The 285814-nt window shown below is 46.4% G+C and overlaps 13 protein-coding genes, 1 long non-coding RNA gene and 1 other non-coding gene across 20 annotated transcripts; 6 read left to right on the top strand and 9 right to left on the bottom strand.

The window, feature by feature from the left end:
• Window positions 1–22754: 22754 nt before the first annotated feature.
• On the bottom strand, window positions 22755–27267 carry LOC6598675. The gene is made up of 7 exons (XM_002023726.2): window positions 27262–27267; window positions 26533–27164; window positions 25579–25739; window positions 25213–25414; window positions 23862–25051; window positions 23248–23490; window positions 22755–22914 (listed from the first exon to the last, which is right to left on the bottom strand). Exons 1-7 carry the CDS (start codon window positions 27265–27267, stop codon window positions 22820–22822), a joined length of 2529 nt encoding a protein of 842 aa, XP_002023762.2. The 3' UTR covers window positions 22755–22819.
• A 31233-nt stretch (window positions 27268–58500) lies between these two features.
• LOC6598671 lies at window positions 58501–59563 on the bottom strand. Its single transcript, XM_002023722.2, has 2 exons — window positions 59510–59563; window positions 58501–59455 (listed from the first exon to the last, which is right to left on the bottom strand). The coding sequence occupies exons 1-2, from the start codon at window positions 59510–59512 to the stop codon at window positions 58514–58516; spliced, it is 945 nt and encodes a 314-aa protein (XP_002023758.1). The 5' UTR covers window positions 59513–59563; the 3' UTR covers window positions 58501–58513.
• A 17678-nt stretch (window positions 59564–77241) lies between these two features.
• Window positions 77242–78091, bottom strand: LOC6598670 (isochorismatase domain-containing protein 1). The gene is made up of 3 exons (XM_002023721.2): window positions 77925–78091; window positions 77649–77858; window positions 77242–77577 (listed from the first exon to the last, which is right to left on the bottom strand). The coding sequence occupies exons 1-3, from the start codon at window positions 78057–78059 to the stop codon at window positions 77299–77301; spliced, it is 624 nt and encodes a 207-aa protein (XP_002023757.1). The 5' UTR covers window positions 78060–78091; the 3' UTR covers window positions 77242–77298.
• Window positions 78092–79957: 1866 nt separating this feature from the next.
• On the top strand, window positions 79958–82271 carry LOC6598669 (methylthioribose-1-phosphate isomerase). Of its 2 annotated transcripts, XM_026994991.1 has the most exons (6): window positions 79958–80110; window positions 80190–80362; window positions 80903–81138; window positions 81205–81431; window positions 81499–81662; window positions 81730–82271. In XM_026994991.1, the coding sequence occupies exons 2-6, from the start codon at window positions 80231–80233 to the stop codon at window positions 82057–82059; spliced, it is 1089 nt and encodes a 362-aa protein (XP_026850792.1). In that variant the 5' UTR covers window positions 79958–80110; window positions 80190–80230; the 3' UTR covers window positions 82060–82271. The 2 variants fall into 2 exon arrangements, with proteins under 2 accessions (XP_026850792.1, XP_002023756.1); XM_002023720.2 differs by having other exon boundaries at window positions 79958–80362.
• Window positions 82272–82280: 9 nt separating this feature from the next.
• LOC6598668 (lysyl oxidase homolog 2A) lies at window positions 82281–83538 on the top strand. Its single transcript, XM_002023719.2, has 2 exons — window positions 82281–83222; window positions 83285–83538. Exons 1-2 carry the CDS (start codon window positions 82364–82366, stop codon window positions 83521–83523), a joined length of 1098 nt encoding a protein of 365 aa, XP_002023755.1. The 5' UTR covers window positions 82281–82363; the 3' UTR covers window positions 83524–83538.
• Window positions 83539–83942: 404 nt separating this feature from the next.
• Trnae-cuc lies at window positions 83943–84014 on the bottom strand. Its single transcript has one exon. It is a non-coding gene; the product is annotated as a tRNA-Glu (tRNA).
• An 846-nt stretch (window positions 84015–84860) lies between these two features.
• Window positions 84861–158629, bottom strand: LOC6598666 (G protein-coupled receptor kinase 2). Its single transcript, XM_002023718.2, has 13 exons — window positions 158143–158629; window positions 152954–153009; window positions 121152–121659; window positions 88947–89042; window positions 88748–88868; window positions 88053–88688; window positions 87877–87982; window positions 87621–87810; window positions 86891–87139; window positions 86661–86818; window positions 86395–86604; window positions 86061–86324; window positions 84861–86003 (listed from the first exon to the last, which is right to left on the bottom strand). The coding sequence occupies exons 3-13, from the start codon at window positions 121201–121203 to the stop codon at window positions 85911–85913; spliced, it is 2175 nt and encodes a 724-aa protein (XP_002023754.1). The 5' UTR covers window positions 121204–121659; window positions 152954–153009; window positions 158143–158629; the 3' UTR covers window positions 84861–85910.
• Window positions 92714–93177, top strand: LOC113566073. Its single transcript, XR_003408926.1, has 3 exons — window positions 92714–92765; window positions 92828–93036; window positions 93128–93177. It is a non-coding gene; the product is annotated as an uncharacterized LOC113566073 (long non-coding RNA).
• Window positions 158630–160429: 1800 nt separating the features above from the next.
• LOC6598686 (polyribonucleotide nucleotidyltransferase 1, mitochondrial) lies at window positions 160430–163095 on the top strand. The gene is made up of 4 exons (XM_002023716.2): window positions 160430–160627; window positions 160691–161110; window positions 161162–162382; window positions 162444–163095. Exons 1-4 carry the CDS (start codon window positions 160488–160490, stop codon window positions 162970–162972), a joined length of 2310 nt encoding a protein of 769 aa, XP_002023752.1. The 5' UTR covers window positions 160430–160487; the 3' UTR covers window positions 162973–163095.
• Window positions 163096–163156: 61 nt separating this feature from the next.
• LOC6598685 (eIF-2-alpha kinase GCN2) lies at window positions 163157–168793 on the bottom strand. Its single transcript, XM_002023715.2, has 10 exons — window positions 168675–168793; window positions 168411–168583; window positions 167834–168339; window positions 167150–167777; window positions 166515–167090; window positions 166261–166449; window positions 165702–166203; window positions 164597–165649; window positions 163568–164538; window positions 163157–163496 (listed from the first exon to the last, which is right to left on the bottom strand). Exons 1-10 carry the CDS (start codon window positions 168729–168731, stop codon window positions 163370–163372), a joined length of 4782 nt encoding a protein of 1593 aa, XP_002023751.1. The 5' UTR covers window positions 168732–168793; the 3' UTR covers window positions 163157–163369.
• Window positions 168794–170048: 1255 nt separating this feature from the next.
• LOC6598683 lies at window positions 170049–171641 on the top strand. Its single transcript, XM_002023713.2, has one exon. The coding sequence runs from the start codon at window positions 170139–170141 to the stop codon at window positions 171624–171626; it is 1488 nt and encodes a 495-aa protein (XP_002023749.1). The 5' UTR covers window positions 170049–170138; the 3' UTR covers window positions 171627–171641.
• Window positions 171642–171689: 48 nt separating this feature from the next.
• LOC6598855 (Y+L amino acid transporter 2) lies at window positions 171690–180943 on the bottom strand. Of its 3 annotated transcripts, XM_002023712.2 has the most exons (10): window positions 178980–179041; window positions 175844–176163; window positions 175144–175390; window positions 174323–174396; window positions 174124–174269; window positions 173851–174065; window positions 173554–173783; window positions 173239–173491; window positions 173081–173142; window positions 172811–172876 (listed from the first exon to the last, which is right to left on the bottom strand). In XM_002023712.2, the coding sequence occupies exons 2-10, from the start codon at window positions 176129–176131 to the stop codon at window positions 172874–172876; spliced, it is 1518 nt and encodes a 505-aa protein (XP_002023748.2). In that variant the 5' UTR covers window positions 176132–176163; window positions 178980–179041; the 3' UTR covers window positions 172811–172873. The 3 variants fall into 3 exon arrangements, with proteins under 3 accessions (XP_026842973.1, XP_026842969.1, XP_002023748.2); XM_026987172.1 differs by lacking the exons at window positions 173081–173142; window positions 178980–179041 and adding an exon at window positions 180925–180943 and having other exon boundaries at window positions 171690–172876; XM_026987168.1 differs by lacking the exon at window positions 173081–173142 and having other exon boundaries at window positions 171690–172876; window positions 178980–179043.
• A 9408-nt stretch (window positions 180944–190351) lies between these two features.
• LOC6598854 (putative glycogen synthase kinase-3 homolog) lies at window positions 190352–192038 on the bottom strand. Its single transcript, XM_002023711.2, has one exon. The coding sequence runs from the start codon at window positions 191972–191974 to the stop codon at window positions 190454–190456; it is 1521 nt and encodes a 506-aa protein (XP_002023747.1). The 5' UTR covers window positions 191975–192038; the 3' UTR covers window positions 190352–190453.
• A 3589-nt stretch (window positions 192039–195627) lies between these two features.
• On the bottom strand, window positions 195628–254031 carry LOC6598857 (filaggrin). The gene is made up of 18 exons (XM_002023708.2): window positions 253012–254031; window positions 227889–228046; window positions 217037–217141; window positions 216571–216695; window positions 215036–215133; window positions 214759–214967; window positions 213810–213962; window positions 212590–212762; window positions 210611–210895; window positions 208413–208868; window positions 207953–208351; window positions 207606–207890; window positions 207403–207543; window positions 207193–207339; window positions 205598–206984; window positions 199030–199736; window positions 195796–195804; window positions 195628–195741 (listed from the first exon to the last, which is right to left on the bottom strand). Exons 2-18 carry the CDS (start codon window positions 227970–227972, stop codon window positions 195696–195698), a joined length of 4809 nt encoding a protein of 1602 aa, XP_002023744.2. The 5' UTR covers window positions 227973–228046; window positions 253012–254031; the 3' UTR covers window positions 195628–195695.
• Window positions 254032–260461: 6430 nt separating this feature from the next.
• Window positions 260462–262966, top strand: LOC6598856 (glycine receptor subunit alpha-4). Of its 3 annotated transcripts, XM_026994115.1 has the most exons (3): window positions 260638–260973; window positions 261357–262327; window positions 262390–262667. In XM_026994115.1, the coding sequence occupies exons 1-3, from the start codon at window positions 260868–260870 to the stop codon at window positions 262594–262596; spliced, it is 1284 nt and encodes a 427-aa protein (XP_026849916.1). In that variant the 5' UTR covers window positions 260638–260867; the 3' UTR covers window positions 262597–262667. The 3 variants fall into 3 exon arrangements, with proteins under 3 accessions (XP_026849911.1, XP_002023743.1, XP_026849916.1); XM_026994110.1 differs by lacking the exon at window positions 260638–260973 and adding an exon at window positions 260462–260479 and having other exon boundaries at window positions 261357–262965; XM_002023707.2 differs by having other exon boundaries at window positions 260579–260973; window positions 261357–262966.
• The last annotated feature ends 22848 nt before the right edge of the window (window positions 262967–285814 follow it).

The following is a 285814-nucleotide window of genomic DNA, read 5'->3' as shown; positions in this document are numbered from 1 at the left end:
TTCTTGTCTTCTGATCCAACTGCATCTTAATTAATCCGAGGATCGTCTTGTGCAGCGGGGGATTGGAGGATGGGAAGATCGGCAATAGAGCAGAGGGAGGCTGTTTTAATTGAATACAATTAATTATTGACACATTTCGTTAGGAATTCAAGGCTCTGGCCCCGAGATAAGCGGAATCGTGAGTTGGCTTTGGAGCGGAGCGAATCGAAATCGTATTTGGAGGGAGGCCTGCGATGCATATGGAAATGCACTTTCCATGGATTGAGTTTCCCCTGATTTTCCTTTTTGCATGCTAAACGCTGTTCATTTTATGCAAACTGCAGTCTTAACCCAATTTGTTGGGGGAGAAGCAGAAACCGAGAGGAATCTGCATTCTAGAGGTTTAATTGCTGGAGGAGATTCTTGGGGCACTGATCTCCCGCTGGAATCTGGAATCTGGAATCCACTCCATCCCACCTAACCGAATCGAACGGTATCAGAAGTGTTTGGCTTCTCTATAGGAAGAGCCAGAGGCAGAGGCCTCCTCCGACATCTGCTGACAGGTGCTGGCTGGTGACATTTCGCAATGCATTCAATTGGAGGAGACACCAAACAGAAGAACAGAAGAACAGGAGACGCTGCTGGAGAAGGTTGACAAAGTCGCGCAAACATTTCAAACATCTGCTGCCTGTTTGCGTTGAATGGAGAGGATCAGAAGAGCAGCAAGAGAATGGGGAAGCGAAAGACGGAGAGGCAGAGGGAGAAGAGTTTGCCAACGGCTTACTTTTCTCACCCATCCGAGAGAGGCATCCGCGCAACATGGCCAACAATCGATTGGAATGCCTGGTGCGGGTGTCGTTTGGCTGGGGACACAGCTCCAGCTCCAGCTCCAGCCTCGCTCTCCTCCACCTCCACTCGGGTGACAAAAGCCGTACATCCAAGTCCCCATCCAGCTCCAGCTCCAGCCCCTGCCCCTGTTCCAGCTCCATCTCTATCACCAACAAGTGCCCGCTCCTAACGCTCCTAACGCCCCCAACGGTGCCATTTGAATATCAACATTTGTCATCGTGTGTCGTGTCGCATTCTCTTCCTCGGCCATCACCATCACCCGCTGCCAATCCCCAATCCCCAAGCACCAAGCTCCAGGCTGCAGCTAGGAAATGTGCCCAAAAGTAACAGAATCCAATTAAAGTCAAGTGGAACATGGCCAGGGATCAGGAGCAGCAGCAGCAGCAACATTGGAGCTTGTTTCTGGCCTTTTAATTGAGGATCTCTCATGTTGCAATGCAAATGTGGGCCAGCCGGAGGCCCATGCCCCTGCAGAGGCACAGTCCCAGTCCCAGGAACAGGCCCAGACAATAAGCTACTTAAAAGGATTGCTGTGGAAATGCGAAGGCAAAGGCAGCTGCAATTACTTTGCGGATCAATTTCCAACACTTTCCCTGAGGGAGAGGGAGAGTGGAGCAAGAGGGAGGGGAATGGGTATGGGAATGGGAATGGGAATGGGACAAAGGAAAAACATTTCCTCGTAATCTCGTAAAGATCAGAGCAGACCAATGAAATTTGGAACGCGTTCGCGGATCGGGATCTGGATCGCGGATTGTAATTGAAACGCATTACCGCCAAATGGCAGCCGCAGAATTTTGTCTCTGCCTCGGTCTCGGTCTCGGTCTCGATCTGTGTTTCGGTGGCTCTAATGGGCGTTGCCGCAGAGAGCACCATAGAGCTCCGGGAGCAGAAAGCCAGAAAGCACCGCGACGTCAGCCGCACCACAAAGACATCGAAAATGTAGGCGATGACAGCATCGGGAAACTGGAGACCACAGCTACGCACTGGAGCTGCTCTGGGAGCGGGATGGATGAGGTATGGAGCGGGGATAGTGGAGCGCGACATGGCAGCAGCCGAAAGTAGGTGAAACAGCCGCTAACGAAGACCAAGTGGCGGATCGGGAGGGTGCGGATCGGTGTGGAGGGGAGACGTGGAGGCAGTATCAATGGAAGGAAATCGGACATGCGCGACGCATTGGCAGCCAACACAGAAACAGAAACAGAGACAAACAGAGCCATGTCCAGGTCCAACTTCAGAGTGGGAGGCACACGACTCACGCACTGACCTGGAGGGGACCGGGGAGGATCTATAGGGTTGGGGTTGGGAAGGGGGAAGTTGGGGAAAGACAGCTCTGGGCTTATAAGGAACAACAATGCGGGGTTCGATTTGTTTGCGATTTGGTTAAAGCAAATTTACGGCAGCAGCGGACAGAGGACGAATCAGGAATGTCCATGGACCACATCTCTTTCTCGATCTCCCTAGGTGGGCCAACACCCATACACCATGCACCAGACACAAGATCGGAGTAAATGGCTCCGACACGAGCTGCTGCACTTCCTGCTCCTCAATGCGGTGCTTAAGCCAATCAACTGGTTGCCCACTCAACCACCAACCACTCCACCAACAGCCACCTCCTGATCATCCCATGCAGCGCATGCATCCCAGGCAGATGTGCGTGCAATTAAGTGGTGCTCATGAGTGGTGCTCCTCATCTGAAGCCTCCCCAATCATCGTTCCTCTGCTGCTCATTTGTCATATGCATCTCCCAGACCCTGCCTAACGGTTCCACAAATATGCACTATGGGAATTTGTGTCATTAGAGGATGGGCACAGAGGATCTCCCTCCACTGCGCACTCCAGAGGCCACACTCCACACCATATTCATGGGCTTGGTCACGTGCAGGAGAAGTGAACGATTTAACCTTGACAGGAGACAAAAACGTGGACTCATCAGCGATCAATGATCAATGCTCAGCGATCAAGTTGGACCCATGGGAGGGAGAGAAAGAGAGTCCATGTCCAGGGAGAAACCCAGAACTAAAAACCGTTCTCCAAACATGAAATCAGCAGGTAGCCATAGTCGATAAGAGATCGAGCAATTAGTTGACAAGGATTGGAAGGAGGAAGGTATGATGGTATGATGGTGCGTCTTCGTGATCCACTGACGGTGACTCTGACTCTGACTCTGGCGGTGACGGAGATGGGCACGACGGCTCCATATTGGTAATATCGGAGGCAGAGGAGCTGCAGGCACCACCAGCATCAGCGTCAGCAGCGGATTCCTGCGATCGTGATGAGCGGCACGTTCGTCACTTGTTCCGCGGTTCAGTTCGGTGGATCAGTGGATCAGCGGATCAGCGGATGGATGGGTATGGGTTCAGCTCGGGAGCAGTGTTGCCTCGTTTGTTTGCTTAAGAGCCGTTAAAATGAAATGACTTCACAGCCATTTCCCAGCAGCCGAGATACGAGAGCCGAGAGCAAACGACACAGAAACCGAATTCGGAATCGGATTCAGAATCAGAATTGAATGCGCAATTATTATGACTTTTCTCCTCTGCTGAGAAAACTCATCAACGATACCAGGCGAGCCCGAGACGATTTTCCCCCGCGATGCCCGGGAGATGACCCAAATTCTGCATAATTGTTTCTCCAGTTTGTGGCTCGTTCTCCGTTCTGCCTTCTGCGCTCTCCTGGGGTCTTCTTCCCCTGTCTAGTCCACTCTCTCGGTGGATTCATTCCTCGTTCCCAAACATATCGCACTAAGCACTGTAAATTCGCCCCAAAAGCGAGAAAGTCCATTATGTCCGGCGATCATTTTCAGGCGGGGATCATTTTCATTTGCGTGGCGTCGGCGTCTGCGGCCTGCAAATTATCCTGACACCCGGCTCCATCTCCATCTCTATCTTCAGTGCAGACCATTCCAGTCCGGTTCTCTCTCTCTCCTTCTCTGCTCTGTTTGGATGCACCACAAGACCACAAGAGCCACTTGACCATCGTCCAGGTCGACACTTGCGTGTTTTTCATCATATTTCGGTTTCGTGTTGTGTTGGGGCTGCCAGCCGCAGCGGCCTCCACTTCGCTGAGAAGAGAGCAAGTGGCGAATGGCGGAGGAGGTGGGTGGTGGGCGATGGTGGGTCGAGGCGTTATGTCGACTTTGATATTATAGCCGCAATTAGTCGACATGGTCTCGAGTGCTATCGCAGGCATCTGGAGTCCGCCAGACTCCTCCGCCATCTCCCATCTCCCATTCCGCAGTGAGAGTTGGACCTGATTCCATTTTGCTGCATTTTCCTGCATTTTTTGCACTCTCGAATGTCTCGAGTCGGATTCTCGGCTCTCGAGTGTCGGATGATTGGGCACAACAAACACTGGCGTGGACGGAGGAAAGCCTCCACTCTCTGATGGTCTGGGAGTGACTCAGCCGTCCAAGCAGATGGGATTGGATTAAGATGGAGATCAACGTGAGACAAGGAAACTTTCGATTGCTCCAAGGCACTGCTCCATAAGTTTTCCGGAGGGTCAAGAGCACCTGAACGGAAAACCGACCGCAGGATGCCATTGAACCCTTCTCCTCCCCTGAGATTTAGACGCAATTCGCGATTCGCAGATATCTTAATCGATGGGAACCAGAAAGCTTAAAATACAGCAGAAATGAGAAACAGTTTGAACGCGATGATTGGATGCCGCCATTATAATTTCCTGTCAATCAGTGCGGTGCGGCGACTGCGACGAGTGCCCCGCCCTCGTCTGTGCCTTCTACTGGGGCGTGGGTCCAAGCACGCAATTAATTAGTGGATATAGTGGGGGGAGGGAGGTCGAATGGTACAAGGGTCAGATCTAAGACAGTGCTACTGGAGCGAGGAGAGGATAGTCGCCAACCTCCAGAGGCTGCCCAGCGGAGCTCATCAAGCCACCTACGCTTACGGTACTTGGTCGGCTGCAAATTAATCTCCCTCTCTCTCTCCCTGTCTCTGTTTCTCCTAGAGCCACTCACTCTCTCTGGAGATCGGTGAACGGAAAGGTGGGACTGCAGAGCGGACAAACCTCTTTCCCGAGGCATGCCACACTTCTGCAGTCATTTCCCAAATGTTTGACAATTTATCACTTGGCGTTATTCGAGCGAATTTTCTGCTCGTCAAGTGGGAGAGGAGGAGGATGGAGAGGGGACAGAGCTGCGGGCACGGGCAGAAGTCAATGGCTTGGCCCAGAAGTGGGTCAAAATGATTGGGAAGCCAGCGGCCGTTGACTGCCAAAAATTTTAATTAATTTGAATTAAAATGTCTGGAACGCGGTCCGCTGACAGAAGAATCCAGCAAAGGAAATGGACTTGGACTTGGGCTCGTAGTCGGAGTCGGAGTTGGAGTCGGAGTGGAGCAGATATGCCGAAGAAGGCGTTGGCGTTGGCAGTTTACCGTTGGGGCTGGACGCCCGACTCACCTGAGCGGCCCTCGCCACCGTTGATAACTCCGTTCGGTTGTCCGTTTCCACTTCTGCGGTTTCTGCAGCGGACCAAAGGCCAGGCGAGAATTTTGATATTGAAATTGCTACCTTGGCTCGGACCGAACCCTGCACCGATCCCCGTTCCCCGATCACCGATCCCCGACACACGGGACAGGGAAGAGAGGAACGGGGGAGACTGTTGCCCGGGGCCGTGGTTTGATAACATCAGTTGGGCTTGGGGTTTGGGGTTTGGGGTTCGGGGGCGGAGCATCTCCCACTATAGGAAACAAAAGACAACAATTCCATTTGGTAAACGCTTTTCCAGAGAGTGGGAAAGCGGGAAAGCGGGAAAATGCAGCGCCAAGGAGAAGGAAAACAAGAATGAAAAATAATCCAATGTTTGGATGTGGAGCTGGCGGTTGGTTTGGTTTGGTTTGCATTTGGTTTTCGTTTGCGTTTGGCCAAATGTAACTACAATTTAAATGCTAATCTGGCATCTGTTGGCGGTTGGCGGCTGGCGGCTGGCGGACAATGGCCCTGGCCATGGCCATGGCGGAGCATGGGCAAATAGCCCCGCGCCCTAACAACCGCCTATTTCTCGGAGGGGAGGGGAGGGAGTGGGAGTGGGATTCGGAGGAGGTGTAGTCACACTTAGCGGTTAGAGCCGTGATTTGCATTTGCTCATTAGCCACCAGAACCACACAGAACCCCGCCAAATAGTGAATAAAGAAAGGAACATTTGTGGCACTGTCTGCATCCCTGGATCCCACTCCGCCACTCCACACAGATCAGGGGCTTTATTTATGGTGTAATCTCTCTGAGAAGTTGACTCCTGACTGACTCTGGCTGTCTAATTAGTTTTCACGCCTATAAACAGCCGACTTTATTTGCGGATGGCGGATGGCGGATGCCTGCTCTGGATTCCCTTTGAGACTCGCCACAAAAATGTCGGATCTCTTTCCGAAGGTTCAACGGAACAGAGTACCGCTAGACGCATGCCACTCTGCCACTCCCTCCACCCAAAACTCTCCCCCTCTCTGTCCCTCTCCGGGAAAACCGCGACAGTTTCGGGGGGAAACCCGAATGGAAATAGAAACAGTAATACAAATACAAATAGAACTTCAGGGAGAAGTTGAGGCAGAAGTAGAAATGGAAGCGAAATCAAAACCGAAAGAACATTTGTAAACTGCCAATTATTATGAAATGAGAAGACAGCAACAACAGCCAGCCACATGAGGCATGGAATGGGGCACGGAGCACTGGGCACGGGGCAGAGGAACACAGACCACAGCGACATCCGAGCTGGAGAACTAGATTCTACTTAGTTAGCCAATCTCCCGGGAGGAAGGGAAGGAGGGGTGGCTCCCCTCTGGAAACAGAAAGCGCGTCACGCCGAAATCCCGAAATTCGACGGCTCGTTACCATTCGGCATTGGAGGGTTTGGGCCTTGGCTCTGGCTCTGGCTTTGGCTTGAAGTCGGGTTCAATGGAGCGCCAGCAGTCGGAAGAGTGCCAGACAGACCCTCTTGGGTCTGTTCCCTGTTCCCAGTTCCCAGTTCGCAGTTCCACTCCCTGTGCCAGTCCCAGTCCCAGTCCCAGTGGTCGTCTTCCTCCTATTGCTCTTCTATTTCTATTTTTTCGGCTCGCGTGCTGCCAAACCGCCAATTACCGAACATCAAAAAGCAGTTTCCCCCAGCTGCTCCGCCTGGTCCCCATCTCCATCTCCATCTCTGTCCCCATCCCCATCTCCGTCCATGACTTTGTATCTCTCTGTGGTCTCTGTCCCGGTCTGCCCAATAATTTGCTCTCTGGTTTGTGTGTGGCTTTGTTTATAGACTCTTTCTCCTCTCCAGACTCTCCTCCCCCTCCTCTGGCCCTTCGCTATCTATCAATTTCCACTCCCCCACTTACAGTGGACACCCAAAAAGGTGTAAGCAATGCCAGGAATCCGTTGCCGGATCACGCAATGTCTGCGGAGTCGAATCCGAACAAATGGAAATGCCAATGGAGATTGGCGAATGGCAAATGAGAAATGAGAAATGGGAAACCCGCTCTCGAAGATGTATCGTGGCTCACGCTTTGATACAGTTTTGGCCAAGTGACACGCCTCCACTGGTTCCCATTCACGCCCTCGGCCGTCGGCCCTCGGTTCGCTCTGAGCCGAAATTAATTTAATTATATCGGGCATAATAAATAAAGTGAGTTATCCAACACGGTCTGCCCCCGAGGGCCAATTTGACATTTTAATCACGTCGCGTCGCTCGGAACGAGTCGGAAGGAGTCCCATTCGGTGGCCCATTTACGAGGTGTCGGAGTAGAGTAGGAGTTCTTCCCGAAGCGTGATCGCAGAGACGAGGTGGGACCGAGAGAATGGTTCCATTCTCAAGTCGGATCTTGAGAGCTCTCCCACCTGAATGCGGGGAGTGCTTGGCTCTCGACTAATTGCGGATGTTCTATTCGCATCGATCGCATGCGCGTGATGGGATCGCTGCTGGTAATCACTATCATCGCTGATCATTATCGATCACTCTGTTATACAGATGTAAACATCGGCATAACCACCAACAATATCCACAATCTCTTCTGGTTGATTGATAACCCACTGATCCATAAAACTGCAGTGTTCTCGCTCGTTGCATAACTCCGGATGAAAGACCCAATCAAGATCTTTTTCATTTGCATCTCGCAATCGCCATCGCAATCGCCATCGTCTGCTCTCAGGCTTAAGGCTCGTCCTTTCATAGTCGCCTCTGTTTGATCTCTGCGTAGGCAGGTCCCGCACCAGCTTCTGCTCCATCTCCCTTTCCATCTCCCTCTCCATCTGCAGCTTCAATTGTAATGACAATCACGTTCCTCCGGCTGAAGCATCTCTCATCCCTCATCCCATCCCAGCGGCAATCATCATCTGCCGCTGAGATCTCAAATCCGGCGAGAGGTTTGTTTGCTAATGTGCGAAGACCGACTCGAGGACCGCGTGGGTCGACTCCGTCCACAGGGAGGAGATGAGGGATCTTCGTCTTGCAACAAGCAACAAAGTTGCAACAGCATCAGCAGCAAGTTGCTGATTATCTCATCTTTCGTGATTAGAGCAGCCTCTGCTCTGAAATCAACTTTATGGGGCAGAAGCAGAAGAATAAGATCCAGTAGTATCCAGCCGCTCCGCTTTTCCAACTCCAATTGTCCCGCATGACGACGCCGAATTCGAGTCCGCATTGGAGGCGGAAAATGGAAAAGCAATTGAAAAGCCAGAATAGCGGCCAGTGATAAAGCCACAGTCCATTTTCCCGGTGCAAATTATCGCGCTGAATGCGAATGAAATATTCGAGGCATCCTGTTTCGATCAACGACCGATCGACGAAGGAATTCAGGGGATCCATCCCGCGGAGGGGCTTCCAGCGGAGATCCGATCCGTTTTACTGCCGCCTTGATTTATGCAACATTTTCCGCAATAAAAATGCCAACAACTTGAAGAATTATTACATCATCACGTAATAGGCCTTGGACCTGGACGAGGTTGAGGCCTTTGGTCCGATCCGTCCCTGCCGCCCGCCTCCTGCCTCCGTCTTGGACTGGGCGCCACGCCCGCCGCCAAATTGCCCTCCGATGCAGGAGCCCCCTCGCCGCCCTGTACCCTGGACTCTTGTCCTACCCCAGTACTCCCCGACTCCATTCACTTCGCTCTTTCGCACTGTCATAAATCAGTCGCCTGCCTCGAGATGCCGCAAGAGGCAGAGGCATTAAATACTCGTACTCTCCTCTTAAATTGCTGGCCACGAACAGATGCCACAACAGCAACAACGCAGCAACGGCCATACGTACAGCAACAACAATGCCTCTGTTAAGTGTCGTGTCATCCTCAAAGATCCATCATAGCCACAGCCACAGCCACAGTCATAGCCATGGCACAGCAGATCTTCAGCAATGAGAAATCTGCCTGGCACGTGTCCATCATGGCAAGTGGCCACGAATTCCGAGAGTGGGAGTGCGGTGGGAGTGGAAGGTGTTAGAGTGTGCGGAGAATATCTCCAGATAGATGTTGTAATAACCCGGCCAAATTAGGGCTGTCCAGGAAACAAGGGGGAGTGCAGGGCGAACAGCGATTACATCATGCCTGTCCAGGCACTTGTATTCCCATCCACCATCCTCCTCCGATCACCTCCTATGGAATGGCCATGCGGAATGGCCCATTGTGCAAAAACACCAAACACGGAAGTCGGAGCGTGTGCACTCCCCAAATGCCCATTTAATATAATTTCTATTATTTTTGCCAACTCCGGCCACTGCCGACTGCCGACTGCCACAAGGTGACAGTTACAATGCAGAAACAATATACAACAACTCCTAATGTCCTCTCCCGGTCCTCTCCAGATCCCACTCCGGCCAGAGCCAGAGCCAGAGCTGGACAACGAAAGAGTTCTGCGCTCTGGTCCGGTCCCGAGTGGGGACATTGCCACCGCGACAGCCCTCCGCGACAGTCATCCCATCCCATCCCAACTTGACTCCGTCTCCACATCCCACCACAGTCCCATCGTCCCACAGTCGTAATCGCCGCAATGATCATCATAATCGTGATCGTTTTCGGGTTCGGGTTGGGGCTCGCTTTGGATCGTCCAAGGCTGTCCCGTCCTCGGGGATCCATTTTTGGCATGCGTTCGGCAGCGAACACTTCCTGTGGCTGTGGGAAACACTCGGGAACTTGTTCCTCCATGCGACATGTTCTCCACGATCCCAGTTTCTCCTCCTCCTCCTCCTCCTCCTCCTCCGACTTCTTCCCTGTCCATCCACCCACCCACACAGAGTCCGATTCCTGCACAGAGTCCATAGAAGTTTCGTTCCGTTTCGACCGCGTTTGTAAATATTTTGGAACCCATTCACATAAATCAATTAGCCAAGTGTAACAGTTTCGGTTCGGGATGCCTGGGATGGGTGTATGGGTGGAATATATGGGTTGGGTGGCAGCGATGGTGTGGAGTGGCCACCGTCTTTCGCTCCACTTTGGGCTGCAGTTGCATGCAACAGGCGAAGCGGTCATAAATTTCGAAGCCGATGCCCCTTTTGTGTAGCTCCAAATGGCAGCGAAACTTCAAGATCTACTCCTCCTTCCCCTTTGAGGATGTGGAAATTTGTGCAAATTGATGAGAATATAAGTGGAGATATTGGGAGTGGAGCAGGAGCCACGAGGCAGGAGGTAGACCCAAGATCATTTTCAGAGCCCAGACCCGAACTTGCAGGAGGAAAAGCGGTCAGGCCAACGATCTATTTGCTTTGTCAAGTGCCGCGTTGGGGGAAATTGATGAAAATTGCGCCTATTTACCGGTTCGCACACCCGCAAGATGAGAATCTCGTCCAGGCAGTTTATCAAGTCCGCAGCTCCAGCCCATCTCCAGGAAGAACCCAGAACCCAGAGCGGAGTCCGACTCAAGGTCGCACCCGCCGAAGCCGAGGCAGGTGGAAGATGGAGTAGAGCAGATGGAACCAGAAGGAGCGAGAGAAACAGCGGCAGAACAGGTGTTGCCTCCATTGACAGTTGCCTTGATTGGTTTGTGTTGCATGTCGCACGCCTCGTGCTGCTGGTTCCCCAAGTACAGCTCCTCCTCCACATCCACATCCACATCCACATCCTATCTACGTGTAGATGCAGACCTGCCTGGCACACCCCTTCATTTGTAGAGACATAACCGAAGAAGACAACTGCATTTTGGGCTCTGGCGAAGACGAAGGCAGCCTCGAGTTGGCGACTTGGCAATCTGGTGTGCCAACGCCCAGAGCAAATATTGAGAGAATAGAAAATAGAGGATCTGCCATTTACCATCTCCATAACTTGCTGTGACGCCGTCGCTAATCGCAGACTCTGAGATTGTAAATTAAAAGTGGAAGCATCGGTGGCATGTGGATTGCATCACCGTTGCCCGCTTCGATGTGTCCGGCATTCAGCATTCAGCATTCAGCAGTCGGGAATTTGAGGAATTGACGATGGGAATATGAAACCATCAATTTGCGTAGCGATCTGTCCAGTGGTCCATGGAAGGTGGACACTTGGAAAACTCTCCCATGCACACGCTCCCGAAGAAGGAGAGGAGCTTTCCAATCCCTCTGAATATGGGTGCAACAATCGAATGGATGGCACCTATACCCATACGTGCCCATAATTCACATGGTGGATGCTCCTGATCCTCCTGCCGCTTCCAATCCTCCTCTAAGACCAAATCCAACTCCGACAGAGGCAGAGCAGGAGCAAAAACGCCAGCAATTAGAAGCTGAAGCTGCCGATGGCTGTTGGATGGTGGCTGCCGGTCGGTGATTGAGTTGCAGCTCAGGTGGTTGCTCCACAGCTCCAGAGCTCCACCGCTCCCCATCGCCCCATCAGTCCATCGCTCCTTTCGCGGCTGTAATTGATGGCGAGACGCGGGCCTTCAGGTGAAGAGTGAAACAGGGAGCGGCGGGTGGGGAGCTGCGACCAACGGCAACGGCTTCAAACAGGAAAATTCATATTACGAAAAAACTGCATCGCTTAAGTGTCATTATTGGGACCAGAATTTCAACAAGTCGCTGCCGTTGTCGTGTCTTCGGATGCAGATGGAGATGAGGATGGGGCTGGGGCTGCAGAGGAGAGGCTGAAGATGGAGCTGGCAACTTTCACCGCGCTCAGAATTCCTGTGTGCACTCCGAGCCACCGATCAGCTCCACTCCAAGTCGGAGACGGAGTCAGAGTCAGAGTCGGTGGAAGAACAAGACCCTGAGTCGGAGTCGGAATCAAAGCCAGAGCCAGACATCGGTCAATCTTCCATCCCCTTTTCCATCCCAGTTCCCCTCCCGACCGCATCCCCATCCTCCGAGGTGCGCCAATATCCGCTGGCCACAATCAACACCTCCGCACCGCCCACCGCCCCTCGCAGCACAGCGAGGTGGAGCCATCACTCAACATCAACCTTCGCCGCTCTACTGCCACATCGTTCTGTGGCTTTTCTTATCTGTGGCAACCTCCCCCGCCACTGCCAATGCCCCCACCAACTCCCTGCCCTCCCCCTCCCTTCCTCCCCTACCCATTCCACTTGTTGTTTTTACACCTTGCTCGTTTTTGTGTGCCGGGTCTCGTGTCGAATGGATCCAAACTTGGAGTCGAGTGTAGACCAAGTAAAACTCCGAGGCCGATGCCGATTCCGACAGCTACTCTGCGTCACCGTCCAAGTACGAGGCTACAACGTTGTCGCCGGCTAAGGGCGTTAACTGGGTTAAACGCTCGTTGACAGTTTTATGCCACAGACCAGACCAAGCCACGCCACACCATGCCACGCCGGGGCAAGACCACATCTAAGACCAAGACGAACACCAAGACGAAGGCGTTGACAGTCAGTCAGTGGCACAGACCAAACGAGACACTTATTAAGAGTGAAAATTCTGATAGAATGGGTTTTTCTTTCTGCATAGAAAGCTGCAATTAGAAAGACCCAAAGGGCCTGTGGAGAAGAAGAGAAGGGCGAAAGGGGGAGAGCACAGAGGACAGAGGACAGAGGAGAGAACCATTGAAAAGTGAAACAAAACAGATCAAATGCGGTGAAATTAGAGGAATGGAAAGGAAAGGTCGTTACCATAACACACTCGAAGCAAGAATCGGATTCTGAATCAGAGTCATCAAGTTCGTCGCTTGAGTCTTTCGTTCCTCTTCTTCCGATTCGGATTCGGGTCATCGAGTGACGGACTGCAGCGCCATCTGGCGCCTTTGATGGCCACTTTCATTATGCGTGCGATGCGTATCGCCAATTAGGGGTCGATGGGTGTCGGAGATTCCTCTCGAATCTCCACTCTCCACTCTTAACTCCTTTGGAGATCGTCTGCAAATGGAGAAACTTCTCCCTGGCAGAGGATCAGAGTGCAGATTGATGACGCACATTTGTATCTTTGCGAGCCATCGCAATCCTTTCCCCGAAATTCTCGCACTGCATTCCGAGTGAAAGTAAACGAATCTCTGGCATGTCGGAGTCCACCAGAAAGAGCGACGGGGAGTGTCGCTCCACTTCTAATGAGCAAACTTGAAATGTAATCGTCGAGTCGGAGGAGTGGGAGTTGCAGCTCCAGAGAGGAAACCGATCAATTTGCAAACAATTGAAAAAAGAGACGAATAAACGGGCTGTAAAAGTGAATTTCTGTCGATTGATTACCGGAAACATAAACAGCGATCGTTGTTCACCCTCGCGCCCAGCAGCAGCTCCTGCTCCTCCTGATCGACCTAGACCATGTCTTCGTCTTCCACTTGGGAATGGGAATGGCACTGGGAATGGAACTGGGACTGGCACTGGCACTGGCCCACGCGGCAATCAGCAGAGCAGCAGCTGCTTCGTGCGAAAATCGAAAGGAAATCTGCATGTCACTCAATTGGGCGGAGCGTGGAGTGGAGCGACACCACCGGAGAGTGGTTTCCCTCTGTTTGCTCTGCAAACGAACCACCGACCCGCGACCCCCGAGGTTGCGGTCTTCGTCGCCATCACTTTCGTCACTGCTTGGCCCAGTTTTCTCGGCCTCGGATCTAGAATGCAAACAAATATTTGAATATCGAAGTGACAGAAACTAGAGCACAGAACACGGAACACGGTCCCAATCGAACGATTGAAGTGCTGGGCTTGGGGACTTCCTCCTAACGGTCTAGTGTTTGATGTATCTCTAAGCCATCCGGCGTGTGGCACTGGCCTTGATAAGAGGCCAACAAACTCCACACACACACAAACGCCTAACCCGAGAGAGAACTGTAAATTTAAACTCTGTCCGACAGAGATTATGCCGAATTAATTCCTGGGAATTCGGGAGCGGGTCGGACTTCATAATTTTGGCAGCGATCGCGAAAGCCGATAGCAATTAGAGCAAAACTCTGCCAACTCCAATTACTCAATCAGAAGCGGAGGAGAAGAGTTCTTGGTTCTCTCTTCTGTCTTCTGACTGAAATGGAATGGGATGGGATGGGATGGCATTTCATGGCCCAATCGATGCCTGGCCATCAGCAGAACTGTGGAGGTTGGGGACTTTTCATTCACACGCCAATTCAAGTCCAGAGCAATGCCATGGCAAAGCCCGAATCCGAATTGGAATCCGAGCGGATGGCGATTGCAGACTTCCTATTCCTATTTCTATTCCCAAAGCTTTTCCGAAAGACATAATTTATATAATTTCCTTATCAGATTGATTGCCGCTGCTCATTGTTGGAATAAATTGTACGAGTATACTCGTAATTCCCTCAGAGGCGTTAATCGAACGCGGAGGGGAGTCAATTATGGCCACAAAGCGACAAAAGTCCCTCTGCATCCCATGCATCCATCCCATCGTAAATCGCCAGAGAATCGGAGTCGAATTCGAACCATCATCCACATCATCGCAACTGTCGTAATCGTAATCGAATGCAGTGGAAGTGCAGCTCCAACGGAACTGAACTGCGTGAAAATGGGGGAAAATGGGGGAAAATGAGGGGAAAATGGGGAAAAGTGCGACTAGTGCAGTTCGCTGTGCTTTCGATGATGGCGCGGCAGTATTTAATTGCATTATGTGACGGACAAATTCGAGTCAGACGAGGCTTTCTTTATGTTTGTGGCGCAACTGCTGAAAGATGAAGCGGTTGCATAAATGCTCGTATCAAAGTGGGATGCGGCGCTTTGGTGCATGTGTGAGTAAGGGCTATGCGAAGAGCACTCGTGGTACCCATCCCCACAATCAGTGACCCCATTCCCCATAGCTTGGAGCCCGTCGAAGCTCCCTCTCTGATTCGATTGTTATCGCGCACTTAATTAGGCGTGCGCTGAGGTAATGCTCATCGTGTACAAGTGGAGATACCAGTACCCAGTACACGCAGTTCTTCTGGTGCGAGTAGTTACAACTTTGGTCATTAGAAAGCTGCAGGGTTCTAGCCAGCTCTCATCTCTCTCCTCTCCAGCACCGCTTGTGGTTCGTGGCTCCCCTCTTTTGATGGACTCTCTTCTTGAATGATCAATGCACCTGCGGCACCTGGAAATTCCTGTACCCGCTGAGAGACTTCAATTTGGCATTATGGCATTATGCAGTGCGATTTCGTGCCTGGCAGTGGCAGTGGCAATGGCATCAGAAAATCATTTGCCTCGACTGTTATAATTGCATTTTATTACTTCCGACAAGCGGACCGAAGAACCAGAACTAAGGCTCAGTCGTCGTGTCGTGGAGCGGAGCTTCAGGTGCCGGAAAAGCTTTGGCTGTGGAAAGTTCTTTAAGAGCACTGAAGAGTGTGATTTAAGAGCAGGTTTTCAAAGAGAAATAGCAAAACGCTGCTGCGGCTGGCGTTGACTGCGCTGCCTCATTTTTCTCTCCCATTGTCTGTTCTTCTCTATTTCTCTGAGAGAATGCTGACTTCGGTGCTAGTACATTTTTTGCACGGCCTTCGATGCCAAAGATAGATTCGGGGAGCGACTGCGGCGACGAGAAGAGTCGGGCTAAGAACGGTTATAAATTTTCATATCCGCGGAATGCGCGGCTAAACGGAATATTTGCATTAATAAATGCAACTATGTCACGCCCAAGTCGGCAGCGGCACATGTGTCAGCGACTTCCGCCCCGAGTCCGAGTCTGAGTCCGACCTGAAAATGGTTCAAAATGTTTGTATTCTGAAGTCAAACCCGGCAACATGGGCCCCGTCGACATCAATCCGCGCAGAATCAAACAAACAAAACAGCAGGAGGCCAACAGATCAGAACGGACTAAAGCAGAGCAGAGCAGTGCAGATCGGATCGGATCGCATCGGATCTGTCGAGGCCAGGAAGAGGGGAGCAGAGGAGAGGGTTGCGGCATGAGTTTGGAGGCACTCGCTCATCCTGCTCTGTCAACCCACCAAATTGGTCAGCCCCATCTCGTCGGCAGTCATAGTCATACATATGAGGCAATGCCATTCACTTGCCGACATCGGTCTCGTCTTTGGCTTTGGCTTTGCCTGTGGCTCTTGACCAGGGCCAGCAGCACCAGCGGCAGCAGCAGCCAACTGCAAAATCATAATCATGTCAGCAAATTAGACTGACATGCGGCGTACGTGCCCCAACTAAAAGATGAAGAGGATCTGAGGCATAGCTGCGTCCCCATCCCCCATACACATCCCCAGCTCCTGCTTCAGAGAAAGCAAAAATAGATTCGCAATTGCTTTTGCCTCTGCCATGGGATGGGATGGTATGACATGGTATGGCATGGCATGGCATGGCATGGGATGAGCCAACATGGGATGTATTGGTCTGAGGTTGGGATGGGATGGGTGAATGTCTCCAGTACGCCGTGTCATCTTCCAGTTCGACAACGGCCTATGGAACCGTTGAACCGTTGCTATTTCGTGCGACAAAACTCTGAAAATTTCTCACTGCCCGGAAAAGGTTCTGCTTTTTTTTTGTTTTTTGTATTCTTATTCGTTTTTCCAGATTTGTTTGTTTTCTGTTGCTCATCTTCTGGCAGACACATTTCCCAAATGCGCAGAATTCTAAGAGAATTAAGTTTTGCATAGACGGGAAGGGACTTGGGGCCGCACACGCGGAATGACAAAATCTCAGTCAGCGAAAGAAAAGAAAATTTAATTCTCATTCCACGGAGAAAAGTCGGGGAGTTGGGGATGGAGCCTCTTTCCATCCATCCATCTGTCCGTCCGGCTGTCCGGCTGTCCGTCTGTCCGACTGAAGCTCGCTGTTGACCATTTGGATGCGGCTGGATGGCCAGAAGATTTGGGTCACTTGGCTGGGGTCAGGCAACGGTTATGAAACAATTGCAGACAATTAGCCAACGACCAGAGCCAGAGCTGTGCAGATTATCAACGAGAGTCGTTGACTACGACTCGTCATCATCATCATCATCATCGTCGTCATCGTCATCGTCATCGTCTCTCGAGCATTTTCACAACAATTTGTCTAACTGATTTTGTAATTTATGCCACCCAGCAGCAGCAGCAGCCGCAGCAATCGCAGGAGGACAGGAAAAACTTTCGCTTGGTTGCCGTCGTCGTCGCCGTCGTCGTTGCTGGCTCATAAAACTGCCTTTGAATTGAAAAGCGGCCAATAAAGATTGAACAATTGATGTGCGGCTTGCGACTCTGCGTGGCATTCACCTTGGCAAACAAAGGCCATCTATTACCATTTTCTCGCCCTGCGGTTGCCATTGATATTTCCACCGATCGAATCCAGCAAAACTCTTAACATTCCCCCAGTCTTGGCATTTCAACAACAAACGACGTTATTTGCATCGTTTTTAGATATTTCACTTTCCTTTCTTTCGCCTAGGTCTAGGCCTAAACGAGCTGACAAATTTGTGCTATACGTGCCCGGACCAGCAAAAGGGTTCTCTGAACTCTTCTCCATCTGCGATGCGCGATTACAGCATCTGTAGAGCAGCATCCAGAAGAATTCTCCCCCCAGCTGCAACCTCATCAATATGCTGTGCTGTACTGCCCGCCATCGGCACCAACCAGATCTTTTGCCTGTGAATGATCTATTGGGGCCGTGTTCATTTACGGCCCGGCCAGACACAGTTGAGTCATGGCTGGAGCAGCATTTTAATGAAGCCTAAAGATCCACAATAAATTATGGGGAAATTCATTTAATTTGTTGTGGCTTCGATGGGAATCGGGTGTGGGGCGAAAGACCTCCCAAAGTTCTTAAATGACCAATTTGTTGCTCTCGATTGTGTTTTGAGGTTTACTGTGGTCTCTTTTTAATGCAATGAAAACTTCATTTTTCATCGAGTTATTTTGATAACTGTTTGGGAATCTCAATGGATACTTTTTGGGGAGGGGAGGGAGAAGAAACTAATACTAATTAAAGTGGGAAGGTTCAGTCTTTTGTTTCCTTTTTCACGGGTTTCCTTTGAAGTCTTGTATTGTCTTGTTAAATACTTATTTATTTCAGCACCTTTATAAATCTATCTGATATCTAATACCAGAGAAAAGAGCCCTGAGAATTGAATAGTAACACTTATGTTTCTTACGAATTTAATTTTAAAGCTTTTATAAAAATTTTGTATATGTAAAACCGAAATTTAATTGAAATGTGGGTAGTTTTCTTTTTACTATGCCATTTATCAATATAAAAGAATAAGTGGAAGAGTTTTCATAGTAGAGTACATTTTTCCTAACTCTGGGAGTTTCTAAAGCACAGTTTGATGCTTGGTTATATTAAAACTATTCCGATTCCTAGGTACGAATAGGAACATCAGGAGTCACGATTGTTAGCCTGAGAAAGTTTGTCGCCTAAGTCTATTGTTTCCATTAGCCAAGCTGGCGGTTCAGGCTATCCATTATCTTAATGAAAACATATAGAACTGTCCATGTATCTTTGTACAGTGCAATGAATGCCTTAAGCCTCTATCCCACTCCCAGCGCCACTCCGGGCAAGTTTGTCGCCCAAGTCTTTCGTTTCTGTGCGCACATTCCTTGTGGCTTTTGGGAGAAATCAAGTTTGCTTTGCGAAATCTTTTCTGCACATCGAAGCTCCACGATCCGCGCGTCCTTTTCATTATTTGTAGGTGTCTATTGGGTCAGACAAAATGCATTGGCAATATCACAAAGTAATGAGATATGCTCCCCTGATATATGGCAGGCACTTTGGGCTGACAAAATGAGCAGCCGGGCCATAAATATGCCATCCGACAGCCACATCTGGGCATCTGGGCATCTGGGCACATCTGAGACGCTGAATGCGCCGTTGCCAAGTGATTTTCTCGCACTTATTTCCAAAGCTGTGCGCCGTCGACTTGATAAATTAACACTCTGCACATGCCATTTGTTTATTTGCCTAAATAAATCGCCATCGAACCTGAATTCGAATCTGAATCTAAGCTCCGTCTGAATTTGAATTTGGATCCAAATGCGCACCCAAAGCTCACCGCGCGCGCGGCAGCAATTGAAAATACAAAAAGAAAACTATTTCTTTTTGTTGTTGTTGTTGTTGCTAGAGAAAACTGTATGGAACCTCCCTCTGGCCTCGCGCGCAAACACACAATCAAATGAACATTTGGGTGCTGCTGAAGTTGGAGCCAATTTATGTGGCTAAAACCAGGATCCCGATCCGCCGGGAGTGGGTACTTGTTGTGGTACTGGTACTGGTACTGGGACCTCTGCTGCATCGACTGGAACTTTGTTTATTGCCCCACTAAGGCGACTGACCCACAACATTAAATTGTAATTTGAGTGGGGCAAACGAACATTTTACGGGCAAACTGCGAATTTCGCTTAACCGAAGAGCTCTGAGCTCGGAGCTCTGTTCGTAGCTTGTTTCTTGCTCATGTAAGTCAGTGGAGTCAACAAGAAATCGAGTAATTAGAATTTCCATCTGTGTCTGCGACTGTGACTGTGACTGAGACTCTTCACGCCCCACAAAGGTATGTCCGAGTGTGTTTTCCTCTCTCAAATGTGTGAGGAAAACGGTATTGCAAGAGGCACGCGACTCATTCTGGTGGTTTCGCTAATGACTCGACCATGTCATTGACCAGGGAGCTAGCAAAGACCCCGGGACCCCGGCAGCAACCCGGCCTCAGGCATGGAAATCGATTTGCCAGCAGCCAGCAGCCAACAGACAATTGCATAATCGTTGATTATAAGCAAGCTGCATAGACACGAGACACGAACTCCAAGTCGAGCTCAAAATCAATTCGATTAGTGCGGAAATCAATCCGAGAAATCCAAGAAATCCAAGAAATGCATTTTCCATGCCAAAGAACCGCAAGGCCACTAACGATCCAGCTACCAGCTCGAACCAGCCTCCATATCGATCTTATTGCGAATTGCGATGAACTGCTTCTCGTTTCGGGTATTGCCTCCGCGTGCGTGATCCCAACAAGTGGCGTTATTTTCTAATTCTTATCAATTATGCCTTCCCCATGCAAAACGGGGCATGGGAAGGCAAGGGGATTCTTGGCTATGGGATTGCAAATGTTTTTGCAGTTGCATTTCCGTCAGGCCATTGTCTGGCCATCTAGCAATTCATAAAAATTATGAAAAGAGCCAACAAACGGTGGCAGTGGCAGTGGCAGTGGCAGCATTGGCAGGAAAAAACTGCTACCCACCCAGATTGGTCCCCAAGGGCCGACTGGTGGAGTGGCCTGTTGGCTGTTGGCTTAGACGCCGCCATCTAGCGATGGTCCACCTCATGGTCGTCGTTGTCGCTGTTGACATTGCCGCGGACATTGTCAAGCCGAGCACTTTATTTGCTGCGCGTTTGACATAAACATTTGCCCAGCGGACAACTGAATGGCCAGGGCCTCTGTACGGCTCCTTATAAGAGTGTACGACACGCCGCCACTGGCGGAGCAACCAGAGCCGCAGGCGACGCAGCCGCCGGAGGAGCCACCGCCACCGCCACCGTCTTTGTCATCGAATGTTGGCAATTTTTGAAATACGCATTGCAGAATTTATGTTATGCGTACCACGGTCCCCCGTCCTCCAACCCGGCATCCAGCAGTGACAAAAATATAGGAAAGACAGACAAAAAAAACGGCTGCCTCCTTCTGATCGAGGCTGAAGTCCAAGCACGGAAAGTGTCCAAAGACTTTCGCTATGCCAAAGACCAGGAGGAGGTGCGGTACGAGTATTAGAAAAACCAACAAAACAAAAAAAAAACAAAATAGCAAAGAAGAGCCTCCTCTGGAGGCCATCTCTGAGGCTTTGTCTAAATTTGGATGGCCATGTCAGTGACAGCATTTGACTTGGCAACTTTTCATGTTCATGTTTGCCCACTCGGCGCAAGGAGTTCAAAGCATCAGATTCCAGATAATGTTAAACATTTCCTTTCAAATTGTTTTTCTGGCTACCATCTGCTGCCATCCGTTGTGGTGGCTATTCTTTGCGACTGCCATCTTTGGGGTGGTTTGATAGAAAATCAGTAATAATTATGACAAAAAAAATTATGGCATGGGAGATGAAGATTGCTTCAAATCTCTCTGGAGAGAGCTGCTGCTGCGTTCCATTACAATGGAATTTCTTAAAAAATTATTCGAATCACTTGCCAGACAGATAGCTTTGATAAAGAGGTCCCATTTTCAGTGGCTGGAGTAGGAAATTCCACAAGGCAATTGCAGGAATTCTTGAAATCTTTCAAGAAATATTTATCACTTGCTAAAAGTACTATTCGACCATCTTAAATACACAATTCTTTAAAAGATTAAGAATCCCCTCATACATTCCTAGAAAATTTTCTAAATACAACTTTCCAAGCAATTCCCTCGCCCAGAATCCGTGCCACAAACCTTCCATGCCACCTCCAAAATGTAGGTGAAATCAAGTTAATGAAGTTGTTTACCTGCAATTCGTAGCCTTCTTTTCCTCGCCCAATTAGTTTGTCACTTTTACTGCAGCTACACTTTGGTTTAAGCGGAGTTCAGTTAAGTTCAGTTTAGTTTGCTTTACTTTTGGCTTGGATCAGTTCGGTTTCACTTGGGCAATTTTCCACCTGGTAAGTGTGGCATGGCATTCCCATTCGATTGCGGGCGAGCAGAGGAAGGCTAAACGCTGCTCTTGATTGATTTGTATCAACGTTGATTAGGCCAAAACCAACAATCATGGCCACGGCTTGAGGTTGGCCTTGTTAGGCCAGCAAAACCAAGGCAAAGATGGCAGCCTAGTAGGCTGCAAGTCGGACCTACCGACAGACAGACAGACGGTCAATCAATTGGCATTGGCATTGACATTGACATTGACGGGCAAATTTTGTTTTCCGTAGGAAAAAACCCAAAGGAAAACAAAAGAAAAGCGAAATGCAAACGAGGAGTACGAGTATCTTTCTAATACGTTTATTTACCTTTTATAGCATCTGAAGTTTTGTCTCTTGTTACATTTTTTTTCTCTTTCTTATTTTTGTGTGTGTTTTGTGTTTTATGTATTATGTTGGGTTGTGTATCTGTCTGTGTGTGTGTGTTCGTTTAGACCTAGCATATATATGAGCATTAAGTTAAGTTAAGTATTTAAGTATTAGCAGACAGTCAAACCTCTTAAACGAGCAATTGGCCAGTAGGGGGAGTCGTCAGTACGGTGCTCGCTTGAGAGGTTTGAATGGTTCGTTCGCACTACGGACTAAGGAGCTTTTACGAGTCTTAAGCTGATAGTATGTCGACATATTCAGAGTAGTCTTAGCGGTAAGTCTTATAGAGGGGGCTACGGGGACGGGGACGCCTAAATGGTATATGGGCATATAAGTAAGGTATAAATATTAAGCTACAGCTGGAGCTCGGTCCCAGGCCCTTCCCTCGATCCCGTTGCCATTTGTCTAGGTTTCATCTTTCATCTTCACAGAGGAGTCCAGCAGCTCTGTGTTGCTGCCACATTTCGGATGCTGGGGGAAGGGCCTCGCCTGGCTCTTCGTTCGTTCTCGTTCTCGTTCTCTTCGTACATCTACTAACTAGATTATGAGCGGTGCTAAGTTTTGAGCTAAGTAGAATTTCATGCTAGTTCTTCCTTCATTTCATCTTCATCTTCACGTTTGTTGCTGTGGAAAGGCAAATGCTGCAGTCTTGCCTCTTGTCTCTTGTCTCTGCCTTCTATTTGCTGATGTCGGACGTTCTTTCTGGGATTCGATTCGATTGCACACTCACTCCTGGCTCTCCATTTACCGCTTGTGTAACGCGCGCTTCTGCATATTGTCCCAGACAGCGATGACCGTCAGCTGGAGGAGCAGGAACAGTGCCCCGGCAATTATGAAACCTGTACGAGTATACAGACGGGTGTTTGTGTTGGTAATAGAGTTGTAAAAAGAGTTGAAGAAAATTTACGAGCTTATTTAATTAGCTGGGCACTCAGTCGGCACATTGGAGCCGCTGTCTGAAGCTATGGGCTCTCGGGCTCTCGGGCTCTCGGGCTAGATGGCGCGACGGCACGCGATTAGCGCAAATCAATTCGCCACGCTCGGCGATACCCAGATATTGCCCCAGACCACAGACCCCAGACCCGAGACCCCAGAAACCAGCCCCAGATCGCCACCGTGCTACGCTCTGCCCTGCCCAGAGATCACAGCCCAGAGAGTGAACTGGAACTTACCATAACCATTTATGCAAGTGTCCGATTTGGTGCCCAGTTCCAGTTGCAATTTGGCCAGGCCATCGATGGGCCCTGCGCCGATGCCGTTGCTGTTGCCGCTGCCGCCTGAATCGGCGCCATTGAAGGCGAACTTATCGGTGATTTGTATCGATTGCACCAGCAAAATGTTCTCATCGGTTGCGGCCGGCTGATGACTCACATCACGTTTTTGGCGTTCCGACTTAATGGCCAACTCCAGCTCGACTGTAAAAAGGTAGCAGAGAGGAGAAACGGGGGAAATGGAATGGAAAAGAGCCACAAGAGAGGCAGAAACAAGAAATGAAATATGTTTTCTGGGAGCTGAGCTGTGTGCAACCTGACCAGGGATGGAGTACAACTGCAACTGCAACTGCCACAGCAACAGCGAGTGCCATGCCCGCTCTTAGAGTGGTGCTGCATATCTCTGGTGTGCGATTATCCACTTCCCTTTTGAAGAGCCCCATCCCCATCGCCAACCCCATCTCCCATGGAAGCTGATGAAAGGTCACTCGGTGGCTGGCGTTGCATGTTGCTGTTGCCGTTGCCGTTGCTGTTGCTGTAGCAGCCATCCCTGGCACAGAGAACCGTTTACTTACCGCCATCGGTGCCATTCAGCACTGAACGCTTGCGCCGACCGTAGGATAGCAGACTCTTGAGTTCTCCGTTCTCATCGTTGTCGCAGATAACCGGTTCGCAGCGCGGTATGCAGGGCGTGACCAGGGCGCGGAACTGCACCAGCTCCGAGGAGGGGAACTTGAAGGCGTCGAACTGTGAGAGCAGCACCTTGCGATTGCTGGCCATCTTCTGCATGGCACTCATTATGTACTGGTCCGTGGGACAGCCGTTGGCATCGATCAGCGTGATTTCGGCACTGTCCGTCCCGTCCATGGCCACCAGTTCCCGCACAAATATCTCGTACGGACTGTTCGCGTCGACGATCTCGAATCGGAGGGCCAGCGGGTCTCCCACCTCGGCGATGCGTTTCATGTCGCTGCCATCACGTGCCGTGATCTTCATGATGACATTCGGGGAATCGACAATGATTTCTTCGCTCAGCGTCGACTCGATCTCGCCGGTTACGCCCAGATCCACATTGTTCACCACCGTCTTATTGGTCAGATCATACTGGCAGGAGACGGCCAGTCCCAGATCGGAGGAGGTGACAATCATGTCATGATGCTGGATGACAATGTCGTTCATATACCGGCCGTAGGCACTCTGGCGGACATTGCACTCGAGGTCGTTGTAACGCATCTTCAGATCGAACTCCAGAGAGTTGTTCACGTTGACGGCACAGGATTTGGGGGCTCCCTTGGCATAGACCTTGCCGTCGAACAGCTTCGAGGTGCGAATCTTGGTGATCATTTCGCCAGAGCGGCAATCGATGGATACATTATAGCAGGCAGACTGCTCGTAAGTGGCCGCCTCTTCAATGCTCAGATAGGGCTCCGAGAGATCCGTCAGGGTGGCGCGACTGTGGTGCGAGAGGCGGCAGACATGCTCCCCGGTCTCGTTGTAGTCGTAGGAGTGGCAGCGGAACGGGGCGGTGAGACAGAGGTCGCGACAGTCGTCGATGCTCTGCACATTCTGATGCACCGAGTCGACGGTCTTCAGAATGCGACCCGAGATCCGCTTGAACTCACACAGCTTGCTGGGCTCCTCCGCGCAGTTGTTCTCCAGATAGTCGGCGCCATCGTAGGCCGCGATGTTCGCCTCGTCCGACAGCGTAATGCGATCCATGTCCGAGAGCTCGCACAGGCCAGAGTGCGCATAATAGTTGGCCGATCTTCACAAGAGTCACAACCAAGAGGTAAGAGGCAAGCGGCAAGAGGCAGATGCCGAGTTGGATATAGTTGGAGAGGGATACAAGAGAGTGGCACAAGAGGGTGGCAGATGAATGAGTTGGGTGGGTACACTGCTCGTTGTAACGGGATTCCCAGCACTTACCGACAGGTGAACTCCGTCTCGCCCAGGCACAGCTCGATGCAGTCGCGCCTCGTGGCCACGCTCTGGCTGGCCTTGGCTCGCTCCGGCAGCCGGTAGCCCTGGACGCGATCAATGCACCAGGCCTTCGAGCAGGGTCGCACTCCGAAGCAGGATTTCTGTGCGTATACGGTGAAAACGGGATACTGGGAGCGCGAAAGTGAACCTGCGGATGGAATGGGATGCCAGATGGGATGTGGGTGTGGAAGATGGTGGAGTTCACATTTATTATAGAACATTTAACATACAAGCTTTGGGCAATAGATCGTGGTGCAGATTATAACCCACTGCTCGGTGTGCTCGCTCGGTTTGGCTTGCTTTGGTACTCACCTGGCAACTGATCGGCGGTGCTGCGGAACATGACACACAGGCCCGTCTCATAATTAACCGAGCTGCAAGATTCATTGGCCTGGCAGGCCTCCAGGCAGTCGGTCAGCATGAGGGTGCCGGGCAGCGTTTCCAATTGCCTCGATGGCGCCGATAGCACGTACCTATAGCCCATTCGAGATCGAATGGATCGGAGTAGAATGGAATGGAATGGAATGGGATGGTATCGGGGATTAGGAGGAAAGTAACGCACATAAATTCATGGATACCCGTTCGGGAGCAACAGGTTTTCTCTTTGGGTCTCTATCTCTCTCTCAAGTGGGTGGGTTGAAGTGTTTTTTAAATAATATTATAAATTGAATCTTCCTCTTGGGTTTGGAGGGGGGATCTCTTTCGAAGAATCCAATTGCCCGATGGTTGAATTATGTATTTAGATCACGAGGTGAACCAAATGGAACCCAATTTTCGAATTGTGCCACATTCTTTGAGCAGTGTTGCCACAAAATATTTCTCTTACTTTAAGATTTGAAACAGTATAAATAAATTAAACAAACTACTGCTTTGTCGGATAATTGTTTTTTTCTGTGGGGTTCATTGACCCAAAATGGGGTGCCACATCGGTAAACAATTGAATCGCTGAACTAATTTATTGTTAGCTTGTTAGTTGAAGAACGTTCTGAAGGAAATAGAACTGAATCTTTTTATGTTTGCTGCCAAGTGGTAACCATGAACTTTTCGATTACTCTGACAACCCTCGTCCGTTTTTTTACGATGTGTTTACAGGGAACGACACTGCCATCCCATCCTATAAGTCGCGCCTAATTTATGCCCCCTCGATGGCTGGATCCTACTTTTTTTTACCTTGGTCTCCGTCTCCGTCTCTGTCTCTGTCTGTTCCCCCTTGGGCAACTAATTGCCCGGAATTAAGATTTATGGCCCTGGCCTGGTGACACTTACCCTGTTATAAGCTCGAAGCCAATCATATCCGGCTCGCAGTCCTCATCGATCAGGCCAGAGCCTGAAGGTGTTGCGGTTGGGGTCTGGTTGGCCAGATCATCGGCTTTGGTCTCCACATTGGCAGGTGATGCCGCTACTGATGCCAATGCCGATTCTGATGCTGATGCTGCTGCCGATGCCGATGCGGCTCCAGGTGGCGATGCGACAATCGCTTCCGCTGGTTCGTCGGATTGCAGCGTCAACGGTTTTGGTAGCTCGCTTCCGTTCAATGTTCCAGCTCCCGCTGTGGCGGTGGCTGTGGCTGTGGCTGTGGCTGCGGCTCCCACTGCTGCCGCGGCTGCCAGTGCCCCTGCTGCTGGTATTGGTGTGGCATTGTTGCGCGGAAATGTCTTCAACGGTTTCACCGGCCGCTTGGGCAGCAGCTTGCGTGCTGCCACCGAGCTGTCCACCAGCAGCATTAAGGCAACCAACACCAGGCAACATGTCGTCTTGGTCGTTGTCTTCATCATCATGCTGACTCGTTTCTTTGTCATTGACCGTAGCTGTAGTTGCATTGCTGTTCTTGCCACTGCAGCAAGTTCTCTGCTTCTCTGCTTCTCCTCTTCGCGTTGCTGTTGCTGCTGTTGAAGTTTCTGCAAGTCGGAGGGAACAAAAAAGGTGTTTTGGTAGCTTGGTTTTTAATTAGCATTTCAGTCTGTGCCCCGGCTGCCTCCTAGCCTGGCTTCCCACTCTCATGCTTATCTCATGATTAATTGCGCCAGCAGTTACAGTTAAGCTTTAATAATGGGTTTAATGTTGGCCCAGCAGCAGCCCCACCAGCCACCACTCGTATCTTGCGGCAATTGCAACTGCAACTTGAGCTTATGGTGCTATTGCTACTGTAAGTGCTCGCCTGCAACGCCCACCATCACGAAATGCCGTTGATTAATTGCAATGAAATAGATGCAAAATCAATTTAGTTGATGATCCCCCGATGCCCAGACATCGGCTTCTGCGGGTCTCTCGCTTTGGACCCTGCCACCGCCACTGCCACTGGCAACTGGCTGCTGCCTGTCGGCTGTGGCACGCACAGGCCCAGGAATTAAAATAATGCCACTTAGCCGAACGCACGCACAGGAAGCCGAAAGATACTGCGAGTATAACCAGCAGCTGAAGATGAGGTGGCTTCATGCCAAGATGAGGCAAAAGTTAAACCCAAAGCTGTAAGCCGAAATGGTCAAGAAGAATTCTGATTGGGGGCCCCCTGATCACAATGCGATCGATACGAACAGAACAGAATACAGCACTGTTGAAATGCTGGTAGTTGGATCGTTAGTGGCTTTTGCGGTTCTTTCTCTTCGGCGGCATAGAAAATGCATTACGAGTAATATGCGTTAAATCACAGAGCTCCACTCGCTCTGGCTCTGCTCAGAGTTCTGTTCTGAGTTCTGTTCTGATCTGAGTAGAGCATGGAGCTCTCCCCATGCTCGGATTGATTTCCGCACTAATCGAATTCCACTACAGATCGCGGACTCCCGATTCCCGACTTTCAGCCAGCTGCTGCTCTCGTGAGTGCTCCAGCCTGCTGCAATACCTCATAATCAGCGATTATGCAATTGTCTGGCTGCAAATCAATTTTCATGGGGTCTGGTCAATGACATGGCCAAGGCAATGGAGTGAGTCGCGTGCCTCAGAGTCTACAGAAATTCCTTGAATGGAAAAAACATTCTAATTACTCGGCTCTTCGAGCTCCCAGCTCCGAGCTTCGATCTTCGACTAGCAGCCACAAGTTGAGTCTGCAACTGTCTTGGCCTTGTTGTTGCGATGTTTTAGTTGTTTTTGTTGCTTGCCCCACTCAAATCACAATTTAATGTTGTGGGTCAGTTGCCTTAGTGGGGCAATAAACTAATCCTAATCCTTGCTGCAGTAGCTGCCCCAGCCAGTGGCCACTCTCAGCCATGGACATGGACATGGACATAAATTTCCATTTGGCAGTCGATGCTGCTCCTGCTGCGGCTCCTACTCTCGGACTCCAACATCGACCACAACTTCGACTTGCCTTGGCTGGCATTTCAATTCGAATTGAATGGAGATTTATATATGCATGCTAGTATCGGGATGTTGGTTCATTTATCAGCCAGAGTCTTGGCGAAGGGGAGGCGGGGGGGCAAGTGTTTAGTAACCCGTTTCCCTCTTCTTTAGCATATTTACAGCCAAATTTGACAGTTTGTTTGGCTTCTCTTTATGGAGTGTTTAGATGTGATGTGGGGGGGGGGAATGGGAATCGCCGCTTAATGAATGATTCGACTGCCAGAGAGAAATGACTGGACTGTCTCTAAAGTCTTCACACAGGAGACTTTCAAACACCGGATCTGGTTCAATATTCGGGCTAATCCCACTCAGCGGAGTAGTCCGTCTGTCAGGGTGCCAATAAAACACTTTTATGACACCAATTCGGCACAGAAACGTGTTATTCCTTAATTAAAATGGTGATCAACGGCTCGGTTCGGTTCGGTTCGGTTCGTTGTGTTTCAGAATGAACAGGCAGAACTCTTCCACTTTCCGCTGTTGGTTGCCGTATGTTGGATGTGGGCTCGCGGAAAAGTGTGCCAGGGAAATGCCAGTCGAATGACATAACTGCCAACCGCAAGCTTATCTCAATTGAAGCGCACCTCAATGTAACTGTAAGCCATGTGTGGAAGCCACAGATGGAGGCAGCAACACCACTCGGGCCACTACCAGCCAAGCAACCAGCCAGCCAAGATATACGTACAACCAGCCTGGCGACTACGACTACCCGACCAGGCTATCTTCATTTCATGGCTGGCAATTTGAAAACTGCACCCGCTGGCCATTGGCAGAAGGCAGTAGGCAGAAGGAGTCGACTGGATGGCTGCGCTGCCTCGTTGATGCCTCGCTGGTTGCATGGAATAGCACACGGCCGCAATGTGGGTCACCTCGGAGTTATTTCTATAGAAATACTTTTTTGTTGGCGGCGAAAAATTTCTCAAAGTTAGCGACAAATCTTCAATTAATGGCCAGTGAAATTTCTCAAATATCAAAAGATCTGGCGTGCTCTGACCGTGGCCTGGCCCACAAACTTGTTTCCATTTGATGCGGTGAATCAAAAGACATCTCAACTGGAAGAATGAGGGAAAATCTCAACCGAAAACTTTTCATTTCATGGCCCCAGACGCAGACCCAGACCCAAAGCCAGACCTAACGGCAAGTTAACCGCACCAATTTGAAAGCCGTTCGAAAACCTAATCTATTCACCCAATCCATAAACAAACTCATGTATAAATACATGAAAAAAGAGAGTAAACACTGGGGGAGAACATGATCTTGTGGCTCACGCTTTGCCCGAACATGCCACCGAAATCAACGAAGAAGAGCAGCTCTAACTGTGAAAGCATTTCATCCAGATCATGAAAAGTCCACATGGATCAGTGCCGCCATACACATCGCCGGCATATTAATGAGCCGCTCTGTGTCAGCTTAGGGTATCGTTTACCCTGGGCCCATGGCGTAACAGGCAAATCAGGAACGTTGAGGCACGTAGACCCGAGATTTGTCAGTCAGAAATGTGACTTCATGGCTCAAACCGCAATGGTTCGGTTCTTCGGTTCTTCGATTCTTCGATTCTAATGTCAATGGGGAAGTCTTTAAAGAAAAGGCAGCGAAAGTTTTACATGGTTTGACATTCAAGTCTTGAGGTCTGAGCCCCAGCTAATTGCCATTAAATTGTCGCATCGAACCGTTGCCGTTGCCTGACCCAAATCACACTGGCCACCACCAGGATCCCGATCCCAAGTGGGTAAATGAACAGAACAGCAGAAAAAAAAAACGCAGACTTGGAAAAGGAGAAGTTGAAGCTGAAGCTGAAGTTGAGAAGAACCACTCAAAAGACTTGACCAGGCAAAAGTTAATTGCCTGCAGAATTCTGCACATTTGGGAGTTGACGAGTTCTCTCCGTCTTGCACGCTTCCGGCATGGCAAAAATGCCTTCTTCTTCTCGGGGTTTATCTTGGAAACTGGAAACTAATGTGACATCTTTTCAGGCTGTTTGCTGTTTTGCTGTTGAATGTTGGATGTTCGCTGTTGTCGATCCGACGATCCGGCGACCATCTCAGTCGAACAGAACTGACATTCACCCAGAGCTTTCTCTAATGATCCATTGACCATTTTCGTTTAATTGATGGACATCCTGTTTGGCTGACAATTGACACCTTGTCAGGCTCGGCCTCGGCCTCGGTCTCGGCCATTGAATGTCAATTCAATAGAATTTTTCGGCAAAACGCGTCTTTTCAAATATTTTCAACAGTTTTTCAAACACTTTTTGGTTTACCTTTGATTCAAAATATCGAATGCACTTTAATGTTAACCAAAACGTTTCAGTATTTCACTCGAGCTGGCAGGACACGCACGATTTGGTTGATTAATTGTTATTTAATTCCTTTCCTCTGGTACTTTGTTTGATTTAAACTCTTTTTGTTTGTTTGTTCGTTGAACCGAAACTGAAATTGCTCGAAACTTTTGAACCGTCGAACCGCTCGAGCGCTCGCCGTCTGCACTGTCGAAAGTGGAGCGCCTAACTGCCTAGCATATGTTTTGGGTAAACGTTCTTATGTGACTTCGACTTCGAATGCGACTCCGTCTCCAAGTCCGACTCGACTGCGACAGCGAAGCCAGAATTCCAGATGCTGCGGGGAAATGGAGAATCGATTCGAATGGCTCTCACAGTTCGTTAGCTTCTATGACTTCAGCGTTTGCGTTTGCGTTTGCGTTTGCCACTGCCACTGCGACTGCCAGTTCGAGCACCTTGACACTGAATGCTGGCTGCGAAGGCCGCGGAAAACGTTTTCAAGCTGGGAAGCCACCGTCAGAGCCAAAGCCAGGTCCAAAGCGAGAGCCAATGTCGATGTCGAAGCCGGCGTTGGCGTTGGCGTCGACGGAAGCAGAAGCGGCGGTGGCAGTGGCAGTGGCAGTGGCAGCATCGACTAACTAATGTTGCCTCTGCCACGGCCACGGCCGTGCCTCTGTCTGTGCCTCCGCTGTGCTCTCTTTGGCCAAGTAAACCGGTAAAAGACAGACGGCTAATGCCGAGCCTCTCTTAGCCAGCTCTCTTGTGTCGGCCATTCTCTTTGCTGACAACTTTCTTCAGCAGAAGCTTTTCTCGCAGCCAGCTCTTGAAGAGGCCCCAGCCTCAACAGAGGGCCTGGGACTGGGACTGGCTCTGGGTCTGGGTCTGGGCCCTCTGCGATTCTTGTTCTTGTCGGAAGTAATAAAATGCAATTATAACAGTGGAGGCAAATGATTTTCTAATGCGATTGCCTGACACGCAGCTTCAGCATTGAATTGCACTGAATAATGCCAAATTGAAGTCTCCCAGCAGGTTATGCTCGTGGAAGAGTTAGATGTAAAGGTAGAGCCAAAGGTAGAGTTCATTTGCAGCTGCAGGTGCATTGATCATTCAAGAAGAGAGTCCATCAAAAGAGGGGAGCCACGAACCACAAGCGGTGCTCTTCTGAAAGCAGAAGAGGAGAGAGATGAGAGCTGGCTAGAACCCTGCAGCTTTCTAATGACCAAAGTTGTAACTACTCGCACCAGAAGAACTACGTGTACTGGGTACTGGTATCTCCACTTGTACACGATGAGCATTACCTCAGCGCACGCCTAATTAAGTGCGCGATAACAATCGAATCAGAGAGGGAGCTTCGACGGGCTCCAAGCTATGGGGAATGGGGTCACTGATTGCGGGGATGGGTACCACGAGTGCTCTTCGCATAGCCCTTACTCACACATGCACCAAAGCCTCGCATCCCACTTTGATACAAGCATTTATGCAACCGCTTCATCTTTCAGCAGTTGCGCCACAAACATAAAGAAAGCCTCGTCTGACTCGAATTTGTCCGTCACATAATGCAATTAAATACTGCCGCGCCATCATCGAAAGCACAGCGAACTGCACTAGTCGCACTTTTCCCCATTTTCCCCTCATTTTCCCCCATTTTCACGCAGTTCAGTTCCGTTGGAGCTGCACTTCCACTGCATTCGATTACGATTACGACAGTTGCGATGATGTGGATGATGGTTCGAATTCGACTCCGATTCTCTGGCGATTTACGATGGGATGGATGCATGGGATGCATGGGATGGAGAGGGACTTTTGTCGCTTTGTGGCCATAATTGACTCCCCTCCGCGTTCGATTAACGCCTCTGAGGGAATTACGAGTATACTCGTACAATTTATTCCAACAATGAGCAGCGGCAATCAATCTGATAAGGAAATTATATAAATTATGTCTTTCGGAAAAGCTTTGGGAATAGAAATAGGAATAGGAAGTCTGCAATCGCCATCCGCTCGGATTCCAATTCGGATTCGGGCTTTGCCATGGCATTGCTCTGGACTTGAATTGGCGTGTGAATGAAAAGTCCCCAACCTCCACAGTTCTGCTGATGGCCAGGCATCGATTGGGCCATGAAATGCCATCCCATCCCATTCCATTTCAGTCAGAAGACAGAAGAGAGAACCAAGAACTCTTCTCCTCCGCTTCTGATTGAGTAATTGGAGTTGGCAGAGTTTTGCTCTAATTGCTATCGGCTTTCGCGATCGCTGCCAAAATTATGAAGTCCGACCCGCTCCCGAATTCCCAGGAATTAATTCGGCATAATCTCTGCCCAAAAGTTGTCGGACAGAGTTTAAATTTACAGTTCTCTCTCGGGTTAGGCGTTTGTGTGTGTGTGGAGTTTGTTGGCCTCTTATCAAGGCCAGTGCCACACGCCGGATGGCTTAGAGATACATCAAACACTAGACCGTTGGGAGGAAGTCCCCAAGCCCAGCACTTCAATCGTTCGATTGGGGCCGTGTTCCGTGTTCTGTGCTCTAGTTTCTGTCACTTCGATATTCAAATATTTGTTTGCATTCTAGATCCGAGGCCGAGAAAACTGGGCCAAGCAGTGACGAAAGTGATGGCGACGAAGACCACAACATCGGGGGTCGCGGGTCGGTGGTTCGTTTGCAGAGCAAACAGAGGGAAACCACTCTCCGGTGGTGTCGCTCCACTCCACGCTCCGCCCAATTGAGTGACATGCAGATTTCCTTTCGATTTTCGCACATTCTCCCAGCAGCAGCTGCTGCTCTGTTGCTCTGCTGATTGCCGCGTGGGCCAGTGTCAGTCCCAGTTCCATTCCCAGTGCCATTCCCAAGTGGAAGACGGAGACATGGTCTAGGTCGATCAGGAGGAGCAGGAGCTGTTGCTGGGCGCGAGGGTGAACAACGATCGCTGTTTATGTTTCCGGCAATCAATCGACAGAAATTCACTTTTGCAGCCCGTTTATTCGTCTCTTTCTTCAATTGTTTGCAAATTGATCGGTTTCCACTCTAAAGCTGCAACTCCGACTCGACGATTCCATTTCAAGTTTGCTCATTAGAAGTGGAGCGACACTCCCCGTCGCTCCTTCTGGTGGAGTCCGACATGCCAGAGATTCGTTTACTTTCACTCGGAATGCAGTGCGAGAATTTCGGGGAAAGGATTGCGATGGCTCGCAAAGATACAATTGTGCGTCATCAATCTGCACTCTCATCCTCTGCCAGGGAGAAGTTTCTCCATTTGCAGACGATCTCCAAAGGAGTTAAGAGTGGAGAGTGGAGATTCGAGAGGAATCTCCGACACCCATCGACCCCTAATTGGCGATACGCATCGCACGCATAATGAAAGTGGCCATCAAAGGCGCCAGATGGCGCTGCAGTCCGTCACTCGATGACCCGAATCCGAATCGGAAGAAGAGGAACGAAAGACTCAAGCGACGAACTTGATGACTCTGATTCAGAATCCGATTCTTGCTTCGAGTGTGTTATGGTAACGACCTTTCCTTTCCATTCCTCTAATTTCACCGCATTTGATCTGTTTTGTTTCACTTTTCAAAGGTTCTCTCCTCTGTCCTCTGTTCTCTCCCCCTTTCGCCCTTCTCTTCTTCTCCTCGGGCCCTTTGGGTCTTTCTAATTGCAGCTTTCTATGCAGAAAGAAAAACCCATTCTATCAGAATTTTCACTCTTAATAAGTGTCTCGTTTGGTCTGTGCCACTGACTGACTGTCAACGCCTTCGTCTTGGTGTTCGTCTTGGTCTTAGATGTGGTCTTGCCCCGGCGTGGCATGGTGTGGCGTGGCTTGGTCTGGTCTGTGGCATAAAACTGTCAACGAGCGTTTAACCCAGTTAACGCCCTTAGCCGGCGACAACGTTGTAGCCTCGTACTTGGACGGTGACGCAGAGTAGCTGTCGGAATCGGCATCGGCCTCGGAGTTTTACTTGGTCTACACTCGACTCCAAGTTTGGATCCATTCGACACGAGACCCGGCACACAAAAACGAGCAAGGTGTAAAAACAACAAGTGGAATGGGTAGGGGAAGGGGAAGGGTGGGGGAGGGGGAGGGCAGTGAGTTGGAGGGGGCATTGGCAGTGGCGGGGGAGGTTGCCACAGATAAGAAAAGCCACAGAACGATGTGGCAGTAGAGCGGCGAAGGTTGATGTTGAGTGATGGCTCCACCTCGCTGTGCTGCGAGGGGCGGTGCGGAGGTGTTGATTGTGGCCAGCGGATATTGGCGCACCTCGGAGGATGGGGAAGCGGTCGGGAGGGGAAATGGGATGGAAAAGGGGATGGAAGATTGACCGATGTCTGGCTCTGGCTTTGATTCCGACTCCGACTCAGGGTCTTGTTCTTCCACCGACTCTGACTCTGACTCCGTCTCCGACTTGGAGTGGAGCTGATCGGTGGCTCGGAGTGCACACAGGAATTCTGAGCGCGGTGAAAGTTGCCAGCTCCATCTTCAGCCTCTCCTCTGGAGCCCCATCTCCATCCTCATCTCCATCTGCATCCGAAGACACGACAACGGCAGCGACTTGTTGAAATTCTGGTCCCAATAATGACACTTAAGCGATGCAGTTTTTTCGTAATATGAATTTTCCTGTTTGAAGCCGTTGCCGTTGCCATTGGTCGCAGCTCCCCACCCGCCGCTCCCTGTTTCACTCTTCACCTGAAGGCCCGCGTCTCGCCATCAATTACAGCCGCGAAAGGAGCGATGGACTGATGGGGCGATGGGGAGCGGTGGAGCTCTGGAGCTGTGGAGCAACCACCTGAGCTGCAACTCAATCACCGACCGGCAGCCACCATCCAACAGCCATCGGCAGCTTCAGCTTCTAATTGCTGGCGTTTTTGCTCCTGCTCTGCCTCTGTCGGAGTTGGATTTGGTCTTAGAGGAGGATTGGCAGCGGCAGGAGGATCAGGAGCATCCACCATGTGAATTATGGCCACGTATGGGTATAGGTGCCATCCATTCGATTGTTGCACCCATATTCAGAGGGATTGGAAAGCTCCTCTCCTTCTTCGGGAGCGTGTGCATGGGAGAGTTTTCCGAGTGTCCACCTTCCATGGACCACTGGACAGATCGCTACGCAAATTGATGGTTTCATATTCCCATCGTCAATTCCTCAAATTCCCGACTGCTGAATGCTGAATGCCGGACACATCGAAGCGGGCAACGGTGATGCAATCCACATGCCACCGATGCTTCCACTTTTAATTTACAATCCCAGAGTCTGCGATTAGTGACGACGTCGCAGCAAGTTATGGAGATGGTAAATGGCAGATCCTCTATTTTCTATTCTCTCAATATTTGCTCTGGGCGTTGGCACACCAGATTGCCAAGTCGCCAACTCGAGGCTGCCTTCGTCTTCGCCGGAGCCCAAAATGCAGTTGTCTTCTTCGGTTATGTCTCTACAAATGAAGGGGTGTGCCAGGCAGGTCTGCATCTACACGTAGATAGGATGTGGATGTGGATGTGGAGGAGGAGCTGTACTTGGGGAACCAGCAGCACGAGGCGTGCGACATGCAACACAAACCAATCAAGGCAACTGTCAATGGAGGCAACACCTGTTCTGCCGCTGCTTCTCTTGCTCCTTCTGGTTCCATCTGCTCTACTCCATCTTCCACCTGCCTCGGCTTCGGCGGGTGCGACCTTGAGTCGGACTCCGCTCTGGGTTCTGGGTTCTGGGTTCTTCCTGGAGATGGGCTGGAGCTGCGGACTTGATAAACTGCCTGGACGAGATTCTCATCTTGCGGGTGTGCGAACCGGTAAATAGGCGCAATTTTCATCAATTTCCCCCAACGCGGCACTTGACAAAGCAAATAGATCGTTGGCCTGACCGCTTTTCCTCCTGCAAGTTCGGGTCTGGGCTCTGAAAATGATCTTGGGTCTACCTCCTGCCTCGTGGCTCCTGCTCCACTCCCAATATCTCCACTTATATTCTCATCAATTTGCACAAATTTCCACATCCTCAAAGGGGAAGGAGGAGTAGATCTTGAAGTTTCGCTGCCATTTGCAGCTACACAAAAGGGGCATCGGCTTCGAAATTTATGACCGCTTCGCCTGTTGCATGCAACTGCAGCCCAAAGTGGAGCGAAAGACGGTGGCCACTCCACACCATCGCTGCCACCCAACCCATATATTCCACCCATACACCCATCCCAGGCATCCCGAACCGAAACTGTTACACTTGGCTAATTGATTTATGTGAATGGGTTCCAAAATATTTACAAACGCGGTCGAAACGGAACGAAACTTCTATGGACTCTGTGGAGGAATCGGACTCTGTGTGGGTGGGTGGATGGACAGGGAACAAGTCGGAGGAGGAGGAGGAGGAGGAGGAGGAGGAGGAGGAGGAGAAACTGGGATCGTGGAGAACATGTCGCATGGAGGAACAAGTTCCCGAGTGTTTCCCACAGCCACAGGAAGTGTTCGCTGCCGAACGCATGCCAAAAATGGATCCCCGAGGACGGGACAGCCTTGGACGAGCCAAAGCGAGCCCCAACCCGAACCCGAACCCGAAAACGATCACGATTATGATGATCATTGCGACGATTACGACTGTGGGACGATGGGACTGTGGTGGGATGTGGAGACGGAGTTAGGTTGGGATGGGCTGGGATAGGATGACTGTCGCGGTGGCAATGTCCCCACTCGAGACCGGACCAGAGCGCAGAACTCTTTCGTTGTCCAGCTCTGGCTCTGGCTCTGGCCGGAGTGGGATCTGGAGAGGACCGGGAGAGGACATTAGGAGTTGTTGTATATTGTTTCTGCATTGTAACTGTCACCTTGTGGCAGTCGGCAGTCGGCAGTGGCCGGAGTTGGCAAAAATAATAGAAATTATATTAAATGGGCATTTGGGGAGTGCACACGCTCCGACTTCCGTGTTTGGTGTTTTTGCACAATGGGCCATTCCGCATGGCCATTCCATAGAGGGTGATCGGAGGAGGATGGTGGATGGGAATACAAGTGCCTGGACAGGCACGATGTAATCGCTGTTCGCCCTGCACTCCCCCTTGTTTCCTGGACAGCCCTAATTTGGCCGGGTTATTACAACATCTATCTGGAGATATTCTCCGCACACTCTAACACCTTCCACTCCCACCGCACTCCCACTCTCGGAATTCGTGGCCACTTGCCATGATGGACACGTGCCAGGCAGATTTCTCATTGCTGAAGATCTGCTGTGCCATGGCTATGACTGTGGCTGTGGCTATGATGGATCTTTGAGGATGACACGACACTTAACAGAGGCATTGTTGTTGCTGTACGTATGGCCGTTGCTGCGTTGTTGCTGTTGTGGCATCTGTTCGTGGCCAGCAATTTAAGAGGAGAGTACGAGTATTTAATGCCTCTGCCTCTTGCGGCATCTCGAGGCAGGCGACTGATTTATGACAGCGCGAAAGAGCGAAGTGAATGGAGTCGGGGAGTACTGGGGTAGGACAAGAGTCCAGGGTACAGGGCGGCGAGGGGGCTCCTGCATCGGAGGGCAATTTGGCGGCGGGCGTGGCGCCCAGTCCAAGACGGAGGCAGGAGGCGGGAGGCAGGGACGGATCGGACCAAAGGCCTCAACCTCGTCCAGGTCCAAGGCCTATTACGTGATGATGTAATAATTCTTCAAGTTGTTGGCATTTTTATTGCGGAAAATGTTGCATAAATCAAGGCGGCAGTAAAACGGATCGGATCTCCGCTGGAAGCCCCTCCGCGGGATGGATCCCCTGAATTCCTTCGTCGATCGGTCGTTGATCGAAACAGGATGCCTCGAATATTTCATTCGCATTCAGCGCGATAATTTGCACCGGGAAAATGGACTGTGGCTTTATCACTGGCCGCTATTCTGGCTTTTCAATTGCTTTTCCATTTTCCGCCTCCAATGCGGACTCGAATTCGGCGTCGTCATGCGGGACAATTGGAGTTGGAAAAGCGGAGCGGCTGGATACTACTGGATCTTATTCTTCTGCTTCTGCCCCATAAAGTGGATTTCAGAGCAGAGGCTGCTCTAATCACGAAAGATGAGATAATCAGCAACTTGCTGCTGCTGCTGTTGCAACTTTGTTGCTTGTTGCAAGACGAAGATCCCTCATCTCCTCCCTGTGGACGGAGTCGACCCACGCGGACCTCGAGTCGGTCTTCGCACATTAGCAAACAAACCTCTCGCCGGATTTGAGATCTCAGCGGCAGATGATGATTGCCGCTGGGATGGGATGAGGGATGAGAGATGCTCCAGCCGGAGGAACGTGATTGTCATTACAATTGAAGCTGCAGATGGAGAGGGAGATGGAAAGGGAGATGGAGCAGAAGCTGGTGCGGGACCTGCCTACGCAGAGATCAAACAGAGGCGACTATGAAAGGACGAGCCTTAAGCCTGAGAGCAGACGATGGCGATTGCGAGATGCAAATGAAAATGATCTTGATTGGGTCTTTCATCCGGAGTTATGCAACGAGCGAGAACACTGCAGTTTTATGGATCAGTGGGTTATCAATCAACCAGAAGAGATTGTGGATACTGTTGGTGGTTATGCCGATGTTTACATCTGTATAACAGAGTGATCGATAATGATCAGCGATGATAGTGATTACCAGCAGCGATCCCATCACGCGCATGCGATCGATGCGAATAGAACATCCGCAATTAGCCGAGAGCCAAGCACTCCCCGCATTCAGGTGGGAGAACTCTCAAGAACCGACTTGAGAATGGAACCATTCTCTCGGTCCCACCTCGTCTCTGCGATCACGCTTCGGGAAGAACTCCTACTCTACTCCGACACCTCGTAAATGGGCCGCCGAATGGGACTCCTTCCGACTCGTTCCGAGCGACGCGACGTGATTAAAATGTCAAATTGGCCCTCGGGGGCAGACCGTGTTGGATAACTCACTTTATTTATTATGCCCGATATAATTAAATTAATTTCGGCTCACAGCGAACCGAGGACCGAGGGCCGACGGCCGAGGGCGTGAATGGGAACCAGTGGAGGCGTGTCACTTGGCCAAAACTGTATCAAAGCGTGAGCCACGATACATCTTCGAGAGCGGGTTTCCCATTTCTCATTTCTCATTTGCCATTCGCCAATCTCCATTTGCATTTCCATTTGTTTGGATTCGACTCCGCAGACATTGCGTGATCCGGCAACGGATTCCTGGCATTGCTTACACCTTTTTGGGTGTCCACTGTAAGTGGGGGAGTGGAAATTGATAGATAGCGCAGGGCCAGAGGAGGGGGAGGAGAGTCTGGAGAGTCTGGAGAGGAGAAAGAGTCTATAAACAAAGCCACACACAAACCAGAGAGCAAATTATTGGGCAGACCGGGGCAGAGACCACAGAGAGATACAAAGTCATGGACGGAGATGGGGATGGGGGCAGAGATGGAGATGGAGATGGGGACCAAGCGGAGCAGCTGGGGGAAACTGCTTTTTGATGTTCGGTAATTGGCGGTTTGGCAGCACGCGAGCCGAAAAAATAGAAATAGAAGAGCAATAGGAGGAAGACGACCACTGGGACTGGGACTGGGACTGGGAGTGGAACTGCGAACTGGGAACAGGGAACAGACCCAAGAGGGTCTGTCTGGCACTCTTCCGACTGCTGGCGCTCCATTGAACCCGACTTCAAGCCAAAGCCAAAGCCAGAGCCAAGGCCCAAACCCTCCAATGCCGAATGGTAACGAGCCGTCGAATTTCGGGATTTCGGCGTGACGCGCTTTCTGTTTCCAGAGGGGAGCCACCCCGCCTTCCCTTCCTCCCGGGAGATTGGCTAACTAAGTAGAATCTAGTCTCCAGCTCGGATGTCGCTGTGGTCTTTGTTCCTCTGCCCCGTACCCAGTGCCCCGTGCCCTGTGCCCCATTCCATGCCTCATGTGGCTGGCTGTTGTTGCTGTCTTCTCATTTCATAATAATTGGCAGTTTACAAATGTTCTTTCGGTTTTGATTTCGCTTCCATTTCTACTTCTGCCTCAACTTCTGCCTGAAGTTCTATTTGTATTTGTATTACTGTTTCTATTTCCATTCGGGTTTCCCCCCGAAACTGTCGCGGTTTTCCCGGAGAGGGACAGAGAGGGGGAGAGTTTTGGGTGGAGGGAGTGGCAGAGTGGCATGCGTCTAGCGGTACTCTGTTCCGTTGAACCTTCGGAAAGAGATCCGACATTTTTGTGGCGAGTCTCAAAGGGAATCCAGAGCAGGCATCCGCCATCCGCCATCCGCAAATAAAGTCGGCTGTTTATAGGCGTGAAAACTAATTAGACAGCCAGAGTCAGTCAGGAGTCAACTTCTCAGAGAGATTACACCATAAATAAAGCCCCTGATCTGTGTGGAGTGGCGGAGTGGGATCCAGGGATGCAGACAGTTCCACAAATGTTCCTTTCTTTATTCACTATTTGGCGGGGTTCTGTGCGGTTCTGGTGGCTAATGAGCAAATGCAAATCACGGCTCTAACCGCTAAGTGTGACTACACCTCCTCCGAATCCCACTCCCACTCCCTCCCCTCCCCTCCGAGAAATAGGCGGCTGTTAGGGGGCGGGGCTATTTGCCTATGCGCCGCCATGGCCATGGCCAGGGCCATTGTCCGCCAGCCGCCAACCGCCAACAGATGCCAGATTAGCATTTAAATTGTAGTTACATTTGGCCAAACGCAAACTGAAACGCAAACGAAAACCAAATGCAAACCAAACCAAACCAACCGCCAGCTCCACATCCAAACATTGGATTATTTTTCATTCTTGTTTTCCTTCTCCTTGGCGCTGCATTTTCCCGCTTTCCCGCTTTCCCACTCTCTGGAAAAGCGTTTACCAAATGGAATTGTTGTCTTTTGTTTCCTATAGTGGGAGCTGCTCCGCCCCCGAACCCCAAACCCCAAACCCCAAGCCCAACTGATGTTATCAAACCACGGCCCCGGGCAACAGTCTCCCCCGTTCCTCTGTTCCCTATCCCGTGTGTCGGGGATCGGGGAACGGGGATCGGTGCAGGGGTTCGGTCCGAGCCAAGGTAGCAATTTCAATATCAAAATTCTGGCCTGGCCTTTGGTCCGCTGCAGAAACCGCAGAAGTGGAAACGGACAACCGAACGGAGTTATCAACGGTGGCGAGGGCCGCTCAGGTGAGTCGGGCGTCCAGCCCCAACGGTAAACTGCCAACGCCAACGCCTTCTTCGGCATATCTGCTCCACTCCGACTCCAACTCCGACTCCGACTACGAGCCCAAGTCCAAGTCCATTTCCTTTGCTGGATTCTTCTGTCAGCGGACCGCGTTTCAGACATTTTAATTCAAATTAATTAAAATTTTTGGCAGTCAACGGCCGCTGGCTTCCCAATCATTTTGACCCACTTCTGGGCCAAGCCATTGACTTCTGCCCGTGCCCGCAGCTCTGTCCCCTCTCCATCCTCCTCCTCTCCCATTTGACGAGCAGAAAATTCGCTCGAATAACGCCAAGTGATAAATTGTCAAACATTTGGGAAATGACTGCAGAAGTGTGGCATGCCTCGGGAAAGAGGTTTGTCCGCTCTGCAGTCCCACTTCTCCGTTCACCGATCTCCGATCTGTGCTCCAGAGAGAATGAGTGGCTCTAGGAGAAACCGAGACAGGGAGAGAGAGAGGGAGATTAATTTGCAGCCGACCAAGTACCGTAAGCGTAGGTGGCTTGATGAGCTCCGCTGGGCAGCCTCTGGAGGTTGGCGACTATCCTCTCCTCGCTCCAGTAGCACTGTCTTAGATCTGACCCTTGTACCATTCGACCTCCCTCCCCCCACTATATCCACTAATTAATTGCGAGCTTGGACCCACGCCCCAGTAGAAGGCACAGACGAGGGCGGGGCACTCGTCGCAGTCGCCGCACCGCACTGATTGACAGGAAATTATAATGGCGGCATCCAATCATCGCGTTCAAACTGTTTCTCATTTCTGCTGTATTTTAAGCTTTCTGGTTCCCATCGATTAAGATATCTGCGAATCGCGAATTGCGTAGAAATCTCAGGGGAGGAGAAGGGTTCAATGGCATCCTGGGGTCGGTTTTCCGTTCAGGTGCTCTTGACCCTCCGGAAAACTTATGGAGCAAAGCCTTGGAGCAATCGAAAGTTTCCTTGTCTCACGTTGATCTCCATCTTAATCCAATCCCATCTGCTTGGACGGCTGAGTCACTCCCAGACCATCAGAGAGCGGAGGCTTGTGCCCAATCATCCGACACTCGAGAGCCGAGAATCCGACTCGAGACATTCGAGAGTGCAAAAAATGCAGGAAAATGCAGGAAAATGGAATCAGGTCCAACTCTCACTGCGGAATGGGAGATGGGAGATGGCGGAGGAGTCTGGCGGACTCCAGATGCCTGCGATAGCACTCGAGACCATGTCGACTAATTGCGGCTATAATATCAAAGTCGACATAACGCCTCGACCCACCATCGCCCACCACCCACCTCCTCCGCCATTCGCCACTTGCTCTCTTCTCAGCGAAGTGGAGGCCGCTGCGGCTGGCAGCCCCAACACAACACGAAACCGAAATATGATGAAAAACACGCAAACGTCGACCTGGACGATGGTCAAGTGGCTCTTGTGGTGCATCCAAACAGAGCAGAGCCGAAAGAGGGAGAGAGATAGAAAGAACCGGACTGGAATGGTCTGCACTGAAGATAGAGATGGAGATGGAGCCGGGTGTCAGGATAATTTGCAGGCCGCAGACGCCGACGCCACGCAAATGAAAATGATCCCCGCCTGAAAATGATCGCCGGACATAATGGACTTTCTCGCTTTTGGGGCGAATTTACAGTGCTTAGTGCGATATGTTTGGGAACGAGGAATGAATCCACCGAGAGAGTGGACTAGACAGGGGAAGAAGACCCCAGGAGAGCGCAGAAGGCAGAACGGAGAACGAGCCACAAACTGGAGAAACAATTATGCAGAATTTGGGTCATCTCCCGGGCATCGCGGGGGAAAATCGTCTCGGGCTCGCCTGGTATCGCTGATGAGTTTTCTCAGCAGAGGAGAAAAGTCATAATAATTGCGCATTCAATTCTGATTCTGAATCCGATTCCGAATTCGGTTTCTGTGTCGTTTGCTCTCGGCTCTCGTATCTCGGCTGCTGGGAAATGGCTGTGAAGTCATTTCATTTTAACGGCTCTTAAGCAAACAAACGAGGCAACACTGCTCCCGAGCTGAACCCATACCCATCCATCCGCTGATCCGCTGATCCACTGATCCACCGAACTGAACCGCGGAACAAGTGACGAACGTGCCGCTCATCACGATCGCAGGAATCCGCTGCTGACGCTGAGGCTGGTGGTGCCTGCAACTCCTCTGCCTCCGATATTACCAATATGGAGCCGTCGTGCCCATCTCCGTCACCGCCAGAGTCAGAGTCAGAGTCACCGTCAGTGGATCACGAAGACGCACCATCATACCATCATACCATCATACCTTCCTCCTTCCAATCCTTGTCAACTAATTGCTCGATCTCTTATCGACTATGGCTACCTGCTGATTTCATGTTTGGAGAACGGTTTTTAGTTCTGGGTTTCTCCCTGGACATGGGCTCTCTTTCTCTCCCTCCCATGGGTCCAACTTGATCGCTGAGCATTGATCATTGATCGCTGATGAGTCCACGTTTTTGTCTCCTGTCAAGGTTAAATCGTTCACTTCTCCTGCACGTGACCAAGCCCATGAATATGGTGTGGAGTGTGGCCTCTGGAGTGCGCAGTGGAGGGAGATCCTCTGTGCCCATCCTCTAATGACACAAATTCCCATAGTGCATATTTGTGGAACCGTTAGGCAGGGCCTGCGAGATGCATATGACAAATGAGCAGCAGAGGAACGATGATTGGGGAGGCTTCAGATGAGGAGCACCACTCATGAGCACCACTTAATTGCACGCACATCTGCCTGGGATGCATGGGCTGCATGGGATGATCAGGCGGTGGCTGTTGGTGGAGTGGTTGGTGGTTGGTGGTTGAGTGGGCAACCAGTTGATTGGCTTAAGCACCGCATTGAGGAGCAGGAAGTGCAGCAGCTCGTGTCGGAGCCATTTACTCCGATCTTGTGTCTGGTGTATGGTGCATGGTGCATGGGTGTTGGCCCACCTAGGGAGATCGAGAAAGAGATGTGGTCCATGGGACCATGGACATTCCTGATTCGTCCTCTGTACGCGGCTGCCGTAAATTTGCTTTAACCAAATCGCAAACAAATCGAACCCCGCATTGTTGTTCCTTATAAGCCCAGAGCTGTCTGTCCCCAACTTCCCCCTTCCCAACCCCAACCCTATAGATCCTCCCCGGTCCCCTCCAGGTCAGTGCGTGAGTCGTGTGCCTCCCACTCTGAAGTTGGACCTGGACATGGCTCTGTTTGTCTCTGTTTCTGTTTCTGTGTTGGCTGCCAATGCGTCGCGCATGTCCGATTTCCTTCCATTGATACTGCCTCCACGTCTCCCCTCCACACCGATCCGCACCCTCCCGATCCGCCACTTGGTCTTCGTTAGCGGCTGTTTCACCTACTTTCGGCTGCTGCCATGTCGCGCTCCACTATCCCCGCTCCATCCCTCATCCATCCCGCTCCCAGAGCAGCTCCAGTGCGTAGCTGTGGTCTCCAGTTTCCCGATGCTGTCATCGCCTACATTTTCGATGTCTTTGTGGTGCAGCTGACGTCGCGGTGCTTTCTGGCTTTCTGCTCCCGGAGCTCTGTGGTGCTCTCCGCGGCAACGCCCATTAGAGCCACCGAAACACAGATCGAGACCGAGACCGAGGCAGAGACAAAATTCTGCGGCTGCCATTTGGCGGTAATGCGTTTCAATTACAATCCGCGATCCAGATCCCGATCCGCGAACGCGTTCCAAATTTCATTGGTCTGCTCTGATCTTTACGAGATTACGAGGAAATGCCTTTCCTTTGTCCCATTCCCATTCCCCTACCCATTCCCCTCCCTCTTGCTCCACTCTCCCTCTCCCTCAGGGAAAGTGTTGGAAATTGATCCGCAAAGTAATTGCAGCTGCCTTTGCCTTCGCAGTTCCACAGCAATCCTTTTAAGTAGCTTATTGTCTGGGCCTGTTCCTGGGACTGGGACTGTGCCTCTGCAGGGGCATGGGCCTCCGGCTGGCCCACATTTGCATTGCAACATGAGAGATCCTCAATTAAAAGGCCAGAAACAAGCTCCAATGTTGCTGCTGCTGCTGCTCCTGATCCCTGGCCATGTTCCACTTGACTTTAATTGGATTCTGTTACTTTTGGGCACATTTCCTAGCTGCAGCCTGGAGCTTGGTGCTTGGGGATTGGGGATTGGCAGCGGGTGATGGTGATGGCCGAGGAAGGGAATGCGACACGACACACGATGACAAATGTTGATATTCAAATGGCACCGTTGGGGGCGTTAGGAGCGTCAAGAGCGGGCACTTGTTGGTGATAGAGATGGAGCTGGAACAGGGGCAGGGGCTGGAGCTGGAGCGCTGGAGCTGGATGGGGACTTGGATGTACGGCTTTTGTCACCCGAGTGGAGGTGGAGGAGAGCGAGGCTGGAGCTGGAGCTGTGTCCCCAGCCAAACGACACCCGCACCAGGCATTCCAATCGATTGTTGGCCATGTTGCGCGGATGCCTCTCTCGGATGGGTGAGAAAAGTAAGCCGTTGGCCAACTCTTCTCCCTCTGCCTCTCCGTCTTTCGCTTCCCCATTTTCTTACTGCTCCTCTGATCCTCTCCATTCAACGCAAACAGGCAGCAGATGTTTGAAATGTTTGCGCGACTTTGTCAACGTTCTCCAGCAGCGTCTCCTGTTCTTCTGTTCTTCTGTTTGGTGTCTCCTCCAATTGAATGCATTGCGAAATGTCAGCAGCCAGCACCTGTCAGCAGATGTCGGAGGAGGCTTCTGCCTCTGGCTCTTCCTATAGAGAAGCCAAACACTTCTGATACCGTTCGATTCGGTTAGGTGGGATGGAGTGGATTCCAGATTCCAGATTCCAGCGGGAGATCAGTGCCCCAAGAATCTCCTCCAGCAATTAAACCTCTAGAATGCAGATTCCTCTCGGTTTCTGCTTCTCCCCCAACAAATTGGGTTAAGACTGCAGTTTGCATAAAATGAACAGCGTTTAGCATGCAAAAAGAAAATCAGGGGAAACCCAATCCATGGAAAGTGCATTTCCATATGCATCGCAGGCCTCCTTCCAAATACGATTTCGATTCGCTCCGCTCCAAAGCCAACTCACGATTCCGCTTATCTCGGGGCCAGAGCCTTGAATTCCTAACGAAATGTGTCAATAATTAATTGTATTCAATTAAAACAGCCTCCCTCTGCTCTGTTGCCGATCTTCCCATCCTCCAATCCTTCGCTGCACAAGACGATCCTCGGATTAATTAAGATGCAGTTGGATCAGAAGACAAGAACTGGGATCGCGATCGGTCCTGGTACTGGTATTGGTCTTGGCCTACTCCAGAGTCATGTAATATGCATTTGACGATGTTGACTCTGGTTCGGGCATCGGATATGCATCGATATCCATGGAGTATAGAGTATATCCAAGGAGGAGACGGAGGAGGAGTCTCCCCGCCTGCCGTTGTCCACGTTTTCGGGTAAAAGTGCAGCTAAACATCAATTAGCCCAATTCCCAGGCCGTTGCCACTTTGACTGTTGCCTCTTCTCCTTCTGTGACTTCTGTGTCTGTGTCTGCTCTGCCTCTGTTTCTCTTTCTTCTGGGATTCGGATTCCACTTTGCTTTCATGTGCATGTTGCATGTGGCTCACGTTGCATTTCGGCAACCAGCGGCAGTTGCAGTTGCTGTTGCAGTAGGGAGTTGATGTTGCAGTGGGGAGTTGCTGCCAGGGCTGCCCTTGCCTGTGATTAGATGCGGCTCCTCTTCACACAAGAGTGAAATTTATTGCAATTTTCATTTCATTTCATTTATTTGCGATGTCTTGGCTTCGTTCTCCATGATGTCCGACCCTCTGGCAGAGGAGAGCCTTTCCCATATCTTTTCATTGTTCCACATCAGCAGTGATTCTCTCTCTCTGGGCTTCAATGGTCAGTCCTCAGTCCCCACTCCCCACTCCTCACTTTCCAGTTCCCAGTTCCCAATGCACTCTGCTTGTCTCACGTGCCATCGAAAGTGCGTCGTGCGGTGGTTTCACTTCTCAGCGGACTGGAAAGTGATTCTAATCATACGGATTTAATGAAATAATGCCAGCCGAGGAGAATGTAGAATATCCAGAAGAAACCCAGACCCCGACTCCAAGCGCACATTTCACTCATGTCGGGTGTCAAGCGGACGAGGCTTTCAACTAAATCAAAAGTCTTCCATCTGCGATCGACTCGACACACATTTGACTCTGTTGTCCCGTCTTCAAGGTCTCTCCTCCGGCATCGGCATCGGCACTAGCATTGGCATCCTTCGATATTCGCATTCCCGTCACGATTTCGGCCACAAAGAAATGCAAGGCAGCGCGACAGGCAGATGAGCGATGGCCAGGCATCACTCGGAATCGGATTGGAATTGGAATCGGACTCGGATTCAGATGATGTCGAATGTTGTGACACCCGATTTCGTATTCGTATTCGAATTCCTATTCCTGTTCCTGATGTATAATGCAAAATGTTAAGTTTCAGGCGAATTGCAAATGTTTGACACAGGAAATGAAAGTTCGTCAAATCGGAGGGGAGAGGCGCGGTGTGCAGAATTCACCGTTTGGAAGATGCCGCAGATCTGCTAAAAGTGAAACCTCTAATAGCCCGTAATTGCCTGGCATTCGGAGAAATAGATGTTCGGCCTAATAGGAAACCAAAGAGTCAGCAGCAGGCATCATTAACCCCTCGAGATTCTCATTTGTTATCCTCCAACTTTCAACCCGTGGCATTCAACAGGTTTCCTCTGCTCCAAGCACTACCCCAGCCCCTGGTCCTCCTGAAACTCCAACTCCAAGTCAAACTCCGATTCAATCCAACGCGACTCACGCACAAAGATGACATTCACCTTCCTCGTGATTCGAGATTCGAGAACCGCGATCTATGCAAATAACCATAAATCTGAGCAGCAGAAACGACAACTTGGGGAATTGCTTTGACCCACAATCGGATGAGCAGACGGAGCAGAACTTTTGCTTTTCTTTTCGTGCGAATCAATTAGCACGGATCCAAGATGATTTATGGTATCCAGGGCACTCTGAATCGAAGGGAGTTCATTTGCACCCAAGGTGTATGGGGCACACGCCCCATCACCTAAATTAAGCGAACACCTTTCTATAATTAAATAAACGAAAGGCTTATCGAAAGATTAATGGATGTGTGGTGTGATGTAGAGTGTGGTGTTTGGTGTGTAGTGGATAGTGTGTGGAGGAGGAATTCAGAATCTGCTGAGCAATCAGCAAACACAAATTTGCTAATCTTGCATCTCCCCAATGAGAACATCGCATCATACAAGCAGAATTAACAACAACATCGCTGGGATGTGGATGTGGGATGGGGACACAGAGGGAGAATGTCATGAACTTTGAGCCGCAGTTCCTCCTTCGACTCCGTCTCTGGCATGACCCGATCCCAGCCAGCGTCTCGTATCAGCGCTGACATCGCCTAAACAGCCAAGAGAACAACATGGAAACAAACGATGCTGGGATTGGGATTAGTGGGTTTGGTGGGATGAGCAGGGATGAACAGGGATGGGGATGCGGACTTGGATGGGGAACAAGAGTTGATCCTGCTGCTCCTGTTAGATGTGGCCATGTCTACACTACTGGCACAATTTCCAGGCCAGACAGAAGACGTCTTCCCGTTCCCGTGCCCGTTCCCGTTGCTTTTTATTGCTGTTTTCCTGGCAAGTTCTGTGGCTCTGGCTGTGGCTGTGCCTCTTGCTGTTCCTCTGACTGTTGTCTTCATTGCTGGCTGAGCATTTTGTCAGCGGCATGTTAAGATTTAAATAGACATGCAAAGCCGTGCCACGAGGAATCGGAATCAGCCAGCACTCAGCCAGTACACAGCCGGGTAGAGCCACGGAGCGTGGGTGGATGGAGACTCCTCCTAACCATTTGCAGCGGGAGTAAGATGCACACTTTCGATAAAAATTTCGCCTGAAATTTATGCAACTCGAAGAACAGAACTGAGAACGGACCTAGGAACTGCCTTGGTGCCCAGAAATGGAACAACATCATTTACAGCACGAGCTGAAGCTGGAGCTGGAGCTGAAGCTGGAGCTGGGGATGGCGTTCCTCCCATTCCTGACTTATTTGTGGCTGCCAGACACGAAGCCACATGAAAGTTGTCATAAATGCGATTCTGTAACCCATTTAATGGTTATCTGGGTTAAGGGCAAGTGGGACATCCATTGGTCTTGGAGCGAATCAATTGATTTGTGCTCATATGTAAATCGACATAATCAATTTCTTTTTCAATTTTCCAGCACACAAATCCATAGCTTTTGTTCGCAGACAACATTTTCATTTCGGTTGAATGCGGTTTTGGCATTGGCATTGGCTCTGCCTCTGGCCGGATCATAACTCTGGCTGGCTAGCTCTTGGCCAACCTGCCCAGTGATTTATGCTTTCGGGCAGTATCTTGGCCATATCACATTAACCATTACCAACTCCCACTAAAGCGAGGGGGGGACACGGAGCTGGAGCTGGAGCTGGAGCTGGAGCAGGAGCCGGGCAGATGGGCAACAGGAGGCAATGTATCTTCGCTTATGACTGACATCCTTTTCGCTTTTGCCAGCATTGTATTCTCTTATTTTTTGTGCATTTTTTGTATTCAGTTTTGCGGTCAATTGGTCAGGCTCTGGCTCTAGCTCTGGCTCTAGCCTTAGCTCTGGCCATGGCTTTGGCTTTGGCTATGGAACTAAGACACATGTGTGTGGAATCTATAGATTCCCGCTAGTTCTTGGGCATTGTTCGATGGGCTCCTCGGCGGCTCCATGCGAACGGCAGATTTCGGTTTTTATTTGTTCATTACTGGATCCGCAGTCCACGTCGCTTTTAAATGAGTTATTGAGCAAATGGCTCCGAGCTGGTTTACCTACATACGATCCCACATTTCGGGGCTCGTTTGTTTGCCGTCCTCTGTGCGGTGCTGTGCCAGTTACTCGTACTCGTACTCGTACTCGTACTTGTAGCTATCCAAGGAAACCCAGTAGGCCAGCTTCCCAGCCCACTGCCCACAGCCCAGGAGTCATCTTGCCGAACGGAGATGATTAAACCGAACTTTTGCATTCGGCTTGTTCCATTCTTGGTAATGGGAAGACTCTCCGTTCCCGTTCTCCGTTCTGCGTTCCCCGTGTACATATGTGGGTCAATGGCCAAACAATTTGCATTGTGCGCCGACCAAAAACCATTTGTAATTACAAAAGACCAATGATGACAAAAGGTCACACAGTAAATTCTCTCTCTTTATAAGAATCTATTTCTGGCTGCCATCCGATACGCCTTCCAAAGAAAGTTGACCCGAGGAGTGCGAAAGGGGATTAATTTGCTCCGCTTTTCTAATAGACTTTTGAAAACAAAAGCCCCTTTAATCGTATTAAAAAGAATTCGCAAAGCCTGTGCCACAAATCGTTGTGTGAATTTCTAATTTTCCCATTCACACTCATCAGAAAACCATTTGCCATTAAATCCATCATTCGATTCGAATCTAGGGTTCAACCGCTTTGCCAAAGATTCAGTGGACTGCTCGAGCGGTCTGCGCTTTTGCTTATTCGCTTCAACAAAACTGAAATGATATTGACAGGACAAGAGAGCAATGATATTGACAGGATTAAAAGTCGTACAGGAAAGCGGAGAAAGTTGCCTTACTTTTCATTTGAGTGGGTGGGAAAAGGCCAGGAATGTGTGTGCTCGTAGGAGAAAACCCCATTGAGACACCAGACAGCCACCAGACACATTCCATTAAAATCCATTTAGTTAACCGCATTTCAAGTATTTCGTAAGCCTTCTAATTGAAGTTCGATTGGGCAGAGGAGTCATTACCTGCCTGATGGTTTCTTTGGTAGTGATTTCGTTTGGTTCTGTTTAAGTTTCACTGTACCTGCCAACCGAAATGTTATATATTTGCATTTCGTACACCTAATGAGACTTAATGAGACCCTTAATTGTTGTGATAATTAAACAAAAACCGAGAAAACAAACAATGTCCGAAAACGATGAACAGCTAATTTGATAATTTGCCTAATCAGTTCAGAAAATTTCGAGAAATTCAGCCACCACTCTTAGAGCAATCTTGGACCCCTTTGGGACTCTCCATTCATGAACTTAGATAAGAATATATGAATAAATTTAACACGCAGCCCATTCATGTCTACAACCGTTAGGTTTAATGGAAAAGCCACAACTTCTAGAGTGGATTTCTTTATCTCCATTCATCCATCTATCTATCTCGCTGTTTTGGTAGTATGCAAAGTGTGCTACTGTGTAGCTAACTGTTGGACCTGCTAAGGGGAACCCTTCGTCGGGTTGTTCCCGATAGATCTTTGTGGATCCAACACACTTTTCTAATTGGAATGACCCTTTCTGGGCGGCCCTTGGCATCAACTTTCTTTCCCAAAACTTTCAATTAAAACTTTCGGTTTTTATTTGTCACTCGCCAGCAAACCAGACCTGGTCCCGTTCTAAGTGACATTAGCCGCTTCTCGAGTGTCACACGAGAAAAATTTCTGGGAAGGGACTGGGTAGGGGACGGTACGCAGCGGCGCTCGTTCTGACCTTCAGGCGTACGTCTAATAAAAAAACATGACAATAATAGCCCATAAGCCGATTTTGGTGCTCTTGGCACGCACATATGGCTGTATATTATTTTTGGAGCTCTGTCCCATGGGAACTTGTTACATTTGAGCCTATGAAAGTGAAACGAAATCATTTCTGGTTCCCAAAGAACTTTAGGATTGGTAAGCTTGAGTGCGGATAGTTTATTTATAAAAGAAGCATGATCAAATGATCTCTCTATGTTATAAAAAAGTTGTTCATAAGTTCATAATCTTTTATGAATTGCAAAGAATAACGTATAGCCCGCGGTTCGATCTTAAATACACGTATTTATATGATTCTTAATGTTGAACAGACTGATGATAAGATGATGAGCTTATGTGGATATAACATATCTATACATTCATATTTTCAACTGACAATCTTCTTACAATCATCATCTCCTGCTTTCTGTCATATGGAAGCTTGTCAACATTTAATCCAATGAAAGAGACAGAAATTTGTAGTTCTAAGAAATCGTTGAAATTCTTAAGATTTACCAAGAATAAGCTGATGAATAAGTGTAGAAAATTCTGTTTATAGCACAAGAATCATCTGTGTATTCTCTAAATGGAAGAGTGTCAACTCCTATTAAAGCCAATAAAGGGGATTTGCTTTGAAGTTGATTCACTGCCTCAAAGGTATAAATCAACAGATCAATCAGTCAAATTATCTGCCAGAATAATCTCATAAATAGAGTCACAAATGCTGTTTGCTCACTCAGACTACCTTCAACGCCCACACATCAGCATCGACACCCGGAGTCGCGGGCTTGTCTGCCACTTGTTGCCGCACTCGAACACAGAGAACACAGAAAAATGAAGAAAAAAAGACAAGGAAAACGTTTTTTACATAATTTTATTGCCACTGATATGGTCTGTTCCCATAATCCGCAGACAGGGAGCACCGACACCGACACCCACACCCATTAGGCGCAATTCAGAGTCGAGTACACGAATTTTGGTTTGGTTTTGCTTGGAAAATATGCAACCTACCAACTGCCGTTAAACGCCCACGGGATTTGTCGGGAGTTGGATAAGACTAGACCTGTGGATGGAGTTGGAGTTGGAGTTGGAGCTGCAGTTTGGTCTATGCTTGAGGAGGGAGTTTTGTCGGAGCTGGGCCGACACAATAAATAATATGTAACAAAGTCAGGACCGCCGTGCCGCCACCGCGATGCAGTTGCCTCTGCCGTCTCAACGATGCAACGTTGCAACGTTGCAACGTTGAGTTATGAAGTGGACTTGTGGCGCGTGCGGGAGTGCGGCTCCTAATCCGCGCAGTTCTCGAGATTTACACAGATCTGTGCTCTGTTAATTTCCGCTTTGGCTCTGACTCCGACTCCGACTCCGGCTCCGGCTCGGGGCACAACGTTTTGCGGATTAATGTGGGTCAGAGCGGTTGGGTCCTGAGATTTATGCCGAGCCGCGGTAATTGCACAGCGGTCTGACATTTATCATCGCCAGGCAACAGTTGATTGCGGCTCAAATCGAACACTTTCTCACACGAAAGTGAAGCGCTGGTGGTGCGGGGCTGGGTTGAGTGGCCCAAGCAGGTCCCACAATTTTCACATGATTCTTTCCAATGCACACAGTGCACATAAATCACTGGCTTTTGTTTGTCTATTTTCATGCATTGATTCGAATCGATTCATTGGGCCCCCGGGCGACTCTCACTTTCAACACAACCCGAACCGAGACGACTCCGAGTCGATTGGATTCGACATAGCTCTCATCGACCCGCAGCATTCCTTTCAACGACTTGGCGTGGTATGGATTATTAATGGTCAAAGGCAATCGATATCGACTACATCGCTTTTGGCTGGATGGATGACCAGTGGTACCGTTACCATCTCCTGGTTGGTGCACCACTCTCCATGGCCACTTCCGCCAACAAACGAAAATCAGCAATCCCGATGCTCCATCCTCTCCTCCGTCGTCGACGTCGCCGTCGTCGTGGTCGTGGTCGTCGTTGTGAGGCAATTAATTTTGCTAATCGCATGAAGAATTCTATGGCATATAAATGCCAACATTAAGAACACAACGGGGCCACCACCGCCAAAAAGCGCTGCTGGCCTTTAATTATGGAAACGGACAGCAGTTCCACATGACAGCCAGACCCAATGCTCGATACCTTCTTCCACGATCGGAGCCTGGAGAGCAGCATCCGCTGCGATCGGCCCTGTTCGGACCGTTCGAGCGATGACTCTCCGATGTTGTCATAAAAACAAAATGCTCTCTGGAACATGAAAATGTTCTATGGCCACGACCCGAGGCCAAGTGGAACAGGTGCAACCAGTTGGGGTCCTCACTGCCAGTGAAGTACCTCCTGTAGTACAGTACATGAATTACTGTTTGTTGTTCTCTCCTGGAACCAGAGTTGGTTATGGATTCAAAATTAATCAGTGGGAGGATTTGTAAGCTGGCTTTATGGAAGAAAAGTCGTAAATCATGTCAGTCCCTGAGATAGTACTCACAGATACGGTAGAAGCAAAGTCCCTGCTAAACCTAAACATATCGAAATAGATGAACTCTCGCCAAGCTTACAGATGTGAATAATCAAGAAGTTAATTGGAGAAAACGGCATGGTAGTAAACAGATAATAAAATATCCATCAAAAGTCTAATAAAAAGCATAGAAAGGTTTGGTTTAATGTATCAATTGGATCTTGGATTTCTATCCAGCTCTGAGCAACGATCATCATCATCATCATGACGATGATGATGATTTCCTGGATGATTTCTACCCAGGTGTCTAAAAGCACGTTCGCTTCCCAGGAGATGTCTTTGACAAGTCAAGTCTTTCATCTTTCAATTGATTCGAATCAATCGATCCAGTCAGATACGAGTAGATGCACTTCGAGATGGGAGCCTCAATTTTGAGGCTTGGGGAATCGACAATCGGCAAAGAAATCAAACAATTTCGCTTTCATTGTACGCAGCTCAATTTGTACAATATAATTTGGGATTTGGGGTCTTTATTAATGCAATTACCGCACGTTAAATAAAAGCCGCGCTGCGGTTACGTGCAACGTGACCAGATCGAGCAAACATTACATCAGCGGGCGCAATTTGGGGAAGCGGTCCCGTCGCAGGCCCGACTGCGACGGCGACTGCGGCCCCATCATCAAAGAAAGCGACCGCCGGAGGATTAGACATGGCTCAACTACGAGCAGTCTCCCGACCGGGCACACCATGGCACACATTTCGCTTTATTCCACCGCACTTAAGTGTAATAAAATTTGTAATAGAATAAGTGCAGCATTCGTCGGCGGTATCCGAGGTTCGTTCTCCATTTGCCATTTGCCTCCCGATGACTGGGGACTGGGGGACAGGGGACAGGGGTCTGCCGCCCATTCTGATGCCTTACATGGAAATGATTTTCGATTCAGCCAACGGGCACATAGCGAATAGATGATGCCCTCCCTGCCTCCCTCCTTAATCTATTGTAAATCTGGAGCGCCAAGCCGCAGTGAAGATCATTCAGGGGCGCACACAGCAGCCGGATCGTATTAGATCGGGTTTCTCCCCTGGGAAAGCTAATCCTCCATAAGGCCCCCTCCCCTCCCCTCCCCTGCCACAAGGTTTATGGCCACGCACCTGTATCCATTTCTATGAGGTTCAGAGCTCGAATGCAGCTGATAATCGACTTCCGTTAGCCAGATGCTGTTGACCCAGTTGTGGTCAGATATGTGGGTACTCCTCTCTGCCGTCGACTCTGAATTGGACTATGACCGGGATGGACATGGAATCTGTGGGCGGGCGTCGGGCTGTGCATCTTAGTATTCAGCATTTACCCCGTTCCGATATGACAAAAGTCCGTGAAAATGGCAGAGATCTGGAGCCATATAAGAGCAATGGCAATACAAGTAATATGGAAATTTTCCCCGTTTTCTCCAAGGCAGCAGATTTCCCTAAGCAGCCGAGACACGAAATTCAAATTCAAATGCCAGAAGCCAGAAGCCAGAAATAGGAATACCCTCGTCCTCGTCCTCATCCCCAGTCCCAGTCCCAGTCCCATTCTCAGCCACAGCCTCAACCTCGATCTTTTAGAATCTATGGACATTTAGACACTGGGCGATCTCACCTCACCCAAATACGCGACAGCTCAATCAGTTGGCCATGACTGCGTGCTGTGGCCATGGATGGGGATGGGGATATTTGGATATGGATGTGGATGTGGATATGGATGTTGCCATGGATGTGCCTGCTGCTGATTCTGTTGCTGTTGCTGTTCCTGCTGCTGCTGGAGAGGATTTCGGCCAATTTGATTTATGTGCAGGCCGGGGAACTTGTCTCTTCCTCGTTGCATTGCAGTTTCATGTTGGAATTCATGAATAAACATTAAAGCTGCCGAAAATTTGTGCAAGCCATGGCCATAGAACAATAGAACTTGGACTGGCGATGCTCCATTGTGTTTTATGGAACCCTTTTCCACATCGAACGTGAGGTTCAGCTCGAGTACAAATTCTCACAGATACACAGATCCATCCATGGGTGTGCACTGTGCACCCTTCGAACTAAGGTTTAGATCTTGTCACTCTCAGATCGAATTCATTTGCCGCAGTTCGAACTCGATGCCCTGTGATTCCCTCAGGCCAAAAGATTTCGCAGTGCGTGCAACATTTGTGAATTATTTTGTGAAAGCTGTCATCTCCGAGAGAATTCATTGACAAGTGTGAGACTGCCAGAAGACTGCCAGAGAACTGCCACGCGTGCCCCACTCGCTGGGGCTCTGATTAGTTCAGGTGCTCGCATTGACCCAGAGAACTACATTTCCGTCAGACTGTGGGACTCATATAACACTTTCGGTGTGGGGCATCGAAGGGGCAATTAAGTGGGGGAGTGAAGACCAGGAGTGGGATACCAGCCACTCTGTCTCCCGTTAGTCTCTCACTCAGTCACCCAGTCAGGCAGTCACCCAGCCAGTCAGTCAGTCGGGGAACGGTTAATTTGCCCAAAGAGACGAGACACGAGCAGTTCTCTCGCTGTGATAAATGGCCCTTCGTCATCGTCCAGCTCCAGGTCCAGGTCCAGGTCCAAGTCCCAGGCCCACTTCCTCGTCTTAGTCTGGGACTAATCGTTGCTGTTTGGCCTTAGTTAGACGGCTAAATAGTCTCACACCTCGACACAGGCACAGACATCGGCTCAGACATGGACATGGACGTGGACATGGAGTTCGACAAGGCGTCTGCTAATATTCTGGCCGGCTGCAACTCAATTAGGATGCTGGAAATGATTCATTCTAATCTCGAGTCGAGTATCTGCAGTCATGAAGTCTCCCTGAAGTCTCCTCTAGAGATACATTTACCGTTGCCTGGTGCGGCGGCATTCCCCGAGGCGGCTCTTAAGCGCTAAGCTGTTGTGTCTAGAATTTTGCATGGCCATTTCATTATTGATTCGGATCTGACCGTGTCGTAAATGTCTTAATTTAGTGCCAGTTCCCTGTTCCCTGTTCCCTTCTACTGACAGTCGCATTCTTCGTCAGACAGCTCTTGGGATACCCTGCTCTGTGTGTCTCTGTAGGGTATTCGAGACGATTCCCATTAATTAAGGAAAGTGAGAGTTGCAACCAGCACATATCTCAGATATCCCATCTCTTTAGGAGTATTTCTGTTTGCTTTGTTTGTTTTGATGGGCCTCTGCGAGTGAATGACTTTAATCGATGGCCAAACCCCAGAGCAACCTGCATGAGCCATCATTAGGCCTGGCCCAGACGCAGTTGGTTAACGCGTTTACAATGAAAGTGAAAAGTAGAGTTATGTGTGTACAAATCGACGATGCACTTTCATTGCATCTACATACGAGATCAACAAGTCTACCCAAGTTTACCCTCTTTTTTCCTCGATACAAATAAGGCCCTCCGGCTCCCTGAAATGAATCTGCAGTCACTAATTAGTGACTCAAAAAGTCTCTTTGTGGAACATTTTATTTGTTTATATAGAAAATATTTGTACTCCTTTCTGGTATTATTGCTAATCCGAGGAGTCGCCTGAGAGCTCATTGCTAGAGGAACAGAAAGAGAAGTCGCTAGAGTCAGAGTATGAGCTGGAGCTGCCGTAGATGAAGCTAGAGCTTGAGATATTGGATTTAGCACTCTTGGCTGGCGATCCTTTGTAGGAGTCCCAGCTGGAGCTTGAGTCTGGGCTGCAGCTGCCAACCGAAGAATTGACGTAATTGTCCTCTGGATCTTCAGAGCGTGGCGTCTCGGTAGAGTCCGTGCACGCTAACCCCTGGGTCAGTATGTGTTGAATGGCTGAGTTGCAGAAACCGTTGAAGCTGCGCTGTAATTCTTCGGTGAACTGCTTTTGGTTCGCAAAGTGACCCTGAGACAGTTGCGTTTCCAGAGAGTCACACTTCTGGAGGACCAAAAAGAAAGCAAATGGCATGTCCAGTTTCTTGGTGAGGTCCCGAAGCTTGCTCAACCGCGCCCAGCACTGGCTCTGCCATACTTCCGGTTCCGCGACCCTCTTGCGGCACTCCATTTCCAGAGTGACGCTACTGGGATTCGTGGTGGATCGAATCTCCGGTCCCTTGGGTCGATTGTCCATGATCTCCAAGAAATGATTAGCCATTTGCATGCCGTTTATGTACACCGGGTCATCGGGTCCGAAGAATTGGAAACAATTTTCCAACATAATTCGAAAGTCTTTGACAGCCTCTGCATAACTGCGGTAGTACCGATTTTCGATTCTCTTTATAATACTGCCTATATCCATCGGATTCTTGATCATCTCATAGTATTTCGAGTTCTGGATGGGCTGCAAAAAGACCGATGCGTACGTTTTGTCCACAATTTTCGCAATCACAAAATTCTTGAACCAATGAAGTTTATTGGTGTGTCGCCCCATTCTTTCTAGTTTCGGCATCACCGCCAGCTCCATCTTTTGGTGCTCTTTTGCAGACTTGTCGCAGTTCTGCGGTAAAATACAGTGTCATGTGGAGTAAATGGGGTTCGAGATTCGGCTTACCATAGTTGGGTTCTGGTATCACCTTAGGGCCTATGGGGCGGTAATCTTGTTAAAGTTGTTAACGTCCTGCAGAGAAAGAGTGCACTTTCACCAATTAATTGTTAATCTTTCTTGATAAAAAACTATGCAACTTTACAAGTTGACTTGATTTTAGACAATGACAAACCTAATCGACAGCAGGCTATATTTCGGATATTTGACAGGTAACGTAAGCGCCTACTTTGTGATTCTTTTGCCCCGATTTTCACAATCGATTAGACAACTTTTGAACTCATATATATATCATTTGCATTTAGCTTTGTAGATCGATCGTCCACTTCTCTAGACAGATGTTTAATTGAGACTTTATTGCGAATTAGTGTGGACCAAGTGGAGAATGTCCGACCAGATCATGGCCAGCAATTAATTTACTCATCAGACCATTTCTGTCGCATTATTGATCCACAAGCGGCTCAGAGCCACTTTGTCTTTTTCATCTCCAAGGCTGGTACGAGTAGTTCTGGGAAACTGCAGCTCGAGCTTGCCCCAGAATCCACGGCGGGATTCTCTTGAGATAAAAACTGCCTCAGTGCCGCATAGCTGGGGTAGTCTTAGCATTTTAGGTAATTTGGCAAACAAGAAAGACTTATAACTCTATTACGAACTAATACCATCAACTGTCTTCTCTTTAGATGCATATATGTCATATGTGGATTTTCCCATCACCATCATCATCATCATCTGATTCGTTGCTGCCTCTTTTTGCAATGAATTTCCCATTTGGTGGGCCTTTCAGCTGTTGGCCGCTTTGATCTGTCATGCTTCGGTTGGGCTCCGGCTCCTTGACTCGCTTGCACCTTAAACTTTCCCTCTCTATGCCCCACTGCAAGTCCTTCTCTCCTACACGCTGCAAAGATCGTTTAGGCATCCATTTTGGCCAACTCACGACTCCAGCTAAAAGGCAATTAATGAAATTTGGGTCCATGGCAGGTGTCGGTGTCTGCCTGCTTCGCCTTTGTGTGAATTGCGTCGCTTTGTGACCCAATAAAAAGCCCATTAGGAGTCCATCCCGTCCGAGTCACAGCCCAAAACCACATCCCATATGTGAGCGGGCGTGCACTTGCAACTGGGACAAAAGGTCTCTTCTCTTTGATCTGCCCCCAAAGCCAAAGCGTCTCGTTTACGTGTTGATTAATTTGTACAACGTTGAGAGCCGAATTCCACGCCCACTTTGGACCTCCTCCAGTCGAATGATCTTCTATGCCGCGCCACTCCATTCCACTCCACTCCACCTGGCGTCGACTCGCCGCTCAGGGAGCTCAGGGAGCTCAGGTCTCGCTTAGTTAAGTGGCGGATCAGCTAAATCATTCTTGTGGGGCGGGGTGAAATTACCATGATAAACGAAATCGAATACACAAAGGCCAGAGAATACGTATACCTTTTATTTCTTCTCTACCGCTTTATTGTCTCTTGATTAATGTTTATGTATAGGGTCTAAAGGTATTCAGGTTTTCACAGTTAGGCGATGAAAAGTGAAAGGACTATCCAGTAGCCAATGATTATATTGGTGGGTGTTCCCAACAAAAGCCAAGTCAAGAATAGGGAGCTGCTCGCAGCTGTATAGCTTTCCCTATTAACACCCGTATAACCAAAATAAATGGAAAGTGTCACAGACACCAAAATGACGCACCAACAACCTTGAGACAGGTTGTTGGATTTTTATTTTAGTTTTATTTTAATTACATTTTAACACGCACATAAAAAGAAATACTCGTACCATACCCATGGCGAGTGCGTAGAACATGTACGACTAGAATGCTATAAAAAGAGAAATTCTGAGGCATAAAGCAGAGTTCAATGGACCTTTCTCGACAGCAATTTGCATAAACAACTGACAAGCAGAAGGTCCCAACCCAAAACCCCATAACAAGAGGGGGCCTTCCAAATTATGATATTTCATCTATCCAAAAGTCTTCTTTGGCCGGCTTTCGTTTTCGAATCAGCGAAATCTTCGGGGTCAGCGACAATCATTGCCAAAAATTGTCACACATCGACCCGTGGCCGTGGCGTACCACGCGTCTCATCATTTAAACCTTACGCAAATCTCCATCCACATCCATATCCACCACGAACTGACCTTAATGATGGCCGATGATTTTCGGCATGCCCGTGAAATTGCAGCCATAAAACGGCAAATGCTCAACCCCACAGCTCTCAGAGTACTTTGAAAGTAAAAACGAGAAATTAGCTGCTTCTGGCAGTACAACGAAGAGGAGATGCCCTTTCATTTTAGTTTAGAAGGAGATTTATACCATGAAGCTCTAGGGAATGAAAACCCCTACCAAAACCTTAAAAGCCAGAGGAGAATTTAAGTTAAATGATGGTAATTGTAGATTTCATTTCTACGGTTATCTTGTGGGGTTTTGAACCTATCAAGTCATCTGTTGAATAATGCTTTGTAGAGTAGGAATGCCCAACTTTACCTATGTTTTCAGATTATCCTCTTTTTGAAAGCGTATTGCCGAAACAATTCAAATTCGTGTACAAGGGGCAACTGTTGCTTTTCTATTGCTGTTGTTACTGCTGCTGCCGCTGCTGGCATATCAAACAACTGCGGCCCGTTGACCGATGACAGGACTTCTCCTCTTAACGTGCATTTATTTTCATTTTCGTTTCCAAAGAGCCCCAAGAAGAGTGCCTGCCCGCGAGAGTGCACCGGGAGTGCACAGCATGTGTGCGAATTGTAAATTACTCGACTGCCAGAGCAAGGCAAACAAACTCGCGAACACACCAACAAATAAACGAGCTGGGAAATTTATTTTATTTATTTCCACTCGTATTTCTATTTCTATTTGCGTTTTCCTTCCTTCATAACCAGATGCCCGCTGAATGCTATGGTATGGTATGGTATGGCCGATGTCCGATGTATGCATGATATTTATTTATGCATTGCCATGGCCATGGCCATTGCCATTGCCGACTCTGGTCAGGCGCCAGTTTTACAAGAAAATCGAACAGGCCAGAAACAGCCAGAAACAGAAACGGAGAGCGGGCTGTTTGTGACCCACTTGCACTTGGGCCATGGCCATGGCCAAAAACGAAAGACTTTTGCCACAAACTTGCATGTCGCTTTGGTATTTTCTTTTTTGTTTGACCAGCTTCCAGCTCAAGGATGCCACAGCCAAAAACAAAAAACAAAAAACCATCTGACACGGATGCTTAATTAAGAGCTTATTTCGCTAGGTCCGCCGCATGCCGACTGCCAGAGACTGTGGGCCAGAAGTGAACGTCCATTTGTGTATTCATGTGTCCATGTGTCATGTTCCGATGGACATGGCAAACGGTCCCAAAGAGGGCACGAGCCCTGAAAAAAGTGACAAGTGCCTGACAAACGAGGACCGCGACACGTGAGACCCGAAAAAAGGTTGAAAAATGTGCATGCATGAGGGGAAATTCTCAACTTAACTCTTGGGCTCAATCTTTGCCAGATTGCGAAGGGAAATACATCACGGTAAGCCCTGGAAATTCCGGTGGCATATATTTTAATTCATAGACTGCCTTTAAAGGGAAGAGAAATCCATCATTCATGCACAATTGTCTCTTAGCAATTTAGAGGAACCAACTCTCTAGATCTGGTGTCATGTCTTCCTACTCATGGGCTTTCGTTAGAGTGTTATCTTCAGCTTTAGCTGAAACTTTCGGCCGAAGATTGAGAAGGGAAATACTTCAGCCATGTATGGTTCTTTCTCCCAACTCCTCGACTGTGGGGTAACCACTCACCAGATCTCGATGGTGTCATCTCTTGCCATTCATGGGCTTTCTTTCAAGTGCAATCTGCGGCTCGGACTCTCGGACTTTCTTGTTTCTTTGTACCCCAGGCTTATCAGCATTCCCTCTCACTTTTACTTTGTCCAGTTTTTTCCCCAGTAGCCCGTTTTCTCTGCCCATCATTCGATGACAACAGGTTGTCAAATTCTTTCACAGACAGACCACAGACCCGTTTGATTTGTGTGACAAAAGCTAAACATTCAAATAATTATGCACTTTTACAAGATCTTACCTTTACAGATGGACACTCCAGTCGCTTTCTAGGGTCTCAGTCTCAGGGCCGCCCACGTGCACACGAGTTGGAAATAGTTTCCCAGTTTTTCCGGGTCTATGGGTGTGTGTGTGGCACTTGAGGTTGTCATGTGCCTCTTCCACGGACTGTCGCTTGAGGACAGCTCAATCTAAGCAATTTTCAGAATCAGTTCAACTCTTTTCTTCAGAGGTCTGCGGATCTGTGGATCTGTGGATCTGTGGCTGCTTCTTCGGTTTGACCTCGTCCCACCCACACGTCTTGCATTATGTTGCTTTAATTTACGTAAATTGCACTTGCATTGTGCCTCATACCATTCCCATTCCCATATCCACTCTCGGATCGGATCGGATCCGATCGGATGCCATGCCATCCATTCGCTGCTGCTCGAGTTAAATAATCTGAAAACAAATTTCAGTTCTGTTGCCTAACTGGCAACTACAAAATTGTTTGTAATGTGCATTTAACCCCGAGCCGAAAAGAAGGTTGTCCCGCCCCCTGGTTCCTGGTACCTTCTTGCTTACATAAGATTAGTACGAGTACATTGTTTAATATTTCTATAATCTGGGCTGAGCAGCCTACTCCTGCTGCTGTTGGTGAAAGGTGGTAGGGCATAGGTCGGGCAAATATGAGAGAGCACGAGCAATGTTATTCCAATTACATTGCAAAATTAGTGCATCCCCAGTACCCTCCCCCGCCGTCCCCTTTTCTGCTAGGAGGCCATCCATTTTATGTTTTTTGTTGCACTCCCCCAACCAGCAGCAGCAGGGGGCAGCAGCGGGCAGCAGCAGCAGTCATAAACTTGATTCTCATCCAAGTCGTGTGTTACGTCCAAGTTATGTCATTAATTTATTTTTTGCCTTTTTGTCGTGCTCTTGTGGCTGGCCTGCCAGTCTTGTGGCAGTTGCGGTTTGCCCTGACTCTTGTGGCATGCTCTCTCTCTTTCAGTGCGACATATTTGCGGCAGTCCCTGGTGTATGGTGTGGTCCAGTGCATATGGCTAAAATTAATGCCTAATGGCTTGTTAGAGAGGCAACACAGCAAAAGCAACAGCAACTACAGCCAGATGAGACCTAGACAAGGTAAAACGATGATTACTGCATGTTCGGTGCGCCAAGTTATTTAGACCATCGTTCTCCTGCTCCTCGGCCAAGATCGGAGGCCTCGGCCGCCACATAATAAGCGGCCGGGTACTTATTGATTTTTACTGTTAGAAGAACGACTTGCTAACATGAAAGTCGTGTGAAACAACAGGCCAGGCCAATAAACAGACATCATAACCACGACAGGCACTCGCTAAGAGCCAATAACTTAGGGTACATGCGAACACAACACATCCCCCCCCACCGCCCCCATTCCTGGGCAGAGGTCGACCCTGCACAGGGCCCTCTATGATGATGATGATGATCTAGTAAAAATATGATCAACAAATTTGCATTGCTCGAACACGGGGTCAGTCGACCCTATGCTCTGCTTTGCTCACGGAATGGCCATCTCAATGGGCAATTGAAAGATTGGGATACGAAATGGTTTGTTGTCTTCATTACATCCGGCCCAAGTACCACCAGTTGGTAGGCCTTGCGCCGATCCAAGGTTACTAACCAGAGAAGATCGGTGCTGCCGCAGCGGGCGGTGGCCGGTGGCTCCACTTGGCTCCGGTCTGCTCCTGCTGGGCCGAGGCCGGCCGCCTCCTGCAAGGAGTACTTATGGCTGGGCCATAAAATTGACGGAAGCTGTCTTCGGGGGAACATCGATGTAAGGCGGCCGGTCGGCCCACGGCGATTGGGGCCCATTTCAATTCGCTTTTATACGATGGTAATAAAATTTTACTCTGATAGACGTTCTTCGGCAATTGCAATTACCGAGGAGAAAGAATTGTAAATGAAATGGATGCAATTGCCATAAATTAATATGCTAATTCCATTGGCCAGTGCCTCATCTCCTCTGCTGCCGCTGCTGCTGCTACTGAAGCTCCTCTTTGAAGTAGCATTCCATCATCGGCATTGGCATCGGCATCGAACATTCGGAGGCAGCAGCAACTGCAACTGTAGCAAGCGATCCAATTAATCGGTATCAAAATCAGGCTTTCCACGAACTGCCAATTATTACACAATGCCAGAGAACCAATGCCAGGCGTCAAGGCTGGTGGCGAAAGCCTCACAGATCGGCTCTATCCGATCTGGTTCTGCGGCGCATCATGGGGCATGCATCATCGTCATCGCAGTGCAATGCACTGCTCTGCTCTGCTCTGCTATGCTCTGCTATGCTGCTGTCTCTGTGGCCATGTGGTCATGCAAATTGGCGCGGCTGTCAAGTTGATTTGTCATCTTTCAACTTTGACAGGACGTGAGCTGCATGTAATTGCCAATGGCCGACAAGGACAGGCCACAGATACTACAGGAGCCACTGATCCAAAGCAGCGGCCAGGAAGGGCCCCCAAGACGTTGACAGACGTTGGCAGGCCAAGCAAATTGGCGCAACACGCTCCACAGCTCCAGCACCAGCTCCGGCTCCACATCTATCCAGCAATTTGCATTTGCTGTTCTTGCTGCAAAGGCATCTCCTGGTCTGCTAGATGTTGCCACGGTGTCCATGTCCGTGTCGGTGTCGGTGTCGGGGCATCCATATCCATATCGATATCCCCGGTCATGGCCATCACATCACATTGTCCTGTACTCGCAATTAACGTTTATTGGCAACTGGAATTCCGATTGTTTTATAATTTTTTGTTGATTTATGAATCGAGCGAGCGAGCGAGCAAGCGCTGCTTTCGCCACTGCGTGTGCTCTCGATCTCATTCTGCCCCAATCGGCTAATTGGTTGTACATGCGACTGGTGTTCGAGAGGAGTGTGTGCCACAAATGTTGTCCGTACAACGCAGCTGTTGAAGATAATGTATCTTCCTGGCTGGACAAAATAAAGAGTAATCTCCTAACCCAAAAGAAGTCGACTATGGATTGACCTAAAAGTATGTGCCATCGCACATATGTATATTTCTTTGGAAGTACCTTTGATGCTACCTTTTCAAACCTTCATTCAGTTATACTCGTACCCTGTGGACCTCCCACCAGTCCTCCATGTCCACTCTCTCTACAGGGTATAGCCATTTGAAACGTGATTAAAGCTGTGCTCTCAACACTCTGTTTTTGGTCTGTTTTTCCGCCACTTAATTGGTACGATATTCGTAACAAAGCAGGCCAACACACAGAAATAGAACTGGGAGAACGTGGTGGGCATTTAAAGCGTCCAACGATAGCACACTAATGACCAGGCCGATATAGGGATTGGGATTGGTATTCGAATAGAAATAGGGATAGGGATGGCGATCCCTGACGCTGCTGCCCACACCCACGCCCAGGCCCAGGCCCAGGCCCAGCCCCAAACCCAGTTCCAGACCAAGCCTCTCTCCTCGGGCCTACGCAAGGGGCTCCTCCTTGTAGCGGCGGAGGCTGGAACCGAAACTGAAGCATCTAACGAATGTCGCAGACAAGAACAACCGGCAAACATCATCTTGATAATTGCCGAAAACCTCTGTTCTGCTCTGGGCTCTGCTTCTCGATGGTCGGTGGTCGGTGGTCTGGTTACCTCTGGCTGCTGCTTGGGTCTGGGCCTTTCGGTGCGGCGGCTGCTGCTGCTGCTGCTTGGCTACCATGCCACGCCCACTGTTTTCGGTGGAGCCCAAGCCCAACCCGAAGAAGTACATGCATTTTAAGGGCCTTACATGTCGATTTTGGACGATTGTCGAGATTAGTGGATGTTGCCTTTGGGGCAAGGCAAATGGCAAATGGAAAATAGAAATTGGCAACAGAAACAGAAACAGAAACAGCAACAGCCAAACGGCAGCTGTAAATCTTCGGCTGAGGTCCAGGGTCTGAGTGAGTGTCAGCACATCTCCAGCCACGAATCTTGTTACCATTCACTGCTCCTTCTGCCACGGCAGGGTCTCGGCCATGAAGCTGTTCCAGCGTCCATAATCAGCATCCATGTAGCTGGCACCCAAGTCAATGATCTTCTCAGAAGGTTTTTCCGCCTTTTGAAGGTACGATTTTGTCTTACTTTATAGATTTATACACTAGCTCGAATATTGTTTCACCCATCGAAGCCCCGATGCATGTTTTCAGTACCACTAGACTGTCAATTTTTTCGAGACAGTTTTTCAGCTTATTTAGTGTAGAATTTGTTCCAAGACGCTCTTAACTGGTTCCCTTTTAGTTTTATTGTTCAGTAACCCTTTATGACCGCAGATAGAAGCAGGACTCGCCCATTAAGTACTCGTATATCTCCAAGAGAACGTTTACAACCGTCCTACATCACTTAGGCAGCTGTCAAGGTTGACTGGGCTTCACTGTAAATCAGATGTAACAGGAGCTTCGCATCGAAATGGGGACTGGACTTACATTTAGACCTAGAGCGAATAACCTAGGTTTAAATATAACATAATACCCACAATAAACCTTGATCAGTAGAATTTCCGCTGACAATCGTTTGGGTACTATCTCTATTCCAATCTAGGCATTGTCTTCCTGGAATAAACCTTAACAAATAGTACTATGGATTCTTAAAATACTAGGTACATTTTTCGAGATTGCAATCCCTTGTTTCATTACTAATATCAATGTTTGAAGATTAATGAACTCTGGAACCATTTTTCTGCATATTGGCTCTGCATATTTTACCCATCAAATATTTCTTTCTTTCTTGGCTTTTCAACAGACTCTATCCCAAATCGATCAAGGGAGTTTCGCTCTCATCACTGGCTACTTCCACTTCCATCTGGTGGCTTGGCCGATCGAATCGATTTCCATGCAACCGAATGATGAGCCTCTGCCCGTCAAATCCGGCCTAACCCGTTGCCAAATGTGTCAAAGGTGACAGAAGCATCGAGAGGAGCAGCAGCGCACCATCGGCAGCGGCAGCAGAAATCAGAAATCAATCTCAGATGAGCTAACAGTAAACGGTAAGATGGTAAACAGCCCCGGCCAAGCCGACCAGCTTTCATTCAAATCAATTTGTGCAGAGAATCGGCCAGCGTGCAATTTTCAGCCACCAGAGCCAGAGCCAGCGATGTGGCGGGCTGGCGGGCTGGCGGGGCGACGGGGTGGCTGGGTGGCTGGGAGCCTGGTAGGCGGTCAATGCACTTGGCCAAACAGCTGGCCTGGCCAAGACCGAGCCAAGACCAGCAACACCGATCGTCGTACGGTTCGCGCAAATTGTTTTCAGTCTTCGGTTTTCCCACTTGTTGCTGTTTGCCGAGAACAATCAGCAGCCTTGTGGTCAATGCCGCTCTGGGGTGGTGTTAATTTTTCCACAACTAATTCTTGGCATTATCCGCTGTTGCCGCAGAAGTCATAACCCAGGAAGCAATCGCCAATCGCCAATCGGCAGTAGGCAATAGGCAGTAGGCATTCGGCTGGAGAACTCATAATGCATATGCATATCAATATATTCTCATGGATGTGGACAGGGTCTCTCCATTGAGTGTGTGTTTGATTAGATTTGATTAGACGGAAGAGGCGGTTAGGCTCTGCCCCCTGAGCGCCCCCTGATCACCGATCGCTGATCACAGAGCTAACTGTACTCATGGGAAATATTACGCGAGTACAAACATGTCATTTAGAGACAGTTTATTGAATGAGAGAGGACCATGATTTGTGCAGTGACAACTGCTATTCAATGGCTGCGAATTGTGGCTGCGGCTGTGGCTGTGGCTGATCCGTGATCACTGAAATCATTGACACAAATTGAAGCTTCGACTGCCAGAAAGGAAGCATTTTCCTCAACCAATTTGACAGATTAATGAGCCTCTCCACAAGACAGCACATTTTCCGCACATCAGTGGATCACATCAACTTTAAGCGATCTCAACATGGGGATCAATAGATTAATCAAACAACTAAAATACACCTGCTGCATACTGTATAATTGGCCAGATGCCGAGAGATCGGCACCTCTCGCAACCGAAAGAAAAGAAAATTTATATAAAATATGAATCAGAGCAATTAAAAAACCAATTTGCCACACGGTCAAGTGCATGAATCCTCTCTGCCTCTGGCATGACTCTAATAAATGGTGCACATGCCAAATTGTAGTTAGATGTTGTTGGTTTTTGCCAGAGCGCTCAGCTGCCGCCATAACAACATTTATAAGCCTCATTATGAAGACCAGAATTTCTTGTCATTGAGAGCCGAGAGCCGAGAGCCCCAACGTTTCTAGACTTTCACCGCGTGCGCTTAGAATGTTCGACAGCCTAGAACTGTCCAAGGCGGGGGGCGGAGCAGACGTGGTACGTACGTACATCTGTATGGATGTACTCGTCCATTTGTCCATTTAAACAGACCCGACAACTGTTGACGGTGATTTTGTTGTAGCCATAATTCGATGTTGATTTTTCGTTGTTATAACTGGGCTAAGACGCGCACGCTCGGCGCAGGCCTGGCTCATTGTGCGGCGGCGGCGGCTTTGAAGTGCTTTGCAGTCAAAGAAAATGGGCAAAAAGCTGAAATCGCAACAAGTGCGTTTTGGCCAAGTTTGTGTCTCGAGTCTTTTGTCTCTGTTCGGACGGGGGGGACAACCCTGCTTGGAGTCTAGCTCTGTTCGAGTATTTTTGCATGGGTTTGTTTTGATATTCGACATCAGTTCCTTCACTCGACTGGCTTTGGGTTCGGCTGTGGCTTTGGCTTTGGCTTGACCCAGTGACACGGGGAGCCCTAAAGACCGCGACTCGAATGCCGTGGCCTCTCTTCCTCTTCGGGCCAACTGTGAGTGACAGCCATCACACTTGAATACCGAATGGCCCACACACTTGCCGGCCGCATTTTCTCTTTTGTTTTTGGAAACGTTTGGAACGTTTTCATTTTCACGGCCCTCGCCGGTTTCGTTTTCATTTCGCTTTTGGGTTGAAAAGTCAACACAAGTGGCATTGAAAAGTGTTTAGGCCGGCACACTTAATGGAGGCCTGCCTCTTCAGCCGACTTACAGTCTTACAGTCCAACAGTCTTCCAGTCTTCGGTTCTCACAGTCCCGCAGCCGATAGAGACGGAGAGAATCTGCTCCCGGGGAGCGAGTATGCTTTATTTGTGAGTGACAAATTGCTACTGCAAAGTGAAACTTAATACGGGAGATCGAGAGTTGCATCCCGTCGACTGGAGGCCGCAGTGTGGATGACTCCCACTGGCAGTCGGACGCGGACCTGGACATCGACTGCGGGCTGAAACTGAAACGTCCCTCATTGTGGCTCCAATCTGAAGGTGCAATCTGACGCACGTTGCATGCATTAAGCTATAAATTGCAAATGTTTTATTCTATGCATCCCCCTGGCACCGATGTGGCTTTTTTGGGCGGCTTTCCTGCCCGGCGGCCAGGAAAATTGAATTGTTTGTTGTTGGCTCACGAAGGCCGGCGGGGACACGCCCACATTGCGTTACCCAGTCTCATTAGTGAATATCGTGTTCGGTTATTTGCCCAGCGATGAATGCGGCAAGATCTAGCCAGAGATTGCCTTCCAGCAGCAGCAGCGGCAGAGGCAGCATCGCATCCCATTCGAAGACGGAGACAGAGACAGAGACGGAGATGGAGGCGCACTCGCATCCTCCCCATCCTTGGCTTGGAAAATTAATGTTCGCACATTAAGTTAAATGATTGCGAATATTAGGAAATATTGGCAAAGGAAAATATGTAGAGGGCAGGTGGCAGGGGCAAGGGCAGGAGCATGGTGCACGGTGCACGGTGCATGCTGCAGCTGCACCTTCCTACGATGAAGTGGCATAATAAATTAGTCCCTGGCCTTGGTGGCTGTTATGTCATTATGTCTCATTAGCACTTCGATGGGATATTTTTGCCCAGGAAATTAAAATAAAGAGCAACACCCGAGTGGCGTTGGAGAGAAAAGCCCAGCCTCCCAGCCTCCACTCCTGCTCTCCAGGAGTGCACTCCACTCGATTGCCGAAGGAAAACCCGTTTGCAAACACAAAAGAAAATGCAGTTTGAGTGGAAAGCCACGAGTATGACTTCGAGTGCTTTGTGTTTGAGCTGCTCCATAAGTTATTCAGTTCCGCGGCCGATTGTTGGCAATTCGCTTAGAAATTTAATGAAAGCTTTTGGGCCCCACGAAGAAGAAGATCTCCTGGACCGTGGACCGCCTTCACTTTTGTTTTTTCTGTGTTTTTTTCTGCCACTAAATTGCCGGGGCAGCTGTTGGGCAGCCCGTTTCGGCTCCGCTCACTGTCAACACATTTCATTTGGCGGCTCGCTGGCAGCCCCGGCAGGCCATTCATTTCTTCGTTCATTCGGTCACTCACTCAGTAAGTCATTCGTGCATTCGTTCATTCGTTCATTCGCTCATTCAGTCAAACCCTAAGCGTGGGCCGCCGTCGTCATTCAAATGAGGTCTGCTGCTGGGAAATTTCACTTTTCATATGCCAACCAATTTCTGTCCACGACCCGCTGAACTTTTTCCTAGCCCCTGGAAATATAAGCCACCCCCCTTGCCATCCGCACGAGGAGCGAAGGGGCAAAGGCAGCACAAAGGAAAACTGATATGGGTCATGGCACAGGTACAACATCATTCCATTATTTGAATGTCCGACATGGGCTACCGTTGCCTGAACCCCGTGGAAATGGCGCTGCTGCTGGACGTGGACCTGGCCTCCGGTCCGTAACCTCTTGTTATCCATGCTGATGTCGTCGTCGTCGTCGTCGCCGTCGTCGCTGGTTGTCAATGTTGGCTGTCAGTTTTGTGTTGCCGCCTGACAGGCCTACAAGCCGGGAAAAAACCCGGCTAACTGGACATCACTGAACGGCAGCCAACAGCAGAGCAGAGCAGAGCACAGCACAGCACAGCCCCTGGCCCTGGCGAGCATGTGCCTGGCATTCAAAGATGATCTCGGGAACATCACCTACATCGCTCAACGCTCGCTTGCCCACTGGTTTCTGGGATTGTGCCAAATTCAAGCGGCTCCACACTCCATTAATCACGGCCAACCGAATTGGACAATGAATGGGCCGAGAGCTTTTCACAAATCATAACCGCAGAAGTTTTGCCAACCCAAACGCCACTGACACATTTTCGTGGCAACCACGACCGGGCCCGGCTGCCTGCCCCATCGGTACTCGGGTAATTACGAATGGGAAGTGGCTATAAATTAACCTTAATTGAATGCATTTGACAGAAGTTGTGGGAGCATAGACCAGAGGGCCATTGAACTGGAGCAGCAGTAACAGCAGCAGCAGTAGAAGCCTCTAATAAGCCTTATTAGTAGATCCAAACCCTAATCATTGCCATTAGCCCATTTCTGTCGCTTAGCACTTCTGCTGGGGCCGAGCCCTTGCTTTGTTCCGCTTCCCAGAAAGTGAATCTCTTGGACAACGCTTCACTTTCTATTACAAATGCAGCCGGAACACTGCAGCAGAAGAAGCCCCGACCCGGCGGCGTCTTTTGTGGGGCAATGGCAAATTACTTCGATTTAATAACCACAATCGTCCACTCCACAGAGCGGTGGGCAGACCATTTGATCATTTCTCAGCTTTTACTAGGTGTTTATGGGTAGTCGTGACACAACACAATGCTTTGACCGCTCTGACAAATGGTTGCGATGAGGAGGTTGGCCGGCGAAGAGCCTGATTGAACCCCTGACATTTGTGGCAAGTGGAATAATATTGGAATACTGGGCACTGGCTCTGGGGTTGGGTCAGGGAAAGCCAATCGACTGCAGAAAAGTCAGACAATCAATCAGGTGCATCCATTCCTCCTATTTTATTCACTTTCTTTCTCAATCGCAGGATCAAATTCTCTCTCTCTCTCTCTCTCCCTCTCTCTCTCTGTATCTGTCTCTGTTTTGTATGTGGAATTCCCAAATGAAATTCATATAAAATGTATGCTAATTTGGTTAGAAAGTAAATGCACATTGTGCATATCTAATTGCCAGACACCCCACCAATCTCCAGCCCGACTCTGCCTTTGCCTCGGCCTTTTCTGCCGTTTGTGCAGAATGAAAGAAGCTACGATCCGAACAAGTGAAATTGGCCAAATATGGGCAGAGCAACTGCAAAGACTGCATAGACTGCAAGTCAAATGGGAGTCAAGTCACTTTGATATGTCCAACCAGGAGACCCAAAGAAAGAGTAGCGGATTTGGGGGGAGAGCTGCAGCCAGATAAAGCACGCAAATGTGTTGGACTTGGCCGCCTTTGTTGGCCAATTGCCCATATACAAACACTTAACAGTCGAGCATTCGAGTATTCGAGCCGAATATCCAGCATAAATTTGTACGAAAAATCTTTTTTCGGGGGGGACCAAACCGCTTGGAGCATTTACGGCAACTTGTCGCTGCCAAAAAAAACCCCGAAAAACCAACAAAGCGAAATTGTTTTTATTGTGAGCGCATTTAAGCAAATTAGTTACATATAAGACACTATAAGAGTGGAGTGTTCTGGCGAGGCCCCCTCGGAGAGCGAAGCTCCAACTGGAGCAGGGAACCTTTCACTGCTTTTGAAACCATTGGGGGTATTGTTCGGGGCTGCGGTATTGTTTGATAAAAGTGAAGATAGCATTCGTATTGAGAGAAAACATTCGAAGACATGGTGTAAACCGCATTCATATCTCCATTTGATCTAGTTTGAGCGATCGGACAAGCTGAAAATAAACAGCAGAGATCTCTATCGGAGACAGGAGACCAGACTTTGGACTCCAGACTCCCAAATCCCAGATCCCCCCAAGCCCAATCCCATTGTCCCTGGCTGACCATTCAATTCGAGAAGCAGCAGGTGGAACCACTGAGAGAAAATTATAGGCAAATGAGATGAACATTTAACAAGGCAAAGCTCGGAATCGAATCGATTTATGGCATCAAGGATGGCCTTAATGGATTCAAGGGAATCCAGCGAATCCGGCAGCAGTCCATGTTCGGAGTTTAATAGTTTTTTGGTTTGTCTAATGTTTGCCCATTAGATTGATTTCTGGCATTCTCCCTAATACCATTGGGGCATCGATTCTCTCCATTCACTGCAGCCACTCCAGTCTCTTGTTAGCGAGCGATTATCGCCGGCTGCTAGGCCCACAATCATAAGTCGGGGTCTAATTATTACTTATCCCCCAAGAATCTCACACCCAGAAACACCCCAAAGCCAAAGGCCGCTCCGGAGAAATGCGAGACCCACCCCGCCCATTCGTACGCGCAGATACAAATGTATCTCATATGCTAATTAGATGTACTCGTAGCCACTTAACAGACGCAGATATATACAGATCCCAGGCGGCTAATTGTTGGTCAATGGCCACATGCATTTTGTGGGTTAACAGGTGACGTGGAAACGTCTCACTTGGCCAGAATACAGACTGCCTCTCTACTACCGAATACTGAATACAGAAAGCGGAAAACGGGAAACGGCAAAACAGAATTTCCCTATGACCGCTAGCCCCGACAGCAGCTGGCTGCCACGCCCACCCACTGGAAGGAGAGCAGAGCGGTGGTTGGAAGAACAAACGAATAATTAGCATGAAATGATTGCACTAATTGTTGCATGAGAAAAGGCAGCTCGCAGAGGAAGCGTTTCGGAGTCTGCTCGGTGCTCGGCCCCGTTTGCCTCGTGTGGCAGAGCAGCAGACTAGCAGAGTAGCAGAGTGGCAGAGTGTGGGAACTGCAAGCGATCTTTCATTAGTTGTCTCATTAGATGGGAGCTTGGCCCTCGGGCAAGATTTTGGCTAATTTGGGCAGGCGGCTCCATAAATTATGCAATCTGAGTGAGCCGAATGCAGAGCCAAGAAGCCAGAGCCAAGAGCCATGAGGCAACCTCTTTGAAGCACCGCCCGGCATTCTCACATTTGTCAACACAGTTGCAACAAAGTTGCAGGCATTTTCATCTATGGAAATGCTGGACAAACCATGTTCTATTAGTCGATCCAGCAAGGGTAGAGTAATGGTAGGAAGGCGGCTTAAACGAGTGCTTTAAAGGGTATAATTCTTTGGGGATTAGCTTCACATGGAATCTGCTTACAAAAGGTGGAACTACTTCCATAATAGAGTGACAGATCCCTAGTTCTGGGGGATATTTCTTTGACTTCGAATGGGATCTTCCAGCAGTTCTTTTTGCAGGTGGTTTTCTGCTCGTATTTCCAATCCCAGAGCATTGATTGTCCCCAGGGAACAAACACTTCGACTCGGTTTGTTCCGATTTCTTGGACGAGTATTTGTGTTGGCTGCTCCCTTGTTTGATCTATGAGCGTGTCCACAGTTGCCACTTGCCATGCCGCAAGCACATAAATTCCCTCAGCTGCGGCGGCAGCGCCAATCGTTCATCGATTCACCACAGCCGCAGAAGCAGAGGCAGTGGCTCCAACGGTAGGCACCACCAGATTGAAGATGGAAATGGAAATGGAGCCATAGAGCATCGATCCTCTCTCGTGTTCATTTGCACATCGAGCGGCAATTTCACAGATTTATCATTTTTTTATCGTGCGGTAAAAAAAAAACGAAGAAAAACTAAATTTATTAATATGCCAAGTGCGAGGTTGGCTATAAAATAAAACCTGTTCCAAGGCCAGAAATTTATGGGTCTCCCAGAGCAGGATTGTGAGCTTTGGGGTTGAGGCTCACGCCACCTCCGTGGAGTCGATTGGAGTCGAATCGGATTGAGCAGAGCAGAGTGGAGTGCAGTGCAGTGGAGTGGAGTGGAGTTGCCACGGGATAATATACTTTACGCATGTTGCCGTTAGCCCAATTCACTTTTAACGCAGTTGCGTGGCACGCCCCCAGTCCTTGCCCCTGCCCCTGCCACTGCCCCTGTGGCCTGTCCCTGTCTGCTTTTAAGGCTAACGTGGGACTTATGTGGGATTAGACTAAGCGAAGAGGCATGCCTAATTGGCTAGATCTGAGATCTAGCGGAGCCGGAGACCTGGATAAGTTGTTGACTTATCGCGTGCCAAGATGCCATCGCCATCAGTTTCACTAGCGAGTGGTTTAAGACCCAAGAGGAACACCGAACCGAGTCGAGGCGACTCGAACTGCGACGGTGGCTGGAGTGGAGCTCCAGCAACCTAGGAGAGTCTTCTTGGGCAAATAAATTGCCAACAGCCGGAGGCAGAGATCTCTTTGGCATGCAAATGGCGATCAAGATCGCGATGTTTGCCCGGCCTGTTATGAGTCAATCAGACGCCTGCCTACATTGTCACCATCACTTGGTCTTTGAGTGCTGCTGCTGGTGCTGGTGCTGCTCCTGCTCCTGCTCCGGCTACTCCTGCTCCTGCTGGCTGCCTGCAGCGCAGATATCGAGGATGCTGCTGAGATTGGAAGATGGGAAGATGGGCGCTGGCGATTGTCGCGATTGCATCATAAAATTTAACGGCCCCGGCAGCCAATTCCAGGTCCCAGTCCAAGACCAAGACCAAGTCCAAGCCAAGTCAAAGTCATTGCATAAATTGGCAGCAAGGAGTTGCTATCGATGTGGCAGTGTGGCAGTGGCTGCTGATGGGGCTTATAAGGCGCCGCTTAGGCGAAAAAGGGGCAGGCACCAATCCCCAGCTCCAGCTCCAGCTCCAGCTACAGCTACAGCGCCTCCTCCATTCAGCTGTCCATTTGGCCGAGATGTTTATGAGTTGACGAGGACAGGGAGCCGGCCCTACCGGTGGGTCCTTCTCTCATAATTTCCCCCCTCCTCCCTCCACAGACCCTCTCCATCAGAGGTACACGCAATATGCATCATTTAATAGGCAAAGCAAACATCAAAAGGAGCCGCTGGGGTCACTTCTTTGGCGACTTTGTGCGTTGCCAGAGCTGGACATCCGCGGAAACTTTCCTGACCAGCGACGAGACCTGCTTGAACGCCTGGTGATCCTTGCTGTTTAGCAGATTGAACATCACGCTCTCCGCGCTGGTTATCACGCATCCAATGTCCCGCAGGCGCTCCAGAGCAAGGTCCCGGTCCTGATTGAGACGCGAGGCACAGCAGTCGGCGACCAACCACACATCCACCTTGTTGTTGATCAGGTCAAAGGCCGTTTGCTCCACACAGATGTGTGTCTAGAGGGTGGGGAGGAGGGGATACGTTCGTACGTGAATCTGCAAGAAAGAACCTGCAGGAAAGAACCCACCTCCAGGCCAAAGAGAACCACCGTCTGCGGCTTGCCGCTGAAAATGTCAACCATATTCTTCTTGATCGGCTCCACAATCATGCTGAACTTGGTCTTTGGTATGTTGGCGCAGGCATGCTGAATGTCCAGCTCGGAGATGGTCTTGCCCAGCCTCTCGGGATATTGTTCGGTCACCAGGAGGGGCACCTTGAGGATCTTGCCAGCTGCCAACTGCAATGTAAATTCATTAGATTCCGCCCATTATCTTGTCACTTTTGCTGTCTCCTGCTGGCTTACCAATTTCTTGGTGTTTTCTATGAGCGCATTCATCAGCGGTATGGCCGGTTTGAACTTCTCCTGGATATCGCATTGCATAAACAGGGTTTTCTCTGGCTGAAGGCGGTAAAGAGACGAACCGATCGCTTTCCTCATGATTGCACGGACTAATTTTTATTTTTGTGTAAATTTCAATCTCTTACATCATGTTTTAACTAAAATAACATTTTCTCCAAAGCATCATATTTCAAATTTAGCGCGCAATCGACACCACCTAGCGGCAGACCGAGTAGGCTACAACTTTCGCACTAGCGCGCTATGATATTAAATAATCTAGCAGAAATGGTATATTTATGGGTATTTTCTTTTGATCGAAATGGACAACAAAAGTTCGGTCACACTGAGCCGCGAACAAGCACACCGCATACCCTAGGGCAAAGGATATTATAGAATTGAGAAAATGTTTGTCATCCCAGGCTCCGTAGGTATCAGGATCGAGATAAATATATACAAGATACTAATAAAACACATGAATATGTCTAAAATATATCAATTTGAGAAAAGGTCTTTATAAATTACGTTTTATCTTCATATAAAATTAACAAAATAGGGTATACAAAAACCTATGCGCGCATCATGTCTCATAATACCAGCAACATTGCGACTGTTTTTTTATGAACTATTTTGTTTAAACCTTGTTTTAGTCAAAATACAATAAAAGCAAGGACTAAAAACTAACGCATCTAGTAGAAAATGTATTCATTACTGGCCTAAAATTATGTGGTCAAAACTAAGGGCTTTAGTTGGCCAGAATTATTCATCGGAATCTCTTAATTGAGCAATATGATCGACTATACTCTTTCGTTTGCCTTGACTTTTTTTAGACTAAATCCAACAAAAGCAGGTGTTTAAAATAAGCCAGTCAATCAGAAAATAGGTTCATTAATTGGATAAAATTATGTGGGCATGGCTAAATGTTCTATCTAGGTAGTAATATTTGAGAGAACATCAAAATTGAGCAAGGTTTCATTGACGGAGAACGATTAACCCATTGTAAACTCAGTGAGTATTTTAATATTCCACCGAAAATAAAGAACATTTTATAAATTTTAGCGTAGTTCACGGGAAAGATTCGTGGGATTTTTTGCAAGTTAAAAGGAGGGAGGGAATGAATCTACAAGAAGAATTTACAATCGTTAATATTTTCCGCCATATACCTCAAGTAGTTGAACTTTTGCCGACAAAAAAATACTAATACTACATACATATGTAATTCATGACGATAACAAACACGTGCAACGTTGTTCTGGCCATCGCCACCACCGGCAGAGAGAGAGAGAGAGAGACGAGACCACCGAAAATCCATAGAATTTATTAATTATTTAAGCCAAAACACCGATGTACTGATACTCAATTGGTGGCCAACAGGTGAGTTTTGCTCCGCAAAAGAGCCAAACGTGAAGAGAATTGCTCTAATTGGATTGTTTTATAACCAAAATTTACCTGAGCAGCCACCTTTGCTTCTCTCTCTCACTGCCTGCTGGCCTGTGGTGTGTGTGAGGTTACGATTAGCGGCAACCATCTGTTGCATGCGGCAGACAGCTATTGGCCAAATTAACAAGTTTTACACAAGTTCTTGGCACTGGACCAAGGCAAACATCCTGTCATGTCACAAACGCAGAGCAGAGCAGCCCAACAAATTGCAGAAACATTAATTACCGGCCCGAATCATTCGGTGTTGCTTAATAACATTTGCTCTGATGATCTACGCGATTAATTTGCTGCCTGCCGCGCATTTCATTATGAATTGTCATCAAGAAATTCAGCGTCAACAGAGCCAGAGGCAGCTGCAGCGGAGCTAATTCGATCTAAGCAAACCCTTTATCAATTGGCAACGCAGTGGCAGCAGCGACGGAAGCAGAGCGACAGCCAGCGCCAGTAGCAGCCAATGTGCCAAGATGAATGGCGCTGCCGCTGCTGTTGCCTCTTCCTCAGTCGTACACGCTCTCTCTTTTGACGCCCCCTGAATGGGGGGCCGTACGTAGCGCCCGTCGCCTCGCATTCAGTTGCTCACTGATCCGTTTGCCTGGCAGACGTCGCAATTCACTGACGTAGGCGGTCCCGTTCGATTAATAACTGCTCGATTCCCATTAATTCTCGGGCCACTGCTCTATTAGAATATTGTGACGCGCGACGCATCGATAATTGTGGGTTGTCCACAGCCCATAGAACACCCCATCCCAGTCTGCTCGTAATCATCGGCTAATGATCCACTCCCCATTCCAGATACACAAATATATAATATATATAGTACAAAACGAAGCGAGATGAGTCTACAATCGATCAAATACACTCGGGGCAGCCTGGAGATACTGGACCAGCTGCTGCTGCCGGTGCAGTCCAAGTACCTGCCCGTCCGCGGCGTGGAGGACGGCTGGAAGGTCATCAACAAGATGCAGGTGAGTGTCGCATGCACCATAGAGTGGCATACACCTACATTAGGGGCCAACGGTGGCACATGCCATTAAAATTCTTATTGGTACATTTCTTAATCTGTGCCGTGATCGCGTCGTTTGTCGTTTGTCGCTTGTCGGTTGTCTATTGCGCTTGGCTATAAATAACGTAATTGAAATTACAAATTTTTAAAAACGCTTGCTTGCTTGCCAAAAATAAACCTACTCCCTGCTCCCCACCCGGCCGTGTGGCCACCCGTGGGGCACGGCGGATGAGAGGCTGTGGCGGAAGACCTCTTAGTACTGGGCTAATGGCCCGAGTGGCCCCCAAAACCCCAAAGTGCTGCTCCTCCAATAACCAAGAGATAGATCACTTATGCAAAGAGCACGCGGAACTCTTATCACGTGAAGCACCCCACATAATACGATGTAAACTGTTTTCTTAATTTTTCGCAACGTCACCACCAGATAAGCAGAGATACGGCTATAACTAATCCCCCACGCGTGATCTCTCTCTCATCTGTCTACCTTTTATTGCTCTTCTAGGTGCGAGGAGCCCCCGCCATTGCCATTGTGGGTTGCCTGTCGCTGGCCGTCGAGATCCACCCGGAGGAGTTCGACAGCAAGAAATCGCTGCGGCAGGAGCTCGAGGGGAAGCTGAACTATTTGGTTTCGGCCCGGCCGACGGCAGTCAACATGAAAATGGCCGCCGACGAACTACTTTCGCTGGCCAATGACCTGACCAAGGATGACAACGTCGACGTGGCGGCCATGAAGCAAAGGTAACAACGTCGCTAAGCAAAGCAACCCAAAGCCAGGTGCAGCCAAATATTCCCATGTAATTAAAGATTCCTGAATGCCACCGAGGCGATGCTCAAGAAAGACATTGCCGATAATCGCGCGATCGGGGCCCACGGGGCCAAGGCCATTCTCCAGCTTGTGGCTGCGGCGGCCGGAGCGCCGATGGCCGGTCCAGTGCGTGTTCTTACCCACTGCAACACGGGATCACTGGCCACAGCGGGCTACGGCACGGCTCTGGGCGTTGTACGTCAGCTGAGTGAGCTGGGAAAGTTGGGTGAGTATCTTAGAGCATTCAAATCGCTAACGTGACAACAATTAATCACCGAATCATCCATCCGCAGAGCACATATACTGCACAGAGACACGGCCGTACAACCAAGGAGCTCGGCTTACCGCCTATGAGCTGGTGCACGAGAAATTCCCCGCCACCCTGGTGCTGGACAGCATGGTGGCGGCCTTGCTGCGAGCCAAGAATGTGGCAGCCGTCGTTGTGGGAGCGGATCGCGTTAGTGCATCACGTACATCGATCAAAATAGATATTTCATCTAACCGTTTGCACCCATTCTTTGCAGGTGGCGGCTAATGGCGACACGGCCAACAAGATCGGAACCTACCAGATTGCGGTGGTGGCCAAGCATCACGGTGTCCCCTTTTTTGTGGCCGCTCCCCTGACCTCCATCGATTTGCATATACCCAGCGGCGACCACATCATCATCGAGGAACGGCCCGATCGGGAAATGACCCATGTGGGCGAGCATCGGATTGCCGCACCGGGCATCAACTGCTGGAACCCCGCCTTCGATGTGACGCCAGCGTCCCTGATCACGGGCATCATCACGGAACGTGGCGTCTTCCAGCCGGCGCAACTGAAAGAGACGATAACCAAGCTGCTTGAAACATAACAGTCGCACGGAGCACAGAATTTGTTGTTAACGATTGCACTCCATACCCGAAACAGAAAAAACCCATGCGCTCAGAATAGGCATTTTGCCAGCTGAGTTTTGTTTACAAACGTGTTCCCGCAAAAACGTAGCCCGTGCAATTAGCCGACCAGATGTGGGTCGGCCGCAGGGGCAATACTACGCACAATATACCTCCTACATATGTAGCCCCATTCCCCAGTTGTTGCCAGAGGGGCATTGTTTCGGTTAGCTTTAAAGCCGCTTGAGTGTCTAGCGCCCCTTGCCAGAAGCCACCTGATTTGCCATGGAATCGCAACGCCTGCTCCTATTGCTGCCGCTGCTGCTGATGCTGGGATTGAGCTGCTGTCGAGCCAACAGTCGCCTGAACGTCCAGAACAACCACAGGAACATGATGGTGCGGCTCGCCACCAATAAGGAGACTCGCGGCGGGGTCAGAGTTCTCAGGGAGGGACGCGTCGAGGTGAGCTTCGACTTTGGCGCCACTTGGGGCACAATTTGCAGCACCAGTTGGAGCATGCGGGAGGCGAATGTCGTGTGCCGGCAGCTGGGACTAGGCTTTGCCTCAAAGGCCACTCAGAACACGGAGCATGGGGACAACAGAAGGTATCCTTGGGGCATGGTGGGCACCCTCTGCCGTGGCACAGAGCGTCGCCTGGCCGAATGCACGCGGGAGTCGCGTTATCCGAACATTTGTGATGCCCGGAATAGGAATATAACCGTCGTGGCATGCGTACGCCACTCGGCTGATCTGGAAATTGGCCTTGCCGACATTGAAAGAACCGCCCGCCTGGAGTCGGTGCCCATGTCGCGACTCACCTGCGCCATGGAGGAGCACTGCTTGTCGGCGGACGCGTACGTCATACGGCAAACAAAGCCGCACGCGGAGAGAATCCTGCTGCGTTTCTCCGTCAAGGCCACCAATGTGGGTAATGCGGACGTCAGTCCGTATGCCAACTACAAGGATTGGGTCTGGCATCAGTGCCACAGGCACTACCACAGCATGAATGTCTTTGCCACATTCGATGTGTACGATCTGAACTATAAGAAGGTGGCCCAGGGGCACAAGGCCTCCTTCTGCCTGATGGACACGGAGTGCAAGCCAGGCTTCCCCAGGAAGTACACTTGTGGCAACACCACTCAGGGTAAGTTCGAATCGTTTGTCGTCATGGAGCAACGTCTTAACCGAAACCTCGTCTATTGGTAGGCATCTCTGTGGGCTGTTCAGACACCTACACCGATGTCCTCGACTGTCAGTGGGTGGACGTGACCCGGGTGCCGGTCAATCGGCGGTATATCCTGCGGGTTGCCCTCAATCCTGAGTACAAGCTGGGCGAAATATCCTTCGAGAACAACGGGGCCGAATGCGTTCTTGATTATACGGGCGTCCACGAAACGACGAGGATTTTCAACTGCCGACGTTCGCCATTGTGGTTTAAAATATAGTTTAAGTTGCGTTTAAGATAGTTTTAACAGGTGATGTGGTATGAAATAAAATACAAAATAACATTAACATCGTTTAGGTTGGGGAATCAATTAAAAACTTTCCGTATAACGAATTCCTCATGAGATTCGCTATATTCCATATTCGACTGTCAAATTACATCCCAAAAGATACTTCATTAATTTCCAATAAATAATCTCCGCACAGCCTAAAAATATGCAATTGTCTGTAACTAAAGGACTAGGGAGGATTCAGCGCAAAAGTATGCTACACTTTTAAATATATTCATAAATTTGGCATGAAATATTCTCCGATCAGTGTCTCAATTTTTTAACTAGGCTTTATATAAATCCAACACTAAAAGATATTACATAAAATGGTTATTGGCAAAAAGAGAGAAAAAAATGAAACCTTTTACAGTTTCCCATACCGGGAATTGAACCCGGGCCTCCCGGGTGAGAGCCGGGTATCCTAACCACTAGACAATATGGGAGATGACAAACCAGACGTCCAGTTTGATTATAAGCTCAGTGGTCGATACAAGAAATGAATTGCTGAGAATATGTCGGCCATGGTATTTTCTGATTTACTGTCAACTCAAGAGCACAAATAGAGTTATTCTTCGCTGAGCAAAGTGAATGAAAGAGAAGACAAAAAGTTAGTTAAATACGTTTATTGTTTTTGAATGTTCATCTCTTGACTTGTGTGTTTGTTTGTATTTCCTTTCGCTTAGAGGGTAGATTTATTTATGTGTGTATGTATGTATGCATGTAGTATGTATATCTGGTATTTACGATTTACGATGCTCTATAAATATGCCTTTAATTACTATAGATAAATATTTCGGCGCTTGCTCGGTTTGGTTTTCCTTTATTGCTATAGTGCTAAATTGAGTGAGTGAGTCTGAGGGCGGGGCGGGGCGTGGCGGGGCTGGCCTGGCCTGGCTGCTTGCTGCCTTCTGCCTGCTGATGGCATTTGTCTGTTCTGTTCTGTTCGGTTCTGTCTGCTTTGAATGCGTTTCATTTCGTTCTGTTGTGCTGGTTATACTCGTACTCGTAGTTCTTCAATTCTATGTATGCCTTAAATTTGCTAGTTGTGCCTAAAATCAATTGAATTGGAACTAAACGTTGCACTTGGCCGCCATCCCATACGATGAGGCCAACAATTGCAATAATTATAATTAATTCTCAATATTAACATAATAAATTCTCCAATTGGTTATCCTCTTTTCTTTCGTTTCACCTCCTTTGTTTTTGCTAATTACAAAATGCCTACGCTACACGTTTACACAAAACTTAGACACTAGCCGACATCGATACATATCTCGCAGGAATTAGCATTAGTTAGCGTAATTTGTTGTTAATTTATTGCATGACGACGAAACAAATATCAGTAATAACTTCCTCCCAGGGCGGGGAGGCCTTCGGGCCAACTTAAACTTAGGCAACAGAAAAATAGAGTCCAAGAACAATACATACATATGTTATATGTTATATGAAAAGCGTAGCAAAAGTGTGCGGCAATTAAAATTAGGAAAGTCGTATAAATAATTTTAAAATGTACACCTCTCACATACGAGTATGTACACGTGTATGCTTATGCTACGTACTGTATGTGTGTCTATGCATGTATTTGTGTGTGTGTTTGTTAAGTATTTGTTTAAAAATGCATTCAAGTATTTTCGAGTATTCATGTCATTTGCTTAACTGCCCTACAAAATGCTAACTAGAAGAACCTTCTTCTACTCCTTCTTCTTCTTCCAGTGCGTGTGTCCCCCGTTGAGCACAAACTACTTTACAAATATTACAATCCAAAGTGCTGCCTGCTGCTGCGTATAATAGGGTGATCAATTTTATATATATATATATCTAGGTATAGCATTTGCTTTTAAGTAACATTATCTTTTTGGGGGTGCTATGGCAAACCAATCTGCGGCTTGCGGCTTGCGGCTGTCCTGTCCAGCGTGGCGTGTCGTCTGTCCAAGTTTAGTAAAGTGGTACAGTATTCTATGCATACCACATTTTCAATTAAGTAACGCTCTAGTGTGTGAAAGAGTCTTTTTGGAAACATTTATAAAGATACTATACTTATGCGTGTTTGTGTGTGAAATCAGCTTGCAATTTCATTAGAAAATTTGATGTAAAAATACAATTTCAAAAGTGCTTCTTGCGCGTCAACTGAGGAGAGAAACCCATTTTGGTTTTTTTGTTTTATTTTGTTTTGTTTTTTCTTTGTTTGTTTGTGTTTAGGTTGTGCTACGATGTTGTGCTGCTGCTGCTGCTGTTGAATACCTCTATTTCGGGGTAATTTTGCGCATTTTGTGCTATGTGTCGACATCTACTACGATTGGCGTACGCGTAGAGGCTTCCTCAGAGGCCAGTCTATGCTATCAGCTCTCCACCGTCGTGGAGGACACGCTGTGACTAGTGGTTAGCAGATGCTCAGGAATGGGTATGGGCTGGGTGCGTGCCGGCTGCTTCTTCTGCAAACAGAAAAACAGCTTAGATTTAGAGGATTTAGTTCTTGGCATTACTCTTACCTTCCGCCGGAAGGGAAAGCACCCGGCCTTGTCCGGTTCGGGCGTGGCATTGATCTGCAAATCTGGCGTCGGGCACTCCTCGGGCCCGAACACGTTCAGCTCGCGAAAACACTCCGTTTCCATCATTTCAGTCTGCCATGAAATGGACACCGAGCCGGTGTTGAATTTCGTATAGAAATTCGTGTCGGACTCGTCGATATTGACGCCCTTCACCGTCGAGAACTGTTCAATATCGAGCACATCTTTGGCGTAAACGGCGTGCGGCTGCAATTGATGGGCAAAATGATTTAGTTTAAACAATGTCATATGCAAATGACTCGCCCGGCCCACTCACGTCTGGCACGAATGGCGGCTCGAGCATGCCAGCCTCCAGGCGGCGCCAATTCAGCTGCGTGGAGTGGAAGAACGGATGGGCCATCACATCCTGGGAGCCCATCCTCCCGTTGCGGCACCCGAGGCGCTGCTTTATCGATTTAGCTAACAGCTGTTGGCACATGGATTTGGCTTCATCACTAAACTTGCTCGAATACTTTTCGGGATCCTCCTGCAAAGGAAAGGGGTTCGATTAGAGTCCTATGGTACGAGTAGGCCTACTCCTACCTTAACGCGCCTGTCCACCTCCTCACGCTTGACCTTCTCCTTGCGCATTCGGAATGGTGCCTGGCCCTCGATCATCTCGTACAGCAGGCAGCCAAAGCTGAACCAATCCGGCGAGAAGGCGTACTTCTCATTGTCAATTACCTCGGGCGCCATGTAGCCTTTAAATCGAAAGAGAGATTTCACAATAAGGCTTTGTTCTGCCCATCCCCATTGCCATCCAAATGACTCACCCACTGTGCCCACGCGTCCCCGCACCATCTCGCCCTCGGGTATCTCGACGGCCAGGCCCAGGTCGGAGATGCGCACATGGCCGTGATCGTCGAGCAGTATGTTCTCCGGCTTGCAGTCCCTGTAGACGATGCCCTGCTTGTGCAGATGCTGCAGCCCGCAGGCCACCTCCGCGGCATAGAACCGGGCGCGCTCCAGCTCAAAGCCCGGCTCCCCGCCCATGTTGTAAATGTGGAATTTCAAATCGCCGCCTGCAAAAGGAGAGTAATCATTTGATTGGCATTCCGATGGAAAACAATGAAAGGCCCCTTTCAGGGCTGACGGGCCAAAGCCAAAGTATTATCTTTCGTTCGTTGTGGCAACAGGACACTGGCTTTTGTGTACAAATTCAATTAGGTCCGTGGCTTGATGGACGGAATTGAATGACTTCTCTGAGCGGGCATGGCATTGAGCGAGCAGCCTGAATGCAGGAATTTAATTAAAATCGCAAACTCAATCATCGCATGGATGGGATGGGATTACACATGCATTTGTTATCATATTAATGAACGAATGAGCAGAGAAAACGGCAGGAGCCAAGTGGACACTCATTTAATTGGCACTAAAGGACACGGCATACATGGGGCTACACATGGGGACTGGAATGGTTAACAAGATTAACCGATTGAGTGTCCAGTCCAACACTTAATTAGACCCTAACTGCAGTCGACTGCCATTGCCATTTCTACCCACCATTCATGATGGTCAGGACCAGGCAGAGGGCGTCCTTTGTCTCGTACGCATAGGCCAGATTCACCACAAAGGGGGAGTTGATTTTCTGCAGTATCTGCTTCTCGATGAGCACCATCGACTCGCCCTTGCGTTTCTTGATGCGTTTTTTCTCCAGCTTTTTGCACGCGTACATTTTCCCTGTGGCCCGCACCTGAAAAAAGGCCGAAGGAACAACGTTAGAGGGTTAGACAGCGGTCAGCCGTTGCTTGTGGCCTACCTGACAGGCGCAGACCTCGCCAAAGCCCCCCTTGCCGAGGACACGATACATGCGAAATGTTTTGTAGGTTATGGGCTGTGCCTCCAGCCACTTCCACTGCAGATATCTGGAAGGGAGAGCGAACGGGAAGGATTAACGTGGCTTACTCGTTGGATGGATGGCTAATCCGCTCTTACCGATGAAAGTACATGGAGTTCTCGAACTCCCGGAAGGGTTCGCCGGCCAGGAACGCCTTCACCGCCTTGACGCACTGGACAAAGATGTCCTTGCCGCCGGAGTTCAGTTTGTTACGCACTTGCGCAATGAGATCATCGTTGAGCACGTCCAGAACGAGTTCGTCCGCAGATCCTCCAATGCCAGAGGCACCACCGCCACCGCCACCACCTCCGACTCCGCCTCCACCAGCGCTGATCGCCTTCTCGGCGGCGGCGTCGTCATTACTGTCGCCGCACTCGACACCCTCGTCGCCGTCGTCGGTGTTGCCACCGGCAGTGGCATGGTCATCCCCATTATGGTTGCGTGTGTCCAGCTTCTTGTGATTGATGTTGCTGTTGCTGGTGATGTTGTTGCAGTTGTTGGCGGTGGTATTGTTGCAGTGTTCAGTCTCAGCTGTTGTTGTTGTTGTTGTTGTTTCGGTTGGATTGGCATTGCTGCTGTTGAGCAGCAGCTCCTCCCGTGTCTCCGCATCGAGTGCATCGCCACCGCCCAGACCGCCGCCATTGCGCAGCTCCAGCTGCGGCTCAACATCCAGGAAGCGCCGTCCAATGTCATGGCCCATAAATATGCGATTCACAATGTACTCGATTTCGTATCTACAAAATGTATTCAATGGTTAATCCAATCCAAGTCTCTCCATCAATCAATCACTTACTTGACCACCTGCTCGAGAAAAACGATATAGCGAAAGTAGATGGGCCGCTTGTTCTCGCAGAACTGTCGAAAGAGCTCACGACCAATGGGTTGCTGATCTATCACGTAGCCATAGCTTATATCTGTTGAATATATACACGGTATTATATAGTATTCGGAACCAGGGGATTCCCCCCGGGGGCGATGGGCAAAACACTCACCTAATTTGTCTTTCAGGTTGATGCATTGCGATATGTGTGGAAATTGTAATATTTTGCGCCATTTTTTACTCTTTCCCTTGTTGCTGTCGGAACCGCCTAAAAAGATACATGGAGAAAAGATATACGTATCGATTAATACTTTTGTCGACAATTGGTTTATACGCCCCCCCAGCCGCCCATCCACCCACCCACCAGCAATCAATGGGTACATGAACAATGATTTGAATGCCATTTTCTCTCGTTTCGGTTCGTCTCGTCTGACATGTGAGAGGGAGTGCCAAAGGTGAAACAAGAGCAGACAGACAGGGAATCTATGTATGTACGTACGTGTGCTTTGATTGCTACATGGGATGCCCCACATCTGCTGGTAGTTTCAGCTTCGTTTGCTCTCTGGCAATTCTGTTTTATTTGCACTTGCAACGACCCATAAAAACAATATTTCCAATGTGAAATGCATAAAATGCAACAACCAGAGGAAGGGGCTGGGAGTGTGGGAGGCTGGCTGTGCGATATCCTTCACAGATTTCTTTAAAAAGACTTTTCTCCTACACTCATTACACTAAATAAATCACTATATCCACAGTGGAGGGGAGAGGGGGGCTGCCTCGATAATAGTAAGGCCATAAAATCAAACAAGAAAATTAAGTGGATAGCCGGACAGCAGGCAGAGGGGCCATAAATGTCAGAAGCAGTCGAAAATCCCAAGTATAAAATGTTGCCAACAAAGTGGAAAGAAACAATGCCACAACAAAATAGTTGAGAGTCCTGCAGCAATTGTGCCCACATTCATGTGTGTGTTTTCTGCTCGGGAAAGTATGCTACAATCCATTGCTCAAGGAGGAAACACACTCACACACACAGCAGACAGTCTGCGCCGGATCATGGGGCGTGGCAACACACATGGATATTCGCCTCAGTAATTCCAACAGACAAATATCCACATTCGCAAGGAGTTGAGTAATCCCCACAGAGGTATGTACTCCCCAAGGACCTGGACATGCAACACCCACCCACACACACACACACACACTTGAACTAACTTTTGTGGCATTTGCAGCATAGCAGCAGCATTAGACACACTTATTTATGCTTTGGCAACAGTCTGTTCTCTTGGCCAAAAACTTTTGTTCGCTCTCTGGCAAGGGGGTAGGGGGGTGGGGGGTGGGTCGGGAGAGCATTTAATTTAGTCTCAGTGCAATTATGCAAAAATAAACTCAAAAACTTTTGAAGGGCCAGCAGCAGCGGCGGCAGCCACCGCCACAATTCAAGCTGTTGGATAAGCCGCCACCTGGAGGTTGAGGATGAGCCATAGAGGACGCTCCTCGACTGCCTCTTCCTTTTCGTTAAATGAAATTACTGGCGAAAAAGTTATAGGGGGGAGAGGGAGCGAGGGAGGCTAAAAGTTAACTCAAAGCGTAGACTTTTCAGTGGAGCAGGAGAACGGAACGCAACTCAGAACGGGGGCTTAACAAAGTTTGCCCAAGTAACAATTAGCTGACAGACGAAGCACTAAAGTAAATATCATATGTGTGTGCGTGTGTGTGTGTGTGTGGCGCCCACATGCCCCAGAATCGGATTATGCGATTATAGTGCAAAGTCTATGATGCATGTGCAGTTTATCAAATACACCAAAATGTCAAAAGGTTTAATTGCATGAAGCAGCAGCAGAATGTTCAGTGGGGGGACCCGAAGAGGCTTTATTGGAATTATTTTATGTGCCAAATGGCTTCTAAATAAACCCTTTTTCGTCGGCTCGGCTCCTATTTCGCCGATGTGCTGCTTCGTGCTTTTAAATTCGCCCTCCCTCCCCTCGTTGTTGCTTGCTGCTCGCCATTGCGCGTCCAGAGAAGAGCTGGAGAGAGAGGAATTCGTTCTCGATCGCAAAAGTCCACACAAGGTGGCGCCGGCAACGCGCTCTCTATTCATTTCTGGTACAACAGCAAACTTCGGTCTTCTCTCTGTCATCAAACCGCTCTCAGCTCTGCTAAGACCCGAGAGCGGACCACCTTGCATAATTTCACGATGTTTCTTGCATTCTGCTCTCAATTGCGCGCTTTCCTATGACGATTGGCAATTCGCCTGGTTACGAATTCGCTCTCGATTGTTTTTGCAGAAAATAACTGTCTGTCGTATAAATTAATCATTGAAAGAGATCTTAAAACTAAAAATAACTTGCCGAAAAAGAACTTCTGGCAAACTTTGAACTTTTTGAGACGAACACATTACAATTTCTTGAACTCCACAACCAACTCTAATGGCATTTTTGCTTCATAGTCAGGAAACTTTAGTTTTTTCCAATAATGCTATTATCTGATTGGCCTCGTGCTTCCCCCTTTCGCTCCTAAACGGCCATGAGAAACGGCAAACATTTGGACATCTGGCCTAAATGCCGCTCCCCCCCCTGCTCGGACAAAAGGCACACACGCGTCCGAAAAAGTTTTTTGTAAAGTTTTTGCAATTATTAGACGAGGCGTAAAAACAGAAACAACGCCACATTTCCAATGAGGAAAACTTGTCCATCGATGGGGAACGAAAAACGCAGATGGAAAGAGCCAGCAGACGAGACGGCCAGCGGGCAAAAAGTCAAGAAAACATTTTCCAAAACAAATAAATCGTATTATGTGAGTGGTTTTATTTTTATTTTTATTATTATTATTATTGGCATGTGTACGTGTGTGTGTGTGTGTGTGTGTGGAGCGGAACGCGTCCAAACAAAAGTAATGGAAAAAGAAAGGCGGAAATGGCGCAAAGAAAAGTGCTATAAAAACTTATTAATGAAGCCATCGCAAGGCTAATTTGCGGTTGATGGTTTTTCTAATTAAAACCAATCAATAAGAAAAATTGCTTCCACTTCCGCAGTGTCCGACCAGGGGCAAGCCCTACCCCTTTTTGGCCAAGAAATGCAATTTGTCAGACACTGACAACTGCAATGGCGCCCAACGTTCCAACGTTCCAACGTTCCCTGTCTGGCTAATTGAGTGGCTGGGATACACCAGTGGATCCACACCAGGAGACAGATTGCCAGATGCATCCTCCACCCCAACGGCGGAGCAGTTTTATTTACGACTCAACAAGTTGTCACCAGATAATGGGCAACAAAGCAACTCAGCAACACAGCAACTCAGCAACACAGCAACAGAGCAACAGAAAAAGAAATTACAATTTACATTAAACATTAAACAGTGCCCTGATTTATCGATTCGCATTAAAAGTTTGTTGGGGGCCAAAACTTTTACGGCACACCACAGCTCTCCGCCGCTCCTTTCCATCGTTATGATCAATTTTCCCGCTTGGACGCCATGAAGTATGTGACATAATTTATAAGCGTCAACTTGCTTCCTCCAATCTGCTGTGCTCCACTACTTTCTACTCTCTACTCTCTCTCTCTCTTGCTATCTTTTATCATCTCATTCCCGCTTCCAGTGTAATTTGAGGTCATTTTTCAGCATGATGAACACTGGCCGAGGCCCGAGGAGTCGTCGAAGAGCAGCCAGGAGGCGGCCACCAACTGTTAGCCGCAATTATTTATTGTCTTCTCTCTCTCTTTATTCGAGAAACAGACGAGAGTCCTGGCCGTGGTTGTGCTCCTGCTCCAAGGTTAAGTGCGTGCTAATAAGCTCACGACCAGGAATCCCCCATCCCCCTTTGCTATCCATCCGAAAGACTTTCAATTTATTGAGGAAATATAATATGCTGCGATTAGGCCTGGCCTGGCCTGGAATTGTACAGCATCACGGGAGGCTCCTCTCGCGGGAGAGGATGTTGAAATAGCACAAGACTCAAAGGTCAACATAATAGCATGAATTAAACTTGAATTTAGTAATTTTAATACATTATATTAAATTTCTCATTGTTCTAACGTATCTGCCTCTATGTCCAAGGTAAGAGGGGGACACCAACAAGAGGACCACGCTTTTTCTGGGGCAAATTCAAGGCGGCAACGACTAGGGAGCCTTCTTCAAAGTAATCGGCTGCAATGTTGCAAAGCTGCAGGTCCTAGCAACACTGGCACGCACTTGAGGGTCACATACTTATGTGCAAAAGGCACAACTTTTGGAGCGTTTACACCCATTTCTAGTTCAATCGAGTGGTAAGGGTCTCCCCTGTAATCGGATGTTGGTTGCGTGCACCCATTAATATTTAATTTATTTTCATGAATTGATTTATTGGCCTTTAAATAGGACGGCACATCATGGATCGTAATCCATTAGAATGTTGCTCAACATATGTGCAAGCGAAACGCTAGAGTTCCTAAGCGACGTTGCTCAACATCGGATCTTGCATTGCCAACGTGCTGCGAAGAGTGCCTGCTTCAACGTGACATGCCATTGTCCAAGGTCGATGTTCCTGTCGGATATTGTTGCTCAACCTCAGATCTCGCCTCATCAACAATGTGGCTCAGCAACGGAGAGTGGGAGAGAGCGAGCGAGAGAGACTGTGAGCCGTCCACCCACAATGTTGCCATGGCAGCCCAGCCTCTCTCGCAATGAAAAATCATTCAAAGATTTTAATTTATTTAAAAGTCAGGTTTAATTCTGTCTTGAATCGTACATACATATGTATATACTATATATACTGACCAGATTTGGTAGCATCAACTCTCATCTGGCTCTTGAACCCCGCACTTAGCATTAACCCCTCATTTGTCAGTGTTTTTTTCGCTGTCGGGCGGGCGTCGGTCGTCAATGCGAGTGCAACAATAATAAAACATTTATTAAAAATACAGCGGCAAAAACATTGTTCTCTCCCTCTCCCCCTCTCTCTGTCTGTCTCTCTCCCACGCTAATGCAAAACAAACAACAGACACACAGAAATTCATCAGCGACAACAGCGTCAGCGAGGGAGGGGAGGGGGGCAAGTGCTTCGGGGGGCTTCCGAGGAACCCATTTACCTACAGCGAAGCGCACATTAAATTAATTATTACTGTTAAAAAACCGTAAAAATACAAAATAACAATAAAAAGCCGTAAAAGTTACGCCGTTCGGCAATCGAACAAAAAAAAAACCCAACAAAAATATATAACGTTGATTGGCAGTCGACTCATAATACGACAGACGGGAGGGAGACCTCCTCGGGGAATGGTTGAGTGGGTGGTTGGGTGGTCTGCCCAAAAAAAAGGAAAAGAATAAAGAAACGGGGGATACCCTTGAAGGGATTTTATATAAAAAAATCAATGGATTTCGATGAAACCAGTAACCATTCGCTTTAAAAATTACCCTTAATCGAATTGACACACAACTTTTGAATGGCAATGGCAGAGGCCATTCACCACGAGCCGTACATGAATTTTAACGATGAAAATCCCAAAAGGATATTGGAAAAACCCATTTAATGGATAATTCTGTTTAAAATGATGGAAAGATGAAAACAGATCGGAAATAGTTCAATATTATAAAACAACACATTTTGGTGGAATAAAAACAGAAATGATTGATTTTTTCACACTTTGTGTGCCTTTGAAAAAATCAACTTAAACGCATAATCCCCGCATCAGTAAAGAAGGGTATTAAAGCGCAACCAAAAACGAGACGAAGAAGAGGAGGAGGACGAGGGGGGAGGAGGGGAAAATAAAATCAGACCCTGCCACGTGAAGTGCATGTAAATGAATGTTTGATTGCGTGTGGCACCCGCCACACGCCCACGCCTTCTACGTCTGTAAAGCCTCTTAAATGCGCATATCGTTTACCACCCACTCCTCCTCCTCCACCTCCTCCTTCCAGCAAGGTCACAAGCAAAGGGCAAGGGCAACGCACTGCCCGCGGAGAATGCATTTATCGGCAGTCAACGAGTCGGGCGATTAACCAGCTAATTAAATGGGATATACTCACATAATGGGTATTCCAGAGGTAGGACGAAAGCGAAATCCAATCCCAGCATCCCAGAATTAGCAAGAACATTTTCCACTACTACTCGTACTCGTATATGGAAGGGCAATTAATAAACGGCGGCGGAAAGCCCATTAAATGCAATTTATGATGGCAATATTCGCAGAGCGAGTTGGTATAGGAATGGAAATGCTCTCAAGACTGGCTGGAAGATGGAAAACCCCGAAAGTATGGCCGCCAGGCAGGCAGGCATAGTGCTTAATTAATTAACTTTTAGCCCCAATATTAGCATTGAGGAAGGCATGCAATAAAACACACACTCAACGAGAGACGATAGAGAGAGGGAGTGAGGGAGAGAGAGGGAGTGAGGGAGAACAAATGAATAGTGGATAGAGATGCCAGCCATAGAGATGCCTCTTGGAAACTGAAACGATGGGTTTGGATCATTATTATCGCCAGAACGTGCCACACGTTCGCCCTCTATATCTATCTATCTCTCTCTCTCTCTCTCTCTCTCTCCCAGTGTGGCTTAGCTGTTAAAGAGACCTCCAGCTAGCTCCCAACCAGTGGAGATTGGTATTCGATAGACCCTGAAATGATTGATTTTCTTTGAGATAAAAAAAAGAGTTTCACGGCATGCCTAGCCTTCTCTATCGCTCTCTCCCAGTGTGGCTTAGCTGTTAAAGAGACCTCCAGCTAGTTCTCTTCAAGTGGAGATTGGTACTCGATAGAACCTTTGCAAATAATTAATTTTCTTTGTAAAAACTTCCAAAAAATATTCATCAATTCTATAAAAATATCTTCATTCTGAAAATGAAACACCAAGAATTCTCTGAATAAAAAAATTCCCGCTCTTCATTGAAATCAAACTCTGAAATACGAGAATATTCATTGAAATTCAAAACACAAGCAGAACAGAACAGAAAAAAATCTATAAAAATCGCATCATCGCAAAAAACATCCACATCCATGCGCCACACCAAGCGCCTCAGCGGAAAGATACAACGAATGTGTGGCCCTCTCCCTCCCTCTCTTTCTCCCTGGTTTTTTTTGGACATCAAACCAATAGTTAAATTAGTCTGTTTTGGGCCATAAAACAGCCGACGGGCGCACTTGCAACCTGCCCCCGTTATAAAGTATTTTATTGCCGGAGAGCATTATTAATTTGTTTTATTTCCCCCAAATGGTGGACCCTTCTTTCGGCACAATTTTCCGCCTGGTTTCCTTTGTCTTTCAGGCTTCATTTGCGCCAAGGACACACAGAGGAAAATGGCCAACTATAAAGCAAAGGTCGGGGCCCTGTTAATACCGAAATTTAAATGGGAAAAGTCTTGAGAGATTTATTTTTGGGTGGAAAATTAAGCACTGGACCACTCAAAGGACACTAAAAGGACATCTTTTGTGACTCGTTTATAAGCTGCATTCAAAAATTTCCGATTGTCCGGAAAGTTCAATGTTCTGTCTCCCGTTTTTTGCATGTTCCGTATTCCGTATTTGTTTTGCTACTTGGCCAATAAATGGGCATTAACCTGGCTAACAAAAACTAACAAAGAAAGAAGCGCGTACCTCCCCCGTTTATATGGGGCACATGTTGTCGTAAAACGCACAATAAACGAAGCGTAAACATCCACGGCAGAGCACGACCTTTCTCAAGTACCACACGGCGTATGCGTTATGGCCCCCCCGGCGACGTCACGACGCTACCTGTGTGCCCCAGAGACTGGACCGAAGTCTGCCCCGGTGTCAACTCTCTCTACTGCCCACAACATGCCAACCCAATCAACGCCAGATCTGGGCTCCATCTCCTGCTCCTTCTGCTGCTCCATCTCCTGCTCCCACTGCTCCTCCATCTTTAACGACCGCTCACGTTTCGACAGACGTTTGGTCCACGAGCTCTGAGGAATTTCCAGGCGCTTTCTGTGCCTAATGGCCCATATAAAAACTGATAAGCATTTGGCTCTGTTTTCGCTTCCAGCATTCTACGACACATTTCTTTTTCTTAATTAAAGAGGCGTGGCACTGGGCATGCAAAACTGTGCGGGGAGGCCCCTGGGGGGGGGGACCGCCACCGGAGAAAGCATTGTGCAAATATCAACAACACTGTTTGCCACGCCCACAATAACCACTGCGCTGCCTCTGCGGACCAGCAGCAGCCACCGAACGAAAAACATTGCGGTTTGGCTTTGTTTTTCAGTGGAGGAGAGAGGCCCATAGGCTGGGGCAGGGTCTGGGGCAGGGGCAGGGGCAGGGGCTGGGGCGGAAGCAGCCAAGCGGCAGCGTTTCCAGAATATTTTCAGTGTTCCCCTACTTTTGGCGCAATGCGCCTGTTTTTACATCAAAATATTTCTATTCCCTCACAGAGAGAGGGTATCATGATTATCACGAGGTGTTTGCAAAGCAAAAATAACCTAAAAGAGAGAGTATTTTTGAAGAGTATCGAGAGACTTGTCCTTCTGAAAGCCAAAGACAACGATATGCGCGGATTCCAAGTAGAAACTCTTCAACGACCGAGGAGTGCTGCCGCATGACGCGCAACAAGTGTAACAGTGCTTGCAGTAACGAACAAAATTATTTTAAACTAATTGTTAAATCAAAAATTCTAAGAACGCAGCAGTTTTCCAAGAAATTATCTAATCTTTTTGCTTTCCAGGAAAATACCCAAGAAAAAACTCCACAAAAATAATTTAATATTAATTTTCATAGCTCTTGGGCATTAAATTGATATAGGGATACCATAATATAAAGCTTTCTTGGTAAATTTTATACATAAGACAAATTGTATGACTTCAAAGGTAATGCTATAATAAAACCTATGGTTTTCAGTGTTTCTTTACAATAAAAAGCAGATCAAAAATATAATGATATTTATACAAATATCAACGAATATATAATATAGTATATATAGAGGTGATATACAGTCGAACTTCTCTTTTAAGAACTTCCGTTTAAAGAAGTTTTCTCTATAAATAATTTATTTCCGGAGCACTGCAATGCTTTAAATCGGCAAAAATTAGGTCTCTAATACGAATTCCCCTTGAGATTTCGCTATATAGAAGTTCCACTGTATCTCCACAGTGTATCCCAGGCATAGATCACTGCAAAATATCTATATTCTCCAGCGTTTTTCCTATATGAGCTTGTAGAATGGATATTTTTTTGCATGAAGCGGGTGTGTTGCGCCCCTACGTGACGTTTGGTGTAAATAAATGATGACACAACGGGGTGGCAGGCAGGCAGGCACCACTCCCTCTGGAGGGGAGGCAGCATTGTGGAGGTGGGAGGTGGGTTGTGGGTTGCGGTGTTGGGGATTTGAAAATCAAATGAAATTGAAATGTTTTTAAATTCAGACGTAAATATTGCAAAAGCGAAAACACAATGCTGATTCCTTTGGCACTGCACAGGGAAATGGGGAAATGTAAATAGAGACGAAAAACGAAACAGAAATGTTGACTTTGACATGGGTCTCGCGAATATCAACTAAATGACAGCCTCAAAAATGTTCACCATTCCATTGTATATATAGGAAAAATACCTTTAAACAGGGCTACCCCTCACCCTACACTTTTAAAGACTCTAGGAATCCCTCCAGGCAGAATCCTGAAGAACATTCACATCTACTTGATGGCAGAATAACCTCCCCAATCGGGTGTATATTCAAGCCGGAAGGAAGCAAATCCATGTATCGTTGGGCTCTTTGAACACCTGGCTTTCGGGGTAGCCTAGTTCTAGAGCAGCGAGCTTTTGAGCGAGTGCACAAAGCTCAGATCTTGGCGGAACTCTTTAAAGTCTAAGCACACCTTTTCTTGGGGTTTTCTCTTTCATTCTCTTGGGTTTTCTCCCGCTCTGAGTCCTCCTAAATGCGTTTAAAAAATATATCTTTTAGTTCATTCAATTGTCTCCCTGGCCTTTGTACGCTTTTTCCCCTTTGTCTGCGTGTCCTTGTGTTTTCCACTCTGCTACTTATCCTTTTTCAAGTGACTTTTCGCCCCACTCCACTGCAAATTTTCCACTTTCAAGAGTATTTTACCTCCTTGAATTTTCCACTTTTCTCCTTCTTTTTTTTTTTGTGTGTCATTTCAGTTTAATCAGCTGAACTTGCAATTTTCCGCCACTTTCCTCTCCCCGTTTCCCTGTCTCCCTGTCTCTCTCTATCGCTTTTCTTTTTTAAATAACCAGAAAGTTTTATAATTTATTAAATTAGTATTATGAACGTGCGATGGTTCTTTTCACGCCAAAGCGTTTTTCCTCTTCATTTTCATTTTCGTTCCGTTAACCGCTTTTCCTGCCACAGTTTTCACAGTTTTCACAGTTTGCCTCTTGCCCTTATCCTCCCTTTATATATATATATATAATGCAACATTCAAGTGCATTTCTCGTTATAATAATTCGCCTTCATGAGACGAGGACAAGGAGAACTATAAAATAAAATAAAATAATATAAAAAGAAGGAAAACTCATATCCTACTCGAGAAAATTGTCGCCGCTGCATGTTTGAGTGGGTGCATGTATAGGGTTTCCTTCCTTCCTACGGAATATAGTATATACGAAATGCTCCAAGGGGCTGCTGTTGCCAAGTCGGAGGCGGTGCCTTGCCACAGCCACTTCTGGGTACCTCCTGGCCGCTCCTGTGACATTGTATTTTGAGAAATATTTCACGCCAGCTCCCAAGGATTTCCACTTAACTCCAGTCGTTCCACGAATTCCCATTTGTGGTTGGGGCACTTGTAATTATTGTTTCTAATTATTTAACTGAAACTCCCTTTCGCTCAAAACTTGCCGCCAATTAAACTTATGAATCGAGTGCCGAGAGTGCAACTTTTTCAATTTCCTCCGCAAATAGTTTTCTTTTTTTTTTCTTCCTGGAAGGTAAAACCCTGCAGGGCTTCCAACGAGTAGTGCCACGTTTCAATTGACATTTCCCCACCCAAAAAAAGCAAGCAGAAACCTGCTGAAGAAAAACTCTGCCAAAAGTTTGGGCTTCAATTAAATGGCTAAGGCGACAGGCAGCAAGTTTCTTTTTTTTTGGGGCACGATAGGATTGATTGAAAGTTAAGCAAAAGTTAAAGCAGCTGGCAGCAGCGTAACGGACAAATTGGATAAGCAAACTAAAAATTAAGTACTTTGATAGAAGTCCCAAGGAAGGAAGAGGGAAGGAAGCGAGGAAGGACTAAAAGGGGCTGGGGGAAACTGCTAATGGAATTAGGAAGTAGAAAAGTTGTTTTACATTTAAATTAGGGTTAAATATCCTCTACAAATTGGACTGTGAGAAGCATCTACGAAAAGTAGGGATAAACTTCTCTAAAAAAATCTACAAAATTCAGGAATAAAGTTCTGGAAATCAGAGGTTTTAAGAGGCCTCTGGTATTTCTCTACAAGTCCCACGCTGGTCATAATTTTTAATGATTTCCAGCTTTGTAGGCGACGCGCGTTATGCAGCAGCACCCCTCAGTCGGTTTTGGTGGAAGATTTCCTGGGTTCCGCGCGTTACAAGCTTGGGCTTTGTGTGGCTTGGGTCACGTCTTGAAGTTATAATCCCTCCACGCCAATAATAAAATATTTTAATAAAATATAGTTGGAATTTTAGACCCAAAATCTGGTTGGAAGCACAAAAAGTGTAAGAAACTTAATCGTTTTGTCTGGAACGATGGATACATCATTGAATTGTGGCTTTAGAAAAGGTGTTTTAAGAGGGTTTTCTTGGGAGAAAACCTGGAAAATTTAGGGAGATTAAATTTTCACTTTGGAAGAGCGTTCTCCTGGGGTTTTCTTATAGAACAAATCCTAAGATAGCTTCTTAAACACCTCGTTTCTGTAAGTTTAAGTTTGAAAGCAGGTAATAGTTACCATTAAAGAACTTCTACAGCTCAAAAGACCTCTATAGATGGTATTGTACAGCCTGGACAGCCCCAATAAGTACTCCCAATCTCTGGCAAATCTCTTGCCATCAATCGAAGTCCCGCACCAAAGTGTTTCCCGAATCAAAGCAATCCCCCAGACCCCCATCTCTTGTTGTTTTGCGTTTTGTGGGTCATCGAAAGAGCAACAGCTGCGGCATTTTCTTTGGGCTTTCCTTCCTGTGTTTTTGCTTACACGCTGCTCCTCCTTTTTTTTTTCGATTGCGGAAACGGAAATTATGGCCAACACTCTCGGCTGTCTCTCTGTTTCCTTTTTTAAAGCACTTTCCACAAGAGTAAAGGACGGGGGGGAGCTGGACGGGGGGAGGCAAGGGTTAATATTGATTTTTGATTAAATTGGGGGCTTATCTAAGGGAAATTGGCCACGCGGCCAAAACTAATTGCGGCCAAGTGCTGGGCCAAGTTAATAAATCGTAGTTAACCCTTGTTTACGCCATCGGGCCAATTGGCCGGCAAATTTGATTAACCTTTCGATGGAGGTACACACGCGCGTACAAGCACACACGGACATGCCACACACGAGCGGCATAAAATAATAAAATCATGCAGCCATGGGCACCCCATTCTCCCCCTCTCCATCTCTTCCTCTCTCGTTCCCAGCTCTAATTAAATGTACCCCCAAATCGAGGCAGAAATTAGTCGAGCAGCAGAACAACCAGCTTTTCCACCGAGGAATTTTTCAAGCATTCTGAAATTTTTTGCCATTCACACGAAAATTGTTTGAATTTTGTCTGAATTTTTTGGGTATTTCAACTCATATAACATTTTTTAATTGAAATTCTATAAACGTCCATTCCTTTTTTCGTGTACATGCGAATGGCATTTTGTGCTGTTTGCCATTCACACTATTTTCATTGCTATTCAAATGAAATTCCTGCAAGTTTTTATTTCTTCAAATACCATTCCATCTTTTGTTTAGTATCTTGAAATGTTCCCCAAAAAATACCAAAAATTGTTTATAAATATTAATACATTTTTTTTTTCTCACGAAAAAACTCAATTGAATGCATTTCAAGGGCTTTATTTCCTTGACTTAAAAATGAAAGAAAATATTTGTTAACAAATATCATATACCCTCCGTGATTAATGTACCTCATATATTTATGCCCCCTTGCCATCTTTTGTGGCAAGTTACAAGCTCCAGGATGCTGTAATAATAATCATAAGACAAACAAAAGGAGAAACAAAACAAAAAACTCTGACAAAGGACAGAGCCGTAAGGATGGCAAAAAAAAATTGAGCAAAACAATAAAAATCAATAAAATGTAGTTAATTTAACCTTTGACCTCCTCTTCGACTCTCATGCGCCGCGTGTGCCGCACAGATGAAACCCATTAGCGCGAGGAGATGATAATTTTATAGAATCCTGCTCTTTTGTGGAGACAACTGTTGTCAAGGACTTTGGCCTATTTATAAGCGACACTCAACGAAAGAAGGACTTCGTCAAGGACGAGTAAACACACATCAAAGGCCAAGAGCAGATGGCATTTCAAAACAACAAAAAAGGACCCCCAAAACCAGAGATCAGCTCTGGTAAAATTTCAAGCTTTTGTTCCGTGTTGTTCCTTAATTAAATCAAATAAAAAAGCCTGTAGCCCGTAGCCTGTAGCCTGTAGCCTTTGGAGAGCCTGTGAACCGAATGAAGGAATTTGTAATGCAAATGCCTCGACACTCTCGAGGGTGCGGCGCCACAAACATTTGAGGCATGCCACAGAGCCAGAGAACTTGGAATTGCAAATTAGATCAAAGACATTGCACGTTCCTCGCCAATGGCCAGGCATTTCTCTCAGTATTAAAATGCAATTTCCTTAGAGCCAAAACACCAGAACAACAAAACAATGCTGCAAAAATAATCAGGCACCAGGAGGCACCAGGAGGCAGGCAGCAGAAGGGAAGGCCAAAAGTTCTTTGCAAAAAAAAAACACAAAAAAAACAAGCAAAACTTTTCAAAGGCGCGTGTCTCGCATTTCAACTTTTGGTTTTGGCCCAAAGTGTAGTTTGTACATAATTTAAATAATTCTGGCAGGCCCGGGCCGGATAGGCCAGGCCCGGTCCGCTGACAGCAGCACTGCTGGACGTGTTGCTCGTGTCGTGATTCGCAAGAATTGTGCGATTCATTTCGATACACTCGCCACCCCAGGCCCCCCAGGCCCCTCCTCCCCTCCTCTGACGTATGTTGAATTGGTAAATGGTAATTGGTAAAACGGCAGCCAGAACTGTCGCTGACTGGCAGCTGGGAAGCGTTTGCACATTGCACAGCTGTCAAAGTATTTGTCAAAATGTTGCATATTTGAGCGTCGGCAATGAATTTCACAAATGTTTAGCGCCAAGGGGGGTGGCAGGGGGCATTGAAGGGGGGCTCCAAAGGGGGTTACAGAAGGTCACAGAATACTCATTCAGAGGGGTTGCTCTTGTTTTCCCCACAATCTGTAACATCTGTAGATTATTATTTTATGAACTTATCCAGCTTATCCGTATTCCAGCTTCTCTAAAAAGAAAATTATTGAACGCGTTATGCGGTAGCGCCCCTCGGTTGTTTCGGGTGCTTAAAAGCTTCGGTTTGAAAGATATTCCCCTGAAAATGTGTAGCCCTTTGAAAGGTATTTCCCTCCGGTCATTATTAAGTCGACTCTTACCCTGTCTTTCGCCATATGTTCTGCTCTCTACAGTTTTCAGCAATGATTATAGCCATCTGTGCTGGCAGTAAAATCCCAAACAAGAGCAACTCGATTCGGTTTCTCCTTTCAGATACAGATACAGATATGCTTGTATCCATAAAAACTCTTCTTCACCCTTCACCCTTTGATACCTCTTTTAATTTAGTATTCCAGAACATCAATGCCCTGGCTCCTTCGTTTCGTATCCCGATTACACTTGATTTTATTGTTCCGCTCTAAACTTTGGCACATTCCCAGATATAACACTCACACACATACCCACACATACAGCCATCTGTTCGTGCTGGCTCCCAAAACTAAAACTAGTTTCCCCATCTAATTGCTATTGGCTTTTATTTTAGTATTTTCTCTCATACTACTACTTTTTTTTTTTTTTTGGTTGCACGTGTGTGTGCTGTTGGAAAAGTATTTAGTTGCACAGAAAAATGTTGAACAACGAAATGTTGTGTGAGGCAAATGCACAAAAAGCAAGCCCGAAAGCTAGAGACGAGGATTTCGACCAGACGATACCCAGTAGATTCGAAGATTTCTCTTCTTTAAAAACCTATTTCTATGTATAAAGGCGACAATTGATAACATTTTGGGAGAAAGCCACAAATATTTGGTCGAAATTACATGTAAATACTAGATTTTGTTTTAGTATTTTTCTGGTATTTTGTTTCAATTTTTGACTATTTTTAGTTTTGGTATATTCTTATATTTTTGATAGTTTTATCAGTATTTTCCGGTATTTTTCCAGTATTTTTATGGTATGTTTTTGAAAATATTTTGTTAATTTTTTTTTTGCGTTTCTACAAGTTTTTTCGTTCTTTATTTGTAATTTTTCGGGTATTATCCTGGTATTTTTCTAGTAAGTTTTGATATTATTCTAGTATATTCTGGTATTTTTATTTATATTTTTTAAATTTTCTATTTTTAATATGTTCTGGTATTTTTAATGTATTTTCAATTTTATGGTTTTTTTATTTGGTATTTTGTATATGTTTTGGTATTTTTGTACAATGGCAATCGCAGATCAATGTACACCATGAAAATCGAGGCAGTGTATATCCCCTAAATCCTACCACTTGCTGGGTAACGCAAAGAAAAAAAACTACTTTTGTGGAAAATGATATTGTTGTGGCTGCTACTCCTTTGCTGCTGCAGTGTTGCACACACACACACACACTAATATATGGTTGCTGCATTCAGCGTTGTACAACATTTTGTGTGTGTAATATATCGTTTGAGCAAGTGAGTGATTGAGGCGAACGACAGCTGTTGCCAGGGGACCAGGAATACTCTCCAAGAGATTCATTTCTCAAGAGCAATGTGCCACAAAGGAAGAGATGCTCTTATCAAATTGCTTGCGAGGAGAGCCTGAGCCTGTCCCCAAAAAGATTCATTCATTGCAATTATCAAAGTTATTTTATCAGCGGCCAGAGATTTGCAAATTTATTTATATATACTCTTAGTATACAGTATATGCTTTTTTTCTGTAGTATTTATTCTATTTTTGTGACGTTCATTAGTCGGGCGCATGTCTGAAATAGAAGATTGTGTGATAAGGCAACCACTTGGCCGGCAAATTGCTGATAACATGAGAGCCCCGCATTCCTGGGGCTTTTTTTTGGGGCCAAACAATGAACCCGAACAGCCACAATTATTCTCAATCTAAGGCAATTTGGCAAAGAGGCTTTTCATTCATTCAAGAACAACAATTACAGATCCACAGATACATTTTTGTGTATAGAGAAAAGATATACTATGTGTGTGTGTGTGTGTGTGTGTGTATGGGTGTATTATTGGGTGCAAAACAAATCAATTAAGGCTGCACAATTTTCGTTGCGAAATTGTTATAAATTGACACACAGCCAGCCAGCTTGGTCGTATCTCTATCTTTTAGTGGCGTTTGAATTATTTATGAATGAATTTTATTAGTTGCCCTCATTGGCGGCTCATCAGTGTCCGCCGGCTTGACATTAATTGCAGTCGAGTGGAGTGGAGCCAGTCCGTGTCTCTGCCATGAGCAAACAGTCAATTAAATGCTCTATATTTTGCCAAACATTTGATTTCATTTGGGGCCCCAGATACGAGCACTGACACTCGTAGATAAATGTTTGCCTTTGATGGAAAAAACAAACACAGATGCCGCATTCCCACATTAGAGAGCCACAGAGCCACAGCCACAGACAGAGACAGAGACCTGGTTTGGCAGCTCATTTGACAGCCTTACAACATGATCGATGTTTCGTTTTTTGGTTTTTTTGCGTTGCTTTTTGTCTGCTTTAAATTTGCATTTAGTTTCGAGAGTTACAAGTGCTTCTGTTTGCCTGATTGATGGTTAAAAGTCTTCTAAGCGGGTTTTCGAATGAAAGTTGCAAGTGCAACCCCACTCTATCCGTCTCCCTCTCCCTCTCTCTCTATCTGTATCTGTATATCGCCACACACACACACACACACACACTTTCTCCCAGACAGATACACAAATTAGCATAAGATACATATTTTTCGTCTAGATAAATATCCCATCATATGAGGGAATAAACTTTTGAGTTGTTTTTTTTTCTCTGACAGAATGCAAATTTGTTTTTCTTGAAACTTCTTCAACGGCAAATATTTATGCTAGAGACCAGAAAAAGACCAGCAGTTCGAATAAACAATCAAATTCAACAGCAAGTCAAGTGGCAGTTAATTAAAAATATAACCAAAATTGAAGATAAATATTTAAGGCTTAAGCGGAGTCTTTCAAAAGTCATTCGTTGTTTATTTGGGAATTTTTTCATCTTTCTAAATTTATTTAATCCTTTGTTTAGCTGAAAATATAAAAGGAAAAGCAGCAAAACCCACAGACAAGCCAACAGTCGAGTGGAAAAATGCATTGAATGAGATTTTCTGGTATTTTCTAGTATTTCTTAGATATTTTCTGTTGGTTTTTTTAAAATATTTTCGATTGGCTTTTAGTATTTTCTTCTTGTGTTTTTTTAAATATTTTCTGCCACTAGTACAATACCATAGTACTAGTGGAAGAACATATTTAAATATTTAGTATTTCTAGTTATAGTATTTTTAAAATTTTCTTCTAGTTTTCTAGTATTTTTTGATATTTTCTTCTTGTAATATATGTATGTAGCATCAATCTAATATTTTACTCTATTATTTTCTGGTGTTTTCTAGTATTTTTTAGATATTTTCTTCTAGTATTAAAGCTTCACTCTAATATTTTACTCTATTATTTTCTAGTGTTTTCTAGTATTTTTTAGATATTTTCTTCTAGTATTAAAGCTTCACTCTAATATTTTACTCTATTATTTTCTGGTATTTTCTAGTATTTTTTAAATATTATTTTCTAGTATTTATCTGGCATTTAGAAAAGGTATATTTATGTGCTTCATTTCACTATTTTTTCGTTTTTTTCTAGTTATTTTTTTTCGGGTATTTATCACAAAAACACCCCTAAATAAATGTGCAACCAAAATCTCATAATAAAATCCAAGGCTTAAGTAGGAGTTAAAGCGATTCTGAGCCCTTTTTTTCTTTATTTATGGATTTTGTACCTTCTATATAGAATCTCTTATCTTATTGACAAGCAAACAGCAGAAGGAAAATGCATTGACAGCCGTAGGAAAATGCAATGACATCAGTGGGGAAAATGTGGGAAAAGCAAGCGGAATGCAAAAGCACAAGCCGACAGACGACAACGCATTCTAAAGCGGCTTATGCTCTTGTCTATAATATGACATAAGAGCCCTCCCTCTTTGAGTGGGCCGTCACTCCAGAGGATATTCCGCATACAATCGCATTGGCATAGCATTAGGCGGGTTGTAAGTAGTAATTATAATTAAATACGCATACTCAATGCAAAAGCTGGCAGACTGGCAGGCTGGCTGTCGATCCCGGGCGTATACGCAATGCCTGCATTGCTCATACGCCGTGCGGCGCACGTGCAGATACAAAATGCATGAAGGGCTGGGCGCAGAGGGCCCGCAATTACCATGTGCCATGCACCACAATTAATCCTTCATTTGTAATTAGTGGCACATTCCGGCGACATTCCGACATTCGACTGCTAATTGGCGCCTTCCATTCATCGGCCATCCGGAAAAAGCATTCTGTGGGGCGTCAAGCGTTGGAAAAATCAAATAACAAGCAGATTTCCATCAAAGACAAGGGGAAAATGGCAAAGACAAGGAGATCTCTGGAGGGACTGCAGCCATATGGCGCCAGGCAGCAAGGATTTACATGAGCATCGCAACAGTTTGATTGAAGGAAGGGTGGAAAGTCTCAAGTTTGATTGAAGCAATGGCGGAAAGCAAGCAGCGAATGAAGGACTGCGAATCCTGTTTACAGTAATCACAGCTTACAAGGGATATGCATCGCTCTCCCCCCCCTGTCTCGCCTCAAAATGCGCTAAATATCAGCAATCAAAGTGGTCCTGGCGCCTCTAAGCCGTCACACACACACACACACGACTTTATGTATATCTCGTACTCGTATTCTCACTCGTAATTGCTGTATTTATATCCAGATATCCAAAGCCATAAATCCTCTAACTGCACTTTGTTGATGGATGCCATAAAATCTATTATTTGCGACATTCTGCTGTTTGTCTGCTGTTTGCCAGTCATGTGTAATGCCTCGATAAACATGGATGCTGATTAAGGGTTGCTGCATGCCCCAAGATTAGTACATGATTTAATATTTATTGTCGTGTGGGATTTGCCGCAATCGTGAGAGGCTTCATTCTGTGGTTTGCCGCTGCTCTGACTTCAATGAATAGATTTCACAGCCGTAAGATCCGTATGCAGGGATTGACTGCTGGAAAAATCATAGATTGATGGCTGGATGACGTCTTTACGCTTTCGAAACCCAAAGATTCGATACTTTTATGCTTCCAGCAATGGAACCATCCTCTCAAAGAGCGTATTTATAGCCATTTTCTTTCCCAGTGTGGCTTAGCAGTGGTTTTTTCTTATAATAATGGACTAAGTCCGATATATATGCATTTTTCTCTATAAATTCATGTTTTTCGCCCTTGGTTCCTTTCACTTATGGGAAATTTAAACACCAATTCAAGGCCTTTCACGTTCATTCGTTAAAAGTGATTCTTCTGTTTGATTCTATGGATTATTTAGCAGACTTTTCTGTTCTTTCTTCCATCTTTCAGTGAAAAGTCTTCTCTATTCGTTATTCACTGTACTCTTTGCACTGTACTGTACCCAACAAAGCGCATCCCACATCGTTTTGTATTTGAGTTTGCTATTTTCATGGGGAGCAGCAGCCGGCCGCATGCCACATGGGACGCCAAGTCAAACAAGCAACAAAATCGAACCAAATAAACAATGAAGCGACGCGTCGGTGCGTCGTTTCTGTTGCAACAGGAATTTAATTGAAATTGCATTTGCAATGCGCTCCGGAGTCTCTTGTCTCCTGTCGCCTGTCTCTTGTCCAATAAATACAATCAATTTTTAGCAGCATTTTTTCAGATTATTTCGATGTCATTGCGGATGTCATTGCGGATGACGAATGCGGTGAAAGGACTTGCATTTCTATTGTGCGGCGACAAATGCAATTTAAATGTAGAAAATTGTGAAAATTGTGAAAAATGGTAAATGGTAAATGGAAATTGTGGAAAAAGCCCCATCGATAGACAATAAATTTAGCTGTCGTTGCATTTTATAATTGCTTTCAAGCCTCGAGCGGCGGCGTTTACCTTTGGTTTCGTTGACATTTATTTATTTGCTTTGGGGAATTGTTGCCGTTTGCTGCTGTTGCATGTTGCTGTGGCTGTGGCTGCCACTGACAGCATTTCAAGTTTCTAGCACATTTGGCAACCAATGAAGTGTAAAGAGACCTCTGCTGCTGCTGCATTTTAGAAATTAAAGCTGCTGTTGCTGCTGCAACATCAATACAATCCCAATCGGGTTGTTGTATGCTGCTCTCTGTTGCCCGATGTCTGATGTCTGCTTAATGGATAATGGATGTGTGCGCCGCGGCATGCGATACGATACGATGCGTTGCCGTTGTGTATGCTGTCAAAAATTGGAATTGAAATTGATATGCGAAACGCGCGCGTGAGAATCGCAGACCTGCCATAAACCTGAAATGCTGTCATTTATATTGCAAAATTGCGCATACGACACGTTTGTCAGCGAGAGAGCCACGCCAACGCCAACGCCACCAGCAACAGCAGCAGAACCGTCAGCACCAGGAGTAGAATTCATTTGAATCTAGTTCTATGCGAAACACCACTGCCCCCGGCCACGACCACGGCCCCATGCCACCTGCCACAGCGCTACAGTGGTTTGAAAGGACTGTGAAACGGATTTTAGATACATCTTTGGCTTGGAAACTTTTTCCACTGATGCACATTCGAATGACGAACAGACACATCATTCGCTTTGAATGACACAAACAGGAACCATTCGCTACGAGTTTTTTAGGATATTTTAAGATGGAATCTTAAAGAGATGTCTGTCTGAAATTGGTTTATAGATATATTTAAATTTAAAATAAATATTGATAGGAAAGAATTAGAAAATAACACAAAAATACCGAAAAAATACTATAAAAATAGCAGAAAACACTATACTAATACCAGAAAATACTACAAAAATACCACAAAAATAATAAAAATACTAGTATAAAAATACCAGAAAATACTACTCAAACTAGTGTAAAAATACCAGAAAATACTACACAATATAAAAAATCAAAAAATACTTCAAAATACCAGAAAATATTACAAAAATACGAGAGATTCATATAATGCAACGTAAAAAATTCCAATAATATATGGAACAAAGACCGTTTTGCTATCCATCTTTCTCGCCCTCTTTCCCCCAGTGTGGCAAAACATTCGGGGGAAAACTCATGAACATTGCGTGTAGAAAGAAACATCGCAGTGGAACCACTACAATAAATCTTCTGCCCAGAGAAAGAACCGTGGAAACCCACACCAAAAGTGGGGGCAAAAAGTTAATCAAATTCCAATATTTTACAAGGCAACCCCGCACTCATACAAGCATACATAAATCAGTGTACGTGTGTGTGTGTGTGTGTGTGGAAAATCCCTGTAAATTATGTCTGCATTTCAACACTTTAAAACCAGCAGAAAAAAAGGTAAAAGCCGAAAGAAATAATCGTTAAATAATCGTAAAATTTCTGCAAATAAATATTTATCGATTTCTGCATCACTTTCTCCATCGATGGCCCAGTGTACAGCAGCAGAACCTTCCTCGCCCCCCACTCTATTTCTCTCTCTCTCTCTCTGTATAACTCACTTTCCTTTCATCAGCAGAAAATTTTCAGAGCGACACTTACATTTTCATGGCAGTGAGAAGCAGAAGCATAAAATATGCCAAAGTTCCGTTTCTGTCACTCGCCTGTGCTGCTTTTTTTATGGCAGGGACATAAAACAGGAGCAAAGGAGGGGATCTTGTACATATATAGGGTATCCTGCCTTGAGCTACTCCCATGGGAATGTGCTTGCAAACTATGGGCATTCTTTAATGATGTTTCCCCAGATTTGTGGATCATTCACCGATCTGTTTGCCCCTCAAACGTAAGGATAACCAAGCCACTCTGGGAGAGAGCAACACAGATGTTTACGCACACATCTCTCTGACTCCTGTGGGCACTGGAACTTCTATTAAATGGCCAAGAGACAGTGCCTAAAAGCAGAGCCAAACACGCACGCATTGTGCTGCGGGGTCATCAATCATACGACAGAAGGGAGCCCCCCGCGGATTCCCTGCTTAACAAAGACAAATAGGCAAAAGGCTCTCTGGGATGTTTTGACCAGAAGAGCAGCTTATACAGCCAGGGGTCCTGTCTGTCCTGTCTCTCCCGTCTGCCACGTTGTATTTGCGTATGCATTGCGCATACGTCGCGTTGCCTTGCCGACAAATTAATCACAATCTCTGCCCCTGCCCCTGCCATGGAAATCCTTGGGCTGCTGGAAAATCTCCCATCACTTTGCGACTTTTGATGCTTTTGAATTTATGAGTCTGGCCGGAACGCAGCACTTTCCTTTCTCTCACGAAATTAAACATAATAAAAATTAATTAATGCTGCCAAAAAAACAGAAATATAAAACAATTTTGCATTGAATTTGTTGCTCCTTCCACACGATAAACAATGCAGAGAATATATAAAAAATTAATTGTCAAAACAATCAATAAATTTGGTTTATGGCCGCCCGGGAGGCAGTCGGCAGGGCAGTCGGCTAATGGCGCCTAAGTCGTTTTCCCTCTCTTTCTTCCTTTTTTCCACTCCATATACCCCTCTCTTTCTTTTTGAACGTCTAACGATCGACGGCCGCGGCTTTTTGTTTTGCTTCTTTATTCATACAAATATTTTTGGGCATCGCACAGAACAAATAACAAAAGAAAAGAATAGATTGAAATTTTGTTTATTTTTCTATATATTTTTTTATGTATTGTAATCCCCTCCCGCACTGTCTGGAGGGGGAGGTGGGAAGAGGCGTGTGCCGAAATCGCAAAAATTTCTATATGTACAAAATAATTGCCTGAGCCACGTACAACAGCAAAAAGAAACGTATGAAACGAGTTTTTCGGAACATTGTTTGATTAATGAAAATAACATTTTGTTTTCCAATCAAATATTCAATCGGATGAAGGGGAAAGTAATCCCCAAAAAACGGAAAACAGATTGAAAAATGACGCACGCGAACGGAAAGATGGAGAAATTGAGAACAGAACAGGTCTAATTGAACTTTAAACCCTACAAAATGTTGAAGGAGGGCGAGAAAGGGCGAGGATGGGACCTTCTTTGAATAAATTCGAGAGACAAGCCACACTGGGAGAGAGAGAGCATAATCATTCACAACTTATAGCATTGTTTTTTTTGCATTCTGGCTATAAAAACTTTTCGTGGCTATATGATACCTATGAAAGCGAAACTTAACCCATTCTATAGGCTTTATTGAAACTAATAAAACTCACAAAGTTGAAGGAAACTATCGCCTAGTCCCTTGAGTGTATCGACAGCTTATAATAAGGCCACCTTCAATGCCTACGAATCCCATGAATTCAACAGAAATCGCATAGTCCTCAATCACTTTTTTTTAATTGATTTCAATCTCAGCGAAGAATCAGAGACTAAAAAGAGAAAGACATGGAGAAAGAGCTAGGCGACAGAGTAAGTGAATCACTTAAACTTATTAAAACCAGAGTTCCATACAAATCTTCAAGCTGTGCGGCTCTTAAGATCAAGGATCCCAACTGCTTCCACTGCTCCAAAGAGTGAAAAAAGTGTGACTCATTGTTATAAACAATGCAATAAAGTCACGCTTATAAAAATTTGCCAATTTTATTGAAAATTGATTAATTTATTGCATACAATTATTTTTCTTTTAAAATCGCGTTTAAAAAGCTATTAAAACAGCAGTTAACGGAAAAGTTATTGCTCTACCAAACACTTAAGTCCGCCACTGCACAGGTCGATTCGTAATATTGTTTTCAGTGTATTTTGGTCTGTTTGCTGGGCGGCGATTCACTACAAGATTGTTATCTTTCGTTGCTTCCTTTACGATTTACCGTTGGTTATTGTTCAGTGCCTGCCCTGCAGCCTGTGCATGCTTATTCTTGTCCACAGTCAGTGCCATTGCTAGGGCGAGAGTGCTTTGTGAGAGAGAGACGACCGGCTCAGAGAGGATCAAAAGGGAACAAGAAGAAGAGAGCGCGCGTCTCTTTGCCTTTGCGGCTATGCGTTCGGATTAGAAAGAGAAAGAGCGACATGTCGCAGCAGGCAGTGATTGTCTTTGAGGGATGGTTGGGCTTCGCTCTGAGCATTGGAGAGTAATTGGACTTTGGCCCGTGGCTTGCTGTTTGGCGAACTGAAGTGCAAAGTCGATAAAACTCTGCTCTCTCTCTCTTCACTACCTCCTTTCCTCACACTTACCGAACTGCCACTCAAAAGACCATCGATTTTTGGCTCTCTTCTCGTTTTCATTTACAGATATTTGTCGGTATGTATTTGTATTGTGTTTGCATGAAATTTTAAAATATTAATCATACAACTCAGCGGTGGCTAGTGGTCGCCCCCCGTTGCGACAGTGTCCCCGGTCCCCAATCCCCCCCTGTCATCGTGGTCGTCCCTGCGGTCATTAGGGTATGCATTTTTAAGCATGTTGGCGACGACCGCAGAGCGGGGCGTATATCAGGTGGGGCCCCCCTCTAGTGCTCCACTTTCTGTGTGTGGTTGGTTCCATCATAAATATTACATTACGCTCCTTGGGGGGGTGGAGCCCTAATGCTAGGGGTAGATGGCAGCAGATCGTTAATGAAAGACCCCCCTGATGGGGTTACCTGATGGGACATTGAGATATGGAAAGAGTGGATTCCCCACTCAATTGGATAACAATCAAAATATCAGCACAAAATATCCATTTCAATCAATTAATGAGCAACAGAGCGATGCAGAACGAACTCCGAGACAAAGACGAAGATAAATGATACATCAAAAGCACACACACACACACAGAGCGAGAAATACCCAAGGAATATATTTGTATCTATGTGATTCTTGGATAAAATGTTAATTTGAATATTCCACATATTTCAAACAGGTGGGGGGGGGGGGGGGGGGGGGGGGTGGGGGGAAACGTTTAGATATTCATTTGCTGACGCAGCAGCAGCGTCACTTAATACAGCATTTCCTTTCATTTTATTCGATTCTATTCCACTTCTCATTCTTCTAGCGAGACCCCAACGTATCGATGTTTATTTCGCTTATGATTATTGCCGCTTTGTCTACGTCAGAGACGGGTCTGTGGGCTGTGCGGCTGCTACCGGTTCTTCTCTCAATTCCGAAAAGCAATCTCTCTAAAGTTCTGTGGATTCCCCATCATATTTAAGGCAGAAATGGGGTTTGGAGCGTCAAAAGCTTACACTTTGTGTCCTTTGTAATTAACGACATAATTATAATGAGGGGAAACTCCTTTGTTCATTGCCTAGGGGTTGAAAGGTGAACTTCTATTAGCTTTCAATGGTTTCAATAAGCATCTATGGCCCTGCAAATTGGCCGGGATTATTGAAAGCTTTGACAGGTGTCTGATGGGTTCTTTGGAGGAGGGCAAGGGATTAGAACCACTTAGAAGTCGTCGTATGCTGCGAATGTTGTAGTTCCCCTAAGCGAATGGCTGCAGGGTTGTATTTCTATAGAAGGTAGATCGGAATGAGGTCCATTTTATGGGGAAAAGATATAGCCAGTAAATCTAGAGGAGGTGTACTGCAAAACGAATGCCAGTCACACGTGAACGTAGGCTGTAACATCCTTAAATACAACTCCCTCTCTATAGAAAGGCATTTGAAGCCCTACAAAACATAGAAACTATCTTTATAGAAAGCGTTTACCCTCTAATAACCCTAGTATCTGGCCCTCTCCCTAAGATATTCCCTCTCTAGAGATACATGTGGCATCTACTGGGTAAAACCCTGCGTAACTTCTGTAGAGACCCCCGTCCATCTGCATCTCTGGCGCAATATTTGTATATTGCTTAGGCGCGACAAAGTGTTAATGAATATTGTTCATGCCCATCAGCGGAAAGCCGCCAGAGTATCAGAACAGAACAGATCTGAACGGAACTGAATGTCAACACTCGATGGAGAGGAGTAGGAGGAGGAGGTGGAGGAGGAGGAGAAGGAGGAGGTGGAGTAGAGGAGTAGCTGGAGCCTTGGAGTAGGAGTGGAAGCTAATGTATGGCCATGTGTCTGTGCCCCCAGCTGCTGGCTGCATCGACAATTAAGTGGCAGCAATGGCTTCTGCTCCGTGTGGCACTGCAATCTCTCTCTCTATCTCTCTCTGTCTCTCTGCGGGTCTCTTTGCATTTCATGCCAATCAATGCGTCTTCAATTTGCAGAACAACAATCGTTTTGATTGCAATTACCACGCTGTGCCACAACAGAGAGATACTGCTGTACGTGCTCTGTTGCAGCACTGCTGCAGGAAGCATGGAGCACAAAGGACACACATCACAACCGCTTGGATAACCACAAATGTAATCCTCCTCCTCCTCCTCCTGCTTCCCGAGGAACATTAGCATCCAGGACATCCCATCATCGTTGTGTGTCCAAAGGGGGGGATGGGGGGGTGGGGGCTCCTAGTTTCACTCCCAATTAGAGCAAACACTCCTTTCGGTCTCTGGTCTCTGGTGTTTGGCCTCTGGCCTCCCCCCTCCCCACCGTTCCGTTTGCGTGCGATAATTAACAACTAGATTTTTAACTGTTTAGCATACAACCGACAAAACATGGCCCGGGGCCCGATAAACAGAAACCAGAACACAGGAGCCGCAGCTGTGCCACTCGTTGCGTGTTGCACCGACTTGACCGCTGCCGGTGGGTGTCAATGAACCTCCGGGAATGCCACGACAGGCCAGGCCAGGCCAGGCCCCAACATGGAACGTCTTTCTACTTGGATTATTCATGGAAATAATGCATCTATTAAAAGAGAGTATCCCTCCCCGTCCCCTCCCCGCCCTCCCCCTGACTTCAAAAGTCACCGCCCAAAAACAAGTTTTATGGCTGCTGCTGGACTGTTGCTGGACGATAAGCTGCCCCCCGACTGCCCACCGACTGCCGTCTTTAATTGTTCTGTTTTTTATCGGCAGAGTATTCCAGAGCTAAATGCTAAATGCTCTCTATAAATTCCGTCTCTTTATGGCTGATAACCAAAGTGCAAAAGCAACTTTCGACTTCTAGTGGCAGCAAAATTAAATTCTTCGCTTCAAATGGCGTCTGCCACTGCCACAGACAGTGCCACAGTCAGTGCCACAGACAGTGCCTGCCTTCTGCTGCTGTTTTCTGTGTGATTTCCAGTCCGGATTCCACTTTTATTCTGCCTTCGACTCTGGAGTCTCAGTTCTCATGGCCATTTGCGAGTCGCAGTCACATGGAGTCCCCGCTTCTTGGCGCTGGAGTCAAATGGAGCCCCACTTCTGGTGTAATCAGCATTTGGGGCGGACATTAGCGTGGCATTAAAGCGGATGGAGCTCCTCCTTGGCCACTTTTTAATGCCACCACCGCAATGATGATTAAAGTATATAAAAACGAAGGCAGCAGGAAAAAAAGGAAATTAAAAAAAAATAACAGAAGAAAATAAGAAAGACAGCGGAAAAAAAGAGTATAGAATAATAAGAAGACAGCCGAACAAAATTAAAAAAAAAATATATAAATAAATAGAACAAACATAAATCAAAAAAAAAAAATATTTCGAAAAAAAAAGAAGAAAAAAACACGGGAAAAAATGGAAGGAAAAAAATATGTTAGCGGAAAAAGTTAAAAAAAAAAAATTAATAAAAATTAGCAGAACAAAAATAAATCCAATAAAAAATATTTGGAAAAAAGAAAGACAGCGGAAAGAAAGTTTTAAAAAATATTGAAATATAACATAATATAATCAATCAATAAAAATATAAATATATGTATATGAAACAAAATATAAATATAAAATAAATTATATACAAAAAATATAAAATAAATGATATACAAAAAATAGAAAATAAATGAAATAAAAAAAATATAAACTATGAAAAAAAAGTAAAAAATATATAAAAAAGGTGAAAAATGTGAGCTAAAAAACGTATTTGTCTGCCCTTGGGCAAAAAGTCTATAAAGAACAGAAAGCAGCAGCAAAACGCATGCCATTAAGGAAACTCCTTTAAGGAAAATCTCTTCGGAGAAAATGCATTCAATTAGCCAAAAACAAAAAACCAACAACAACATCGTTAAGGAGCTGTTGTTAAATGCCAAACATGCACTAGATTCCGGGGAGTGGCTTTGAGAGGAAAGGCCAGGGGCGTGGCTCCAGCCGAGGGCCAGCAGGGAGCAGGCAGAGGCCATGGCAGAAGCAATCTCAAAAGGGCCAGGAGGGGTAGCGGCATGATGGCAATCTTCGAGTGCAGCTGCACATCGACATCATCGCATCGACAGACCACAAGTTGGGCCGATAAGCCGGCCCTGTGTGACGCACTGCCGCCTCCATCCTTCCTTCCAAGTGAGTGAGTGAGTGACGTCCGACGACGCTGCCCGACCCCATTTGATCCCCCCACACACATGGGAATGGGAATGGGAATGGGAATCTATCTACATACACTCGTACTGGGCAGATAGGCCCCGCTGCCACATCGACAACAGGCCATACAATATGTGACAGGCGGAGCAGCCCTGACAATCAGCCTACTGATAGGAGAACACAAGAGAGAATTGCTTTCTGCAGTGCCATAGAAATCTGACAGACACAGTGACTTCTATATGCATTCGACCGCATATGAGCATTCCCTTTTTTTGTGGGGGGCGGGGGCGGGGGTGGGGGCATAAACATATTATTATTAAATGAATGACACATGGATACACACACACACACACACACACGCACTCACACATAGGCAGGTAAAACAATGGACAATCTATGAAAGTTGGATATTAAAATGTCTGCTTGTCAGACTCGTATCAGAGGAGCCATCAAATGTCAGGATTTTGAGTGGAAATTAATGTGATATGTCAGTGGGATTTGGGGATTTGAATATTGTGTGCCATATTTCCCTAATATGATGGATGGAGTGGATGATTAACCAGCAAATGGTTCTAGAGAAGATATCGTTCATCGTTGAAACTATTAGACATTTCTTTGCCGATAGAAATTCCTGGAAAGTATATTCTTTGCTTCAGAAAACGACAGAACGAAATAATATCCTCCCAAACTCTTCTACCTGGAAGACACGCTTTTTTTATTTTTATTTATTTTTTAAGTATTTTTCTATAAGTTCCTCTAACAGTAGCAGCAAACAACATAATTTATATCAGTGACATTATTTTATAATCAAAAATACAAAATACTATCATAATATAAAACAATATATAAAAAATAATTACAAAATTAAAAAAACCATTACAAAATTAAAAAAAAAAAACAATTACAAAAAATAAAAATTACAAAAAACATTTAATTAACTACAAATCACCAAACTCGGAAAAAAATCGTTAAAAAACTGAAAATAATTATTTAAACCATTCCCGACCTAAATAATTTTTTTTATTTTTTTTTAACTGTTTTCTTATTTTTTTTATTACTTTAATATTATTTTTTAATTTTTTGAGTTATTTTTCATAATTTTTTTATTTTGTTTTATCAAAAACAAAACCTTTACTACTTAGAAGAAAAAAACCATTCCCGACCTTCGATTTCTTCTACTTTTCTCTGCTTTGAGCACACATTTTTCTGTTGATTGATTTCTGGTTCTAAAGTTCTAAAGTTCCTCTTCCGTGGATTGATGTTTCGTCAGCGGCAAATAAGACCCAAATAAATGAGTAACCAAAGAGAATGTAAATATTACCCCAAAACGATAACAATCATCTCTCTTCTGCTCTCCTCTCTCCCCTCCCCTACTCTCCTCTCTTCCGCTCTGTTTGAAATTTGCATTTGCATCCGTCTCATCATCTGGCACTGGGGCGCACAATGGCCATGGAAGAAAATTCTGCAATAACTTTTGCCAGTCAAGAAATAAAGGAGAACTTTTGGAGAAGAAAAGCTGGCAAAAAGGGGGCAAGAAAACAAGAGAAAACCCCCCTCGAAAGAGGAAGCAAAAAAGAAGCAGAGAATAGAGAATAGAGGAGGGGTGGGGGGGAAAACTTTATGGCAATGGATTTTCCTTCTTGTTGCCGGCGGCATTTGGTGGCGCGACTTTATTTTATGCGATCTGCCAGCCTCTTCGGCTTCGGCTTCTGCAAAGACAAATTCACTTTTTGACTCGTAAAATGTATGGCAAAATGTTGTATGCCACCCCCCATCCTTAAGACCCCCCCTTCCCCCCCCGGACCGGGTGGAGTCGCCTCTAAAATATTACATTACTACAAATTGAAATTTTGAGCACGTTTCTGTCATTTAAATCTGTTGAGGCGGCCAGAGAGACAGAGCTAGAGTATCTGGCAGATACATTTTGGAGGCAGACAGACAGACGGGGCAATAAAATAAATAACATTTAAAATGAAACATTTGATTGGGCGGCAAATGAAGAAAGGGCTACACACAGAGACAAAAACAGTTTCGGGGGGGCATGCAACATTGCAGCGGCAGTCCTGTTGAAGGTGACCTTTTAAGCTTGCAGCAAAAAACTACGTTTTTTTTTTCGCGCTTTAATGCATAATTTTGCATAAATTTTCCACCACCCCCTAGCCACCCCTACCCCCCTCCTGCCCCCTCTCTGAACAAAAACCTAATGGCAAAAGTTGACTTTGCTGTAAATAAACAGAACAATGGCGCCAACAACAACAACAAAAACAGCAGCAGAATGTGGCAGCGACACTGAACTTGAGGGAGGAATGTAGAGGGGCAGGGACAGGGGGCAGGGGCAGGGGGGGTGGGGCGGTGTGACTTGCAATTGAAGTGTGACCTCGATAACGAAGTGGAAAGGAGAGGAGCCTCCAATAGAGAGCACTCAGGGCCCACCAGCACGAGGCATGAAAATGAATAACTTGCTGGAGCGCAAACATTTAACGCTTCATTAACTTTAGATAAAGCCCAGGACCGGGCACTAGAGAGAGAGGGGGAGAGAGGGAAGGAGAGGCAAGAGGCAAGCCCATAACGTCCCGAAAACCAAACAAAAATCCAACTTCAAATCCTTGCAATTAAACAGGACAACCATCGAACCAAAAATCGATGACAAGGTGAGAACAATGCAGGCCACTTGGGCACGTGTCCTCCCCCCTCTCCCACCCTCTTCCAGGGTTACAAGGACCCACTGGTTGGCCTTCAAGCCTACTCCAAGCGCTACAATGTATGTTTTTTGTGTATCGAAACTTGGGAGGCATCCACAGCGTAGGACATTGTGCCCCAAAAAGATGCAAAGACGACAATAATGCTTACATTTTATGTAGATTTTTAAAGACTTTACACCCAAAGATACTCCAATTTGGATCCATGAATATGCAAATACAACATTTCGAAAGGAATTTGCTTGGTACCTCAGGGCAAGATTTGGCATAGAACCAGGAAATACTCCAAAAGAATGGTACTAGCATTCCACTAGGGAACGACCATTTCGGTGTGCAAACTTCCCCTAAGCGAAAGGACACACTTATTACAACTTCCACGGAACAAAAAGATGTATTATACGGCACGAAACGGGGGCTTAAGGATGTTTTTCCAATTAAATCTCACAGATATATCCATGTTCTATGATAATATTTAACAATTATCCGAAATTCATTCCAAATCTATTTCAAATTTGTTAAAAATTACACAATATTTCGTTGTTAGATGATAAAAGATGGAAAATGGGTTTGTATCTTCTGTGGAATATCAATCCAACAAAGTCCCAAGACAAGTCCCAAGTCTTCTCCATTTTAAAGCTTGTAATTCCTTGAGCTTGGTAGAACTTCCGATGGAATTGTGCTCTTGCTGCCAAAGAACTAATCATTTCTTGGGAATTTTCAATGAAAATATTCCTTAAATTTGATAAGCCTTCAACGAAACCAAATATTGGGCTTCCTACCTTAGATCCGCATCATTTACTCATAATAATCGTATATTAAAGTCATTTAAGAGCTCTTAAAGAGACCTCCCGTGAGTGTTTCCGTTTCCAACAGCCCTTCCTGAGCTCTAGAACCTCCACATCTTTCAGATGTAGTAAATCTACCTCCCTTCCTCCAGTAAACCATCATTTACACAGCTCTCTAGCGTGATGGCCTCTCCAGAGCGGACTTGCCATCAATATTTAATTTTCTCCCAAAAGTAAACAAATTTAAATACAAAGAGCGTTGCTGTGGGCTGTGTGGGAGTGGCACTTACCTTCTCTTGCTTTCAAGTAGACCGTATTGGCCACAATATTCTCTAATTCCATTAGTTCCAGGTTGGCGGTTTTTTAATGAATCCTTTGGCGCTCTCGAAATAAAACACTCAACGGCTGGGCTGTGGAGGGCTGCGGCTGCTGGTCTCTCCTTTTGATGTATCTACGGCTTTCGAGGGCTCCTTATGTCGGGTGTCTCTCTCTCTCTCTCTCTCTCTCTGTCGCTGTGCGTCTGCTGGGAGTATCTTTGTATCTCTAGACTTGCAAATCTATCGCTTGATGGCTAATTTGGGGCCGTCGTCTATGGTCCGAGGTATGTGGCATCAGTGCTGCAGACACAGGCGTCATTTAGTTTTCAAGGAATCGGAATATCGAACACCGAGCGAATAATGTTCCCCCCTTTCAAGTGTTTTTGCTTGATTGAATGTCGTGTGTGTTCTGTGTTCTCCCCGGACTGCGGACTGCGGGCTGCGGGCTGGCTTGTAGCTGTGTAGCTGTGTATCTTTGTATCTGTAAAGAAAATTGCAAACGATAAAGGCGTATAAATATCTTAGTTAATTGGATTTGACAAGGGATACCACACACACGCACACAGGGCCAGGGATAAGGATGTAGTGATGTAGTGGGATGTCCATACAAATTACATGCGGGTTTGTGATTTCATTTAAGGTTTTCCGAGACGTGAAGGGTGGAAGGGGGGCGGTAGGTTGGCCTCAAGGCAAAAACTACGGCTTTCTGATGGTGCAACAAAGATACAACCTTTCGAGTGGAAGATGGTTTTAGTTGAAATTCAAATTTAAAGATTTTTTGGTGTTTTATTGAGAAAATGTATCTTTGTATCTGATATATGCATCATTCTGCATGTATCTATCCTCAGTCTTTATCTTTTCGTGTCTGAATCTATCTGCAATATGTATCTACCTGTTAAATGTATATCTGTCAGATTGAACTTACTTACAGGATGTATCTTTTTGAATGTATCTTTTTGAATGTATCTTTTTGTTATGTAAAAATGTATGTCCTCAAATGTATCTTTCTACAATATGTATAATCTGAAAGTATCTATCATATGTATCTTTTCGAATGTATCTTTAGCACTTATCTCTCTAAGTGTATCTACAACATGTATATATCTGAATGTCTCTATCTGAATGTATCCATCTGAATGTATCTATCTTGAAGTATCTATTATAATGTATCAATCTAAATGTATCTATCTGAATGTATCTACCTGAATGTATCTCCCTAAATGATTCTACCTAAATGTATCTCCCTAAATGTATCTATCTGAATGTTCCTATCTGATTGTATCCATCTGAATGTATCTCTAGTATGTATCTTTCCGAATATATCTATAGCATGTATCTCTCTAAATGTATCTACAACATGTATCTATCTGAATGTATCTATTATAATGTATCTTTTTGACTGTATCTATCTAAATGTTTCTCTAATATGTATCTATCTAAACGTATCTTTGCACAATATGTATTTTCCTAAATGTGTATATGTATCTTCCCGAATGTATCTATTTAATCACGAGTATCCCTAACTATTTCAAAAGAATCCAGTTGTATGCTTACCCAAAATTCTCTAGACTTGCTTCAAGTGAAAAGTATCTTAAGTATAAGCCAAAAATAGTTCAAATTCAATTCAATCAACTCGAACTTTTTCGATACTCGATGTTGTCTCGTGTACTTAAGGTATCAAATTCTCAATTCACAGGCAATAAAAGAGCTTCAAGCCTGAAGCCAACAGATGTGCTACTGTTTGTCTGCCTGGAGCCAAAATGCTACTCAAATTCCATTTGATTCCTGGAAATCCTGTAAAAACAACAACAGTACAGGTTTTCCATCTTTCGCTTCAATGAAAATGTGAATATTTTACGCAAAAGACAGAGCACACACATATGATGCTGATATTGCCTCAAAATATACATTTTATGTTTTATTTACATAAATGTAAACCATAGTTTGTGGGCTTAAAATGTTTTTCTTGCCATAATTTGGCATTTAACTGAAATCCGAGACTGTATTCATGGAAATAAAAGCAAAATTCTAGTATCTTTTGTTGTAATTAAATGTTGCTTTATTCGAGAAAAGTGAGAATCAACTTTTTTTCGAAGATACATTGAGGTAAAATCTAAACAATTTCCCATGAAATGTGATACTCTATGAGAAAAGCATCTCTCCACCCATCTGGCGGCTGGTCCTGGGGCTATCCTTTGCCGACATGCAAAGTTAATTATATTTTCCATAACTTTCGAGCCACAGAGCCCTGTGGCGGCTTTTAAGTTTCAAATGTACGCAAAAGTAAGAGATATTCTACTTTTGCGTACATTTGTACCACTCCACACTCCATTCCATGTATCTGCTCTCTGGCTCCTCTCTCTGGAGGAAAACCTGTACTGTTCTTGACGCGTACGTGTACGTGAGTACTGGTTTTTGTCACCTGTTTCAGCTCTCGTCTTGTGGCACAAAGCCACAGCATAAAGGACTGGCAGGGGGCCGCTCTCCGCCTCCCTCTCTCTGCCTTCTGGGGGTGTCAGTAATGTGTTGTGGTCCAGCGACAGACAGACAGTGTGTCGCATTTATTAATCATGGCCGAGAGAGAAGTGGGCGCCCCAAAAGGGCGTAGGTGCAGACAGAGACATGGGGCAGAGGCCTGGGAGGCTGTGGCATGGTCTGCGGGGGGGGAGGGAGAGTGCTGCTACGTGTGGGCATGTCGTCTCTTGTGAAGTGGAGTGTCACGCGAGCAACTAATAGCAAAATAATTGAATGACACCACATCTCTCTCTGCCTCTGCCTCTCCCTCTCTCCCACTCTCCCCCTCTCCCTCTTCCACAGAAACCCAAGGGCGTGATGGCATTTCTTGTATGTTTCCCCCCGCAACACTTTTATTGGAAATATATTGTATTTTTTTTTTGTTTTTTTTATGAGTTTTTCACTTAACAACTTTTATGTGCGTCACTCGATTTTTTTTTGGTGCTTCTTTTTTTTAGGCAAATTTTTAATTAAAAATGAACTCATGATGGGCTCCGCCATACGCATACGGGGATACACATGTGCTATAGAGATCTATTTTGTTATGGCCATGTGCTACAGGGTGGGGGGGGGGGGGGGGAGTCGTCATGGATCATTGGCCGCTGCCGTGCGGCGCACATCAATCAGAAACCAAAAGCACAGCGAAAAAAAGTGTGGCCAGGCCGGAGAGCGAGTGTTTATTTTCAAAACAAAAAAATTCAAGCATAAAGCAAGACTGGGATGGAGAGGGGTGGAGCGGGGAAGGGGGGTGAGTGCCTGGAGGACAACATACGATTTTTTCCAAGTCAAAATTAATTGTTTCTCAAATGCGTAACAAAATAAATAAACAAATCCCAGGCCCCAAAAAATAAAGCATGGAGAGGTGAGGCCCTGGGGAGGAGGAATGGGAGGGGGGAGGGGGTCTTTGGAGTACGTTCCAGAGAGAGAGGGGGGGTCCTTAAAGGGAGGGGGAATCCATAAAGAGAGAGGGAATCCATAAGGAGAGAGAGGGACAAAGATTTGAGGACTATTTTGACCCCCAATCGACTCCATCAGCAGTTGAAAGATGTATCTATGTAACTCTGTATGTATCTATGTATCTCTGCATGTATCTACGTATGTATCTATGTATCTCTGCATCCAAATCCACCATCAAGTATCATATTCTTTCCTTTAAAGTCCCCCTGAAGACCACCAAAGACCTCAAAGTGAGAGAAAAGCCATGCCTGCCAGAGAGATTTATAAGATTCCCCTAAAAATTCGCTAAATATTCTACATTTTTTATCGGAAAATATCTACTCTTTTATGCAGGCCGCGGCACTCTCATTCGCTCGATCCCGCCGCCAATAAACACAACTTTTAGTGCCGTCCCATCTATAATTCAGACTTCAAATGGGAATGAATATATGCCCATTTCATTTATACAAACATGCATCCATCTATGCTTTTAGGCACGAGGCAGGAGGCACGAGGCATGAGGCACGAGGCAGGTAAGTGCCTCTAAAACTGGGAGCAACATCATCATCGTCATCAGGAATGGGCGAGCAGATTGTAAACCAAAGAGAAGGAGAGGGAGACTCGCGTTAAAAGCCTCTTTATTGAACATTTACGCCATTAGGCAGGCGACTGGCAATATACGATAGAATGTGGGAGGGGGGAGGGGGACAAGGACATGGCATGCTCCGCCCTTCAAGGGTGGGAGGAGGCCGCCAAACGATGTTGTCAGTCATTCTCTCCCCGACTCCACTCGGGGGCCGTGTGTGTGGCTCCTGCATCACATCACGGCGAAGAGGAAGTGATGCCATTATGAAAATGTTACCAACTGGCGTCAATGAAATTAAGCAGCTTCTCTCTCGCCCACCACCTCAACGGCATTCTGCAGCACTGCTGCCTGTGGAATCTGCCACCTTCTGTGAGGCCAGCCCTGCGCTATCGGCTTTGGCTCCCTGTCGACTTTGAAGTGGAATAAATTTCCCCTAACCTAGCGCATCTTAGAGCATTTAGCCCTAGAGCATCTAGCCCTAGAGCATCCAGCCCTAAAGCATCTAGCCCTAGAGCATCCAGCCGTAAAGCATCTAGCCCTAGAGCATAGCCCTAGAGCATCTAGCCCTAAAGCATCCAGCCCTAGAGCATCTAGCCCTAAAGCATCCAGCCCTAGAGCACCCTAGAGCATCTAGCCCTAGAGCATCTAGCCCTAAAGCATCTAGCCCTAGAGCATCTAGCCCTAAAGCATCTAGCCCTAGAGCATCTAGTCCTAGAGCATCTAGCCCTAGAGCATCTAGCCCTAGAGCATCCAGCCCTAAAGCATCTAGCCCTAGAGCATCTAGCCCTAGAGCATCCAGCCCTAGAGCATCTAGCCCTAGAGCATCTAACCCTAGAGCATCTAGCCCTAAAGCATCTAGCCCTAGAGCATCCAGCCCTAGAGCATCTAGCCCTAAAGCATCCAGCCCTAGAGCATCTAGCCCTAGAGCATCCAGCCCTAGAGCATCTAGCCCTAAAGCATCTAGCCCTAGAGCATCTAGCCCTAGAGCATCCAGCCCTAGAGCATCTAGCCCTAAAGCATCTAGCCCTAGAGCATCTAGCCCTAAAGCATCTAGCCCTAGAGCATCTAGTCCTAGAGCATCTAGCCCTAGAGCATCTAGCCCTAGAGCATCCAGCCCTAAAGCATCTAGCCCTAGAGCATCTAGCCCTAGAGCATCCAGCCCTAGAGCATCTAGCCCTAGAGCATCCAGCCCTAGAGCATCTAGCCCTAGAGCATCTAGCCCTAGAGCATTCAGCCCTAAAGCATCTAGCCCTAGAGCATCTAGGGTATTCCAATAACTTTCCTTTTCAGGGCATCTGCCATTCCGCCTTTGGGTTTCTTATGGCCTCCATTATGTGCCTCCTTGCGGGCTTGCACCTTTGTCACCTTGTCGCTGTGGCAAATTGCTTCTATCTGAGGCACTTTGTTAGGGGCTCAGCCACTGGAGTGGGAGCGGCAGCATTAACTAGATTGTGGCTGGAAGCAGCTGCCGCTGAAGCCCTGGCCGGAGTCGAGGTTGAGGCTAAAGCTATTGACTTATTAATTAAGACAAAGGCACTGTCCCTCCCCACCGATGGAGGATGAGATCCGGGCCACAGCAGCATCCCTTATCCCTTATCATATTTATGACAGTCATCGCTGCCACAGAGACAGGCACAGGGACAGGGGGCACGAGAGAGAGTGGTGCCTTGAAGCACGTCAATTTGAATGCCAAAAACGATATCTTCTGGGTACATGGCGGTGGGTGGTGGGTGGCCATTACCACGCCCCATGCATAGACAAGTAGGCAGATATCCACATGGAATGCCACAGACACGAGGCAGGAGGCAGGAGGCACGAGAGCCGGGGGGGCCCCACTGTCGGTCTCTGTGGAGTCGCCCCTGCATCCTGTGGCACTCAGTCCATTGTCCACAGTCCGCAGTCCCTTCTGCATTTCCATTTTTTGCTGATGAACAGGAAAAACGTTTCAGCAAAACCAGCGACCACTTGGCTTTCATTTTTGCTTTTTCTTCCTTGCTTTTTTCCATTTTGCTCTTCATTTTTCCACCATTATTTGGTCTCCAACTCGTTCTTCGTTTTCCTCATTTTCAGTCCATTCTTTTTGTCTCCATCTTCTTTCTTTTTTTTCTGGGCTTCTTCACATTTTCTTTAAATTTTCTTTCCATTTTCTGCTTCTGGTTTCTTCTCATTTTACTGCCGTTCTCTGGTTTTCTACTCATTTTCTTCTCCATTTCTCCATTTTCTTCGCACTTTTCTTGCATTTTATGTCCGCTCTCCATTTTCTATCCATTTTTCGAGGATTTTCTCTCTCGTTTTTTAAATTTTTTCTGGTTTTCTACTAATTTTTTGCTCCATTTCTTCGTTTTCTCCGCACTTTTCTTCCATTTTTAGCACTGCTACCCAATTTCCTTTCATTTTAAGAGGGTTCTCTCATGTTTTTCTCTTTTTTTCTGGTTTTCTTCTCATTTTTCTGCCGTTACTCTGGTTCTATGCTCTTTTTCTGTCCCATTTTTAGGCCTTTTTTCTACTCGTTTCCTTCTCAATTTTTAAGTTTTCTCCTCACTTTTCTTCTATTTAGAAGTCTTTTCCTCAAATTCCTTTCATTTTTTGAGTGTTTTCCTTAAGGGTTTTACATTTTATCCGATTTGTTCCTGCTTTTCTTCTCCTATTTCTTACCTTTTTTTCTTTCATCTTTATCTTCTATTTTTTCACTTTTTTATATTTTTTTTGCCTTTGTTTTCTCCTTTTTCTTTTTTTTGTGTTTTTTTTTCTTTTTTTTTTCTCGAGATTTATCACATATTTTGGTTCTATTTCATTTTCCTTTAATTTGTGTTCTTTCTTTCCATTTTCCTTCTATTTCCTGTGCCATTTTCCAGCCATTTCTTAGTTTTCTTCTCATTTTCCTGTCATTTTTTTGGCCTTCCCTTTAAGCCCTGCCATCGTATAGCCCCCAATTCCTCCATCCCCCATCCCCCATCCTGCATCCGAGTCGTGTGTTAATTTTACTCTGAATGCGCAATTTATTTGCGTTAAACTTGGACGTGCATGTGGGCGGATGTGCCTCTGTGTGTGTGTGTGTGCGTGGGTCTCCTGTGGCACCACCAACTATGGGTCTGCCACCGACGACTGCGACTGGGGGGTTGTGCGGGGTCGGGTGTCGGGCTGCGGGCTGCGGCTGGGGGTGCGGCGGCTTTTCCGGGCAAAGGATCAACTTTTAGCCAAAAACGCCCTGTGGCATTGCATATTTTTTGCATTGCATTTGGCTTTCGCCCTTCCCCTTCCCCTTCTCCTTTTCTCCCTTTTTCTCTGTTTTTTCTGTTTTTCACTTTAATTTGCGGTCGTTGCAAAAAATTTTAATCAGCTTTCCCCGCACACCACCCTCCCCCCTATCGCCCTCTCACTCACTCTCTCTTTCATGTAGTTTTTTATGCTTTGTCTGGTTTTCCTTTATGAAGAGAGTGAGAGAGAGAGGGAGAGAGAGAGAGGGAGAGGGAAAGACCAGAAATAGAAATGTGCAACGCATTTCTGTGGGGGAATAAAAAAGTTGCGCTCGATTCGGTGCTCCATGGACTCGAGATTCCGGATTCTGGACAATGGACTTTGGACTCTGGACTTTGGACTTTGGACTCTTGATATTTACTCGGTTAAACATTTTTCACCAGCGAGAAACGGAAACGCTTTAGGAAACGCTTGAGAAAGGCGCCTCTGTAGTTTATTCTCTGATAATTAACTGGAAATATTATTTTCTAGGGGTTTTAACCACAAAGAAATCCCCCTCCACCTGCACCACTTGGCAAATCCGCAATCCGCAATCCGTTTTGTATTTGTTTTAGACAACCGCAAAGACGTTGTCCGTAGGTGTTGGCACAAACATTCGAATAGAATTAGCAAACAGGCGAGTGAGGGCCCTGCCAGAGACAGAGACAGTGGCGTCTACAGTGACAGCCACAAGTATGCGGCCGACAGTCGTCGTTTGCGGTTAGCCAGAAGCAACAACAACAACACCAACACCAACACCAACACCGTCGATAATCGTTGGGAATGTACGGGAAAGAACAAGGTTAAGGCTGGTTCAGACCAGCATCGCCTCGTATCGCCAGGCAGCCATTCATATCACATTTTCTGGAGTCGTCAGCGGAAATTCGAGAAGGCTACGGATGATGCGGAGAGCGGATGATGATCCCCTAACCACACAAGTCTGCGTGGGTCTGTGCTGGCTTGAGGCTTGAGGGAGGGGGTGTAGGGGTACCTACAGGGGGCGTAAAGATGTACGGAATGGATAGGTATCGATTTGTATCAATATTTGAACATTTATTTATTAGAAGATTTATGAATGATACTCAAACTTTATTTGTACCTAAATTTATCAATCGATTCATTACTTATCGATGATATCATTATAAATATCGATTCCATCAAGATTAACATCTATATTTATCGATTACGTCAATATTTATTGATTCCGGAAATATTTATCGATTCCAATATGTATCGATTATATCAATATTAATCAATTACATCAATATTTATCGATTACAAGACATATTGATCGATTGTATGAATATTTATCGATTATATAAATATTTATCGATTAGATCAATATTTACCAATACTGATGTATTTATCCATTAAATTAATATTTATCGATTACATCAATATTGAACGACTACAGCATTATTTAGATTACAGAAATATTTATAGATTCCAGCAAGATGGATTGATTGTATCAATATTTATCGATTAAATCTATATTTATCGATTACGTAAATATTTATCGATTGCATCAGTATTTATCAATTAAATCAATATTTATCGGTTGTATCTATATTTACCGATTGCATTGATATTTATCGATTGCATCTATATTTACCGATTGATATTCGATATTAACGATACCAATTCCATATATGTATATTCCCCTGTTTCATCCAGAGCCATAGGAGAACCCTTCTCTTTGAGGTTTTTCAAATAAAAAGTCACTTCTTTATCGATTTATACCCGACATAAGCGATAATTAACCGATAACGATACTGAAGCCCACAATTAACATCGACTTTGCTACCTTTTACCTATTTAGAGCTCTATATTCATAGGATTGCTTCCCTTTACATATGTTTTCGATGTAACAACAAACTCTCGATAAACTGTAGTCAAATTATCGATTATTTCTCAACGATAACCTCGGAGCAGCATCCGCCGTTCGTTACGAGCTTAAAGACTTTGAAAAGTGGCAGAGAAAAATCACACGTCAGACAGGAATCCGAGAACAAGACACTGCCAATATGGCATGCCACCGGACGGACCTGCTGTCCTTGCCACTTTGCTTCAGCTTCGCTCCCTCCCTGGGAGGCAATCAATAAAGCGGCGACTGACCAACAGCTATGCCAAAAATGACCCACTTTTTGGCTTGGTGGACTATCGATGCAGCTGCCACAAGGGGAGAATTTTTTTCTATTCCCACTGCCTCCACCACCGCCTGCCCTGCGGCATGAGAAGAGCGAGAGTTTTGCTTGTTTCAGGGCAGAGATTGGTCGCTGGAATGGAATGATGGTGCAACTACTGGGCACTGATTGCATCGCTCCTTCATCATCGTTGAACATTGATCAGTTTTTTTGGACTATCCATCGAAGGCAGGCACACACACACTTCCCAGACGGACGGGACGGATGCCTCGAATTCCTGTGTCTCCGCCGGAGACAGAGAGCCAGATATACTTGAAGCTCGTTGCATACTTTGTGGCGCATCGGAGCGTTAGATTGCCAGTGTCCTGTGTGTGTCCTGGCGGCTCACAATCCCATGCCTGCATGCATAATTTTTTGCCCGCCCACTTTCTGCCCCTCCCCGTCCAAGGCTTTCTTTCTGCATATGCAAAAGGGGTCCTGGGTGTGGGTGGGTGGAAAGCTCTTTTCCTCTCGTTGCTTATTCATGTATTTTCCTTTTCTTTTGTTGATTTCCCCAAACGCTTTCAGCACTTGACTCCAGCCTTTGGCTTCTGGGCGGCCGCTGCTTCTGCTTTTGACGCGTTCTCTCAGCTAATTTATGCTTTAATAAATTGCATTTGAATTAGTTTTCCCCCATCCCCATGCCAAAGTGGGGCGTGGCAAAGCGTTTCCGCTTAATTTGGTCGTGGGACGGGGCAGCCCCCCCCCCCCCCTGGGAGCATCAAAGAGGCAAATATTTTGGTAGCCATTTTAGAACAAAATCCTTGAGGCTTATTCCAAACGAAGCGTTTTTCACCGTTGATTCTTGGAGACGCAAAAATACCAGGAAAAACAACTTTTTTGAACACCAAATCTTAGTCCAGTCGGAATTTTCCATCCGAAAAGTACAGCCATTCTCATGTAAACGAAATAAAATATTTATTTCTTATTTATTATTATTTTTTGTATTATTATTATTTGTATTATTATTACTTTTATTATTATTTTTTTTATTACTATTATTACTATTATTTCGAGTATTTGTTCTTGAATGGTTTCAAATCCCTTAAAATATTCCACTGTCTATCGATAGACCCGATGAAAAATTACAATTTTAATCGTTTCCAGCTATCGGTAAAACATGGACATTCTCACGTAAACGAAACAAGGGTTTCGGTATTTTATTGGGAATTTTTTTACAGTTATTCCAAGATTCCACCAGTTGAAGATGCGACTGTATGCTATGACTGACAGAATTTTCGTAGCATGTCCCCGAATAGTGTGAATGTCATTATGTGACATAAGGAAATTTGAACCATCCCTCCAAATAGTGTGAATGGCACAATCTACCGATAAGAAACGCTCACCGATGGTGAATGTACCGATTAATGTCTCCGAATAGTGTGAATGTCTTTATTTGACATAAGGAAATGTGAACCGGTGGGTAATGTAACGTTTAATACGTGTCAACATCCCTCCGAAAAGGGGGAATGGCATAATCTAGCGACAAGAAACGCTCACTAATGGTAAGTGTACCATTTAATGTCTCCGATTGCTGTGAATGGCACAATTTACTTAGAAGAAAGGCTCCTTGTTGGTTTTAATTACTTTGGCTTAATGTCTTCGAATAGTGTGAATGGCAAAATTTACCTCTAAGAAAAGCTCACCGATGGTAAATGTACCATTTAATGTCTTCAAATACTGTGAATGGCACAATCTACCGACAAGAAACGCTCACCGATGGTCTCCGAATACTGTGAATGTAGGGTAAATGGCATAATCTACCTAAAAGAAAGGCTCCTTGATGCTGACTGTACCTCTTAATGTCTCCGAATAGTGTGAATGGCAAAACGTATTACTGATGGCAAACGTACTTTCATCCAAAGGCAAACATTTCCATTAGAAGAAATGTATGTTTGAATATTTTCTTGCCAGCGAGTGTGCGTGTGTATCTGTGTGTGGGTTTGAGGCTGTATCTTTGTGTGTGTGTGTGTGTTTGTAAAGCGAACAAGTTATGATTTATGCATGTGGGTCATTGCTGTCAACACAAAAGTGAAATAAAGCAAACATATTGCCCCCGAAACACGCTGCAACAATAACCAACGGCACACACACAGACAGACACACAAAGGCCACAGGGAGAGAAAGAGAGAGAGAGAAAGAGGGTGCTGCAGCGCTTGCAGAGGAGGCACAAAAGGTGGGGCAGAGCGGCTGTGCCACAAAAGGTATGACACGGAGGCTGCGGCATAGCCTTTGGGTTTCATGCCTCAATGGCCACCACCAGACAGATGTGTGTGTGTGTGTGTGCCCTAAAATGTATTTAAACTTCTGCCACAAGAAACCATCGAATATTTATGCCACAAAAATGATTTATGAATATACCGTAAGACATAAGGAAACGGCCTCCCCAGCGTTGTGGAAATTAAGAGTAAAATTCCATAGGAAAATGCATTCCGAAGCCTACATTCGAGCGTCCGACGAGCCAAGGCAGTGGTTCAATCGGACCTCGTTTGAGGCAAGGCCAATCGATACGCCCAAAGCCCAAAACGATTTTTGGCCACAAACAAAAGTCATCTAGGGCCTTGATACTCATGAAAATCATTCGAAAAGGCGACAATCCAAGTTTGCAGTTTAATAAATAATGATATTGTCTTCCCAGAGAATCCTGAGAGATCCTAGGAGATAAACCGCAAAGTTTTCAAGATATTCAATGCGATATTCCATTCTGTAATGATATTCCCCACATAAATGCCAAAAATCATCAGGATTGCATTGAAATTTCACAAATATTAACCATCTCTCAAATCTTGTGCACTGCACAATTTTATAGATACAAAATCCAATTTTAATAATCCATTCTGTAATGATATTCTCCCTTTAAATTTCAAAATTCATTAAGATTAACCAATGTTTACAAGAAAACTTGAAATATTAAATTCCGCAAAAAGTTTTTGGCCGGAAAACCTTTTTATCTTTGGCTTTGAGTTTCATGAAGCTCTAATTGCCGAAACTTTTCAAGAATCTTGCCTCCCCCCGGCCCCGCCCTTGACATCAAAGTTCGGAGCGAGGGCTGGGGACAGTCGTTGTGTATCTTTTTCGCCCCTTTTTCCGCATCTCGTGACAGTCATTTCAGGGCACGTTTGCACACTTTTCTGCCACTTTGATGACTGCCCGCCTATCCGCCTATCGATTAGCATATTTTTTCGTAAAAATCGATTTATGCGCTGCCACAAAAAGCCATGAACGAGGGCCTGCAATTAAAGTCTCGTACGTTGGTGGAAAGCTAATGAAAATTCCTCACGGAACACGCATCATCAACATTTTATTCCCTCCCTTTTTTGGTTGTATTTTATTTTAAATTTTAATAAACTTTTCGGGGTGTCTGCTGCCGCCTCCTGCCACCTCCTGCCGCTGCTCCTTTGATCAGACGGCGGTACAAAGAAATAGATTAAAAGTCCATTAAATTACATTTGTGCCTTCGATATTGATGGCAATGGCAGCCTTCAAGTGGCTGCGGAAGGAGGCGGGAGCGTGGCAGGGGAAGGACGAAGTAGCCAAGGAGCCGTCGATTCAATGGCATCGTGAAATTTATGGTGGCCCAAGGAGGAACAGCAGAAAATGCAAGAGAAAAATTATAAAAGAACATACAAATAATGGCAAACATTAAATTGGGTAGGAAATCGGGCACGCCTGGCTATCGGATACCCTGTAAACTAGGGAGGAATGGTTTTTCCTTGTAAGAAGGAAGAAAGTGTCGATACATTTTTATAGATAAACACATTATTCTTGGAGAAATATGAAGATATGTGTGTTTCGAGGCCTTAAAATGGAATGTATTCCTTTTTGCACATTTTCATAGCTTCAAAGTTATCGATATTTATCGGAGAAGTCGATTCTGGCTCGCTGCTCATTTTTAAAACAGTTTTTTAGCTTATTACCTTTCGATACTTATCGATATTCGATATATCGATATATTAACCATCAATTTCATTCAATAAAAATCGTTTAATCGATAACCTCTTTTAATTTCAGTGATTATCGGTACATATACATATTCGATAAATCGATAAATGAATAATTAATCAAAACTATTCAAAATGTTCAAGTCCATAACTTCTTTCCTATCGATAAATCGATAAATGAATAATTAATCAAATTCAATCAAAATCTTTAAATCGATAACCAATTTTCATTTAAATGTTTATCAATACTTATCGATTTTCGAGAAATCGATAGTTTAATAATTAATTTCATTCAAAATACATATCTTTAAATCGATAACCTCTTTTCATGTTAATGATTATCGATACTTATTGATAATTCGATACATACATAACATTTCAATCAAGTTTCTTTGAAGTTTCGAACTTATCGATAGGTACATTCGATATTTTCGATAATTATCGATCATCTTTTAGCAGTTTATGCCAAAAAATACCCCCAAAACGCTACCCTAACTCTCATTTCGTGAGGTAATGGAATGCTTTTTACGGGGACTTAATTTTTAAATGTCCATGGGCTCAAACACCTTGTGCGTCCTGCCAAATGAGCAGCATAAACAATCTCATAGATAAAACACGAAGAAAGTAAAAGGAAAGAGACGGGGATAGAAAGATGGGAAGAAAAGTGCTGGGGAAGAGCCACACGAAATCCCCCTCGAAAAAGGAAAGATATATGCGAGAGTGCGGGAGTCTCTGCCAATAGACGATGTTAAATATTTACAAGAAATATTTGCTGCAGTAGAAGAGGGAGAGAGAGAGAGAGGGAGAGATAAATACCATGTGCGTGTCGCTTCGTGTTATCGGGAGGTTCGGCTCCAAGTTATAAATTTGGGCCTTAACGCCCCCTTACCACCCCCACAGCACCACAGCACCACCTCACTTGCTCTCGTTGTGGTGGAATTTCGTGGGTTTTCCCCCACTTTATGGCTGAACATAAAATATGATGGCTGCCCGATAGAGCAGGTGCCCTCAGCGCACTCCATCCATCCATCCAGCCTTCCAGCAGCTCTGGCTGCTGCTCCTTTCTGTATCGCAGTTGGCGCTCATTCACTCACCTACGTAATTGAATAGAGAGCACTCCCATAATGAAGTCGACTGTCGAATGGGATGCTAGTTGCTCCGCCACGAGCGACCACAAGGCCACCACTTGGGCCGGCAATCGCCTGCAGGGACTCCTAATGGGAGGGAGGAAGGACCAACAGCAGTACGGCAAAAATGCGTCTGCGGCCAGCAGCCAGCGACCAAAAATGTGGCCTGCCTGCCATTTTCGATGTTTGCATCAAATAAATGGCCAAAATAAGAGGGGCAGGACGCCCGAGGGCCTAGAAGTGGCTGTGTGCCCCATCATCCGTTTGATTTGCGCTCAAAATGTTTGCTTTAATTGCAAGCGAGGAAGGATTCGAGCGAGGAAGGATTCCATTCGAATCTGTGCTCCAGCTTTGATTAGCTTTTAGATAAATTGCCTGACGGCACTTCATCATCAGGGGCTGACGAGAGTGAGAGATACAGATACAGATACAGATACATCTTCAGTGGGCTCGGGCTATTCAATTAACATGCCACACTTTGTGGCGTTGCCTTATTAATGGCTCCGGGATTATGAATGCGAGAGGCAATCAAGTGACAGACAGAGAAGGAAGTGTCCCACCATCAATAAAACGGAAATGGGAACCCGTTTTGGCCAGCATCTCTCGGCCGCACTTGAACTTGGCTTTGGGGAGGGCTTTAGGCGGAATGTTTACGCTTCATTGGGCCATGAGATTTCATTAATAAAAAATGGCTAAAATGGAAAATAGCAGCAGAAGCAGCAGAAGCCATCAGGGGGCCTCGAGGATGGGGCAGCATCAGGGGACGGCAGAGGGGTAGGGGGGGGGCATGTGTCGGAGTGTGTCATGGAATCGGGTAGGGATTTAACTATTCATGAGAGAAAGTCGGAAAAGTGCCACTGGAGGAGGCAGAAGGAGACAGACGTCGGTCTAAATGCCAAGAAAAATAAGTGGAGGAAACTGTAAGCGGCAAGACGGAGAGGGAGAGGGGGGAGGGGAGAGAGAGGAGGGTATACACTTTACAGATGCTAGAAGAAACAAATAAAAGATGTGTGTACACTGTACACATAGCCGATGAATAGTGATTGGGATTGGGATAATGCCCCAGAGAGAGAGAGGGAGAAAGAAAGAGAGACAGAGAGAGAGAGAGAGAGAGAGAGAGACAGAGAGAGAGAGAGAGAGAGACAGAGAGAGAGAGGGAGAGGGGTACAATGTGCAAGAAAATTACGAATCGAATAATCGAAAAAGTCGATCAATATAAACAGAATATAGATGTTCGATAATTTATCGATATGGATAATGATAGAAATCGATACAACGAATATCGATGATCGTACTGCCTGGTCATATATCGATAAATTGTGAATATACTGATACCTTAACAAATATCGATAAACTATGCCTATCGATAGATAAGGGTCACTATCGAAATACATCGATTATTATAGATATCTCTATTATTATGCATTATTCGATTATTTTCGATTAATCTATTATTTTCTATGAATCTATTATGTTCGATAAATCTATTAATATCGATATGTCTATTATTAGCCATTATTCGAATTTTTTTGATGAATTTATTATTATCGATATATGTATTATTTTCGATAAATCTATTATTTTTGATAAATCTATTATTTTCGATAAATCGTGTCTTTCCGACTAATCTATCTTTTCCGATAAATCTATTTTATTCGATAAATCTATTATATTCGATAAATCTATTATTTTCGATTAATCTATTAATACCGATACCCTTTAATCTTTCCAATAATATCTTAGAATGAAATAAATATTGAAATATTTCCCCAAACTTTAAAATTCATTCCACTCCACTTTACATTCATTTCATATTCCCCACTGTTTTCCCCCTCAAAAACAGTTCCCCCCTCTGTCTTTCTCTCTCTATCTCTGGTTTTTTCTTTCAGTTTGTTTTGGGGGAACTTTATGAAGAGAAGTAACTTTCGAAAAACCTTCATCCCACATCAAAATGAGATTCGGCAAAAGCGATCGGACAGACGGCCGTACGCGGCACACGTAATATCCGACTGTCAAGTCCCTGGTAGCACTAACGGACAGAGTGAAAGCATTTAAGAGCCCACTGTACCCCCCGCCCCCCCTGCCCGTCGACCATTAGAAAAAGGAGAAGTGGGAAACAGCATCAGAAATTGGAAAAGCTTGTTCCTATGGAAAATGCCAGATACAGGAGACGGGAGACAGGAGACGAGACTCGAGAGCGGCGGAACAGATAGAAGATTGGACGATGGACAGGCAGGCAGGCAGGAAGCATGCCTCAATGTCGAAAACTCTGGGGGCTCTCGAGCTCTGGGGCCGTTCAATTGTAAACAGCGGCCAGCAAAAAAAAGAAAAGAAAAAAGAAGAGAAGAGACCTTCATTTTGGCTGTGAAAATCAGGAAGTTTGTTTGAAATCTGGCTATGATTTTTTTTTTGTTGCGGGGATCTAATATCTGGCGCCTGGAGGCGACATTTTAATTGAAATGTACGCCGGGAGACCGAGACCCCTAATCAACGGCACTACAAAAGAAACAAAGCCTCTACGACATGTTAACAACAATCAGGGGCAGGGCCCACAGTCAGGGCCGGAGTGGCAGGGCCCATCTCTGGGGCAGCTTATTACAAAACGCTTTTGGCCAAGACAAGAACAGCCAGCAATCACAATAACAATACTTGTTGGCAATTTTTATGCAGATTGCCAGCCAAAGGTTTCGTTTGGTTTCGTTTTCGTTTCGGAGTACATAAAATGTCATGACCATAAACCCTTTTTTAGCAGACAATTTAAGCCAACTGAGAGCCAGAGCCGGCTCAAGGTTTACGATGATTTCAGTGGATTTTCGTATTGCGGCCACCGCCGAAATGGCCAAACAACTTGACTCGGGATTCGCCTTGACTTGGACTTGGACTTGGACTCGTGTCTGTCTTTTGGCTTTTCATTGACCGGGCCCTTTGGCTTATTTATTCGGGCATTTTCCAGAGCAGCCCTGCCCCTCCTGCACTCCCAATAGATAGCCCAATTACGCCACATTTTTGTTTGTGTTTTTTTTGGTTGGAGGCAACTTTCTCGGCGGCACATCGCAGGGTTCCTTCCATGGTGCATGAAAATTTAATTGACAAAAAACCAGTACACATAAACTATAGTTCGAGGGGGAGATTTATGCGTGGTTTGGCACAAAACTAAACTAAACTAAACAACTAACTAACAAAGTTAGTCAATTGAAGGGCTTTTATGCAAACTAATGGCAAAAAACAAACCAAAGAGCGGCGAAACAGTGGGATAACAGAGGATCTGTGGAGGAGTCCCACGACCAATTATTCCAATGAAATGTTGGTTCGTTGATTTTTGTTTAAGCGATACATACAGAACAAAGACTTGTCAGCACGTGTGATTCGGTATGTTTTACGATGACATGTTTCATAAAAAATACTCGCCAATTTAGGCAAAATTTTAAAAATGTTTAAAATATGTTAAAAGCTAAGAAATTACTATAGAGTAGAAAAATACCAGAAAAATACTACAGAAATACTAGAAAAATTCTAAAAATATCAGAAAAATACGTTTAGAATATACTAGAAAAATACGTTTAAAATATAGTAGTAAAATACTACACAAACTAGAAAAAAATACAAAAATACTATAAAAATACCAGAAAAAATAAACAAATAAATACTACGGTATCAAAAAACTCAAAAAACACTAGATAATACTACAAACTACCAGAAAATACCACAAATATACAAGAAATTATCTAAAATGGTACAAAAATACTACAAAAACACTATACAAATAATAAAAATATGAAAAATACTACGGTACCAAATAACTCAAAAAAAGACTAGATAATACTACAAACTAATGAAAAATACCACAATTATACCACAAACTAATCTGAAATGTCAGATACGAAAAGGAGCACTACTGAAGGAGCTTTCCAACGAGCATACAATCGACAAGTTTCGGGTTCTTGGTGCCGTCACCAACAACGAGGACTTTGCCAAGATCTACAACTGTCCCCTTGGTAGTCCCATGAATCCACACGCAGAAAGCTGTCGTTTTTGGGAGCGCAGTTGATTGTGAATCGATTCAGTAGACCGCTGATAAGCACACATACTTATTAAAGAATAATTAGTTCAATAAAAGCACCCAGTCAATGCAATAGGACTTCTTCAAAGGAGATTTTCAGTGTCCACCATTTTGTAGAGGAACTCGTGATCCCCTAATCGAACGAGTGCCTTCGCTAATCTCACTCCTACCACAGATAATTATGGATATCCCCGTTTCCCAAAATGTTATTCATTTGTATTTTAAGCGTATATTATTGGAAATCATGTCTGGCTATAATTGGCACGCTGAATATTCCTAGCACAATCTCCCCAAAATCGAATGTTGAAGCCCACACCAAAAATCTTAAGCCCCCCCAGAATTCTGCGTATAATTGGGCGCCACTCTGGCGATATTGGCTGCATTTATTATCCACAGGACGAGGGACATGGCATGCAGCAGCAACAGCAGCAGCATTCGAGGGGAAAAACCATAATTGGGCCATGGCTAAAATAGACGCATAAATCTAGTTAATGGCGAGGGCCAGAGAACCCCTCAAAAAACGCAGTATTTCGTGGCCAATTTCTATGGTGGCTGATGGTTTCATTAGCCTCCTTATGGCCATGACTGCCACTGTATCGCACTGCCACAGAGAAGACTCTGTTGACAAAACAATAAGCCACTAAATACTGTACACAATTCACATTTATTTTGGCTTATTTTATGGTTATTTATGCAAAAGCACTTTAAGCCATTAAAAGCCAAAATGGAAAGAATTCTGCAATTAATAAAATGCAAAACATTATTACACATTTTCCATAGAAATAACAGCAGAAAATGTTGGAAAATTATTGTAAAATTCACGAAGAAATCCTGCTCCTTATATGACATTTCCCCAGTGGTTTTTCCTTGAAGAACGAATCCCAATTTGGACACATTTTCAGATGTTTTCTGTTTTTGTTTTTAGGCCAAACAAACATTAGTATTCATTGGAAGTCCAACACAACAATTAGCTGCAATTAAAGTTTGGACAACAGCAAAGTTCTGGCCACTGGCATCAGAAGTTGGCCAAAATCCAAAAGGGCCAGAGAGAGAGAGAGAGATTCTGATTCTGATTCTGAGGAGATAACACAAATTGAGGGGCAAAAGTGCACAAAATACAAGACAAGAGCAGGCAGGACTTTCCCAGCTGCTAATCAGAAAAGCAGCAACAGGGAGGGGGGGAGGAGGAGGAGGAGCACTTCAGGGCATGTCTCGTTTACCAAATAACCATCAGAGATCCTGCGAGATGGAATGGCAGTCTGCCAGCAGGAGGAGGCACATCTGTAACTCTGTTGAAGAAAAGGAGTTGCCCTGTACTTGATTACCCATTGAAACGGGGGAGGGGAGGGGGAAGAGGGAGGAGGGAGATTCTGAAATTAGATGCACTTGAAAATCAATAGGGGATTCGGTTTTTGGTTTTATTCGGGCAAGTAATGGAGAAGGATTGAGAGATTATGGAGAGCGAATCAGCATTGCATTTTTTTGGGAATATTTAATGGTATTTGATATGATGATAGATGTGGTATATACTGATGGTATTTCGGTGGAGAATATTACAATTTCTGAATCTAAAAACGAAAATGAGAACGCAGAAATTCATAAATCCTGAATATAGGGAGCCAACAGGTTCAAAAAAAAGCTTCGATCTGGCAATACTGTGCATATTTATGAATGTGAAGGAATCGGAGTCGCTTACCTTTCAAACATAGAGTCATGCTGTACTTTAGGACTTTTTTTTTACTAAATTCGATTTCTATTCTATTCTATAAAATAAATCCCGGAAGTAAGAGGTTCTTCGACAGAACAATTTTCTGGATTTTCGGCATCATTTTGAGATGCTGTTAGGTGTCGAATACCCTCTCCCTATACCAACTACAGGGTACACAAATCTCTCAAGGAATTTAATTTAAACGCTGAAAAGCGCTGAAACTGAAACTGGAACCTAAAAATGAAAATGAAACCCAATTTGAAGTAGAACCCAGAGCGGGCACTTGTGGCGGAGGAGCTGTTGCTGTTGCTGTTGCTGGAGCTGTATCCCGATGCTGCAGTTGAAGCCGAAGCCGAAGCTGAAATAAATTGCACCAGAATCGCTGAATGCACACACAAGTAGCGTAATATTTCTGCAACGGAAGCTGCAACGGGACTGCCGACTGCCGACTGCCGGGGATGCTTGGCTGCGTTTCAATGGCCAGCGAAGGAGCAAGGAGTGTGTGTGTGTGTGTGTGTGGGTACACCCTCCCAAAATGATATGCACCCATGCGAGTACATACTCGAAAACATGTATGTATATCCCTCCGGTCTGATGGGGGGAACACCCTATATCCCTATGGCTGGCAAATAAGGGAAGAAATTCCTCGCAAATGAACACAAAAATGAGGGGTAAAAATGTTGGTAAAAATTCAAGAAACTTCGGTCATACGAATGGTTGATGCCTCGTCATCGGAGATTAACAACGGCTTGAGCTTGTATTTCTCCAGGTGCCATCAGACTTCGCCTGGAGATACCCTGTAAACTGTAAAATTTCGCATTGCATGAAAATAAGGAAAACAACAAACGAGTGAGCAAAAATCTTTTGTATGCAGCACAAAAGAGGCAAAAACCAAGGCACCGAACAGCAAACAGAAAAAACAGAGAGGAAAAAAATGAAGCTAAGGGAGCAAAATGGTTCAAGGGGGAGCCGCATAGGAGTACGAGTAAAGGGTGTATCAGGGGGAGAGACAACATGGCAAACAACTCGGTAGAAGTTGCCAGAAAGAACGGGGAACAGGAGCTGCAGGAGGAGGGGGCCGAGCAGAACCACAATCCCGAGCTCGAATCCAGAAAACAACTGCATTGTGTATACCCTTGACGAGCATCTCCGATCCCATCAATCAAAAATAAAGTGTATAAAAAAAGCCAATAATGAGATAAGGAATCTTTGCAGCGCAGCAAACTAGAGTCCCGTTTGCTCGCTCAAGAGTTTTGCTGAGAGCGGGAGGGAAGCTACACTCGGAGAGCGGCATCGCAAAGCTTACGAGGAGATGCAAAGCTCGTGAAATGAAGTGACGAAAAGTGCCGATTGCCAAAGCTACTCCAATGCGCTGTTTTTGTTGCTGAGAGAGCAAAGCCATGACGCATTTGCGAGCGAGCGAGAGAAGACTTTGTGCAGATCAAAGCCCAAGAAGATCAAGCGATAAGACAATTGAAACTCCACGACGATGCGATGCTCGCTCGAAGTTCAAGAACAGCAATCGGCGTCTCATTGATTCTCCGACTATTCTTGATCGGCATACAGAAGCCCTCTCTCTCTCTGTCTCTCACGTCGAAGGGGGAGAAGGGTATACAAATTACAGCTTCCTTGCTGGTTTTTTTTTTTCTGTTTTCGGCGGCAAGGGGGTGGGGTAAAACGCCAGTGCAAGAAGTCATTGCCCTTTTTGTGATTCCATCTCGAGAACTCTGAACCGCAAAACCCCGGCGACGATTACTCATTAGAGAAGTGATTGCTTGACATGCAAACCAATTACCGATTGGCTTATACAATGGCAAAAACAAGGAGTGACAGTGACAGTGACAGACAGAGAGAGAGAGGGAGATTATATGATAATCATGTGATAATTTCTATTGTCCGTCCCACTGTAAAGCGCGTTCGCTGAGTCAGTCCGTGGTTCGGCTTGGCCTATTGGAAAATACAATTAGAAGACAGTTCGCAGACAAATAAAAGTATAAAAACACACACACACACACACGCATAGACAATTTGAAATCGCAATTAAGTTGCTCTCTAATTTGCATGGTGCGAAAATTATCATCGCACGACCCAGAGACGCAATTGGGGCACAGATATCGCCCAGCGATAGGGTCTGGCAGTGTGTGGGTGTGGCTTAACGGCGTATTGTGGCACATTTGTGAAACACTTTCCTTTGGTTTTGAAAGTGCGGGCTTATCGAAAGCTCGAATTGGTTCAAGGACTGCCGCCGAATGGAGCTGCGTGGATAATAAAGGCGATATCGGACTTTGTTCAATGATCAAACAGTTCCAAAAATGGAAGAAGAAGGTGCCAACAAGTCACACTGGGAGAGAGAGAGAGAGAGAGAGAGAGCTAGAAAACAAGCCACAAAATTCACGTTTTCTTCACTCCCAATGATTTTTCGAAACAGAGCTCTGTATCCGCTCGCTTATGGGAAATTTCGACCACAAATCAACTTTATTCGAATCGCTTACCACTTGGTGTTTGAGTTTTGATTCAATCAGTCACTCATTTCTTTCTAGTATTCCTCCTTCTCAAAAATATCTTTAAAAAACCCACAAAACTAGTTTCAAGCTCCGGAAATTAACTATTCAAATATTAAATATTATATGTCTTTAAATTATACACAATTTCTTATCAAAGGAATCCCCTAGATTCCTCTAGAGGCTGAATACTCTACTCAGAGATTCGACTGTCGTATTATGTGTTATATGGCACCTTTAATGGAATTTTGTATACATATCTATTGCTATTGTTGGGTGCGATCTCTCGCGCGATCTCCACAGTTTTCATTCATTCGTGAAACAGACGATTCCGCGTCAAGCCAGATTCCTCCCCATTCATGGGGCCAGAGGTTCCGCCCGATGGGGCAAAGAAAGAGACAGAAACAGTATTCTAATGGGATGGAGGAGACCTTGAGTGCGAGTTGAGAAACAACAGACTGGCCGCAGCGACAGATCTGTCGATGATATGCGGTTCCATCCCATCCCCACCCCATCCCCTCCCCTACGCGGCTTTCTGTTTGCGAAATCGCTTTTTGTGTGAATTATTATTGTATTTGTTGTTGGTTTTTCGTTTGTTTTCCATTACATAATAATGAGCGTAATTATATTTTTGTGTTGAAAAACCACAAGCGGAAAAAAATACCCCCCCGTATAGAGGAAAAACAAAGCCATGAATAATGCGTTTCGTGTTTAAATTATTAACTTTTGATAATTGTAATTGAAAATGCGGCTCAAAAACAGTCCAAATCCGCGTAATAATATGAATAATTAACAGAACATAGGCATAAGTCCAGAAAATAAATTGGAATGCGTAAATTTAATGGAAAATGTTAATCCATGGGTTTACGGGTGGGGAGGGGAATCGGGAGGGGCAGGGTAGGGGGGCCCCATCAAATAATAGTTTTTGCTAATGATTTGTGCATATTTTAAAGCAGAAATGGTGTGGGATTTGAAGAGCGGGTAATAGGGAGGGAATTAGAAACATTATGGGGGAAAACATGGGAGAGAGAGATGGAGATCTAAGCGGGAAGAGAGATAGGAAGAGATCTAAACTGTGATAGAGAGAGAGAGAGAGAGGCATTTATAGCCCCTGAAAAGGCATCAACGGCGGGAAAGCACTTTACTGCTAAGCCACACTGGAAGAGAGAAAGAGATCTAAACTGTGTTAAAAAGCGAGAGAAAGACATTTAAAGCCCCTGAAAAGGCAGCAGCGGCTGACAATCTCCCACTCTCTGCTGCTCAGCCACACTGGAAGAGAGGGAGAGCGAGTCATAACCTCAAAAAAGGTACGAAGCCACGCTCAGCTGCAGTGTAAGAGAGAAATCTGCGTGGGACCGAGTAGCAGGTCACCTTTTGACCCACGCCCTAGCTCCCGTCTCTTGAAACACACACATGTATCTCCTCCCCCGCCCCCGTGGTTGTGGGGCCCCACAGCACACCTGTATCCACAATGTATCTATTGCCAGCGGCCGTCTGTCGGTGCATGCGGTGTATCCGTGTGTGTCTGGCTGTCTGTCAAACTTCATTTGAATACTATGACGATGTATTATTGACATTGTGGATATGTTTTAATTTGGCATTCGGCGAACCACCGCCGAACCGCCGCTCCAACGTCTACCGCGAGGGCTGCTTCCTCCGCCCGACACCTGCGGCTATAAATACAAGGAACAGCCCAGAAACAGAAACACAGAAACAGAGAAACAGAAATAAATAAATAAAAGCGGTTTCGTTGCTTTGACGTCACTGTGACGTCATTTGGCATACAAACAATGCATAAACATTCGTTTAATCATTGTATTTAAAAGTGTGTCTAAGGCACAGTCCGAAGCGCCGCCTTGTCAGAACCGAACCGAACAGGTTTTCCATCCAACATGCCCCGTCTCAGGCCAGCACCCTCCATGTTCTCTAATGAATGCAACAGATTCAGGGGTCTGTGCCACAACTCGAAATACTATCATTATCTGTGTGGTCCCAAGCCTTATTTGATTTAAAACTGAATGGAAACGGAACCAGGAAGAACTCCAAGGGGAATGAGAGCTTCAAAAGAGAGATTTGGATTTATTTTCCATCGGAAACCAAAGCTGTTCTTCGACGAAAATACATTAGAAAAGTATTTCGGAATATTTTCTAGGAATAATTAGCAAAGCCTTAAGCTAAGCCACACTGTAAGAGAGAGAGAAAGGGAGCACAGGAATATTTTCTAGGAATAATTAGCAAAGCCTTCAGCTAAGCCACACTGGAAGAGAGAGAAGGAGAGCACAATTCAGACTGTAAAATTCTTTTCTTCATAAATATCCCCTCCAAAGATCTTTTTTCTTTAAATTCCTTAAAAAAAAATAAAATATTTATCAAGAATTTTCTTCCATTTTCCCAAGTATTTCCCAAGGCATATGTATTATTTTTTTTCCATAGATTTCCCAATCAATTTCCATTAAAAATGTGCAATTTATTCATTGCATTTTATATGCCCAATAAAATATTTGCATTTATTACAGCACACAAATATTTGCCTGCCACTTGTTCCCATTTCCATTTCCATTCCCAATTTATTTTTATTTGTATTTTTTTTTTCATACATTTCGTATAATTTTAAATTTTATTTTTGTGCTTTTCGTGCATTAAAAACTATTTTTATTGTGGATTTGAATTTTAGTTGGAATTTTTGATGTGAATTCTCTGTTTTTGTTTCCCAGGCAATCCGCTCCGCTCTGTCGCCTCTCAGCCAGCCGATTCGTCGGCTCTTAAATTCGTAGATATTTTTTTTTCTTTTTTTCTTTATTTTTTTTGGCCATTTGCATTAATTACTAGCGACGCCTGGCGCTTTTAATTGATTTTTCAACGTAAAGTGCAGGCGATTTTCATGTAGATAAATTCGAGGCATTTTCTATACACTTTAAGAAAACAAGAAAAAGAAATAGGCTCTTCGGATCTCGAGGAAAACGTTTAAGCAGTGATGGCACTTTTAGGAAACATCGATAGATTTTTTAAGATTTTTCTCTTAAAAAAAAACATGTGGAGTCCTCCTGGGCGAATGGTTTCTGTGTGTAGCCCTTCGTTTAGGTGGAATTTTTACAAGAATTAAAACTTCTTAAAGGTTCCTTTTGCTTAGGAGAATATTTGTTCCTCAAATTTCTATCGAGATAGTTCTCATTAGAATAATAATAATTTTTAAGAGATTAAACAGGAGAAGCCTTAGTTTTGGAGTTTTTTTTTCTCGTAATAAAGATATGGAAGCTTCTTTGGCGAATGGTTTCGATGTGTATCCCTTCGTTTAGGGGAAACTTACATAATAATTCAAACTTCTTAATAGTTCCTTTCATTTATGGGAATATTTCTACAGAGGATTTCTATCGATTCTCGAGGACTTTCAAACCTCTAAAGCAGTAACCCGCGAAGGTTCATAGAAAGAAGGACCATACTGGGCTTTTCGAGGCCTCAGAACTATAGGACTTATAGGACTAATCGTACGATCTTTCAGCGCTCAAACAATAGAAGCCCAAGCCTCAGTTTTAGGACTAAAACCCGAAGACCCTCGGATATCCTCCAATCCTCAAGAGTATCTGAATCTTCGACCTCTTGGGGTAGATCTCTTCTTCGGGGTAGCCTTCCTTTCGTATTATTTCTGATTCGCTGGCTCTCTCTCACCATCTCCATCTCTCTCTTCTCGATGATCGTGTTATTTCTCGATCGCTTTGGTCGCTGGCTGTGGTTTATACCCGTACCCGTACCCCTACCCCTTCCCGTACTCGTATTAATTATTATTATTATTATTATTTTTTCGCATTATTACTATTATTATTTTTTGGCACAAGGCTGTCTCTGTCTCTGTCTCTGTGTCTGTGTCTGTGGCGACTGGTTGTTGCTGCAACTTTATGAATGGCCGGTACGAAATGGTCGTCTGGTCTTTCGTGCCTCTGTGTAGTGCATAAATAAACAGAAGGCCGCCACCTCCTAACTTTATTATGTCGTAATTACACCGAAAACACGTCCGAACCGAATCGAATCGAATCGAGTATATGTAAAATATATATATTTCTGGGGCCCCAAGACGACTAATCGAACATGCAAACAGAAACAGAAACAGAAACCGAAACAGAAATGCCTTCACAAATACAATTTTTACATATTCTCGCTAACGAATTTATCAATCAATCGGCAAACGGCAAACGGCTATCGACGGCTATGGATGGTTGTATGTTTGGAGCCGCCAGGAATTTCCACATTTTCCCTAATGACAGAAAAAGTGAACGATACGATGTGCCCCACCTGGGGGCCCTGTAAAATCGATGAATGGCTCGTCCCCTGGTGATTGAATGGCTTTTTGCAGAGGATTTTCCCAGACCCAGAGTTATGCTTTATTTTCATTCCATTTGGCTCTGCCTGAAAGTCAATGGATTGCCGTTGATTGAATTAGGAGGCTCGAATGAGGGGCGACAGAGACGGCAAGAGTGTCTCTCTCCCTCTCCCTCTCCCAGTGTGGCTTGGCAGCAAGGTATGGGTTCTGTGCCTTTCAAACCAAACGATTTAATGGAATATGATAGGTTTTTGATCGGAGGAATACTTCCTTTAGTGGATTATTTCTACAGATATTTTGCCTTCTTCAGATACATTCAAGTCTCGTCCTTTTGTGCCCTTTATGATGGCATTGGCAATCCGTAATTACAATTATCATTTTGATGTTTTCATCAACATTTAACCTCGAACACCTTTTGGCTGTCCGCTGGATCGTTTTTCGAGCCGCAGAGCAGAGCCAATAAAAGTGCTTTTAATTATAAATTAAATATTATGAGGCAGTGGAAGGCTCATGAAATCTGACCTGTCGACTGCAGCAAGCCCGAGGACAGGACAGACGGGGACCGGACAGAGCCGGAGGCCGTTAAGTAAATGTCAGTGGCAGCAGGCAGCAGGCGGCAGGCGGCAGGCAGCAGGCAGCAGGCGAATGTCACTCAGGTCAAGTCGAATGGCCAGGGCCAGCAGCTAAAAGCCAACAGCAGACGACAGCAGAAATGGGACTCTACCTCTGGTTCTGGCTCTGTTTCTGTTTCTGTCGCTGTCTCTGACTGTGGCAGGCACTCAGCAACGAGACACGCGGTGAGGTACAGTTGCGTCCGGCGTGTAGAGCTGACATGCATATGCATAAATTTGAAAACGTTTTATTTACTCCGACGCTTCGCTGGACGTTGAAATAACTGAGTCAATGTTTGCCCTCCCCACGCCCCACCATCCTTCTCCCGAAATAGCTGCAAATCGACCAAAAGAACGACAACTCTGGCCAGGAATACAACGGGAATGAGACCTTGACAACAATGGACACGTCATCGTTTGGTTCTTATGTACATTAGGGATAATCCAGGGTCTGCTTTTGTAACAATTATGTAAAATTATATTCAGGAGTCAATTCTCTGTAAAATAACAATTTTTAACGATTTTTATGATCTATTAATGAAAATTGCGCAATTTTTGAGGGTTCCCCAAATCCAGAAATTGTTATAGGTAAAAAAATACAGAACCAGTGATTAAATAATCCTATAAATGGAATTCATATTCCTAAAAATTTCGTATTATCGATTTTTATCGATAATTTGTATATTATTTATTATAAATGGAATTCCTTTCCTAAAAATGTTCTCATTTTCGATTTTTTATCGATAATTCTCCATTATTTACCTAATATCAATTTTCGATTCAAACGATTCCATTTTGAAGTGTATAACCATACGGCATAATAGACTTTGCATTTATCGAATGGTTATCGATTAGTTATTGATTATATATCGACTAAAATTTAATAATACATCGATTGTTCCCATTTTTGATATTCCAATGTATATTTATACAAAACGATTGATTTTCCAACGATTATGTATTGATAAATTATCGATTTTCGATTGTTAGTTAATCGATTGACAACACATGATGTTATCGAAATTCCAGTTGGTGGTTTTTTGTGTGGGTATAAAACAAAAACATTTTCTGTACATGTTGAAATCCTTCTTTTCAAAAATGTTTACCCAGGCGTCTACTCCCCCCAGCGACTGCCACGACATTCCGCACGTACATAAATTTTATTTGTGGATTTTGCTTAATGCAAATGCTCAATCATTTCGCGCCGTTGGGCGTCTGGCATTCGGGGGGCGGGCGGAGGGGGCTCCCTAAATTGATGTACGACAAATGTGCCAAAAAGAATGTCAGAAAGAACGTCAAGAAATAACAGGTAAGACAGAGAAACAAAAAGGGAGACAGTCAGGGGGAAGGGAGGGAGAAAGGTAGGACACAGAGACAAAAAAAAGGGAGACAGCCAGAGAGAAAGTCCTGTGGCAAATGTGTCAAAATTTATGAGCTCATAAAAATTGCAAGCTTCGAAAATTCGTTACGTTCGAGGCTGATGACATTCGACAATTCGACAGTCCCTGCAGGACGAGGGGGGGAGCATGTCTGTGGGGGGGAAAGAAACTTTCTTTTTGCCACTTCGAGTGGTGCCCCCCCCCCCCCATAAACTTGTCAAATGCAACTGCTGCAAAAAATAACCCGAAAAATATATAGAAAATCCCCCGCACAAAAAATTGAAAGTGCAACCGAAAGTTTTTCCTCTCTGAAAGAAAATATGTTGCTAACAAGTTTACTGTTGTTGTTGTTGTTGTTGTTGTTGTTGTTGTTGTTGTTGTTGCTAATCGCCTTTCGCCCCGCCCGCCTTTCAAAGAGTGTTGCCAACTGCCACGCCCAGGGACAGGGAGAGGCGCCCCCTTCTCTTCTTTTTTTTATAGGCGTCGCCTGGCAAATTACCTAAAGGAAAAAGTTCAGTGTGTGTGTGTGCTATGTGTGTGTGCTCTGTGTGCTGTGTGTGTGTGTGTGTGTGTGTGTGTGTGTGTGTGTGTGTGTGAAGAGTCAACAAAAGTCCGTTTCGTTGATTGTTGCTGCTGGTATTTCTGCTGTAAAATAAAACAAATGTTGTGTCTGTCTCTGTGTACATGTGTGTGTGTCTCTGTGTGTGTGTGTGTGTGTGTGTGTGTTCAAGGGGGAAGGATAAACATAATGTCAACGTTTTAACAAAAGAGCGAAAACTTTATAGAGAGAGGGACCCACAGAGAGAGAGGGACCCACAGAGAGAGAAGGACCCACACACAGAGAGAGGCTGCAGGACGCAGAAAAAACAAATGTTTAAAAATTTATAACAATAAATATCAACAAAAGTTGAAACTGCAGCACAAATGAGGCGCCGCCCCACTGCAGAGACTGGAATGAAATGCTTTCAAGGACTGCCATTATCGTCCTCGAAATCCTCCAAATCCCACACAAACTGTTTTTTTGTTGTTGAAACAAATAAAGAATGCTTATACGGGGGACGTGTTTGGGTTTATATCGTTTACATACTCCAAATTTATTTAGATATATTCCACTCTTCGAAAGCACGGTGAAATTGTGTCAAGGTGGAATTTGAGGCTGAATGGAATTTTAGCGGGCCATCGTATGGGTTCTGTGCGCGAATGGGAACAATATTTACATATATCGAATAGTTTTGTCATCGAATAAGCTATGAAATGGAGCTTCTATTATCGATTAGTGCTCTCAGAATCGTTTTAATGATTTTGATCAACCATTATTGATTTATATCGATAATTTATGATAATTTAAATCTATTTTCTATCGCTTACTGGAATTTCATTTATCGTTTATCTCAATTTCGATTTATTGACTGTACATTTTTAATGATGCATTTTAAAAATGTGTTTCAATTATCGATTAGTGCTCTCAGATTAGTTTTAACTTTATCGATAATTTAATGCGCAGAAAAATCATTTAAATCGATCATTTATTATTACCGATTATTTTATTAATTTGGTTCTTTTACAAAAAAAAAAATTAGATACTGAAAATATCATTTATATCGCCTTTCTATCGTTTATCGACAGAAAACAAAATAATAGATAATTTTCCATCGAAAAAATGATTAAATGGAGTTTCAATTATCGATTAGTGCTCTAAATTTCATTGTATTCATTTGAATCAACCATTATCGATTGTTATCGATCATTTACGATACAAAGATATCACTTAGATCGACTTTCCATCGCTTGCTGGAGCTTATCTGTAGAAAAAGGAATGATATTCACAGCCATTAATTTTACATCGATAATTTATCGATTAACCATTAATAATACATCGTTGGGTTGTGGTTATAATTATATAGAGTAACAGTTATTGAATGATTTACGATTATGACAAATTTACTAACGATCTCTGAATGAAGATGAATCGATTTTATGGATTTCCTTTTGATTTCTGATGAAAAGTTCATCGATTGTGCAGTTGTGGGTCCAAGAAACACAAAGTCGATGCATTTCAGGTGTTCTCTAATAGTAATCCCTCGAATCCCAACACCAGACACACCCGCTGTCCCTCTGTGAAGGAGGACTGAATGCATGCCACCGATGAATGCACCACAGAATCGGAAAACATATTCCAGCTCTGAAAACTTTTCCCCTCCCTCCTGCCATGATTCATGTATAGAAATAAATGACAAATGGAATTCTGTTTGGCAGCACAACAGCAAAAAAAAACAAGGCAAAAATATTTATGGAGAGAAGGTTTTTTATTTTTTTTGTTTTTTTGTTTGTTGTTATGAAGTGCAAGCGCGGCGGCAACCAGCAGCAAAAGCCAATTAATGGAAGCCCGAACCGAGATAAGAGTTTTCGCCAGAAGTAGATAGCCCCTGAACCCGCCCCCTCGACCCCTTCACCCCCACCAAAAAATTGCAATTGACAATTCCACACATGAATGAGCGACCCCCCCCCCTCTCCATCTCTCCCTCTCTCATCAATCAAAGAGTCTGACAGTACAACGAGCTATCAAAAACACGATTATCGAATAAATGTGAATGAATACGTATGTAGGAGGTCGTATATGGTCGTGTCTTATCGGGGCAGACCCCGGGGAAGAACAAATAGATTCTTGAATTCTTACCTTTTTCTGGGGTTTTCACTCCGAATGTATCTGTCGATTGGTTGGATACAATATATCTGCAAAAAGAAGCATTAAAAAAAGATTGAAATTTGCTTTGATTTGATTACAATTCTCTCTGTCTCTCTCTCTCTCTCTCTGTAGCAGCTTGGAAAGAGACCACCCAGGGATTAAGGCTTAAACAGCAAAATTCTTGGTAACCAAGGTGACTCCCCTCGCCTCCCCTCCCCTACCCCCCTCCACCTTGCTTTTTATCCCTTTGCCTTGGCGCGGCCGCATTATTGTTAATGAATTCTACACGTCTGTGTGGATGGGCCGGCCGGGTCTGGCTGGTCCTCCGAGCCTGTTCTCCGACCGACAAGTTTTTTGCATAAAAATGTTGCCTCGCGTTCGGCGTACCCTTTTCGTGCCCCCGAGTCGAGTCATAATCAATTTGTAATGATGCTGCAGGGGCACGAGAAGTGGAAGTGGAAATGGAAATGGGAGGAGCAGAGAATGAATCGATGGACAGCATCATGGGGCAAGTAGTTTATTAATTGCTAAATGAATTTAGTGCGGAAAAACGTTTTAAACAAAAAACTAAAGCAGTAGAGGGTTCAAGAGAAGAACGGAGAGAGGGCGGGGTGCACTGGCAGGAATGATTTGAGCTTCAAGAGAGAGCGAGAAGGGGGAGCTTGAGAGAGGAAGGAATGAGCTTCTGGAGGCGTCGGAGGGGGGGAGTAATCGTGACAGAGAGATCCCGTATGATGCAGAAAAGCCCGCGATCCCGTGAGAACGAGACTTCGTATTAGTATCGCTGTCCCTTTCTACCCAAGGGCAAAGCATGGAAGAGCGGAATCTCACGTGATGGCTCTAAAGCAACGGTGCCTGGCATGTAGTGTGTGCTCTGTCGCACTCACAACGGAGATGAAGAGACGGGAGAAGGCGGAGCGGTGCGGGAAAGAGCCAGGGACTGCAGGATAGCCAAAAATTCACTTAAAACAAAATAATATCCAAATATTTTACAGTTCTTTAGATTCTTATAAAAATGTGATCATTCTTTTTTAATCAATTAGAGTTAAAATGAAATTAATTTAAACATTTTTTTTTAAATTTAATTAATTTTTTTTAATTTTATTTAATTTTAATTTTTTTTAATTACAAATTAAAATGAGTTTTAATTGTTTTCTTTTCATTTACCTTAAAAAAGGGTATGCATTCCTTCGACATTAAAAATTAAAATTAATTTAAAAATGTAATTAATTTATTTTAATTTAATTTCACTTAATTTTAATTTTCTTTTCTTTTAATTTCGCTTAAAAAAAAGAGTATTCATTGCCTCGACCACTTTCTCTCCACCTCTTCCTTTTCGTTCTCCTTTTTACCCTCTTTATTCTCGCTCTTCCTCTCTGTTCTCCCTCTATCTTTTCCTCCACTTCTCCTGCTTCTCTCCTTTTCTCATTTGTTGCTGTTGCCAAGTCGCCAAACTTGGTCGAATCCGAGTGTCAAGGTGTTGGCCACATTGCAATGTGCTGCTGCTTTCTGCTGCCACTTTCTGCTGCCAGGTTCCAGCGCGGGGTTCAATGCACAACTGATGGGTCCTCACCCCACCCCCCGTCCCACCCAACGGACAAACGGGATTCACCTTTTTCTCTGGCTCCGTTTTGGCCGTGTTTTCGTTGCTAAAAGTTTCAATGACACTTTGCATAATTCTTCTGCTGATGGATCATGATGGGTGTGGACAATGGGGAAAATCCAATTTCTGGACCGCCCTCAAAGGCACCATTGAAAAATCATTCCCAAAAAACAGGGCAAAAAAAACGAGAAAAAAGGGCAAGCACTTCCGTCAAAAGCAAAAGGTGCACCGCACCGCCTTCTGGGGGGGAGGGGCTGCCTCGGCCTTTAATCAAAACTGAAAAACAAAGCGAGAGACAACAGTAAAAAGCGTTCGAGCGGCATAAGCCACCGAAACGGTTGGTCAGGGGGGACAGGGGGGAGGTAGGGAATCCTAGAAAAATGTCAAAACAACTTTTATTTTTTACGATTTTTCAACGAGGGACTAGGACTGGGCTCAGCAGGGATTTGGGTTGGTCTTTGGGGGGATTCCAGGGCCCCGGGCCTTGGGTCTATCAAAAGAAATCACAGCCCGCCCACCTTGAAGGGGCAAGACGCCCCCCGCTTTAGCCAAAAACTTTATCAAGGTCATTTACAGCAGGTTGGCTTCTGTCTGACCCCACACCCTCCCCTGTCCGACTGTCAGGTCGGCTGTCCTGTTGATTAGCCAGAGACATTTCTTATCAAAACGAACGCCACCCCTCTCTAAGAGGATTGGGAATCAATTCTGGTGCTCTACCTGGGGGGAAACTGCTCCATCATCCCGTATTCCCCATTTGGGATTCCCTAATGAGGTGGAAAAGTTTTTGCCACACTACTATTAAACGGATTCCAGGTCATGCCCGTCTGTTCGGACGTGTCTGTGGAATGTATCTCCAATTAGGTGGACCTTCGTCAAGTGATGCAACATCCGACGTTCACACGTGACTGGCAATTAACAGCTGGTTTTCTGAGTGTCCGCTCGCTTAGGGGGAATTTTTTTGGAGGGCTAATGAGCGGCACTTTTGTAAGGGGAGTATTAAAGCCTTGATTCTGTGCTATTTATGGAAAATTCAGTCGAAATTTATTTGAAACAACACTTCTTGGCCTTTTGATGACCTCTTCACCTCCACGAAATCGTCTTCTAGGAATGTTCCTGCCTCTTCTCGCATTTCTCTTCAAAATTTTCCCACAAACAGGCGTTTTTCCAAGTCAGTTTTGAATTTAAACTACTTTTTGGGAACACAAAGGAGGGAAAACGCTCCTAAAAGGCTCTCAAAAACCCTACAAAAGGAAAATCACATTTCCCAAGGGTGGGGCGGGGATTAATTAGATTTTGAAACAGAAAACACAAAAGGATGACCCGGACAATGGCTTTGACAGGAGGTACAACAGAAGGTTTTGAACTCCTTTTTTTGGTAATCCAAGACCCAGGAAAGAGAAAGAAATAAAAATTGATTTAAGCTGATTTTCAGGGGCACATTAAAGGGGCTGTGTGCCACGCCCACTGCCGCTGTTGCTGCTGGTGTGGCAATTAATATCAATTCCCGTTTGGGCCATTAACACGGGCCAGCTGAACATATTGGCTAACAAGTGTCAAAGTCGCGCCAAATTAGAGACCGAAAGGCGACGACGACGACGACGACGACGACGACAAGGATGATGATGACACGGCACGCGGATGGTTGGAGCGATGGAGCGATGGAGGGTGGGGTAGGGCGTGGCTTTGGACTGCGATTGGAATTAAGGATTGGTACCCCACTCTCTCTCTCTCTCTCGTTCGATATCCTGCCAAGAGAGCAGCATGTGGCCCCCCGCCCCTTTCTACTTTCGTTTTTGGGTTCTCGGGGTCTTGGCCCCAATTGATAATAATATTCGATTGCGTTTTGTTATTTGCTTTTGGGGTTGGGCCCTCCCCCCTGCCCCTCCCTCTTTGATAGTTTATTATTGTCTCTTGGAGAAGGAAGGGGAAGCGGAGGGGTTCGCCAATGGCCTACGTCACCCCATGGCCCCAACACTTGTATCCTTCTCTCTCTCTCCCCCCCGCTCTTCCATTCCCTTGTGACGCAAGCCCGTTTGAGTGGCAATAGTTTTGACAGTTGAAAAGGGCGCCGCATGGGGCACGTCATGTAGACACTTGTAGACACCACGTCATGGACGTTTTATCCGTCCTGCAGTGGATGTGCCCCTCAGACGACGACGACGACGACGATGATGCTGATGGCAAAGCCAAAAAGCGGAAACGTTTATCAGCCAAAGGCCCAGGCCCTTTAAAGACCTCGGGGTCTCTCTCTCTCCCTCTCGCTCTCACTCGCACAGCGGCGCTCCTCCTTCCAATGACGTCCACAGACGACATCCACCATCCACCATCCAAAGAAGAATGCAAAGGAGATAAGGAATAACGAGAAGAACAACAACTACAGCGCTAGGCAAATAAATATCGAAACACAATGAACTACACGACACGAGGGTCGGTCGAAAACTATTTTTAAACGAAACAAATAAAAACCATTTGTCAGAAAGGGCGGAATGGAAAGTGCTTCTGATTTTGATTTATTGTTCAATTAAAATTAGTTCTTTCGATGGATTTTATGTTTATTTATAATTGGGAAAACTAATGGGAAAGTGGGGGAAATACGGGGTCTTTTATTTGTTTCAAAATTCCTTAACTGTGGGAATTCTTTTACTAGAGTTTTAAGGTATTGAAAACAAAGAGGAAAAAAGAATGCTATGAATGGTATTTTCATTATTAATAATTTCAACGTATTCCGTATTCATTCGAGCTGATTTTTGGCAGAAAGGCAGTTAAAGGGTCTATAGAAAACTTCACCAAATATCAACCCAATAGATTCCAAATTTTGGACACCACAAAAATTTCCTTTCGAAAATACAATACGAATATAACCTCTAAAGTTCTCTATGTTTCGTTTTAATATGCCAAGAAATTACAATCCTCCCCTCGTCAAAGGTCAATCGTAGTATGCGCATTGATGACAACAACAGAACGCGACGACAACCGGAAGACCGTCTAGCATAATGAGTTATAAATATACGTAAGCATATGCACGTATGTGTGAGTGTGTGTTGGTATTGTATACTCCAATGTGTATGTGTGTGAGTGTAAGAACCGCAAACGTAGCTGATAAGCGGCTGAAACGCCAACGCATTGCCTGATGGGCTTTCACTTTCGATCGGCAGAAAAGAGTAGTGCAAAAAGAGAGCGTAGTGTGGGAGTGTGGGAGACGGCAACAGTGTAATTGCAGCAGTGGGGGAGTGAGCGAAAGGGGGTCTTGCTAGACACCACATCAAAGGCATTGCGAATCGATTGGGATGGGGGCACTTAATGGAATTAACATGCAACAAGAGTAACAGCAACAGCAACGGCAGCAGCAACAAACGTGTGTAAATTACGGTAAAACACTTAAGCATTAAGTAATGCAGCTGAGTGAGAGCGAGCAGGCGAGCTAATGAGGTGTGACAATTATAACGGAACAGCTGAACAGAGAGAGAGAGAGAGAGAGGGAGAGAGAGATCCTCTGCACGCGGTAGAAGAATGCAGAACGCTGTCTGGGTCTGGGTCTGGGTCTAGGGCAGGGGCGTGGAGTGGAGTGGTTGCTTACCTTATACGACGTTTCTTGAACCGTTTTATGCGCTGTTCGTTAATTGGAAATTTTCGCAACAATCAGCTGATAAGGGAGTGTGCGTGTGTGTACGTTTGATAAGAGCAGCGGTACCGTTTGCACCTTTCCCTCTCTATTGCTTTCTTAGTGCGAGCACACAGCCAGCATAAACAATTTTTGTGGCAGAAGAAGAGTCTCTCTCGTGGTTCGCCGTCGTCGTCGCGCGACAACGCCTAGAAGGCAATTTTCCGGCTTTTCAGGAACGCGGTGGCGGCTGCAGCGTCAGCTAGGCAGCGGCACGCTTTCTCGCTTTTGGCTTTGACTTTGCCTTTTTGATTTTTGCCTTTGGATTCTGGCTACTGGCTTCTGCTTTTGCTTTTGCCTGGTTTTGAGCGGGCTGCTTTTGTTGTTGGATATACTAAATTTTTTGTGTTTTTCTTTTCAATTTGACCGCATTTGTCGAATTTGGTTTTCTTTTTTCTTTTTGTTGTTTTGCGGCTCTCTTTGGCCGACACACACACAAACACTGGCACAGCACAGCACTCACACACACACGGAACTTACGGGCGCGCGGCTCACACACAAACACACCGATACACACGGCGGGCAGCGAGAAGAAATTTTTACGGGGCCGAAAAAGCAGTTGACGAAATCGGCTTGATTGCGGGGGGACTGGAACACACGGCACACGAGTCGTTGACGAGCGGGGGGTGGTTCGGGCGCAATTGAACTTATTTTTGCATACGATTGCAATACACGCGTCTCACTCGATTTCTAGTAAATCATCCGCGATGGAGAAGTATACGGGACCCCGCGAAGTTGTTTTGCCACAAGCTATCGGATTTATCGAAACGAGCTTAGCCCACTGAACCCCCCTCTATTTAAACAGGTGAAAGAGTTGAGTTGGACTGCCGGAAATAATACTTTATGTGAATTCTTCTTGCATATTCTTCTTTCCTCTTTGCCTATAAACAAAATTACCACCAAATCTTTCACCGTAACTACGCTAAAATTCTCAAAATTTCTTAATTTTCGTGCCAATATTTAAATACCCGCCCGGTCGACAATGGGTTAATCAGTGTCAGTCCATATGCTTCGATTTTGGTGTTCCGTCGAATATAACTAGCTAGGCAGGACCCTCAGCTCTGCCCACATAATTTTATCCGCTTAATGAATCAATTTTCTACTGACTGGCTTATTTTATATGCTCGCTTTTATTGTATTTTGTCGAAAAAAGAGTTTTATCGAAAAAGGTCAACGAAAAAAAACCGCAAGAAACGTAAATGTGTATGGAATGTTGCTGGTCAACAGGTATGTGCTATGAGTATGGCTTATTTGTATACCCTATTTCCTTTAATAAGGTTAAAATTATGTGTACCATGACTTCTTGGATGGAAATTTTTTTGACTCATGTGTATCCCGATCCCGATACCTGTACCTGGTCGCTGTAAGAAGACCTACACTGACTAGTTTCTGCATATATGATGACAAACATATTCTCATTTCTATAATATCCATTTCCCCAGGGTATGCAGAATGTTGCCCATGTTGCTGCTCGATTTCTCGGCACATGAGTCTGGCTCATACAACATAAAATTGTCAGCAGTAAAAAGCAGTCTGGAATGAGACTCATTGTTGCTACCGATTCAAAAAGAGCAAAAAAGAGAGCCTTAACCGATTTGAAGAGAGCCAAAAGAGCTAATGACCGTTTTGAAGAAAGCAGTTCGGCCATAGATACCGCTTAAATATATAGAAAAATTGATATAGCTTTTTTAAAATTCAGCTTTTTTTTCTGAAATCTAGCTTTTTTTACACAAATATTTTCAGCACTGGTTGAAAGATTCAAAACATTTTGTGCGCATGGTAAAGCAATGGATCAGGTAGGGAAAGGTGAATATATTATATATCACCCAAAATTCATATAAGTATCGGCTGTCTCCTTTTCATGTAGCTCTAGTTCTTAACTTTTAACTGACTGAGTAAATAAATAAATTAATTAATATTTTAGGAATGCAACACCTCTTGTTTTAAATATGTGTATGTGAACGCAAGGCAAACGTATATTAGGTGGGGCAGAACAACCAGCTGTTCACCCACACACATGTTGCACACTCTACCTTATGATTAGGTGAGCATTTCGGTTTGCAGAGAAAATTCAATAAAATATCTGAAAAACAGCCATATATGGAGAAAGTCATAACAAACCAAACTAAGTTATTTTTTAATATCACACTGGATTCCATGTATTTTATAACCACTCCAAAAAAGGTCATCAAAAAGTCGTTGCAGCTGCCACTGCCGGCAGATTTTAGGTAACGCTGTCGCCTGGTTCCCGCTGCCGAACCATGATTTTCACGAGGAAAACACTGAAATTGTTAAATTACCGCCTGAAAAGCATTGCCGTCGCCCGCCTAAGTGCCCATCGATGCCTCCAGAGCAGCGCCAGCGGAGAAGTGCCCTCCGTGGAGGTGAAGTTCAGCAATGGGTGAGTGTCCATCCTCCCAGGCAGTGTCCCCACGTTCAAGATAACATCTTTCTCCTTCAACAGACGTAACATGAGCATCAGCTCGGGGAAGCTGGCGCGCTTTGCCAATGGCACTGCCGTCTGCCAGATGGGAGACACCGCCGTGATGGTGACAGCGGTGGCCAAGCCGAAGCCCACTCCCGGCCAGAACTTTATGCCACTGGTGGTGGACTATCGCCTGAAGAATGCCGCCTCGGGGCGCATTCCAATGAACTTTATGCGCCGCGAGCTGGGTCCCTCCGAGAAGGAGATCCTGTCGGCCCGCCTGATCGATCGCTCGCTGCGGCCGCTGTTCAACAAAGACTACCGCACGGAGACGCAGCTGGTGTGCAACATGCTGGCCATGGACGCGGTGCACTCGCCCGACATTCTAGCCATCAATGCCGCCTCCATGGCTCTGTCCCTGAGTGATATTCCCTGGAATGGACCGATTGGAGCTGTGCGGTGAGTGGATTAGCCATCCGGAGTAGAACCATTATTGAGCTTCTGTTTCAGGGTTGGCCTTTCCGACGGCGAGGTGCTGATCAATCCCACCCGCCGGGAGCTGCAGTCCTCGCAGCTGGACCTCGTGGTGTCGGCCACCAAACAGAACCTCGTCGTGATGCTCGAAGGCAAGGGCAATGTTGTGCTGATGCAGGACCTCCTGAAGGCCATAAAGCAGGGCACGCGGGAGGCACAGTTCATCATCCAGGAGATCGAGCGCCTGCAGAAGGCCTACGGCAGGAAGAAACGCGAAGTGGAGTCCCCGAACCGAGTGGATCCCGAGCTGCAGGAGGCGGTGCGCAGCATGTGCGAGATGCGGCTGCGAGAGATCTTCCAAGATGCGAATCACGACAAGATCTCGCGCGACAACGCTGTCAACGAGGTGCGCTCGAATGTGATCGACAAGGTGTGGTCCTCCTATCCGGACACCGAGCCAGGGGTGATCGGCGAGGAGTTCAATCAGACGTGCCGCTCGATCTTCCGGGAGCTGATCTTCGAGCGGAATTACCGCTGCGATGGCAGGGACTACGACACGCTGCGGAACATCTCCTGCCAGGTGGACATGTACAAGCCGCTGCACGGCTCGGCCTTGTTCCAGCGCGGACAGACGCAGGTCTTCTGCACCGTGAGCCTGGACTCCCCGGAGAGTGCCATGAAGCTGGACTCGCTGGCCGCCCTGGACAGTGGCGGCCTCAAGGCCAAGAATTTCATGCTCCACTACGAGTTCCCGCCGTACGCCACGGGGGAGGTGGGCAGGATTGGCCCGCTGGGTCGGAGGGAGCTGGGACACGGCGCCCTGGCGGAGAGATCTCTGCTGCCCACATTGCCACACGACTACCCCTTCACGGTGCGCCTCACCTCCGAGGTGCTCGAGTCGAACGGTTCCAGCAGCATGGCCAGCGTCTGCGGGGGATCCCTGGCCCTGATGGATGCCGGGGTGCCGGTGAGTGCCCCCGCCGCGGGCGTGGCCATAGGTTTGGTCACCAAGTACGAGAACGACGACACAAAGCACCTGCAGGACTATCGCATTCTCACCGACATCTTGGGCATCGAGGACTACATGGGGGACATGGACATGAAGGTGGCGGGCACACGCAAGGGATTCACAGCCATCCAGGCGGACCTCAAGGTGCCTGGCATTCCATTGAAAGTGGTGATGGAATCTCTGCAAAAAGCCACCGATGCCAAGTCCAAGATACTGGACATCATGGCCGAGGCCATTCGAGAGCCACGGTGAGTGCCAAACGATGCCCTAAGGATCCTCCTGAATGCTCACAGACTTCCCTTCTTTCAGGAAATACCCAAAGGACAGCTGGCCCGTGAGCGAAACCATCAGCGTGGAGCCGCACCAGCGCTCCCAGTTGATTGGCCCCAGTGGCCTGCACATGAAACGCATCTACCTGGAGACGGGCGCCACCCTCACCGCCGCCGATGAGAGCCACTTCGCGGTGTTTGCCCCCTCCCAGGCGGCCATGGACGAGGCCAAGGAGCTCATCGAGGGATACATGGTCAAGGAGCGGATACCGGACCTCGAGTTCGGGGGAATATACACTGCCAAAGTAACCGAGCTGCGGGACACGGGCGTCATGGTCATCCTGTATCCCAGCATGCCGCCGGCCCTGCTGCACAATTCGCAGTTGGACCAGCGAAAGATAGGGCATCCCTCGGCCCTGGGCCTGGAGGTGGGCCAGGACATACAGGTCAAGTACTTTGGCCGCGATCCCGTCTCCGGCTTCATGCGGCTCTCCCGAAAAGTGCTCCAAGGCCCGGCCCTGGGCATTCCGCGATCCCTCAACAAGGCGGCCGGCGAGAATGGCACGTGATCCGAAAATTGTTCAGCTCTTTGGAGTCCTCAGGCATACGCAACTTTATTTTGTAGGCTATATAAATTTGTGTTTTTAAAACTTGTACGTATATCAAATATATCGTATATGTAGATGACAAAAGAACAACCCATCAGGGAATCCGGGCATAAACTTTGCTACTTAAACGTATAAATGTTGGACAATCAGTTCAAGTAAATGATAATCTTAGAATGTAAATCTTTGCGGGATAGGAATTCTCTTTTGGTGCGAAACGAAACGAAATTTAGATGGCATCGGGAACGCACAGCCTCTTAAACAAATTTAAGTAGAATTTTGGCCCATCAGAACATGTTTTTTCTAAACCTAATTTAAGCAGGAATTACTTGGTAATCCCTTCCTTTCTCTCCTTTGGGTTTCAGATAATCACACGATAGTAGGAATCGGATATGCTGTACAAGGCCACAATGGGTGTCTTGGCGTCGCTCAGATAGTCCACAACTTCGTCGTGTATCTCCACTATATAGCGTTTGTATTTGGAAAATCTAAAACAAAAACAAATCAAGCATTAGAGCGCATTCTTTTGTGTGGTCTTGTGGCACAGAATGTGGCGCACCTTTCGATAACAAAATTAAATTCCTGTTCAGTCTCTTTCTTGCGTATCTCGCGCGGATTTATGGCACCCACAAAGGCATTGACCACCGCCGGTGGCAGCTCCACCACCAGCACCACAAACGACTCCTTCTTCATGAACTGGGCGAGGGTGGAGCCCATCTGTTGGGCCACCTGGTTCTCCAGCCGGCGCTTGTAGTTCGCCGTGGGTTTGTCGTGGGTGAGGAACGTGACCTGGACATTGGGCAGTTGGCTGTAGCTGTTCTTGATCGACACATTCGATGCGGAGGTGCTCAGGCCGTTGCCATCGCCTCCACGATCTCGGTTGCTGCTGCTGCCACCGCTAGTGTTCATGTTGGACAGCTGGCTGGCCGAGTAGTCCACCGACGCCCCATTCGCACTCTCGGCGCGCAGCAGCTTCTGTATAAAGTCCACCAGTTCTGCCCTGTTTACGTGGCGCTCCTGGAAGCGCTCTCTTTCAAAGGAGCGCACGCGCAGCGAGCCATTCTCTGCCACCAGGATGACGTGCAGGGCACCCAGTCGCGCCAGATCCTGAGCCTCATCGCCGGCACCACTGGCCGTCTCCACAATGCCGCACCTGATGCCCACCGACCAGAGCAGGCGCATGATGTACGTGACATCCTTGAGCGGTGGCCGCGTGCCGCACACACAGATGCCCACATCGATGGCCCGGCAGTCCTTGGCATACTCCACGCCCACGGCAGCCACCAGCTTGTCCAGCGAGAAGGACAGACCCGCTCCACTGAGCACACCACGCGGCGGCAGGGTCTGATTGTAGCTCTGCGCCTGCCGCTGGAACTCGTGGAGCATGGCATCGTAGCGCTCTCCCACCGCCAACACGGAGGGATTGCCCGAACGGTTCGGTTTCAGGTCGGCCGTCATTTGCCAAACGATTCCGCCGCTGCTGGCGCGCTCAAAGCTGATGGGCAGACCGGCCCAAATCTGAATAGGACACTGGGAAACAGAATGGAGATTAATGAAGTCCTAGGTCGTGTGCATGCCCTGAACTCACGGTTACGCCCAGGCTGTAGGCCAGTTCCACCACATTCTCCAGTTCGCGCAGTGCCCCGCGGGCCAGGGATGCCGCCTCGCCCTTGCCGCGCATCAGGGACTTCAAGGCGGACTCCTCCACGCTGCTGCGCGAGCCCGTCAGCAGGAAGTTGGCCAACAGCATGTCCATCAGGGTCTGTGCCGAGGTGCGTGACTTCTCCATGATGACGGTGATGCTCGAGTGGAACTGAAAGCGGGAGATGCGCGACTCAATAAAGTCCATGGTGCCCTCGAACAGGGCCGAATATTGAGATTTGGGAACGTTGCAGAAAATGAGAATGGCCCGCAGAAGATTGGTGTGGTTCATGCGGATAACGAGGTTACGTTCGCGCAGGCGCGGCAGTTCGCTGGTGATCTCGAAGGCCAGAGAGAGCAGTTCCGCGTCCACCAGATGGCTGCCGGCGGAGGGCGTGATGATGTCGAAGGAGCACTCGTAGTTCTGCTTCGGATGGAAGTTGAAGACCCGCTCCTCGCGGTACACCCGATCCACGCAGTAGCGACGGATGAGATTCACCCCGTTCATGGTGACATGGCGGGCAAACTGCGTCCTCAGGTCGCACGGGAGGACCACCACGCAGCCGGAGTGGGTCATCAAGTGCACGGCATTGGCATTGGCGCTGGCACTGCAGTTCCGTGACGAGAGCGGCGACAGCAGCGGCGAATCCACTTCGATGGCGCCGTGTTTGCGGAAGAGGTTCACGACCTTGGCCTTGACAAACTCAAAGACCGGATTGAGGGACACAATGTCGTCGATGACGATGGCCGAGTTCCAGGACTTCATCGCCCGACTGCTGCCCAAATGGTAGGTGTGCTCCAGGACCTCATCGCTCTCCTGCTGCAGACAGCGGGCCACCAGATTCTTGTAGGCCTTGCTCTGGGGATTGGCCAGGGCATGGCGCAGCATTTCCTGCAGCTCGTTGGCCTCCAGCTCCGCCGGCGGCACCAGATCCGAGATGAGCAGCTCCTCAGCAGTGGGCCGCTGTGCGGGATCGTGGCTAAGCAGCCAGCGAAGCATCTGCAAGGCAGGATTTTAGATGGAACCCCGTCGGAAGGGTGGACTCACTCACCTTGACGGTCTTCTCGTATTTGGAATCCTTAAGCATGCCCTCGGGTATCGTTATGCAGGCATTCCTGAGGGCCATTATGGTCTGGGCCCGCTCCATGCTCGTGTCGAACGGCGGCTGGCACATCTCAAACAGAATGATGCCCAGCGTGTACATGTCCACCTTCTGGTTGTACACCGACTTGGAGGCATTGCCCGTCAGCTCGGGCGCCACGTACAGAGTGGTGCCCACTTTGCCCGTGCCCGTGCCGTCCTCGGTGCTGGTTATATGCTGCGCCGGCAATTGCGATGGATACTCGTGGGCCTGCAGGGCCAGAAAGCTGGTGGTCGCGAGCCCAAAGTCTCCAATCTTGATCTGATCGTGGGAATCCAAGAAAATATTCACCGGCTTGAGGTCCCGATGGATGATACCCTGCTGGTGGATGTGCGAAAGGCCCTCGGCGATCTCCCGAAACAAGCGCCACAAGCGATCCGTGTTCTCAAACAAATTGTCATCGATGGCGGTGCTAAAAGAGGAGGAAATTAAAAGGGGATTCATTGGGGGGTCCTCTGCTGCCACTCACCGCAGGGTGCACTTTTCACAGAACTCCATTTGGATGTACATCACTTGCATGAGGGGACGCGGCGAGTTGGTTCTGCCTCTGGTGGAATCCTCATCGTCGTTGTCCTCGTCATTGTCGTAGACAGCCACCTGACCATCCGAGTCCACAAACTCGATGCCATCGTCCGAATCGGAGTCCTCCACGGTGGGTCTGCCAACGAAAAACCACAAACTTTAAAGGGGAACGGACTGGAGAGGACTGTGATCGATTCCTACATGTAAGCATTCCACATGCTCGATGAACTGTCCTCCTCCTCATCCTCTGTCACGGCGATGCCCAGCTGCGGCGATTTGGCTGGCTTCACGCTCAATTCCTGCTGGCTCTGCGACCACTCGCCGCCCAGCAGTTTGTCCATTTCCGCTGCATCGGCATCGTTCACGCTCTCGATCCAACTGTTGAAGTACCGCACCACATTCTCGTGGTTCAGGCGCGACAGCAGCTCCACTTCGCGTGTCATCTTCTTGTACAGCTGGCGACTGCGGGCGGGCAGGGGTATGCGCTTGATGGCATACTCCCTGTTGTCCAGGATGTTGCGCACCTTCAGGACGTCCCCGAAGGCGCCCTTGCCCAGATACATGAGCACCTCGAACTCGGTTCGCAGGCGGGACTGGCTCAGAGCCAGTGTGGGTATTTGGTAGGGCATGGGCGGCCCCGTGCGCTGTGCAGGAATGGGGTTCCTTTGCTGTGGCAGGAGCTGCTGGTGCGGATGCTGTTGGCCATTGTCCACATAGAAACGCAGGAAAGGATGCTCCAGCAGCTCCGAGGCGGAGAGCGTGCGATCGGAATTGCATCTGTAAGTACAGGCAGATTAAAAGGGGAGTGCATCTCAGGGCATTCCCTGGACACTCACTTGTCCACAAAGTCGCGCATCTCGTAGCTATTCGTTGGCATCAGTGCCTCCACCAGGGCGCCCAGTGCTGGCAGATCCCCTTGACTGCTGCTCTGTCCGGCGCCACCAATCAGCTCCAGCAGATTGGGCACCAACGAGAAGTCCGTGCAGCGCACCGTTCCCGTGTTGTCCATGAAGACGGTGCTGTCCAACAGGTGGCTGTGACAGACGCCCTTGTTGTGGAGGAAGACGAGGGCGTCCAGCACGCCGCGGGCCACCATGCGCGCCCCGTCCATGCACCAGCCCAGCGAGGAGGAGATGCTGAAGACACTCGTGCCCAGCAGGAAATCCTGCACCAAATAGACGAGCAGTCCCTCCTTCCGCTTGATGCACAGCACGCACTCGTATTGGATGAGATTCTTGTGCTGCAGCTGGGACAGGGTGGCGACCTGCTTCTCGATGGAGGCGATTACATCGTCGACGCGATGATTGCCCAGGCACTTGGGCTCGTTGCCCCAGTGGCACTTGCCGTTGCCGCTGCAGGGCTGCTCGATCTGGGAGTACTTGATGTTCCACTCCGTGATGTACAGCAGCTGGCCGCAGTGCATATCGATGCCCACGTAGGCGATAAAGCCGCGCTGCGAGTGGCCTACAACAAAAGCAAATAATTAATACTTTGGCTGCGGCAACGAAACCATGACCTACCCAAACAGCAGCCGCGTTGTATCTGACGTCCCACCTTGTGGAAATACAGTGTCTCTGTGCTGCGATGGTCCAGGCACTTGTTGGGGTACATGTGGCCGCGGTAGTAGGGCGACGAGTTCTCCGAGCTCTCCGATGAGCTGGCATGCCGGTTGTTCGACTCGCTCATGCTGCGGCGGGGCTCACCGCGCCGCTTGGCCTCCGTTTTGAACATTTCCTTGCGGCGCTCCACCTCATCGATGAGGGTCTGCCGCTGAAGGGTTTCCTTTTGGATCTTTTTGTCCAGCAGCTCCTGTTCCCGCTTCTGTTTGTCCTGCAGCATTTGGTCGTAGAACGAGCCCTTGGGCGGCTTGTTGTGCTGCAGGAGGAAGGCCTGGACGGTCTGGGCCAGCTCGTAGATCATTACTTCGCCCCGCAACTCCTCCGATTGGGCCTTCAGCTGGCTCCGCAGTGCGTCTAGCAGCTGATCCGACATTCCCTTGGACTCCTCCAAGGCGATTTTTGGTGTTCTGCAAATAACAGACAAAAGACTCAGAATTAGCCAACTCTTGGGGCATCTCTAGATTCGCAATAATCGCACATTTTTGGGTACTTGGAGGGACATGTTACATGGAGTTTGGTGCACACATAGGCCTGCGTGTGCCCGTTGGACGAGTCCCGCAGCGGTGTCAACAGGATCTTAATGTCCGTGGGCTTCCATTGGTTGGGATCGCTCTGTGGCCGCAGATCCTCTACGTCTGCTCCAAAGATGGCCTGCAAATGAAAAACTCCGCAGTTATTTCGTCATTTGCCAAATGCGCAACAGCTTTCCCAACCCGACCGCCCCCACCATCACGCCACCCACCTTTATGACCTCCAGCTCCTGTGTCTGCCTGTCGCGAAAAGATTCCTTCGCTGCCATTTGTTCATCAAATCTCAATTGAAACTCAAAACCCCCCCTTGAAAGGGCTGGGAGTGAAAATACTGCAGAGTCGGCTTTCCGCCTTGTTATAATTTTTGCGGCCGGTGAAACGTTTGTTCTGCTCTAGCAGCTGTTTCTCCGTCAGCTGCGCTATGCATCACTTTGTCTCTGCTTTCGATTTGTAGCAGTTGCTAAATGTATTCCAATTGGATTTTTAAACAATTTGGTTGCATATTTATTCCAACTTGTTGCTTTTTTGTGAGTTTTTATGGAAATTTATAGAATTTTTGTAGTGTAGAAGTGTGACCGCGGATATTCTGATAAAATATACCGTCTGACCATCACAAATATACCCAAATATACCGTCTTATTGTCAAAATATACCGAACATATACTGATTAAAAAACAAAGTTAGACCACTTAACCCCCTCTATTTGAACAATTTGAGCCTAGCTGCGGCATCAATACTGTGTTTATAACCAAGATATCTGTCATCTAAACCGCGCTAAAACTGAAACGTTCTTCATTTTCGGGTGTGTATTTAAGTACCCAGCTTATGACACTGCAGCGACATTATAAGCTGGGCCACCTTCTTTGTATCGTACACCATGTGGTGAAGAAAGCTCAAAGCTCTCTCAAGTAACGGTGCTTTGTTTGTGCGTGCTTTGTGGTGTTTTAGAATTGTGTTTTCCACGTTTGATGCAATATTTGTGTTAATTTCCTTTGAAAAGGAACCGTAATGATAAAGTGAGCTCGGGTGCTAGTGGTCATAAATAACAACACGCCGGGGCAACTAGCGACGGAGCCTACTGGCGACACATTCACACAGCCACAGGTGGACACATTCCAAAATGGCGGGAAGTCAGCATTTCGGCTATTGCGAGATCGCAACCAGGCCCCGAAAGTTGCGCTTTGATGTTCTTGCGGCCAAGGAGAACAAGAAATAACTGCCAGCGGTGCTCCATGCCATGTTCGTGGATCGGCGGGATGGTTTTATGATGCACAAAAGATGCTGCAGCGTGAATCACTGGTGCGTGGCTTTGTGCGCGTCAGGAAGCTGCTGGAGCTGCTCCCTCAACAACACCCTGTAATTGGATGATCCGGCTGGATAATACCGCACGGGACTTGGCCACGAGGCCCTGGAGGTCGAATACTTTGTGTCGCACTTGGAGATCACCAACGGAGCAACCCGCGTCGGTGCTCCGTCCGCTGATGTATCCGTAAGTTTTCCTTTTTCTATAAATTATCAGATATGTATTCCTTTCATTATGTCTCAGAATTAATTTGAAAACAAGCAACAGTATATTTAGAAAGCAGTCGAAATTTTCAGTAAACGAAATTACGCGTATTTGTTAATCAGCCAGAGGAAGGGGGACGGACGATCCCTCTTTGAGTTCGAAAGCGACGATGAATTCGCCGATAAGCAAGCGATGCCACCACGTGATGGTGGCCCTAACAGACACCAATCGTCGGTACCACCCCGAATTGCTGGAGGGCACCAGCCTGGACGACGAATTCAAGATACTGGATCGAAAATCCGTGCTCCTGCGCATGCCGATGGCCTCCAAGTCGAAGCAGGAAGAAGTACCGCGCTATTATCGCCACCTGGAGTTCGATGCGATTGGCTACGAGTGCGAGCCGCATGTGCGGGAGCAGCTGAGCGATCTGGTGGGCGACATGTTCCGGCAGCGTCGTCATGGCTGTCTCCTGCGCCTGACGCCGCACCGCACCAACAACATGAACCTGTTGACGCGCCTGCTGGTCACGGAGGTGGACAGCATAATGCTGCTGTATCGCTACCGCCTCAAATGCGTCAATGTGGAATACTTTGACCTGCGGAAGTTCGACATGGCCAACATGCTGCTGCAGCCAGGTTCAGCGATCCGTCCGTCGAGTCGTCGTCAAGTGCAGAGCGGCCGCACCTTGCAGAGCACTCGGGAGCTGTTGCAGTGGCTACTCAACGATTTCCCCACCATCCGGAGCCGGTCCGTGGGCGACGACTACATCGACATTCAGTTTGTATTTCGCGATGGCCAGCATGCGGTTCGCCAGCTGCATTTCACCCTGTTCCAGATCTTTGGCTGCGAGGACCGGCAGGACATGGCGGACTTCTTCAGGGACCTGCCGCTGGGGAAGCAGAGCAACAGCACCCTGCTCACCGACTGCATCAAGGAGTCCTTCGACTTTCAGCGTCCCATCGGCACATTGGTGATGATCGAGCTGCCGACGGGACGAGAATCGCAGACGGCGTTGACCCGTAAGCTGCTGAAATTGGCCGATGTGGCCTACGTGTCCATCGTCAAGGCCCACCAAGCAGCCACCAATCCGAAGGCGCGAGCGAAGGCAGTACCAGCCTCACAGAGCTCCACGAATCTACAGAAAATCACACCGAGCTGCAGCTTCAAAAACTCCTTTCCGTCAGTGTCAAATATTTCCAACTCCCTGGTCCGTCGCGGGGGGAAACTCTCAAGCGAGGACTACAACAGCCTCGCCTACTGGTACAATCGCATCGACTCGAAGCTGCTGGAGCTGCAGCTCAGCATGGAGGAGCACTACATGGCCCTGTATCGCCAGAAGGGCTTGACGATCTGCAGCGAACTCCGCTCCATGGAGACCGACGAAAGCGCCGGCGATGGCCAGCCCCCGCCAATGGCCACCAATCGGGAGCAGGAGACGGCCTGCGCGTACACGGAGCTGATGAAACAGTTCCGAAAGCTGGAGATCGATGTGAAGAAGACCAGCTTTGCCTCCACCCTGAACGTCTACATTGGCACCAAGAACCACGAGCTGGCGGAGATGGAGAAGGCGTGCAAGCTAAAGGCCATTGCAAACATGAGACTCACTTTGATAGAGTTCATGAAGCCAGAGTCGGAAGCGGAACCACATTCGAATTAGGAAAGACTCGGGGCTTTTCTAGGGGGTATACATATATAATTTAATATACATTTATATATAAATACATACAATATTATTGTCAACAATATGTTTCATAGTAGTTTAAACAGATTCCCCAGCTGCGGCTCCTATCGTAGTAAATGTGTAGCTTGAATGCTAAATAGGCAATAATACGAGTTATACGATTAACACTCTCCCAGGGGGGGCGGGGGGCTGTCCCCCGTCATAAATGTAAAGACACCCAAAGCAATCAACAACAACTAATCAATGCTGAAATCAATTCTACAATTCGATAGACAACAATTTTCCAATATTTTCAATATCTTATTACAATAATATGTATATGTGGGAATACCTATGTAGTTCTGCTTCTCTATTGGATATGTGAGGGTTGTAGGCAATGTTGGAGGCCAAAAAGGTAGCTGGATTCAATCAGGATTTGTACAGTTGTCACAGTAAATGTTTTCTCTAAGAAAACGCTATATGATAGTCTGCTATTGGGAATGACGTTGATTCGCTGTATATGTAAATTACCCATAAGCAAAAGGACTCTTTCGTTGAACACGAACTGTTTTCCTGGACAGAATCTCATTAAAAACGTTTTTGTCGAGGCACATCATAGTCTGAATGTGCTGCTTATGGTTTTAAACACAAATTGTGGAACTCAAATTGCCGGGCCACTTAAGACTACACTAAAAAACGAAACGTATCTTTAAAATTATATCGTATAAGCTTTAAAATTAATAGATCCTTTTCTAAGAACTAATCTCAGAGCTCTGTAAACCTGTCAAATGAGTGAGTTTCGAAGTATTTCCTATGGTATTTCTTGAACAAGCAAAAAACATTTAAACTATTCGAAAGGTCTATCGATAATCTTCAAATTGGCAAACGACTCTGGAGCATGTGTTTTCCTTGTAATTTCCCATTCGTTTCACAGTCTTTCGCATAGTCCCTGGAGCCCCAGAGCCCCAGAGCTGTCTGCCCACTGGACACTGTGTGTATATAAAAATATGACCTTCCAGGAGATCTTGGAATTCCAGGGAATTAGATCTCCTTTCCAGGCAAGTTCTATGTGTTTTATGTGTATCTTTTGGCTGGCTATAATGTCGTATAATGTCGTATTAGAGGAGTGTCTGTTTAAATGCTTTCATTTGCTGTTGGCCCGAAGAACATACATCTTTACACCTGAGCTGGTTTCGTTTGCCTTCCGAGTACCATGAGCAGCTTTTGTAGGAAGTGTGTGATGCTTACTGGAATACAAAACAAGAAAAACATCATTATATTAGTTGGATCTCTTGATAATGGATATCTCTTTCGTATCTACAGAGTATCTAGGGTTTTTTTTTGTTGGGTGCAAAGTAGAGTTTTTGAGGAGTGCAAAATCTTCATCAACCATCTAGTGCTGAATGTTTGAAATCAAAATTAAAACTAGGATAAATAGCAAACTTAAAAACCTTGGACGACGCCTTGGGGCGCACAACCATCATCAGTTTCTGTAGGGTTTGTGTCAGTCCGCCTGTAAGAGTTTCAGAGTTGGGAGTACAGCGTGAATCGAAATGAAGCCAGAGGAGGGAGAGCCAGAGAGAGGGGGACAGCGAGGTCACCGACTTACCCATGAACTTCTGGAACCAGACGGGCTTGTTCTTCCAGGCAATGAACACCAGATAGACGGGTATGCTCGAGAGGATCATCAGAATGCCGTAGCCCGTCTCCACGGGACTGGCGTACATGGGCACCACGGTCACGAACACGGTGGCCAGCAGGTAGACAATCGGGAAGACCAAGGGCACACGGATGGGACGCGGCAGATTGGGCTGGGCCCACCGGAGCCACGGCAGGCACAGGACAGAGACGCCGATGCTCAACTGGAAGGAAGGGCGATATTAGCGAGGGGATTCCCAGACTCTTGGCGGTTTCCCGGACTCACCCAGGTGGCGAATCCCACGTAGTTGATCAGCGCAAAGATGTCGGAGACGGTGAGGTACAGCATGGAGAGCAGGGCCATGGCCAGCACAGCTGGTGTCGGCGTGAATCTCTGGATCTGGATCATCGTTAGGATCTCGGGCATCTGGCCCTCGTTGGCACCGGCATAGAACAGACGCGAGGAGGTCAAAAGGATGCCATTCACAGCTCCAAAGGTGGACAAGGCCACAAAGACTGCAAAGCGAGTAGAAGAAGGCATAAGTATGAGGAATGGAGGTCCTCTAGGAGGCTATCCACCCACCGGGAATGGTCCAGGCCAACGCCCCGAAGGCTCGCTCCGCGTAGGTCACCGCCACCGCCGAGGAACCCATGACCTCATCGGGCGACAGGATGGTGTAGAAGGACACATTCGCCATCACATAGACGATGGTCACCAGGGTGCAGCTGATGGCAATGGCGCGGGGCAGATTCTTGACGGGATCCTTCAGCTCCTCGATGATAAAGTTCAAGTAATTCCTGTCAACAAATCCAATTAGCAACTGGCTCGGAGTCTGGAGACAAGTAAGCCGCTTACCAGCCGTTGTACGCGAACAGGCCCGAGTAGAAGGACAGGGCCAGCGACGTGACTCTGGTGTCAGTGTTGTCGAACGTAAAGTACTGGACATTGCCCAGCGACAATTGGTACATGCCCGTCGCAATGATGATGAACAAAGCCAGCAGCTGTGCAAATAAAGGCATTAGCGTAAGCCAGATTGGAAGCTTCCTTGACTTACTTTGGCATATGTGAAGATATCCTGCACAGCGGTGGCCCATTTAACGTCCCAGCAGTTGATTAGGGTCAGCACCACTGTAAAAAACGAAAGGAAAAAACCCATTAGACTAGTCGCTTGGACACGCTCGGCCAAAGATATCGCCAGGCCTCATGGGGTGATGTAATAGCGAGAGGACTTGCAACATCCGACAGTACCCGCACGTTATTTATGGCTCTGGCCATTGTGTCATGTGAACGCACTTGATTCCGCTCACTTAAATCAATATTAAATATAAGTAACACTAATAAGTCACTATCTGCGCGAACAAGTTCGGTTTGGGTAGTAAAAACTAATGTTTGATTAAAAAACGTTCAACTTTAATGGTTCCACGGTACTGTACAGCAATTAAGTGAGGATTTTCCAGCTGTTGGAGTCTATAGAAAATTTTTGAAGACCTCTCTGAGTCGACTTTAATCGGTTAAAAGTACTCTCCTGCTCCGGAAAGTTCCCTAATCCTTCTATCCCACACATCACTCCACTTCAAGGGCCTTAAAAACATATTCTTTTCATTATTACGAACCCAAACTATAGTTTCTTCTAATCTCCCTTGGAAAACAAATCCAAAAACCCCACGAAAACCCCTCACATCCCCCATAGACCCCTCTCCCAGACCCCCTGATAAGCCGCATATGGCAAACTCTTTCTGTTTGTTTATTTGCTTTGTTCTCAGGGGGATGGATGGATGGATGGATGGATGGATGTTCGAGTATTTAAATGGTTTTCTAATCTATGGGTCAAGTACGCGCCTGGCGAATATATTCACGAGTGCATTGAATACTCACAGATGCAGCAAACGGCCAGGAGACGGGCCGAATCTTCTGGCGGGGAGCACTCTGGAAAGAAGGGCTTCAGCACATAGGTACTGAAGGTGAGGGCCACGATGGCCTGCGAGCAGGGACGCACGATCATGCACTCGATCCAGAGCCGGATGAAGGCCATGAACGGTCCAAAGGTCTCCATGATGTATGCATAATCGGCGCCAGACTTGGTGATCATCGTTCCCAGTTCGGCATAGCAATAGGCGCCCACCTAACAAGCGATAGGGAGAGAGAGAGAAGCATAAATTAAAGAGTTCCACAAAAGTGTTAAAGAGAAGCCAAAGAACCCAAAGGCAATGCTGCGTATACGTAATTTTTATTGAAGCAGAGGCGCGTGCGTTTGACATGGGCTTGTCATCATGGGGGAGGGATGGGTGTGGAGACACGAGTGTGAGTGTGAATGAGTGAATGATTGGGTGGAGGAAGTGATGGAATTTCAATAATTTCATTAAGCGACGCACTGGCACGCCGCCAGCATTCGTAATTGAATGAAAAGGTCCTTCCTCCAATGCCTATCGACATTCATCCACTGTTCATTTCCACAGCTGTTCCTACAAAACTTGTTCCACAGCCCCAACAGGTGTGCCCAGCAAACACCTATTCCCCATTAGCATATCAAATGATTTACTTAATATTTATGAACCTCTGGCGATGCTCCACTCACCATCGAGAAAAGTCCGGAAGCCACCCACACGATGAGGGCCAGGTTCACGCTGCCCGTGTACATCAGCACGCCGGTGGGTGAGACAAAGATGCCCGAGCCAATGATGGAGCCCACGATGACCGTGCAGCCGTTGAGGAGACTCATCTTGGCCTTCAGCGTCACCTCGCCACCGCCGCCGTCGCCGCCATCTGCATCTCCGTTGGTCAATTTGGTCGAGGCATCTCCATTCCCATTCACAATGGAGCTCTTCCGCGAGGAATTCTTGCGATTCAACGACTCCGTTTCCATGGTGTCGTCACTGGTACTTCAACGCTGCCTGCCTGAAACGGAAAGAACCATTAAGTCGAGGGCCTTGCCAATACGATTCTGAAGTTTGCCAAAGGAAAAGGTCAGAGAAGGTTCTTAACTGAAGAGGAAATGGAAATGGAACAAGAACTATGGGGGTTCTTACGTTTATTACGTGAAAAGTTATAGAGATGTTTATTATAATTATAACAAATAATAATAGAAGGCTTTTATGGATTCTTTATGGTCCGTATCTTAAAGTTTAGACCTGTAATATGCCTCTCGTCTTGTGAGAATTTTCTATGAAATCTCTACATTTCTTTACTCCCAACAAAATCGATTAACTATGAAATTATTTTGACCTTTTCTTCCATCTGTTTTATTACACACGATTGTTTAGAACATGGCTTTATGGCTCTATAAATTGAACGTGTTTAGATGTTTGCATATCTAATTTTAGCGAAATTTGAAAACGATAAACTTTTCCCGGAATTCCCAGAACATTCCATCTTTAATTTTGTTAATGAACTTGTCTTCATAATGTTTCTAATTAGTTATTTGTCTCCAGTGACTACTTTTCCGTCTTGTCATTGACTCTGAGAAATGGCCGTGCTAATTGTGCGATAAAAACAGCGAAACAGAGACGTTCAGAGGCGAGTGCTAAATTCTGATTCTGTTAATTGTTTGAGCAATGTTTGGTTGAGATTTATCTGGTGACTCAATTGTATGTTTGAGTTGGGTCTACGAATGTTTGCCTGCCATTTTCATAATCTTTGTTTGGGGATCGGTCTGCCACTCACGATTCTCTGTCGCTGCAGTGAAAGGTACGAGCGAGTCTGTGCCCAGAGGTCAGCAAAAAAACATTGCTCTACTTTTACTTTAATGTTTTTTCTGTGCTCTTTTCGATTTCTGTGTCCCTTTGCTTATGGGAAATTTGTACAGCGCAGCGAAACGTCATGTGGCATGTGCCAGACAAATGGCACAGGGGTTTTGAGGGTATTTGAGGGCGTCTCTGGCTGTGACTTTTGCTACTTCATTATCTGCAGCTCACAATGATGATGAGGAAGCAATGCTTTTGCGATTAAAATTTCGGATCGCAGTTCGTTAAACCCAAAAGTCCGACGACGCCTGAGGATTGATTGATAAATGGGCTGAAAGGAAAGGCACGTGTAGGCCCATAAACTCCACAAATGGGGAAAGACCTCATAAAGACCCCGCCCATCGATATCATTAGGTCACGCTGTTTGTTTTTGCGTATTACAGGGGTAGAGGTAGAGGTAGAGCCCAGACAGGGAGGAACAGAGTGTGTGGGCGGGCACTTCCTCGAGCCGAAAGCAAAGGCCGGCTTTGGACACACGCTCTGCATAAATTAGCATGTCATCAGAGAGCCGAACACAAAGAGAGTGTGACTCAGTTATGGGAATAACAGGTAGTACTAGTACTGCCACTAGTAGAATTCCAAAACAAAACAAACAGTTGAATAAACTAATGAGCAGCCCTAGATTTATGACACGGAGAACCGGAGCTAATTGCCCATCCGATGTGTTCTTCTTGGCCAGCCAAGCCGAACGGAGTGGCCAAAAGCCGAAAAAACTTGGCATTCTCCAGTTGCAATATCACTTGCTTCACTTTCCCGACCACTAATTACCGATTGGCACTCGGTATTTTGTTTATTCCGGGTATTTCGAACGCAATTCATAGGAAATACCGGGCCTTGCATCATCTTAGTCACTGTCTTCGGGGATCTCTCCCGATTCGAACGTGTGAAAGGCAATTGCTGCCGCATGTCATTAGTTCATTGTTCATTAGCCGACTTTTTCTTTCCCTGTCGAACATTCACTACGGTGTTGGCCCCATTTATCCGCATTTCATGGTAGATACAATACATTATTGATTCCACATATCATATGGCTATCTTTCTCTGGCAAAATCTGTGGCCGCGTGCGTAAACACACAAAAAAACCAAAAAAAGCCATTAATTTTGGTATAGTAAACAGAAATTGCTTGTTTTTGTTCTCTGAATTATTCAGATACATCAGTGTAGCCGAACAAATAGATGTGCTATCAATATCCCATGTCTGTTACCCGGAAAAAATGCGATGGCTATCAACAAATTGAAGCTAATTATGGTTGGCTTTTTAGGAAATTATACACTGAATTGTGGGATTGCTGGCGGTGTAATTACAAGTGGAATGGAGCTACTAATGAGGGACTTTCAGATACAGAGCTGGAAGATACAGAAAGAGGGAGGAATTTCTGTTTAGGAATTCTTTCGGTTCCATAACAACGTGCTAATGTCTGTTCTTCTGTATTCCGAAGTCTATTCGGAATAAATATGCCTTGAAACTCGTACAATAACATTCGAATTTCCTCTTATTTCGGGCATAACCTTCGATTTCTTTGACTTGAAATCTTCAAAGAACACAAAACTTTGTATTCTATCTGTTCAGCAAACAAATCTCAAGCAAAGCCATCATAAATTCTTATCAGCAGAGCACTATGTATACCGGTGGAATTTGGAATTTCTTTTGATTCACAAAAAAATAATAAAACACGAGGGAACCGGCTCGAGTCGCATGCCCGGCATCAACAGGTCCGACTTAATCGTTAAATTAAAACTAAATTTAGAAAAAATATACAAGCTCCGAAATGATTATAAACAAGTATATCAAAACTTTTGTGGCACAAATAAATTTTTGCGAGCAAATAATGAGCATTTGGCATGCATTTTATTTATTTTTTTTAACACAAACACTTGTAATAAACACATCTTTTAACCGCTTATTTTGTAGGAAATTCGTATCTAATGCTCGTGGAGAATGCTTGGGAAGATTAGAGGGCTTTCTGCTACCTGCTCAAGAGGGTCTTGACACGCCGCTAAGAGAAACGCTACGAAAATCCAGCTACGACGGAGCACCAGAACCGCACGCCGTCGACCGATAGAGCAGAATGAGCGGGGCATCTTCGTGGAGGAAATCTCAGCCAGAGGTTAATCGTACGTATACACCCCGTATAGGTATAGTATATGTATTATATTCGTATACCCTACGCTCTGCTCTGCTCGGCGACGAAGCTCCGGCCGTGGTGGAAGCTCTCTCGGAGGGAGCTTTGGAGGCTCGCTTTGAAGCTTGTTCCTAACCGGCATTTATTTTTTTGAATTTTGTTATTTGGCTCGAAACAAGTTTCTCGTGTTTGTGTTCCCTCCCGTCGTTGCGTTGCCGAAAAAAAAGGTTGTTCTTGTTTTATGCTCTCACCGACAGAATATTTACCTCTAAGTGTGTTCGACGGCAAAGGGGGAAATGGTACACGCTGTCTTTTATCTTAAAGATACCCCGAAACCCAAGAGCAACTCTCATTAAGTTGAAGGTTTTTCCATTTGTTTGCACATGTGCCGGAACGTTAGGGAACTTGTGGAGTACTGTACTTGCAGTGAGGTACCCTCCCTATATACCTATATCTTTGTTGACTTGCGATCGTAGGCAGACATCGCTTCAAACATGCAAATTATATAGAAACTACGCTGATTTTCGCGCGCATATTCAAATCCATTCCCAACCCACTTGTCCCGATCTATAATTGAATATATCCGCACTTGGGGCCGGCCACAGACAAAAAGAAAAAAAAGAAAAATAATTCAATTCAGAAACCGTCACACAATGGTGTCTCCGCAATTCCACGCAATTTCTTTGTAGAATTTATTTAAATAACTTTTATTATTGTTAAATGTTTGCCTTCTTTCAGATCTATAGCACATTACCCCAAATCTGTTGCTTCGGGCCATTCGAGTTTATTGACCACAGAAACAACGAAACAACGAAACAGCGAAACAACGAAACAAAGGTTGATTGAGGTTTTCGATACGATACCGATGCTCTGATTCAGATTCGTATTCTGATGTCGATATTCATTTTTGATCTGTTCCGCAGCCGGTTTGGTTCTCAAACCGCACAAAAAGTACCCATCATCGGGTTGCTTAATCTTTCGTTTATTAGTAATTTGTGTTTATAAGCTTGAATTAACGACAATTGACGGTGCGCCGGCAGACGTCATAGAATGTGTTTGAGATTCGGTGTGAAAGTTAATGGAGAATCTTGAAGTGTTGTGGCACTTGGCACCATTGATTTACTATACATTTGTTTGGGTAAATCTGGTTCCATTTACTTGCTAAAGTCATTGCTAATACCCCTCGTTAATATCGCTTTACTCGTTTTTAAGGAAATTTAATACACAATCTGTGACATCTGTTTGCATTGACAAATGGCTCGGATAAGGAACAGCAAACATTCAAATGCTTATTCAAGGCCAAAAGGCTCACCAGCAGCTGGGCCTTTGACCCTCAAAAACACACCTTGCCCCAAAATGTGGGTGTCACACCCACAGGGTATTATGTTGCCGTACGTCGCATTGCGTTGGCTACTTAATTTAGAGATCGAGCTGCACTTATCGTTGGGTTCTGCGGCTCGGCTAGAATTTCAAGTGAGTGGAGTGTCACACGTTTCGTGACGTTTGTCACCGACTGATCCAACCACTGGGCTCTATTGCATCAGACTGAATCGGAAACTGTTGGAGGTATTTACTATCTTTATCTGTGCATCAATATTATCCCAGATTAAACACGAACGAAGGCGCCAAAGTGTCTGGTTAGAGCTTTCGGAAGCTGGGTGGGTGTGTGGGAGGTCCCCCCCTCTGTGACGTCACGACTTAGGCAGACCTGTGACGCAGATACTATAATCCTTGCAGAACAGAACAGAACAGAACCCAAAAATAGCCTTGCAGACAGAATGTCATGGACTTACGCGCAAATCGAAATTGATTTTTTGTTGAATTAAAAAGGAACTGGCTCTCAGCACAATCGAGTTCTCAACATTTTCCAGCACTTTTCACAAGATTATTAATACAGTATTCTATTTTTATGTTATTTTAACTTATCGAATGAGGTTTTTACGTTGTACGGTGCGCTGTTGTAGAAAAGTGTAAGGCCTCAAGACCCGTTCCGTTGTCGTGGCCACAGTTCCCGTTAAACTGAAAGCATGCTCTCGTGGGTTACAGCATCAGCAGCGGAGAGAACGAGCGCCAGAGCCAGAGCCAGAGCCAGAGAGATGGGTTGGGTTGGGTTGGGGTCTCTGTAGCTGTCTCTGATAAGAGGGCATCACGAGCATGGGCAAGGCACGACGAGCAGAACAGGCCGAAGAGCTGGAGAGCAGCAGGCAGTTTGCAGTTTGCAGACTCGTCCGTCCATCGTCCATCGTCGGACCACGTTTTTTGAGAACAGAACCTTTTTGCGTACTTCAAATTACACATTTCGTCAGGCAAAGGCAGACATACAACCCCCAGCGCCATCAAGGGTTCTTAGAGGTTGGTCATGGGCTTTGGCTCTGGCCTTTCAAATTATGCCTTGAATGTTTCAGGCCCCTTTTTTTGTGCCATCAAATGCAAAGCCTTTTGTTGTTGCGGGCAGAGAGCTTCGCATAAATCTCTGGCTCTGCCTTGCTCTGCTCTCTGGGAATCGCGCTCCCGAAGCGGGTTTTCATTGTTGGGCTCAAGGTCAGGCGAGTCCTTGTGCGCATGTCCCGGGCACAGCTTCTTGTTCTGCCTTCAACCTTCGTTAAGAATGCTTACACTAGAGCTGGAGTTCAGGATATTAAGTAAAGAATTGCTTGGTTCTTCTATTTATTTTAATGCCTTCCAGAAGGAATTCTTCTTTTCCAAAAGTCATTTGGAAGAGTTTAAATTTCAATTTCAATTTCAAATTTCAAATTTAAGTAATTGCAGAAAACAAAATCTTAATTAAAGAATTAATAATGTTTTGTCCCAAACACACACTTTTAAGCAGTGGCGCCATATTTTATCAACGGGCATTGCCGGAACCATGCCTAGCAGAGTTTTCTACTTTTAGTAAAGACATAAACCCAACCACGTAAGATGCCAGCTTTGCAAACGCAACGTAAGGTGTCGCCACTGTGACATGTAGTATAGATGTAGATATTGTGTAGGCCCAGAAAAACTTGGACGTTGCTATTTGAAAAAGCAGAAGAGATCTGTGCCGCCACATCTAACTGTTAGAGTGGTGTGCCATAGGGGAACTTAGACAGGACGGTGACCTTTGAGCACGGCAGAATGACAGGATATATATACTATACATGCCGGATGTTATAGGGGGATAACCAAGTAAGTCCCATTGCACTCAATACACTCTAAGGACTCATTGCAGTCGTGAACGGCCTAAGGAAACTGGGTTTTTGCTCTAGATTCTGGTTTTCATCTGTCCATATATCCATATATCCTTTATTGGCTCATAGAGGCTGTCCCTGTGGCTGTTGCCAGCATTTATTATACCCCTGGGATTTTCCAAAGTTCATGTTTTAGTTTCAGGTGCTGAAAAACACCCGATTGGCCCAAAATATGAGGCAGTCTAGCCTCTGGCAGCTTAGGATTATGAAACCGCAGTAGAACATTCGTATGATGCTTTCCGATGGAATCCGGTGATGCGCGAATAATAACCGATTCAAGCTCTCAAATCATGAAAAATCATTCGTCCCTGCACTCCATGGAAATATGTTCGACATCACACTGAATAAATGCACAAAAAGTATCACCGATGATAGTGGAAGGACTTGCCGCAGCCGTGTGTGAACCAGTGCCATGTGGCATGCCCCTTGTGCGCCAGCAGCTTTGGCTCCCGTGCGACCTGTTCATGCGTAGAAGCTGTATTGTTGGGCGCTTAAAAGAGATTGCTGCTGCAGTTGTAAATGCACTTTCCATCGCACAAGTAATGGGGTGGGGTCGTATGAGTGTCTGTGTAACATGTAACACGCATACGCACTGTTGCACTGCCATAAAAGGCTCCCGTTTTGGGGGTGGTAGGGGCCGGGGTAGTATTGCGTTCACTTATTAGTTTGTTTTGGCAGGAGGGTAAAATCAATCAATGAACAACTGACAAACACCTCTGCCACTGCCACCCCATCGAACATGCCCCAAAACACACACACAATTTGATGGCATCAAAGCTTCATTTGTGTGCGCCGCTGCCCCGTACCGCCACGGACCGGATGCAGGGCCGGCAGGATATGAACGAACTATGTCCAGCCTCTACGGACAGCAACGCATATTTTTCCATACACTCGTATGACATCCGTCCATGCCATGGCTCTGCTCTGCTCTGTTCTGCTGATGTTTTGCCTCGTTTTTTGCGTTGCGTTGCGCTGCGTTGTCCAACGCTTTTGATCCTTACGTGACTGTGACAATTGTCGCTGGCACCTGTACTCGTATCTGTCCGGCGATGGGGGAGTTGACGGCAGAAGATATATATGCGCTCGGACGGCGTCTGCTTTTTTGTCATCACGATGGCGGCAAAGTTTTCCTCCCCTTCGCCCCCTTTCCATTACAGATGCTGCAGGGGAAAAAAAGAGAAGTTCCTATGCATTTTTGCTTATCGCTTCGTGCCTGAGCAAATTTTCGAATATTTTCCCTATGCTGATCAATGAAGTGCGCACTTTTTGCCGCCTCTGTGAGTAAAACAAGCTCTAAGCTACTTACGGCAGACAGACAGGAGACAGGAGACACAGTGGTCGAGCAGTGGTCCAAACTTATTCAGAAATCGTTGCTTAAGAGTCCTCCTCTTCCGTTCACTGTGTGCAGGAAGGATAACAGCTCGCTCTGTCTCTTTCGTACCCTGAAAATTTATGCACTTCCTGACCCAAGCCGGAGCTGAAGAGCCACATGAGAAACGCACAGGCACTGGCACAGGCGAGCAGGAGATTGGAAGCATAAGAGGGACTTTCCACTGACAATGAAGTGCAAAGCAGCTTTTGATAGCCTTTCTCCCATTCGGAGTCAGGGTCTGGACTCGAATTGCAGTCGTCTGGTCGGTATTTATGCAAAGTGCCGCCTGCCGGGTTGCCTGCTGTCGGCTTATGTTGATTTTCATGGACTGAAATCAATTTTCCCCGGTGCGAGTCTGGGAAAATATGAGGAAATTGTACCCAAAGTACAATCAAAACTTTACTAATTACGAAAACTTGACGAAAAATCTTCTTAATACAATAAGTGCGACAATGCCAGGACCTCCCATCTCCCCACCTCGTGCTATGTCCTGCTCTTATTACCCTTTGTTTTTGGGGAGTTTGTTGCCACGCCCACAAGCAAACAAACAAACAAACAAACAAAGAAACAGGCAAGTGAGAAATTAACTTGCGTTTTCAATTACCAAAGCGGCCAAGGAGGAAGGAGTAGCGGGTCCAGAGGCCAGAGACGGGGAGGGGGTGGGGGGCATGCTGCCGAGGCATCAAAGGATGTGGAGCAGACGCCTTCTGCTGACAATGCGAAAATGCAAAGAGCAAAAGCACTCGAAGCACACAATATTGAAAGCAGTTTTCCAAGCTAGGAGCAAAAAAAAAAGTGTGAGAGAGAGAGAAAGAGAATCTTTGGGGAAAAGAAAGAACTGGCGACAGCAGCCGTTAGAGCAATTTTGATTTTAGTTTCATTTCTTATGGAAAAGGGGAAAGGGGAAAGGGGAAAGGGGAAAGTTCTTCAAACACAGAAATCAAAATGGTTGGCTATTATTTAGGCATGTTCTTGCCCCAAAGGAAGTATCGTATCGGGTGCTGTAAAACACGCTTTCGTTACCTCTTTTTCTCTTCGAAATACTCCTGAACTTCTGGCACTTTTTTCCAGTCATTTTTTGTACCTTTCCTCTCGAGTTGTTCTCCATTTGATTGTACGTTTTTTTTTTGTGGTTTTATTTGTTGAGTTTTCTTTTGTTTTTCCACAGCAATTTGCATTTCCATTTACCCCATTTCCATTCCTTTACGCAATTTGCATATGCCATTTCACTCCGCTGAACAATTCGAGATGTTTCCATCATAATTATCAGCAAGCTTCTATACTTTCGCATTTGGATTAGTTTTTCTGGCGGATGCTCCATTTCTGGACGCTCCTCTGGGAGCGAGTGATGGCACACTTCCTTTGACAGCCTCGGGGGAGCGTTTTCCATTTGGCACAATCATTCGCGTTTTTTAATTTATTTAAAGTCGTGTGACATCAAAAAGCCAGTCGCCATGTGACACTCGTGACTCCAAAGGATAAAGTTTATAATTTCATAGACTTACTCGCTCCTTGGCGTCCCGGCCCCAGTCTATCCTCGAGACAGAGGCAGCAGCGTCTTGAATTTATGCGCTGAATTAATTATGCACGTACGCTGCTGGATCCACAATTCGTGGGGAGCGGCAGACTGCTCCTCAGATCCTGCCGGCTCTCCGCCTGTTTGTCTGGTTAGTTTGTGTTTGGCGGCGGCGTTGACGGCGCATTTAAAATAATTGCTCGGCGTTGTCTGAGGCTGGGGCTGGGGCGAGAGTGAGACCCGCAATTCGTGTGAAAAGTTTACATTACGCTTTTGGCATAAGCTTATAATGGATTTGTTCCCGGGGTTTGTTGCGTTTTTTGCCCCACCGACGCCACAGAGTTCTGGTTTAAAAAGTTACGGATTGTGGCAAGAAATTAAGGAGTGGCAGGCACCATAATTGGGTATGCCTGCGCAGAGCTAATGTAAGTTATGGCTAGTTATAAGTGGATGGGAGGGCGAAGATAGATCTGAGATCTCATCTTAACGGGGAGTACTTTTAGTTGGAATTCTAATTAGTTAATTGGTTGGGGCTTGGAGTAGTATATCCCTCCATCATTATCTTCTCTGGTGAGCTGATTCCTTTCATTGGCTGCCATTGAACCAGTGGCTTTTATTCGAAGCCGAAGCTCGCCTCCAGCTGCTGTCTGTCAAGCGCTAGGAGTCGCTTTAGATGGCTTTCCCGAGACAGCTCCAGGGTCCTGCGTGCGCCCCCCACTACCGCAACCCCCCTGAATGGCGGGGCGTCTGTTTCGGTTATTTACGCCAACGGCGTAACGTTGAAAGCAAATTGATATCATGTGGATTTGGCTTTCACTTTGTGGAATCAATAGGCGAAATCCTTTTGCCAGAGCCTGGCACAGACCCACTCTGCCGGCTCCTGCCGCCACTCGAGTTAAGCCAAGGATAATGATTATGTTGCGCAACGATGAGAACAACGAATGCGGGCTGGCTAAGGGGGGGGGGGGGAAATGGGGAAAATGGGGGACTACCCGGTGGCATGGGGAATGCTTTTGCATAGCCCACTTAAGGGAGGTGGAGCCAGAGAATTTGTAATCGACAGACAATCGACGTGAACAACATAATGGATATCGAACTCGAACTCAGACCACGCAGCCCCAAAAGCATACTTCAAGGCATTGCAACTAATTGGCTTTCCTTAAATGCTAGACAATGCGGCTCGGGGGCCTCCCCTGACCGCAACGAACTGGTTTTGGGGCATGCCACATCCCTCAACTCCTTAGCTCTCTCTCTCTCCCAGCGGCTTCTCCTGTTTGTCTTCTATGCCACTTGATTGGAAAATCAAACTAATTAAAAGATTTCAATTAAACGCCGAGCTGGGAATGCTTTCCACTGCCACTCCCATGGCTCGATAGCTCGATAGCTCGATAGCTGCTTCTCCTACCTTTCCCTATTGGCCACTGGCCACTGGCCGCTGGCCGCCTTGCCACAGTAATTCCATTAAAATGGCAAATCAATTTCAATAAATTTCATTCCACAAAGTGAGCAAAAGGTGGGAAACGCAATTGCAAAAGGAGCAGCACACCAAATCTGTTCTGGACACGGTTTCTCCACGATTCTCTGTCGCTGTTGGGTCATCATAAAACTGTTTACATGCTGACAAATCTGTTAATTGAATCGCAAATCCAATTAAAACTTCAATTTTGTGCCACAACTTGTGCAGCTAGTGGCAAAAAGTTCAAGTCCATAAATGGCCAGTATGTGGCAAGGGGGAAAGGGGGCACGGGTGAGAGGGACGCCCTTTATGTTGTCACATTTTCGGCTTAGTCTTCTACTTTTAAACATAAAATTTATTCAGTTGAAACTGCATTAAAGCGTACAATTTCCTAATTATTGTGTCTGGAATTTGCCGGCCTGCCTGCCTGCCCCTCGGGGTGGGCATTTCTGCACGCAAAAATAGTCAAAGCGAAACCGCAAGCAGCGCATAACTAACTCAACTGCTATATTCGGCCCAAACCGCAGGGCCAGTGGCCCCACTCGCACAGCTCTACCCCCCCCCAGAGTCGGCCCAGACCCCACCAGTCTCGCACCAGTCCTTCCTGCACTTCCCTCCGCCAATGGTCTAAAAAATAACAACATATACAATTTCAAATACAGCGTGGAGATGTGCACGTACCAGGCACTCCCCATTAGAGATGCGAAATTTTATATAGCTTGAAAATGGGAAAAGAATATATTTTTATGTTTTTACAAAAAAGGGAAACATTAAACATTATTCTGGAGCCTCCTCATTTCCATCTAAGGGAGACCGAAATTCAACAACATTTCAATTATTTCCAAACGAATCCTCTTGCAATTTCAATACGAAATAATCATGGACTACACTTAATGTAGCCTTGAAATTAGATAACAATTGGCAAAACATGATTGCAGGCAATGGAAAATGCATAAGCCTACAAATTATTATGTAGAACTGCAATCCGATATCCAATTATAGTGCCACAAACAAATTTCTAGGCGAATATTGTGCATCTCTGGCCCCACACATTCCGATGGGATTTGGTTTCCATTTCGGGTTAGTTTTCGGAGAGTGTCGGTACCGGTGCCGGGGTCTGGTGCCTGGTGCCGAGCCGAAGCCCATTAAAAGTGCATTTAGTGAGAATTTATCAGGGTGCTGAAAGGTAGCAACCGCAGGGGCATTTTCAACAGCGTTACAACTTCAGGTAGCTACAAGTGTGCGTGCCCGGAAACGGAAATAAAATAATTCCGGTGCCACTCCACGACAAACGGCAGTTGCAATATCAACAGGAAGCGCCCCTGCCTCCGCCCTGACACTTTTATCTGTATTTGTATCTCTATCTGTATCTCTGGGCCTGTCTCTCTGTCTATCTGTCTGTCTGTATGTGTGAGTGTTTGTTTGTTGGCTTCTGTGCTTGGCGTTTTGGTGCGAAGGTTTCTACTGTTTATGCAAATGCTTTGGCCCACGACTGCTTTAACCGAAAACACTTTAACCACATTCACCTTGGGCTTGAGCTTGGGCTAGGGCCTGCAAGTTACGATGCCATGTGCCCCCTGGCTGCTGTTGCCGAAAAATGTTTCATTGCTGCGAATGGGAGTCCTCTGCTCCAGACACCTCTGCCACACCTCCTCGACTCGACTCGACTCGCACTGTTCATGGCTGCATGGGTTTCTATTATGTAGCATATCGTAATCTCACTCGAGTCAAAGGTTTGCTGCTGGCTGCAGACACCCGAAAGAACACCCGCACACAGCAAACAGGAGAGCACACAACCCGCAGTCCCGCAGTCCCGCAGCTAACACTTTGTAAATAGTCATCGGCGTGTTTATTACTGAGCCGTGCCGCCGGAGCGGAGTGTTCTGCCGGAGTGTCTGCCCCATCCTGCCCGTCCGCCCGTACTCCTGTGGTTGCCTGTTAGTGTTGCCAAGTAATCGTTGTTGCAAAAGATTTTCCACTCGTGCGGGTGCACGAGAGAGCAGCGGCAGAGGGTTCGTGCGTCTGTGTGCCTGACTTTTCCCCTTAATGAAAGTACAGTTTAAACTTTGCATATTCCTGCAGCAGAAGGAAATCAGCATCCTTTAGATAAGAATTAAGTAAACCATTCAGGTATCAAACACAACAACTATAAGGTGCTTTCTTTTCAAGAGTTTGCTTTCGAACGCCAGACTTTAGACCAAAAACCAAGAGCACTTGGGACACTAAATAGTAGAATTTGGATTGCTATTTTATTCCATGAAATAGCAATTTAAATCCAATTTCCCACCGTCTATTGCAAACATATTTCATTTATATTTCGACTGCTATAAATTAGCTACGAAATTTAATTTCAAACATTTTAATTTCAAAGCTAATATGAAAATTATCATTAAAAAAGTCATTCCACAAAATATTTAATCCGACAATATTTCATATGCACATTTCCATTACGATTTCCAGCGCATACTGGCTTATCTAAGAGTCAAGAGCATTTGAATGGGTTCTTCATCATTTCGGCACTCCAGCACTCGGCCAGCGAGCGGGCAGGCAGCAATTGGTAACAGCTACTTATGGCCACTAACTGCACTAGTTCCGGGGCTTGTTTCGGGGTCTGCTATGCCAACAGTACAGAAGCAGGAGAAGCAGAAACAACAATGGACACGGAGGCCACCAACTGGCGGGAAACAAACATTTGCCCTCTCACGAAATTTATCGTTTGCATAAATTTGCTTTATTGCCTGGCTCCTACTCCATGTTCTGTGTGGCCTGTATGCCTGTGTTTGTGTGCGTGTGTGTGTGTGTGTGCGTGTGGTTGTAGGGCCAAACGGAAGTGTAACTTTCGCTGCCGGGCCAGACAAGGCCAACAGAAACAGCCAGAAACAACAACAACAATGAGTCAAATGTGGCGAACAAAGTTTTCCATTATTCAATTTAACTAATGAAACTGAAAATTCATTTTACCACATTAACAAACACACACACAAACACACACATACATAGAAGGAGAAAAAGAGAAAGAGCGGCCTGGAGCAGGACACCAAAGGACGTGGCAGGAAATGTGACTCGCCTCCAGTCAGGACATGTGTGCGTGCCGGTCTCCGGTTATGGCCTTTCCAGAGGGTGTTTTGATTTTGGAATAGACGTAGAGAAGTATACGATGACGGATCAGCCCTGTTTATATATTTTTCTTGGATTATGACTAATACTGTGCTAAAAATTACAGATAAACCCCACGTGAGCTAAAAGGAATGACTGCTGGACTACTACATTGGACTCGGAGCAAAACCATTTCTTCCCAAAGATTACCCAACAAAAAGTCAAGAAGTTGTACAACGATATTGATTATGGAATTGAATAGAGTATGCCACGCTTCGGTTACTCAAGACAGCCTTTATTGTTGTATTTGTATTTGCTTGGCCATAAAACGCGAAAATTTATATTTATAGAGCCCGACATGGACGGGCCAGAACGACCAAAAGGCGCCGCGCCACCCTAGCATTGTGTTGGCCTCTAAATAATTAAGTCTATTTTTAGGCCCTTCGCTCGGATTCGGTAAATGGCATGCCAGGAGAACTGTAGAGATTCCTTAATGGACGGAATGACGATCATGCAAAGACCAGGCCCATATTTGAGCGATTTATTACCCCAGAAGATACATATAAATTTTATTGTTGCGATTAATTATAATTTTAGTTCAAGCTTTAGCTTGAAATTAGTATAGATTATCATTCGTTTTTTTTTCTTTCATGTCCTAATCATCATCGCTCTCGGCAGATTGCTCCTCGAGGGTGTCTTCATCCGATTCATCCGACTCATCCGAATCATTCTCCTTGGTTTCCTTAAAGGTGTTGCTTGCGGCGGTATTGGACTGGCCCCCATCATCTTCGTAGTCCACCCCGTCCTCGTTTGGATCGCTGTCATTGCCCTCATAGGCAATGGTACCATCAAATGCGACGAGTGTTTCGGTATCCACCGAGTCGTCCTGCTGTTCTGCTGCATCCGCGTGATCGCCGTTTCCCATGTCCTGCCGGATCAATGCTGGAGCTGTACCGACCACCTTCAAAGCCGGCTGGGGCAGCTTGGAAGACAATCGCTTGGGAGGCTTGCATATTGGCCCGGTCTTCGGCCCAGCCTCTTGCCCAGCCGTGTGACGATGGCGATAATGCGTGTTGTCGCGGACGGGCGGCGGGCTACTCCCCGATCGGGGGATCAACAGAGGATTGAGACTCGGCTCGATGGTGCGCTCGTAGTCGGTGAAATTGAATAGCGGCGGCAGGCTGCGGCCATTTGGCAGCAGCTGGTACGGATCCTGGCGCAGTTCGTCGAAGAAAGGATGGGCACAGCCCATCAACGGGCTGGCACGGGCATTGGGCGTGTAAATCAGCAGCTTCGACACCAAATCGATGGCCTCGGCGGGGGTGCGAATGCGGAAGACCTTCGACCAGGGGTGGGGCTTCAGCTGCGGCAGCTTGAACTGCTTGTAGTGGGGATTCATGTCGTGCAGCTGCTCCGTGGTCGGGGTGCCCATCACCTTGACGATCTCCACGATCTGGTCGACGCCCGAGTCGCCCGGAAAGATCAGCTGTCCGAGCAGCAGCTCAGCCAGGACACAGCCAGCACTCCAGACGTCGATCTTGGTCGTGTAGTCGGTGGCCCCGAAGATCAGCTCCGGTGCGCGGTAGTAGCGCGAGCAGATATACGAAACGTTCGGCTCTCCAGACACCAGCTGCTTGGCGCTGCCGAAGTCGCAGAGCTTCAGGATGCCCGTCTCCGTGTCCAGCAGCATGTTCTGCGGCTTGATGTCCCGGTGACAGAAGCCGATGCTGTGCAGGTAGGCCATGCCCCGGAGCAGCTGGTACATGTAGAGCCGCACGTAGTTCACGGGCAGCGTCTGCTTGGCCCTGGCGTACTGGCGCTCCACCTTGTAGAGGGTGTCCGGTATGAACTCCATCACCAGATTGAGGTACACCTCGTCGCGCTTCTCGCCGCTCGAGTAGAAGAAGTACTTGAGGCTCACGATATTGTCGTGGCGAAGCTTACGCATGATCTGGAGCTCTCGATTCTTGAAGCGGCGATCCTGCAGCACTTTCTTGATGGCCACCTGCTCGTTGCTGGGCACTATCTTGGCCTGGAAGACCACCCCGAAGCTGCCGTTCCCAACCACTTTTGTGTCCGTATAGCTGATCTCGCTCATTGTGTCTGCTCCATAACCATTAGTGGCTACCACTGTGATCACCTTATTGCTGAAGCCGCTGCTCTTGGGAATCGACATGCCTGGATAATTTATCGCTCTTTGTGTGCTCAATATAATCGAATTTAATATTTCTTACAAAAATATACTCAACGTCTGGCTGAGTACTGAAAGTTCTGTGGAAGCTCACAGATGTTTCCATCAAAGCCTGCTCGGATTTCACAAAATTTCCTCGGAATAATAGGAAATGTAAACAAAACTGTAGTCCGACTCTGGTACAGTGGGATTAGACGCGATAAGCTACAATAAATTTTGCAAGATGTACGCTTCTACTTCTCTACTTTAAGTTGCAATTATAATGATGATCAGATCGTTCAGGAACTGGAATTTTCGTACTCTCTCAGACTCGAGGCAATGACATCCCAATGAAGTAAATAACATAAATATAGACATCGATTGATTTTCCAGTAATAATCGATATATATCTTTTGGATAAACCAATAGCAGCAGGTCGACCAAAAGACAGGTTTCTACTTACTTTCTACTTATCATTTCCATACGCTGATTTAGCTGCTGAACATTTTCGTTGATCTGAGTTTTACTAGTAATATTAATATTCATCACGAGCTTTTCGAAATCATATTTAAATGCTGTATTCATGGAACGAGCTATCGCTCATCATTCAAACAGGTATCGATAGTTGATTGAACAAATTTGTACACATTACTTGCATTCATGAGCCAGAATATTTATTTAAGGAATCCAAAAGCAATATTTCATCTGTCGTTGAAATTCTTGAAATCAACATATGCTAAAATGCCTTATCGATGGGCATCGTCTGAACGAGTTGTCGATTATTATTTAGACAGTAAACGATAGTTGATAGAAAATTTTTTTTTAAATTTATTGCATTTAAGAAACAGATTATTTATTTAAGGAATCTAACAGCAATATTGCCGCTAACGTTGAAGTTCTTGAAATCAACATATGTTAAAAAAGACCAAGACAATTGATAGTTATCGATTGCTATTGATCGGTTTGTCCAGGGACTCTGCGAAAAGCGCTCATATGAAAGCTTAACCAAATCTAAGGAAAACGCGTAATATATCGGAAAGCTAACGGAGCTGGCTTTGTGTGGCTTGAAATGTTCTTCTTCTCTAAAAAGAACCTCTGCATAAATGGGGTTTTCCAGTGCCGCTGTGAAAAGTGTCGCCTTATGAATTTAAGAAATCCTTATTCCGCTCTTGAATATTTCTACAAAAATTCATAGCCTCACACTTTACGCCCATAGCGTACTTATTTGAAACGAGTTAGATGAACTCCCTTTCCCCGGGCACTTAGCACACGTTTCGTAGGAACCAACTTGAGCTCTAACTTATAGTTAGAGATGAGCCCCAACTGCTTGAAATTGCTTTTAGCCCTCTTGCGATTGTGATTGTGATTGTGCGCTGGCATTATCGTGTCAGTTCCTTTGACTATCTTGGGGCCTCTTGAGCAGAGCCATTCATAATTCGTGAGGAGGATTCCTTTGTGCTGCGTAAGTTTGCTAATTTCTCCTGGCCCGTGCATTGTTGTCCACGGGACACGGGATTGGGGACCCGGGACCCGGGACTTTCGACTTGAAAGTTGTGCTGTCGCCTTTGTCTTCTCGCATCTTGGTTTCTTATCGCTGGGCTTTGGCGGGCTTTTTCGACTTGTCTTATTCTCTGGCCGGCCACTTGCTTATCAGAGTTGGCTTTTGTTACGCTTTTTTACCGTTTTCGTTACAGTTGAAGTGGCCCTGAGGGTGGCATAGCCCCTGGACGCCTTCCACTTGCCGCTTGCCCCCCATTTGAAATAAAATGTGATTTGCTTTGTGAATTTTTTTGTATAAAATGTCGCTTGCAGTTTATTTCTTTATTTGTATTGTATATATTAGATATATATATGTATATATATAAAAAAGTGACACACTCATGGTAAAATCTTGTTAGAGACATTTAATCGTATTTATTTGTTTACGTTTACACCAATATGAAATAGATTTTTGTGTATAAGGTTTTTTAATCGATAATATTTTTCATATGCATTCCATATTCGTAACTCTAATCCGATCATAATCTGTAGTTTTATTATATTTCATTTAATTTGTGTGTTCTGTTTGAGGGACACGACAGGACAGGACAGCAGAGTTCAAGTGGGGACAGTAAAGGGTCATTCAGTTTGTTTGATATTTACACGGAGAGTGCATGACGGACGGACAGATAGACAGAGCAGACATTTCCATTCACATTCACATTCACAGAAAGGTTGAGCACTTAAATTAGCTGCCAAATGATTAAACTAAACTAAATTGGGCTTAAAGTGTATATAAATACATATATGGTCAAAAGTTCTCCCTTCCACCCTTCCATCCTTCCGGCGTTACGCTTACACAAATATTATTGAAATTATTGGACGTTGTTGGCATAAGTAAGTAAGTAGTTTTCGGGGGCAATAGCCACATAACCATACAGTACACATACGAGTAGGTAGATCTACAACTAAAGTATCTTTTTCGTGTTGCATACATAGTATTCGAATATTTTATTATTATTTAAATTACATACATAGGCTATTACATTTATTTGGCTTTTGCTTCTGCTGCTACTCCTCCTACACTCCTCTTCAAATGCAGTAAAATTAAATTTTACATAATTTTTTTCTGTGTGTCGGTGTGTGGGTGTGTGTGTGTGTGTGTGGGCTCTTGTGTAAGAGGCATTATTTAAATGCGTATCAAATTGGTTCTTAGTAGTTAATAAAAACGTATATTTAATTTACTTGCAGGAGCACACACCCACACACGCATACACACAAACTCCCACGCACACACAGATACAGATACAAGGAGAACAATAAAATTTTATATTTATCGCTAACGATTTCCGGGCAAAGTCGCTTTCCATGTATCTCCCTCTCTATCTCTCTCCCTGCTTATCTTTGTGTGTGTGTTGTGTGTGTGTGTGCGCCTGGCAAGCATAAATACATGTTGGGGGGGGCTGGCCCCAAAGATTCCTTAGGCCGTCGTTCCATCGCCTGTTGTCTGGCTCGTGCGCATATTTTAATAAATTTTATGCCGCTGAAATGTGCCCCGCTTATCATTAACGCACAATTTATTTTTGCTTTTATGCCAGACCAGCCCCCCGCCCCCCTTTTGCTGTTGTTTATCTGTGAGATACATTTGCTTTTTTGGCTTTTTGATTATTCGCATCTTAAGCTAACTTTGTTTTTCGTTTCTCTTTATTTTCCATTGCATATTTCCTGTTCCTTTTGGGTTTTTAGAGTGTTTCCTGGCTTAGCTGATTAACTTTTTTATTCTTTCTTTTATTTGTTGTAAATTTTCAAAACTTATGTACACATACACACATAGAGTTACATATATATATATAGAACTACATTATCTATTTACATGTTGGCATAATGTGCACTTAATTTGCAAACGACAAGAGTCTCTGCCCAACTTTTGGCCCCAACTTTGGCCCCGGCGGCTTTTAAATGTTGTTTATTGTTGCCTGCTGGTTGTTGGCTGCTGCTGCCTCCTGTTTGGTGCTGCTCCTGCTTCTCCGTAGCACACTTTTGTGCAAGAGCCCGCATGTAGTTTCCATTTAACTTTCCACTTACATGTTGTGCGTGTTGTGGATGTAGTTTATTCTTTCCTAGAGCCATGCCTGCTGCTCCTGCTCATAGAGTTGTTGCTGCTGCTGCTGTTGCTGCTTTTCCTGTTGCTGCAACCAAAGTTTGCAGAAGGCCGTGGGTGGCGGATTCGAGGAGCTGCCACCGGGTCCTACTGCCAGGGCAGGAACGTTGTTGTGGGCGGTGGCGGGCTTTGGCTATTGCAAATTAAATTTAGCTAATTCTCACAATTCTGTGCTCATTTCGCTTACAATTGCGCTCTGTTTTTTGAGGTGGTTGCAGTTTCAGTTGCAGTTGCACGTTTGCGGTTGCATGAAACAAAATGTTGAAAAAGAGAAACGGAAACGGAAGAGAAGGAAGAGAAAATATTTGCACATGTTAGGAAAAGTTTTCTTGTTGATTCGATTTTCACATATATGTATGTAAGTTTTGCACGAGTGCACGAGTGACTGTGTGAGTGTATTTGGTTATGCAAGTGAGTGTAAGTATGAGTACATGGTTGGTTTTGTGAGTCAGGATGGTTAGTGGGCTCTACAGTGCGTATACGTTATGTGTGTCACAATTGTGGTGCTATAAATTAAAAGCAGGCCGCCTTTACGGCCATACTGAATCCAGTTTTTACGTCTTGGCTGTCCTCCAAATTGAATACTTTTTTTTTTATCATTTTAGTCGGCGCCACAACACAAATAATTACTTAATTTAATCATAAACCAAAAGAAAAACCGAATAAACAGCGAACAAAAAGTCACTCCACACATAATGCTCGACGGAGTGTGCCCCACCGATGTTGAGTTTTTATATAGCCATTCATAAGCTTATCTCCTCCGCCCACGGAGCTGAAATGTGCGTCAAATTTACGATTGCCACTGGCACTTTCCACATTTTCAGCACTTTTCTTTCCTTTCTCTCGGTTTTCTCTATTTTGTACTGTTGTTGTTGTTGCTGTTGCTGTGACAAAAATGCGTAAAGTTTTGTGCTGCGTCCTTTTGTTGGTTGCCCCTTTTCTCCGGCTGCGTGTGGCCTAGCTACAAGTCGCGATGGGGCACAAAATGGTCGAATCGCTGTGGATCTAGGGGGTCGATTCGCTAGGACAGGCTAGGGGGGGCCACAGGGAAATAAGAATTGTCGTTGTTGTAGCAAGGTCGAATGCGCCGACCTTTTGTGGGGGTCTCATACTCTTCTCAAGAGCGAGTTGGAGTGGTTTCTGGTGAGACATGAATACTGAGAGTACTCAAGAAGAATGATCACATTGATCATATGGTAGGCAGAAGAACGCTTCATTTGAGTGCCTTGTTTAGGGATCGATATGTATGTAATGCTGGGACCTTCATTCCTTGCTTCCTATTCTAAGCATTTTCTGGAAAGTGTATCTAAGTTTTCACATACGACCCCTAACCGAAACAACATTCCCTTTCAACTGTTGGAATATTTTCCCTCCAGTCGCCGCCACAACTTTTGTTTATTTGGCTCCAAAGTATTTCTATGATATGAAATGTTTGCCTTTTCTGGCGCTGGCTTGTTGTTGCGACACCATTGCGCCTTTTTTTTTTGCTTTCATCGCTTATATTTGTTGTTGTATTTTTCTTTTTGGCTGGGTTATTTTTGTTTTGTGGCCTGTTGTTTTGTTGAAATTTGTATTTATGGAGGGATGGAGGCACAGAGACATGGTCCTGGCCATCGAGCCGGCAGAAATATCATTTTCCCGGCTCGCTCTAGCCTGGGATCGTATATTTTAATGTCTGTGGCAGAGCGTGTGTGTGTTTGTTTTGTGTCCTATCATATTTTCATATATACATTCATGGGGATGTGTCTATGGGGGGAGGTCTTTGTCTTGGTGGTGCCCTGAAAATTATGTATATTTTCAGCACTTTCGCTTGTTTTGTTTCTCGCTTATCGAGTTTGAAGGTCATTTACTTGCAATACCCATTTCAAAGGAATGTCCGGGTGTACTCCCCGAACATATGAATGTTGGTTTGTCTGCTCGCCTGGCTGGGCATTTAATTTGTTGTGAAATTGTCATTTTGTTGCTTCACTGGCTGCGTGCAATGCGGCGTATGGGTAATATTTCTGACTGAACGACAATGTATAGCCTACTTTTCGGGGGAGTGCCTTAATGAGGCGCACAGACACACGCACACAGCGGAATGCTTCTTTTGGGGGATGAAATGGTATCCAAGGGTCGAGGCCACATTTAAATTGACATGTTTAAAGTCAATTTGCCCCAAGTTTGGCTCGTAAACAACGTGGCAGAATCTGCCTACCGCCCGCCGCCCACCACCCACCGCCCACCATCCACTCCAATGACATTAACCTATTCATTTGTAAATAGGCTGTCGAATTTCCTAGTACCATTCGCATTCGCCCTGTCTCCTCCAGCTTACATAAATATTTGTGCGTTCCCACTGCCATTCGAAGCGTGAAAACGTCGAGGCAGTCGATGCAAAAACGGAGGCAGACTCCGCCAAGATGGAGGCAAACAACGGCGTACGCATCGCAGTCAAATCAAATGTAAATCCAAAATGAAAGCAAGAACCGAGTGAAATTGAAATGAAAATGAATGTTTGCCTGCGAGAGGCTTTCCCATTGTTGTTCGCCCTCCCACGATTGTTATCGTTGTCGCCTGCCACCCCACAGCCCCTCAGGCGCACTCGGGGGAGGGGCTTTGCCTGGAGGCAATTGAAAATTGGCAGCTGACAATGCGAGAAGGGAGGCGGCGAGGGAGGGCAAAAGGCCAAAAACTGTTTGGGGAGATCCCACAGAGACCGGGACTCCTCTAGACTCCGATTCCAGAGCTCCGCAGGCCTAACGGGCACATTAATACATAATTTATAATGTTTTCGTTCCGTTTTTGTTTTTGCACACTTAAAGGCGATGTCTTCTGTGTCTTTGCTGGGGATTTTTGTTTTAAATTTGAACGGATATTCAATAAAGATTATGCGTAAGAAGGGATGTTAAAGTTAAATGGAATTAAATAATAAGCCATCTCACAGGGAGTTCACATTTCACGAATCATCTGGGGATTCTTTCAAGACGAACAGAATAAGGGTTATGCATACGAAAGGATCATCTCATATATTTCAGTCTGAAAAAAGGCGATGCACAGGAGGGGATGAATGCATGAAAAGGAAATTGAAATAATAGGCAATCTCTTCTTCAACATTCCCTAGGTTCAGCTCTAGCAAAACACTTTAACACAATGTCCTTTATACATAGGTTCGATTTAAGCCAACTGCAACTTGGGGTAAGGGTCTAAATGGAATGCAATTTCCAGCTAAAAGGGGGCTAAGGGATAGTCACTCTCATTGTTTGTCTTTGTGGCATGCAGGTCAAATAAGTATCTGAGTAACTTGTCATGTTAGCTACAAAAAGAAACGGAAACAGAACACAAAACAGAAACAGGTAGAACGGGTAGCATTGTTGCCCCACATATCAAGCGGCGAGGAGTACAATCGAAACCGAAAAACAAACTGAAAATAAAAACTTACCGTCGACTACTTTGGATAATTGGCGATAGGATTATCTCTAAGCTGGAGGAAATGTTTTGATTTTGTTGTAAATTCGAGTGCAAGTTCGTTAGAGTTGTTGTTGCCGATGATGATGCTGCTGCTGCTGGTGTTGCTGCCGCTGCTGTTGTTGTTGTCGAGGTGCTTGGGGCAGCTACGTTGGACGGGGGACCGCTAGTTGGAGCATTCGCAATGGTACTGGTATTGGTAGTGGGATTGGTATTGCTACTGGACTTGACATTCGTATTTATATTGGTGTTTGTATTTGCGTTCTGTGTGGGACAATTTAACGTTTGGTTTGCTGTGGTAATTGGGCCTAGCTGCTGCTGCTGCTGCTGTTGACCACTGTAGACATTCGCATTGCAATTATCGAAATTAATATTGCCCGCCTGTGTTCCTGCCACTGCCGGCACTGTGTGGCACTGCCTTCCGTTGCTGTTGTTGTTATTGTTGATGGCGTTGTTGTTGCACGTATTGTTATTGGTGCTGTTGTGGCTGCCGGTTGGCGACATCAAAGGTGCGTCTGCATCAAACATATCCTCAGCCTCGGCTGCCTCATCATCATAAATGTCATCAGTGTCTTCTGTCTCGTCATTGGTGGTCTGTGCCGCATCCTGTTGCATGGCCTCCAGCACCATCATGGCCTCGTCTTCCTCGCTGCAGGAATGCGACGACGAGTGCGTCCGTATCTATTTCGATTTCGGGTGTGTTGTCGATTGGGGAGGGGCATTCGTGATGGTTTCGAATTCGGGGTTGGTTCGGTGTGTGGGGGGTTTTGAAAATACAAACAAGGTTTAGCTTTCTTGCAGGACTGGGACTCGCTCTAATCAGGCTCCATTCTTGAATAGTTTTTAGCACAACTTTGCATGCACTTACGCGACTATAGTTAAGCACAGTCCTACTCATACAATATAATGATATCAGGCCAAAACTTACGACTATCATAACAGCTATGGATATAGACACAGACCCTGGTGATTAGAGACTCGGAGACATGCATGTCATGCTTAATTATACGACTATGTAAATCATAAATAACACGAATATCCATTGACAAAATCAACAAAAATGTTATGCTATTTCGAATTTTAATTAAATTACAGGCACCCACATTTTCCCCCCATTTCCCGCCATTTTCCGCCATTTCTATCTCATTTTCTGCTTATAAATTTATCATTAGCGCCGCGGGCGCAACCTGTCCCGATACACAATTTTAATTACACACAATGAAAAGCAGCGGAAAATATTCGTATAGCAACGGGAGCAACAATGCCAAATGCCAATGCTAATGGTAATGGGAACAAAAGTCCGCCTGATTGCACTCTCTGCGGAGAGGCCAGTGGCGGCAGGTCGGTGGTCGGTGGCCAGCAGCCAAACAGCTGACCAACCGCACCAAACCACGCACACAGGTGTACGAGTACGAGTACGTGGGGCTGGGGCCCAACCCAATCGACATTCGCCGTATGCCACACGCCCTGCGGTTTGCTCTTGATTGCACGGCTGATGGCATAGAGCGATTGCTTTGTTGTACCACCAGCTGTAGATGTAGCTGTATCTGCAGCAGGGGTTAGTTACCGCACATCTAGTGGGGACTGGACTTTAAATTTCCTAAAAAAAACAACAGTTTGTTCAACACGAGAGGACTTCTATGGTGTGCCTTGAATTTCGGAATTGAATGCTCCAGTCTTTGACAGCACTTTTCATATAAGTTTCAAGAAATTGCAGACAGGTATTCAAAGTGTCGGAAATTGTTAACATTTTGGGGTGAATGATGTACCAAATATCAATTATTGTCCTTTATCTATGAGATATATCCCTTTTTCTGTGTATGGTAAGGCCTCCGGTTAGTAACAAACATTGATGCATTTTAAATCTCTACTTCAGCACCCAGATACCTGTCATATTTGCAGTCATGATTGTATAGATTGGACCCCAACTTAATTTGGGCAGCAATCTCTTATTAAAGCATGTTATTGGCACTTTGTTTAACTTATAGAATTTATTATTATCTGTACACGCTTCTAGATTATTTCCATATTTAATTCCCGCCTCTAATGCTTTTATAACCGCTATGGATTAGCCTTTTTCAGGCTTAATTTAGCCATAATTTTCTCTGAGCGCTCTGGAAATATTTAGTGAGTCAGCCTGAGGGAAAGAAAGTACCAAAATTAAGCACCTTGTAATTTGCATTTATGAAATGTATGAAGCCATTCATCCGGCAGACATGTGTGGTAGCTAATCGCATTGAATCTCACTTCCTCCAGCGTTTCAGCCTCAGACTCAATACACTTAAAAGCTCATTCACTTCCGCTCAAGACACGTTCTGCCTTGGCCCATTGGATGCCTTTATGATTCGAAGTTCTTTGGCAAAAGTCACACAGATACACACAGAGGCAGAGATAGAGATAGAGAAAGACACAGACAAAATGGAAGATAAACAGGCGGGGAAACAGGGGAAAATGGCTGCCAGGTAGTGCGAGATCGACATATTCATTTGTAAATGAAATCAGACAGGTGCACAAACATACTCGAAGACCCTAAAAAGGGAACCTATGGGTATCTATGGGTTCGGGCTTGTATCTACCCTGCACTCACTGGAGATTAAAGCCTTTGTGTTGCTTCTGGCTTATGCTTTTTGTAGCCAACTACAAGTTTGTGCACACACAACTTATGTGTACAATATATATATATAGATATATTTTGTGTGTGTGCGGATGAGCATAAGGAAGGCTCAGAACTTTGTTTGATTTTCTATTAATTAAAATTGCATTCAACTTGAAAATCGTATTTGTTGCCTCACAGGAAACACACCACACAGACAGACAGACAGAAAGCAGGGAAACAGGGAAACTTATCTATTATGCCCCATGCCCCATGCCAGGGTGGGCTGTGGCACGCCCATTTCCATTCAATAATGAACTTTGAATTGTAGCCTAATGGAAACACGTACAAGATTGCTTAAACAAACTTGACGAGAAGGCAGCATTGGCCAAGGCCCAAACCAAAGGAATTTAATTAATTTTCTTCGCCCCCGTTTATGGGTGTGTATGTGGATGGGGCACGAGCACGATGGGGCATGTGTGTGTTAATTGGGCAGGGTCCCATGTTAAACACGCCCTTGGCGTGCCACCCACCCAGACAGACGCACGAGTATAGACACGCTAATGCATCAAATTGTGTGGCATAAATGTTGGCGAGTGTCAAACGCCCCCTTCATTAACACGCGGCAGCTAACGGGGAGGACAAGGCTACTCCGTTTATGGCATCCAATGTCAGGGCTCGTCCGACCTCGTCTAGCAACTGTCACCGTCAAAGATAATTATTAACTAGCAACCTTTTGGTCGCATCTGCTTAGTTCTCTTGTTTTTTTTCCAGCGCCCCGGGAGCTTCAATCCTTTTTCCCGGCCATGCATAAAACATTTGAAATATTTGTGTTTGGGAAAAAAATGTGGAAAATGCATAAAAATATAGCAGGAATGCGATGACATATGCCGCCCGTAGGCGAAAGCATACAAAAGAGCGCTTAGAGCCAGCATAAAAACAAAAAAATACGGTCGAGTGTTTTCCATTCAATCCGTCCGTCTACATTCTGCATCCTGCATAATTAAATCATCGCCGGATTCCGTGAAAATAAAAATATTATTTGTTCAAAGTTTTCGCCTTTGTTTGAAGTTTTTCTACATTTTCCGCACTATTTGTCAGGGAACAAAATGTTTTCTGCCAATAAATCAATTGGCAATCACAAATATTTTTTTATAATTATTTGTTGTAAGCCCGGTTTTTGCCCGAAGCTGTGTGAAAAGCCGGCTCCGTTATTGTTTCAACGTTACATTGTTGTCTAATGGTTTAATATTTAATGGATTTCTGCAGAAGTTGTAATAACGTTTATTGAATCGGAATTGGAATCGAAATCGGAATATATTGAATAATTTTTTCCGAATTTAAGCTTTAAATTATAGGGCATTAAAGTTGTCTGCGTCCTTTTTCTTTTGTAAATAAATCTTTGATGGAGTAGTTATGCACATGAATAATTTTCTCCTCTACTAATTTGAATTTGTTTAATCGAAGAAATACGAATTGCATCTCAGACGTTCCATTTCCATTTCCGCTTCCCATCTTTAAGATCTACTCCTGGCAAGCAATTTCCTGGCCAAATCGCTTTAAGCCAAAGCTTTGCCCAACTTTGCTGCTTTTATTGTTTGGCAATTGTGTTAATCTAACATTTGTTAGGTATTTGGCTCGCTCCGCATGGATGTGCGTGTGGTGTGGCCCGAAGGCGGCAGGACCAAGAACATGGGTCAGAACAATGGGTATAATAACAACTGCAGGCGTTTTACACAGGACGAAACCCTCATTGGAGGGTGACATCCTTTTCCTGTAACCCTTGAAACAACACCAGAGCAAATGGCAGAGACAACAACAATCGAAACTTTTGCCACATTAAATCAGTAAATTTATTGACTTAACTGCTTTTCGGGGGGCGAGCCGAGGACATGCCACGCCCTCAACCCGAGGGCACCCACAAGCCACCCACAACATTCTCCACCCATCGTCGAAGGGACATCGTTTGAGGGTTGTCAGCATTGGCGTTTGTCTCTTGGCCGCTGGCTGCGCACTTTGCCACTTTGTTGGCCTGGCCAAGATGCTGTCCATGTGTCCTGCCTCCTCTAATCTCCCATCCTTCCATCCTCCCGTATCCCCGTGTACTTGTGCTCATGTTTGGCTTGTGCCTTGCCCCTTGCTGTGCTGTCATAATTTTTGATTTGCTTGTTTTATTTGATGTCCTTGCTGATGTCGTTGCCTTTGCCAGGCGTTGCCAGGCGCTGCTTGCTTCTCTGAGTTTCAGTTTCAGTTCCAGTTCTGGGTCTCTGTCTCCGTCTCTGTCTCGGTCTGGGTCTCCTCTTCACTAAGCTGCTTCCCAGCTTAGGAAAAACAATTTTGCAAAATTTATTTTATAGCAAAATTATGCCAAACATTTCGAAAATGTTTCTATGTACTCGGTGGCTGTTGGCTGTTGTTGTTGGCCATTTGTGACACACACACAGACATAGACACATATGGCTATATCCCCTTACGCACACACACACACTTATTTCTATATATGAGAGTGGGTCGTGAGATCCAAGGAGCGGCTGCCTCTGCTGGAAGCTGGGCCAGAATTTATTTTAGAATTGTAAGTATTTTTGCTCTGGCAGCTACAAAATTTGTGCCATCAGCTTTAGTTGAAATTATTTGCCCAAAAGTTACCGCCCCACCGCCCCGCCCCATGCAGATGAAAATCTTGTCTGTTATATAAACTCGGATAATGTAGCGCAAATAGTTGCTTATTATTTATTCCCTTTTATTGCCATTCCTTCCTCCCGCACTGCCAAGGCTTCAGCCTTTTGTCTTGACTCTCTGGACTCTGGACTCTGTGGGGGGTCTTTATGGGTCTTTTACTTTTGGGTAATTTATTTGTGCGCTAAACAAAAATTAGTTGGAATATTTCAGTTGTTAATTAGGCATGCGTGAAATTGGGCAAAGTTTTGGCCATAGCATACTTTTGAGTGGAGGCAAAGTTTTTCGGCTCAAAGATCTGATTGGGGCATGTTTATGGCTGCTGCTGGTTTCCTTAAAGTTTGTACAAAACTATTCCATTGGCATTCGTGGGCCGTCTAGTCAAAGGTTCCGCCAGGACTCCCTGGAGTACGGACTATCTTTCTCACGCCTTAAATTTCAGTTAATTAAATTTCAGTCTATCCCGCAATTCAGATACCAAAACGAGTGCGGGGAGTGTGAGAGTGAGTTTATATCCATACATAGACTCGCTTTTTGATAACACAAACTCACACAGAGAGCGCGTGGGGTTAGAGGGCACTCATGAGGGAGTGTATAAGAGATAAGTGCGCTTGTAGAATGGGGACACAGACACACAAGGGGCTGGGGCTGCCGGATCTCTCTCTCTCTCTCTCTCCCCAAATGTTTACAATGAGTCTTACAAAATAATCAACATAAAAGCTTCAGTTACTTATTACACTTGCACAAAGGCGCATATACTCGTACGAGCTGAGCTTCGTTATAGAAATAGAAACCCGAAAAAAAATCACAGAAAATACAATTTTGTGCTAGAAAATTAAGTATACGTCATGCAGTCAAGAGACGACTCTTAAAACTAACTTTATATACGAATATACGAGTATGGGAGGGAGTACTTATGTGTAGAGATACTTATGGTAGCTACTATGTACGCTTCAAGTGAACTAAGTGCTCTTCTCGAATGCGATAATGCCAATAAAATACGGGATTCAATTAAAGGGAGACGCGGCGAAACACAAACTTCAACTCGAAAGAAAGGAAATACTTAAAAAGTTGGAACAACAGAACATGCAACAAAGGGGAAAAAAACAACACAAGTTCTAGGGACACAACACAACACAAGACAAGACAAGACAACAATATGAGGAAGAAGAGACAACGACAAAGACAACAACATCGCGAACGAGAACGAGAACAGCATGCGACAGGTTTACGGCTTACACGCAACATGCGACGGACCTCAAATCTTACTCACAGTTTGCTGCGTGGAGGTGACATTCGATGGGGCAACATTCTGTCCATGTTGCAGATAGACTAATGGACCGGCAGCCACCGACGACGACGAAGACGATGGCTGCCTCGATGCCATCGATTGCATCGACTGCATCGACTGCATTGACTGCGGCTGCTGTACAATGGGCGGCGTTGACGTTGACGGAGCGGCTCCTTTGTCAAACTGATAGTACATGACATCGTTGGCGGGCGCCGAACCGCCGTACAGAGGCGGTGGCGGTGGCGGCGGATCGGCTGTCTGGGAGCCAGAGATGTGATATGCGGTGGGCTGCTGCTTGGGCGATCCCCCAGGAACGCCACCAGCACCAGCCGCAGCTCCAGAGCCAGCACCCGGCCCCGACCCGGCTGGCATTTGCGGCATCTTATAGTTGTAGATGTAGGGCCGCTCGTACTCAGCCCCATGGATGTAGGACAAGAAGAGATCCGACTTGGCCGGCTGCATCCCATAGCGGCCCGATGCTGTGGCCTGCCCAGAGCGCTGACCCGGGGGACGGCTATGCCCCGAGCTGGTGACGCTGCTGCTGGCGTAGTGCAGCGGATAGCAGCTGGCATTGGCCAGTTGGCCACCGCCTCCCCCGCCCGTCAGGAGCTGGGTCTTGGTTATGCTCTGGCCGGAGAGACGTCGCGTGGGGACCCCAATGTCCGACTTGGCGTCGCGCCTCTTCACCTGCGCCGCACTCGTCGAGGGTCCCTGATAGTAGTACGGGGCCGCCGGATTGCTGGGCCATTCCACGAAGCTGCGTTGCCTGCTGAAAGCACCACCACCCCCACCAGCACCTCCGCCACCAGTTGATACCATGAGATTGCTGCTGCTGCCGCCGCCGGTGGCCACGCAGGCACCTGCCATCGATCCCGATCCCATTCCCGAGCCCCTGGCCAGGGCATTGTTCAGGCTGAACTTGTACTGGTTGTTCTCAAAGGTCGTGTAGTGGAGCAGGCGATTGGCGTGGCCAGCCGCCGGCGACTGCATCGGGTTAGTTGCGTTTGTTTGTGGATTGGGGTTGGAATTGGAATTGGGATTGGTATTGGGAGTCGTGTGACCATGGCCCGAGGAAGAGGATGCACTGTGGACCGGCGCCAGGCCGCCCGCACCGCCGCTTGTGGGATTAGTGGTCGATGAGGAGGAGGCGTATTTGTAATTGGTCTTCTGCTGTTGCTGCTGCTGCTGTTGCCGCTGCTGTTGGGCGAACAGCGAGCGCTGCTGCTGCTGTTGATTACTCACAGTCTGTTGCATGAGGCTGTTGTAGCCGCCATTCGTGCCGCCTCCGGCGCTGCCGCCCGACTTTCGATGGGATCCGCTCGAGGCGCCCGATGATTTGTTGGTGCCATAGCGTGTGCTGTCACTGGACCTAAGAATGGTGGGATGGATACAGAGGGAAAAGAGAAGGATTAGGGATGTATCGAACTGAAATGTCTGATATCGATAAAAAATCGATACACGAAATGTGGAATACGCTATCAATTAACTATTGAAATCAAATATAAGTGAATTTATACGTTTATCGCATAAAATATCGATAAATATCGATTCTTTGCAATCAACAGTTCCACACTTACCTTTCTGAAGAGTAGGCATAATCCTGATCGGCACCTAGACCCGAATCCGTGTGCTCATGTGAGACACGCAGAGCGGAGTTCTCCAATGGACTCAGATTCGAACCAGTGGGCGAGATGAAGTCACCCATGCTCATGCTAGACATCATTCTATAAAGAAAGTAAGACTCTTAATCCGAATCCTCAGAAGGACACCCCCTGGTAAACACTTACCTAACCAGTCCATTGTTGCGTTCACATTCTCGAGATGATATCGTGCTGGCCGATCGTATGGATCCGTTCTTGGGAGCATTTCCTCCCGCGCCGGCGCCACCGCCGTTACCCTCATGCGGATGCGAACTTTGGTAATAGAGCCTGAAAGGCGGCTCAACTATAAGATCCAGCCGCTATAGCTACCGGATCCTTTTTCTACTCACCCTCTGATGCGATCTACGCGAATCCTCGCCTGTCCGGCACTGGCGGAGCCACTGCCATTGGTTATGGTGTTGCCGGAGCCCGTGCTCTTGGCCCCCACGCTGCTCTTGCTGTTGCTCTTGTGGATCTTCAGATTGGAGTTGGATCGCTTTGAGGTGGTCTCCACCACTGTGTAGGGGATCTCCCGTAGCTGCTGCTCCGACATGCCCTCGGTGTCCACCAGATCGAACTGCAGATGCTTGGCCAGCTCGCTGTTCCACATGCGACTGCGCGACTCCGAAGGAGATCTATGGAAAGGAGGATCGAGGATTGGGGATCGTCTAGGGGAAGGGAGTATCTTTCCACTCACTTGTTCTTGCGATGCCTCCTTGATTTGTGGTGCGAGTGCGTGTCCGAGTGGCTGTCGTTGCTGTGCAGACTGCGGGCCACCATGCTGCTCTTGGAGACTGCCGCCTGCTGGACGGAGCTCTGGCCAAGGCTGGCCTCCGCCTGTCGTCGTTGCACCTCTCGCCACTGCGTCGTGGAGTCGATAAGCTCGGCACTTCCACTCCTCATCGAGGAGCTGCGATGTCCGGAGTAACTGCGTCCCCGGGTGCTGTCATGATCGGACCCGCCGGCCGAGTCCCGCCGATGCCTATGCGAGCGGCGGTGCTTGCGATGATGCGAGCGACCCGATCGCCCCGAACGACCTGAGCCTCGCGAGAGTTCACTCTCATTGTCGGAGGTGCGACGATGGCGATGCTTGTGTCTGGAAAGGGAAGCGTGGTTCCTCAGAGACTTTACTGCGAGGATCTCCTCTGGAGACTTACCTTCTTGTGGATCTGGAATCATTCGAGGAGTGACTCTCCACAGAGCTGGACCTGTAGCGCTGCTGCTGATGCGAGGCGGATGAGGAGCTGGCCCGCTGCTGTCGCTGGTGGTGCGACGACGAGGACGACTGCTGGTGGGGATGGTGGCTGGTGCCATGGCCATGGCTGTGGTGCCCATGATGGTGGTGATGATGCGCCGTGCTGGCCGATCTCACGGACCGCGGACTCGAGGGATTGTGGCCGAAGAGCGATCTTTGCTGCGACCTGGGCCATGGGGCACTGCGCGTGCTTCGCGGCGAGTCAGGTGTCTGGAGGTTGCCACCGCTGTTGTTGTTGTAGCTGCTGGAATTGTTGTTCTGTTGCTGCTGCTGCTGCTGGGGGGACTGCTGGTGGCAGGGTCGGATGCCCAGGCTGGTGGGAATGCTATACGTGGATCGGTAGGGGCTGTCATAGTTGCTAGATGGGGAGGGGGAGGGGGAGGATAGTCGGATAGAAGAGATGGGGGATCAGTCTCGCATTATTTTGCCATAAATTTAAATTGTTTAACATAAACGTTGATTAAAGTCTGCTCTGCGGCATTGGGGGCCATTTAGGCTGTCGGAGGAGCCAACGCTATGCAGAGGATCGCCTTAAACCCAAAGCCTGAACATCGAACTCGCATCTCCAAGTGGAACTCCAACTCCGACTCCATCTCCATCTCCATCTCCACATCCAAGATCGACACAGACAAATAATGCGCGTGTGTAAAATTGAGTAATTGCCGCACTGGCAATCAGCGGGCAATCATTTCGTACTCTCAGGAGTCGTCGCCATTTGACTTGGACTCGGATCCAGAACGTGCCTCTGAGACGGAGATGGAGATGGAGACTGCGGCCAAGACCGAGACCGAGACCGAGGCGTGCCTAGTGATTTATGCTCCCGCTTCGTTTTGGTCGTTTCGATCTCTCAGACCTCTCTGGGCAGGAGGCAACTTGATTGGCCTGTCCCGGCTGCCTGATGTTTGGGCTTCTCTTTGTTTGCAAATGATAAATGACGTGAGCTATTTGCTCATCCCAATCCCAGTTCTTCCTAGGAATTGCCAGTGCTGCTGCCTGTCCACCGATTACACAGCCAGAAACACTTTGTACGGATCGGGATCGGGATTGGGATTGGGATTGGGATTGGCTTCTATTACCTTATTTAGACCCTCACCTGAGCGTGTAATTTATGCACCAGCAGAACACTTACACTGACAGCAAACAGCAAACTGACGGCAGACAGCAGACGGCCGACAGAGTGGGAAGAAACTGCTGTCTAATTCGAAATGTGTTCTAGGATCTGTTCTATGTGTAGTGTCCTTGCTCTTCCACCACACATAAATCTCCTGCCATGACTCAATCTATCTCTCTCTCCTTCCGCTTCACTTAATCGCTGGTTCGCAACATCCTGGCAACCATTTCCGTTGCCCAGAAACTCAACTAATGGCTGGGATTTTTATTTGTCTATATAATTTGATGTGCACAACCATAAAACATTTAATAAATGTTGCGTCTAGACAATGTAACTGCCTTCAAAATGCCAACTAAATGGATTTTGAACACGAAATTCGAAACAAAAAATCGAGTGCCCCGCCACATGCAATGGGAGGCACTTGAACGAGGACAATGCCAAGGAGTCAGCCACACATACCCACACCCACACCCACACCCATCCTGTGGTTCTGTCAAACACAAACATGAAATGTATTGTAATGGGGGCAATGGGAATGATGAAGTGTTCTGGCTGCATTCCTTTCAGATTGAACCCGGCGAGACAATCGAGTGAGCCGCGCAATTGGATGCTGCCAGACACTGCTCTGCGGAGAGTTGTGTTGGCCCCCAAAAATATGTTTGAAAATTAAAAACAGATCAAAGGGAAAGGCCCTCTCGAACAGGACCCATGAGAGCTCTTCCGGCGGCGGGAGCAGCCTCTAAAAATTATTACCACAAAAAATACACACACAAAAAGCGTATCCAAAAAAAGGACAACTACGTCAAAGGAAGTAGCAGCAAGAGTAGCAGCTGCTGCATAAATGGGTAAAAAATACACTAAAAAGGCAAGTACTGGAGAGAGTACTCTCTCTGTGCATAGAGGAGGGGGAGGGGGGAGCGGGCAATGGGTAAATCAAAACTTTTGTGCATGGAATGAAAACAAATGATGGACATTCGGGGGGTACTCACTTGGAGATGTTGCCCAGACCTGGCTGTGGCAGCGGCCTGTTGCCCATGTTGATGCCTCCTCCTGCACCGCTGACGACTCCTCCGTTGCCAACGACTCCGCCTAGAAGAGCTCCGCCACCTCCACCTCCGGCTCCTCCTCCTGCTCCGTTGGTGCCTCCTCCTTTGTGGCTGTTAAAAAAGTCATCAATCACGCGTCTGGGCTGGCGCTTGGAGGGCACGCGAGTGAAGGCTGGCGGGGATCGTCCGGCGGCCAGTGCATCCTTCTCCGTTTGCTTGTCCGGGCGACTTTCGGGTTGTTTTCGGGGTGTTGTTCGGGGGTTTGGCGGGGGGTTGGTTGTGGCAGACATGCGAGTGGCGAGTGTTGAGTGTTGAGTGTTGGGCACAACATAAAAGTAGGCATAAAGGCGTCCGAAAATATTAACAACACAAATGGTAAAAAACGGCCAAAAAACGTAAGCCAAAGGCAGGCGCAAGGGAAGACTTGCTCTTGATGGTCCCGGCTAATAATGAACAGTGAACCATAAAAAGGTTGTAAACCAGAAGCAGCCAAAAGAATAAAAACGAAGAAAAACTTTCATTTGTTTCACAAATTAAAAACGCCAAGGCCCTTCCTTGGTTCTCCCTCCGTCGTAAAATGGGAGTCCGAGCCAGAACCAGAAATTTTCGTCTATTTTTTTTGGCTAGAACTTTCCCTACGATACACTTATACTACACCACACCACATACTCTCTCTGCTGTTGGCCAAGTTAATAGTTTCGTGGCCACGTGAACTCGATTTGGGGGCAAGAAAGTTTAGCGCAGCAACTAAATGGTCAGCCGCAGTCACCGCAAATGTCTGTCATAAACATGAAGCCAGGACTTACTTGCCTCCAGCTCCAGTTCCAGTTCCAGGCCCAGACCCCCATTCGAAGCCCAATCCCCTGCCACATTCGTCATGCACAATTTGCCTTGCATTTGGCCAGCCCCTGTGCCCTCCTGTGCTGTCCTTTCCTGCCGTGGTTTAGAGCCGCATTTCACAGAAAGTCATTAGTGGGCTTTGCACTCGAGTTGCTTTTCGGCCGAATGCCTGCTGGCCCTTGCCCCGTACCTTGCGCCTTGCAAGGCCTCCTAGATCCGACATTTTTATTGGACTTCCAATTAGTTGACCATCCAGCGATGGCGTAAAGTTGATCTATGTATGCTGGCCTCCACTCCTGCCTACCCTGCTTCTGTTTGGGGCAGAGATGATTTCTAATTGGAGCTGCATGAAATTCGAGGAGCCCAACACATGCGAACTTGCTTCATTTTCTCTCTTTCAAAGGAAAACTGAAAGTAACCTGGGAGTAACAATCGACCAAGTGGTTATACCCTGGAGCTGGTCGTTGGAAAGGGAATGTCCAATTAAGGCAAAAGATTTCAGCAAACGGAATATCAGACGGCATTTCATAGGCATATTATTCTCCTACATCAGTCGGAAAAGTCACTCAGACTACATTTCTATACCCTTTAACCTAAGCCTAAGCCTGCTTTCATTACACTAATAAGTATCAGCAGAAGCCCCCCTTTCGATAGCCCCATCTTTTGATCCTCTTGAGAACCAGTGCCCCGTCCATGCGGCAGGTCATCTGTACGAGTATGCAGCTGCCACGAAATCCACTTGAGCTCTGCCTCTTAATGAGCTAATCACATGAGATGCACTCGAGGCTAGTCGAGTGTTTGGTCCATTGGAATTTGTTACGTCTTAATTGGCTGCGCTTTTGGGTTTCGGCCAATAAATTAGGCAGCATACTCGTACCACCGCCAGAGTCCAGCTCGGAGCTGACATGGTTATGGTTTCTTTGGATTTAACAACTTTATCTAATGGCCATGCCATGACGAGGGCGGAGCACATGACTGCACCCACTTGTCGGGCCGCAATACTTCCGGCATATATATCATCAGAAGGAACTCTGTGCGCTGTGTGCTGTGCCTGTGAAGGTACGGTGCGGTACGGTACTCACCTGTGCCTGAAGCGCGATCCCAGTTGGAACAAATCGGTTGCATGCGACTGGGAGCTGGGCAGCGGGGCGACGCGCACCTGCCTGAAGAACGCATGGTGTTCCACGCAGCATCTCCACAAGTGTTTGCACGCCGATTTGCGAGGCGTCTCGAAGCCGTAAGTGCTGAGCTCATTCTGTGGAGGAGGAGCAGAGGGAGGAGGAGGATGCGGGAAATGCAGTGTGTGATAAGCGGAAAAGTCAAGTCACGACGATGGGCCATGGGTGCGATGGGAGCGACGATGCCGACAAAAGAGTCCAAAGAGTCGAGTCGAGTCGGTTGCCAAGTGAAGGCAAAAGGCAAATTGAGTGAATGAATGCCTCAGCAAAAGTTGCTTCCACTCGTTCCTACCACTCAATGGTTCTTCCCCTTTGCAGAATGTAAAGTGTGAATTCTCCCCCCCAAAAAAAAACCCGTCCAACAAAAATCAAGTCGAAAAAGAAAAACGTTAAAGTTTCGCCTTTTGTGCGCGTCAACTGGCTGCAAAAAGTTTTTTGATTATCAAAGCGTTAACACCCGAAAGTGTACAAGTTTCAGAAGCTGCCCCATTCGGTGTCTTCTATCTTCTATCGCCGCTGCCAGAGCACCAAGCAGCTACTTGTTGGCTAACGAGTCTTCTAGCACTTTACTCCGCTCCTGGCGCCACTTGATGCCGCTGACAGCCAAAAAGTTGTCGCCCAAAAGGCAGGAACGTGGACACAAAGAAATTGGCGACACTGCAAAATGGGAAATAAGAAATTGAAAACAGCTGCGAGATGTGATGGAGAAGCTGGGATACCCTATAGCGATCGCTTGAATGCTGATTAATGGGCAATTCTATAAGGAAATGATTGATTGATCACTTGACAGATATTTATGATAATTCTATAACATATCCATAGGGTTTGGTAAACGCTGCTAATGCATCTTTGAAGCTTTAGTGTTCCCAGATAAATCCTATCCCATCTAATCCCTCGTTGAACCCAAGGATAACTGCCATTCGAGCACTACCCTTTTTCCATTCCACTCTTTATACGAACTGCAAACTGTATGAAGCACTTGTCGGCCAACAAATTTATGACCAAGATGGGGGGATCTGCATCGTCAATTGTGGCCATTGTCGCCCTACCCCCCAGTCCGGCTTTCCCATTCGCGCCCATGGCCTTCGTCTCCATTGTCGCGTTCGGGTGCGTGAAAAATTTACATTTTTATCGCTTATCCTGAGCATAAAATAGCGTCCTTTATAATAAACTTTGGCAATGCGCGGCCAATAGTAATGAGCCACCGTCGTCTTGTTGCGCAGCACGACAATCCCGCTCGGCGTGAGCCCCAGGAAGTACTCCACGCTGTCCTCGCCCTGTGGGAGCAAAGAGAAAGAGAATCGAGAACTTTAGTGAGAGCGAAACTTTGGCAAACAAAAGGCAGGCGCAAAAGTTTCTTTCTGGCCATTGCCAAAAAATGTGTTAACAAGAGGAAAGTTTTGCGCCCATTAGTAGCAGGCGGCATTTTTATGGATACGTCGAGCACCGAACGCCGAACCTCCCCGTAAGAATAACCGAAATAAATGTAATTTTAGCTGTTAATTAAATTAAAAAAGAAGGAAAGGAAAAGAAGGAAAGGGCATGGGAAGGGGTTGGGAGGAATGGTAAGGAAAATCCAAATGAAAGACGGCTGCCTGGCGCCGCTATAGTCAATGATTTGTGTCTATAAAAAAACACAAGGGCAACGATAGAGATAAGGTGGAAGGTGGGGCGGGAGGTAGGGCACATACCACAACCATGTGGAGTACAAGGGTTCATGCCACATGCCCCCCCAGACAAACACAGCTGGTGATTTATTGAGGTTTGATACCAAAGTAAAGGGCAATAAAAAATGCAAATGAAGTGCCAACTTACGCAGCACAAAACCAGGGGATCGGGCAGGGGGTTAGAGTCTCGTCTGAGACACACACACACACACACCCCAAAATCGGGGGGTTTTTTGGGGTAATCATTGCCCTCTCCCCACGTTTTGGGGTCCAGAAATGTGAGCAAATGATTTATAATATTTGCCATGAAATGAAATTAAACTTTGCATTTCCCTGCTGACCCCTTTTCCACCCGAAACCAGCTGTGGTTTTGGGGTCATGTGGGGCAGCAGTGTCTATAACTTACCAAAACGGGATGCAAATCCACGCCGTACATATCATGCCATTTGACTTTGTCCAGATAGTTCAGCTCGGCACTGGATGGGGACATGCCCTTGAGCTGCTGGTGCAGCTCCGAGACTCGCGTCTCCAGCTCGTTGCTTTGGTTGGGCAGCAGCCGGAACTCGGAGACGTAGCCCTTGGAGTGGCGTCGCTGATCGTAGTCTCCCAGCTCGGCTGTGAATGATTTATAATATATCAAAGATGCTCCTCTTCTGACAAACGAGTGTGTCTTTCCCACTTACATTGGACCACAAAGGCACCCAGCTCGGCGGCCAGTTCAAAGGCCACTGGCAGTCGTCCCTGAAGTACATCCTGTTTGACTTGCAGAAAAAGTTGGTATCTGAAAATTGACAAATTTCATTAGTCAAAGGATGAAGGAACAAGTTAACAAGCTGACAAACAAATCCTTGGGCATAAAATTTGTTGATAATCCCCCCGCTGCCACCCTATTCCATCGATGTTTGTCCAAGGCAAACACAACCGGAAAACTTGTTGACTTTTTGGGCGTAACATCAAAATCATGAAGCAAATAAACAACAGACGGAACTAGTCACAAAAACAAGAACCACAACAGGATACAGAAATGTTGCAAAGGGATGGGCAGGGCAGGGTGTGCTGTGTATCATATTTCACAATTATTTGCCAAGGCCTGAGTTTCAAGTTGATGTTTGCCTTAATCCTTTTCGGTCTAGCCGGCTGCTGTCCTTGTTTGACTCTCTGATAGGGGAGGACTAATATCCCTCTATTTATCCATTGGAATTTTCAACTTTGTCGCTGTCGAAAGTCAATTGCCGTTTATTGTATTGCCGCAGACTTTGTATAGCTAACATAACAAAATTCTTTGGGCCGTAGTCCCAGTCCGTAGTGCACTTCTGCCATAATGCATTCAGTGGCAATTGCATTTGCCACATGAACCCATAAACCCATGGAGCCGTGAACCCTACTTTCCCATACAGCTTTCCACTTGGCTACAAGTGCATTTCGATGCATTTATATGCGCTAATATTAGCGCAGCAGCAGCATCAGCATCAGCATCAGGGCATAGATTTTGATGATGTTTGGCCAAATGGTGGGCTCCGCTCCATCCTTCCATCCTCGACAATCCACTCGCCACTCTGCCGCCGCCGCCGCCACTGCCGCCACCGCCGCTGCTGCTGTCTCTGATGATGATTATGGGGAACGTGTCGTCGTATAAAGTGCAAATATTTGCACACACCAAATGCTTGATAAATGCAGCAATCGCCCCCAGACACCATCATCGCATCGCGCCATCGAACGATGATGAAAGCCATGACTATGTTCGTGTCCCTGTCCCTGCATTCTGTGTGCTGTCCGCCCTTTCCTATGTCCACATATCCCTTGACAGGGCTGACCAGCATAAACGCTTGCGTTTGCGACATTTGGCATTTTGCACACCAAACCACTGCCAGGGTCCATCCATGCAACATCTGCATCCCAGTGGCTGCCTCTCTTTTTCAATTGACTATTGCGTTATTTTAATTTATTTCGCTCAATGTGTGTGTGTGTGTGTGTGTGTGCATAAATGCATTAATTTCATCATGCATTATCCATTAGTTAGTCGTGGCCATGGCTCTCTCCTTAACTGCGTCTCACTCGTCCATTTGCTTCATTTATTGTTAATTGCATTATAATTATGCGTCTGTTAACAAATTAAATTTCCTCAAATTCAATTTGATGAATATCCCAGGCCACGCCAGACCAAAAGTTGCGCCACATTAAATGGTTTAAATAATTAATTTAATTGAGGCTCACTCACCTGGTGATTTCCTCCAGGAGCTTGCACGGATCGGCAGCATAGAACTTCACACCGAAATACAAGTCGTATGGATCCGATTTGGGTTTCAGTTGACGGGAGATGCGTGAGGCAGGGTCCAGCCAGTGCTGCGGGAAAATTAAGCACAGGAATAACAGAAGTTAGGGAGGTCGAATCACACAAAACCACGCACAAAACTGTGTGTGTCTGAAGGACAACCGACAGGTGCTTGAAAGCGAAATTATATAATTCGCTACCACCCCACACAGCGATGCAGAGAGAGACTCAAAGAGTTGCGACTCCCGCCTGGGGCACGGCTTTTTGTTCTCATTTCTTTAGCGCTCGTTGCGCCTGAATGAATTTCAATGAAAATGAAAATGAAAATGAATTTCAAAAACCAATATGCTTGCACAGCGGAAGTAGAAGCAGGAGTCCTGGACAACACTGCCTGCCTGTCTGCCTGCCTTACCGTTTGATTCTCCTCGTCGATATAACGTATGCCGAAGTATGAGGTCTCGATTAAATTGAGCCTGGCAAAGACGACATCCAGCAGAGCCTGGCCCGGCAAATCATCCTGAAAATAGACAAGAAAATTGCTGTTAAAACACAGGAGTATGGCTAAGGGAGAAACCAAAGGGAGGGAAGTGGATGCTGACTGGGATGAGTTGGGTCTGAGAGCAAGGAAAGCACAGACTGGGCAAAGACTGGGCAAAGACTGGGCAAAAGGCAAACACTGTGGAGACACTGGCAAACTGTTGAGCCATTGAATGGCCACAGCCATGGTCCTCGGTCCTTGGTTCTCGTCCTGTGCCCTCGTTCTCCGGTTGGCTAACTCTCTGCCTCTGCCGTCTGCCTCTGCCGACAAAAGTGAAAACTTCCCGAGTGACAATTATTCAATTGGAAAATTGCTGCCTTTTTTTCGGTGCTGCCCTGCCGCTTGTTTCTCTTTCTGTTGCCTTTGCACTTTTCTTTTGCCGTCGCTGTTTGCTGATAAAATAAAATGGAAAAATATAATAAAAAAGAAAAACAGCAAAGCACAAAATAAAACGAGGACCAAAAGCGGCCGTCGCCAAAGCAAATAAGAAAATGTTCCCTCCAAAAAGCAAAAGCCAAACAATTTATGGCAAATCGAAGTGTGGACAAAGTCGGGCAATCAACAATTTTCTGTTGGTTTAATTTAATTTGTTAAAGCTTTAAAATGCCAATTCCCTGTTTTCCCCATCTCCCTCTTTCTCTCTGTCTAGTGGCAATAATAAATTGAGTTGATTCTCTGGGGAGACGACTGCCCAACTCCTTCTGCTCGGCTCGGCTCAGGCTACCCAAAAAAAAGGTTGCCGCAGCTGCAGGACCGCAAAAAAGCGCCCAAACTATGGTCTATGGCCAGGGGCGTACTATTGTTAACCGCAAAGGCTCCTGACACACCCCTGCCCGAGTGGGTCGAGTCCGCCGGTGGGGAAGCTCCTTCATTGTCTGCCACGTGTCTCATGTGGAGCAGCTGGCGCTTCAACATGTTGGATTCTCTCTCTTTTGGTGGCTGTTTTTACACCCATTACTCAGAAAGTATCCTCAAAGAGTATAATCAATTCGTGTAGGTGTATGACACACCCTGGGGGAGTCTCTCCCAGAGTAGCTTAGCAGTAAAGAGCGAGTTTTTGTGCGGTTTTTCTGGGATGTACTCAAAGGGAAAGCAATATATATGTAGGTGGATCTGTCTCCCGGTTCACCATAAGTTCTCTCCTGAGTTCAAATAAGATCAGAGTACTATACCATATAGCTGCCATAGTAAAAATCCATCGAAGCACAAGCAAATTTGTTTCTTTATCCATTCACCCAGGGTATCAAATAATTCGACAACCATATCCATCATTCCTTCATTGTTTTTTGTTGTGGTTTCCCTCTCTTTTTTTGGCACTGACCAACAGACACTGACTTTTGCCTTTTGTTGCTGGCGTTGCCGTTGCCATTGGCATTGCTGTTGCTGTTGCTTTTCCGTTCGACCCGTTGCCATGTTTTATTTATGGTATTTTTGCCTGGTCAAAAGATCCCTTTGGGGGCCACATCCTGCACACACGACGACGACGACGACGACGATGGGCAGGGCATCGCATCCCTTTGCATGCATTCCAGTCCCAGTCCCAGTCCCAGTCCCTCTACCGTTTTACTGCTGTTGCGTCATAAACTTAATGGCTGGCAAGTGTGAACAAACTGGGATTCGGCCAGAACCGAGCCGAGCTCCGTTTTGAATTTATGTTAAGCATTTTCTGCTGACCCAACACGAAACATAAAAGGACTGGCATCGAGATGTTTAAGCTGCCTTTTGGGAATTAAAACTGCCAGAGAATTGAGTTCAAGACGAAGGCGATGGCGAGGGCGATAATCTCTATATGACAACACGTTCTCACAAAAGTTCGCTCACACTTTCGAAAGGTCAAAACGAGTTGATTTTTGCATATGCTGATGGGGCTCTCTCCAGGGACATTTTTGTATGCGGGTGTGTGTGGAAAAACTAATTGCATTTGAGTTTGAGTTGACTGCATTAGATGACAGTCGAGACGAGAGTGGAGTGCAAGGGGCAAAAGGGGCAGAGGGGGGGAGGGGAGTGACACAGTGACAGTGACAGCAGAGACTAAGTGAACGTGCTTTTGCAGTTCCTGAGCAGTCTGCTGCACTGCTATTCAATGCAGTCCCTGTGCCTGTGCCTGTCCCTGTCCCTCTCCCTCCCATGCAGTCTATGGGTGTACACCAGGACCATTCTATGTCCTGCAGTCCATAGCCATTCTGCTGCTGTCCTGCCATCCTGCTGCCTTAAATTGCATTACAAATACGTGAACGTGGGCCAAGGACATTAATACAATGGTCCGTAAAATTTCCTACACAAGAGCATGTCCATGCCCCTGTCCATGTCCTTATTGTTGTCACCAGTTCTGTGCTCTGTGTTCTGTTGTATCTTTTGTTTGTTTTTGGTGTTGTTTTATATGTTGCTGTTGTTGCAGTTGTTGTGAATGCTTTTACCATAAGACACAAGCAGAAAAGTGCATTTTAAAAATGCATAAGAACCGTGAGCGTTCATCATAATGTCGGTCTGCCGTTTACTTAGTCAAAGCTCTGACAGGACGAAGAGAGCGGAGGAGGAGCGAAGTATGCGGAGGCGGAGTTTGAGGCTAATAATGTATGTGCCCCGTAAATGGAATACTTGATGAAGGTGAGTGGCAGAGTAATATAATATCCCTTAAACATGTGCGGAAGAGAGTTTTTCCCTCCGAAAGGAGCTTCCACCATCGATCTTCATAGATTGGAATAGACACGTCGCTCCCCTTCATCGAAACTCAAACTAATAGAGAGGGACCGACGGACAGACCACCCCTACATAACAAGTTTCCACCCTAATGAACTACGCCTCATGCATGTCGAAGGCCCGAAAGCCTTTCTCCAACGTTATGGCTGAAAATCAACGTTAAAACATGTAAGGGACCGCAATGGCCGGCAATTAATCACAGAGCGAAAACGAGACAGAGCTAGCGGGCGGGGCAGGGAAAAACCCGGAAAAACTTGTGCAAACAAAAGTGTTTAAGTCCCAAAAGGTTTTTTTCCTTCAACCACTCCCTGACTCTATCTCCCTCACTCCCCGACAGAGTTCAATAAATTAGATTTCGCTTGAGCCAGAGTGAAGCGAACGAACCAATGACGTAGTAGATGATGTCTGGGGCATCAAAGGATGATGTGGATGCGGATGCGGATGCGGATAGCTGGAAGCTCGAAGCTCGAAGCTGATGCTGACAGCAGCGAAAATTGAGGAGCGGGCAACCCTGGGGTCGGATGTGGCCCAACGATGATTATGTTGATGCTAATGATGATTAGGTCTTTGGCTAAAATGTCTTAATCAAATTATGCTTACTTTGATGTTCGAAGGAGTGCTTGCTGGCTGGCTGGCTGTGTGGCTGCCTAAAGGACATCGAATCCTGGCCAAGTACACTTAATGAGCTTACATTTTTCCCTAACCAGAAGCGCCTCCACACCATTCCTGTCAGCTGTTGGCAGGCGTCGGCAGGGATAGAAGAAGTTTTTCGCCATGCAACTTAATTAGAGGAACGCCAAGTGGTAAACCGGAAAATATAGCACACATGTCTGGCCACCAGCATTCCATTCCTTTCCGTTCCATCCCCCCAAGTAGCACTGCCATCCTTTTGGGGCGACGACACTTTTTCTGTGCGGGGAAAATCCCTGCTAAAACGTAATCAACGTCTTGCCAAAACTTCAACTACGTGACTAACCCAATTCTTGCCTCTTGCGTGTGTGTGTGTGTGTGTGTGTTCGCTGAAATCTGCTGCATGTTGCCCCCAGACTTTAATATAATTAACACTTAGTTTATGTTCTCAAAGGGTTACACTTTTGCCCTTCTTCTTTTGGCATTATGTCAGCTTATTTGTTGCAATTTACAGCGGGGAAAAGCTCAGCGAAAAGGGAAAAGCCGCTGCTGCCATGAGGGTCAGGTCAGATGGTGATGCTACTCAGCATCTGGCTCTCCCCAAAGATGGTTCCATCTACCATATACATATATATATATGTATGTACGAGTGTCTGTGTCCTGGCTGCAACTCCTCTCGTCTGAGGCTCTCTTCTCCCAATTGCATTGTGCGTATAATTGCGATGCTTGGCTTAAACGTGCGCTGACCTCTGACAAACACACAGATACAACCAACACATACACAGATACAAAAAAAAAAGGAAAAACAGAGCTGCATTCGTTTGTGTTTATAACGGCATTATGAGTCTTAAGCTCAGAGCAAAAAAAAGCATTAAAAACAGCAGCACAAACAAATCTAAAACAAGAGAGAAACATACACGGAGAAGGATAGAGATAAACATAGAAAAAGAGAGAAATATACGGAGAGAAGGAGAGAAAGAAAGTCCCAGAGAGAGAGAGAGAGAGGCAGTCAATGTCACAGACAAAACGGCGACAAAATGAAAGAAAAGCAATGGCAGAGCAGAGCCAACATCGTGTTGTCGTCGTCGTCGTCGTTATGCACAAAACCCAGTCAGAGAATCCAAATGCTAAAGCAGATTTATGTCCATGCCGTCGCTCCTTTAGCCTCCTTCGTCCCCCCGTACGCGCCTCTGGGGCTCATCCCCATATTGGCGCATCTTCCACCTAACTGAAAAACACATTCAACAAACGAGATTTGCGTAATTCCTGCAGCTCAGCCTCCAAAGGTTCGTCTCCCGTCTGCGTCTCTTGTTTGCTGTTTGCTGGCTGTTCTCGCCGATGTTGTTTCTGCTGTTGTTTCGGGGAGATGCCTTTGCTGAAGGATACCCTACGAAAACAGGTGGGTATTATCGGAAATTGCTAAGGGAATAGCCAGCAATCGAAGGGGGCACAAGAAAGGAACTATGATGAAAGAAGTGCATATTGCCAATAACATATTCTTGGTACAAAAATATGAGGGGCAATCCAGAAGATGCCAGCGTCTCGTCTCTGGGAACTCTCTTGATCAAAACTACAGCCAACTCCTTGCTCCACTCCCGTAAGAGTATCCATCTGTCTGGTGCCTTCGCAAAGTGTATTTGTGCTGCTCCTTGTTCTGCAGATGCCTGCAGTTTAGAAGCGACGTCGGCTGTCTGTTTACGAGAGTTTTATTTCGCATGCCACGCCAAACGGGCACAAAGCCTGACAATGCTGCATGTGGATGTGGACGACGACGACGACGGGCTGGGTCTCAGCCTCAGCCTCTTTGACTCCGACTCTGACTCAAAATCAGCATCAGCATCAGCTTTGGAGGCATCTCCAACTTCAACTAGAGCTTCCTCCTGCCCCGTGATGCAATATGAGTTGTGTGTCGCCCGTCATCGTCACATAGCGGCACTTCTTGTACCGCCTTTCCGATCCCTCGTGTGGCATGTTTTGGCTGTTTTTTTTTTCCAGACTTTGGCAGTTCTTTGGCTCGTTCGTTGCCCCGTTGACATTTGTCGCACTCTGCTCACTTTTTTTGCAGCCTTTTCCTGCGGGATGCGCTCTCTGAGCAAAGGATAGTTTCCTTTGCTAGTGCTAATCCCAGCCCTGGGCATGGCAATCAATATGTGGCACAATGGCGGTGAAATATTGCACGTGCAACTGTTCAACATGTCTCGAGCTTTTCCGGCTGGCTGGCAGAGAGAGCTACGACTTCCGCCGCGGTGGCAACACTTGCATTTTCCGCACGCTGCACGTTGCACGCTGCACGCTGCACAGACCCTGAGCGACGTCTGTGTGGCAAATGCTGGATATATCATTGTGTTTGGCTGGCAAATATTTCTGCGCTGCTCCGCGCTTATCCTCTCGCACACAAAAAACTAAGACATGGCTCTAGACCCGGTCTCACCTTGAAATTTCTTTGGCGCTTTTGTTAGCTCTCCCATTCAAACGCTTGGGCAAACAAACAGCACAAACAGACAGACAAACAGTGCAAACAGACAGAGCCAGAGGGACAGTCGGAGGGGGGCTAACTGACAGCGACACAGGGCGCAAAAGAAGTCGAAGAAGTGAGGCTGAGGCCGAGGCTGAGGTCCCGTGGACCACCAAGTGAGTGAGTTATCTGATGGCCGTCAAGTTAGAGCTCTTTCTTGGTCTGATCTCCCACCCGTTCGTTCTGGCCACCCGCTGAACCGTCTGTCTGTCTGTCCAACCGTACGACGTTCTGTATTTGCGTTTAAAGTTTTTTTGATTGAATTGTTGCAAATTGTTTGCAAATCTATTTCGTTTGGGGCCCCGCAGCAGCAGCAGCAGCCTCGACGGCACAGCACCAATCGTACTCCTCCATTGAACAATTGGTTTTTGTCTTTGTCCGTCTGTGGCGCGGGGGCTTTTGTGGCCACGCAGATATCCAGATATCCAGAGCCAGTCTCGACTCGACTTGACACTGAGTTATGGTTCTGACAGCTGCTGCAAAAGGCAACACACACACACAGAGGAAGAGAGAGAGAGAGAGAGAGAGGGAGGGGGGAGACTCTTTTGGCCAGCTTTGGATTTCCATTCTATAGCCAGTTTTTGAGCCACAAAATTTCGCTTGCCTTTTGTTAATCCTATTACCGAACCGAAGCGCAACTTCAGCAACAGATAAAGTAATTACCCCACACAGCTGCCCCCCAAAAAAGTTCCTCAAAAAGGGAACAAGGGGATGCGGAGTCTGCTTCGCTGACTTTGGCAGAAAAAAAGGTAAAGGTTCAGACCTTTTTTTCTTTATTAATACACTTTGGACTGTGAAGGAGAGAGGTGAGGTTAACCTCGCTCTCTCTCCCAGTGTGTCTTAGCAATCAAGGGTGAAAGACAATTTCCACTCCATCTCTGAACATTTCCGTTTCGATTTTCATTCCGATTCGGTGGTCAATGTCCCGGCAGTTTCCTTTCTATATCCTCGCCTTGGCTAACATTAACATTAAGCATCAGCTAAATCCAAGCCGAGTGGGACACAGGTGTGGGTGCAACACTGAAATCTAGACGCCAGCCAGCATTTATTTAGCCATTAAACACGCTTCATGGCTTCATGGCTTTTTGCTTATTTTCATTTTCATTATCAATTGGAACGCGCGCGGACCGCGGACCGTGGGGGTAGCGGGAGGCGGATGGGGAGCTCGGTGGGGTGACTGTAAAAAAGCTTTTAACTTAATTATGTTGGCCATAAACTGCAGGTTTATTTTGGCCGTAGAAATGACGCGAGCTGCGCGCCGCTTGGCGTGTGAACACTGGACACCAGCGTTCGACTCTAATTAAATGTCGCCTGGGGGCATGGGGGCATATGACCAACATTTTGTCTATTCCACAGACCTATACTTATATTCGGATACAATTTAGAGATACATTCATGTGTGTATTTGGTATATGGCAATTTGTTTCAGTTGTGCCGCTGGGCTTGGGGGTTGTGAAGTGTTTGCTCGTGAAACACTCGAGTCCAAACCATTTTCCATTACCATTACCATTTCGGCCATGTCATTGTGTGGCCAGTATGTGAAGTGAATTGTGTATTTGGGTGAATGATTTACATAAATTCTCGAACGTTCAAACGTCCGAGCGGCCATGTGTTTGCACTGAGAGATCTGATCCGATTTCAATCCGAAATCACAGTCCCACAGTCCCTCCAGAGTAGCGCACCCTGTATTGACAGAATCAAGCGCTGGTCAAACAAAACCCACACACTATTTGGCACTCTGGCAAGTGGTGGTCAGAGCTCTGGGGCACCGTTAAGAAATAATTATATAACCACTTCAAGTGCTGCCACAGTCGCTGTCGGTCTGCTCTGCTCTGCTTGGCCGCACTTGAAGTCTTGTGAAGTCTGGGCCGTGAATTTTCGTGCCCGACCGCTGCTGCGCCCTGGCCAAATGTCATTAGCATTGTAAGCATGATAAATGACGCCACAAGACTCTAAGATTTTCTGGTCTACATATGTATGTGTGTGTATTTTTTTGAGCATGAAGTCGTCAAAAACCATTTGTCACAGTTTTGCCAGAGCTTAAGGCCGCGACAGAGGCTTTGTCAACTCCATTTTTCAAACTTTTGTCTCGAAAAACTTAAAGTTCTTGGAATATGTATGTAAAAAATTACTCGAAAACTTGAAGTTCTTTGAGTTCTGGTATGCCATCGGCATTTCTGACTATGGCAGATATCAACTTTTTAAGCGATGGAGTTTCTGTGTGTACCCGATAATTCCAAAGATCCGGGAATATCATATCTACGCAGATCCCGTATCTGAGGAGCTCATTATTATAGCCAAAATGAAGCATATAAGTCTCTGTCTTGCGCTCTATCCCAGTGAGGCTTAGCAATTAAAGGTAAGTTATTTATTTGTACAAAAGATTGATATACAAGTCTCCCAGCTTTATTTCCTTTTGTTTCTTTATCTTGTTAATCCGTCCCTGAATTTCTGTGAAATAAACTCGCAAAATGTAATCCCCTCTCGGATAATGCATACCAAAAAATCACTCATACGCAACGTTTGTCACAGCTCTCATTATGGCCATGAAATATCGATTACGACACTTTTGCCCAGACACCAGACGCGCGCGTTGCACGGTTATTGCAGCGTGGATGGGGTGCGATGTGTCGCGGATATACGAGTCGTACCTTTCATTGGCTAACTGAGCTCCGCTTAACCCGGCTGAAATGCAAAACGAGTCGACCGCAGGCACCAGTCAGTCAGTCAGTCCCCCACTCTTCCACTCCAATCACTTGGGTCGTCATTAATGGTAGGACTGCAGCCGTGCGGCGGCTTTAAGTGCGTGCGCGCTTAGTGCCATCGGCAGCCGTCAAAATCAACACAGACAACGACAATGACAATGCCAACAAACGGCACTGGCCAACGAAGCTGTGAATACCCTTTCCAGGGGGGTTTTCCTTTAATCTCCCAGCTCTGTGTTTGGTACTCCACCATAGACGAATCTGCAATGGGTATTACAGTCTTCGATTCTCGCAGGTAGACTGCTTGTCGTTTTGTGGTATCGTTGCTGCCAATTTGACAGACAGTTGGGGCAAAAGCAAGAGCACTGGCTCACTAGCTCCGCGCGGCTCCATGCGCTGGCTGGCGTGTAAATAAAATTACGTTTTTGAGGCTGGCGGCCACACGCATTTTCTCCCCTTTCCTCCCCCCCTCCTCCGGCTGCTCTGACAGTTTTGCATATCTCTGGCTCTGGCTCTCTGCGGCACTTTGAGTTTTCATTCATGGCAAATGTCGTGTTGTTTTTTTTTTCTGTCGGCGGCGAGTCTTTTATCAATCATGTGCCTGAGCAGCACACGGGCTGCGTCTACGTGAGTCGCCAGGGCAATAATTACAAGCGATAAGTTGTTCGGGCCAGTGGAAACTCATTAATAATGACCCCGAGGGCCTGTGACAACGACAACCAACGATGGTTGGACTGTTGGTGTCTGTCCGCCCCACAGCTTAGGGGGGCACCTATGTCTAATGCACAATTTATGCCCAAAGTTCAGCTCGGACTTGCAGCCGTTGAGCTCTTGTAAAATTATTATAAATCTCTTGTTGATGAGCTGTGATTATTAGCGTTTTACGTGCTCCAATTTTTGTAAGCACACTGCCACATGCAACACAGCAGGCAGCTGGCAGCAGGCAGCAGGCAGCATGCAAGTGTCATTAGTCAGTTCCAGGAATGGCTAAACTAGTCTGTCGTCGTCGTCATGGCCCCCCTCTTTCTGGTCGATCAATCAGGTACGGAACCACTCCACTGATCTGCCGTGGGCGATTCACGCTCAACTGGTCCAATTACCTCATGCATCCACAAAACATACATACGAGTAGCCACATATAGGCCTGGGTATATGCCCCTCCACTCCCCTGCCCCTTTGTGTGTCCGTGTTTTCGTTTTCTTGGGCCGGCATCTCTGCATAATTAACTGACGGCCCTTTAAGTCACTCGGTAATTATGTCGCAGACCTCACAGGGTTTTCGAGTTGACAAGAACTTGCCAGAAACATCTCTGAGATTGTTCGACAATTTGCATGAAACTTCAACCTTCAACTCGATTATCTTTTCGATCTACACAAAAGTTCATCTCAACAGAAATTCCTTTTCAATTTCATGGCAATTTTGATGTTCGTTTAATGTAATAACTGATTTATGTCTTTCGATTTATATGGTTCTCTACAAATATTTTTCAATTAAAAGCCAGAGATACAGATACAGAAATATGTTTTTATGGTTTAAGTTTTCGTATAGGTTTGCTGAAATCAGAGACACCAGACATCAGGCCACCCAAACATGCCACAGCCGCCCCGGCGGATGTGGATGTGGAGAAAAATCACAACAATTTATTTGATTTGCCCGCACAATGATGCCAACTATGAGTGTGGGGCATGCCGCATCAGCAGAATTCTTCACCCAGCGAGACAGACAAAGGGCGACAACGAGCGACGAGACTCTTCTTTCAGATGACGACCCATTTAATTTGGCAAACGTGAGCAGTTTTAAGCCAGAGAGGAAAAGCAGGCCAAAGGCAGACCGGCAGGCTGGGAAAAGCGAAGGGAAAACACCGTCACAGACATCTGTGCTCTCCCTTTGGCTCTGGCTCTGGCTCTGGATCCATGGACGTGTGAATGATGACACTTTGCATGTGTTTGCCCAAGTCACAAGGCCCTGGCACTAAATATTGATGAGGGTGGTGTGGGTGCTGTGCCGTCTCCTAACTCTGTGTGGCACGTTCAAAGTATGCAACACTTTTTGTCATGTCACAAAATGTTGCTGTTGATGATGATGATGACGGCGTTTATGGGGTTGAAAGGGAAAGAGTTTCCCCCAATGTTTACCCTGAAAAATGGAGAGCCCCCGGAGGGTGGGTGGCACTTACCTTGATCTCGTGTATAAACTCGGTTTCATCCAGCAAATTAATGCGTACGGACATAATCCGCGATGGCCGACACAGGCAATTCATGGTTGTTCCTTCACTCTCCACACGATGAAAGATTAAGTATACGTCGCGTCGCCTTGAAGATTGTCTGACATTGTCTAAAGAAACAAGAAACAAGAAAGAAGATAGAAAGTGGCAATTAATATGTGCACATTAATTAATAGATATGCTTTTGCTGTGGCAATTAGCAGGAATGCAACTTGCATTTGCAACTGGTTTACAGATGCAGATGCAGATGCAGATACTGGTTGGAAATGCCTCTAACAACGAGTGGAAGACGAAGACTCTAACCAACTCTGGCAGTTATGTGTCTGCGTCTGTGTCTGTCTCTTGGCCTAGGCCTAGGCCTTGTTTTAATAACTCTTTTGGCTTGGCATTTATCTGAGCCGCAGATCAGCAGTCAACAGCCAACAGCCAACATCAGCTGCGGCAATGACAGTCATCGCAACTGTCAGCGGTTGCCGCTCCCCAATTCCCCATTCCCCCTCCGGTGAGGGCATTATCATTATAATTTTATAATTGCGGTTGTTTTCCAGCGATAAGTTTAATATGCATGAAGTAGGAAGGAGAACCGCAGAGAAAGAATCACCTACGAAGGCAACTAAAGCCCCTACTCCTCCCCTCCCCTCCCCACTCCTACTGCAAAGACAACAAGAACAACACCAACAAAAGTCACTTAAGCGGATTAGTTAAAGGGCGCTTCTGTCCCTCTCTATATTCGTGGCTGTCTGTGTGTGTGTGTGTTTTCGGTTTGTGTGTGTGTTGCCTAAAAGCAGATTATGTCATTAGGAGTTATAGTACATGGAGGGACGGGGGAGGAGGCACCAGCGACCAGCTTAAAGTTTGCCAAGGGGCTTTAATGGAGAAGTTTTGGAGCAGCGCCACAGCGTAGAAATTAGTGTGGAAACAGTGGAAACTATTGTAAGTGGAAAAAAGTGAAACACTACTGAATGTTTTCCTACACATGCTTGCCATTAACCTAATGACTGAAAATCTCAGTCAAATTCGGTTGTAAAGGAAAACATGGGTCCTCAAAATTCAATTGTCGGAGTCCTCGCTCAAAGGAAATCCCAGGCAATGCCTACTGTATCTACCTCTTTGATATCTCATGAAAACATCAGACAACAATTCACCGACAAAAACCCAGAGAGAGACGAAGGGCCACAACAAGTAGATCTCTGGCAGTGCCACTGCAACTCCGACTTTGAGACGCATGTGGCTGCCTGCCTTTTTGTTGGTTGCCGCTGCTGCTGCAACTACAAAATAATTAATGTGCATCCGCATAATGAAAAGCAGCGAAGGGAATGGGTGAAAAAAAGAGCAGCAGTAAGGGGCGGGAGGCATGGTTAACTTTTCACACATTTCACATGGCCAGACCTCAAGTTTGTGTTGTTTTTGCATAGTCTGTGACTTGTAGTTATCGCCGGAGTCATACAGAGTCATAGTTGAGGTTGCAGCCTCTTTTCCATTTGCATTTTGTGTGGGGCTTTCATTAGAGGCTGGCTGGCTGGCACATTTCACTGGAGCCGCGGCGCTCATTAGACTAATGAAATATTATGCCTAATTAATGGAAAGTCGACTGGGGCTGCCAGCTCGGTTGACTGACATATGTCATACATCTGTCTTTAAGTTGGTCACTCTGTCAACGCGACTGCTGCAAGTTGCATCAATTAAAATGCATATTTATGTGAATGACAGCCACTATGAATGTGGAAAAAGATGGAAATGTATGAGCCCCCCCACCGCCCACCGCCCACTGCATGTAATTTTAATTGCAGCAACAACAAGTTCATTCAACTTGCCACCAGAGAGTGGGACTCGGATGGGTACCGGGGGGGACTTTCCACGCACCCACCCCCGGACCAGAGTAGCCGGTTCCACGCACAGGCGGAAATTACAATTTAATCGTAAATTTCCCTTAAATTTAATGCCCTTCCTGATCGTTAAGCTTTAACGCTGGGAATCATATGTTTTTCTTAAATAGGAAACAATTTTCACGGCTATAAACATATTAATTGGTTTTCCAAAAAACTCTTTCAACTTTCGGAATACCCCGCCATTCGACAAACCTCTTCGAGAGTTGGAAAAGTTTACGCCTTGAGAAATGTTCAACAAATGCCATAACTTTATGCCCCATCCAAAAAACTGAACCGCAAAGGGAGGAAGGGGAAGGCAAATCCTGCAGAAACCACACATATGATAAATATGCCATTGATCGATTTTTGAGCAGCATTTCCCGTCCCCTGACACTGGGAGAAATTTATCGCCTGGGCATATTTATAGCGTCATATCTTTACGCCCGAGCCCTGTGTGTTTACAGGACATCATCAGCATCAACATCGGTTACAGATTCATGCTTCAAGCTCCAAGCTCCAAGCTCCATGCTTCAGCTTCAACTTCATGTTTCAGCATCCAGCGACACCCTCATAATTTCTTTTCCCATCAAATTTATCACAGCTACAGCAGCAGCAGGAGGCGGCGGAGGAGGAGAAGCATCAGCGGGTGGTAGGCGTGACTTTTCCCCATGCTTTTCCGGGTGGAGGATGGGATGGGATGGGCGATGGCTAAAAGAAAAACTTGCCTTGATTTGTGATAAAGTGCGTGTGGCATTTGGCCGACCCGACCTTCATCCCCCCCCGCATTGCCTATTTATCAGACGCAAACTTTGCTTTCAATTTTCCGGGGGATTTTTACTACTTTCTTTCCCTCCCTCTTTCCTCTACGCTTCCTGCAAAGCTTTTCTACTCATTTCTCCTCCTTTTTTTTTGGGTGCTTTATTAATAATATTTGTGCAGACTCCAGACTCCTCATACATCCTTATATCCCTATATCCATAGACTGTCGCACATTACTCTCCGCTCCCCCCACCTCATCATAAAAAGCTCCCTACTTGCATTCATTTCTGCTTTTCTGACGGGCGTATCAATAACTGAAAATGTCTCAAACAGCATTTTGTCATATTTCAATGAATCCGCACTCCACTCCTTCGCACTCCTCCCTGGATCCCTCTTCGGCCTCCTTCTGTGTATCCCTTGGTTCCATTTTATGTATTTGCGGAAGTAACACCCAGGCCAAGGCAAAAGGCAAACAAACTTTTAGCACATACATCTGGCAGCAGCAGCAGAGTAATGTCTGGCATAGGTCTCTCTCCACCTCCCCTCTTGGTTTTCGGTCTGGTTTTCTGGCTAAAACGAAATTATTTATTACCAGTGTTGCTGTTGTTGTTGCTGGCTGGGGGAGGGACTGGCTGACTGCTGGCTGCTGTGTGCGTAGATTCTGCTGCTGGTAATGATGATGAAAAACGTGAAAGCATCGAAAAGTGCAAATGCCAAAGAAAAACCCCAGAAAAGGTGAGACGGGGGCGCCGCAAATCGGAAGGATTGCCCCAGACATAGTCGCAGACCCCATGGCTCATGGCTCATGGCCCAGAAACCTGAAACCAGCCCAGACCCACACTTTAATGATGATTAAATGCGCGTTTGGGTTTTCCCGCATTAGAGGGGTATCACTCTCTCGGCTGCTCTCTCAGGCAGTGATTTTCCCTTTGGGTTTTCCGTTTTTTAGCTGGTTGATTTGACTATGAAATGGAGCTTATTGGTTCGAATGGGGGGCGTGGAGAGGGTGGTGAATAACTCTTCAAATGAGCTGGAAAATTGAAGCCAAGGGCAAAGCGTTGGGCAGGAATTTCCATGCTAAATAAACTCCTGAAGAGAACTAGCTCTAGGAGTACTCCAGCGCTGAGTGGAAGAGTTCTTTGCATCCCAGAAATTTCTTGTATAAATATTTGCTTTAACCATTCTAAGACTCCTTCTCTCTGCGGAGATCTGCGTGCATGAAATTACTTAATATTTTTTTTGTAGTGGAGACGACTGACTGTTCGCGGCCTCGTTTCTCCATCTCTAGCGCTAATTTCTGAGAATTGCTTGAGCCATGGCTCATTCCTGCAGATGGAGAGGAGTGAGCAATATGCATAGCCATAGTCAGGGCACGAAACGGCATGGACATGGCCACAATCCGCAGGCGGGCATAAATTTTACAGCCACATATGAGGGGGGATGAATGGATGGTTGGATGGGGAGAGGCAGTTCGGTTGGGGCGTGGGCACGGCTCATACCTTGAGGCATTTGCAGCAATTAACACGGTCGACGGCGTGTCTTGGCGCCCACTTTGGCCCGCCACAGCCAGAGCCACAATCAGAGACGCTGTGGCAGTGGCAGCGGCAAGGGGCCCCAGTCAGAGTTTCTTATTTTCTCACTTATTTTTGGCACGTAATGAGCTTGGAAACCCATTGGATTGTGTCCAAGACGCAGGCAGACACAGGGACAGGCTCTAATTGCATTGACGCTTTAGCCAAAGGAATGACATTGAGAGGTGCATGCCACCTGGAGGCCGGAGGCACCGCACCGAGGTGCACGCCGCCTGGACCTGATTGAGTTGCAGTTAATTATGCCTCGGTGCCTGGCATTTCGATGATTTTAATGATTTGTAGCGGTTTTTGCCGGGCAAATATTTCCCGTACATTTGCCACAGGGCTCCCTCCTCTGCCTGTTGGGGGAATACTGTTCACTCCTCTCTGGCAGCTGGCTTCTGGCTGCTGGCTGCTACGACAACGCGTCGAGAGCAATGACACACAAGATTTTTGTGCCGTGGTACTGTATGAGTATTTATTTACAGTTGCCGACACAACGATGACGTTGCCTGACGACAGGCCCAGTGAGTGTGTGCGTTAATATTTAAGCGGTTGCATGGGAACTTGTTAACACCAACGAGGTAGCAAGCAGCACACACACACACGCACGCGACCGTGCCACGAGACCAGACCAGCCACAGTCACAGCCACAGCCACAGCCCCAGATAAGCGCCAAGGGAGAGACAGAACGATTGGGGCAGCATGTTGTACGGGGGAGTGGCAGCTTCCATGGCCAGGAAGCTGCCTCGTCGCTGCTGCACAGCTACGTGAGTGATTGTCAAGTGCTTGACGCTGCAGACAAATGAAATTCGCTTAAAGTGCGCGCCCCACAGTCGGCAGGCACTGGCACGGGCACGGGCACGGTCACAGTTGCAGTTGCAAGTTCGCTGCTGTTGCGGGTATATGCCAGGCCATGCGCCGATGTCTGGTCTCTAGGACAACTTGAATTGCTGTCTGTGCAATGGGGGGGCGTGACTGTGACTAAAGGCTAAGGTTGCCAGCGTGGAATACCCTTTTGGAAGATCGATGAAGGTTGCATGACTTTGAAGGACAGATCGGAAAGGGATTGCTCTTTCTAGAGGAAGTTCTCCTCATCTGCAGGGTATGCAATCGATGGATACATAAGGATATACTTCATATTAGAGCTATCGTTGGATTCCATCATTTAATGATAAGACTCTTTTTCCCTTTTACAGGGTATCCCAATCTCCCGGTTGCCTGACGTTAAGGCAGAGGTAACATCATCATTCTTGCACCACAACATCCCTCCCCCGTCACCGTGGTGTATTCTTTTTCTATAAAAAAGCGAAAGAAATCTTCTGTTTCTGGGCTCCTTTTGTGGCAGCCACAGGGGGAGCAGGCTGTGAAACTGTAAAATAGAATCAACTCATTCGTCATGTTGCGGAAAATGCATTTTATTTTCTATTTTTCTATTTGGCCCAGGCACATGCGTGAAAATTACTTTATTTTTAATGACTTCCAGAGACCGAGAGAACGCCTGCAAGCCTGCAACCAACTAAATGGGACAGTCGCTGCGGCAACTGAGGATGCAGCTGGGATGTTGCGGGATTTGCATAGCCAGCGAGTGAAAGATACAATGAGAAATCTCGGAGATGAGAGTTGCTGCTGTGAATTGTGGACTGCGGCCTGTGGGTGGGTGCTGGTGCATGCTCCTGTGTTCTGTGCATGTCATTAACTTTATGAGTGCTTAAATGTGGCAGCAGCAGCAGCAGCACCGCCCCCACCCATCTCAAGGTAACGGAAACTGCAATTGCAGTTATGAGGCCAACCCAGCAGGTAAATTACCTGTGCCACAGCACACTCTCTTCGTTCGTATTTCCCCCAGGGGAAGCATGACCTTTTCTCCACCTTCTCCACCCTTCGATTTACCTGCTGGAACTGGTGGGAGCAATTCGCCCAAGTGTTTCCACTTGCTGGCCCGAAACAATAAACCAGGCCGAAAACATAAATTTTTGTCCTACGCAACGCAAATAGAGAATGCACGAAAAAAATGATATAGAACCTGTGGAAGTACCTCCTGCCTCAGGTCCCGGACCTGGTCCATGCCACACACGTGTTACAAATTTGATATGAGCAAACACGAAAGAGAAAGGTGCCACGTGAAGGGAAGAGAAACAGATAAAGAAAAATACCCCTCGGTGGGGTATCAGCTGCTACATTCACTGCTTCCGCCTGCCGCCTTTTGGGGCAGCAACGACTGAAAGGCATTTTTATATATGCGCGCTGCTGTGCCACAGGAAAAATGTCGTAAAAAAGTTTTACGATCAAACATTGCACTTTATGTGCTTTTATGTAAAATTACCGTACAACATTGGCAACATTGTCAGCAGAGCTGTAAAAGTAGCAGCAGCAGAATATCAGCAATAGAAAAGTCTCAAAGCTGAAGGCTACAGCGTGGATGGAGGTGCCACCAGGGAGTGTCCCCCTAAGCCACGGAGGCAATCAGGCAAAGTTCTCCACATCCATCCATCCATCCATTTATCCCTGGCTCCCTTTTGTGGTCGGGGGGTAAATCCAATTTACTTATTTGAGTGACTGTTCCTTTGAGCCTCTCTCTATCTTTTATCTGCTGCCAGCACCTGCTCTGCCCCTGCAGCGGGCAGAAGCGCCTTTCTCTTTCTGCAGTTGCAGAGATCTTTCAAAGGAGAACCTTCTAGGCGACTGCTTGATACGTTATGGCTTCAATTAGCCGCTTAGCTTTAATTGATGTCTTGGCCCCCTGCCAAAAGCAAGAGCCCTCTTTAATGTCATCGTTTTATGGCCAAAGAGCTCACACATCATTTTGCATTAAAAACGCCCTGCATTTATGGCCAAGAACACAATTATTTATGGCTCAAGCAGAGACAGAGCGAAGAAGAAAGAGAAAGGGCTTGTGTCAATAAAATTAATGTCAAGCGAAAGAGACACCCGTCCGGGAGAGGAAAGGTCTCAGGAGACGGGGGAGATGCCACCATTAGCACACATTTATGCTGTCAGTAGCCATAAATGTAGTCTTGGCCAAATCAAAAGTGTCAAATGGCAGAACCAGAACTCATTTGCACATTAATAAGAAAATTATTTAAATTTTTCATTCAGATGGAAACAACAGCAGCAAATTGGCTCAAAAAACGTTTATTTGTGGTGCCAACAGGTTTCATTCTTTGTCTCTCGATCTGACCCATTTCTCTACGTTTCCTCTCCATTTCTCTTGAGAGAGAACATCGTGGAGAGGTGGAGGTGCAGAAGAGAAGTTCAGTGAACCGAAGACAGAGACAAATGTTAAATGCGGGTCGGGTCACAAAATTCAGAATCAATTTGCATAATTAATAAAGTGGAAAAGGGGCATGGGGCACCAAATGAATGCTTTTCTATATACAAATAAATGTTCCTAGTGATAATTGACGCAATTAGGAAATCTGATTAGATGGCTTCCCAAGAATTTTGATAAGACTTTCTGGGCTTTAGATGTTTCTCCTGGTTTTAAAAGCCTATCAATCGCCTCTATAGACTGTTTCGTAAAACTCTTTTTCACATTCGTTAGCCATGCCACAGAGCCACAGATCCGCTGAGCGGCTTTTGGGCAGATGGTTTTTTGGCAACAGCTTTTTTGTGTCCATCTCTTCTATGCACTTTTTTCCACTGGCTCTTCTTTTGAGTGAGTCCACGCCACGTGAGTCACACAGGAAACCCCAAAAGGTAATCAGGCTTGGGGGCTTAGCGCAGTTTTTTAATTGGGAAACATGTCAACTGTCAGAAATGGCAGGCAGATCCGATGGATGCCAGATCCGATAGATGCCGGACTGCAGCAACTTTTTGTGGCATTACGTGATATAAACTTAATCGTGCAACATCCCCGCTGCAGTGGCAAGCTGAAGTACAAACTGATGAACGGCAAAACGATTGGGAACAAAAACTGTTGGCTAAACACTTCCGACACTCTGACTCGCCGTCTCGCTGTCTGCCACAGCGGTTGATGCCCCACAGCCTGGGCCTCTGGGAGTCTCTTTGGGGAATCGGGTCAGCAGACAATGTCAGCGGCAGCATTTAGGGCCTAAAAAATGTCCATCGTTAACGTATTTAATTGCATTAAACGGCCGGGGGAAACTAGAGCAAGTGCTAAAGGATTTCGATGGCAGAGGCGGGGCATGGGGCAGAGGCGCGGGGCAGGAGCGCGGGGCGTAGGGCGACCAAATATTTACAGACGGCTGGATCCCATTTCGTTTTGGTTTCGGGGCTTTGCTCCTGTTGCGGTTCAACGATTTCCAGCGCTCTCTTCTGCCATAATGAGCCCCGGTTTGCAGATGTATCTGTATCTGTATCTGTGGGGATTTCGGTTCCTGGTTTTGTAGCAGTAGCTGCAGCCTTCTGGCTGTGGCTCTCAATTACAATTTGTATGCTGTATGCTGCGGCTGTTTGCGGCACTCAAGTTGTTTGGGCCCTTCCGTGTTGCCAGAGCCCGCAAACATCCCGCTTCCACTCTCACTTCCCTCCTCAGCTGGCTGTTTCATGAGGCCATGTGTTTGAGTTAAGCGTTCGTTTTGCGGTTTTTTTAATACACTTTGCCCCTTGTGCAGCACGGAAATGCAAAGTGAAGCCAAATGAAGGCAAATTGATTGACACACTGAAATCTGAATACCTGGCAATCGCAGGGCCCAGCCCCAGCCCCAGCCCCAGCGACAGCCCCTGAAGTGTAAATAATCGACAGAGTCGAGCGACTCCTCTTCGTGTTGTGTGGTTTATGCGTTTTACTTAATTACCTATTTGAAATTTTAATGTTCCTTTGATGTGGCAGTCATCAGAACAAGGGCAGAGAAAGAGAGTCCTCTCCATGCCCACTCCTCCGCATCCGCATCCGCAATCTCCAATCCCCCTGCCATTTGGCAGTGTATCTTTTGATGTGGGCGCTGCTCGTTTCCTGTCTGTCTGTGTCTCTCTGTCGCGTGTAGATAAACCTCATTCGGGCCGCGTATAAATCAAAATGCAATTTGTTCTGGGCCAAAAAGGGCAAAAGCTAATAACTAAACAAACTACGGCGTCGTCCACTAAATCAACCAAGAGACTCACGATAAAAACACAGACCACAGACTACAGACTGGGGGACAGCATTCTTTCTGTTCCTTAGACGATGATGATTATGATGTAGTTGTTGTACTGCGGATGCTGCTCTAGGGATCTGTTGCTTGTGGCTTGTGTCTTGTGGATGTAGGTAGAGCGTGTTGCCCATAATTTATTGGCTGACAAAACAAATTCATTATGAAATGATAAGCCCATGAAAATTGTCATGTTTAAGGGAGGAAATGATGACGATGATGATGATGATGCGGCTTTTCCAAAGAAAGAAGTTTGCATAGAACATGAGGAGCTTTCAACGTGACATGAAAAACGAGTTGCCGCTCAATACCCAAACAAATGGCCAGGGAGGGAGGTACAAGACACACCTTCTCGGTTTTTGGCCACAACTTGTGTCTAGAGCTGTGGCACGTGAGGAATGCTTTTGGGGTAGCTATGCCCCTTTGACAGATACTCGTAATCCTGTCACGCAAATCAAACTTTTATGTTTTCCTGGGACCTGCACAAACATTTTCAAGGGTTCTTTTCTGATGAAATAAAACAGAGATTGCAGAAGGAATATGCACAAGGTTGTATTTCCCTTTTAATTATGATTAATTTTGAATAGAACTGAAAACCCAAAACTTTAGAGAGAGAAAATGTTTTATTTCCAAGAAAGGTATATATAGAAATTCTGTGAACACACTGACATCTCCAGTCAGAGCTCCACTCAGGTGAAAGCCATCCCGTAGCTGCTGATGGCAGCAGTTGGCCTCTAAACAGTTACACAAGAGAGTAACCATACACCTTGGCCCTCCATCTCCATCGGCTTTCCATCTGCCGCCAATGTCAATGCCATTTCCATTTAAAGGCGAGAGAGCGGAGGCCCATCTCACAACTCCCGACTTCAGGCAACAGCTCATAAAATGCCGGAATGACATGAAGCTGACAGGTAGTAGATTTTCAGCCTCAGCCTCGCTGATTGCGGTTGCCACAGCTGCTCATCATCAGAGCAGAAGCTCCAAGCGGCAGCAACAGCAGCCTCGGCAGCGGCAGCCGCAGCATAAAAAGGAGACATGGACGTTGCAGCATTACAAGGCTTTAATAGACAACCGCGCAGCGCAGCACAGCGCAGCGCAGAGCTGAATAAGATTAATGAAGCCGTTTAAAACGCTTCGGTTGTTTATCATGCGGCATCCCTGAGAGCTTCTCTCAGAGATTCTCTCTCTCTTTCTCCAGCTGGGGCTGGGGCTGCGGCTGTGGCTGTGGCTAATGTGCCAGGCTATGTTCTCTGCCCCATTCCGCCGGCCATTAGCCAGAGAGATGCCGACAGGGCCTGCAATCGTGGCTTTGAGGCTGAGGCCGTGGCAACAGGCTGATAGCTGGTCATAGCCTTATTAAGTCGCCATAAACCATAAGCTCACGTTTGGCCCCAGCAGCGCAGCGAAACACAAAAATGTATCTAGGGAAAAAAGAAAAGTAACTTTTAATAAAGGTCCGTCCAACATCTGAGACTAAGACACCGACTCCTCGGCCTCCACCAGACTGTGCCTGATGCTGATAAATGGCTGTGGGCGTGACCCAGCGAGTCTTTGATTAGCCAAAGACATGACCCAAAAAAATAAGACAGGAGACAGGAGAGAGGAGAGCGGAGAGCTGTGGAGAAGGATGCCAGAAGGCCACGACTCCCGGGGTTCAAATGGAAATGACATTACAGTCACTGCAATTAAACTCCTGCCATCCGATGCCGCTGCCTCTGTCGCCTGCCGCCTGCCGCTCCTGATGTTGTGTTGTATGCCTGATGAGGCGTGCAGCATTTTGATGGGGCGAACACGTTAAAGCTTGACAATATCTTGGCTGATTCTCTGGATTTTTTTTTGTCCCCGCTCCAAGGTGGAGGTAGGCGGCTCTGGCCTGCCACTCGAGTGCTCGTATATTTTATTGGGTCCTAGAGATCTTTTGTGGAACGATAACAAGTTTTTGATTTGTTCGCCACAACCGAAACGGGTTATGATTGACTGACTGTCGGACAAGCGACATTGGCAGGCGGATAAGCCCCCAACGAACGGACTTCTCAAGAGTGTGCCACAACCACAGCCAGAGCCAGAGCCACAGCCAAGACCAAGACCCAGGCCATAGCCGGCCATAGCAGGGGCCACAGCATAGTTTGTTATAAAATTAATGACCCTCATTTTGTATTCAAGTGTTATCGAAATGATTGCCAGTACACACGTACACGGAGCACATGGCTCGGAGCGGAGGCCTATGGATAAAAAATGGGCTTGGCTTATGGATTGCCATTGCCCCCAACAATAAATATACAAAATATTTATGTAGGCAAATCGAAATTTACATTGAAATTGATTTCTTGGCAGCCAATTAAAATGTTATTATGAGAACGAGGCTCATTAAAAGATGAGTGCAAGGGATTGCAGTATTTAAGGGATCCCAAACGGATTTTTGTATCCCATTTAATGAGGATTTTACAGATCTAAACTTAGTTAAAGGTAGAATTCCAGGTGACCCTTCTACCACTCCCATTTCAAGGTCACTGAGGGCCGTGCTTCATTCTAGACCACGTACCACAGGGCGGATGAGCGCTGGAGTGGGTGAGCGTTGGACTAACAACCGTTTCGACACCTCATTTCACCGGCTGCAACATGTTGCTTGCCCCACTCGCAGCCAGCTCTTTTCACTCGCGCAGCGGCACTTGCCCAGGCGTTGCCTCATGTAATTTGCCAGCCAGATAAATATCTCTCCAGAGCCTTATCACGATGTCTTAAACTGCTCGGGCTACATGGATCGTGTGGCAGAGTGGCAGAGTGGCAGGGGCTGAAACTGTTGCTGCAGCTGTTGATGGGAATAATTTATGTGAAGGTTAGTTGCAAGCTCACACGAAATTGCCAGCCAGCGCCTGAATGGGGGAGTTGCAAGTGGAGGTGGTATCCAGGCTGTGCAGCATTTACTTTCACAAGTCAGCACGTGAGGCGGCAGTGGTGGCGGCAGTGGTGGCGGCAACGGCACATTGCGGCAGCGTTGCCTGACCCCATTTTTGGTCGTAATTTGCTCGGAAAAATCTGAAACTGTGGCAAGCCAAGCATTGCAGGCTTACACTTGCATTCATTAACCAACAAATTGTGTGCCCCAAAAATCGCTTTAAATAACATTTTACTGGCCCGCGTTTTCATTATTTTATCAGAGTTTTTCATCTACATCGTACTCCGGTCTACGAGTATTGCCGGTCAAGTTGGCAATTTGGCAAAAGCGTGAAATGGACAGACCACAATACCCAGAGATCTACAGAGCTATAGAGCCATAGCCACAACCACAATGGACTGGGTTTTGGTCTGGGATTGCGGAGTAGGTGCAATGGAAGCGGCACGCTCGTTGCCTGATCATAAATCTACAGGTAGACAATAAATGCAATGATCTGCCGCACCAACGCCACCCCCCCAGCACTGCCTCTGCCTCGACTGCTCTGTACTGCTGCTGTTAACTTTATTTGTGTCGAGATTTGCACTAGAAATGTCAGCCAGGCACGCCATTTGCTACCGTGTAAGTGGGCTGGTATAGGCCAGAGAGAAACTGTAGATAAGAAAGTTCTATGGATGGAAAAACGATAATCGTTGAGGCATTTCTCATATATCTGGGAGAGAGGGAAGTCCACACTGCATCTGGCGGATTGAGGCTTTCTATTCAGCATCCAAGAAGCATTTAAAGTCTCGTTTTAGGGGTGGCCTTCGTTTGTGATATCCCCTCTAAGACACTCAACTTGAAGATATTTCTGTGTTTTTGTACCCCAACATATAATTGGCTTGGCATCGGCCTCATAGACTTCAGCTAATGGGCAGTCTGAACGGTAGACAGAGAATAGAGGTCATAAAATTATATGCCACTTTTATGAGCTCCATCGGAATGTTGCTCCTTCAGCTTAAGAGGTTTGCTCCGCCTAGAGGATATCAAATCTACCATTCGTTCTGTGCTCTCAGACATTTGTGTTTTGTTTTGTTTTGGCTGTGGTGATTCATGTGCATTGGCCGCTGGACATAAATCAAACTTCAAAATGAAATGCAGCAGAATGAATCGAAATGAATTGTGCAAATGTCTGAACGAGTCAGAGTCTGAGTCGGATCGGATCGGAGTCGGAGTCCGAGTCGGAGTCCATGCCCCTTGGGCAATGTCCAGACGTGGACTGGGACTGGGAGCCCGCTTTGGGGGGCGTGACATGTACGCACCTGTGAGTGATACGAGTATGGTGGTAGGCCATACAACAGGTAGCTGCAGCCACAGCCACAGCTCGAGGCAGGAATACCAATGAGGCAGGCAGGCAGGCGGCCAAAGGAGGGCAATGGCGGGTACCCTGATGTTTTAAGTCGCACGTGCTTTATGCTAATTATTTTGCTGGAATCGGGCGTGGGCTTAAAACCGATTCGCACCCTGGGAATCCATGGCCACAGCACCAGCCAGCCAGACAGATAGAAAGACATCCATTTGGAATATATCTTGAAACTTGTTTCGTTGGCTAATTAATCCGTTCACGATTAAAATATATACATTACGATATCTCGCACTCTCTGGTGTATGTGTTTTATTGCTTGTAAATTTTCCAGGTTACAAGTTCGTGTTACATGTAATTAGCCAAGAGACAGGCAGACAGACAGCCAGACAGACAGCCGTACACCACCGCGTATGCTCAATGTCTTTCTTGGTGCAAATTAACATCAGATGTCAGCTCTCCGACTCTGATTAAAGTCAAACTGTGCAACGAGCTGTGGCAACGAGAGGCAGTGTCAGCTTATGGTTAATCATGTGCCACAGTCTCTTTGCAGCACCATCTTCCAGCGCATCCAGTGGCATGTCTGTGTCTGTGTCTGTGCCTTGGTCTTCCACGGAGTTCAAGTTCAATTTTTGTGTGGACTGCTCGCTCGCTAGCTCGCGTTGCTTTTAATTAAAAGTAATGCCCCGCCATTTAGGCAAAATGTTTTTCCTCTAGTTTTCCCTCTTTTTCGCATTCTCTGCAGCAATCGAGCTGCCGTTGCTGCTGCTGCTGCTGCTACGACTAGCGGCAGAGGAGGTGGAGTTCAGGACACACCCATCATGGCATTAGGGGCATACCATTCTTTCACTGCGGGTCTCTCGCTCTCTCGAGGTTATTTATTTGATGGCTTTGGCAGCTAGACCCGGGATCGGGCCAGAACCAACCACCAGATTGGAGTCCGTCAGTCAGTTTTTGGTCAAATCACAGCGGGCGTCGGTTGTGGGCATTGATTGTTGTTTCTGGAAATACTGAGGGAAACTGAAGGGAATGGAAGGGAAGCGAAGGAAACTGCGGTAACCATGCCTGAATTATGCTCGGGGGCAAGTTTAATGCTTCAAATATGCAAAATCATGAGTCTGCGTTGATTTTAAATTGTATCATTAAAATGTAAACCCAGCAGCAGAGGCAGTGGCTGAGGCAGCAACAGCGACAGCGGCAGCGGCAGCATAATGAAAACCAAAGCAGACTCCTATCCTCCCCACTGTGCGGTGTGGTCCATCGAGAGAATATTTGTGTGCTGTGTGTATTTTTTCCGGCTTGTTCATTACAAATTTTTGATTGAACCCAGACGAAAGTCCCGTGTCAGTCAGCCGACCGCCCGAACGCCCGCCCGCCCGTCGAGTGGTAGATCAATCAATTTTTTCTTTGTTTTGCGTTGCCGTAGCCGAAAAATAAACAAATTAAACATTTTCTGCTATTTCTGGCCATGGTAGCAATTATGTGGCCCGCAAGAGTACGAGATATTTCGCTTCTTTTTCTCTATTTTGTGGTCATGCTGTTAATTCAATTTATTTTTGGGGATAATTAAAGACAGAACGTATCGGATGGTATCGCTGGTTTTGTGTTTGATTTGTGTTAGAGATCCAGACAGGCGGGATATGTTTAATGAATAATTAATTGCCCTTAGAGCCGCAGGGCAACAAGTTTTTGGCATTTATGAAGGTAGACTTCTTTCCTTTGTCAAGCGTTTGTTCCCTCTTTATTTTTCTTTGTTACAGCAACTATTCAGTTCATCAATTTCTCATGTCAGAGCACTCAATAAACGCAATGAAAATTGGCATTGCAACATTTGCGGTTCCCATTTCCATATGCAAACGACAGTTGTTACAATTTATGGCCCGACTGCAGCACATAACAATTTCCAAATAATTGTTATGTTTGTGTGTGTGTGTTGCCATTTTTGCGCAATGCAAATGGAAATGCAAAGAGCTTTGCAAGCGATTCAAATTACTGATATTTTTCATCGATGCATTTGACACATTCGAGGCAGCGTGCAGCGTGCAACGTGGAAATCCATACACTCTCCATGACGGCTCTCGAGTTGGCCGGAACTGAAATGCAACACGTCTGAGAGCAGCATTCATGCAATCCCCATCGCAATCTCAATTCAAAAAGTTGCACAGCTATTAGCAGGCTCTCCCATTGTGGCACTGATGTTGCATCTACTGGCTTCTGGCTACTGGCAAACGTTTTTCTGTTCATGCCGTTAAGTCATTCTTGAGATACTCGATGGCTGATTTTCCACTCAAGTATGGATTGCATTGTTGTTGCTGCCGTGGCTGCTGCTGCCAATTGATTGCTTGAGTCATAGACCGCAACGGGTTTGCGATTTCAGACCGAAACTGAAAGACTCTTGCCTCAGGCCAAAGCTCTTGCGGGCCTAGAAAACAGAGGGACTTTTTTGGGGCTGCGGCACAAGTGGCGTGGCGTGGCATGCATTCGGCATTCGCCCCAGTATGCCTGTCGCCAAAACCGGAGCAACAACAGCAGCGGCGGCGGCGGCGGCAGCAGTGGCAGTGGCGGCGGCAACGCCAACAAATTGCCACTCTAAAGGTGTTGGAGTCGCTGTCGGCGCTGTTGCCGTCGCCGTCGCCGTTGCCGTCATCATGTTTGTTTGTTTGCCTTTTTTTGGTTATCGCTGACACAACAATGGGGGCCACAAGTAAACCCGGGACCAGGCCAGGGCGAAACATTTGCCAGAGAGGCGCGGAAGGAGACCGACAGGCGGGGGGTGGCGTATACGTAATATTTGATTTTCTATTGCAAATACATTGGCAATTTGCGCTCTCGGAGTTGATTGAACTGTCAATCGGCCGGCGGACATTGCGATATAGTTTCGCTAATTTCGTGCATGTCTGCATTTATGACGGCAAATCGGGCCATTTGCCTAATTAAAATGCCCCCCAGTACCGCAATTTACCCCCCCGGAAACGAAGAGGGGGAGCCGAAGACTGGAACAGCGACTGGGATTTGCATTATAAATATTTGAAAAGGCTTTGGGCTCTAGCAAATGGCTAATGGAATCATGATAATAGCAATGGAGGGAGCACACACACACACACGCACACACATGCATACGCATAAGGTAAATGACATTTAATTGGCCTACACTCCGGTATAGTCGTAGGGGCGGAAATTGACCAATTGACATACATTTTTAAAGAGCCATTCGCCCCGTGCAAAAGTAATTGCCACATTGCCGGGGCAACAATTTTAATGCCACAGCAAATGCGCGGAATCGATCTTCAATAGGAGTACTCTCCTGCTGCCGCATTTCCCATAGAGTTTATTAAATATTCAGACTCTTTGCTTTGGCAAATTTATGATTTCTTTTAGGTTCCCACCTCCCCCTCCCCCTCCCACCTTGCAATAAAAAGAGGAATATCCGAGGGAACGGGAATAGCATCACGTTCTGCCGGCGAATGAAACTATAAAATTACACCAACACCAACAGCACAGACCAGACCAGACCCCAAAGATATCTGAGACGACGGGCAAACAAACAAAATCATAAAAAAATGCCGCACTTTTCTTTGGTTTGGCTGTTGTTGGCTCTGCGAAAAAGATTTTGCAATTTATTTCGTTTGGCTAGCTTTATTTCTGTATATATATTTTTTTGAGGCATGCCGGGCAATTGTCTGAGTGAATCACAAAATACAAAAAAAGGCAAATAAAGGAAAAAAATTGAAGATTGAAAGTTGCACTTCAAAGGTCGACCGTTTCGATACCCCTTAAATACTAAATACTAATGGAAACCAATAGCTGTTATGATATTTTTAAAAATTAAGGCACTCTTTTTCCTACAAACAAGGAAAGACAGAAGTCAGAACCAAGATTCTGTGGATTCTATGGGCTCACAAACCTCTGATCAAGCCCATTATACCCTCTCCTAAAGCACAAAAAGATACAAAAGTTGCGCAAAAAAAAAAGCACAGCACAGTGTGAGAGAAGAAGACCGCGAGAGAGATACGGAGATGGAGAGCAAGAAACTTTTTATTACTCAAAATCTAACGGCAAGCCGAAACGAATGGCCGCACTTTGACTCGTAACGGGGTAGAGGGGAGAGAAAGAGTAAGGGAGAGCGGGAGCCACAGCCACAGCCACAGCGAGAGTGAGAGATGGCGGCTGCGAGGTGGAGGGGGAGGGGAGGAGTACGGTCCGTGTCAAGGTTAAGCGTCTGTCGGCACGAGCGTAACCAGAAATGCGGGTCAATCGGAGATTGTAGAACGCTGCCTACGAGAGACGGAGGCCCCAATCTGGAGCCCATCTCTCCTTTACACTCGCTGGCAAAAGTATTCGTACAAATGCGTCATCGTAAATCTTGCACAAATGAAATTTTCGTGGCCAGCCGCCGAAATGATGGTGCAATTTATATTCATTAGCAAACGGGCATCAGATCAGTGGGAATATCTTTTCCCGGAGATTCCATGAATGTTGGACCATGGACCTGCCAGCCGTGACTAGACTTTAGCGTCTAACTGTTCTGCGATGAGGTAATGATCAGCAGGAGGCAACTCCCATAAAAAGAGCAACATTTATGGCACTTATTATGGCATAAACTTGTTGTCATAATTTCAATTTTCTTGGAAAGATCTAAGGCGGATACAAGTCTAAGATCAAGCTAATTTTGTTGAAATTTTAGTGGAAATTTCTTGGGTTTACAAACACTAAAATGTTGTTTGAATCAAAGAAAAATCGATGCTCATTTTTTATAAAGATATGCTCCTAACGGGACCCCACTTCCTGTATTTATTTGCATATCAACTATTAATATACCCCTTAGTTGCAATCTACGAAGACTATTTTTTTCTCTAAAACATAGAGTATTCCCTGTTCCACTCTCCCTCAATCGCTTGTTTTTTTGTTTGTTTGCTGCTTGGCTAATTTAAATTTATACTGCTCGTAAAATATTTATAAACTTTGAAGTTCGAACTGCTGCCGAATATTCGTGGGTGGCGGCGGGCAGCAGGAATAAATCAAATCTGTCTATGCGATAACTGGAAACTTCCAGCGAAACAGAACAGACTCCAGTCTGATGTGTTTGGTGTTGGTGGTGGTCCCCCAACCCCCCTGCATGGGCATTGGCGGAACATCATTAATCATTGAATCTGGAACCCGTTCGTTCTCTGGCCCTGCTAATTGATTTTTCAACTGCATTCGAGACACGTTTTGCCTGCCTTTTCCTGCCCAAATTAGAGACGAGTTTACACTTTTAATTTCGCATCTCTCCGCAGTCGAGCTGCCCCAAAGCGAAAGTGGCAGCCACGCGGAGATTTGTTCAAGTGTTCTGGGAATTTCGTTGCCTCTTTGATGCTGCTGGACACAGACGTCGACCATTAGAGAGTCCGAATCCAGCAACTAATGAGCATTTGAGTAGCTGAGAAATTATTGATTGGTCTTTATCTTTCGCTTCGTGCTGGGCTTTTAGTGTCTTTCGAGAGAGATATTTGTGGGTCATCTCTGAAAGATGGATCACTCGTTGGGCTCTGAAACACCATTCATTAGTACGACTAATAGTGGCTGCGTGTCTTGGGGCTATTCCAGATCTCATATTCGGGGGATTTCCTTTGTGCGGCCCTACAAGAAAAGTTTTCCATTTTCCATTTGGTTTAAAGTCAATGCCGCATATTTTAACAGGAAATCGTTAAGCGAACAGCGAACAGCGAGCAAGCGGCATGCCCCTCCCACATAGGCATGTATGCAGCACAGCAATTGCTGCTACAGACATGATGGCATTTGAAATGGAAAAACGCTTCTAGAATTAGAACTGTAAACAACATGTGTTGAAATGCCTAATTGATTGACTTGACTCGTCGCGGACTCGTCTCTAGACACAGATACTGATCCACCTGAAAGATACATACATCTGGAAAACAGGCTTTGGGTTGGAAAATTATGGCATTGGCATTCAAGGCGGCATTTGATGGATTCTTCAGGTCTCTCTCGCGCGCAACGTTTGATGAATGGATGGATCATGAGAGTCCATCGTGTGAATCGAACTAAAGACTTCGATTAGTTTAGTAGTTGATTATCTGTGGCACTGCCACTGCACGCGGAAGAATGCAATTAAGATATTTTTAATGAGGCAAACTTATTAAATCAATTTTGTTCAACCTGCCGTTCAGCAATTTATTACTTAACTGCGTTTTTCTATGGCCATATTTATGACTTTGCATAGAATAGAATTCTGGCTTGGCTTGGCTCTGGGTGACTCTCTGGCCGGCTGGCCGCCTGGCTGGCTGGCTCTCAGCCTTTTGCCAATTACAGCTAACAACAGCAGTTCCAGACAATGGCCCGTAAAACATTCTAACACCAATCTTCTATCGGCTTCAATGGCTTTCTGGGACTTGACTCTTGGGGCTTTACTGGCGAGCGAGCGAGCGATCTATTCCGCAGCCTTTTGCTTAGTTGGCTGCCAACTTTCCAATTGGCAATAAAGCATGCGAAACCAATAGCATTACTTCTCTCTCTCTATCTCCCCCTCTCTCTCTTTCTCTCTCTGTGTTCTTTTTAGCCTTCTTTTGCTGACCACAAAACGTTGATTACCAGACGAAGATACTGGCCGAAAGAGCAGGGAAAAACAGAGAACATTGGCATTTTCACGCGCCCTCCAAAACCGCAGACACAATGCAGCAGAGGCGCAGCAGCAGCAGAGGCGTTGTAAAATGACCAAAAAAGGTATCGGCATTTTGGGCAAAAAAAAAAACAGGCTAACAGAACCAGGCCCAGGCCCAGTCCTAGAGAGGCTAACGGTTGTTGTACAGCTAACGAGATCGCTTGTTTCTGGGCCTGTTTCTGGGTTCTCCACGGATCTAGTGCTGCTGCTGCTGCTGCTGCTGCCACATCTTTCGTGGAACAAAAACCAAGAAAATAAACAAAAGAATCAGCCAGAAACAACATCTACCGGCAGCATCCCAGAGCATGTTTTTTTTTCTTGTAGTTTTATTTTTGGATTGTAGGAAAAAGCCTGAAAAGGCAAAGACTTCACTCAACGGCCAACGCCAACGCACCCAACGCACCTCATTCCACCAAAAGTTCCCAGACCAGACCCAATTTTGTAGCTGTATCCCGCAGATACGATACACACAAACAGCAGACTGGAACAGACTGGAACGGGTGCATCTAGCAGATACACGGATTCATTTGCATGTGGGCAGTGGGTCAGTGACTGTCAAAAGAGAGACAAAGAGAGAGGCAGATCCACTGAGAGATCTATCAGTGGACGAATTCGGAACAGTTCTCGCAGATAATCTCTCCGACTGACTAGTCATTGCCTTTCCCTCTCTTTGACGATCAATCAGTGGATCCCCCCGTCCATCATTGCTCCCCTTTGGTGCTTTTCTTTTCTACAAAAAGAGCAATAAAGAACTACATACCGTATACAAATCGATTTCACCCAGTTCTTTCAGCTCTGTAGTTCTTTTTTTCCTCTCCATTCTCCTACATGCTGCAGCATATTTTCTTTTATGGGCAGGCAGGCAGGCCGTCCGTCCCGTGCTCATTCGTATTCCACCATACCCATACCCATTCCCATTCTCTGATGTTGTTTCCCCCCCATAAAAACTCTATTTCTATGCATCTACCTGCACTGAAAGAACCCCCAATATTCGGCTGTCCAAAGGCGAAGCCTTCTTCCTGGAGGATTGCGTGCCACATGCGCCTGTCCGCGTCCGCGTCAGCGTCCTCGTCCGCTGGCCAGTTTGCTGTTGTCATAAAAGTTGCCACTTTATGACTTACTTATGGAACAAAAAGAAGTGAGGAAAGAGAGGTGAACACACGTTGAAAACTTTACGTTTAAGCCATCTCACCGCGGAAATAGACTTAATGATCAATTAGCTTTTCGAACCGCGTTGCCTGCCGTTAGCTTCCGACTGGAATGAATGCCTTGCCCCCATACCGCATGCCACATGAAGAACTGGGAGCGGTCCCATCGAGGAGGCGACTCAGGAAATCTAATGAGCAACTATGCGTCATTGCAATTAACCCAGAGCTCTAATTGGGGGATGGTTAGAGAGCATAAGGCATAAAGTGTGTATTTTAAGGCCCATTACAGATGGGCTTCCTGTCTGTGCGGGGAAAACAGTGGAAAATTGGAGGAGCAGCACTAGCACTAGCACTAGCACTCGCACTAGCAATAGAAAATCAAACAGTGAGGGACTGAAGTCAAAGTCGAAGTCAAAGATGTAGAAGTTGTCAGAAGTTGCCGTATGATGATTGCGCAAGCGACACATAAGCGGCGTCGATGCCAACTCCCAGAGCTTCTCCAGAGAGACTCCCCAGAGGAAGAGACAGAGGCTGGAGTCACTGGTAACTGCTTTAATTGGAAATAGTTGCAACTGCAGCAGCGGCTGAGGTAGCCGTGGCAGCTGAGGCATCCACATCAACATCGTCAAGTGTTCTAGTTACGTGGCTGTCGTTTGCTTTCAATCTTTTGGCTCCCCGACTCTACGGGAATTGCATCACGCAAAGGCAGAAGTGAGGCTGCTGCCAACGGGTTTTCGCTTCAATCTTCTATCTGTTGCAACTCCTTTTGGCTACTTTCTAAAGCCAGCAGCAGCAGCAGCAGCATCCACATCTCTTGAGTCACACATTTCCCCCCCACCCCACTTCCCTCTTAGTTTTTCTTTTCTATCTTTTTCTTTTTTTTTTTTTGTTTAGCGCCCAGGTAACTGTTCCAATCTCTGCTGCTGCTGCTGCTGCCGCTGCTCTGTTCTGTGTTGCAGTTGGGAAACTGGTGCAACCTCCTTTCCCTCTCCCCTTGCTGGCTGCAGCAAATTTGCAGTTAGTTTTACTGTTGTCCGTCGTCGTTGTCTTTGGGCTTTGATTTTGTTGTGTTTCCTATGTATGACATTACTTGTTCGCCTGTTCGTTCTTTTTTTTTACCTTATTTTCCCCTCATTTTCTTTTGCCTCAAATTGGAAATTAACGTGCAACAACTAGGCTATAGCCTAGCCATGGACGTTGCATGGCCCTTTGTTCTGTAAAGTTTTTACAGAAATTAATTAAGTGCCTCCGACTCTGGTGCGGCAGGGGATTTATAGAGCTTGTTAGGAAAGTTTTCTTGTTGCTAGTTTTGTGTCACATGAGTCCAAATGTCTATAAATTCGCCAAAGCCATCAAATTAGCTCGTAAACTTTATTGTTTTTAGTACATAATATACCCACTATATATAGTATATATTCTCTATAGTGTCGCTAATTAAAAAAGCGGATACATTTGGTTGGAACATCCATTTGACGACAGAGATGACAATCTTTTGGATGGCTTTGCTTGGGCGCACAAATGGGAATCTTTTTGGAGTTGATTTACGATGATGGGAACTGATGATTAGCGATGAAGTATTGAAGTATTCCCCCAAAACATGGTAAGTGCTGCCCCTTTTCCCAGCTACCTCAATCAATGCCCCACTTAAAGCACCGTTTATGACCATCAAAGAGTCATTTACAAACCGAAAACCGAAAACCGAAAGAGTTCTTGTCAAATGTTTAGCCAATTTCCAATGACAATCCACGGGAACAACCCGGTTGACAGCTGCTGTTGCGCCTCGCTGATGGATTGGAGCCCCCGAAGGCGACCGCGACTCTGGCTGTGGCTGTTGGTGCGATTAGAGGCGGCTGAAAGGCTGATAGGGTTAACTGGATGAGGCCTCTGGCTGCCGGGCTGCCGGGCTGCCTGCCTTATCAGCAATCTGTCAGTGGTGGCACGAAGGCAGCGACTGTGTGGCACTGCGGAACATCATCATCAGACAGCCCCCATGCCATGCCACGGGGTGGCGGCTGCTTCAAAGACTTGCGCGCGACATCTTCCGACTCTGGCTGCGTGGTCGTGGCCGTTTGACGTTGAATCCACAATTTACAAATTACAACTAATTAAAAGTTGATGGAGGCAAATGCGTGAGTGAAATCAAGCGCAGACGATAGCTCCATCATCTCCACCCCTCTCTCACTCCCTGTCTCCGCCATCCGGAGGAGCAAGCGATTCCCTTTTGCACCGATAAGCAAATGAGGAAGTCGCAGAAGCAGACGAACGGAGCGACGCGGCGTGGCGCGGTGTGGCGCGGCTCCCGTCAGTAAATTCTTTGAAAAATGTTATTTATTTTCAAGTCATTCCGCGCGGCCCTTGTGGCTGTCACTCGTGGGGTACTCGTTGGGATCTGTTCTGGTTATGGTATGGTCTGTCTGCGTCTGGTTCCGTCTATCTGATGGCTATCTATGTGGCATGGGGTCTCTCGGTTGTCCGGCAACATCCGTTGCACAAAATAGTTGTACAGGAAATGTTTTTCTCATCCGAGAGGTGCAAATAAAAAGTTGGCAGCCCGATAAAATGTATGACAATGTTGCAGCCCCAGCCACAGCCACAGACAGACCCATTTGATACTCATTCGCGAAACATTAGGCCCCGAAAAGAAATGGCAGCCATATCCGAATCTAATAAAAGTATATTGCCGACAAATCTCATTCGTAGATGAAAAGCAAGTAACTTTCCTGAAATCCAAATCAAAGTTCCATGGAAACATTCAAGTTTTTAAACGGAATTCAAATTGTGCTTTTCCCCGAACTGATGGACTTTTCTAATGGCAAAAGAAAAATAAATAAATGCGAATAAGGCAAATATTTTCATGGCGATTTGTGTGGGAAAGAACCAAACGACATTACTATGACAACGTCATCATGATGTTGCAACAGCAGCACAAACTTTAAAAGCAACAAGAGAGCATGGTAAATGTATAAGCCGACGGTTTAGATACCCTTGCTCTCCCTTTTCCAGAGTGGCTTAGCAGCAAAGAGTGTGCTTTTACCTGGACTCTGCGTTAGCGATAGATATAGTAATGTTGGGAGATCTGCATACAACAGCCAGAATGAAGCAATTGACTTCTAGAGCCAACCCACAGAACTTATCCAGAGGACACATCTGACCACATCTGAGAGTGGGGTTCCAGTTTCATAATTAAATATTGTCAACATGTACGATGGTGCAACGTTGGGGCTCCTGTTCCTCTTGTTATGATTCAATTCTTGAGCAAACAGTAGACCAGATACGAGCAGGAGCCAGGCCAGAACCGGACAGAGACAGAGACAGGGACTGCGACAGGGACAGCTGAGAGACTGAGTGCAATTTGATGAGCATCTCTTGTGGCCTGACAACAGGAAGTGCGAAAACTATTAGTGGCACTTATTTATTCATTAGAGGCAGTTAGAGACACCCCAACAGACAGACAGACAGACACACACATACATATACACGGGAACACCACACAGAGATACGGATACCGAGAATGTTAGAGGAGTGGTGGAGCCCTAACTCTAATTATGCAGATCGTTGCAGGTGGATGATGATGGTGGCAGCATCATCAGGATGCAGGCACACGCTGTCGCACAGAAATTTGCATAATGTTGGGCTCTATTAATACGTACGTACGAACGATATAGGGTTAAATGTCATTGCACTTTGGGTTTCCGTTTCATATTTCATCAACTCACGAGATACTTGTATCTTTGGCTGCTTACCTGTTTGATATCTTTATGCTGGTATTTCTGTGGTTTTTTTCGTTGGATATATTTGTATTTTATTTGTTGCGGCGGACAGTGCCTCATCCGTTTATCAGCACACACAAATCAAAGCAGATCCCGCACGCACACACAGACACTTCTATCTTGTAGATACTTCGTATGTTGATTGTATGCAAAAAATGATATTTTAAGTGGCGGAGAGCTCTCCTTTGGTTTTATTTAGCGTTGCGCCACATGGGAGCTATTTCCAAGGAACACACACACAGATACGGCTGCACACACACACGTACACAGAACGAGAGCGAGAGCGGGGGGGCTGGGGTTGGGTTTGGGTAGCAATAATAAAAGCGTAAATGCTTATTTATTTGCAAGTCGTTCTCAAAAATGCGCTCTGTTTGGATAATTTATGAAGCCCAAGCACACGACGACAGGCGGCAGCAGAAACAGCCCCCAAATAAAACCCGCGCGGCGAAATTGAACTTCGTTTGCCCCGTATTTCTGTTTGATATATCTTTCCGTTGAATGGTTTTTGTTTGTTATGTTTTTTTTGAAATAGGAAATAAGGAAAGCCTCGTAGCTCGACCGCTATAAAAATCCCCGGTGATTTGTTCGCAAAAGGTTCGTTCTGTTCTCAAAAACACACAAAATATTTGATTGCACTTTCGATTGTTTTGATTGCTTGTCGATTGTCAAATGGTCAGACGGGGGGTCAGAGTTCAATGGAGCTGTGTGCCTCTAACTGTTGCGACTGCACTGACCGAGACCGATGCGGCAACTGTCGTGTCCGTTGTGTTCAGACCATCAATCACGGCTTCGCCCGAATGCAATAGACCCGATAAAAACCGCTGAGGTTGCAACCGATCAAGCGGCGCGACAAAAACCGACTCCGAAAACCGACACCGACGCCGACACCGAAACCGAAAACCGAAAACCGACTCCACTGTAAGCCGAAACTGTAAACGAAACGAGAAGCCGCGTCGCCGAGTCCAAGTCCCGTTTCTGAATGCCGCTCTAAGCGTGCGTTGGCTCCAACGTTTCAACAGCAACTGCGAGGCGGCGCGCTTGGAGCTGCCGCTTCCGTGTAGCAGCCCCATGTGGAGAGTTTTCAAATGCCGGCTGTCTGTGTGGTGGTGTCTCTGATGCCTGAGAGTGTGTGTGTGTGAGTGTGGAGAGTTGGAGCGCAACACGGAGCACATGGCACGTGTGGGATGAGGCAAGAGTCGGAGATGTTGATCTCAATGGAAGTTGAAGTTTGAAAAACAAAGAAACAGAGATTGCACTTAGGAATTTGTGGAAGTTGTAGGTAATTTTTAAGGTAAGATGTTTCGAATTATCAGGGAAATATATGCATATTTGACAGCCATAGAACTTTATAGAGATTTTTAGGACTATCTCGAAAATTCAGGGAAAAAATGAAATATTTGAGTCTCTTAAGATTTCTGCCCATTCATATGTTCTATAATTAATAGTATAAGAATTTCCTATGGCTATGTTTTCAGGGCAACATTGGAATAGTAAAGAAATATGAATATACTTTTGGGGAAAATTATTCTTCTAATATATTAAATCTATTGAAAATCTACCACATTTTTTTAAGTATTATTTTAGGGAATAGAATTATTGTATCTCTAGATATTCGCGGGAATATCTTTTTTCTTTCTTAGGGAAATCTTAAAAAAATCTTAGAAAATATATAAAAATATCCCCTTTTTGTTTAGGGATAGCTGCTGAAATCCAAAATAGAAAAAATAATAATAAATAAATATTAAAATATACAGATAGTCGATTGCAATGGGCTTTGGATGATTTTTAGCCCAATATTCCCTTCTCTTTCGTCTTATTCCGTATTCCATACCTTCATTCCTTCCCCTCCCTTCCTTCTCTGTTTCAGCATTCACTTCCTTCTTTATCTACCGCTTCCTTCCCACATGTTACGAAAACGTCGAGCAAAACAAACTGTAAATTGTGGAGACTTGGAGAACATGCGCGCTGAGAGCGTCCCAAGAGAGAGCGCCAGAGAGCAGAAAGCGCGGGAGAGCGAGTGAGAGAGAGAGCAGCCGGCAAAAGGGGGCTGCTATATTGAATTATAGAAGGGGAGTGGGGTGCTACGACTGCGACTACGACTGGGGTTAATTCTTGAGCATCTGTTTTATATCAGGAACGCCGCTGAGGCATTACGGAGCCATAGATACAGATACGGATACAACTACAGAGTAAGCATCTATGGAATGCATTAAGTGCGCTTGTAGCTGTCAATCATCCTAATGCCATGAAACCGACGCGAAATTCCAGACGCCAAGCCATAGAACGATATGATCCTCAATGATCCCCCACACAAAAACCGATTCAATCGTAACCCACGGACGGAGGAATGTTCATCTGTAATTTTCAAACCGCAAATGTGGTTCTCCCACAAGACACAGAGAGAAACAAAAAAAAAACAACTCCAAAAGTACACAATGGACTATCGATCAGTGGTCATCGACTGTGGAATTTCCACAGAAATATTTATCTACGCTAATTCCCGAGCCTAAACTTGTGTATAAGTGTAATAAAACCGCATCATCTGGCTGCAATTTCCGATGCTCGCGTGCCAGCCTCAGCGTCCCAACAACAACACAAAGAATCCCCATCGCCCATCGCCCAGTGCCCATCTTTCGCTGCATTCGCATGAACGCCTTCGAATTTCTCATAGAAAGAAAACTTTGGTCTCTTGAGGTCCAGAGGAGATGGTCTGTGGTCTGTGGCGTTTGGTTTATGGTTTATGCGCCGCCGTTTTTGGTCTATTAAAATGATTGCAGTATTTACGTAGCGCTTTTCTACCATAATTTGTATTTGCTATGCTCATCATCATCATCATCATCATCATCATCATCATCATCATTGGGCATTGGCAGCCTCAGCGCTATCCTCATCCTCCTCTCATCTTTGGGGGATTCGTTTGCATTGAATGCCCCATCCACATCCATGGCTGTGGCAGCTTTGGTTACCACAGACCGGAGTAGAAGTCGGAGCAGAGCCCCCAAGCGTTTGACCCTTCTGTCTATGCTTTTCTATTGTTTATCTGCAACAAGCCAGGCCCATAGCCCAGGCCCAGGCCCAGGCCCATGCCCAGGCCCATGTCCAAATCCAGGCTTAAGTTACCTCCCTCCCTCGCTCCCCTCTGATGCGTTAATATTTCTAGCCTTTATCGCCCGGCGGCGTATTTACAAATGATTATTGATCGCTTAATACGAATTTCGGTATTGCTTGTGTTTATTTGTGCAGCTTAGAGATACTCGTACTCGTACTCGTACTTTCCGTTTGGTTTCACATTTCTGTTTGTTTTTTTTGCATAAATATTTGTCGCTCTGTGATCAATTACAGCTGCAGCTCTCCCCCACTGAAAGCCCCACTCCCAGACGCCAGATAATGTCGTTGGACTCAATTGTGAAAGTTGATTGTTGGAAAACTTTCCGTTTCATATGATGCATGGGAATACGAGTACGAAGACGAAGACGAATACAAATATGAGTGCATTCAAACAGCAATCCATTCTCATGGCAAATTGCAGAAGAAGATGGATTTCAAGCTTGGGGGACATTGAACCAAGAAAAGGTTGCGTTGCCTTAAACCAGTTTAGCGTGGCACTCTTTTTTGTTGCAACTTCCGTTTAGGTAGAACGCTGGCAATTTTGACAGATTACACGGCAGCGCCACAGCCTTGGGGCAGCCACAAGCCCCAGGAGGAGAGGGACAGAACCTTAATCAATAGCCCCAATGCAGGCGATGGCCATTGAACCATCATAAATTGGTGGCCCAAAAGCAGATACAGATACAGATACCGGCCTTCGCACTGGGCCTGGACCTGGCCCAGAGCCGCACGCCCTGCTGCTTTCAATTACGTGCGCGAGCTGCCAAAAAAAAAGAACAGAACCAAGCAAATTTATGGCCCGAACCGAGCCGAATGCTGGCATTCAAGAATCTGCATTTAAAACACACAAAATCCGCAGACGTTGCCAACGATTAAGCACCGCAAATCAAAAGCAAAAGCCGAAGCTGAGCCCGAGCAGAAGTGCAAAAGGAAACCCCGAAAAAAAACACTGAAATGGAAACCCGCAAATGACAAATGTTGGCACTAAGAGTTTTGCTGGGTGGAAAATGCAGCCAGAAAACACACAAACCCCAAAAAAAAAAGCCACAAATGGGGAAAAAACAAGCGCAACAACCCGAAGAGCAAACATAAAGTGTTGAATGCTGGCGGAAATCACTTGAAACCGAAAATAAATCAAAGGAAACAATAATGGAGATGGAGAACCGCAACGGCAGCGGCAGCCAGAAACAAAGCAACCAAAATCGAACTCAGAGCGAGAAAAGCGAAAAGAAAAGCGGAAAATAACGCTGGCGGCTTCCGCAGCACACAAGCTTTTCCGCCCACACACACACACACACACAAAAGAACTGATAAAAAGAGAAACGGAAAACTGCAGGAATAATAAAATGAAATGAAATCAGAAATGTTCTCCGAGGAGAAAACAGAACTGAAAGCTGAAACAGTTGTAAATGCTGAAGAGTAATAAACGAGCGAACGGCATCAAATGCCTGACAAACACTCAGACGACGCGACCCGGAGGAGATGCCAGGGATGCCGCCAGGACACAGGACAGGATGTCCTTGCCAGGCCAAGCATGTGATTTATGAGCCATTGTTCAATGTCAACCTGGACGGCGGCCAGCGCCAGCGCCAGCGTCTGGTCCAAGTCTGGCCAGGTTTAATTGGTGTGGCGACCAGAACAGAACAGAACAGAACGGGACACAAATTACGATTACTCACTCTTTACTTAAAGCTGATAAAGCAATGCTCGACACGGGGATACCCAGCTGCAGATTTTGGGCAATAAAACAGAGCGTTCTGATAGGCACTTACCTGGAAGTCTGCGGAAAAGCCATGCCCATAAAATACTTTACAATAGCGATTAAAAAAGTCAGGAGAACTGATTCGTATGGTTATGATTGTTAAACAAAAGATAGGGATGCCATATAGTTAATACAATACCAAGAACAAGAGTTGGAGATCAATTGAAGAAATATTAGTTGACTGCTAAGCCACACTGGGTAAGAGCAATCGAGGGGGCAGAATAAATCAAGGCAAATGGCTTTCATATTGCTGATTTTTGATCCTCAGGCAGGATTCTTAAGAACTCCAAAGACTCAACAATAAACGAAGAAAATCGAACCCTTTCAGCAGCTATCAAAATGCTATCCCCATCAAACCCATCAGATTACAGGTCATAATTAGAAAACACTCCTCAAGGCTTAATCTTCGGTCCCCCGGGGGCTGAACGCTCGATTGCCATTTAAAGGATTATAATTTCAGCATTTGCCCAAAAACTAAAAACTTTAGAACCCCCAAACTTTGCAGACAGTTTTTGTGCCATTTAAACTCCGTTTCCAGCGGACGGAGACGGAGCAGCAGGAGGCCTGCGGCTGGAGGGAGCGGGAACTCCGTTTAGTTTTTATTTCACCGTGCCGCATTTGAATTCAAATGTGCTCTTAAATCGGCTTAGTTTTGCGAGCAGCTTTTATGTTCCAGGCGGCTTAAATTAATGCGCCAGCACGGACTCCCAGGCGGGCGAAACAAAAGCGCACAGAAAGCCCATCACAAAAAAAAAACAAAAAACTTATATATGAAAGAAAAGAAAGGAAAGCAAAACATCGCGCAGGTCGGGCGCCATGGACTGAGGTCTGAGATTACAGACAGAGAAAGGTGATTAAATAGTGGAACGGATTTCAGCGGTTTTATGGCTTAGTTTATGCATGGCAATGATTGAATTTAATTGATTTGAAGTTTCCCAGCCACTGCGCTACTGTTACGGCTACCCAATGCTACTGCTACTCTCCTCTACTGTCGTTGACAGTCATTCACGTTTGGATTCATAATCTAATCAACGCCACTTTCACACACACTTTGGGTGAAATCGCCGCAGAGTGCTGTGGAATGAGCTTGTAAACATTTCAATTTGCAATGTTGAGGCGTGTGGACGAATACCCTTACTCGATGGGAGGGTATATCAAGAATATGATGAGTACGAACTTGTATTGGATGGGACTGGCGCATAGAGAGTAGCATAGAGGTGATGCCCTCTCTTTGAGTACTGCTAAGCTACTCTGTAAGAAAGAGAGAGAGAGAGTGCACCAGACCACAGACATATTTCTACTCATTCTAGCTATAATAATGCTGGGATTGCTGAACGAAAGTTGCTGGAATACTGAAAACAAGGGTATCTTCTGCAATAGATGGTAAGTCGAGTCTCTAAATTATATAAACAGATCTATGTAAACATCAAAGATGCTTGTACCCCATACGTATTTCTTATCAGAGTCACTTTGCGTTGGAAAAATTAATAATTGGCACTCTAATTTCTGGTTCGTTTTCATAAACAGGTAAATACTTGATATAGCCATCTATTTTGGTCCTATGTACATACATCCTCTATATTTATACTCGCATAAAACTCCACCCCATTTCTGGTTAAAATTGTTTGATTTTTAGTTATCTACGACGCACTGGTACGTGCCACGTGCCACATGAGGGATGGATGTGCCAGGGGCAGCTGAGGCCTGACGAAAGAGAGAATCTCCAAGTGCATTAGAGGAGTGGAGGAGGGGGGGTGGAGCCCTAATGGTGCTGCGGAGAGTGGAGTGATGTAAGAGTGGATGCAACAGCAGCAATAGCAGCGATGCGTAATGTACTTCGTCGTAGTTTTTCCCTGTGTCTGTGTGTTGTAGCCATAAATTTTTATGGGTATCATGAACCAAACAGCGGGTGGCGGTTGTTGTTCTTGGTAAAAGTGGGCGGGGAAACGGTTGATTAAAGTGCTGATGAGGGGGCGGGCCAACACAGACAATGTGGAGGTGGAGCAGGGCTGGGCAGGGCTGGGCAGGGCAGGGAGTGAAGCACCACGACGCCCCTGATTTAGACTTCAATTCCTAAAGATGCTGCACAGATGAGACATAAGATTCCTCAGTTGGTAACAAATCAAAGAAAGATTAAGCCGTTTGTCGGGTGGGGGTTTTGTCAAGTGGTCCCGTCATCAACTCATTTACTTCCTCTAGTCCCATGATCAAATACCCATCAGAATTGCAGAAATGCGAGTATTTATGGCCAAAAATAAACCATCATCGAGCCACCACCTCTGACAACAGGTCATCATCAATTATGCGATTGCAAAAAAAGTTAAGAGTCCGAAATGAACTGAAGTGCGACAGCGTATATCTTTTGGTATATAAATAAAACAAAAGGTGCCTCTGCACTCATCCTCTGTCGGCGTGAATGAGGCGTCGGACAGGTCGCTAGTCGCTAGTCAGCAGTCGGCGGTCGGCGGTCGGTGGCGTTGGCCACTTAATCAAAAAGTCAGAGACATGAGCAAACATTTCGCTCTTTCTCTCTCTCTAGTGATAACAGCAATTAGCGGCATTACACAGCAGGTGAGGGAAAAGCCCTCGACTCTATGAGGCGCTCTCCACTCGGCTGAGAGCCGTACTTAGAAGCGATTTACTCATGTGTTCGCTTTTGGCCAGAAACAGATAACAGAAGAGACGCCAACACCGCGCTCCCCGGAACAATAATTGCCTGAACAAGCTGTCATGAGTGGCAAATGAATTAAAAGCCCCCACCAATTAAAATAAATAAGTTAGTAATAGATATTACGCAGAACGAACAGGGGACCCGAACCGCACGGCACCGCGAATCCATCCGAAAGAATAGTCCAACGAGAAAAGGCCAAGCGGCTGGCCGCGAATACGCAGCGGGCAAAACAAAAAGAAAATCTAATTAATTTCTCGTGATAAAAGAAAAAAGAGTTCTGTGCTAAATATGACTCAGAGAAAAGTGGATATTCTCGTGTCACTGGGTCTGATCTGTTGGCTGAGATTAGCGACAGCAAGCGCATTGGATCTAAGCCATCTGCAGATGAATTTGGGTAGGTCGGAAGGTCCTTTACGAGTCCTTTGGACTCAAAGGATATTATGCAATTGGTGGACAGGGATTACCATTAATCAAATACAATTATTGATGGAGCTTTTCATAAAATTGAAAGATTTTATCCTTATTTATCCTTATTGATTAAATTCGAAAATAGTATGTCCGTTCTACAATTTTTTTCAGAACACTCAAGAACATTTGTTATCCATTTGTTATGGTTCTATAAAATAATTTCACAAGAGCTTTTATCTACTAGTTCTACGAGGTTGACCTTAGAACCTATACAATTTCATAATTTTGCTTGTTGATTGCTTCGCTAACTGATGTGAAATTTCTATATTTTCCTTATATAATGTTCTTTTTCCCTGTTTATCCCTACAGCTGGCAATGGTTCCATTATGCTGGCTTCCTCTTCTAGCCCAGACGCTTACAATATCACAGTCAACCTCACGGAGTCCCCATCTTTAATCACTTGTCCCTCGTTGTCCAATGCCGATTCCCTGACCCAAACGGAGCTGATCGCTCGCCTGACCGACAGTTGTCGCTACGATCGCCTGGAACCACCCACCACCCTTTCGGATAGCGGGGATTCTGACCCCGTGGATGTGTACGCGCGATTCTACATTTATGTGCTGAAGAACCTGGACTCGAGCGACCTGCAGTTCATGGTGCAGGGACTGCTGCAGTTCCGCTACGTGGATCCTCGATTGGCATTCACCAACTATGCCCCCAGTCGGAAACAGCCCGTGATGGGGCAGGCGATTCTCAGGCAGTCGCTGTGGGTGCCGCACATCTTTCTGGCGAACGAGCAGAGCTCCACTGTGCTGGGTACCAACGAGAAGGATATGCTGACGACCATTTATCCCGATGGGACTGTGCTCATTTCGACGCGGATCCAGGCGACGCTCTACTGTTGGATGAACTTCCAGAAGTTCCCATTCGATGAGCAGAAGTGCACCACCATCCTGGAGAGCTGGATGTACAACACCTCGGTGCTGCAGCTCCACTGGGAGGTTACGAATCCCGTCAGCTTCGACAGTCAGCTGCAGCTGACGGAATACAATCTGATCGGATCGCTGTACAATGAGTCCATCGTAGTCTCAGACGAGATTTCCATGTCCCACGGTGCATTGGAGGGAAACTACAGCACCCTGAGCTTCACGGTGTTGCTGACCCGAGAGGTGGGCTACTACGTGATTGACTACTTCCTGCCCTCGATCATGATAGTGACCATCTCGTGGGTGACCTTCTGGCTGCAGGCCGATCAGACCCCGGCTCGCACCACCCTCGGTTGCACCACTCTGCTGTCGTTCATCACACTCTCGCTGTCGCAGGAGAACAACCTGTCGAAGGTGAGCTATGTCACAATGTCGGAGGTGTGGTTCTTGGTCTGCACCATCTTCATCTTTGGCAGCCTCGTCGAGTTCGCCTTCGTCAACACCATCTGGCGGCGCAACAACAATCTGGAGCTGAAGAAACGCACCACCAAATACATTGTCAAGTCGACATTTGTCCCAAATCTGAAGCGCAACCGCCGGGGCTACAATCGCAGCCAAAGCACCATGAGCACCACCAGCCTGGACAAGGGCTGCGGTGCGAACAACACCGTCATCACCATTGAAACCCCCATCATCATTGGCAATGGCGGTCTCAGTCGCGAGAACTCCTCCGTAAGTCTTGCGGAATCGGAAATGGGCTCTGCCTCGACGGCAAATCTGACCGATTCGGAAAAGGAGAAGCCTGCCCAGACATTCGCCACCATGACACCCAAGGAGGTATCCCTGTGGATCGATCGCAAGATGCGTTTCGTCTTTCCACTGGCATTCATATTGTTCAATGCCCTGTTCTGGACTTTGGTCTACTGCCTGTAGGTTTTACATAGGAAGAGGAGCAAAACTGTGATCCATCCATCCATCCTCATTATGAAATAGAATTTTTGCTTAAGTCCAGTGTAAGGTAGTCTGTATTTTCTTCTAATAAATTATATATACTTTGGTAGACTAAATAGCATTTCCTTCCTGGGCGACTCAACACCTCCACCAAACTTAAGCCTCACGCACGTACAAAACTGATAAATTTGTGTCTATTAAGGGGCAGCACATAAAAATAGGAGTTGGGCCAACAGACAGAAGGAGTCTCTGAAGGAGGACTGCCCCACGATATTTGTATCAATGAAAAAATCATAATGCCAGCACGCCCCAGCCGCAGCTCCCAGTTGCTGGAGCGTTTTCCCTGCTCAATTTTTAATTAATTGCCCATGATGATGGGACTGTTGAAAACTCTTGACTCCGTTGCTTCTGGTGTCTGTCTACGTCTACTGGGAGATGGGGAAGGGGAAGCTGGTTCTGCTTCTCGGGGATTGTTCTGTTCTGTGGACTCCGGTCTTGTCTTGATAAATTAACAGCACATGCAACACTTAAATTGATTTTAAATTGCCTTATAAATGAACTTCAATTCGCTGGGCCATAAACAATGTGGAAAAAGTTGGGCATTTTATTGCGATCGATCGCTAGCTAGATGCCAAATAATTTCGCTTTGGCCAGTGAGAAGAGGAATTAATTTCAAGTGTCCATAACTCAGATCGGTTCGATGCTGGGGCAGACAGCCCTGCCAGCCCAGTTTCTTCCAGATCACCGCATTATTATGCAAAGCCAATATCTGGCCATCAATCTCAGTCGCCAGAGCCACAGCCACAGTAACTCTCAAACTGTTTCCCGAACTCGTTTTGCCTCCTGTCTGGGTCTGTTCGCCTGCCTTCCACTTTCGGCCGCGAGGTGTACATAATGAGATGTAATCTGTCAAAATTAAGTGTATCGCTGGACCACAGTCTGTCCAGGACAGAGACAGACCAGACCACTCACCGCCTGGCCACAGCCACCGCCTGCACCGCCTTTATCCCTTTCTGAGGAGGCCAGTTTCATGAATTCGTTTCGTTTCGTTTCGCTGGTGGATGCAACTTTTTGAGGCTCAACAAGTTTATTGAACCCCTACAGACCCCGGGGCGAGGGCTGCTCGTGGTGTTCCAGGTACCGGATATTCCCATGTCAAACGATAAGCCTCAACATATGATAGATGCCCCCAACAGCTGTTTGCTGTGTTCTTATCAAATGGCACCCGTTTATGGGCCTAAAAAACCCAAATACCTACTCGTACGAATGAACTCCCAGAAAAGAAACAGAACTCAAACTCCCCCAAGAATACTTTTCTTTATCGATTGCTAGGCTGGCAGTCAATAATGGGTCAGACTGGTGGCAAAACCCTTCACCAGAGTTCATTTACACGCCGCTTATTTGTTTAGCTTAACTTCCGATTCCCCAGACCTGAGACTGAGACTGAGCCTGAGACTAAAACCCGGAGGAGGTCTGAAACCCAGAGACTGGAACTGCGCCTGAGAGACCCAGAAGGGAATTGTGAGAATCGCCTGGGCCTCCTCATCGTAAATGAGCTGCATAATAAGCAAGTGCTTCAATTCGTTTGTTTCCCCAGTTTTTTCTCTTGTTGTTTTTGTTTTTTTTTGCACATGAGAATTACAGACATTTTCATTTATTATTATGTGGTCCGGCCAGCCCCGTCGGACTGTGTGCTCTGTGTAATTTGCAGTCACTTGCGACCGCTGGGGGGCTTAGGCTGGGGCTGGGTCTCCCATCTCTGAACCATGGAAATAATGCCACCGACTACTCCAACTTCAACCGCAGGCGAGCAGAAATTATATATAAATGGGTAAATTAATAAACAACTGAACGGAATGGAATGGAACAAAAGAACCAACACGAAAGTCGGACTCGGACTCGAAAGTAATGCGTTAGTTAGACTTTGAGCCTCGGTTTGTATCTTGCCTTGGCTAAATGTGGTGGAGGAGTGGGTGTTGACTAAAAACATAAGAAATCTATGCTCTATTGATAGTATAGTGAAAATATAGTGTAATCCTAAGCTACTCTGTACATCCGTTCATCCCAAACTATCTCCAACAAGTACAACCAGATACTTTACCCAAAAGACAAATGTATCCTAATCTTGCTTACAAATAAACAACAAATATCCCATTTATCTTGTGCGCCCAAGAGATCTTCTTGGCAGGAGCTCTGATCGGAGGAGGGCATTGTGTAGTCGGGGGTGCCCAGCTATCCCCGGAGTTAAATACTCATTGCATTAGTGGGTTTATTTTTAGATGGTGGGAAAAATTCTATTTCAAGCCGAGCGCTCAACTTACTCGCAGATTGCCTATCTAAACAGAACAACAGACGAAGCCAGCGACCGACCGGAGAGACAAGGGGAGCAATGTTTATTGCTGTTAGTTTTGGTTTTGGTTAGCCAATTTTTGTGGTGTGTTTGAAGCCTGTCTCTGGGTCTGATTCTGGGCCTGGGTCTGGGTTTGGTTCGCTAGGCTTTGCTTTGCTTTGCTTTGGTGTGGTTGAGTTCCATTTCCAGTCCAGTCACGCTCTGTGGGCGCTGGTTCAGAAGTCAAGTACGAGCCATTGCCGTCCGCGCTTGGACAAGGCGTGCGAATGAGCTCAAGACATGGACTTGGAGGTGGATAGCGGGACCAGCGGTGGTTCGGAGCAGCAATCGATTTTATGACTAATAGATGCCTTAAATAACTGGCCAATACTGGCTAATTTGGCCGTAGCCGTGTGCAAATTTAATGCACATCATGGCGGAGGCATTAGCATAAGCGCTCGCCCAGCAGATTAAGTTGCCAGCCGGCTGGCTGCGCACCAAACCGCATGGCTAATGAGAATGCTACGACGTCGTGCCCACGTCCACATCCAGCGCCACAGCTCCAGCTCCAGCTCCTGCTCCAACTCCAGCTCCAAGTCCGGCTGCAGCCGGAGAGCCAGAGAGAGATCCAGCTTCAGGCCCACTTCCATGATGGGGTAGGTCCCGGTTTAAGGTATTTATGTACATGCTGCATGCCACAGCCTATTAACAAATTGCAAACAAAACTTGCGACCGCACAGTAGCCGCCCAGCCGCCCAGCCGCCCAGTTTGGGTGGACCACTCGGTGGACCAGCAGTCGGGGAGTGGGCGTGCATACTAAATTATGGTGCTAATAAGGAGATGCCCTTATAGCTAATTTAATGGAATGCAAACGCAATGCGTTGATGCACTTGCAGTGCTGGTGTCGGTGCCGTGCCCCGCTCTTCCGATTCCATCGCCTGGAAACTGCCTTGACCCATCCATGATCTTTCGCGGGCCTGCTATGACGATGGCGCCGAGCGATTAGGTGCATGCAACCGCCACTAGCAACAACAGCAACAACAACAACTGGTGGACCGGTGGCGCCTTATACACCGCAGAGATTTGAATCATTCACTTGGCTTAAGCCTTGGAATCGCCTGAAGCCAGAAACGTTTTGCACGTTTTTCCAATGAAGCTGCAAAACTTGGGCGCCCCCCTTGCGGTCATAATTAATGAAAATTGCCACAGCACACTTGAAGAAAAATGTGAGTAAGTATCCACATAAGCCCATACCACTTTCGTTCCGTCCCGTCTTTCATAATATTTGCATATCCTCCTTCTGGTAAGCCGTTCTTCACATTTGCATATCCTCCTTCGGGTAACCCATACCCATTCGCTGTGGATTATTTCTCGCAGTACAATGTGCAACTGGTTTATGGCCAATACCACGCCCTAGGGCTGCAACGATCGATGGCTTGGCTGGCCATTTAATTTGGCAAATACTTTTTGCAGGTAGCCATGTGACGACCCTCTCCCTGCGAGTACTCGTATATGGCTGTAGACATGGCTCTAGGGCAGCGGTTATTAATTAGTATCTGCTTATCGCTGGCGCACTCGACTCGTACATTTGTCATAGATATGTGGTGCCCCGAACAAAGGTGCTCTGTCCACAGTGCGCGGAAGGTATCTGTCTCTCTGTGTGTTCATATATATGGCGGGGGTGTGGCCGGGTTTCACTGCGGCGACTACGACGTCAACGTGGCCCGATCTTATCGAAATGTGTTCGGTCGCTGTGTGACATTATCTGGGACTGGAACTGAGTCGCCAGTTTGTGGCTGGAGCTGGATGATATGCTGGCGCTCATCCGTAATTTATGGCCAACTGCCGGTCCAGGTCTTTGAGCATCTCCAAAATGTTTTCGACCGACTCTTTAGCCATTCTAATTTGAGGCCGTGTCATGGCTGCCACAATGGCAATGCCACAAATTGATTCAATTTAGTTTGGTTTTAATTAAACACGATATCGATACTGTAGAAGCACAACACGAGGTGGCCCCTGAAGTTGGCGCCACCAAAGTTGCTCCACAAGCCAACAGCCACCACCGGCATCGGTATCGGCATCGGTGCAATGTCAGATGATAATCAAGTACAGCATCAACCTGCTGCGGTTATCGCGCCAAGTGTGCACCAAGCAGCATCCGCGACACACAAGTAGACACAGACCTAGTTCCAGACTCTGAATTGGAGGCGGGCGAGGAAATCATTTACAGGTCTTTTGGGGAAGCACCAAAAGATGATGAGAAGGATCTCATTTTGGTAGCTAATGGTTTGACTATGGATTGCTAAGACTGTTAAGCTTTTCATTGATAATAACAGAGAAGTATAGTCATTGAATGCTATAAAATTTTATAAATTAAATCTCTGCGTGCTGTGGGAAGAGCAATAACTTTTGACTGCTTAAAACACGATTTGATTTTTGTACCATTGAGTGTATCTCTCAGATAGTTTCTTATTCTACTGTCCCATTTGTGAATGATTCAGAGTCTTTGGCAAGTCCCGTCTCTCGTCTGATAATGCATCTGCTTCAGCTGCTCTGAAGCGAAATCGAGGCATGATGCAAGAAAAAACTTTTGCAGCATGCAACTTGGCGACTTGGCCATTACTTCCAGCAAAGAAAACACATACACGTGCACTCGCAAAAGTTAAGTACGCGGGCCAAAAAAGCAACATGGAAAAAAATTAGTTAAAAGATAAACGTGGCACGCCAGAAGCGCGCAGCGCAGACAAAGCCAAAGAGCAGGGCCCTGGCCAAGGGCAAGGACGGGATTGGGAATGGCTCCTCGAGTGCTAGTGGGAGTGGAGTCTGTCGTGCTGGCTTTAGCTTTGTCTTGATTATGGGGGTACCATAGCAGCAGCAGCAGCGGCAGAAGCGGCAGCAGCAGCCAAAATAAGATACTTGCGGCATAGCGCTGACTGTATATACATTCTAGGCAGCTTTGTTGTAGCATCTTGTTAGCTGATGCCGTAGCTGGAACTGGAGATGAGAGTCTCAGCTAGTCTCTGTGTCGCCCCAATGGCATCGCCACATCTCATGTTGCACAATGGCTGGAGCAGCCAAGGGGGCAAAATAATTGCTTAAAAGGCGCATTTTAAATATGGCCAAATAGCAAAGCGAACACACACATTTCTGTAGAAGCTAATTAAATACAAACACGTGCCCACATAACTCAAACCGAAGCATTCCCCTCATAGCCGTAGTCGTACTCCTCCTGGTACTATTTTCCATCATAAATACATTTGGTGGCATCTTTTTCTTTTTTGGGGCAGGGTCGACACAAAGACGGCGCTTTGTCTGGAGCAAGGCGAAAATGTTTTGTGTCGTCTTGCCGTTTTTAATTAAATTCATAAATCAGCACAGCACCAACATGAAGCAATGTCGAGGCGCAAACGAAAACGAGGACAAGCCTCAGAAGAATAACTATAGAACGAGTGCACGAGTGTATCTGTGAGCTGAGCTAACCTTGCAAATAAGTAATTTCTGTGGAAAAAAGAATCCCAAGCACCACTCTGGAAATTGTCAGCCAGCCATCAGCATCATCGTCATCGTCATCATCTGCAGCCTCATCCATTGGCTTTGACCAGATGCTGCTGCTGCTGCTGCTGCCTCTACCGTCGTCAGCGGAAGCTCTTGAAATGCGAGAGGACGCGCTCATAATTTGTCTTAATTGAATGCCCCGCGGTGGCAGGGTATGGGTGCCCCCGACTGACAAGACTTTGTCTGCCGCTTCTCCAGATGAATGTCAATAGCAGCAAAATATTTGCCTTTCATTGTTCATGCAAATGCAAATGCAAACGTAGACAAGAGCTCAGAGTCGACGTCGACGTCGGCTTTGGCGTCTTCAACTTTTCACTTCATAATGGAAAGTTGCGAAAATATTTTGATTAGTTTGTGTCTTCATCCTGGCAAACTCCCGTCATTCAGTCAGTCTCTCAGTTAGAGTCCTGGGCGCTTGCTGCTAAAATAATTAGTCTGCTGAGAGCATTGTTTGTTTGCACTTGGGCCGAATCGAAACTTTTTTGTCTACGAGCGCGCACTTTTTGGTTTTTGTTTGAATTTCGAGGAGTCGGCGGCGGCAGCCATATTCCCATATTCCCCTGTTTGCCGTTGGGCTTTCCAGTAATATTTAAGACCCTCTGCCCCTGCCTGCCATTTAAATGTATCTCAGCCAAATCTCATTTGAATTGAGACCAACCGCAGAGCCAGCTTCATATCCGTCCTCATCTCTGAATCTCTGAATACGAGTGTATATATATGTATATGTAGAATAAATGGCCAAAAGCCGTAGAAAAACAGCAAACCGGAGAGCCGGAATACACATCCACAATGAGACCATGGAGACGCATTAGAACGCGTGAAGCACGTGGCATGTGGCACGTGTTAGGTGGTAAATTCCCCAATTCCTGTTCAAGTTGTTAATGGCAACAGTTGTCAAGAATTTTTGGGCAGATACGGGAGTATACGGGAGCATAAATAAATCCAGAAAATCCAGACAAAAGCACAATAAATTTCTCTCAAATGAAGAGGCATGAAACGGGGGCAAGTGGGGGTATCTTGTATCTTTGCACCTTATCTGCTGACAGCCCCTGGAAGTACTACTCGCACGAGTAGTATTCCCAGCAAATCAAGCAAACTAAGTGGTGCTTATACGAGTGTCTATGAAGTGCATGTGCATGTGTGTGTGTGTGTGTACACATACATATGTGGGAGACTGTACGGTAGAGCTCTGGCATTTCTTTGGTTGCATTCACAAGCTGCATTTCAATTCAAGCGGAAGTCAAGTGCTGCCCAAGTGGGTGGTTGTGGCGGTGGTGTGTGAGCTCTTCCGAAAGAGTTTCCATTGAGCCCCGAGAATGAGGCGTGTAATGAGGCACAGAGCCAGAGACAGAGCTGTGAAACTGTGCTAAATAATTTCATTAGAACGAGCGCACAAAAGTCAGTGCGAAACTAGAGCAAGCGCCGCGCCGTGTCATTAATGATGCTGCCTCCGCTCCGAAACGAATTAAGTGGAACGATGCGACGGCGACGCCTTCTAATCACGGCACAAAGCTTTAAAATTAATCATGCGACTGGTTGCACCGTTGCAACATTTGTTTAATGGAGCCCAGAGTCGAGAAGACATTTATTTCGGCTAACTGAAATTGAAATGCCACTCGCGCTGCGAGGCGTGCCACTTGTGTCTCCAAAGTTCGCCTCAAGTGATGAACTTCAAAGAGTCGGAAAGGCAGGACCTATATGACATATTCGACTTCCATATGCTCTGTTAGAAATTCGATTTTGAATGAATCGAAATCGAAGAGTAAATTCTTGATATTCCCCAATTCAATGAATAATCAAAGACACGAGTATATCCAAAGTCTGTATACATATAAATTTAGAAATTTAGATTACCGATAGTTCAAATTGTGACTGGGGCATTTAATGATCGATGGCAAACCATATAGTACGAGTATTCTAGGAATTTCTATAATGTTCCCCTTCTCAAAGATAAGATAAGAAAGATAGCTGACTTATTCCAGCAGATTCATGATCGCATTTTCCTACCCCCTATGTCCCCTCCCCCCCACAAAAGTCCCAGAGTTCTCCGCACATGTCTGACGGCAAAGGCAAAGGCGAAACTGTCTCTCTTTTGAGGCAGAGTTTGTCTTACACTTGTCCTGTCTGCCACTGCCTCTGCCACTGCCACAGTGCAAGTTGTCGCCAAAGTTTTTCAATAAGCCTGCACTTCTTCTTTTATTTGTTTGCGGCTGCAAAGTTTCTGCAGGTCTGGTCTCTGGGTGGAGAACCTTTTAAGTTAATAAGGGAAACAGGAAAATGCGATGCGTTTGGGCGGGGCTTGGGCCAGGCCATGTCCCCTGTCATTAGCGTAAACATGGGGCAGAATTAAATGAACAAATAAATATGACCGGTGTCCAGGCAGTCAGCCAACGAGCCATCTATCAGACAGTCCATCAATCACGGGTGAAATACAACAGCTGCTTAGCCGGGTGACAAGAATTTGATGGCCAATTGTTTATGGCGAATGTGTCAATGGCCCCCTCGCCGACGGCGTGGCGTTGTCGATGGCGAGTTTATCAATCAGGCGGCTCGGTGCGATGCAATGCCCTGCCAATCGAATTCAATTTCAATTCTGCTGCAGATTGCAATCGAAGCCATAAAAGCTGCATCAACAGGAGAGGAGCAGCAGCAGCAGCAACGACAGGCGGAGGAGGAGGAGATGTGGATACATCCACACGTAACTGCAATTTGGTAGCTCGCCCCAGGGGCTCAATATTAATGAGTGGCAGCATGCAAACCAAAACCAAGAGCAAGACCCGGCCGTATCCAAGTGCAAGACCAAGCAAGACTTAAGGCAAGACATGGGGACTGTTTCTGTTTTGGCCCTGGTCGGACTCCTCGACTGCCCGACTCCTCGACTCGGATCGGCTCGTTTGCCCGTTGGTACGTAGCACGGAAGCCGTTTCAGTTTCAGTTGCAGCGAGCGACTCCACGCTCCCTCTGCAACTCCTAATGACTGCTATTACATTTATCGTCTCGGCCATTACAATAAAATAAGCAAGAATTTAGCAATTATCCAATTTGAAAGTAACAACAAATCAGCGTGCAAACGTGCCACAAATGACAACAGAGCCACTCTTGCCACTCTGCCACTCTTTTTTGCCCTGCTCTCGTTTTGTCGTCGTCGTTGATATTGTTTTGTTGGCACTCTTTGGGGCGATATGGTTATTGGCAACAGTAACAGCAGCATCGGCATCGGCAGCGGCAGCGGCAGGATTGTTAACTGGGTCAGTTACACTCCCCGCTAGAGAACAGAGCACAGAGCACACAAAAGGCATATCAAATGCTGTTACGTGTCCAACGACAGCATACAGATACAAAGCTCTTCCCAACAGTGATGCAGATACAGATGCAGATACAGCTAGAGAGGCAGAGACAGAGGCAGCGCCAGACAGCCCGGCTATTGCATCCTTTAGAGCATTTCAATTTCCACACTCCTGACACTTATCACGAATTGCGTACATAGGTTTTTTGCTCTCACTGTTCCCGCTGTTGTTGTAGTTGTAGTTGTTGTTGTCGTTGGTGTGTGGCAGCTGCATCGAGTTGATGAAACGAATTCTTGCCGCTGTTTGCTTTGAGCCTTTGAGTGGAGCTCTTGCCATATCCTGGCCATATTCCAGATGTATCCAGATGTATCCACGTGTGTCCTCCGGTGTCCGGCACGGGTGTCCCTTTGTGTTTGTACAATGCCAGCATGCCCGGTCTGTGGCCCTCTCACTGAGAGGCAGTCTCCACTGCCAATATTTCATTATGATTGCTGACACTTAAAGCCACATCAATGCTCCTGACTGGCTTTGCTCTGCAGCCATTGAGATCCTTTGTCTCTCACTCAACGACTGGCTCAAAACTCAATTTATTTGCTTTAGCTGATGGCAACAGACCTCCACCCTGCACCAGACCATCTCTACCACTCACATAGGTATACTTTGTTGTGGGCTTACGGCCTGGCCTAAAACAATTAATTTACCTTTTGTGTTGGAAAAAAGACCAGCTTCCTGAAAAGTGCTGATTGATGGCGAGGGCTGTGAGGAAGGTGGGCTGCATAAATCAAAATTGAGTTAGGAAAAACTTGTACGTACAGAGAAAACTCATCAGAATATACCATAACTCCTTTGAAATGACTATAGATACAAGAAGTATTTCAAATAAATATTTGAGAATTCTATAGCTTCCATCGTTGATCGAAAAGTATAAATTTCTTCGCCTCTCGCCAATAGCTGAAGCCCTATACTTCCGCTTTAGAGTAAATAATCGTAATAGGAAGCCCAACAGCTTTAACAGCGAACTTTACATGACTGGGAATAAGCCAATTCAGACACGTTTACACACCAAATGAAATATGACAATGATAAACGAATAACAAGGTCTAACCGAAGCTCCCCAGAGCTAAAATGCAGCTCATGATGCACCCAAGTATGATATGTATGATGATTCCTCCCCATCATCATGATGATGATGATGATGATGATATTATAGCTGCTGGAGCTTGTCACATACTCACTCGTACTCTCCATTGACCCTTAAAATGTTGTGGCGCTTGCAAGCGTCAACAAAGCCATAAAAACTCGCTTTTAGCCAAAGAGCTCATAAAACACGAAAATATTTTCGCTGCTTACTTGGACACTTGCCAATATATAGAAGGAGGAGATAGGGTGATATATAATATAGTATATGGTATATTGTCGGTGCCAAAATATTGTCATAAACATTGAGGGTGGCAGTCCTCTTTAAATTGCGATAAAACGTTTAAGCGCATCAAATAATTTATGGCTGCCTGATAAAAGAAGACACTGGAGGCCAGTTGGCCTCATATATAAATCAAGATTTATGCACAAATTTATGAATGGAATCGCCACGCCCCGCACCTCGGGTTGGTTCGTTCTGCAGCGTACAGGTGTACAGGTTGGTTGGTTAATTGGTGTTCCCTCCAGACCAGAAGGCGGAGAGGGTGGAGATCGTTGAATGCGATTTCCAATTAACCAGTTGACAGTGGCAATCGTCTATCGTGAATCGTCAGGCATCGTCCGGCGTCCATCGTCCAGCAATGTCCATCGTCCAATCGTCCATTGCCAATTGCCCATCATGGCTAGTCAAAAACAACTCAATCAAACTCTGTCCGAGCAGCAAATGTCATTCATTAAACTCAAACAGAACAAGCTCCACCGAAAAGTGGCCCCAAGGCACAGTCGAGAAGCAGAGGAGAAGGAGGAGGAGCCGCAACAGCAACACCAAGAAGAACAACTGTGGCAGGCACGACAAAACTGTAACAAGGAACTGTTCTGGCCCAACAATGTGCAACAGGCAGCTGCCTCCGATGCTTGTTGAGCAACTTTCTAAATGAGTGCTCTATAAATCACGACCAGAGTACAAGTTCTCCTGTTGCCTGCTGCCTGCTGCCTTCTGCCTGCTGCCTGCCGCCTGGTGGTGTTCTGTGGCGACCAGAACAAAAATTAATTTAGTCATACTGCTGGACACTTGCTAGATTAATGGCGTTCCTGGTTTAGAAAGTCTTGGAGCTGAGAAACCTCAGCGAATCCCACTTGACCCCTGGGAGATGGAGAACGACGGGCCGCGGCGCTGCAGCGGAGCGAAAGAGGAGCCCAAAAAATCAATGGAGCGCAAGTTCTTTCTCGTGGGCGTGGGATGGCAAACATGGGCAGATTGTGTTTATTCGGGTTTCCGCGGCCCACGTGCCTGCCCTGCCTGCTCCTGCCCCTGCCCCTGCCTGCTGTGGTGTGTCCCCAACAATAAGAACTTAAATTTTTATTCATGGTCAACAATGCGGAAGTTGCGGTGCAGCGAAAACAAAAGAAAAATTCACTGCCGTTCAAAATTTGCATTTTGTTTTGCTGGCAGTTGGAGACGGGAGACGGGAGTCGAAGCTGGAGTTGGGGTCGAGAATTCTGGTCATGATGCGGGTTTACCGCTTTAAGCGAGGGCGCTGTAGATGCCTCAGGCAGACTTCAGGCAAAGGCAAGAATAACCGTTCTCTGGTTTGTAAATATTTTCATAGTTCCCATTCCCATTGCCATTGCCATTCCCGTACCTTCCAAACCAACATTCGCTCGCATCATCTGTGACTCCGTGTATAAACGAGGGACTTAAAGAATGTTTTCGATTAAATTCATCGTAAATAAAAAAAAAGTGACAGTCTGCGGACTCATTGAAACGCAATGCAATTGATATGCAATTACATTTAATTGCATTCGGCTTCATTAAATTCATCCATTTTTCAATTTACGAAAGGAAAGAACACTTTTAAATAAAAGTACGATTACGAGTGTGTGTGTGGACCGAACGGTAGGCGATTTCTGTCATATCTTTTCATCTGTTTATCTTTTGCATTCAAAGGAAATTCACTGATGGCCCAGCGGCACTTGAAAGCATTTTAACATTGCCCTTGATCGAATCGAATCGGATCGATTCTGTTTTCCTGGAAGCTATGCCATTGATTACTGGTTGTTGTAATTCTTTTATCAATCTCTCTGCCGAAACATTTATCTTAAAAATTGAAACTGCTGACCGCACTGACGCCACTGACATTGAAGCAAGGGCATTTCCACTTATAGATACATTTCAATCTGCAGTCTGTACACAGAGCTTATGGACTCAGTCCCTGTTCCCGAACCGAGCCAGATTCGCACTCGTTTATTGCATCTGTTTGTTTATTTAGCTGGATGGCTGGCATTGTGTTTCAGTTTCAGGGATCGGCAATGGCTATAGCTCCCCCTCCTACCGTCTCCGTCTCCCACTGTCTGTCTCTTTGACGCAGAATTGTTTGCTTTGGTTGGATGTAGCTGTTGCCGCCACGGTTACTGCCATGGCTGCGATGTCGTCTGCGAAGAACAACAAACAAGCCGTGGCAGATTGTAATTTAATACATAAAAAATTTGCAACACAAAGCGCTTAAATGAGGTGTTGCAAGCTTATAGTTGCCTCTGTCCCAACCCATCCCCTGCTGGTCGGGACTGGCCGCACCCGGGCAATGGGAACGTTCTCGGGTTACGAGCGGAAACAATTTGCAATTTGATAGAATTTCGCTTGCAGTCCGTTTTTAATTAAGCCAACGTCGGCTCAAGTGTTGCCGAAGAGACAGAAATGAAATGCCTGCATCCCTTCCAGAAGGAAGAAGTTGACACAGTTATGTGCCCGAGCAGCAAAATATTTGCATAACTTTCCAACTAACACGAAGCGATAGGGATAGGAATGAGATAGGGTCCCGTAGGATGTAATTTGTCAGCTTAATTATTAACATGGCAGCGGCATTTATGTTTATGCCACTTTGACTGCAACCCGGACAGGACATGGACAGGGGCAAGGCAGCACATTTCCCTACTAATTTAATCAAACACGCTGCGTATGAGTAATGTTACTGACGGGGCCCAGAGTGCCTGCAACTGCCACAGCAACTGTACAAATATTTGCAGCATATTCTGCAGAACTACTCGTGCTGCTGCTGCTTCTGCCTCCAAGTGGCAAAAGTGACATTTGACTGCGGACGTAGTACATTGGAAACCTCAATTCAGAGACGCAGGACAGAGGGACAGAGGGGCGACAACGACAACGACAACCCATTGAGACGGGGCGTCGGTCGGCGCCCCGGCAACAAAGTTTCAAGTGTATTAGATACAGTCTCGTGGAGAGGTCTTCCCACACTCCCACACTCTCAACCTCCTCTTCAGTTGGCAGAAAGCGACATGTTCATAACTGTAAAGTATTTGCACTGCAGGCATAAATGTAATTTCATGGTGTGTCATTTTCAACCCAGTTGCTCCCAAAGGAGCACCACGGAGCCATGGCATGTGCTCCTCCAGATGGATATCTATGTACTACACATACATACTCATTCGTATGTATGGCAGATATAGATGTATCCATACGTTCAACGGATATTTGTTGGATGGCAAGCGAAAAATTTAGATTTTGCTTTCCTTTTTCCTTTCCAGCATGCAGATCTACAAAGGCGGGGGCCTTGTGGAATGTTGCACGGTTTCTCTCCTTTTCCTTCCCTTTGCTCTACAAAAAGATTCCATTTCTTTTCATTTCCCATTTAGATGTGCGTACTTTTTGGAGCATAAATTTCATACGGAATTTTCAATATAAATTGCTACGCTCTAAAATGTATTTGATGCTCGTCTTATATGCATCTGCAATATGCGAATATGATACCAATTAGTGAGCATTGTTAGAGCAGAGATGCAAGTTGCCTTTTACATATTACCCTTTTCTGTGTCATATCTAGGTCTTGGCAAATCTTGATTGGTTTTCTCATGTTGAAAGTGCCTTTAAAATGAAATTGCCTTGAGCCTGAAATGCTGATATTAACATTTTTCCTTCCACGAAAAATACAAGAATTTGTGCCTGACTTAAATGTTCTTGATCCAGTATTATATTTCGTGTAAAGCAGCGATGTAAAATGTTACTTGCTTTCCTTCATAAAGACTTTTATATGTTTTTCCAACAAAATAATCATTGATTGACATTTAACCACATAGATAATTATAGTAAAACATCATTTAGCCCATTCACATTCACACTTATCACAATGCCTGTCACTTTAGGTATTTAAATAATTCCAATTATTCAAATATATAATTGATAATTATTTTGATTTGCACTAGACGTCGGAATATAATTAAAATATCGATAAGCAAATGCCATTTAAGTTGCATATCATTTCAATGCTGATTAATTGACGGCAATGAATGTGGGGTGGCGAGGGGGTGGTATAAACTGGGATTTTAATCAACTTTTGGCTTCTGGAAGTGACTTGAAAGACGAAGACGAAGCCACAACCGTTGGCAGAACTTCAATTTGAGTTATGTTAAGTGTGTAATAAAGTTGATGCCACGCTCGGATGGAACAATAAAAATTTCCCTCAGTTAGAAAATTAATGGCACACTGGAGGGCGTTGCCCGCTGCCAAGCCATCAAGCAGCCAGCGAACAAGCCATCGAGTTTTCCCAACCCACTGGGAGGAGTACGAATACCACCCGGATTTTACAGTACAATTGCAAAAACTGTCGCACTGTCGGGTGGGTCTCTGTCTCTGTCTCTGGATATTTATTACATTTTAGCAATTGTAATTGTAATTGTCATTGTTTGTCTTGGCGTCTGGCAAATGTCGTTTAATTGCCAACCAGTTGGCTGAGTGGGCTAAGGGTGTGGTGGAGGGGGAGGGGGAGCTTTGTCGGGGGTGGCACGAAGACTTCTGGTTAGCTGCTATGACGGGGTGCGAAAGTCGGTTAGTCAGACTATTTAAAAATAGACACGCTCGAATGCCTAAATAAATAAACAAAGTGTCGGGGTAGTAAAAATTTATGAGCCCCAATTGAAATATTGCCATTTCAATGGCAAACGATAAAAACCAAAACACGAGCAAAAGATAAAAAACAAGACAAACGAGGGGGAACGTTGTGAGTTGCTGCGGACACCGCAACTCTAGAGTTATACCCGATACTAAGTCAGTATGGCTCTCCTCCGGCAGAGGCCGCTAATATTAAACGACACGACAAAGAGTGCGTGCGAGAGAGACAGAAAATCAGTCTGAGCGTGACGTCACGCGCTGCGTAGCCACTGCAAATTGATTTGTGTCCTTTGGCTATAAAAATGATCTAATCTGATCCAGATTCAGCAATCTGATAGATATGGTCGGTATCTATGATTCTGCGTTTTTAGTTTTCTCAAATCTGCAATATTGTGAATGCAACAGATTTTCGTCCTTTGTGGGGGCGGAAGGGGGTGGGGCGAAATTTTGAGATAAAGGTTTTATAGTGAGATCTAACAGAAGTGCGGATACCAAATTTGGTTACTCTAGCTTTAATAGTCTCTGAGATTTGTGAATATCCCCAGATTTGCATCCTTTGCGGGGGCGGAAGGGGGTGTGGCGAAATTTTGAAACAAACTCGTCTCGGTCCGATATATTAGGAGTGTGGATACCAAATTTGGTTGCTCTAGCTTTTATAGTCTCTGAGATCTAGGCGCTAATGTTTTACTCTAAGCAAAGCCGCCTATGCTACGTGTGTGTTAGAGAGAGACAGGGCGAGAAAAAATGAAATTGTTTTCTTGATGCTGGCTATAATAGTAATACGATCCAATTCAGATTCTGCAGTCTAAAAGATATGGTCATTCTCTACGATTCTGCGTTTTTTGTTTTCTCGTATCTTTAAAATTGTGGACGCCACAGATTTTCGCCCTTTGTGGGGGCGGAAGTGGGCGGGGCAAAGTTTTGAAATATTTTTGTAGCAGTGACATATCACAGAAGTCTGGATCCAAAACATCGTTGCTCTAGCTCTTATAGTCTTTGAGCATTAGGCGCTGAAGGGGACGGACAGACGGACAGACGGACAGACGGACGGACGGACAGACAGACAGGGCTCAATCGACTCGGCTATTGATGCTGATCAAGAATATATATACTTTATGGGGTCGGAAACGATTCCTTCTGGACGTTACACACATCCACTTTTACCACAAATCTAATATACCCCAATACTCATTTTGAGTATCGGGTATAAAAATACCTAAAGGGGAAAAAGTAAAATTTGCAATTTACACAAGAGTCGAGTATAGGAGGCCCTTACTCCCCCGAGGAATGCGAGTAGTTTTTGCTTTCATTACTTGAATGAAACTGGGTCGCAGCGGCTACAAATGTATCTCGATTTCATTTAGATTGAGCCTCGCAGGCACCACGCTTATCGCCAAATGACAATCTCCAGAGAGACACACACACACCGACACACAGAGAGTGAGAGATACAGATACAGACAGATGAGAGCGAAACCATGAGATACTTTTACCAGCCTGAGCAAATATGGAACTGCAACTGCAACTGCAACTGGAACCAGATGTCTATCGGATTGCGTTTGAAGGTAAGTTCTTTCACTTTTGATTGGACCTGGAAAATGGGTCAGTCGGATGGCTGTGGATGTGAAAAATTCTGTGCTTAAAGTTCATAAAGTCGCTTCGGCGAAAGCAATTAACTTTTGCACAAATAGAAAAGAAAAACTCCAGCTGGGAAAAATCCATTTCCCGCTGAGTTCAATTCCCGAGTCGTTTATGTTCCATTTGATTTGCTCAATGTCCTTTCTTTGACATGAGCCAACCTTTGACATGAGTCAAATGAGACCCGACCCTAGGGTTGGGGCTTTCATCTTATTCATTGTCGGGCAATAAATAGTCATAAATCTTATTATGGTTGCGTTGCAGTCAGAGCTCAAGATAAATCTTAAAATAAATTAAATCAATTCCACAAGAGTCACGACTCCGCTTTGGCCTCAAAGTGTTTTCAATTATAATCCGAAAATGAAAATGAGTTGCCAAATCGTTAATTAATATGCTCGGCTATCGATGATTTGGCCATGCCGAAATATTCAGCCATGCCAAGCCCAGGTCTCAATCTATCAATCGCTCAAATTTGCTTTGATTCAACTTCCACATCGACAAAGTATCTTTTGCATTCAAGTAGCAAATTATCTCGTCTCAAGTTGTCAGCAGCAGCAGCGGCTGCAGAACCAGCGGAGCAGCATCTTTTGTCAAGGCGGAACTATGTATATGTATCCGAGTGTAGCTTTATCTATCCATCTTTGAATATACTACGAGTGCGAGTGCGAGTACGAGTACGAGTATCTTATCGAGGCTGAAGGCTGCTGCGGCTGTGGCTGCGGCTGCGGCTGCTGTTGCCTTCAATTGCCATGGCATTTCATCGGCATCATTACGGGGGCAAGTAGGAAAAAATCAAGACAAGATACATTCGACTGTTCGCTGTTCTCAATTTCACAAGTACGAGTATCTGGCGGAATGTTCCCGCTTGCTTGTTCTCTTATCGCAGGGAGAATTACTGAAATTGCGTTGAATGAATTGAATTGATGGTGCTGCAGACATGTCGTAGTCGTACACCAGAGCTTTGCTCTGCTTCCTTTCATTTCAATTTTCGCTGAATTTAACTGAGAAACTGCAGAGCAGAACTTGCCTTCCCGTAATGGATACTTTCTCTTTGATACGTATTGATAGTATGTCCCCCTCTGTCAATCCCTGACAATTTGCCAGTTATATATTTATTTTGCATTAAAGTGCAGCGTTGCGTGGGCAGCTCATTAAAACTGCCTTTGTGCTCAACCGTCTCAGACGCTGAAGGACCCGGGGACCTTGCCGGGACAAGGGCAAGCAAACACAGACATAGATTTGTAAGGGGTATCCCTTGGCGCCATTGTATGAGAAATTCTTATTAAGTGATCAATAATCATTTTGTTAGAATGCCAAAAGCACTTACCAGTTTGGTTCGGGCCAGAATAGGGCAGTCCGGGCCGACTGAGGGCTGGGACAATGCGGCTAAAGAAAGCTCAGGGCCCAGGGCCGGGCTAAAATAGAAACCAGAACCAAATTACAAACAATTTACATTGCCTGGCCTCGAGCTTATTTGGTCTCTCCTCTTGCCTCTTGGTGGTCGGATTCGTTTCTGTTCTGGTCTGGTCTGTTCTGTGCAGTTCCTTACCTGGGACACGCCCGCATTGTTTTGCTGCACTTTGCTTTGGCAGCCCAAAAGCGTTGCTCCAAATGCAATTTTCAAGCGTTGGAATTTGGGTTAAATTGCAGCAGATAAAATACAATCCAGCCTGGGGGCGCCTCGGCTTGGTTTTGCATCCAAAGGAGTTTCGCCAGTTGGAAAGTTAGAAGCAAATCATTATTATTTCTACGTGCCTGAACGGGCACTGGGTCTGGGTCTGGATCTGGCTGTGGCACTGGAACTGAATGCTGACCAGAACGGGTACGGGTACGGGTACGGAGCATCAACATCACACCCGACCACTGAAATAATCAATTCAATTAAAATGCCATGCAACTGCAACTGACCAAAGGCAAAGGGTTCCAACGAGGACGTATCGACGACGACCGCAGACCAAAAACTGATGATGATAATGATGATGGCGGCGGCGCTCCGTAGGGCCTGGTCTCGACTCTGGACGGGGCAGAGTCCAAGTCAAGTGCCCCTCCTGTCCGCGGGCTCATGAAAAATTCATTCATAGTGTGGAATTTCGCGCTTAAATGTAAAATAGTTTTTCAAACAAGTCGAACACAAAGCGCATTGTGAGAGCTGCCGACAAGAAAGCTCCCTATGTGTCTGTCTGTCTTTCCGTCTGTCTGTCTGTCTGTCTGTCTGCCTGCCTGTCCGTCTGTTTGTTATGAAAGGATGCTGAGAAAATGTACCATGAAATCCCCCATAGCAGACATAGGTGGGCTCCAAGCTCTGTCTCCGCTGCTCCAGCTGGAATCCCAAATGTAACACAAACCGGGGACTGCAACTGGGATTGGGAATGGGAATGGGATTGGCAGCTGCGCTGCTGTTTGCCGTTTGCTGGTTGCCGGTTGCCGTTGCCTTTAAAAGCCAAAAGAGTTAAAGTAGCGGCATTACGACGCACCAACGCGATTAGCATAAATGTATAAATGCATACAGAACACGGGGAAGGCTGCTCGTCTGAGCTACAGAACTGGGAATACTCTAGTTATTCGTACTAGCAGTTACTACAATTTCTCTACAATGTAGAGCCTGAAAACGTTAACAACAAAGTCTACCGACTCGTTTGGGCTTTGGGTATAAAGCTAAACATTAAAAGCATCCAAGGAACGTTACGCATCGCCGAGGCGCGCCTTAAGCTGAAGATACTTGGGCGCACAGATACTTATGGCTTAGCCAAAGATGCTGCGGGGATACGTGTATGGGTCGGTCTGTAAGCCGGCTCATAGGCAACTCCATAAAGATTTCGTCGCATTTAAAGACACCTCAAGTGGAACAGCAAACTCACACACGCACACACCGACATATGTAGATGTGTATCCGCAAACACTAGAACACACACAGGGACAACTTAATGCCGATGCCGATGCCGGTGAAGTCATCTCCGTGTACGTGTTTAACTACAGACAAGCGGCGACGACTCCGACCTCCCTCTAAGATGGGGACTGGAACGGAGACGGTTACAGAGCCGAAGCCAGTGCCAGAGCCAGAGCCAGAGCCAGAGCCAGAGCTAAGCAAAACCCATTTAGACAAAAGCCTCCCACGCTTCCTGCAGGAGTTGCCTCTTAATTTCCCCATGGCATCTGTCTGATGATAATAGAAATGGAGAAAGTGCTTGACAACGCTTGGAAAGTCGCGACGCATTTGTTGGATTTCCACATCAAACAACAGAAAAAACATATACATATGTATGTCTGTGGGAAAATGTCAATTAATGTGAACAGAACATTTCAATGGCCATCACAAGGCATACGAGGCAAATTTTAATTGCCCTTTTTGCCTAACTGGCCATAATCCAATGGACAAATCAATGACTGCGCTGCGGGGCCATTGCGATCGCGATGGCAGGCAGTCACTCTGAGTGGCTTTTTAATTAATTTCCAAATGTATTAAATTTTAATGAATTTAAACGCAATTCAAACAATTATTGGCAGTTGGTTGTTTGGGTTAGTGTTGGCATTTAATTTATGCAATCCCACCGGCACACAAACGCACTGAAACGAGCATCGAGCATACGCAACGTTGCACAAATATTTATTAGCTATTCCAACTCCAAATGCAAATGGAAATGGAAATGGAAATGCAAACGAATGCATCGCTTCTGCGAACATCATCAATAAACGTACCTTTAGCCGCCATAAATACTACTCAACACTAAATCAATCATACGCAATGTGGTTGAAAAATTAGAAGAGTTTTTCTAATCAGTTACCGAAAACTTTGGGTGGCTGTAATTTAAATTATTTATTTGGCGGGGCGAAAAACTTTATACGCTCGATCTATTTCAAGGTTGGCGAACAACTAAAGTTTCTTCACAATTCAATCTCTTACTCTAGCTATCCTACGGTGGCAAAGCGGGGCGAATTCGCCAAGAGCGAGAGAGCGAGCTTTTATTGCGCTCCCGCTTTGCCCTAGCCTAACTTACACTAGACTTCATAATTCATAATTCCATCTATAACTAATAATTGTGGCCATGGATGGAAGGTCACGCAACACCGGCCCCGTTGAACGCCTGCATCGGCTTCAACACATTGGGAGCGGCGCTAATTTGTGTATGGGCCGCCGAAAAACCGCTCCAGTGCTAGTCCTTATTTCGACGACCCTGACCATGCCGTCCTCTCCTGCGTGCGTGGCTATGACCCTCCCTACGAGCCACTCCTGAGGCGGCAGATTGTCCTCGGCCACGATGACGAGGTCTCCTTCCTCGAGGTTCGGTTGCTGCTGGTGCCATTTGCCCCGAATTTGCAGCCCCAGGACATATTCGCGGGACCATCGCTGCCAAAACGCTTGCCTGACTGACGAGACAAGTCGCCATCGCCGCAAGCAACTGAGACTCTCCTGGTCCGGAGTCCGCAGTGCTGGGGGGGCGATGAGCGACCCGCCTGTCAGCAGGTGCCCGGGTGTTAGGGCCTCGCCGTCGCTTGGATCTTGGCTGATGGCTCCCAGCGGCCTCGAGTTCATTATGGCCTCGATGCCGACGAGGACTGTGGCGAGCTCTTCGGCGGTTAGGAGCGCGCTGCCTACCGCCCGTAGGAGTAGGCTCTTGGCAGTTTTTACACCTGCCTCCCATAGCCCTCCCATGTGAGGAGCTCGCGGCGGTATGAACGCAAATTCGCATCCGTTTTTTGACGCAAAGTCGCGAATTGCGTCTCCCTGCTCCTTGAGCCTGATCCGCAGAGCGCTGAGATGGCGGCTCGCTCCGACGAAGTTCGTCCCGTTGTCGCAATGAACGACTTGGGGATATCCTCGGCGCCCGACGAACCTTTGAAAAGCCAACAAAAAACAATCAGTGGTTAGATCGGAAACTATTTCTAGGTGAACCGCCTTGGACGCAAAACAAACAAAAAGCGCAATGTATGACTTGTATGGGGGCCTTCCGCGAATTTTCAATGTCGTGTGCACTGGTCCACAAAAATCAACGCCGCAAATTGAAAATGGGCGGAGAGCACGGAGTCGATCTGCGGGTAAATTCCCCATGAGTTGCGTCAGCAATCGAGGCTTGCATTTAAAACAGCGCATACAGGATCGAACTGTCTGACGGCAGACCTCCTGAGCGTTCACTATCCACACGCTCTGTCGAAGGATGCTCACAAGTGCTCGTGGGCCGACATGAAAATTCGAATGGTGCAGATGACGAATATAGCTTCGCACGAATTGCGAGCGCTTAGTCAAAAGCAGAGGAAACTTGGCATCGTATGATATAGGAGCTTTAGCTAGTCGCCCCCCCACTCGCAACAACGAAAAGTTACACCAAGTCCCTGTGTCTTCATGGATGAATGGGTTCAACCGCTGAAGACTAGGACCAATTGTAGATCCTTTCCTAACCTTTTCGATTTCTCCTTGATACTCGTGATGCTGGACGATTTCGACAATTTTATAAAAGGCTTCATTGTATTCGGTCGGTGAGATAGTTTTTTCGAATTTTAGGCTTGGGTCTTTACATTTTCTTATAAAGCGGAACACATACACGAACACTCTAAGCAGTTTGAGATGTGACGAGAATCCCTCGATGACATCTAACAGCTCCGAACTTCGCACAGCCGCGGTCAGCCCGACCGCAGTCTTCCTCTTTTCCAGCTGAAGATCATCGGAGTGTTCGAAATGAGCGTTCTTGGGCCAGTTTTCTTCTTCCTCTTTCAGAAATGATGGTCCTTCGAACCAAATTGACTGAACGATTTCGTCGACGTCACAACCTCTTGAGACAATATCTGCTGGGTTCTGTTTCGTGGGTACATGCCGCCACGTAGCATCATCTGACCACTCTTGAATCTCAGCCACTCTATTTGAAACGAAAGTCGACAGCGACGATGGATGAGACCGGATCCAATGGAGAGTTACCTCTGAATCCGACCAATAAACGACTCGTTCAATGGGCACGTTTAATAGGGGCTTGATTCTGTGACAGAGATCTGCGAGAAGGTGAGCGGCACATAACTCAAGCCTTGGGAGCGTTTTGGTCTTGAGCGGCGCTACTTTGGATTTCGAAGTCAACAATGATACTTTTAAACCTTCTGCAGTTCTGCTACGTATAT

Source organism: Drosophila persimilis, unplaced genomic scaffold, assembly GCF_003286085.1.
Source record: "Drosophila persimilis strain 14011-0111.01,24,50 unplaced genomic scaffold, DperRS2 tig00000000-arrow-pilon, whole genome shotgun sequence".
NCBI classification, from domain to species: Eukaryota; Metazoa; Arthropoda; class Insecta; order Diptera; family Drosophilidae; genus Drosophila; species Drosophila persimilis.
This window is presented reverse-complemented; position numbering and strand designations above follow the sequence as displayed.

Coding starts and splice junctions, on each gene's coding strand:
- LOC6598675 (XM_002023726.2), bottom strand. Junction 25,740..26,532: donor GGCTTCGAGCTTATAACAGG/GTAAGTGTCACC, acceptor AATGGGCTATAG/GTACGTGCTATCGGCGCCAT. Junction 25,415..25,578: donor CACCGCCGATCAGTTGCCAG/GTGAGTACCAAA, acceptor TTCCATCCGCAG/GTTCACTTTCGCGCTCCCAG.
- LOC6598670 (XM_002023721.2), bottom strand. CDS start 78,059: ATGAGGAAAGCGATCGGTTCGTCTCTTTACCGCCTTCAGCCAGAGAAA. Junction 77,859..77,924: donor TAGAAAACACCAAGAAATTG/GTAAGCCAGCAG, acceptor TTTACATTGCAG/TTGGCAGCTGGCAAGATCCT. Junction 77,578..77,648: donor TGGTTCTCTTTGGCCTGGAG/GTGGGTTCTTTC, acceptor CCCACCCTCTAG/ACACACATCTGTGTGGAGCA.
- LOC6598669 (XM_026994991.1), top strand. CDS start 80,231: ATGAGTCTACAATCGATCAAATACACTCGGGGCAGCCTGGAGATACTG. Junction 80,363..80,902: donor AGGTCATCAACAAGATGCAG/GTGAGTGTCGCA, acceptor TTGCTCTTCTAG/GTGCGAGGAGCCCCCGCCAT. Junction 81,663..81,729: donor TCGTTGTGGGAGCGGATCGC/GTTAGTGCATCA, acceptor CATTCTTTGCAG/GTGGCGGCTAATGGCGACAC.
- LOC6598668 (XM_002023719.2), top strand. CDS start 82,364: ATGGAATCGCAACGCCTGCTCCTATTGCTGCCGCTGCTGCTGATGCTG. Junction 83,223..83,284: donor TTGTGGCAACACCACTCAGG/GTAAGTTCGAAT, acceptor GTCTATTGGTAG/GCATCTCTGTGGGCTGTTCA.
- LOC6598666 (XM_002023718.2), bottom strand. CDS start 121,203: ATGGAATTAGAGAATATTGTGGCCAATACGGTCTACTTGAAAGCAAGA. Junction 86,605..86,660: donor AGGTGGACAGGCGCGTTAAG/GTAGGAGTAGGC, acceptor TTTCCTTTGCAG/GAGGATCCCGAAAAGTATTC. Junction 86,325..86,394: donor AGCCGCCATTCGTGCCAGAC/GTGAGTGGGCCG, acceptor CATCAATTGCAG/CCGCACGCCGTTTACGCCAA.
- LOC6598686 (XM_002023716.2), top strand. CDS start 160,488: ATGATTTTCACGAGGAAAACACTGAAATTGTTAAATTACCGCCTGAAA. Junction 160,628..160,690: donor GAGGTGAAGTTCAGCAATGG/GTGAGTGTCCAT, acceptor CTCCTTCAACAG/ACGTAACATGAGCATCAGCT. Junction 161,111..161,161: donor GGACCGATTGGAGCTGTGCG/GTGAGTGGATTA, acceptor CTTCTGTTTCAG/GGTTGGCCTTTCCGACGGCG.
- LOC6598685 (XM_002023715.2), bottom strand. CDS start 168,731: ATGGCAGCGAAGGAATCTTTTCGCGACAGGCAGACACAGGAGCTGGAG. Junction 168,584..168,674: donor AGGAGCTGGAGGTCATAAAG/GTGGGTGGCGTG, acceptor TTTCATTTGCAG/GCCATCTTTGGAGCAGACGT. Junction 163,497..163,567: donor TTTAATTTTGTTATCGAAAG/GTGCGCCACATT, acceptor TTTTTGTTTTAG/ATTTTCCAAATACAAACGCT.
- LOC6598683 (XM_002023713.2), top strand. CDS start 170,139: ATGAATTCGCCGATAAGCAAGCGATGCCACCACGTGATGGTGGCCCTA.
- LOC6598855 (XM_026987172.1), bottom strand. CDS start 176,131: ATGGAAACGGAGTCGTTGAATCGCAAGAATTCCTCGCGGAAGAGCTCC. Junction 175,391..175,843: donor CTTCCGGACTTTTCTCGATG/GTGAGTGGAGCA, acceptor ATCGCTTGTTAG/GTGGGCGCCTATTGCTATGC. Junction 174,066..174,123: donor CTGTTCGCGTACAACGGCTG/GTAAGCGGCTTA, acceptor ATTTGTTGACAG/GAATTACTTGAACTTTATCA.
- LOC6598854 (XM_002023711.2), bottom strand. CDS start 191,974: ATGTCGATTCCCAAGAGCAGCGGCTTCAGCAATAAGGTGATCACAGTG.
- LOC6598857 (XM_002023708.2), bottom strand. CDS start 227,972: ATGAATTGCCTGTGTCGGCCATCGCGGATTATGTCCGTACGCATTAAT. Junction 212,763..213,809: donor TCAGGATAAGCGATAAAAAT/GTAAATTTTTCA, acceptor CCTCCTCCACAG/AATGAGCTCAGCACTTACGG. Junction 199,737..205,597: donor TCACCTCCACGCAGCAAACT/GTGAGTAAGATT, acceptor AAATCGAAATAG/ATACGGACGCACTCGTCGTC.
- LOC6598856 (XM_002023707.2), top strand. CDS start 260,868: ATGACTCAGAGAAAAGTGGATATTCTCGTGTCACTGGGTCTGATCTGT. Junction 260,974..261,356: donor CCATCTGCAGATGAATTTGG/GTAGGTCGGAAG, acceptor TTATCCCTACAG/CTGGCAATGGTTCCATTATG.